General features: G+C 40.6%; 1 protein-coding gene across 3 annotated transcripts; it reads left to right on the top strand.

Annotated features, from left to right (window-relative positions):
- Window positions 1-32,035: 32,035 nt before the first annotated feature.
- On the top strand, window positions 32,036-226,600 carry KCNT1 (potassium sodium-activated channel subfamily T member 1). 3 transcript variants are annotated; one of them, XM_036750627.1, is made up of 30 exons: window positions 32,036-32,172; window positions 148,334-148,413; window positions 156,515-156,614; window positions 159,982-160,041; window positions 164,802-164,850; window positions 166,324-166,383; window positions 168,824-168,898; window positions 169,015-169,098; window positions 171,465-171,559; window positions 172,962-173,142; window positions 176,262-176,426; window positions 176,887-177,023; window positions 179,644-179,707; window positions 179,837-179,945; window positions 183,418-183,526; window positions 184,035-184,184; window positions 185,305-185,543; window positions 190,892-191,108; window positions 196,715-196,820; window positions 198,708-198,880; window positions 203,284-203,355; window positions 204,138-204,272; window positions 205,290-205,401; window positions 205,739-205,840; window positions 207,194-207,277; window positions 210,050-210,178; window positions 211,051-211,071; window positions 212,042-212,366; window positions 224,037-224,121; window positions 226,300-226,600. In XM_036750627.1, exons 1-30 carry the CDS (start codon window positions 32,078-32,080, stop codon window positions 226,418-226,420), a joined length of 3,534 nt encoding a protein of 1,177 aa, XP_036606522.1. In that variant the 5' UTR covers window positions 32,036-32,077; the 3' UTR covers window positions 226,421-226,600. The 3 variants fall into 3 exon arrangements, with proteins under 3 accessions (XP_036606522.1, XP_036606523.1, XP_036606524.1); XM_036750628.1 differs by lacking the exons at window positions 159,982-160,041; window positions 211,051-211,071; XM_036750629.1 differs by lacking the exons at window positions 159,982-160,041; window positions 203,284-203,355; window positions 211,051-211,071.
- The last annotated feature ends 37,165 nt before the right edge of the window (window positions 226,601-263,765 follow it).

The following is a 263,765-nucleotide window of genomic DNA, read 5'->3' as shown; positions in this document are numbered from 1 at the left end:
GGAACCATGGACCCAGAGAAGAAATTAATTTGGCCCACATTATACAGGGAGTTAAGGGCAGAGCCTGGACTGGAGCCCAGGTTTCTCTGATTCTTTCCAGTCTTTGCTGCCTCTTACCTATCTACACACACAAGGAGAAAACAACACCTCTCATTTTGGGGAATGGATTGGACCAGATAATGTCTGAAGAGAGAACTTGCCTTTAAGTGCCCATATCTGGGTAGTGGCAGAATTTAGGAGTCTAGGAAGTTGCTTTGGGTGGTTTATGAAGACTGTTATTCTATACTGTCCAGGGAATCTCCACAGGTTTATTTGCTTTAGAGAGCAAGGAAAAGTATATAAATGATCAAATTTGCAGGTGCAAGTGAACGATCATCTTCCTAGTCCTAAGCAGTGAGCCTAGCCTCTCGGTGCAGCCTGAGATGCACAATGAGTTGAGAATCTCCATGATAGGTATTAAATCATGTGAGTAGTTTCACCTTCCTTAGTTATCTCCCTACCAAGGAACCTCCAACTTGGGACTTAAAAGACTTTTAGACATGCTACTGGAGATTTTCTTGGACCTAGCTGGGAGACATGGATTCTAGCCCCAGCTGTTCCCAAAGTTTTCCATGTGTTAGTTGTTGTTGATGGTAGCAGCATAGCAGAGAGGGTAGAAGGCCAGTCCTAGAGTCAAGAAGACATAAATAGAGGTCTAGCCTCGGACACATTTTCTGTATCCGTAAGACACTTAAACTCTCATTGCCTCAGACAACTCAGAGACTGTCAACAGACAAATCACCGATCTTCCTACATTCATAAAGGATATGCCCCACACTGGTAAAATCACAATCCTGGCCAAAAAAAAATCTAATCAACTAGATTATCATCATCATCATCATCATCATTATCAGGTGAACAGTTATCATTTAGATAGTGTCTAAGGATTATAAGCTTTATAATCCTATGAGATATTATTTCAAATATTATTATTCCTATTTTACTTGTAAAGAAACTGAGGCCCAGAGAAGGAAATGACTTCCCTAAGACCACAAAACTAATAAATGTCAAAGCTGGGACTCAAACATGAAAGGGATGCAAGCGACCAGAAGAACCTACTCGGCTTTGCATGTCTGCTGTGAAGTCTCTTCTCTTTTATCTTTAAACTCTCCACCCTCACATATTCCCCAATACACATAAACTCCTACTGCCTCTCTTCAGCAAATGAGCCAACTGTAGCATCCCTCAGATTTATTGCCAGTTCTGTTCAACTACCTTTACCAATCTATTCAAATTTGCATAAAAGTGGTCATAAATATGATATATATATGTATATATATATATATATATACATATGTATATACACATATGGTTTGTTGCTGTCTTTATTGCTCCTCAGCTGATAACTCCTGTAATTCCTGGCACAGTAACCACCTCTGCCCCCATCCCTAATCATGATCCCAGAGACAGATACTCTTTGCTGGAAAGGTGAAAGATAAAGACATATGACGATTATATTCTTTACTTTCTCAAAATAACCTTAAGATATTCAGTCCAACCTCTCCATTTTACAGATGAAAAAATGGAAAGTGACTTGCTCAGGCTTATACAAGTAGTAAGTAGATGAACTGGGAATCAAACGCAGGTCTTCTGACTCCAATTCAACATTCTTTACACTTTACCATGTTGCCTCTTCAGATTTTTGAACCACAAAGGCTCCACTCAAGTGCAAAGTAGGAGTGGAGTTTATTCTTTGGATCTTATCTATTTCATTTTTGCATTCTACTTCTCCTCTTTTATCTCCTCTTACCTCAAAACTATGGGATTTTTTCCTCTGCATCCTGAACCCCGTGAGACTTCCTTGTCCAATATTTCCTTCCCATAGAGAGGGGAAGAAGTTTCCCAAGGTGAATACTTAAGAGATAATCATGTTTGCATAACCTTACTTTACAGAGTTGCTCTGAGACTCAAATGAGATAATATGTGGAAAGAACTTTATAATTATAAAGCACTCCAATGGATCTGTGATCTCATCAATGTAGGTACCCTTTGCATCAGTGCAAGTTATAGCCTATCCATGCTGGACCATTCTGCGCAATTTTTGTCCATTTCCTCCCATAAATCAACTAGAAGTTATACTCAATGTTTCAGGGGCCTTTTTTCACTTCCTTGACATGATAGAGATGTTGTGCCTCCTAAATGAACCTACTAAATAAGATCTATAAGCACTCAAAAGTATTCAGCTTAATTATCCACAGGGAAAAAACCAAAGGAGATGAAGAATGTTGTCCAGATTAAAATATTCAGTTAAATGGAAAACCCATAGAGCTCATCCATCAGTGCATATGCCTTGGATATATACTATAAATGGAAAGTACATAGAATTACCAGGAAGAAGAAGCCAGGCTAGGTTGCCTTTGATAAATCAGGGAATTTTTCTAATGGTCCCCAAGCTTCTCCCTGAAATGAAAGACGATCTTTCAAATTCTAATATTCCTCTGGTAATGTAATATGGCTAAGAACCAAAGAATTGAAGTTGGAGATCATGAAAAGGGCAATGGAAACATATTGAGTGGGCAAGAGCAGACATATTAGAAATGTAGCATAGGAATAGCCACCAACCCAATCACATAGGTAGTAGTCACTGGGTGTGGTTTCTAACATGGTGGCCAAGCCCCCATAGGTCTCCTTGGGCTAACTCATTCACCCCAACCTGCCCTCATACAGTCAGGTTTAGGGAAATTTTTCATGAGGGTTCCTGGCCACAGCTCAGGATTCTAGAAGTAAACTTGATGCAGGGGTATATGTATGTATACATATACATACATATATACACACACATATATATATATACATATATACACATACATATATATATACATATATGTGTGTGTGTATATATAGAGAGAGAGACATATGCTTGACTTTAGCTCCTGAGCCTGCACCTGTGTGCTTCCCATTTTAACAAATCAACCATTAATGACATTTCAATTGTTAAACATGAAACATTTTCTTTAAAAAGAAGGCAAAGATAAAAATAATCATAATTCAATAAAAATCAAAAGCAGGAATAATCAAAATATAATCATCTACCCATAATACTGGATTATACTTTCTCACCAACATGCACAGTATCCAATGAGGCCAATGGACAAACATAGAAATCTATCAGTGAAGAATATGAGTAGGGAATTCCATGAACCCATAGCAACTCATAACTCTGGACTACAGGCCTGGATGTTGGTAGTGTCTTTTAGAGAAAATAGGATGCACCAGGCATCACCTTCCTTCTGAGTTTCTCTAGTCTCCTACTAACAATGCCATTTCTCTCCCACTTTTAGCCTGTAACCATATTGTATTCTTTCAGTGAAGAAGTTGTCCTAAGCCCAGGGTCCGCAATATTTCAGGTCAGCTCCCTTTCCTAGATGCTGAAACAATGTTAAGCTATTTGGAGAACAAAGCAACTTTTTTTAAGCAAGGGACTGCAACATTCTTCAGCTCTATTTTCTAGAGCTCTAAGGAACTTCTTGATCCAGAGAGAGAAGGGCAGGGCAATATAGTAAAACCCATGAAAAGTTTTCTCTATCTCAATTTGTATGTAGATGCTGCTAAAAATTGATAATCCTAGACAGCTTTTTACACCAGAAGTATTGTATTTAACTTTCCTCCAATTGTCTCCAAAAGTATCTACAGAGCTTTTCAGTCCTATCTGCTTTCAAACTCTAGATGGTGCTAAAGAGAAACAGCCCATATAATTTTCACAGCAGGGGTGGTATTCTTCCTCCAATAAGCAGCCAGAAGTTTTAGGGTGGGCTGGGTTGTAATAGGTGCTCTCAGCCAACTCAACTGAAGAAGTCACTCTAATCATCTGATTCTTCTCTGCTATATTTCTTTCAAACAGCAGGGAGCAGTCTGCTATCAGCTTCTCTCTTTAGATAGCAGGCATGTCTTCTTGATCTCCTGATTTTACCTTCTCTCATCTCATCTTTTTACTTACGGCTTCTAATGTTTTAAATAAGGGTCTCTTCCTCAGTAGAGACCTCTCTAACTCAGGTCAAAAAACCCAAAGTCCATAATTCTAGCAAGGATAATGCAAAGAAATAATCTACAGTTTTTCCCTATCCCTAACAATGCTTTGATTGAGAGTTTCACAGCCATAGCCTCAAAATCCTGAAAACAATAATGCGTAATTAGATAATAGAGAACAATGCACTGGAGCTATCCCCACCTTCAGTCAATACATTTGCCTCACAGCTACTTTCAAACATGTCTTCCTAAACTACATTTACCTGACGAGTAGTTTTTTTTTTCCTCATGTTCTCAGAACTATCTCAGAACAGCTATTCTCACATTAATGTCCTTTTTTCCTCACCTTTCAGTAAAATATAAAAATCTAAAAATAGCAGTACCTTTCACAAACAAGGAATTATTCAGGAGTAGCAATGTAAATAAAGGATATTAATCAGAGAAATGGACATCCGGGATGGGGGGGTGGCAAGAGGGGACAGACCCCTTACATAGAGAGAGCAAAGGACAATCATGCTTTCTATCATTATCCATATAAAGTATCAACTATTGTAATAATTACAGTTGACATTATTAGTGGGTAAGAATTTACATTTATTAGCAATATATTTCATTGTATTATACTAAATTCAATATTCTAACCTATCAAGATCTTTTTTGGATTCTAACTGTGTCATCTTATATGTTAACTATCTCAGTTTTGTGTAATCTACAAATTTGATAAATATAACAACTATACCTTTGTCAAAATGATAAACAATGCAGGGGCAAGTGCAAATCCCTAGTGTGTTCCACTTAACACTTCTTTCTAAGATAGCTTCTAATATTGATGATTATCTTCAGATCCAACCATTCAACCAGTTCTAAGTCAACTTAACTTTGCTATATTATTGTCTAGGCCTATCACAATAATAGGATGAGAGGCTCTGTCAAATATTTTGCTGAAATCTAGGTAAATTCTTCCTACGGCATTTCCCTAACGTACCATCCGATCAAAAAAAGGGGAAATTGTTAGTCTAGAATAGTCAGTTCTTGATAAAGTCGTATTGGCTTTTTGTGATCACAGCTTTCTTTTCTAGATAGTCACCGAATTGAAGTCAAGCTCATTGGACTATAATTTGAAAATTCCATTCTCTTCTTTTTTAAAAAAAAAATCCAGTTAACATTTGCCTTTCTCCAACTTTATAGTACCTCTCCAAATCTCCCTTTTTTTCAGAAATCACGTAGCAGTCCCATCCACCAGTTCCTTCAGTACCCAAGTTCCTAGTTCATCTGGGCCTTTAAATCAAAAGGCTCAACAAGGTCAGCTCTGTATTTTCTTACGATAATTCTACTTATCATGAGTGCCAGCTCCCTATTAGCCATCATTTCTATATCCCTTCTAGTCATATCATTCCCTTTGGCATAGAAAACAGAAGTAAAATAAGGATCAAGCAATTCTGCTTCCTGTTGTCAATTACCGTTATCCCATTGACCCAGGGTAATGGTCTTCTCCCTATTTTGTTCTTTCTCTTTTTCTCCCGTTAACTTGAAAAAACCTCTTTTACTGTCCTTAGTCTTTTTTGCCACCCTCAATTCATTTTAAGCTTTTTAAGCAGTTCTAATACTCTTCTTACAGGGCTTCACACTTTTGAGAGAATATTCCATTATACATCTTTACTTCATTCTTTTTTATATCCTTTCAAAATCTAAATTAGTTGATAATTTCTTTTTTTAATTTTTTTTGCAGGGGGGAAGGCAGGGCAATTGGGTTTAAGTGACTTGCCCAAGGTCACACAGCTAGTAAGTGTGTCAAGTGTTTGAGACTGGATTTGAACTCAGGTTCTCCTGACCCAGAGCCGGTGCTCTACTCCCTGCGCCACCTAGCTGCCCCCAAGTTGATAATTTCCAAGTATATCCATATCATTAGAATTCATTTCCAAGAGCTTTCTATCCCTCCTAGACAAACTTCTCCTGAAAATTTTAGTTCATGGGATCCTACCTAACTTTTCAATGAACCCTTTGGAATTTGCTATCCAAAAATCAAAGATGCATATTTGTTCTCCATCGTCCCCTCTACCACAAATTTTAAGATTACATTGTTATCTCCCCACAAGGATCCCATAAATTCTACTCCAACCAACCTCCTCTCCACCTAAAACTGATCCATCTCCTGGCTTCACTATTTCTCTTTATAGTATCCCTGTTTACCTTGTCTCTTCTCTTCAAAATCTAAAGATTAGCTTTCACTTTTCTCTCTCCCTTACCTCTCATATCTATTCAATTACCAAGTCCTTCTGATTCACCTGCAAAATACTTCTCATGATCATCTCCTCCTCTCTATTCTTGTTTCCATCACCCTAATAAATACTATCTTCCAGGGCTATCAAAATAGCCTCTAAACCGGTCTCACTGCCTCCACTCACACAGCTTCCAGAGTAGTATGTCTTATGCATAAATATAACTGTCACTCTTCTGCTATAAAGTCTACATTGACTTCCTTAGTAAAAGACTAGACTCCTTTGTATGGAATTCAAGGCAATTCATAAGCCAGTGCCACCCTATATTTCTAGGCTTATCTCATATTACTCCCCTCCAGTTCAGCCAAACTGAATGGCTTCTATCCCCTAAACAGGCCCCTGTGCTTTCTCACTTCCTTGCTTTGGCTCACAATGCTACCTGTGTCTGGAATGGGGAAAGTACTGGATTTGGAGTCATGAAGACCTGAGTTCAAATCTCACCTCTGACCCTTAGTAGCTTTATGATAACAGACAAACCATTTAAACTTTTCTGAGACTCAGCTGCCTCATATGTAAAAATGAAGGGCTTAGCTAAATAGCTTCTAAAGTCACTTCACGTTCCAAATCTGTAATTCTATGGCCCTGTGAGTTTTATGAAGAAGGCTTCATCTGGCGAATTAGTAGCCATCCTCTAAAGCCCAACCAAAACGCCACTTTCTCCATAAGAGCTTCTTTAATCTCCCCATCAATGACAACTTTGCCCCTTGGACCTCACATGGCATTTTATTTGAGGCCTCTCAAATGCACACGTGATGTTAGATATTATAGACACCTCTGTTGGTATCTTCTTCCCCTACTATCCTGTAAACTCCATGAAGGGAGAGACTGTGCCTTAGCTTGGCCTGGTGTCTTTTACGGTATTTAGCCCATTACTTTACACATAGGAGGTGCTTGCTTAATATTTGTTGAATGAACCCACAAGTCTGAATCCCCAGGAAAGGAAGTGTATTACTTTCTTCTTCCTAGTCCTTGAATGTAAAACTTCTAAATCTTCCCTCTAACCCAGAAGCCCCCAGGGCCTCCTGCTGTGTTCCTCCCACACTTGCTTTGCCTTCTAAGCAGCTCCCCAAGACAGGGGCACCTTGTCTGGGGAAGCATTGAAACCACAGGTAGAAAGTTTGAATCCCCTAAAAGCTGTAAACAGTTTCATCTCCAACCCCAACAAACACTATTGCCGATATGAGGACTTGTCTCCTCTCCTCCCTCACTCCACCAGATCCTTGGTTCTAGAGTCAATCAACCATAATTTATGGATGTCTACTGTATGCCCGGCCAAGTGTGTCTTGACATGAGAGCAAGAGAAGGCTCAATCCTTGCCTTTGAGAGACTAAGTCTAGCCATGAGGTAGATTTATTCTACCATAACCCTTATTTAAGGAAGACTTTGGTGGGAGGAGCAGCTGGTGGACATAGTATCTATAAGTGGATGCCCACATAAAAATAAGGGCAACTAGGCAGCACAGTGGACAGAGTGCCAGACCTGGAGTCAGAAAGATTCATCTTTCTGAGTTCAAATTTGGCCTCAGACACTTATTACCCAAAGTGACCCTGAGCAAGTCACTTAACCCTGTTTGCCTGTTTTCCTATCTGTAAGATGAGCTGGAGAAGGAAATAGCAAATCACTCCAGTGTCTTTGCCAAGAAAATCCCAAATGGGGTCATGAAGAGCCAGACACGACTGAAACAACTGAACAACAAAAATACAAAGTAAATGTTACAACAGTGCTTTGTCCCAGTCAGTGGCTGAGACTAAAGCTTAGTCTGTGGTCAAAGTTTATGCCCCATCTATATGTGCATGAAGCTACATGTTCCTTTTTGATGGGTCAGATATACAATTTCATTGTTATAGGGAACTCCCAGTGAAGAAGCTCCATCTATTAATGTAGATGGGCATCAGCTTCACAAGTTACATTCTTCCAGATCTGCCTGGAGCACAGAAAAGTTAAGCAGCCTGACCAGTGTCACATGACTAGTGTGTGATAGAGGTAGGACAGGGGCTCAGATTTTCTAGGCATCTTGGTGGTGCAATGGAAAGAGTGTTAGACTTGGAGTCAGGAAGATCTGAGTTCCAGTTCTGCCTTAGACACTTACTAGCAGTGTGCCTCCATCTGTCTCAGTTGCCTCATCTGTAAAATGAAGATAATAATAGCACCTGCTTCACAGGGTTGTTGTGAGAATAAAAGGGGATCACACATGTAAAGTACTTTGCAAATTTTAAAGAGCCGTGTAAATTCTAGCTATTATTATTGTTATTATTCTGGAATCTGAGGCTAGCTTTCTTTTTTATTATTTATTTAGTCCCCAGTTACGTGCAAAAAAACAATTGTCAATAGTCATTTTTATAATTTTGAGGTCCAAATTCTCTCCCTCCTTCCTTACTCCCCTCATTGAGAAGGCAAGCAATCTGATTTAGGTTACACACATGTAGTCACACAAAACCTAGTTCCACATTAGTCATGTTGTAAAAGAAAACATAGACTAAAAAAAAAACCAAGAAAAATAAAGTTAAAAAATCTATGTATCGATCTGTATTCAGACTCCATCAGTTCTGTCTCTGGCGATGGATAGCATTTTTCATGACAAGTCCTTCAGAGTTGTCATGAATCATTGTATGGCTGAGAAGAGCTCAGTCATTCATAGTTGATCATCTTACAATATTGGTGTTACTGTGTACAGTGTTCTGGTTCTACTCAATTCACTTTGCATAAGTTCATGTAAATCTTTCCAGGTTTTTCTGTTCATCATTTCTTATAGCACAATGGTATTTCATCACAATTGTATATCACAACTTCTTCATCCATTCATCAATTGATGGCATCCCCTCAATTTCCAATTCTTTGTCATCAGAAAAGAACTACTATAAATGTTTTTGTACATATAGGTCCTTTTTCTTTTTGGGTGGGGGGGGTGGTTAAAGATATAGACCTAAGAGTGGTATTGCTACTCAAAGGGTATGCATGGTTTTTTAGGCCTTTGGTCATAGTTCCAAATTGCTCTACATAATGGTTGGGTCAGTTCACAACTCCACCAACAATGCATTAGCGTTTCAATTTTCCCACTTGCCCTCCAACATTTGTCATTTTCCCTTTCTGTCCTATTAGCCAAACTAATATGATGTGAAGTAGTGCCTCAGAATTGTTTTATTTGCATTTCCCTGTTCAACAGTGATTTCGAGCATTTTTTCATGTGGCTATAGATAGCTTTGATTACTTCATCTAAAAACTAACTGTTCATATCTTTTGATCATTTATAAATTGGGTAATGGCTCTCATTTTTATAAATTTGACTCATTTCTCTATATATTTGATAAATGAGGCCTTTATCAGAGAAATTTTCTTCAAAACTTTTTTCAGTTATGATTGCTAACTGTATTTCCCTCCATCTTATTTCCCACATTTATTCTATTCTCTCCCTCCTTTCCTGTCCCTCCTTAAGTGTTCTGCTTCTGAATACTACATCCCCCAGTCTGCCCTCCCTTCTTTCAGCACTCCCTTCTCTTATCTCCTTCCTCTTCTTTCCTGTAGGATAAAATAGATTTGTATACCCAGTTAAGTATGTGTGTTATTCCCTCTTTGAGCCAATTCAAGTGTTTCCTACCCCCTTCCCCAGCTTCCCTTTACCTGTAAAATCTCTTTCATACCTCTTTTATGTGAGATAATTTATCCCATTCTACCTCTCACTTTCCCTTTTTCCCAGTGCATTCCTATTTCTCATCCCTTAATTTTATTCATTTAGATATCATCCCATCATATTTAACTCACATCTGTGCCATACACACACATATATGTATATATATGTGTATATATATGTATATATACACATATATATGTGTATATATATATATGTATATATACACATACATACTCCTTCTTACTGCCCTAATGAGAAAGTTCTTATGAATTACACATATCATCTTCCTGTGTAGGAATGCAAACAGTTTAACCTTATTAAGTCCCTTATGATTTTCCTTTCCTGTTTCCCTTTTTATGCTTCTCTAGAGTCTTGTATCTGAAAGTCAAATTTTCTATTCAACTCTGGTCTTCTCATCAGGAATGCTTGAAAGTTGAGGCTAGCTTTCTAGAGGTAATCTATTCTGATCTATGTGGAACTGGATTCTCTAACTTTGATCTCATAAACCACCAAGCCTAATGTTTTGCAACCATGGTTCGTTCTTCCATATACTGAGGAGAGGCAGTGTAATATAACAGATAGAGGGCCATCCTTTGAGTCAGAAAGCTATGACTTCAAGTCCTACTTCTGAAACATACTATCTTATTGATGATAGGTGGACAAGTCACCTAACCTCTCAATAACTGTGGGAAACCCTTTCACACCATAAGCTGCAGATAAGTTGCTGATCTACATTAATAGAAGGAGCTTTTATACTAAGAGTTCACTACATTAATGAACTCCTGGGTCCAGCGCCTAAATACACCTAAAGCGTTTCCAAGGTACCTGGTGATACATCCATTCAGCTATCCAGAACCCCAACTGTATTATACACATGCTTTCACATAGCACTCTTCTTTCCCTGGTAGGGTCACCATGCCCTCCACCTCCAGGATAGAAGTTAGAGAATGAAGTCAGTCCTTGATCTGACACTCTGATTAATAGGCAGTATACTAACTACTATGCTAATATGCCTGGGCTTGTTCCCAGACAGTATTTTATCTACCCGTCTTGGCCTCTTTTCACCTCTTTATTGATCTAAATAATCTCATGTCTCCTGGAAATGGCCAGAGCCTCATATTGGCTCCACTATCTCTAGGGCTCTCTTACCCCTTCAGAGGAAGCCCAACATATAGGAGACTTAGAATCACTTTTACCATCTAGCTGAGCTTTCAGCAGCTCTCTAGTGAGATGTCCCTTGGTTCATATATGTAGGCTGCAAGAAAATATGTAGTATATACATTATATTTATACATATTATGTGACATATACATACACACATATGTGTGAGTATAATGCTAGGTGGTTTTTTAAAGTATGCTTGGCATTTTCTGCCTCCAGAGAATTCTAAAATAAGTCATACTTAGACTGAGGTTCTGAGGGAATTCAGTCTCAATGTTTACACAAAGGAGGGGCAAGGCAGCCAAGACCAGGCGGAAAGCTATGTTGCCCATGTTCACCATATAAGGGAGCCCTGACAACTGTGATGAACATGGAGATAGCTCTTTCCCAAGCAGACATGCTTCATCTGCACAAGCAGTATTTTGTCCCCCCCACTTCTGTGGTTCCTTGGAAGGGATTGTAAATGGGTCCCACCCTATCTACAAATCCCATAGTATGCCAGAAAGGACAGTGAAAAGGGCATCTGCTCAATCGGTCCTTGAATCAACATGCTCTCAGGTAATTAAATTTCAGAAGCTGGAAGATAGAGGTGAGAAAGATAAGAAACAGAAGATATGTATATATTTGCATGTCTGCCTGTGTTTTTATACATGTAGATTTACATAAGCTTGTGTGTCTATGTCTTTATGTGTCTGTACTTATGTGCCTTTATTCATGTATGTTTGATTAACCTACAAAAGTTGTTTTGGGACTATCCCAGCTAAGCAGAAATTGTATTAAAAACAAAGAAACTATTAATGTCCTAACAGGACCTTACAAATGAATCATAAAACCTCCCTTTAGAGTTTCCTGTTCAATCTCCTAAACACATATGTATGTCATAAATGTTACTGTTGACTTTCTTTTGTACTTTGGGACAGGAAGAATTTCTTGAGTTCATAGTGAAATCCTGGGCTTTATCTCTGAAACTGAGGAGTTGTATTCATTAGGACTCAGCCATATCTGCTGTGTGTGTGTGTGTGTGTGTGTGTGTGTGTGTATTCTCATATATTTATTTGTGTACTTGTCTCTGTGAATGCCTTTGGTTAACTGTATTTATATTTTCATTTGTCTGTTTGTCACTGCTACTATATGTGTCTGTAAGAGTCTCTGTGAGTGTCTGTGTCTCTGTGCATGTCAGTCTTTGCATAAATGTGCCTTCTGCACCTCTGTATGAATAGATGTGTCTGTGTGATTATTTTCTGTGTATGTACCTTTCTGTATGAATATCTGCATTAGTGTCTGCTTGTGGATCTTCTATCTGAATATGTCTGTGTGGTTAGCCTAAAATAGGAGAGGGCCATGAGAAAACCCAGAAGTTCCCCAGTGGACCAAGGAAAGATAGAATGCTAACCCACTTCAGTGTATGACTCAGGACTGGTTCCTGGGATTTTTAAAGTGAAGTGAATGCTGCTTAGTCAAGTAGCTTCTTAGTTAGAGCCTTGCGTTCGCAAGTAGGAGTGCAAAGAGGTGCCAGGTATATGTGTTTGGCAGATTGAAACAAGGCTCTTTAGTTAATTTACAAACTCTTTCAATGTAATCTAATGGGCCATTTTTCATATACTAAGATGAAATGTCTTCTCCTACTGTTAGAGCAAGATGTGGGATCTGAGCCATTTTTCCAACAGTACCAAGGAATTTACACTTTTCCACTCTGTCCCCTCATGACCAAAGGCAGTTTTGAGGTGGCTCACATAATTAAACTTTAGTCTAAGGACAAGATGAAAGTACTTAATCTGGTGGGGTAAGAAGAGGAGAATCAAGGCTGAGCTTTGTCTGTGGGCGGGGAGGCTCAATCTGTGGTGGGAGAAGGGGAGGAGTTCATTCCGTGGGGAGAAAGGGGAGAGGTCAAGATTCACTTTGTGGTAGGAGAGAAGTCTAGGCCCAGTCTGTGGCAAGGTTAGGGTTAAATAGAAGAAGAGGTCAGTGTCAGGCTGTGCTTGGGAATAAAAGCCTAGGCTGCTGCTGGGGTATTTAGGGAAAGCTTACATGAGTTAGAACATGAAGGATGAGGATTGAAGGATAATGATGATTTAACCAGAGAGAAAGTAAGGAGAATCACATTCTATACATATATATACATGACATATATATATATATATATACATATACACATACATATATACATGATTTATGATATATGCAGTCCATGTGCAGTATGTGTGTTCTGGAAACGATGAAGTAGCCACATCATCCAATTTATATTTCAGAGAACCATGGGTGATAAAGATGGAAAATTAGAGTTAGATGATATTTTAGAAGACCTTAAATTCTAGGTTAGTGGGGCAGCTAGGTGGCATCGTGGATAGAGCACTAGGCCTGGCCCCAGGAACCCTCAACTTCCTGAGTTCAAATCCAGCCTCACACACTTACTATCTGTGACCCTGGGCAAGTCACTTAACCTTGTTTGCCTCGGTTTCCTCATCTATAAAATGAGCTGGAAAAGGAAATGACAAACCACTCTGGTATCTTTGCCTTTGGAGTCCATGGGGTCCCAAAGAGTCAAATACAACCAAAAAAGCTGAGCAACAACAAATTCTAGGTGAAAGAGTAAAAATTCTAGGTGAAAGCCCTAATCTGGCTGTAATGAGACTAGTTTGAAGTGTTAAGCAGGGGACTTAAACAAGTCTGAGCTGAATTTTAAGAAGATTTTTTTCGTAGCAGTGTGTAGAATGGATGGTGGATAAGAAAGACACTGATGGTTGAAATGCTAGTATTAGGATGCTACTTCAATCATCGAAATAAAAGAGGATAATGCCTGAACTAATGTGGTGACAATGAGAATGGAAAAGAGGGAAAAAGCACAAAATAAGTTATAAGGAAAAACAATGAGACTAGCCATTAATTCTGTTAGCATTTATTAAGTGCCAGACACTAGAGTAAGTACTTGGGATACAAAGAAAAGCAAACAGCAGTTCTTGTTCTCAAGGAACTTAGAATCTAATGAGAAAGACAAAATTCAAACAACTGTGTACAAACAAAAGATATACAGGATAAATTGGAGGTAATCTCAGAAGAAAGGCACTAAGATTAAAGAGGACTGGGAAAGGCTTTTTGTGGAAGGTGGGAATTTAGCTGAGACTTAAAAGAAGTCAAGAAAGCCAGGAGGCAGAAATAAGGAATGAAAGTGTTCCCAGCCTGAGGGAGAGCCAGTGAAAATGATCAATCCGGCGATGGCGATGGAATGCCATTTGCCAGAAACAGCAAAAGAGCCCCTATTACTGGAGAGGAGGAAGGCACAAGAAGATCGGAGAGGCCTAGGTTAGGAAGGGCTTTGAAAGACTAACAGAGGATTTTACATTTGACCATGGAGGTGTTAGATCAATTTGACAGAGTGGAAGATGGATTGGAACGGGGAGATACATGAAGCACAGAGATAACCAGTAGAATATTACAGTAGTCTAAACTATTTGAATATGGGGCCAAAGGAGGGAAAATCAAAGATTAACAGCAATTGAGAAGTTAGAAAGATCAGTTGGGAGTGCAGGAAGGTGATCAATTCTGTTTTAAATGCTGAATTTGAAGTGACAGTGGGACCTCATCTAGGTAGACATTGACAGCAGGAAATTACTTAAGGACTTAAGCTCAGTAGAGAGGTCAGGAATGCAGACTTGGTTTGGGAGTCTACCAGACAATACTGATACTGCAAATAATGATGGATTATACAACAATAAATTATGCAAATTGTACTAACAGTAAAAATGAGAGCTGTCATTAATATAGTGCTTTAAAATTTGCAAAGAATTTTCCATATATTATCTTGTTAGAGCCTCATGACAACTTTGTGAGATAGGATTTTAATAATAATTTAATAATATATGTAATATTATTAATATTGTATTATTAATAATTTAATAATAGATATTATTATCCCCATTTTACTGATAAGGAAACATTCTGAGAGAGGTGGAGTAACTTGTCTATATCTAATTAACTGTCTGAGAAAGAATTTGAACTCAGGTGGTCCTGTCAGTCCATGCTTATTACGCCACACAGTGTCTCCATCATAAACTCCAAAGGACATGGGAATATACCATATCTAAATGTTGTGCCTCTTTCAGCACCTAGCATGGTGTTATGCAAACAAAAGGAACTCTGATGAATAAATGAGCGAATAAGCAAATGAATAAATGTACTCATCTTCATAGAGAGTAATAGTTGAAGCCATGAACTTGGATAACTTAACTGAAGGGAATATGGGGATAAAAAGGTGGCTAAGGACAAAGACTTTGGAAATATCCACATTTAGATTAAAAAAAATTGAAGGAAACAAGTAAATAATGGTCAGCAAAGCCAGGAGAGAGGGAGGAGTGTCATAGAAACTAAGAGGAAAGATAATATCAAGAAGGAAGGGGTAGTCAGTAATGTCAAAAGCTGCCAAGAAGCCAAAGATAAGGACTGAAGAAAGGCTATTTGGTTTGAAATTAAGAGATTATAAGTATAGGACCAAGATTCTATGCCTATTAAATTCTAGGCCTGCCACATTGCAGTTCTTCTAGAAGAACATTGGTTCAAAGGGCTATGAATACCTTAGCTTTTCTAACCCAAAGGGCTCTGGAGAGACATTGTCTCTAGGTAGAACAATGAACCGTGTTTGCCTAGCTATGTAACTTCAATTATCTGTTTTCTATTAATATCTTACTTTGTGGAGAGGTATGTTGCCATTGACCTTGTTAAGCCTCAGTGGTCTGCTCTGAATATCTATTAATTATGTGAATAGCTTTATAGATGTATTTATCTAATCAATTTTAATACTTCGTTTTTCCCTTTTTCTGCTTCCTATTCCCATCTTTGTGATCTTGCTTCCTTAAAGGAATAAGATGTCTTGTTTTGTTCAACCTATTGGAGAGATTCTTGCAATCTAAAACTAGTCTTTGGATTTTGGTGATTTTCTCCCATATAGTAATGTAATCAATAAAAGAAATATGCTTTGGCTATACTATAGACATTTCTTCAAAATTGTTGATTTTGAGGGACCACTTTCAGTTGAGTTGTAGATATCAGACTTAAGGGAATTGGAAAATGAGTAATTTTTAAATGGAGACAACGAAGAGTTTGACATATATAAGAGAGAGACAAAACTTCAACTGGAGGGAGTAGTAGAATCAAAAGGGAAGGATTATTTTTAGGACAGGAGGGACATAAGTATGTTTGTTGCAAGAAAGGAAGGAATTAGAGGAAACATTAAAAATGCATGAGAGAGAGATTGATGGATAGAATGAGGTCTTGGAGAAAGCAGAAGAGGATAGATAGGATCAAGGGCAAGATGAGAAACTAGCTTTGGAAAAGAAGATTACTTCCTCTAAAAACAGGAGGGAAGGAGGAGAGGGAGATATTTGAGGGTTTATATGAAGTGTGATACTGAAATATATCTGAGGACATGTATAAAGGGTAATATTGAAAAGGTAGACAGAGAAGTTAACCTAGGGGAGTCATCTTATCTTAGTAAAGTAGTAGGTGAAGTTGTCCACAGAGATTGAAGTGGATAGAGAGGTTTGTGTTTTGAGGAGAGTTTAAAAAAGGTTAGGAATAGCTGCTATGTGGAGTTTGCTGAAGAATCAAGAAATGAATTAAAGGATTTCTATGCAGCAGGGAGAGCTCATCTGAGGTTAGACATTATATATTTGTAATGGCTTAGACCCTTTACACTTCCCTCTATGATCTGTGGACTTGAAAGGAGTTAATGGGTCTCTACACTGTTGATATTCTGCCAAAGTCTCTTTGTTTATAAGTGATGGTCTTGAGGTTAAACTCCTTAGGAGGATGGTCATGAGACCTTTCCCCAACACTCTTCACTGTAGGAATCTGGCCCAATTTCAGAAACAACCCTTGAGTTCTGCATACTCAGAGACAAGTTCGAGATTTGTAGAAATAGGTCAGACAGAGGCTCCACTAAGGAAAGAAATGGATTTTGTGCTTGGCATAAGAACCCTCTCAGGACAGTTTCTTTGAACCAACTTGATCTTGTAGACTTTCTCTCACATTGAGTATACCTCCCTTCACCTCTTCCCCACCCCCACCTCCATCACAAACACACACTTCCTCCTGTTCAATTGACAAAGGAAAAAAAGGGAAATTTTAAGATAAGAATACCCTATGTAAGCCTAGAAACACTAAGGCAAATAAAACTGAAGAATGTTAGAGTAACTGTAGGACAGGGCTCTCTCATTCCCAGGGGGTCAGACAGGAGTTCTCTGAAGAGACTAGTTCACCATGAACAGAGAATTGTTGTGTGGAAAAGAGATTTAATTTTTTCTGCTCAGTCCCACATTAGAAGCAATGGGGGCAAGGGGTGGGGTGTGAAGGTCACATATTTCAACTCAATGGTACAAAAGGCTTTCTAACAACCATAGCAAACCAAAAATGAAATGGATGACTCTCTTTGGTGAGTTATTATACTTTAGGTCTCAAAGAACAAAAACACAGCCCCATATTCTTTAAATCTAACTATAGGGTATAATGACCTTCTGCAAACCAAAAAAACCAAAAAAAAAAAAACCAAAAAAGTATACAAGGATATGCTAGTACTAATCAATTCTGCCAACCATTCAATTTCTCTGCTATCTTTTCTAGTTCCTAAGAAACAAAGCTATGTTCATGGTAAGTTGGTAGTTTCAAGAAAACCAGTCCTATTCAGAACTAGAGGTGAGATTGAAGTGGGAATAAAGGCCAAGGCATTGCTATTTTATAGTAAGGAGGGAAAAAGCTACAGTAGGAGCCTTTTAACAATGCACTAATCTAAGGTAAGCAGATCCTAGGCACCTTTCAAAATATACCAATCATGAGTAAACTAGATGAAGATGAATACAAGAGTTAGAATTATTTTAGTTTCAGAGAGTTATTCTGACCATTTATGTCAACCTGTATCCTTTCCTTCTCCTGGGGAAAGTAGGGGGTTGCCTATTAATAGAAATCTTAAAGCAGAGTGTAGATGATCATTTATCAGGGGAGAGAAAGACAGAGAGACAGAGACAGAGTGATAGGAACAGAGACAGAGATAGAGAGACACAGGACAAAGAAATACATGCATACATATGTGTGCATACATACACACATAGATTGCGCATAAGTGCTTACAATGTTCCAGGCATTGTGCTAATTGTGTGGGAATACAAACACATGTGGGTAAGATACCCTTTGCCCTCAAGATTACATTCCAAGGCAACACATAAAGAAAAGCTAGAAAAGGGAAAGTAGCATGCTATGAAGCTGACTGGGATATTGTAAAGAAGAATTCTATTGGGGAAAAGGGAGTCTGTTAGAAGTATGAACACTTTTGTGTGGTTGAGGTCAATAGGAGTTGAGGAGGTTGAAGAACTGGGAGGTCAGGATGTTCAGGGGGAGCAAGGTTGGGATTGAGAAAATGATTGAGACACATACTAAATTTATTGGGGAAGTAGAGAGAATCATCCAGAGTCCCATAAATGACAGCAACAGGGACCTAGACAAAATGGATAGAACTTTTTTTGTTTGCTTTTTGGTTTTTTTTTTGTTTTTTTAAATTTTTTTTAATTTAATATATTTAGTTTTCAGCATTAATTTTCACAAGAGTTTGAATTACAAATTTTTTCCCCATTTCTACCCTCCCCCCACTCCAAGATGGCATATATTCTGGTTGCCCTGTTCCCCAGTCAGCCCTCCCTTCTGTCACCCCACTCCCCTCTCATCCCCTTTTTCCTTTCTTTCTTGTAGGGCAAGATAAATTTCTATGCCCCATTGCCTGTGTATCTTATTTTCTAGATGCATGAAAAACTTATTGTTTTGTTTTTGAACATCTGTTTTTAAAACTGTGAGTTCTAAATTCTCTCCCCTCTTCCCTTCCCACCCACCCTCCCTAAGAAGTCAAGCAATTCAACATAGGCCACATTGGTATCATTATGTATAACCCTTCCACAATACTCAGGTTGTGAAAGACTCACTATATTTTGCTCCTTCCTAACCTATCCCCCTTTATTGAATTTTCTCCCTTGACCCTGTCCCCTTTCGAAAGTGTTTGTTTTTGATTACCTTCATCCCCATCTGCCCTCCCTTCTATCATCCCCCTTTTTTATCTTCTTCTTCCTCCTTTATTCCTGTGGGGTAAGTTACCCAATTGAGTATGTATGGTATTCCCTCCTCAGGTCAAATCTGATGAGAGCAAGGTTCACTCATTCTCCCTCACCTGACTTTTCTTCCCTTCCTACAGAACTGCTTTTTCTTGCCACTTTTATGCAAGATAATTTACCCCATTCTCTCCCTCCCTATCTCCCTCTCTCAATATATTCTTCTCTCATCCCTTAATTTTATTTTATTTCTTTTAGATATCTTCCCTTCATCTTCAACTCACGCTGTGCCCGCTCTCTCTAGATATATACATATATATACATACACACTCACATATACATATATATACATAAACATATATATATACATATATATATGAATATTCCCTTAAGCTACCCTAATACTGAGGTCTCATGAATCTTACACATCATCTTTCCATGTAGGAATGTAAACAAAACAGTTCAACTTTAGTAAGTCCCTTGCAATTTCTTTTTCTTGATTACCTTTTCATGCTTCTCTTGATTCTTGTGTTTGAAAGTCAAATTTTCTATTCAGCTCTGGTCTTTTCACTGAGAAAGCTTAAAAGTCCTCTGTTTTATTGAAAGTCCATATTTTGCCTTGGAGCATGATACTCAGTTTTGCTGGGTAGGTGATTCTTGGTTTTAATCCTAGCTCCATTGACCTCCGGAATATCATATTCCAAGCCCTTCGATCTCTTAATGTAGAAGCTGCTACATCTTGGATTATTCTGTTTGGGTTTCCACAATACTCAAATTGTTTCTTTCTGGCTGCTTGCAGTATTTTCTCCTTGATCTGGGAGCTCTGAAATTTGGCGACAATATTCCTAGGAGATTTCTTTTGGGGATCTATTTGACGAGGTGATCAGTGGATTCTTTCAATTTCTATTTTGCCCTGTGGCTCTAGAATATCAGGGCAGTTCTCCTTGATAATTTCTTGAAAGATGATATCTAGGCTCTTTTTTTTTATCATGGCTTTCAGGTAGTCCAATAATTTTTAAATTATCTCTCCTAGATCTATTTTCCAGGTCAGTGGTTTTTCCAAGGAGATATTTTACATTGTCTTCCATTTTTTCATTCCTTTGGTTCTGTTTTATAATATCTTGATTTCTCATAAAGTCACTAGCTTCCACTTGCTCCAATCTAATTTTTTAAGGTAGTATTTTCTTCAGCGGTCTTTTGGACTTCCTTTTCCATTTGGCTAATTCTGCCTTTCAAGGCATTCTCCTCCTCATTGGCTTTTTGGAGCTCTTTTGCCATTTGAGTTAGTCTATTTTTTAAGGTGTTGTTTTCTTCAGTGTATTTTCCAGTATTTTTTTGGGTCTCCTTTAGCAAGTCATTGACTTGTATTTCATGGTTTTCTTGCATCCTTCTCATTTCTCTTCCCAATTTTTCCTCTACTTCTCTAACTTGCTTTTCCAAATCCTTTTTGAGCTCTTCCATGGCCTGAGACCAGTTCATGTTTTTCTTGGAGGCTTTTGTTGTAGGCTCTTTGACTTTGTTGACTTCTTCTGGCTGTATGTTTTGGTCTTCTTTGTCACCAAAGTAAGATTCCAAAGTCTGAGACTGAATCTGGGCACATTTTCGCTGCCTGGCCATATTCCCAACCAACTAACTTGACCCTTGAGTTTTTCAGCGGGGTATGACTGCTTATAGACTAAAGAGTTCTATGTTCCAAGCTTGGGGGGATGCGCCAGCTCTGCCCCACCAGCACTCCTCCTTCCCCAAGAACCCCCATCCCAGACTGGACTTAGATCTTCAGCAGGCTCTTCACTCCTGCTCTAATCCGCCGCCACTTAATTCCTCCCACCAGGTGGGCCTGGGGCTGGAAGCAACTGCAGCTGTAGCTGCCCCACCTCCACTGCCCCAGGGGCGGTAGCCAAACCGTGAACTCCTTCCACTCCCGCAGCTTTTCCCACTAACCTTCTCTGTTGTCTTTGGTGTTTGTGGGTTGAGAAGTCTGGTAACTGCCGCAGCTCACTGATTCAGGGCGCTAGGGCACGCTCTGCCCAGCTCCTGGTCTGGTTGGTCCGAGCCGCCCACGCTGGGCTCTGCTCCGCTCCACTCAGCTCCCAGCTCCATGAAGGGTAGACCTCACCCAGAGACCATCCAGGCTGTCCTGGGCTGGAGCCCTGCTTCCCTCTGCTGTTTTGTGGGTTCTGCAGTTATAGAATTGGTTCAGAGCCATTTTTATAGGTTTTTGGAGGGCCTCAGCAGGGAGCTCATGCTAGTCCCTGCTTTCCAGCCGCTATCTTCAAAATGGATAGAACTTTAAAAGTGGTTGCTAGGTCGTGGTGGCTGAGGAAGGGTCTAAAAAGTAGAATTAGAGAATAGAGTTTGCCAGCTCATTTTCCTAGCTCTATGTGTTACAAAGAGTAAAAGAAGGAACCACCAGTCTTGGATGGGATGTCAAGTGATGTCTTTACTTTAGGAGAAGGCTACCTTTCAACAAGCACCAGAAGATAGGAAGGAATGTTAGAGAAAGTGATCTAAAATCATAGAATTTAGAGCTGAAAGTGATGTTAAAGGATATCTAGGCTAACCTGTTAATTTTGTAAATAAGAAAATGGAGGAACAGAGAGGAAAAGTGACTCACCAAGGACCACACAGCTAGTAAATGGCAGAATCAGGATTTGAAACTCAATTCCTCTAACTCTAAATACAGCAATTTTTGCAATGCTGCTCAATAGAGGAGGAGTCCAGAGGGGCAGTGGAAATAGATGGCAGAGAAGGCTAGCGATTGAGGAGAGGTAGAGCTGAATTTATAATGTGGTTATGAGAAGAGAAGAAGTACATTTTGATCCAAGAAAACCTTTTAGCCATGGGTACCAAGGTCAAGTGACTTGCAGGTTGGGGAGACAGTGCCATCTACACTACTCTGGTAGGAAGATTGCCATGGAGGAAGTGGAGTTGGATAGCCATGAGACCCTAGAGGGTCTGGAGACTCAGGGAGGAATTGGGACAGTTGAATGGTTAGTCTGGAGCAGGAAGCACAACCCCCAGGATGTAAGCATATGTTGTTTGGTCATTAACGAATTACACTTTGCTGACACCCAGTAAAAGGTGTAATAAAGGGTAATAAAACCTAGTCATCTCCAAGCATGCTACAATATAATCATAAGTAGTTGTTGGGTTTGTTTGTCTTTTTCACTTAGACCACAGAGGTCTAGCCCCTCCACAGGCTGTAGAAGTATATACCTCAGTTTTCTTTTTAAAATGAGAATAATGTAACCATAACCTGTGATCTGTTATCCAGCATAGAATCCACATTTTTACTTTGGGGTCTTATATGTACAAATGGAATAAACCTAGGAAGGATCTCCAGGTTAGGCAGGATTTCATTTCCAAGAATCCTAGGGTGACCTATCTCTCCCCTCTCCTTACTTCCCAGCAGTAGTCCAATAGACTTCTGTTTCCAAAAGACCAATGCTGTATTCTTCCCTTGAGAAGCACAACATGCCCATGTTGTCCGTAAGTGTGTTGATGTGACACACCTTGCCTCTTTAGATATATTCTTTGAGCACCATTCCCAAATAGGCCTGACTCTGAAAAATGACACTGAATTATGGTCTTACAAATAGCAGGCCTAATTCAAACTTCTCCTGCGAGGTCTGTCAGTCCTAGTTCACTCCTCTCTTCATACATACCCTGACTACTTCCTTGATCAGCTAAATCTGAGTAGCTTGGCACAGCCACTGTTAAGAAGTTATAGCTACCACAGAACCCACAAAATAGCAGAGGGAAGCAGGGCTCTGGCCCAGGACAGCCTGGATGGTTGCTGGGTGAGGTCTATATGTCAGTCACTATTTTAAGCACTTTGTAATCATTATATTATTTTAATCCTCACAACAACCCTGTAAGGTGGGTATCATTATTATTTTTCTCTTTACAGATCAGGAAACTGGGACAGAGATAAGATAACTTGCCTAAGATTACACAGCTAATAAATTTTGGCAACCAAAACATAATTCAAGTTTCCCTGTATTTTTCCAGCATTTTTCCAACACCTTTATTTGGTAATCTAATCTGAGATGAGAAGTGTTAACAAAATAAGAAGGGTCTCTGACCTGGGGGAGTCACAAGAGATCTCTGGTTTAAACAATGGTTCAAGGAAGGGTTAAAAAGAGGTTACTGTAAAGTGCAAACTGTTTACCTATTTTTTTCTCTCTTCAACCTGAGATTACTTCCAAACTAGCTGCCTTCCTTCATTGACCTAGAACAATGTAGCTTTCAGTCTTCAAGGGAAAATTTCATCTACTTTTATAAAATTTAATTCTTATTTTTCCTTAAAACAAATTCTACAGAGTGGTACCACAAAACTAACTAAAATATTTCAGAAAGGAGTGAGTTTCTGAAATTACCCAAAATCCAGTTCTCTCCTGAGATCTTAAAATGATTAATCTCCAAACTCCTTAACCTACCAAGATGTTTCCAGCAATTCTACAGCTTTGATTATCTGACTTTATTTCTGTAATTCCAGTACAACCAAATCTGAAATGAAAATGAAAATGAAAAAGTGTCCTACAGGTTTTTTTTCTTATAACCTAATCTCCTGCAGAAAGTCTAAAGCGGAAGTTAGTCCTGCTTACTGGGACAATTGCTTCAAGTATCAAAGTTAATTAATCTTTTCCAGTGTTCTAAACTCTTTGGCTATAGCCTTTATAAGTTTTTCTGGCTTGCTGCATTTTAAATTTTTCAAGGTAACAGAATCCAGCACGCAACACAAACATGTCACAGACATTTTACAAAGACACAAACACAGGCAAAATGACAAGACAGATACAAACAGACACAGATAGTTTTAACAAAGCATGCAGTTACGATCCTAACTTTACCAGGTTCTAACAGAGGCACACGGTTACTAAAGTGTGCAGTTTCAACTTTATAGAGGTCTGCAGTTTAAAAAAACAACAGAGGTATGCAAAGGAACCAATTAACCAAGGTGTGCAGTTTAAGAAAGGATATTCTTGCCAGAGTGATCAGTGACCAGGTCACTGGAGGGGCCCTGGAGTTTTCCTCACAAAGAATAGTGAGCTCAACCAAGGTGAGAGCTCTAGCATTGGAGCAGAGAGAAGGGCATAGGACTCACCAGATGAGGGGGGTCGGACTCTGAAGAAATAACTCTCTGGGGTCACCTAGTCTGTTCCCACTGGTACCAGAGAGTTCAATGACCCAGTTATATGTCCAATACCACTTCTGACACCAATTAATGCCAATCAGACCAAACCAGCCTCTAACTTGTGGATCGCTGGAACTGAGCAGAGCAGGCCAGAGGCAGGAGAGTCAGGAATCAAATATAAGCTTACTTTCAAAGTGAATGAAACGACTTGCAAGCAAGGAGGGAGATTAATCATATGTGTCGCCCCCCCCCAACAATGAGGAGACCTGAGGCAATGTGGGGAGATCTCAATATTTATACCAATGGCTACACAATGACCTGTAGCTCTGACAATAAGGAGTAACAGCAACAATGAGACAAGTTTGATTCATAGCAGAGCTTCATGCCTGGAACATGGGTACTTGTCTGAGTGTTTGTCTGGTGTTTGTCCAAGCTCAAAGAACACCTGGTACTGGTCAAAGCAATACAATAATTATGCGTTTTTGCCAGAAGGCAAGATCATCCAGAGGGTGAGAGCAAAGGATTGTTGTTATGCCAAACTCAGGGCACAGCCTGCTTGCTGGGCCTTAGCTCTGGAAAATAGGGTGTCTCCTAATATCCCGATACTTCATTTTACAAATGGAAAAATAACTAAGGCCCAGAGAAGGGGAGTAAGTGATTTACCCACGATCACATACTGAGGGAACGAATGGCAGAGCCAGGAAGGATACCTAAGTGTCTTGTTTCATATTCAAGCATGTTGCCCAAAGTCCACTAGGCACAGGTGCATTACATTCACTTATGAGTCAGACAGTTACCTAGGCTGTTCAGTAAATAACTCACATGACTAAAACCTTGGCTCTGAACTGTGGGGTTTAGATCCAAGGACTGATTAGCTTTTGTTTCCTGACACTTGAGATCACAGTCAGCGAGGGACAGGGAGGTGGAGTCTTGGCATTTCTGCTCTGCAAGCTGCCTCAGGCCTGACATAAGGAGGCTATTTGCATATTTCTGGCCAAGGAGCCCAGCATGGACTGTCATTCTAATCCCCAGGTACAAATCAGTCATTTCTTCCCAGGCTTTGCAGCAGAGACGGGGGAGGCAAGAGAGCCCGGGGTCTGTCTGCCTATGTTTTTTTGTCCTTTGAGAATTGTGCTTAAAAGCAGGTCCTAGAACACAGTCACTAGGGGGTGTTTTTCAAGACTGGGGCCAATTTATTAACCCTGAAAAGACCAGTGGGATTCGGGAAATATAGAGAAAATTATTCACTGACATTCTCACATCGATATACATGCACCCATACAGGGAAAGGAGGAAGGGAAAAAATCATTTATTATATATTTGCTATGTGCCAGACACTGTACTAAGCATTTTCTTATCTTATTTGATTCTTCCAACAACCCTTTGAGTTAAGTGCTATATTATCCCCATCTTACAGTTAGAGAAACTGAGGCAAAAAGAAAAATTTTAAGTGATTTCCCCAAGATCCCAGAGCTAGTAAGCTTCAGCCTAATCATAACATCAACATTCATGATTGTACATGTGTGTTGACACATACAGAGGTTCGAGTCAAGACAGGTTCAGAAATATATTCTCACAGAAACATGGGTTTCTGTGAAATTCACCCACACATATCCTTGCACACAATCTCACATGACGTATTATAACTCACCTTCCTATATAACACTTCAAAGTTTGCAAAGTACTTTCCTTATAACAACTCTGTGAGGTGAGTAGGGCAAGTGTTATTATCACCATTTTATAGCTGTAGAAACTGGTGTTCCGTGAGGTTAACTATTTACCCAAGGTGACACAGCTGGGAAATGTCAGAACTTGGATTTAAATCTGGGTCTCCTGACACCAAGTCTGGCATTTCTGCCATCATACCAAGCTGTCCCCTTTTTAAGAGGCCACTTGATGCAGCAGTTTTTTTTTTTATTTGATCAAAGCACCTGGGCTCCACTGCCAAGGTTATCATTTATCTTTTAATTGTTGACTGTAAAGGCCTCTTCTGAGTTCTTCTTCCCCTTTCTGCAACATTGACACTGTTGACACAGTGTCTCCTCGTGGATTTTCATGACATTGCTTTCTCTTGGCTTTCCTCCTACCTGTCTGATCGTGCTTTCTTAATCTTCTTTGCTGGATCTCATCTATCCCTTGCCCTCATAACTTGGATATCCCCCAAAACTCTGTCCTGAATTTTCTCCTGTCTCTAAATCCTCTCTCGATGATCTAGTCCCAGGATTTCACATCCAACTTAGTTATTTTCACTAGGCAGATGACTCTCAGATCTATGTATCCCACCTTATTCCCTCTCCTGAGCTTAGGTCCCACATAACTCCTACTGGATAGCTCTACTGGACTGTCTCATAGACTTCTCAAATTCAACATGTCCAAAATAATAATAGCTGGTGTTTATACCTTCTGGATGTAAGAGGGAACATGGAGATCACAGAGGGAGGAAAGAGACCGGGCTGCAGAGTGATCTGAAGAGAGGCCTGGGCTGCCACACAATTTCTATAGGGATCCACTTATGTCAAGATGTTAACATCACAAAAAGAGGCAAGGGAGACAGAGCCTGGACAAGGGTGAGAGGTGCCTACAATTAGGAATTTTATGCACTAAGCTATGATGAGGGCAAAGAAACATGATGGGAATATGGAAACCCAAGGAACTTGCCAATGTTGGCAATAGAGAGTTTGATGGCATAGGCCAGGCCTAACTCGGGCTAAGCTTCTGTTTAAGGTTAGGGTTTGCAAAGCACTTTTATCCTCACAACAACACTGGGAGGTAGATGCTATTGGTATCCCCATTTTTCAGATGGGGTGACTGAGGCAAATAGAGATTGACTCACCCAGCAGAGGTAGGATTTGAACTCAGGTCTTCCTCACTTCAAGTCCGGTGCTCTATCCATTGTACCACCTACCTGCTTCATATTCATTCCCCACAAATTCACTCTTCTTCTTAACTTCTCTGTTTCCATCAAGGACTGTACCATCCCTCCAGTCACCCAGCTCACAATCTCAGAATAATTCTTCATTCTTTCTTGACTTTCCTCACTCCCCAAGAGTTGTCAGCTTATTGATTCTACCTTCCTATTTCTCACATTTATCTCCTTTTCTCCATGCATAGGATAGCCAGTCTAGTTTCAGCCCTCATCGTCTCTCCTCTGCACTATTGTAATAGCTTCCTCGTTGGTCTCCCTCACTTCCGGTCTCTCTCTTCTCCAGTCTGCCCCTCACACAGCTGCCAAATGGATATTCCTAAAGCACAGGTCTGATTCCATCACTCCCCTAATCAAGAAGCTTTAGTGGCTTTACGCTGCCTTTAGGATAAAGTACATATTACTCCTTCGGGTGTTTAAAGACATTCTTCTCCATCTGGCTCTAACCTATGTTTCTAAATCAGTTTAGAAACTGATTAGAACTGATCCCCTCTTTCCCCATTTGCGTCCTACATTCTGGCCAAACTGGCCCATTTGTTCTTCCCTATGCACAGAATTCTGTCTCCATTTCTTATCAGGAAAGGCCTGCCATTTAAGCTGAGAAGAAAGCATTTAAGATGAACCTTGGAAGGAGCTAGGGATTCCAAAAAGTGAGGAGGTGAGGAGGAAGAGAATTCTAGGCATAGGGCATAATAGCCTGTGAAAAAGTAGAGAGAGGGAGAAGGAAGGGTAATGGAATGTCTCATGAGGGGAATAGAAAATAGATCAGTTTAGCTACCAGGATGGGGAACTTTTGACTGAGCCCAAGTTTTACAGAACAAATCCTTTTCTTATGGGGATTTGTTCTGTGAAGTTTGGATTCAGTGAAAGGGCTGCACATGAGGACCTAGAGGGCCACATGTGGCCTCAAGGCCACAGGTTTCCCACCCGTGGGCTAGACTATATTGTGGCTGAAGGGGGCTAGTGAAATAAGCCCAAAAAGGTAAGTTGGATCCAGATTGTGAAGGATTATCAATGCCTCCCAAAATTTCATTTTACCCTAGGGAGTTTATTAAGCAGGAGTGACATAATCATATATAAGTATTTCTAGATTGTCAATTTGGCAATTGTACGAAATCTGGATTGGAAAGGTGAGAAACTAGAGGCCAGGAGACTAATTAAGTGGCTGTTACAATAAGACAAGGTAAGTGGTGATAAGAATTCAAAGCAGGGCAGTAAGTAGGTGAGTAGAGAGTAGCATGTAACTGAGATGTTGTAGAGCTCGGATACTAATTAAATATGAAGAATATTTACTTTCTGTCTATTTTGTATTTACTTATCTGCGTGCCCCATATTGTTTAATAAAAGCTTGTTGGATTCCATTGAATTGAACTTTGAACAAGTCAATCCCTCCTTTCTGGACCTTAGTTTCCCCATCTTAAGAATAAATGGGTTGGATGAGGTCATCTCTAAAACACTTTCTAGCTGTAAATCCTATGGTTCTACGCTCTTGACACATACTCACACATGAAATCTGAAGCACGCTTAACCCCAAACCACAGTCATTTCTTATATTCACACTCATATACACAGGTTAGGTAGCTTCTGCCTGGTTCTAGCATACTCACTTTCTTGCTAGAAAAGTAAAAACCCTGATAGCCTAGCTTTATACTTTTTTCTCGGCTTGTTTCTCAGGTATTCCTTCCCTATTCCAAAAGAGTCTGGGCCCCTATCCCTCTGGTCTTAGGAAGTGCTCACTGGCTACCCACATCAAAGTAGTCTAACCAAGAAGATCCTCCCTCCCCCTACTCCCACCATAAGGCCTTAGTGCCACATTCAACAAGCAAGCAAGCGCTGGGGATGCAAAAAATAAAACAACCTCCCTGCTCTTAAGAAATATACATTCTAGTACGTATTTATGTACAAATATATGTTTGTGTATACATATACAAATCAAGCAAAGTAATCTTGGGGGAAGGATACTAGTAGCTGAGGGTTCTAGGAAAGACCTCCTACAGAAGGTGATCCTTTGGTCTTGAGGGAAATCAAGGATTCCAGTAGGTGAAGATGAGAAGAAAGCATTCCAGGCATTCCCAAGGACAGTCAATGAAAAAGTACAGTTCATAGAATATTGTGTGTGATGTCATATGTCAAGTACCAGCATAGGCAAGGACCTATCTAGACATGTTAAAGCTGTAAAGGACCTTATAAACGATCTCATTTATATCACCACTTCCACAATTTTATTGAGACTTAGAGAAGGTATAGGTACTTGCCCCATCACACAGCTAGTTCATGGTAGAATCAGAATGTCTCCTTATCCACTATGGTGCTTTTTCAACTATAACACACTACTGTACCTGGCTGGGCCTCAGTTTCACCCTCTGCAAAATGAAGTGCATGCTTCTCTTCAGCAGATCATATTGGCAAAATTCTTACAGTTGACTCAAACATATAGCCTTATTTCTGTCAAGGACTAACCACACCTTACCAGGCATGGTGAATTAGGTAGTGTTTGATAAGCATGAAGTTTTTTATTCCCAGTCTAAAATGGAGCTGAACCAAAGCAGAGACCTTGAAGTCTGTCAGTCTGCTTTAAAATTATATGGTTAGTACTTTGAAGAGCAGGGAATCAAGAATCCCAGCTCTTTCAAAGGATAAAAAGTGTTAGAACCTTTAATTTCTTGATGGAAGAAACACACTCCACGGTATAAGCATTGCTGAATAGCATTTCTAGCTATAGATGAAGGTCACTTTCAAGCATTGAGCACAGGGTAGGTGTGAAATGAATATTTGTTAAATTGAAAATTGAATTCTGTGTTCATTTTGTCAATTGACCTAGGGATAATAATATTTGTTGGGTAGAAAATCAGAGAAGGAATCAAATGGAAAGTCCCAACTCCATGCTTCTCTTGCCCATTCCTTTTCCCTATCAAGCATAGTGCCCTGTGATGTATTTTATACATGTTCCCAGAGCTTTGTGGGACCTTAGGAAGTCCTGTGAGCATGGGAATAGTAGTGACAGAGAGGAACCTGCAGGGACAGAACCCTGAAACAGGGAGAGGAAGGTGTAAATTAGATAGAGGGATTGATGCCCAGGAAAGCAGTTGGATACAGGTTTTAACTGATGGCTTCAATGAAGAACCAACCCATCATCCCTAGCTAAGATTTACCAATCCTGCAATTATCTAAGATCAAACTTTTGGCATGATGGGGCATTCCTATTGCCTATTGCCCCTGTCACTAGACCAAAGTGGCCTCAGATGGAGCAGACAGTAAATGGAGCAGGTGAACAGTTAGTCTGGAAGAACTAGGGTATAGATTCATATTGGTTATTTTACAGATGAGGAAACTAAAGCATGGGTAAGTGAAGTGGTTTACCTAGGTTCACAAAGATAGAAGTGACAGAGTTGGGATTTACACCCATGTCCTGTGATTCCAAGTCCAGTCCTTTTTCTTCTAAATCAAAGGTCAGCAAACTGCAGCCCACTGTCTGTTCTTGTGCAACCCAAGAACTAAGAAAGGTTTTTATATTTTTATAATATCATATAAAAACCATCCTTAACTTGCCTCCTGACAGGCCTCGGGCCAGATTTCACCTTCAGGCTATATTTTGCTGACCCCTGTTCTAACACATGCTAAATGAACCTGACTAAAATGGCTTTGGAGATCAGAAAATCCTAGGAAAACTGAGACAGCCTGGGCACATGTAAAGGATCCAGTACTCAGAAGAGATCCAGGATAACCAGTTCAGACAGAAAGGAGGGCGAACCAGCTCTAGAGCTAAAGCTGTCTGTGAAATTGCATTCCTGTATCCCAGGGGACCTCTGCTGTGATTGTAAAACAGCTTAGACATGTCTGTCTCCCTGCCCCTAGAGCAGCAACCTCTAGAAGGATAGTTCCAATTCTCTCCCATGCCTAACATGGCTTACAGTAGATCATGCATCTCTCTCTCTCTCTCTCTCTCTCTCTCTCTCTCTCTCTCTCTCTCTCTCTCTCTCTCTCTCTCCCTCTCCCTCTCTATCTCTCTCTGTCTCTCTCTCTGTCTCTCTCTCTCTCTCCCTCTCTCTCCCCCCATCCCCCCCGTCTCTCTCCCTATCTCACTCTCTCCCTCTCTCTCTCCCCTCTCTCCTCTCAGTCTTCCCACTGTGACCGGCCAAGTAGCCGGAAGCAACCCAGCAGAGAACCAGGAGGGCTTCGCTCCCTCCCCGCCCGGTACCCGCCCCCGCCTCCCGCTCCCAGTTCCTCTCCCCACTCCTAGCTCTTTCGCTTCCCAAATTCGCTCCACGCTTCGGGAAGAAGGCGGCTGCGAGGGAGGGAAACACGTCTGTGTCCACTCCCCAGCTGAACCTAGGCGCTGCCAGGGAAAGGAAGGGAGGAGCAGCTCTATGAAGAAGATGCCCTCCAGGAGTTGAGTTCCCTATGATCTCCTTTAGGGATTGGGGTGGGGGTGGGAGGGGAGTGGTGTGTATATGACTGAAAAGGGCTGGTTCCTAGCCTTCTCTCAGCTTTCTTGGCTCCCCTGTTGGAGAAGGGGCGGGGAGTCCTGTGTTTTGGAGCGCTGCCGCGGAACTGGGGGCCAGAGCCCTGCTCGCTGCAATGCGCGGAGGGAGTGGGGGGGGGAGAAAGAGGGAGGGAAAATGAAAGAGGGGAAGGGGGAGGAGGGCAAACGGCTACCACCGCCTGAGCAGTACCCGGGGCCAGCCTCAAGAGACAGGAGGACAGCTGGGCTGGGCCGGGACTGGGAGCGCTGGTAATAAAGTCTCAGCCCGGCTGAGTGGAGTGTTCACTGTCTGTGCATGCAGGCTGCAGAGTGGTGGGGGCAGTGGTGGAGAAGGCAGCAGCAGCCGGAGCGGGGTCCTCCTGGACATCTCGTCGCTCAAAATGAATGACATGGACTCCGAGGTGCTCCCTTTGCCACCCCGATACCGTTTCCGAGACCTGCTACTGGGAGACCAGTCATTCCAGAACGACGACAGGTAATGGGGTCGGGCCAGGGAGAAGGACGCGCCAGGGTCAGGGAAGAGGAGGGAGAAAGATGAATTGCGCGATCCCTGTGCAATGCTGAGTCCTGGGGTGGACTGTCTTGGCCTGAACAGGCTGAGGGTTGTGTTCTGTCCGTGGTGCTGAAATCGGGTACCTTTCTTTCTATTGCTTTTCCCACCCTCTACTTCATGCTAAAGTTACCTGGCCTGCTCTTATAAAGGCCAGGTGGCAAAGCACTGCCTGGATATGCCTGTAAAGTTTTGGGGGCGTTTAAATTTTAGTGAAGACAGAAGAGAAGGAGGAGTGTCTGACAAAGACCTGAATGTAAGTAGAAAGGAGTCTTGCTTTTTGACTTGAGGAAGTGGTCTCCTATGTTACTGCCATTTTTAAATTGGCCCCCCATGTAATTAGTAGTTCCCAAGTATTGAGTACATGGAAATTTGGTCACATATTAATTGACCTGTATGACTGCTAGCTTCCTCACCTAGCCTGAGAAAGTTCATTCCTGACTCCACCCCCCACCCCCCCCCCCCACTCTCCAGCATGTGGGTTCACAAATGAAATTTGAGTCCTCCAGGAACTGAGTCAGAAGAGCTAGCTTAGAAAAATAATTTAATGCAAAGTGGATTGACAGAATGCCAGTTGACAAACTAGCAGAAGATTGGGGGGGCGGATTTTTAAGTGTTTGTTTCTGACAAAAAAAAAACTATAGCTGTCATTGATAAACATTTTAGCACTCTGGAACTCATTTTAAAAAGCTTTTTGCCTCCTTGTGTGAATATGAGTGATCTTTTAAGTCACACTGTCAGGGAACGAAAGCAAGTATGGTGTTTCTCTAGCCCAAAAATGCATTAGTTACATTGTGTTTTTAAAGTGGTAGGTACCTGTCAGGCATTTTCAGATCTGATTCACTCCCCTGAGCTGGAAATTAAATGAATGCGTATGAGAGAGGTGGTTTTTTCTCCCAACAGGGGCTATTCAATTTACCGTATTAAAGTATTTCAAGATTTACTTTTCTGAGGTTGAAAATTGATTTTCAAGGCCATAAATTGGCCTCTTAGAATATCCTACCCATCACTAAAACAAAATGTTGCTTTCAAAATAAGGTCAGTGTTTTGGAAAGAATTGAAGAAACCACAGGAAACTTGTTCACAACTAGGTTAAAAAACAACAACAACAGCATTGTAACTAGAGATGAAATGTTCAATCACATGTCACCAGTGAATGTTTACTTGTCTTTGGCAACTGTGATTGGACTGTAATACATTGAACAAAAATCATTTTAATGCAATTAGAATGAGGGAATTTAGAGCTGAAAGGCCCCTCAGAGATCATCTCATCTAAATGGCTCATTTCGATTGGATTAGAATGCTCTGGTAATAAAGAAAACTCCTTAAGAGCAAATGCCCAGTTTCTGACCTCTGTTTAAGTGGCCAGAGAAACAGTTTGCATTTCTGTGTAACTACCATTCAAACCAATCCAACAAATAGTATTAAGTGTTAGATTTATTTTGTTGCTGTCTTGGGTTTTCTTGATTATGTCCCTTCTTATATTGTTGTCAATTTAGTAGTCTTATATGTACACTGTGGGATTGTGCTTTTATCCTCCCCCCAAAAGACTTGGTGATTCATCTGTCTGGATAACTTATTAAACTGTCTCAAATGCATTGAGCTTTCTGTTTGGTTGTCATTTGGAGAATTCTGGAAAACAATGCCACCACCATAGGGGTTCTCCAGACATGTAGGAGGGAAGGGTAGCACCTATCTCTCCTGAGCAGTGCCTAGGACTTTGGCTGCTCAATAAATGTATATTGTAGCATTTTATATAATTGTATCTTTTACATTTTGGCTAGTGAAAGGAACATGCACATGGGCCATGGCTTCTGACTCAGAAACTGCTGAATTAAGTGAAATATCCTTCTTCCACTTTGTAGTGGGGGAGAGGAAAGAAAGGGATAGAAGAGTAGCAGTAGAAGGGGGGTGAGATTAAGTAGTGTCTTAGGATATAGCAGGAAAAGGCTGACCCCTGGTTTATAGGGTCTATGTGTCACATCTGTGTGTCACATCACCATTTACTGGATAGATCTGGAAAGTTTGGGCATGTTAAGTGATGTGTGATATATATGAAGGTATAATAAGGAATCATATAATACTAGAATATTTGGGAATGACTGTAGCCTATGAAGACACTCAGGTTGTGCCCATGGCTGTTCCAAATCTAGAACTTGCTGGCTAGATTATGTTTGAGATCCTTTTATGTGAATACACAAACTTCCTCTCTAAGCAATAAAATTAGTTAAGTAAGTTGTATATAATAGGAATGTATACTCTCATCAAATCTTTATTTTGAAAGGCCTGTTATTTGTTTTTTGCATTTATTGAAGGAATGGCAGTCAGATCCTTTGTTTTATCCTGATGAGAGGAAGTATAACTTGACAATTTTGTTGTTTCATTCTCCTTCCTCTCCTCCTTCACTTGGCTTTCTCCCTCCCCACCGTAGTGAGGAGTATGGACTGGAAACAATGGTCATTGAAAGCCTATGAGTTCTGTTAACTTTGGGGGCTTTCAAAGTCTTTCCTGGGGTTGTTACTGGCTTGTGGTTCTTTAGTGTCTTGCTTTCATCCTTTATAATTGACTAGCTACCTGCATGAAGACGTAATGACATTCAGAGTCCCTCAAACATAATAAGGCTTTGCAATAAATGTTTATTGGGTTCATATATATTATATCACTGAAGAAGTAATAAAGAGGACAGACAATTCCAGAGGGAACCAGTGGAAAACTGGAATCCTCTTCTGTGGTTAACTTAAGACTACTAAACTTTCTTAGTTGCACTGGACAGTGACTCATTCTCTAAATGTGAATTTCTGCTGGAATGATGATAACCCTGTACAGACTAGGGACTGTGACAGAATGAGGTGATAAATCAGGAAAGTGATTTCAGCTTCCAGGCCTACTCTTAGAAATGTTTGCTGGTAGGTGTAAGAGCCTTGTGCCAATTCACTAATTTTATAGCATGATTTTCCTATATCCCTTTGCATACAGCTCATGTAGTAGTATATTCAGCATGTGGGGGTGGCACCATGATTAAAGGAGGGGAGTGGTTCAGAAATCTTCCTGGGAAATTTAGTGGCTAAGTTTGGCTTAGATTTTGCTGAAACAAATTTGGAATATCTAAAGCCCAAGGCAAGAAAACAAAGGTCTTTCTACCTTCAGTTATAATTACTTTTATAAATTAAATCAGCATGCTGCATGCACAGAGTCCAAAAAAACATTGTTATATCTGAGGTCTTTTACTAGTTCACTCACTGCCAACAGCTTGTGTGTGAAGACAAGGAATTGGCAACACTAATTGGATAGCTTTCTCTCTCCCCAAACCTAATTACCCATAGAATAGGCAATCCACAGAGGCATTTAATAAGATTGGCCTCCACCTCGTTCAGGTTGAAATCCTCTCTGGAGATGTTTAATACTCATGTTTCTCCCCAGATGCTCTTCCTGCCCTTCCCAGGGAGGGAGGAAATAGGAAGGGTTTTAAGCCGGGGTAGAGAAAGAGACAAGCGATCTGGATGATTTGAACAAGAACTGCCCTCTACTTCTCATCCTGACCATACTCTGCACTAAATCCCACTGTGCCAGACACCAGACAGGAAAAGGAGAATGATGGGAGGTATAGCATTGAATTCAATTGAAACCAGGGCAGCTGGAATGGTAGCTTCATGTAGGCTTGTGCAGGATGAGTTTACCATACATTACTCCTTCTCCATGCTCTTCCTTTCCACTCACTCAATCCCAGGAGTATAAATGTCCTTGTTTTAGATCATTGATTCTAAATACTCCCTGCCATAGACATCTGACTCTAGATAATAACTCATATTTATGCAGAACTTTAAGATTTACAAAAAAAAACTTTCCTCAAAACAACTCTGTGAAATAGGTCATGTGAACATTACTATTATCATAGACAATAAGACTGAGGTTTAGATAGTTGAAATAATTTGCTGAGAGTCAACAGACACCAAACAAGATCAATGCTCTTCTTAGTACATCACACTGAGTCTTGTACCTATTGCTAAGTTCTAGATCCTCACCAGACACAACATGAGTCTCAGTTGGGAGAAAGAGGGTGTGCCTACTGAAGCAAACAATTGCCCAGATTATCCTTTGTCTCTCCTCCCCCAGAACATTATTTCAGGAAATAGCTTTTTAGGTCTATTCTTGGGTACTTCCCTGGTCATAATGCCCTCTCCCTACCATTTTTCATTCAGGTCTTTACTTTCCACCCACTTCTTGCTACATCTTTCTTCTCTTAGTCAATTCCTCTCTATACTTCCTCTTCTATCAACATCTCCAAGTTTATGTGACAGGTGGTGATAGTGCCACCATTAAGACTTCATGTCCAGTTATTAGCGTGTTTCCAGGGGGCCAAAGGCATATTATTTTCCAGGAGGAATAAAAACATATGCTACGGTGAGTCACTACAGATTTCACTCAGGGTACAGAATTAACAATTGTTGCTACAGCATAAGTGCTGGTAATGGTATGTGCTTTTTAATACACCCACATAGGTAAATGGTGATAAAATTGCCCAGTAAATGCCAGTGTTTCACTCAGAGAACTTGGATCAGTTTCGGATAGATTAATGAAAGAATAGGAAACAAATCCTCATAGATCATAGCTTTTGTTATTTTGTTATTCTTGTTTGGGAAAAAAAGAAAGGAAGAAGGAAGATTATTAATAACCTGCTCTTGAGTTGAAGAGATTAAATCCTGGAGAAATTGCTGGCCAGGTAGGTGTTCAGCAAAAGAGACCTTCAGAAATCTTAATCATCATGAATTTTACAAAGCAGGGAGTAGGCTCTGGAATGCTATTTATTCCATCAGAAATACTTCCTAAAGTCAGTCACATAGACTCTGCCACCAAGGATTCTACTTTTAACAGAGTCACTGAGGGATGATTTAGAGAGGTCACAATTACTTGCCCTACTGAAATACTCTCTTCAAAAGGGTTTTTGCCCAAACACTTCTTAAATTTCCCTTAGAATAAACTTTGAGTCTGTTATTTTTTTAAAACAATAATTTCAGTGAAATATCTAAAATTGTGGAAAGAAATGCTATTTAAGTATACTTTATTATTACTGTTATATTAATAATAAGCATCCTTTATGTTAAATTAATATTTTCCAAAGATTTTTCACATATGTTGAAGAATTATTGCTTATCTGAATTAGTAAAGAAGATTTTTTTTTTACCAGAAGTTTCTTCTACCAATGAAATTATTGGATTCTGATCTTCTCTCTTCCCCTTCTCAAAATATTAACAGCATTGTGTTACATAATGGTGATACAAAGGGAAAAAAGACTGAATCCTAACCCTAACCACAGAAGGATCCCTAATCATGGCTAGAAATTGAAACTGCCTCCAGGCACAGGATAATCTCCAACCTGACCAGCTATCTCACAAAAGTATGCTTTTTGTTCATAAGACTTAGGTGAGAGGGGCAGCTAGGTGGGGCAGTGAGTAGAGTACCTGCCCTGGAGTCAGGAGGACCTGAGTTCAAATCTGACCTCAGATACTTGACACACTTACTAACTGTGTGACCTTGGGCAAGTCACTTAACCCCAACTGCCCTACCTTCCCCTCCACAAAAATAAATAAATAAAGTTAGTGATGATTAAAAAAAAGAGACTTAGGTGAGGAAACTTAGATGACTTAGTGAAGCCCATCCCACTGCTAGCGGAATAGCTTAGAGCACACATTCTGCTTACGATGGATCAGAGACTTCTGAGTAATATGATAGATTATTCATTTTTCTGAATCTCCAAATCCCACCCCAAAAAAGGGGAGTTAGGGAATTATGCATCAGATGTAGATAGATTTCAGCCAAATCCACAAAAAAAAAGAAAAAAGAAAGAAAATAACACTCAGACTAACTGAAAGAATAAAATCCTTTTTATGATTTCTTATCAAAGAACTCTAATACTTAGAGCACTCATTCAGAACCCCTTCCTCATCAGCCGCTGTGGACCAGCAGCAAGAATATAAGCAAAACCAAAGGGTTGCTCAGGGATGACCGCAAGGCAAGGACCCTCTCAACACTGCAGTGACTCTGCAGAACACTCCCATATTCCAATAGCACAAAAATTGCAAATGCTAATTCTGCTACTCCACACAACAGAAAAGAGGAGAACAGAGAAAATCTGATCAAGATGCTAGCATTCATGGCCATGATAGGCCTAAAAGGAAACTAAAAAGCATCTGGGTCAGGCCTTTCACCCCAAAGGTTAGTCATGGCAGGGACAAGGCCAGAAAACCCTATATCACCCAACACAACAAAGCTGAGGAAGTTGTGCAGCCCAAGCTCTGGGGTCTACCTACTAGTAAAAAGAGAGAAGTCAGAATCCAGTCATAGTAGAATGAGAGAGAGGAGGAGGAGGAGGAGGGGCTGCAAAATCAAAGATATCAAGAGAAAAGGTCTCAATAAAAGACCAGTAGATAAAGGAGATAAATCAACCAAAAGAGTCTGAAAATCAAAAAGGAGAATGAATAAAACATCAAAGAGAATATAACTTTATTAACATACTATAATACAAAGGAAAGTGAAGTAATGCCTGATGGAAGACAGAATCTTGTGGACTCCCCAGAGAGCATAGATCAGCTACAAACTGCGTAATAGTTCCAAAAAGAAATAAGAAATTAGAAATTAAATACAAGTCAGAAATTAGAGCTCACAATTTAGAATTTAAAAATCACAATTAGCAGATTAGAAAAAAAATTAGTCCATGATGGAGAAGCTTCCTTTAAAAAAATCATAGGAATTGTGACCTGATCCAGCCATTCTGGAGAGCAGTTTGGAACTATGCCCAAAGGGCTATAAAAATGGTCATACCCTTTAACCCAGCAATACCACTTCTAGGGTTGTATCCCAAAGAGATCACACAAGTGGGAAAAGGACCCATATATACAAAAAATGTTTATAGTGGCTCTTTTTGTAGTAGCAAAGAATTGGAAATAAAAGGGATGCCCATCAATTGGGGAATGACTGAACAAGCTGTGGTATATGAAGGTAATGGAATACTATTGTGCGATAAGAAATGGGGAAGATACGGACTTCATAACACCCTGGAAAAACCTACATGACATAATGCTGAGTGAGCGGAGCAGAACTAGGAGAACATTGTACACAACCACAGATATATGGATTCTGTGATGACTAACCTTGGTGGACTTCACTCTTCTCAGCAACACAAGGTTCAAAGACAACTCCAAGGGACTCATGAGGTAGAGAGCTATCTACATCCAGGAAAAGAACTATGGAGTCTGAATGCAGATTGAGGCAAACTATTTGCTCTCCTTTTTTTTTCTTTTTTTTTTTTTTTTTTTGGTTTTGTTTCTTCTTTCTCATGATTCATTCCATTGGTAATAATTCTTCTTTACAAGTTAACAATTGTGTAAATAAGTTCAGTGCGAAGTTATATGTAGAAGATATATCAGATTCCATGCCATCTTGGGGAGGGAGGAAAGGGGGGGAAGAAAATCTGGAACTCAAAATCATGCAGAACTGAGTGTTGTAGACTAAAAATAAAAAATCTTAATTAAAAAAAATCACAGGAGATTAACATATTTGGAAATAAAAATACTGAACTCAAGACCGAGGGTCAAAAACATCCTCTTCAATAGGAAGAAATTTTTTCTGACATTTCCAACCTTTTTAAACTGTTGAAAATAGATAAAAGATTAGCTTACCAATACCAAGTACTTTTGCCCTCAAGAGTTGAAGTGAAGCAAAATATTTTTTCAAACAACTACTTGTGGAGAAGGGCTTAGTGGGGGGTCCCCCAGAGGCTGCCAGAAATATCAAAAAGAAAAGTAACAACCTAGAAACTTTGGGAATGGGGACCGCCTACCCAGATTGAGCAGATGGGTTGTTTACATCAAATGAATTGCCTTTTGGCCTATCCTTCACTTGTGCTCATGCTGTGTACCCTCTGTCATCTCCAAGAAAGAACTCACCCCAGGGTATCCTGGCAAAAGCATAACTGTTTTATTTATTATCAGGTGGGGGTGGGGGAAGGGGTGGCAGTAGATTGTCAAGAAGGGACAACTGACCATATCATGGCCCAGGGGTTACATATCTTAGCTGCTGTAAGGAGCCCTAGAGCAAGGCTTAGGAAGTCACTGCAAAATACCTAATATCAATTTGTTTGCAAATGGATATTCCTATCGTTGTGGTACAAGAGAAAGAGGACCAGCCTGGGAATTAGAAAACTTGCATTCTAATCCTAGCTCTGCCACCATCTTCCTGAGTGACCTTGGACCACTAATCTTTAATATCTGAGCCTCAGTTTCTCCATCTGTAAAATAAAGGTGCAACCTAGAAAGGTATCCCAACTTTCCAGGGACCTCAAGGTTTCTTTGCAATTCTTCCCCAACTCTTTCCTATTATGTATCTGTTGCTTTCTTTATATGAATGTGCAATCACATTGTAGCAGCATATATCAGTATTATAAACTTAGAACAAATATGCAAACATTGGACTAAATGAAACTATTTTCCAGTAGAATTTTTCTGCAAATTTGAATATACTCCTGGAAATTCAAACAGTACCATTCATTCATGAATGCTAATGACTTCAGTGGAGATAGAACTTCTCCCCAAAAACAAAGGATTAATCTTGTGAATAGAAATGCAAACATGATAATAACATGTGAATTTAGTAACTGTTCTGGGCACATTAACTGATGATAGGTCCACACCTATGATGCACACAATTCAGGGTTAGGCCACCAGTTTTTCTTAAGGAAAGAGAACAGGTGGATGACTGTGCTGAAATGAATATTCCCTAGTATCTTCCAGAAGATAAGTTCTTGAGCTTTATTTTTATTTTTTTTTGAGCACAATCAGAGACAGAACAAATTTCTGCACCAGGTATCAATATTAAAAAAACACCCGCAGGCCAAACTGAGCCAATAGAAAAGATTTATCATTTATAGTCAGAAAGGAAAATGGAAGAACAATGGAATCTCCTGGACCCACATTAGGAAAATTGTCTTTCCTATCTTGGATCCAGACAAGGTTATTGCCCTGCTGCCATTTATTAGTCATTCTGGATTCTCCTGACCCAGTATCAATAGGGTTTGAGCTTAAGCTGTATCTCCAGAAACTGAGGGATGGACTTCACTGAGCAATCAATACTCTTATTGGATACCTACCCCATCCCTCCTGTGAACAACAACATTTGTGAGATATCTAGATAAAGGGGGATCTGCATCCAGGGCCAGAGCCTTGGCTGTGTCCAGGGTTAGAGATCAATCAGTGACTAGGGTTAGTATGTGACTAGAAAACAATTACTGCTTTTTTCTCTATGTGCATCTTATTGTACAGATGAATAATTGTGACCTTATAAATGGTTCTATCTATATTCCCCTAGGACAAGCTTAGAATTCAATGCCATTCGATAAAAATTAATTATCTTCTATTTTCCAGATATCGGGGATAAAGAAAACAAAAAATCAAAACAGCTCTTCCCCCAAAGAGCTTACATTTTATTGAGGGAAATAAAAATATATGCAGATAAGTAAATACAATATATTAGGTATATGCAAAGTAGCAAACAGTAGGAATAGAGGGTAGGGATCGAGAAAGGCCTAGTTGTAGGAGGTGGCTTTTGAGCTAAGTCTGGAATGGAAGAGATGTCAAATGCTTTCAATGAAGATGAATGTGGCATCAAGGACAGCTGCCACACTGATGGTAAATTCTTCAACTTGAAAAGGCTACAAGTCAAGACCAAAGTGGAGGGAGTGTTGGTGCATGATTTTCTGTTTGCAGATGATTGTGCACTCAGTGCAGTCTCTGAAGCTGAGATGCAACAAAATATGGATCACTTCTCTGCTGCTTGTGCTCATTTTGACCTAATAATTAACACCAAGAAAACACATATGCTCCATCAGCCAGCACCACATCATCCATATGTGGAACCACTGGTTACAGCAAATGAAGAAGTTTTGAATGCTGTGGATAAGTTCACTTACCTTAGTAGTATACTTCCCAGGGATGTACACATTGATAATGAGGTTGACACATGCATTGCCAGAGCTAGCTCAGTGTTTGGGAGGCTCTGAAGGAAAATATGGGAGAGAAGAGGTGTTAGACTAACTACCAAACTGAAGGTCTATAGAGCCGTTGTGCTGACCTCATTGTTGTATGCTTTTGAAGGCTGGACGGTCTACCAGAGCCATGCCAGGAAACTGAATCGCTTCCATTTGAATTGTCTTAGGAAGATTCTGGCGATCACCTGGCAGGTCCTTACTCAAACTAAACTGCCAAGCATTCAAACTCTGCTTCAGAGACCTCAACTCCTATGGGCTGGCCACGTTGTTGGAATGCAAAACATACGCTTGCCAAAAAGACTATTTTACAGAGAACTCACACAGAGCAAGCATTCACATGGTGGTCAGAAGAAGCGATACAAGGATACTCTCAAGGTCTCTCTTAAGAACTTTGGAATTGTTTGTGTGTCATGGGAGACACTGACACAGGACCTATCAGCATGTTGTGCCCACATCAGAGAAGGTAGAGTGCTCTATGAGCAAAGCAGAATTGAAACAACTCAAAGGAAACACAGGATGAAAAAATTTAGAGTATCCACCCCAAATGTTCACACAGACCATTTGTGCTGGACCTGCAGTAGAGCATTCCATTCATATTGGTCTGATCAGCCACTGTCAGACACATGGAAACTTGACTCTAGCATAATGATGTCATCTTTGTCTTCTTTGAGAAGGAAGGACAACAACCAACCAACCAACCAACCAACCAACCAACTGAATGGAAGAGATAGGAATTCTAAGAGGCAGAGTTGAGGAGGGAGAGCATTTAAAGCATGAGCTTCAGACTGGGAGAAGGTACAAAGATAGAAGGCAGAATAGCCTGTACAGGAAACAGGAAGTGCAAGGTATTCCAAATATCTTTGGAACACCCTATAGATTAACTTGTTTGGAATATAGTGTGTTAAGGGGAGGGATGTGAAATAAGCCAATTATAAAAGGCTTGGATTGCTGAACAAGGAAGTTTGCAATTTATCCTAGAGGTAATAGGGATAAAAAACTGAAGCTTCTTGAACAGCAGAGGGAAATGGCCAGAACTGCACCTTAGGAATATCACTTTGGCATCTATGTGGCGGACTGGAGGTGAGAGAGATAGGAATGAGGGAAACCAATTAGGAGGCTATTTCACTAGTCAGACTAGATGAGAAGTGATGAGGGCCTGACATAGGATAGTGGCCATTGGATAGAAAGGGAGAAATGTTAGAAATATTGTACAAGAAGAATCAAAAAGAGTCAATACTTGTGGGGAGGGGGAGAAGGAAAAGAAGAATTGCAGGTAACTCCAAACTTGCAAACCCAAGTGGTCAGAAAGATAGTGTTGCCCTTGAAATAAATAGAAATTTAGCCCAGGATACAGTCTCAGCTTCTAATTTAACTTTAATTTATCTCAACTATTCAAATGGACTCATGAGTTCACTGATAATAGTTATTTCCTCCAGCATTGGTTATCGCAGTGCCTGACCATGCCATGTGATTCTTATCGATGTTCTCCCATAAAATTTCCATGAAGTATCTAACCAAAGTGCTGGAAGCCTTCCTTGTTTTCTCTTGACATCCTGAGGATAACAGTGGAGTACATGGGCTGGCTATCAGTCATCCCTCTCTTGATCATATGACAAGATCATTTCCTTTTACCATCTTACATTTATTTGATGGCATTCTTTATTTTGGTTCTTCTTTGTAGTTCCTTTTTGTGTTACAGTCTATTCACAGCTAACATGTGCCTCTCCAGTGCCCTATTATTTTTAATTCTTTAGAGGCTATAATTTTCCATATCTTATAACCATATTACAACACTGGTAGAATAGTAGTATTCTTAAAAAGAGTGGGAAAAGTTTGGGGTCACCAAAGGAGCTTCTTAATTTTACAAGAGCGATCCAGCCCACTTTCCTCCACTTATTCCTGGCCCAACTCATTGTCTTTTTTCAGTTTCCATCCAAGACCTATAAAAGGGATAAGCTCTATATATTGTCCATCTAGTTGTATGTCATAATCTTCACAGTAGTAATTTTTCATTCACTTGTTTTTCCTTTGTGGATGATTAGACCAAATTCTTCTGAGTGGTAATAGATCTCATTCAGGAAGCTCTGCAGCATTCTGGATCTTGATGAAACCAGTACAATGTCTCTGCAAAAAGAAGCATTTTTAGAACCTTTCCATCTATTGGAATCCTTCTTACCTTGGACCTTGCCCTGGAGCCTTTCTATGACAGTGGCAAACACCTTTGGAGACCATGTCTCTCCGCATTGTATTCTAAGCCTGTGATTAATGATCAGGGATTCATCAAGCAAGGCTGTCTCTATTGTTTTATCTTCCAAAGAATGTTGCGAAATTTAATGAACATGGAAACCTTAGTAGAAAAGAACCTTTAAGATGACATCTTGCGCTACCAAATCAGAAACTTTTTATAGTTAATAGTAAAAACTGTACAGTCTATATCTTTCCATAAATTTCTGATGATGTAATCTATTGTGAAATATCACTTGTGAAAGCCTAGCTTCTCCCTATTAATACTCTTATCAACGATATGCTTGATGCATGTGTATGTTATTATTTTTTTAATGTGTATAGTTGAAAAAGTTGAGAATTGTTGATTTTTTTTCTAAGTTGTTTTTTTTCTTTTTTAATATTGATAAGACCTGAGGTTTTTTCTTCCACACTTTTCTTTATATACCTTATGAATGTCTTCACAATTGTGTCACCTCCAAAATGGTTCTCCTCTATACACATTTGGTCCAAGCTGGTTGCTTTCCATCTTTTTTCTTCTCTTTAGTACCATGTCTTTCTCTTCTATAAGCAAATCCAGAGCTGTGAGGTGTAAATGTGGTGGCTCCCCCTTCCAAGAGTTTGTGATCAAAAGCTTTTCTTTGTTGTTGTTGCTTATTGTCCCCCCAGTTTCATTCTTAAATGCCCTCAGAAGAATTGCTTAGTTGGGTCTCTCATCAAGCTCTCTAAACTGATTTTACTCTCCCCTACTTTTCATTGTTTTATGAAACAATTTTATATTTTAAAGAAATGTAATCCCTGGCTGCCACCCATTGATTTGATAAGTAAGTCAAGTGTTTGCTAACTAAGTAAGATGCTTTTTAGGTTCTTTGATTACTTCAGAATGGCAATTTAATTATATCAATTAAACTTCTACAAGAAATTAACATCAGTTTCTATGTCCTTTTTTCTATCCATATCTCATTTTTTGTTATCAAGAGTCATTTAATTTGATTTTATTGGAGGTTTTTAAATGATATGCTCTCTTTTTCTCATTTTTATTCTTTTCTTTGAATATTTTTGATGTTTGTTCTAGTAATTCATGGTTGGACTGGACACAGGATTCAAGAATTAGAGTCTCTCCAGTAACATGTCCACTCACCGAATCACTGAACAAGGACTACACATTTAGAATTACAGTGCATAAAACTGTGTGATGCTTATCACCCTCTACCCCCTTCCCTTCTTTACCACACTTCCTCAATCACAGCAAAAATCAATAGGACTGAGAGTCATTTATCTTGTATCTTTTTTTTCATGGGTTGCCATAACCAAATAATTTAATACCAAGTGACCAGCCCACTGGTGGTAAGCCTCTTTTACTTGTTTAGGCTAGTCTTCATAAAACCAAGTTAGTCTATTTCCAGGATTATACTGAATGTCTTTCCAGTAAGGTAGAAACTGCCAGTGCTTGGTCTCTACTAATATAGGTGTGGAGAGCCTGGGAATACCTCCATGCCACAATGGGGCCCAGGAATAGGACTTTGTTTCACAAAAATACTACTAAATATTGAAGTGATAATTTCATACTTTGTTTCTGGGAGTAGTATTGACCTCCTCACTTAAACTGAACTGAAGTGTGTTGGTTGATGTAAACCCCTAGATAAATGAAAGCTGACTTCCATACCAAAGTTAAACATTTGAAATAATTTTATTTGAATGTTGCCGAATATTTATGCTACATTCATTTCAATGAAAAATTTTATTAAACATGTATTCTCTATGAAGGGGCAGCTAGTTGGTACAGTGGATAGAGCACCAGGCCTGGAGTCAGGAATACCTGAGTCTAGCCTCAGACACTTGCTAGCTGTTTGACCCTGGTCAAGTCACTTAACCCTATTTGCCTCAATTTCCCCCTCCATATAATAAGCTGGAGAAGGAAAATGTCAAACCACTCCATTATCTTTGCCAAGAAAACCCCAAATGGAGACACAAAGAGTTGGACTTGATGAAATGGCTGAATAACAATAATTCTCTACGAAAGATATTGTTCTAGTCAAGGAAGATATAGAGATGAAAAAGGACATAATGTGTATGTTTAAGGAGTTGTCACATTAGATCTTTCCTCCCCTTCAGTGCCAAATTCCTGGAAAAAGTAGTTTACATTCATTGCCTCTACTTCCTGACATCACCCATATGTTCCTCAATTAACCCCCTGCAATCTGTTCTCCACCCCAACAATTCAACTGAAACTGCTCTCTTAGAAATTACCAGGATTTACTGTTCAATTCCATGGCCTTTTCTCATTCTTCATCCATCTTACATCTCCTAAATACATGTCCCCCAAACCTCTGCCCTGAGCTCCTTTAGCTCTCTCTACATTTTCTTCCATGGCAATTTCATCTGCCCCCATGGGTTCAATTATTATCTCAATGCAGATAACATCCAAATCTCTGTATTCAGCTCTAGCATGTTTTCCGGTGTCCATCCCCATATCACCAACCATCTGCTTGATATCTTCACCAGGATCATAAGCTCATAAAATAATGGATTTAGAACTTGAAGCCAGAATGGAACAGTGAAAAAAGCCACAACTCTAAAGTCAAAGGCCCTGGCTTCTTATCCCTTCTAATACGTAGCACCTTTGTGCTATGACCTTTGATAAGCCATTTCTTACATTTTTCTCTTTCTCTCCACTCACACAGCCAATACCTTATTTCAGGCCCTTATCCCCTTTTTCCTGGACTATTCAATAGCCTCAAATTGGTTTTTCTGCTTCAAATCTCTTTCACTTCCTTTTGAATTTCCTCAAAATTGACAAAATGATCATCCTAAAACATGTTTGACCATTTACTCTGTTGCTTTCAGGATCATATATGCTTAGCATTTAAAAGGCCTTTACAGTCTGAATCCAGACTACCTTCCCCAAATTATTATACATTATTGCCCTTCCTATACCCTAGCCCATCTGGTCTACTTGTTCCTCACACATGACATTCCTCAAAGCCTTTGAATACACTGTCCCTCATAAGCAAAATCTGCTCCCTTTCCTGCTCCACTTCATAGAATCCCTAGCTTCCTTTCTTTTTTTATGGAGAAGAACTGTGATCAATGAAATGAAGAAACAGGACCAAAAAAAAACCAACCCAAAAACAAAAACAAAAGAGAGAAAAAGAGAAAAAAAAGGGGAAAAAAGGCAGGCATGAAGTGTGCCTCAATCTGCATTCATACTTCATAGTTCTTTCTCTGGATGTAGATAGCATTCTCCATTATGAGGCCTTTGGAGTTGTCTTTGTACATTGTGTTGCTGAGAAGAGTGAAGTCTGTCAGGGTTAGTCCTCACAGAATCCATATATCTGTGGTTGTGTATAATGTTCTCCTGGCTCTGCTCCGCTCACTCAGCATTATGTCGTGTAGGTTTTTCCAGGTTGTTATGAAGTCCGTATCATCTCCATTTCTTATACCACAATAGTATTCCATTACCTTCATATACCACAGCTTGTTCAGCCATTCCCCAATTGATGGGCATCCCTTTGATTTCCAATTCTTAGCTACCACAAAAAGAGCCACTATAAATATTTTTGTACATATGGGTCCTTTTCCCACTTGTGTGATTTCTTTGGGATACAACCCTAGAAGTGGTATTGCTGGGTTGAAAAGTATGAACATTTTTATAGCCCTTTGGGCATAGTTCCAAATTGCTCTCCAAAATGGCTGGATCAGCTCACAACTCCACCAGCAATGTAACAATGTTCCAATTTTCCCACATCCTCTCCAGCATTTATCATTTTCCTGTTTTGTTATTTTAGCCAATCTGACAGGAGAGATGTGGTATCTAAGAGTTGTTTTGATTTGCATTTCTCTAATCAGTAGTGATTTAGAGCACTTTTTCATATGCCTATAGATAGCTTTAATTTCTTCCTCTGAAAACTACCTGTTCATATCCTTTGACCATTTCTCAATTGGGGAATGACTTGTATTCCTATATATTTGGCTCAGTTCCCTGTATATTTTAGAAATGAGGCCTTTATCAGAGACACTAGTTGTAAAGACTAGTTGTAATTTTCTCTCAATTTTCTGCTTCCCTCCTAATTTTTGTCGCATTGGCTTTTTTTTGGACAAAAACATTTCAATTTAACATAATCAAAATTATCCATTTTGCATTTTGTAATGCTCTCTATCTCTTGTTGGGCCATGAATTCTTTTCTTTTCCATAAATCTGATAAGTAGACTATTCCTTGCTCTCCCAAATTACTTATAGTATCAGCCTTTACTCCTAAATCATGAACCCATTTTGACTTTATTTTGGTATATGGTGTAAGATATTGGTCTATGCCCAGTTTCTGCCCTATCATTTTCCAAATTTCCCAGCAGTTTTTGTGAAATAGTGAATTCTTAGCCCAGAAGCTGGCCTCTTTGGGTTTATCAAAGAGTAGATTGTTATAGCTGTTGACTTCTCCATCTTGTGTTCCTATCCTATTCCACTGATCCACAACTCTATTTCTTAGCCAGTACCAGGTAGTTTTGATGACTGCTGCTCTATAGTACAGTTTAATATCTGGTATGGCTAGACCACCTTCTCTAGCGTTTCTTTTCATCAATACCTTAGATATTCTAGACCTCTTGTTCTTCCAGATGAATTTTGTTATTATTTTGTCCAGCTCAGTAAAATAATTTTTTGGTACTTCAATTGCTGTGGCAATGAATAGATAGATTAATTTAGGTAAAATTGTCATTTTTATTATATTAGCTCAGCCTAACCATGAACAACTGATATTTTTCTATTTGTTTAGATCTGACTTTATTCACATGAAAAGTGTTTCATAATTATGTTCATATAGGCCCTGGGTTTGTCTTGGCAGATAGACTCCCAAATATTTTATAGTGTCTACAGTAACTTTGAATGGAATTTCTCTCTCTATCTCTTGCTGTTGGGCTTTGTTAATAATGTATAGAAATGCTGAGGATTTATGTGGGTTTATTTTATATCCTGCAACTTTGCTAAAGTTGTTTATTATTTCAAGTAGTTTTTTACTTGATTCTCTAGGATTCTCTAAGTAAATCATAATATCATCTGCAAAAAGTGATAATTTAGCTTCTTCTTTGACTATTCTAATTCCTTCAATTTCTTTTTCTTCTCTTATTGCTATAGCTAATGTTTCTATTACCAAATTGAATAGTAGGGGTGATAACGGACATCCTTGTTTCACCCCTGATCTTATTGGGAATGCATGTAGCTTATCCCCATTACAAATAATGCTTGTTGATGGTTTTAGGTAGATGCTATTTATAATTTTAAGGAAGGCTCCATTTATTCCTATGCTTTCTAATGTTTTTAATAGGAATGGGTGTTGTATTTTGTAAAAGGCTTTTTCTGCGTCTATTGAGATGATCATATGGTTTCTGCTAGTTTTGTTGTTGATATGGTCAATTATGCTAATAGTTTTCCTAATATTGAACCATCCTTGCATTCCTGGAATAAATCCTACCTGGTCATAGTGCATTATTCTGCTGATAAGTTGCTGCAATCTTTTTGCTAATATTTTATTTAAAAATTTTGCATCACTTCATTAGAGAAATTGGTCTATAATTTTCTTTCTCTGTTTTGGCTCTACCTGGTTTGAGTATTAGTACCACATTTGTGTCATAAAAAGAATTTGGTAGGACTCCTTCTTCACCTATTTTCCCAAATAGTCTACAAAGTATAGGAATTAGTTGTTCTTTAAATGTTTGATAGAATTCACATTTAAAACCATCTGGCCCTGGAGATTTTTTCCTAGGGAGTTCATTGATGGCTTGCTCAATTTCTTTTTCTGAGATGGGGTTATTTAGAAATTTTACTTCCTTTTCTGTTAACCTGGGCAACTTATGTTTTTGTAGATATTCATCCATATCTCTAAGGTTGTCAAATTTATGGGCATACAATTGGGCAAAATAATTCCTAATAATTGTTTTGATTTCCTCTTCATTAGAGGTGAACTCACCCTTTTCATTTTTGATACTGGTAATTTGATTTTCTTCTTTTTTTAAATCAAATTGATGAAAGGTTTATCAATTTTATTGGTTTTTCATAAAACCAGCTCTTTGTTTTATTTATTAATTCAATAGTTTTCTTGGTTTCAATTTTATTAATCTCTCCTTTGATTTTCAGTATTTCTAATTTAGTATTTAATTAGGTATTTTCAATTTGCTCTTTTTCTAGCTTTTTCACCTGTATGCCCAGATCATTGATCTCCTTTTTCCCTATTTTTTTCATGTAAGCATTTAGGGTTATAAAACTTTCCCTAAGAAGTGCTTTTGCTGCATCCCATAAGTTTTGGTATGTTGTTTCATTATTATCATTCTCTTGAATGAAGTTATTAATTGTTTCTCTGAATTGTTCTTTGGCCCACTCATTCTTTAAAATTAGATTAGTTTCCAATTAATTTTTAGCTTCTTTTTCCATGGTTCTTTGTTACAAATAATTCTTATTGCATCATGATCTGAAAAGTATGCTTTGACTACTTCTGTCATTCTGCACTGGATTGTGAGGTTTTTATGCTCTAGTACATGGTCAATTTTTGAGTATGTGCCATGTACCACTGAGAAGAAAGTATATTCCTTTTTATCCCCATTCAGTTTTCTCCAGACATCTATCATATCTACCTTTTCTAAAATTGTGTTTACCTCCTTAACTTCTTTCTTATTCATTTTGAGTTTAGATTTATCAAGTTCAGAAAGGGGGAGGTTGACGTCTCCCATTACTATAGTTTTGCTGTCTATTTCTTCCTGTAACTCCCTTAACCTCTCCTCTAAGAATTTGTATGCCATACCACTTGGTGCATAAATGTTAAACGATGATATTGCTTCATTGTTTATGGTGCCTTTTAGCAGGATGTAGTGTCCTTCCTTATCTCTTTTAATTAAATCTATCTTTACTTTTGCTTTGTCTGAGATTAGGATTGCTACACCTGCTTTTTTTACTTTAGCTGAGGTGCAATATATTTTACTCCAGCCTTTTACCTTTACCCTGTGTGTATCCCCCTGTTTCAAATGTGTTTCTTGTAAACAGCATATTGTAGGATTATGGTTTTTAATCCATCCTGCTATCTGCTTCCGTTTTATGGGAGAGTTCATCCCATTCACATTCACAGTTATAATTTCTATCTGTGTCTTTTTCTCCATCCTATGTCCCCCTGTTTATGCTTTTATTTCTCCCTTTCCCCTTCCCCTCCTCAACAAAGTTTTGCTTTTGACTGTCACCTTCCTCAGTTTACCCTCCCTCTTTATTCCCCTCCCTTATCTTACCGTTTCCCGCTTGTTGCTTCTCGCCTCCCTTCTGTCCACCCCCCTCCCTTTTTCCCCCCTTCCCCTCCTACTTCCTGTAGGACAAGTTATATTTCTATACTTATCAGGGTATGTTATTCCCTTCTTGAACCAGATCAGATGACAGTAAAGCTCAAATACTGCTCTTCTCCCTCCCTTCTTTCCCTCTACTATAATATGTTTTTGTGCCTCTTCATTTGGTATAATTTACCCTTTTCTACTACCTCTTCTCTCATGGCCCTCCCTTTACATCTCTTACTTATGTTTTTTATCCTTATATCAGTCATTTTATACAGGCATTCACAATCTATGTGTATCCCTTTCAGTTGTCATAATAGCTGCACTATTCTCAAGACTGACATATATACATACATATATATAAAATATACATAAGATAATATAATCCTATATAAAGATGCAAATAATTTGCCCTTATTGATTAAGAAGGTTTGTGGGGGTTTTTCCCCTGTTTACCTTTTTATATCTCTCTTGAGTTTTGTATTTGGAGATCAAATTTTCCATTGAGTTCTGGTCTTTTCATCAGGAAGGTCTGGAATTCCCTTATTTTGTTGAATGTCCATCTCCTTGCCTGAAAAATTATGCTTAGTTTTGCTGGGTAGTTGATCCTTGGTTGTAGTCCAAGCTCCTTTGCCCTTCAGAATATCATATTCCAATTTCTCCTGTCTTTTAATGTGGAAGCTGAGAGATCCTGTGTGATCCTGACTGTAGTTCCACGATATTTGAATTGTTTATTTTTAGCTGCTTGCAGTATTTTCTCCTTGACTTTGTAGTTCTGAAATTTGGCTATAATATTTCTTGGTGTTTTCAGTTTGGGATCTCTTTCAGGGGGTGATCAGTGAATTCTTTCAATGACTATTCTGCCCTCTGGTTCTAGGGCCTCTGGGCAGTTGTCTTTGATAATTTCTTCGAAGATACTGTCAAGGCTCTTTTTTCATCGTGGATTTCCGGTAGACCAATAACTCTTAAATTGTCTCTCCTGGATCTATTTTCCAGGTCAGTTGTTTTCCCAATCAGATATTTCACATTTTTTTCTATTTTTTCATTCTTTACATTTTGTTTTATTTCTTCTTGGTGCCTCCTAGATTCATTAGCTTCCACTTGCTCAACTCTAATTTTTAATGAGTTAGTGTTTTCATTTTGCTTTTGAGTCTCCTTTTCCTGTTGGTTGATTTTACCTCTCAGGGTGTCATTTTCTTTCTTTAGATTCTGAATCTCCGTAGCCATTTCACCAATCTTATTCTTTAGGAACTTGATTTCATCAGTGGATTTTTTTCCATATTTTCTTTTAGCTCCCTAATTTGGTTTTTAAAATCCTCCTTTAGCTCTTCCAGCAATGCTTTTTGGGCTGGAGACCAGTTCACATTACCTTTTGCAGTATCAGATGTATCTGTGGTGTCATTGCTGTCCTCTTCCAAATTAGTATTCTGATTCTGCCTGTCTCCATAAAAAGAATCAGTGGTCCTTTGTGTGTGTGTGTGTGTTCTTCTTCATGTTGGTTAGCCTTTTCCTGGCTTTACAGCAAATTTTTGCCTTTGGGGCTTAGGGCTCTCTGTCCCAGCTTTCCTTCAGTTTCCTGAGGTGTGGGGGAGGGGTCTGGCTCCCTGATGTCTCTTTCCCTAGGGGTGCTCTCCAGCACTGTTGCTCTTCAGCAATGGTCTCAGCTCTTTGTTGTTTGAGCTGGGTGTCTGGCACTTCCCCTGGGGGAGCCAGAGTACATCTGGGCTCCTGGTGTCGACCCCTGCTGGCTCTGCCCCTCTGGTACTCGGCCACTGAAGCCCCACTTCTATGTCCTCTGTTCCAGCATTCTTTTATTTTTTCTGAGGAATTCTCTGGGTGGGGGGGGGGGGAGGGATTAGAGCTGTCTACCTGGCCATTATGTCCCCCGGAAGTTCAAGAAGCGTTTCATACCTTCCAGCTGCAAGCCTCAGGAGTCGGCATCTCACGGTCGGTGGCATTGCACTGCCTCTCGTGGCCTCCACAGAGTGCTGTCCCATGTTGGGAGGCCTGGGTATCCCCACTGGTTTCGGGCACCCAGCTTTCTCCCAACCTGTTTGCCACATGGGCCTCCCAGTCAGCCGCTTCCACTTTGGTCTGGAGCAGCTCCAAACACCGAGTACTCTCCAAGCCTACAGATTCATGCCTTTGGCCTTTCAGACTCTCCCGGCTTGGAAATTTGCCCCACTCAGACTGCTCTTGGTTTCTAACTCTCTCAAATCTGCTCAAACTCGCTATTTTATAGGAATCTGACAGACCTTGTGAGAGAGCTCCGGTAAGACGCTGCTTTCATGCAGCCATCTTGGCTCTGCCCCCCCCCCCAAGCTTCCTTTCAAATTCACTGCTTTCTACATAGGACTTTTCCTGATCTAGCTACCAGTGCCTCTCCTGCCCTACCATGTTTATTTTGTACATATTTGGTGCTTCCTCGTACATTTACAAATTGTTTCCTTTGACAAAATGTAAGCTCTTTGAAGACTGATAACTATTTAATTCTTTATCTAGTATAGTTCCTAGTATACTGTAGACAGGTAATAAATGCTTATTACTTTATGACAAGTCTCAAACCTAGAATGTCCAAAATTAAACACATCATCTTCTCTCCCTAAATCCTTTCTCCCTCCAAACTTCTCTATTTCTGTTAAAAAATATCACCATCTACTTAATCACTCTGGTTTATATCTTTGGAATTATCCTGGTCTTCCTTCTACATCAACTTCTATGTTTAATAAATTATTGCCAAGGCCTGTTGAGTCTTTCTCTATAGCATCTCTTGCATCCATCCCCATATCTTGACTCATAAAGACACCACCCTAGTGTAGAACCTCATTACTTTTCGACTGGACTATTGTCCTAGCCTCTTAATTGTTCTGTCTGCTTTCCATCTCTTTCTCAGACTATTCTTCATACAGCTGCCAAAATCATCTTCCTAAGGCGCAACTTTAACCATGTCACTTCCCACTTCAAGGCTTCAATGATTTCCCTTTGCCTCTAAGTTGAGATATAAATTCCTTAACCTCCTAACTCCCTGAACACCACAGTCAAAGCATCATAAGATCACAGGATCATAGATTTAGACCTAGAAGGAACTTTAAATGCCAGCATCAGATTCAATTCTCTCATTTTACACATGAAGAAACTAAGGCTGAAAGAAGTTAAGTGATTTGCCCAAGGTCACATAGCTAGTAAATGTCTGTGGCAGGATTTGAATTTAGGTCTTCCTGACTCCAGAGGCCAGAGCTCTATCCACTGTGCCACCCAGCTGCCTCTTGTCATTCATCCCCTTTTTCCTTGAATTCTAAGCAGCCATTTCCACTCCTAGAATATTCTCCCTCCTCCACCTTTTAGAATCCATCTTCTTTTAAGTTTGAACTCTGTTGTCACCCCCTATATGAGACCTTTCCTGATATCTATGACTTTCAGTACTAATTTCCCACCTCAGAGCAGCTTGTCTGGTTATTCCCTTTTCCCCTTCACTCCATGCCTTCTATTATACTTGTCTTTATACACGTGTCCTCTAATAGATACAGGGCAGCTAGGTAGCACAGTGGTAGAGCACTGGGCTTGAAATTAGCAAGACTCATCTTCCTGAGTTCAAATCCAGATGAAGATACTTCCTAGCTGTGTGACCCTGGGTGAGTCACTTAATCCTGCTGGCCTCAATTTTCTCATCTGTCAAATTAGCTGGAGAAGGAAATGGCAAACCACTTCAGTGTCTCTTCCAAGAAAACCCCAAATGGGGTCATGAAGAGTCAGACACTACTGAAAATGACTGACCATCAAGCCCAGTAGAACGTAAGTTTTTTTGAAGGCAGAGGTGGTTTAATTGTTTTTCATTCCCAATACCTATCATGGGGAGATAATTTTTGTGTCATGGACTAATTTGTCAATCTGGTGAAGCTTAGGACCCCTTTTCAGATTAATACTGTTAAATTAATTAAATAAAATACATAGGATCACAAAGAGAACCAAAGGTTAATGAAAATAAGGATATAATTTTTTCCCATCCAAGGTCGTGGACTCCCTAAAATTTATCTATGGGTTCATGGTACAAATAGAGAATCCCTGACCTTGCTACTATACGTTGAATTGAAAGAAATTTAATCTAATGGTTCGTGGAGTAAGGATTATCACATGTTGACAAATAAGTATCGTGTAAGAGAGAACTGGCTTTGGAGTCTAAGGACCTGGGCTCAAATCCTGCCTCTGATGTTTACTACCTATATAACCTTGTACAAGTCACTTAAACTCCTTGGACCTCAGTTTCCTAATCTGTAAAATGAGGGCATTGGACTAGATGGCCTCTGAGCTCCCTTCTAGCTCTCGATCTATGGGCCTATGAATGAACAGTAATGTAGTGAACAGAAGACTGGCCTCGGGGTCAGGAAGACCTAGGTTTAAGGCCTATCTCTGACATGTACTGGCCAAGTCATTTAACCTCTTAGTGATCTAGGCAGCTTTCCTAGAGTGTAGGTTTACAGGGAAACTAATATGTGAAGGTTCCACACTGAGAATTTCACAACAGTAGTGAAATTACAGGTCTAAAATGTGTGGAGGGGGCGCAGCAAGGGATAATGGAGCAAAGGACAGATTCTTTGAAGTCTAGGAAAATTTGAAGAAGAGATCATTTTAGCTTGGTTTTCTACATTGTTGGAGAACTAAACAAAACATAGTTGGTATAAACTAAAGCAGGAAAAGCTACTGTCAGGCATGAAGGAGAATTTCTTAGCTGCCATTGAAATAAAATATAGGAATGAATGGGTAACTTCAGGAGCCTGTGGAATCTAACCTACTAAAAAGCATGTTTTTAAAGCACCAAATAGCTGTTGGTACTGATTGACTTAGAAGAGAACTGGACAGCACACAATTCTACTGAATGATGCCTGAAGTTTTGGGGTGGGGGGAGGGCAGGTCCTCACCACCATACGACATTTTTCTGTACCTCTTAAAATTTTTTTTACCAGACCTACAATTTCATTGGTATAGGAAATTCCCAATGAGGGAAGGACCCAGACATTTGCCACTTCAGACCTCTTTGTAGCCTGAGGCTGGAAGTCCATAAGCAGAAGTGATGGATAGGGAACTCAATCCTCACCTTCCTCAGGAATCGCTAGCATTTGAGAGTACTGTTAGCTTGGATCATCCTTGAGGCAGAATTCACTAAAATGGCAGGCAATATTAAGAGAATATTGTGTGGCTAGAATTGCTGATAACTTACCCTGAATATTTACAGAGCTAGGCTTGAAAATGTTGCTGAGCTATGTAAATATAATTGATTGTTGGTAGTAAGCATGATTAAAATAATTACAACTCGCGCAAACATCCTAACTTGGCTTCATTTTAAGAGCTGTCCTTTTTCCGTGATTTTCCCTCCTTATTTTTTCTTTCCTCCCATCAAAAAAAAGTTCTTCCAACCCTCTCATGATCTACTTTTCAGGACCATTTAGCCAAATCAAAGGATAATTGCTATAGACCCAAGAGAATGCTACAGTGTCATTGGTTGGTCTTGTGATGCGGCATCTTCATCACTATATAGAAGCACTGATTAACTTTTCTGAGCTTCATCTTTCTCATCTGTAAAATAATAAACTTGACGAAGAAGACAAAAGTAAAATACTCAAGATTGGGAGTGAGGGTAGGAAGTAGTGGGAAGATAGACATATTGATACATTGCAGTTGGAACTGGTCCAACCATTCTGGAAAACAATTTTGAATTAAGTGGGAAAAGTAAAGTAATCCTACAACTGGACCCCACAGATATCAAAGAGAGAAGGAAAGTTCCCATATATGCCAAAGTATTCAGAGCAGCACTTTTATGGCAACAAAAGTACTCAAGCAAAGTAAATGCCCAACATTAGGAAATGGCCAAGCAAATTTTGGAAATTGAATATAATGGGATATTATTGTGCCATAACAGTGAATGTGAAGAATTCAGAGAAACATGTGAAGATCCGAGTGAAATGATACAGAATGAACTGAGAACGGCTACAATGAGAATACAGAGTGAACTGAGAATGTACGAAATGTCTACAATATTGTAAAAGAAAATTACAACAAAAGAAAGCAGAATTCTGAGTAATTATCTTGGTGCCAGAGAATAGATAATGAAATGCACCTCAATCCTTTCAGTAAAGAATTGTGTGGTGGAGTGAGGTGAGCTATGGATGCTAAATGCTCCAAACACAGGCAGACATGGTTACTGTGTCTATACATTTTACTTAACTGTTTTGGTATTTGGTTTTCGGTTTGAAGAAACAAATAGTAACGTGGAGGGGGTGGGGAAGTAATGTAACTGAGAATGACTGTGATGTAAAAGTCAAAAGACATGTTGTTTGCTTTAAAAAAGTTTACTTTTCTGAATTTCTATTGGATAGCCTATTGACAATATTCTTGAGAAACTTAAATCAATAAGTACTGAGACTAGAGCTTGTCTATACTTGTGAGTGACAACCCACAGGGTTGATTCTCTACCCAGCCCAGAATTAATGTTGTGTACACTTTTTGTCCCTTGAGGGTGGTGAACTCCCTGTGGACTCTTAGATGGTATAAGGTACTAAGGCAGTGCCTTACAATAGGATGGATATTCCTTCAATTATCCCAGTAACATTGCCCTTCAAAAATGACCCTGAAGTGTGCCAGCGTGAGCAAGATCATTTATGTACATCCCCTAATGGAATGTTTATTCAATTTGCTGGAAGTATGTTTTGGAACAAATTCGTACTTTTTCAATCAAATTAGACAATTAAGGCATTAAGAAACCTAATTTTCAAAACTTACAATAATTTTACAAAGAATTACTGGATTAATCTTTGGGGATAATGATAAAGAACATAAGAATAATTATCCTAACTTGAGTGAAAGAGAAATTAGTTTTCACACTTAACTTCAGAGAACAGAATGAGTACCACTGGTGAAAACTTTAGTGAGGTGAGATTCAGCTCAATATAAAGAAAAATTCCCAGCAATTCAAGTTGTCCTATGAGCTGCCTCAGGAGATGATTAATTCCCTCATTATTGGATGTCTTCAACAAGAGAGTTATTGGGAAGATTGTAGGGGTATTCTTATTTAGCTACAGATTGAACTAGAAGCCTTCTTTCCAAGGCCCCTTCCACCTCAGAAAGTTTTTGAAATAGGGATAATAATATTTGTATGACTGATCTCATAGAGTTTCTGTCAGATAATGGATGTAAATGTGTTTTGTAAAGTACTGTATAAATGTGTTTGTCTCTCCAATGCTTAGGACAGTGCCTGGCTCATAATAAATGCTTTTTTCACAATCGATACCATTCATTCATTCATTAATATAAATTCATTATAGGTAATTATGAATTCATTATAGATAATTCATTATTTAGCCCCAACCCACCATTCTGCCGATGGGAAGAGCTAAGACCCAGAGAAGGGAAGAGACTTGCCCAAGATCACATGGCAGATCAGTAACTGAGACTTGAATTCAGGTCTTCTAATTCCCAGTCCAATTCACTTTCCACCAAACCATATTCTGTCTTACTATCAGCCATATGACTTTTCCCTGGCCACAGAGCAATTGTAAATTATACCACCCACCCCCATATGCTGCCTCAGACATGTTGTCTTATCTGCTATTTTGTGGGAAAAGTTCAGTAAGTTTTGAAAGTCTGTTTTGGAAGTTTTTATTCATTATCAAGTCTACAGATAATAGATTTGATACGAAATGGTCATGAAAGTAAGTGGTGAATAAGAGTTTTATGGTTTACCAAAGTTATAAGTCATGAAAACGGAAAGGGATCACAAAATTATCTAGTTCTACCCCCTTCCCACATTTTACATGTGAAAAAACTAAGGTCCAGATTGATGCATTGACTCACCAAAAGTGACACAGATTTTACATTGGCATCCTGTGAGATCATATAAAATGTTTGTCCACTTCCTAGGTCCAAGCTGCAAGCATTGCTTGTGTTTCTGGTCTTTTTTTTTTACATAATGTCAGTCTCCTCTAGGAGTGCTCTTTGTTTAGCATTAGGGAGGGAAGCTACTTTAGTTAATGGTCATCAATGATTAACATCAGGTGCAAGCCCACTTTGGAAGTAACTGGAATCAATTTCATTGAAATTTCATCATTCCAGGGTCTCTTAAATAATACAGAATTTTTAGAATTCCTCTCCCTGCATCCTTGCCCCAAATACCTTGGTGGAATATGGAATTCTCCATAAAACATCTCCAGAGCTTCCTTAATTATCCCATTTCTCTCCCAATATATAACCCACTCATAATTACTTTCAGCAGCATTCTGCTGGAGGAATATTAGACTTCCTTTGGCCTCAGAGGGCACAACTAAGAGATCATTACTCCATATAAGGAAAAATTTTTTAACAATTAGAGTAATTTAAAAGTTAAATAGACCAGGCACACCTGTAATCCCTGCTATTGGGGGAGGCTGAGCTAAGGGGCAATCAAACTAAGGAGGAGAGAACCAGCCCAGGGGGAAAAATAGGATAGGTTAAAGCTTCCAGGCTGGTCAGTATTGAGATCAGACTCATGAGTGACTGATGTACTTAGAGCCTGATCAAGATAGAGATACAGCCAAGAAAGGAAAAGGAGAAGAAGGAAGGAACTAATTCCCTTAGCAGGATTTCCACTGACTGGAGGTTGAAGCAGACTTGCTGGCTATGTTACAAAAGGAATTCCTGCTCATGGAGGCATTGGACTGGAATGCTTCTGTGATCCCTTCTATCTCTGAGAGTCTATTATTCTGTTTGTGTATCTCAGTTTTCTCATCTGAGAAACAGGGATAATGACAGTATATATCTCACAGAATTCTTATGAGGAAAGCACTTTATAAATCTTAAAGCATCAACTGTTCACATGTGGGATCTATTATTGTTAACAACTCATGGTCAATAGTGGTGTGTAGGGGAGCATTGCAGGACTAAGGGTGGTCCTGTAGTTGACCATTTCAACAAAAACAGCAAACATTTATTAAACACCTACTGGTTGTAAGGCACTGGGCTGGGCACTGGGAATACAAAGACCAAAAAGAAAAAAAAAGCTAGTCTCTACCCCCGAGAAGCTTATATCCTACCAGGCTGGGTTGTGTGAATTACATAACTCATTGACCATTACCCACCAAAAGTTATGAGGAATCTAAATAGCACAATGGGCCTCACCTCAATTTCTATTAGTCTCTGGAGCCAAATACAACCCTCTCTAATTTAAATCTGTCAAGTGCTTAAAACTGTGGATGGAAGTGTTTATGTACATATGTGGGTATGTGTGTGTTGCTGTTCATTGTGAAAATCCCTACAGGTGACTCACCAAAAAAATTATAATAACACCCTTGAAATGAGCAGCAATCACCAGGAAAGAAAGGAAACAGCCCAGGCATCAAGAAGTCTTTTGACTGGATTATAATAATAACACCTTATACTTTTATGGAGGTGGTGCAGTGGATAGAATGCTGGGCCTAGAGTCAGGAAGACCTGGGTTGAAATCCAGCCTCAGATACTTACTAGCTGTATGACCTTGGGCAAGTCACTTAACCCTGTTTGCCACAGTTCCTCATTTGTAAAATGAGCCAGCGAAGTACATGGCAAACTACTGCAGTATCTTTGCCAAGAAAACCCCCAAAAGGGGTCACAAAGAGTTGAACACAACTGAAAAAACAACCAACCGAAAACACTTTGGTGTTCAATTGTTTTGAAAAATCAAAGGACTTCCATGTATAGAACATAAAATGTTGGAGCTGGGTGGACCTCAGAGAATAATCAGTCCAACCCCCACTTTTTTTCCAGAAGAAGAAACTGAGACTTAGAAAGGTAAAGTGAATTTCCCAAGGTTACAAGGCTACATTAAATGACAGAGCCAGAATCAGAACCCAGGCCTTCTGACTCTCAGTCCAGGGAGTACTCTTTCAATTCCTTTGTATACCAATATGTCTTCCCTGATCTGAGTGGGAGAATTCCGTTGTACTACTCCTAGGGTCTACGTCTTCACTCCAGGCTCCTAAGCTCACATACAAAGCTAAATTTACATCTAGCTACCATCCCTGAAGCACTTTCATCCTATGTAACAGGGAGTCATCACTTCACTTTCCAGCAGCAATTTTACCATGTAGCCTGCTCTTTGGTTGTCATCCTCATGCCCTTTCCACCCAAAACTTGTGCTCTGTCCCTGAGTCCTGCATCTCTGATAGGTGCACTTTCTTTTCACCTTATCTTGCTGGAGACCAGGCCTCCATGCCACTTCCAGGCCATCTCTTCATCAAGATACCACACCTCTACTTTTCAGCACCCCCATTAGAATGTAAAAGCTCCTTGAGGACAAGGACTAACTTGCTTGCTTGTTTGCATTTATATCTCCAGTGCTTAGCAAAGTGTCTGGAACATATAAATACTTAATAAATGTTTTATCTCTCTATCTATAATTCATGCATCCCCAAGCCATCATGAATGGCTATCTTATGTATAGGTCAATGTGAAAGATGAGGTGAAGGGCACTAGACTGGTTACTTCCTGCCAGCTATCAAATATCTTCCCCATCCTGTTGTCACAGTGGCAAAACTCACCATGTAGAATTCATTAGATTTGCTCCATATGGTTCAATAGGGCAGAATCAGGACAAATAGGAGGAAATTATAAGGAGGTAGTTTCTGGTTCAGTTACAATAACTAACACTTAGCTCCCACTTTAGTATTTATAAACCTTTTCTCACAAAAGCTCTCCGAAGGCAATGGTTTTATCGTTTCCATATTTTACATATAAAGAAACCGAGGTGGACAGAGGTAGAGTAACTTAGCCAAGTATACACAGTCAATAGCCCAGCCAGAACTCAAACTCATCTTCTCACTCCAGGCCAGTCCAACCTCCATATTTCCTAGAGGAAAGTGAAGTTCATAAAGGGGAAGTGATTGCTCAAGTCTAGTGTCCCTTCTGCTGATTCTCCAACATAAGGAAGGGCTTCCTATTAATTAGAGTGCTTCAACAATCAAACTATCTCCCTGAGAAGGAATGAGCTCACTGTCAGTGGGCATGTGAAAGCAGAGTCTAGATGACCACTCTGGATATTATGGAGAAGATTCCTATTTAGAATGAGTGATAGGATTCCATAGTTTCTAACAACACTTGGATCAGAAATTCTCTGAGTCATGAATCCTGGGTTCAAATCTAATCTCTGCTATTTATGACCTCCATGATCTTAGGCCAACTCATAATCTTTACTCCTTTGTAAAATAAGGGGATTGGGCTACATAATCCCTAAGATCCCTTCTATCAAGAAATTCTATCATCCAAAAGTTGACTCTGTGCTACGTGAATAGAGCATAGTATGTGTTTGTTCAAAGACTATGCAGTTAGTAGAATATTCTCAAAATTTCCTTATGTTTGGCTTTCTGAGGTCCTGGCTGCAACATTATTGATCTACCAAGGCAGCTTGGAAACATGTATGCATGGCGAGAAAAGGGATGGAAGGGGGAGAAAAGGGGTGGGGCACGTTTCCTCTTTTTTTCTTGACCCCTTAAATTGTGAGATGGTATAGACACAGGTGGCATCTGCTGAGTATGAGAAAGTAGTTTTGTGTTATTTATTCCCAGGTGCCACACCTGGGTCACATCACACTTGCCTCAGCCTACCTGGCACTGTTTTCTGGCTTCATGCCATTCCCAACAGATGGCCAAGGTGAAGAGCTGAGTCTTTCTAGGGACAGGACAGTAACCTGAATCATCTTATGTAGAGCAGAGGCTTGGCATAGTATATTAAACACTGAACTGAGTCACAAAGAGCTGAGTTTTGGATTTCCTTTGATGCAAAGTGTGTGATCCTGGACTAAATCATTTCAATTTTTTGAGATTTCAGGTTCCTCATCTGTAAAATGGGGATAAACTCAGCACCTACTACACATGGCTATTATGAGAATCAGTTAAAATAACATATAGAAAGCATCTTGTCCACCTTAAAGAGCTAAATCATTGCAAGTTATTATTGTTAACTTGTTTGTTTTTTTCTCATAATGGTGTTAAATTAGAAACAACCTGAGGACAAGTCACTATTTGGCAATAATTCTTTTATATTTAATGTTCTGCAGGTGACTGCTCAAGTAACTAAAATGGCTGATGTTTCTAATTGACTCAGAGTATTGAGATGGAAACTCCTCCTTGGTAGGTGCCCTCAAAGCTACTTCAGGACAGCTCAGTATCAGACAGGACAACAGGGGTGACATAGACCTGATCATCTTAACACATGGTGCTAATTTCTTCTACCAGATTGCTGTATTTAAAAGCTTTTCATTCCCATGTAGTTAAAAGGTTATGAAGATTTCATATGTCGACATCTATTAAAAATCTTGTTCTTAAATACTATTGGTCAACGTTTTGTCCAAGTGGTTGTGGACAACTGTCCTGCTTATAATGATACGCCTGTTCCAGTAGGGTTTTTGTAGTGTTCTCAATCTTCCCATCCAATTGGATCTTCTAAATATCTAATCAATAATTAAATTTTTTGCAATCTATAGTGATATGCTTATGAAGGAAGGGAGGGGAAAAACAAGCATCTATGTCAATGCCTACTATGTGTCAGGTTCTATGCTAAGCACTTCACAAATATTATTTCATTTGATCCTCACAACCACCAGAGATAGGTGTTATAATCCCCACTTTGCAGTTGAAGAAACTGAGACAGAAAGAGGTTGTAACTTGGTCAGAGTCACACAGCTAGGAAGTGTCTGAAGTTGTATTTGAACTGAGGTCTTCCTAACTCCATGTTCGGTGCTCTAGACAGCTTATTGTGCCACCAAGACAGCTTATCCCCTTTAATTACATGAGCATTTCTATGGGGTTTTGACATATTTATTTATGCTCTAGGAATGTCTATCAACCCTCTTCCTCCATTTTATTTAGGAAATGCTCATTTTTCTGTGGCCTTAGAGTGATGGGCCAAGTGTTTCATTAAGGTTTTTGTTAGGATATTTTCCAGTACATTATGATCCATTTTATAGTTTCAAAGGTGTATATGAAAGCTGTTAAAGAATGGAAGGAAATAATCTACTTACAGTTATTATTCTTACATTATTAATATTATATGACTGATCTTTGAGAGTGAGGAGTTTGAGGTGAAGAGATAAGATCTTTACCTCATGGTCTTCCCATGCTCCTTCTGGGAGGGAGGAAGACGTGCCAGGACCTGGCCTAGAAAATTAGATTTTAGATGTCAATCATGCTATCAATACTTAAGAGACGATAAGTCCCTGCTTTCGGGGAACTCAAAGTCTAGCTGGGGAAGCAAGACACACAGAATCAATCAATCAATCAATAGACATTTATTAAACACCTACTATATGCCAGGCAGAGCATTTAGGAGGCACAGTGGATAGAGTGTCAAGCCTAGAGTCAGAAAGACTCATCTTTCTGAGTTCAAATCTGGCCTCAGACACTTACTACCTGGGTGACCCTGAGCAAGTCACTTAACCCTGTTTGCCTCAGCTTCCTCATCTATAAAGTGATCTAGAGAAGGAAATGGCAAACCATTCCAGCCTCTTTGCCAAGAAAACCCCAAATGGGGTCACAAAGAGTCAAATACAACTGAAACAAATGGACAACAACATATGCCACATACTGTGTTGATTAGAGATGGCAAGGACCTTGAGGCTCATCTAATTGGCCCCCCTAATTTTACAGAGAAGGAAATTGAGGCTCAGAAAAATGAAATGACTTGCCTGAAGTCACACAACTAACAAATTGCAGGAAAATAGCTCAGTGCCTTACTCCAGATCCAGTGCTTCAGACTTCAGTTAGTGGACTCTTTCCATTCATTACATGTCAAAAGATAACAAAAAATACTAGGAAGTATCTGAAACTCATAATAAAAATAAAATAGAACAGATACAAAGTGCCTATCTGGTGTCTACAGGTTGGAATGATCAGGAAAGTCTTCATGGAAAGGATGAAACATGCTTGCTCTAGTCTAGAGGAGAGGAGGGGAAGAAGAAAAGTGTGAAGAAGCTAAGGTAGAAATTAGCCTACAGTGTTATTCCAGGTTCAGTGAGGAGATTATAATTGGGCTGAAGCCTTTAATTCATATAGAAGAGCAGTGCAAACTAAACTGGAGCAATAGGTATGGCCAGAAAGTAGCTTTGTTATACATTGTTAGAATATTTTACATTATTAACATCATGAATCAGTGAGAGTTCCATTAGTAAAGGAAATTATTGGTATATCCTTTCTGTGATCAAGACATGAGGAAGAAAGATTTGTAACAAATGCCACAAAACTGTTGAATGTTTGATACTAGGTCTCCTTATATTACCCAATCTAGAAATACGTTGGCCATTCCCAGTCTTCCCAGTCCTGATTCCTCTGTTGATTGGCATAGGAGTTTTGGCCTGTTTCATTTTCAGCCTGGGCCATATCTCCCCTCCTTAGGGACCCTGGTAGCCCTCCTGTCCTGGAGGCTCACCATACTGGTGTTGGACTTAGTATGATCACCTGATCTTCTTTTGCTCAGTGCAGCTCAGAACTACAGAACTCGAATAACCCAAGAGCCTCAGCCTCTCCAATAGTACAGATATGTACCACCATGCTTTTATGTGTTGAGATAGATGCATTGCTGGGAATGCATTGCTGTTCATTGGATTTCTAGCTGGAAGATATCTCAGAAATTATCTAATCCAACAACTGTACTTCTTAGATGATGAAACTGAGGCGAGAGAAGGGAAGTGACTTACCACAGCCACAAAAGAAATAATAGAGCTAGAGGTGGAATTCAAGTTTCCTGACTCCTGCAACTTAACAGCTGTGTGACCTTGAGCAAGATATTTAACCTCTTTAGATATCAAGTTCCTGATATGTAGAATAAGGGAGTTGGACTAGATGACCTCTAAGATTCCTTCCAGCTACAAAATCTATTTTTTTAAAAATAGACAACCTGTACTTATCAAGGAGTGAGCTTCTGGATGTCCAGGATACAATAGCACCAGAATGCTTCCCTGGGAAATTGAGAACATAGAAGGAAACCTTGAGGACTACACTGAGATTTTGAACCTTCTCACCATCTACCTTTATCAACAGAATCCATCATATCCACTAATATTCTGTCCGGTCTCATTCTCTAATACTTAGCATGCTCCCACCTTTCTTTCCAGTCTTTCAAAACTGAGCCCTCAACCACAGAAGAATAAACCCTGCTTCCCCACTCCTGCTGGCTGCTTCCTCATGCCTATCCACCTCAACCCTATTCCGTCAATGTCTCACTCCAGACCTATTTTCCCTTTCTACTGTAACCTCTGGAATTCCCACTGTGTAGTTAGCAAACTTCCTTTCAATTCAGACCTCTTCCTTTCATGCTCTTTTCATTTACTGGCACTCAGGGATACCTGTCTCCTTCCTGATGACACTGTATCTCTGGCTTTCCTTTACAAAACTGGTTGTACTTTCTCTCATATCACCCCCCAACTCAATTGCCATAGTGGGGTGACTGAAATACTCCTTATTCTACATTTGCCCCTCACCCTCCACCACTGTTACTCAGAAACCTATCCTGCTATGAGGCTCTTATCCAAATTTATCCCCCAATCCAGATCTAAATAGCTACTATCCATCAGATAGCTAAATATCCATTCAGGATATTTTCCCTCCTCTCTCAATGAATTCAATGCCTGGATCAGTTTACCTCTCCACTCCAGTTCCTGACCTCAAACTAAGGGAGTTTGACATACCCTCAAATGCCTTAACTTTTCTATTCCTCAATCCATTCAAGTCACATGACCTACTCTTTGACTCCCCCTCATTTACATATAGGAATGGTCATACCCTTGATCTTGCCATCACCCAAAATTATTCCACTTTCAAGTTCAAGCACTAAAGTCTTCTTTTATTCATTTACTACTCCTAACCCCGTACTTCAAACGTACCATAAACTCCAATCCCTTAAGCTTCTGCACTCTCTTTCAGCCTATTCAGTCAATTAAAACTGCTCTCTCCAAAGTTGTCAATGATCCTTCAATTGCAAAATTAAATTCTTTCTCAATTCTCATCCTTCTTGACCTCTGTGATACATTTGACACTGTCGTATATGATCTCTTAGTTATCGTCTCTTCTCTGTGTTTTCATGGCACTTTCTTGGTTCTCCTCCTACTTCTCTGAGCATGCCTCAGTCTCCTTTATTGGATCTACATCAGTCCTATGCCCATTAACTATGGGTGTACCCCAAGGCTCTGTCTTAGACTCTTTTTTCTCTATATATGCTCTCATTTGCTAATTTTATCAACATCCATGGATTCACTTATCATCTCTAGGCATGTGACTTCCAGGACATCTCAAACTGGATCTCAAATTCAACAAGTCCAAATAGAATCTGATATCTTTCCCTCAAAACTTTCCTCTCTTTCAAACCTTTCTGTCACTGTCAATGGCACCATCATCCTCCAAGTCACCCAAGCTCATAACCCAGGTGTCATCCTCAACTCCTCACACCTGCTCATTCCACATATGTAACAATATTGTCAAATCTTATAGTTTCTACCCTCACAACATCTCTAATATACATCCCCTTCTTCCCACTCATGATCCATAACTTCAAAAGCCTTCTAACTAATCTTCCTGGCTCAGTCTCTCCCCATTCTAGTGCATCTTTCACTCAGCTGCCAAGGTGATTTTTCTAAAGGATAGGCCTTTGTTACACCCCATCCTTCAATCCCCCAACCCTACCCTCCTCTTCCTCAATGAATTCCAGGAGCTCCATATTATCTCCAGGATCAAGTATAAATTCCTTTATTTGGCTGTCTCCTACACCTGGAATGCTCAACTCTCTCACTTCCATTTCTTGGTTTCATTGGTTTCCTTCAAGACACAACTCAAGTTCCTCCTTCTATAAGAGGCCTTTCGTGATTCACCCAGCTGTTTGTGCCTTTCCCTTTCAGATGAACTTCAACCATCTCTATATATCTTGTATGTACCTAGGCATTTACATGTTGTTTCCCCTATTAGAATGTATGCTTCTGAAGGTCAGGGACGGACTTTTTCCTATCTATGTATCCTCAGTGCTTAGTAATGTGCCTGGTACATAGTAAGTGCTTAGTAAATCCTTGTTGAATGACTGACTAGTCTCCCAGCTCTTCTGAACTGTAATCCTACAATACCACCTGGATGTCCCAAAGGCACCCCCAACTCAACATATCCAAAATAGAAGTCATTATCTTGTTTGCTGAATTTGTCTCTATTACTGTTGAGGTCACCACTATCCTTCCAGTTACTCACTTTCACAATGTTGGTGCCATTCTTGACTCTTTATTCTCACTCACTCCACGTGTCCAATTACTTGCCAATTTTGCCATTTCCATCTCCACATCTCTATACTAATCCTGTTCTTTCCTCTGACATAGCCACAACTCTTCAGACCCTCATCACCTCTCACCTGGACCAGTAACCTCCTAATTGATTTCCCTCCTGCTTTACTCCAGCCCATCCTCCACATAGTGGCCAAAGTGATTTTTTAAAAGATTGGGCCTCCCTATCTTCCTAGGCTAGAAGTACAGAGGCTACCCACAAGCCAATCTTGCTTCTAATTGGCATGGAAACTTTGATCTACAGCATTTATGACTTGGTCTGGTTAGCCCCTCCTTGGGCAAGCTATTGGCCTCCCGGTCCTGGGAGCCCACTTTGTAGGTGCTGGGCCTATTGTGGACATCTAATCATTTTAGCCCACTGCAGCTTAGCATTCCTGAGCTCTAGAGATCTACAAGACTCAGCCTTCCTAGTAGCCCCATGGGATTACAGGCATGCATCACCATGCCTGGAAACCCATAATTATTTCCTTAAGCACAGCTGTGACCATAAAATTGAATTACTCAATAAACTCAGATGGACACCCTATTACCTCTTGGATCAAATGTAAGTCTCTTTAGCATTCAAAGCTCTTTTCAACCTGTCTCCTTCCCACCTTTCTAATTTTCTTACACATTACTCTCTCCCATACACATTGTGGTCCAATCATGCTAGACTACTTGCTGTTTCTCACACATGATTCTCCATCTCCCATCTTCTTGTCTTCACACAGAATCTCCCTCCCTCGCCCCTGTGCTGAATACTCCCCTTACTTAACCTTGTCTCTAAGAAATTCCTAGTTTCCTTCAAGACTCAGCTCAAGAGCCCCCTTCTGTTGGAGGCCTTTTCTGGTTCCCTGGACAATGAGAGCTTTCCCCTCTAAGGCTACTTTTTATCTACACAAGAGCAGCCAGGTGGCACAGTGGCTAGAACACAGAGCTGGAGTTAGGAAGAGCTGGGTTCAAAACCAGTCTCAGATGCCTTTTAGTTGTGTGACCCTGGGCAAGTTATTTAACCTCTCTCAGCCTTAGTTTCCTCAACTGTCAAAATGGGGTGAATAATAGCACCTACATCCCAGGGTTGCTGTGAAGATCAAATGAGTAAATATTCATAAAGTGCTTGGGACTACACCTGGCACATAGTAGGAGCTCACTAAATGTGTTTCTTCCTTTTTCCCCCATTAGAATGTAAGCTTCTTGTAAGCAGGGACTCGCACTTTTACCTTTGTTTCCCAAGTACCTAGAACAGTTCCTGAGACATATTAGGTACTTTAAAAATGATTATTGATGAGCTGATCCTATAAAGCTATTATTTCAAATTGAGCCTTTTTCCATTATACCACACATTATATTTCATTATATCCTGAGTCTTTAGGTGCTAGAGAGAGATCAGTGCCTGGATTGTTTGGAATGATTTAGCAAATGGAGTTCTGCTAATACAGATGCTCTGACTCTGGTAGGAGAAGGAAGCAAGCTTTACAGACACATAAGCCCATACCCATATAAATTTCTTTTATTCTCTGAGTTCTTGAAATATCTTCATGTTCTGTGGGTAGTTAGGGAGCTAAGACAAGTTTGAGGTAATTAGTCAATACATTTAAGGTCAGGGAAGAGTGAAAGAAATGGAAGAATATTTTATACCTGGTGGTATGGCATAGGCCTCCCTGTGAAAGCTACCTCCACATTCAAGGCATATTTGGAATGAGCATCTTCTCAAAGCTATAAGTCACAAACCCTAACCAAAGTTTTTATTTTTACCAGGACAGAGGACACAACAGTCCCAATACCATACCTAAATGGTATAGCAAAAGAAGTGACAAGGAAAGTCCACCCTGCACACACAGTGGTAAAATCTCCATACTATCACTAGGAGAAAGAACCCAGGGAGGGAAGGTGCATGGCTAGGGAACACATGTGGAAAGGACAGACATATGGCAAATACATGGAAAAGGTGTATATATACATAAATATGTACATATATGTACATATATATGTGTTTGTATATGTGTATACATATATTTATTTTTGTTTGTTGGGTTTTTAGTTGTATCCAATTCTTTGTGACCTCATTTTGGGAGTTTTCTTGGCAAAGACACTGGAATGATTTGCCATTTCTTTCTCCAGCTCATTTTACAGATGAAGAAATTGAGGCAAACAGGGTTAAATGGCTTGCCCAGGGTCACACAGCTAATAAGTGTCTAAGGCCAGATTTAAACTCAGGAAGGTGAGTCTTCCTGACTCCAGGCATGGAACAGTATCCACTGTACCACCTAGTAAATAGATAGATAGATAGATAGACAGATAGATACACACTTATATATGTATATGTATGTATATGCATGTATACACATATGTATATATCACATAAATATTTAAATATATACGTGTGTATGTGTGTGTGTTCTACATGTGACTAGAATGACCTATTAGGGAAGGCACATTCATAGTCAGAACAATATGGTAGATATTGCAGTGGCTTCCCTGCTGGAACACCTCCTAGCCTCCAGTTCTTCTCCTTACTTCCCTGAAGAGCTGTCCATATCATTTACTGGCCTAGTGATGTTACTAGGCTGTGAGCCGCTTTTTCCAATATTCAGTTGAATCTTTTACTTTTCTATTCTTTACACTAGGTAGCTATCTGCTGAATGACTTGCTCCTAGGTTTCCTTGTTTCTGTCTTCTGCATGTTCAATGAATTGAAGCTGTTGTTATAAGGCCCTTTCCCCATAGGCAGAGTTTATTTCATTTCTTTTAGATTCTATTCCCAGGTCCTATTTCAGTTCTTTTATTATTCAGACCCATGTAGCTGGGGACCCAACTAACCAAAAAGAGAATATCTTTGACATCAAATCTGTCATTTAAACTCCTTTTTTGGCTTAACGTGCCATCTTTGAATTCAGTTAATTCTTTGAGTTTTCAATCCCCTATCACTATGAGTGTCTCTGCAATTCCCCTCAAAAGTTTTGCTTAGTAAGAAAGTAGAGCAGAGTAGAGCTAGCAGCTTTTTGTTCTATATTCTTGCCAGCAACAAAAATCACTGCTCTTCCTAGCTAGCAGGGCGAAAGAATTATAAACAGATGACCTCTCCAGTCCTCACAAATGAAAACCATCCACAGTCACATATAAAGGGTTCCAGTTATAGGACACAGACCAGAGAAAGCACTTGTTATGAGGGATGTCCTCATGTAACCAGATCAACACAGTGCTTTTACAGAGATATAACTTTGTTATACAAAACTCTTCTTTGTAAGGTGTTCATTCTAATGGATGCACTAAAGTTCTGAGAATGGGGGGAGAGATAATAAGAGGTTAGAAAGGCTTGGAAGATGCAGAATTGATGTTTTGCTAAGAGCTGTCTCCATCCTTCACTTAGCCTGGACTTATAATTCCTAAGTGGTTTCCTTCCTTAAGTTTCCAGAGATGATGACAAAGGACCTAATTGACTCCTAATTGATTGGGAATCTAATCAGGCCCTAGGACTTCACAAACAGGAGCTTGGACTGTCTCCAACACTGGAAGTTCCCCTATATCTGCAGCCATGGGGAGAAAACTGCTGCTTAAGGCAACTAGCCATGCAGTGTCTTTGGGCTTAGTCACAGCAGAGGGGCAGGGTTGGTTGTGTGTAAAATGGTCAAGTCTGAACTTTGGATTTTATGGATTCTATATACAAAATTTATTTAAAACAAGGAGTACAACTGCATGAATGTGGACTATGAAAGTTTTATCCTTCTGTGTTTCTTTTTATTGTCCCTGTGGTAAATATACACATCCTCTGGGAAGTACAAATATCATAGCTTTCTCTGTATCCCCCACAGTAAGTAACACATACTAAGGTGCTAAATAAACACTTTATTGAAAAGTTCATTTCCGATGAAGCTAAGCCTAATGGGACAACTCTTTATTTTCTTTGTTTTCTTCAAACTTCTGCCCCAAAACACCCTTCTCCAAGAAATCAGTTCTGTATTAACACAAATTGACCCAAATCCTCCGCTCAGCATCTCCTCAGCTACCTGCCCCCACCAGACTCCTAGGGCCTCCTACCCTCACCTCACAGGGCACTGGAGAAGATGGAGGGGACAATATATCAAAGGGCCTGGACCCTGCATCAAAGAGCTTAAAGGCTAATGGGGAGAGATTGCACACATTAATGTGACAGACCACACAAACGTACAAGCAAATGCAAACTATAATGTAATTGTATAGGACTACACGAGAAGTCCTCAATTGTCTGCATCTGGTTGACCTATGGGATATTTTCATGATATGATGCAGGGAATGCCTGATGATAATAATAGCCAGCATTTATGTAGTGGTTTAAAGTTTGCAAAGCACTCTATGAATGTTGTTTGTTGTTGTTTTTCAGTTGTTCAGTAATGTCCAACTCCTCATGACCCCATGGACCGCGGGGCCAGGCCCTTCTATCCTCCACTATCACCCAAAATCTGTCCGACTGCATGTTGGTTGCTTCCATGACACTATCTACCCATATCATCCTCTGCTGTCCCTTTCTCCTTTTGCCTTCATTCTTCCCCAATATGAGGGTCTTTTCCAATGAGTCTTGTCTTCTCATTATGTGACCAAAGTATTTAAGCTTCAGCATCACTATTTGCCCTTCCAATAAATAGTCTGAATTAATTTCTCTAACTATTGAATGAGTTGATCCCCTTGCTGTCCAAGGGACCCTCAAGAGTCTTCTCCAGCAAAATTCAAGTGTTGATTCTGCAGCACTCAGCTTTACTTATAGTCCAATTCTCATAGCCATACATTACTATTAGAAAAACTATAGCCTTGACTATATAGATCTTTGTCAGCAAGGTGATGTCTCTGCTTTTTAGTCTGCTGTCCAGATTTGACATAGCCTTCCTTCCAAGGAGCAAGCATCTTTTAATTTCATGGCTGCAATTGCCATTTGCAGTGATCTTTGAGTTCAAGATTATAAAATCTGACACTGCTTCTATTTCTTCTCTCTCTCTTCATCAGGAAGTGATGGGACTAGTTGTCCTGATCTTAGTTTTTATGTTAAGCTTCAAGCCAGCTTTTACACTCTCCTCTTTTCCTCTCATCAAGAGGTTTCTTAATTCTTCACTTTCTGCCATCAGAGTGGTATCATCTGCATATCCGGGATTGTTGATATTTCTCCTAGCAACATTAATTCTGGCTTTTAATTCATCCAGCCTGGCATTAAACATGATGTACTCTGCATACAAGTTAAATAAATACGGTGACAACATACAACCTTGTTGTACTTCTTTCCTTATCTTAAATCAATCAATTGTTCCATTCAGTTTTAACTGTTGTTTCTTGACCCTCAGGAGACAAGTAAGATTATCTCATACTCCCATCTCTTTGAGGACTTAACACATTTTGTTGTGATTTACACAAAAGCAAAAGTAGATTGTTTTCTCCATAATCCAGCAAATATTGGCAATTTGGTCTCTAGTTCCTCTGCCTCTTCAAAAACCCACCTGCCCTTCTGGTAATTCTCATTTCACATATTGCTGAAGCCAAGCTTGCAGAATCTTTAGTATAACCTTGCTGGAGTGTGAAACGAGTGCAATTATTCGGTAATTTGACCATTCTTTGGCATTGCCTTTTTTAGGATTGGGACATAAACTGATACTTTCCAATCCATTTGCCACTGCTGAGTTTTCCGAATTTGCTGGCATATTAAACGTAGCTCTTTAAGAGCATTGTATTTTAGGATTTTAAATATCTCGGCTGGAATTCTGTAATCTCCACTAGTCTTATGGCTAGCAATTCTTCCGAAGGCCCCCTTGACTTCATCCTCCAGGATGTCTGGCTCTAGATCAGTAACCGCCCCCCATTGTCATTATTGGTTGTTTAGCTCTTTCTTATATACTTCTTCTGTATATTCTTGCTTCCTCTTCTTAATCTCTTCTACTTCTATTAAGTCTCTACCACTTTTGTCTTTTATCATGCCCATTTCTGCATGAAATTTTCCTTGATATCTCTAAATTTCTTGAAGAGATCTCTTGTCTTTCCCATTCTGTTGTTTTCTTCTATTTTTTTGCCTTGCTTATTTAAGAAAACCTTATCCATCCTTGAAATTCTGTGGAACTCTGCATTAGGTATATCTTTCCCTTTCTCCTTCCCTTTTACTTTTCTTCTTTCCTCAGGTATTTGTAAGGCCTCATCAGACAGCTATTTTGCCTTCTTGCTCTTGTTTCTCCTTTGAATGTTTTTTTGTTGCTGCCTCTTGTACAATATTGCAAACCTCTGTCCATAGTTCTTCAGGCACTCTACCAGACCTAATCACTTCCATTTCATATTCACGAGGAATAAAATGAGACTTCATGAATATTATCTCATTTTGTCCTTAAAACAATCCTGGCAGGTAGGTGCTATCATTGCCCCTGTTTTACAGATTACAAAACAAGGTACAGAGAAATAGGTTAAGTGACTTGCCCAGGTTCACACATCTCGTAAGTGAGGACATATTTGAACTCAGGTCTTCTTGATTCCAAGTCCAGTGGTCTACCCACTGAGCCACATGGTGACTCAGAAAAGAAGGTAGGAGGGTCACTTAGTGAAGTTAAGGATAACAAATGGATAGCTTAAGTGTGGCGTGAAATTTTCCGTAATGTTAAAAACACCCTAGAGAAGGAGGAGGAGAACCAGACCAGACATATCTTTATTCCCCTCCAGGCTACACTCCTGGCACTCCAGAACTTTCTCCACAATATCCCCTGATCCCATCCCTTCATCTCATCCCACCCTGACCTTTCAGCTTCCTTGTATACATTCTCTTCTTAAATTAAAATGTAAGCTCCTTGAGGTCAGGGATTGTCTTTCTTTCTACTTGTATTTGTAGTCCCAGAATTTAGCGCAGGTTCTAGCACATGGTAATCACTTAATAAATCGAATTGACTTGACTAGAGCAGGAGTTCCTGATTTTTGGAAGGCGCTGGACTCCTTTGGAAGTTTGGTAAAATCTGGGACCCTTCTCAGAGTAATGTTTTTAAATGCTTAAAATAAATATGGTTACAAAGGAAGACAATTATAATGTAATGTATTTATCAAAAAATTTTTAAGTTCACAGACCCCTGGGTTAAAAAGGCCTGTCAGAGGAAGGAAGGTAGATTCTCCAGGGAAAATTTGTGGAAGGATATGGATAAGAAAATTATAGGATGAGACAGCAGGGATATTTTACCTTTAGATGTAGTAACAAAATTAATGAGATGACAGATCCAGTGAAGTGATGAAATAGAATTGTTTGGCATTTAAGATACATTTTTCCCTGTGGGGTTGAAATCGTGCTAATGGTCTGATCTATGAGGAGGTAAGAGAGTGAAGTGAGAAATTGGTCCCTCTGCTCACAGGGCATTAGCAGAAGGCCCTAGTAGGAGCTGGCCAGGAGGGGGAACCATGGCAAATCTGAGCTCTGTAACACTAGAGATGGGGGTGGCTCTAATTGTCCCCACAACAAGTAGAGGGAGAAAGAGGAGGAGGACTCCTGCATTTCTATGACTGAATCTATTCAAAATTAAATGTTCATAAATGAAAGATTACCTGAATTGTTAACAAAGATTCAGGAAGCAAAAAAAGGACACTTTTTACATTCTTGCCAATTTGCCAGAAAAAAAAAATTGAATTGAGTCTTTGTGTTTCCTTTCAAAAATAAATACAAGAAAAAATCAGAACCAACTTCCTGTTTCTTAACATTAGGTCACTGGCCAATACCCTGCCCCTATCCTTCTCTTTCATCAGACCCCAGACTTTATTTTTGCAATCACTCTATCCAGATTCAGTTCCTACACAGACACAGAAGCTCAGAGTTGGAAAGGATTTTAGAGATCACCCAGTCCTACTGTACCTGATTGCCAAATGATTACCCAGCCTTAGTTTAAAGACTTCCAGGAATGAGGAAGCTGTTACCTCCTGAGGCCATCGGTTTTACCTTGGGACAGCTCTCTATAGTTATTAAGTTAGATTCAATTAAATTATAAAGTTTTCTCATACGTCGAGCCAAAGGTCTGCCTCTGCAATTTTCATCCATTGCTACTAGTTGTTTTCTGATGTCAAGCAAAATAAATAATAGCTAATATTTACATAGAGCTTTAAAGTTTGCAAAAGGCTTTACAAGTAATATCTCTTTTTATCCTCAGGACAACCCTGGGACAGGGGTGCTATTATTATACCTGTTTTATAGATGAGGGAATTAAGGCTGAAGGAGGTTAAAAGATCCCCCCTTTACTTGATAGTCCTTCAGATATTTGGAGAGAGATATCAAGCAACACCTAAATTTTCTTTTCTCCAGGCTAACCACCCCCAGTTCCTTCAACTGAGCCTTGCTGGGCATTGTCTCCAGTCCCCTAGCCTTTAACCTGCCAGATGTGCTACATTTTGTCGATGTCCTTCCTAAAATGTGACATCCATAACTAAACAAGATAGTCTAGATAATGGTCTGATCAGGTCAAAGGACAGGAAGACCGTTACCTACATTGTTAGGTTAGTCCAGTTCTTGATCTTTAGGAACAGGAACACTGCCCCACACTCCTAAAATCTAACCATAGGTAATATTAACAATATCGAAACCAACAATGCTGCAAACACACACACACACACACACACACACACACACACACACACACACACAAAAGATACAAGGATGTAGGTGCTAGTCAATTTCACTAACCCATTCCATTTCTCAACTATCTGTTTGGGTATCTGAAAGGCACCAAATACAAAGGATAGTGTCAAGAAAACCAGTCATGTCCAAAACTGCAGGTTAAGATAAAGTTAGCAGTTTTATAGTCAGAGGGCAAAAAGAACTGGGACCATTTGTTTCAAAAGAATTAATCTAGATTAAGCAACCTCTATGCCCCTTTAGACAACACCAATTGTTCTGCATCATCCCATTCCAGAGGATCCTTCCAAATACATTCTTTGGTTCTCTTAAAAGCTACCTACTCCCACAAACATAAAACCATGTTAACGTAGGAGTTACTGACACAATCCAAAACAAAGACATAAAAATATGCCTGTGACATTGGTAAAGTCATTATCTTTGACATCTCAGAAAGGTTTTATGAGGAAAGTGGCTCAAAGGTATTGTCCAGTCCAGTCATCACCATCTGTTCTCTGGTTTTTGTCACTGTTTGGAAGAAGTGTCCCACCATTGTCTCAAGGAAAATAGTAGTTCTGTTCAGGGATAAAGGACGCTTATGGTAGACCACATCATCAGAGAAGGGCCATCTAATACCCAATCATCCAGGGTATCTTCTGGGTTGACAGTACAAATGGGAATCCTGCCCAAAAACAGATGGGATGAGTGACAAATTATGTGGCTATCTATCTGATCAGGAGACTCCAGCAAATAGTATTGTTACTCAGGTATCCAACTCTCATCTGTATTAGGAGCTATTCTTCCTTTATATGGGTCCCTTGTGGAAGAACACCATTCCCAGGTACCATGGGGGTTGGCAGGGCAACCCATCAAGAATACTGGGACCCAGCTCCCACCATGCCAGTAGGCAGGGGTGCAAGTACTGGTCATCATCCCTGAACTCCAGCATAGGGATGACTGTAGTCTGGTCCACACTTTCAGGCAATCCAAATGAGGAGTCAGAATCCCTTTTTAACCCTCAGGGTAACCTGCAAGTGTGTTCAGAATTAGACTTCCTCCAGATCCTGGAAAATGGAGTTGAGAAAAGCCACATTGCATCAGGTCATTTTGCAGATTACAGAAGGTGGACATAGGTGATACATCATTGAGTCCCAGTCCTCTTGCGGAAGGTACTTCTGCCAAATTCCTGGCTCAATCTATTGAGGCCTGCCCATCATTACGGCTATCCATCCCTTTACTTCCTCCATCCATGGCTTAGATTTCTGCTGGCTTTTTGAGGTGGGTCTGATATTTCTGTACAAACAAGGCAGTCATAGTTTTGTCCCATGCCACTTAGAGAAATGTGGCCAAAGCAGATTTAATGTTCTCCCAACTGTATTCAGATTGTCTAGGAAATCCCTCTCTCTTCTTGCATGATTCATGATGTTGGCTAAGAATAGTTTGGTGAAATTGAGGTAGCCATGAAGGCATCAACTGGCTAAGCAGCTTGAATCTTCTGACACTTGGCAGTGTTTCACATTGTAGTCTGGGCTTCCCAATCAGCCTCCTACAAATTGGTTTTCTTAATGTGACCTTTCTCCAAGTCCTATATCAAATTAGGTGTCAACTGTCTCTGCTATGATAAAGTAGCTCAGATATATAACCGCAAATACAGGACCCTTGATGAATGATTTGGAAGGAGGGAGGTAGTAATAAAAGTAAAAAAAAAATCAGGACTGCTATCTAAATGTCTGATTAGTCATCTGTGATGATTTAAAACACACACACACACACACACACATACACACTAAAGTGGAAGCTCCCTCCTACAAAAAATTTCACATGGAAGGATTTCTCTCCTTCCTGCCACTGAAATGGAGTAACCCCTAGGTCTTCAAAAGTCACTCTGATCTCTCCATCATAGTTGGATTTGGTGACTTCTCCCTGACCTACTCACCTATACAAATGTATTCAAGGTCTGTGGGATATGCCCAACTAGGGCAGAGGCTCTCTATCTTGTGCCTTTTCAAGAGCATCCCCCTTGTCTTACAAGTATCCTTTATACTAATCAGGAGATATAGTCCTACTGTGTTATGACTTCCTGAAATGGGTGAGGACTTTGAAAGATGAGTTAACAGATTCTGATTCTCATTTTGGTATGAATGAATGAAAAAAGTATTAAGTATTTACTATGGGTTAGGTACTATGCTAAGCACTAGGGATATATATATATATATACAAAAAAATACAGTTCTTTCCCTCAGAGAGTTTATATTATAATAGAAGGATATACACACACATATATGTATATATGTACATATATACACAGATATATGTGTATACATATATATATATGAGTGGTAGTTGGAGAGAGGTGTTGTATGTATACAGGGATGGTACATAAAATCATAGAACAAAAGATTGATAGATCCTTTCCAAGAATGGAAGTGTTGATTTGACTATTGGAGATATATGTGGAAAAGGGCTGGGGAGGTATGCTTGCTATGGCATGGTGTAAAGATGGCCAGGAAACAGCAGTGTGGCAGGTCTGGTTCTCAGTGAGCTTTTTTAGGCCTCTGCATTCATTAACATCATTGACTCACATTGGGCTTGTGGTTCACCAAAAACATTAAAAAATAAAATTCACACAAACTGTTCTAGCCACACCTCCCCCATCCTATCCTTGTGCAATCAATTTTGGGAACTCAAGTGTAAGACATTACATTTGTCTCTAGTATATTTCATCTTATTAGACTGGCGACATCATTCCAGCCTCTTGAGTTTTCTGGACCCTCATTGTGTTGTCCCCTGTGTTGGCTGTCCTTCCTGGCTATTTGTAATTTGCTAATCTGCTTAGCTTTTTAGCCCCAGGGACATCTTCCTCAGTTGTCACAGGATTACTGGGGTAACATTGGGATCCAAAGCATCCTAAGCATGTACCACTGGGGTGTGTTTTGCCCCATCCCTCACATACCCTTTGCTCAGCAGAGCTGAGGGAAGTCATGCAGCACCTTCTATAACTGTTAAATCAGTCTCAACATAGCACAGTGCCTCCCCTGCTCCCTGCAGTCCTTCTAAGTTCTGGCCCCTATCCCATAATAGTTGTTTACAGCTTTGCCATTGCTCATGAGCTTTCATTTCAGTCCATAATAGTTAAGAAGCAGCTGTTGTTCGGGGAGATCTGAGAACTGAGTCTCTGCATTGTCTTCATCCATCATCCCTCCAAAAGTGTGCATATTTTGGCCTATATCAGACTTTGTGGTTGACTTTTTGCTCCTCTCGTCTTCTTTTTTTCTAATTTTTTTGGAGGGGAAGAAGGCAGGGCAATTGGGGTTAAGTGACTTGCCCAAGGTCACAAAGCTAGTAAGTGTGTCAAGTGTCTGAGGCCAGATTTGAACTCAGGTCCTCCTGACTCCAGGGCCAGTGCTCTACCCACTGCTCCACCTAGCTGCCCGCCTCTTTATCTTCTGAGAACCAATCCAGTGGCCCAGGAAGATCACATTTCCTATGTACAAACTACAAATGCCCCATTTCTGTTGGCCCCCTTTTCTTCAGGAGCAAAATGACCTTCTCCCCTGAGAGATAGAATCCCTGTACCTGTCATCCTTGTTAATGTCTTCATACTCCAATAGTTTGTGGCATCACTGAGCTCATTAAAGGTGATAGCTGCAGGTGACTTTCCAACTATTTACTATGAAAGTCCCTGGGATGCCCCAGCATAGGGGTCTAATGATTTCCCTTCTGGCTTGCAGCAAATCCAGGATTATAGTTATTCCTTCCATAGTGTAGACCAATCTCCCCAAAATGAAACAGTGACATCAGCATACAATCTCTAATCCAAATGTCTTCAGCCCAAGCCACAAAAGTCCCAATAGCCCAAGATTCCCTTATCTTAGCACTGAGTGTCTCATTCTTCATTTGTAGCCCCTGGTTTGTCATCCTGATACCTAAGCTAAAGTAGCTAAATTAGAAAAAGGACTCAATTATCTGACTTTTCCACAGATCTCCCCTTTCAATTGTGATACATGAGCAAACCAAGTTTTCTATCCCAGATCCTTAGCTGATAAGCCCCTATTCATAGTTGACATATGACCAGTATTATTGAATTTGATGAGACAGCTAGCTGTTATCATGAAAAGAATGAGACAACTTTACAAGATCCTGGAAAATGACCAACAGTTTCATGGGACCTGTAGTCGTTTAGGTAAGTTGCATTCATGACCCATACCACATTTGTGGGTCTTTCTTCTTCAACTTTAAAAAAGGAGACATGCCCACATAACAGCAGGATAATGTCATTTTCTTGGAGATATTTGTTTTTTCTTCAAATATGTATGTGGGATATCAACGGAATTCAATTTTCCCCACCCAAGTCTTCTTACCACTCAGTTATCTATGTATCAACTCTAAGATTTCAGATTATACTCTCCTAGTACGGAACCATCCATACCAGGTAGTAAAACTTGGTATAGAACCATCTTCTAAAAATGATCTTATCATTCCATTTCTTCAAGGCCTCACTGCAAGAATGCCTCCCACCCTGGAATCTTCTATGAATCTTCATTGGGAAAGAAACTGGTGGCCTCCAATCATTACCTGCAGATTTTTAGCAATGCAAGTGATAATGCTCTGGCCCAAGTACCCCATTAAGTCATGTTTGTTGTTGTTGAGTTGTTTTTCCATTGTATCTAACTCTTCATGACCCCATTTGGGGTTTTCTTGGCAAAGATATTGGAGTGGTTTGCCATTTCCTTCTCCAGCTCATCTTACAGATGAGGAAACTGAGGCAAACAGGGTTAAGTGACTTGCCCAGGGTCATACAGCTAGTAAGTATCTGAGGCCAGATTTGAACTCATGAAGATGAGTCTTCCTGATTCCAGGCCTGGTTCTCTATCCACTGCATTGTCTAGATGCCCCAAAACATGGTAACAATTATGAAATCACCCTTCCTTCTAGAAGCAGGGTTCAGATATCCCTGATCTCCTCAATAAAAAGAAATATTTCACAAATACTCACAACCTCATGCATGAATTTGTCAGATCCACAAAGCCCTATATGACAATTAATTTAAGACATAAAATATAGGCCTGTGCTGACCAAGTAGAATAAAGTAAATCAGGTGAAACTTAATGGTCCCCAGAGCAATTCCCAAATTATCAAATTGAAAAGATCAATGAATTCCTAATTCATATCCTTAGTCCTTTTTCCCCTCATTATTTTTTTTTGCTCTGCCAACTAGGATTTCTTGAGGTTTTTTTCACCTACTCACTAAAAGTATCAACATTACCTTTGCTTGCCTACAGAGAGAGAGGGAGAAGGGGGGGGAGTGGAGGAGAGGAAGACAGAGGTGGGGGGTATGGAGAGAGAAAGGGGGAGGGAGAGGGAGAGAGAGAGAGTCTGAACCTTAAGGTAATTTTTACCTCCTCAAGTTTGCTCCCACTTTTCCACTGCAAATGACAGGCATAATACTTCTCCCAAAGCAGAGGCACACAAACGCACAGGTGTGACTCCACCCCCTCCAAAGTGTGTAGTGTGAAGTCCTCCTTCAAAGCCTTATTGTAGTAGATCACTTTTCTGAATCCTCACCAGTGTCCCAAAACCTATGGTCCTTTAAATCCACAACTTACCTGTCATCAATTTTCCTGTGCATCCTAAGATCTCCATTATGACTAACCTCCTAAAGAACAGACAGCAGGTGTCCCAGATTTCTTTCACATCCTAGGAGCCTTTCTGCCCCCCTTAGGTTGCTGTTGGGGTGGAATAGCCCATTGTGTAAAGTAGTCTCAATCTCAGGCACTCCATCTACCTCAAGACACCCCTCCTCCCATTTCTAGCTCCTTTTTCCATTCCTCTGATCCTTCAGAGTATTGTTATCTCTTAATTTAGCTGTGTGAGCACATGCTGCTGCTCATTCATATCCTCTTGCATCAGCTTGTTCTCCCAGACATCCAAGATCACCACTCATAAAGCACTAATCCTTCTAATAGGATCAGGAAGAAGTTGCCTTCAGTCTTCCCTGTTGGATTCTCATAGAAATGCAGACTTCCACTGCCTGTTTCCTAAGATCTTTCCATCTAGACCCCAGAGCTTTATGGAATCCTCCCCTTCCTCCCTTTCCCTTAAACACTGGAAGACACTTTAAAATCTTATTTTAAATGTTCAATCCTGAGAAGGCAGCCTGGTAGGGTGGATTGAGCGCTGGACTTTGCATCAGGAAGACCTGTTTTCGAATCCTTAAATACTTACAAACCAGACGGCAACCCTAGGGGAAAAAATATTTCATTTCTCCTAAACCCAATTTCCTATAAAATGAAGATAATGGTAGCCCCGACAGAACCAGGTCTTTATGAGAATCAGTGAGATGACATATAGAAGCACTTTACAAACCCTCTAGTGCTATGGAAATGTTTCTCATCATCACCATCATGGTGCATGTATGCAGGAACATGAGTAGCTTGGTTTGGGGGTGTATAGCATATATGGAATAAAGCACAGACCTGGCACATAATAAATGCTTGGTGACTATGAGATAAAATTAAAAGGGTAAAATATCACCAAATGATGAATTCCAGGGAGAGGACTTTTAACTTTCCTTGATGGACCAAAAGGAACCACTGGAAGCTTATAGGCAGAATGACAGGATCAGATCTATGTAGAGATCTGCCATATGCCCAGGGAAAGCAGGGTCGTTGCACTCTGAGGGATGGATTGGTAAGGAGTGTGGAGGTGGAAAGGTCTGTTAGAATCATAGGATCATAGATTTTAATGCTACAATTTGGTTTGCCTCGTCCAACTCCGTAGGGGTTATAGGACTTTGACCTCGAAGGAACCTTAGGGCTCGTGGATTTAGAGCCGGAAGGAGCCTTAGAGGCCATCTCGTATAACCCATTCACTTGACAGATTAGGAAACTGAGGTCAGAGAAGCTTAAGTAACTTGTCTGAGGTCACCCAAACAGAATCAGAATTTAAATCCATGACCTCTAACCCCCAAATCCAATGCTCTTTCCACCGAATTCACTGCATGGTAAGAGACTGTACTCCTCCTGGGAGCTCAGTGCTACTGTTTGAAATATCAAATGCTTTCCCATTTTTCTCAGAGACAGCATTTTAGCATAGGGAAAGAGCTGTCACAATGCATACTGATCCCCTGGGATTGGGGGAGAAAAGGAAGGGAGAGAATTATATTTAAAATCCTAACCCAGGGCCCTGTATTTTCTGAAATTGCTGACAAGACACTGCCCGGCAGTAACTTTCTCCACTCAGATCACCTGACGTACCACCAGCCTGAGTGTATGGTGGGTGGGGAGAGGGTCAGTACAACAGCTGGGCATTATCCCTCCTTCACCCCTCCCCCCAATTCTTGTGTCTCACGATCATTCCTCCCACACAGTTTATCTTTAGGCCAAAATGCACCGTTTCTGAGCCAGCACAATTACTGTTTTGTAACCTAAGGAAATCACGGCTCCTGACCCAAAGAAAGTAGGCTAGGCCTAAGAGAAAGCAGATTCCAAGTCAGTAGAAATTTGAGAGTATCCAATGACGTTTTGGTTCTGAACTACTAATAAGAAGGCAGCTGATGACAGGGGAGAGATTGGGGGTTGGGTGGGAAGACTGGAACCTTAAATAAATGATTGAACTGTGAAAAAGCAATTACCCTCCTTTCTAAGTAAACTAGTTGTGTATGTAGATTTTCAAATTTTCCCAATTGCCAGAGAGGGAAACTGATTCATCTTACAAAGTATGTATGTCAAGAATCAGGATTTTAGAGTTGGAAGGAAAAAGAGAAAATCCATTCTTATTCCCTCATTTCACAGATGGGAAGACTGAGGCCTAGAGAGAAGTGTAGGACCAAACAGTATTCAGAGAATAAGTGACAGAAGTAAAATTTGAACCCGAATGTTCTGATTTCCCCAGCCCTGTTTTTGGACTCAATTTTAGTCTCCAATTGTCTCTAAAGAAATGCCCCAAAATTCTTGAAACAAGGTTAACTCTGGTTCACTCTAATTTTAACAGTTGAGATGCCAGTGGAAGCCAACCTGACTTGAGGAGAGTCGGAGCTAGAATTCACCAGTGCCCTTGACAAAGAGTGCCGACTTCACTCCTGCTCTAAATGGTGATTGTGAATCCATTTATTCTGCTGAGCAGAACTGACTCATGTTTACGTCACCCATCCATTTGTGAATTTGTATGTGAATCCTTCTTTGTCTTTAATCAATTCAATTAATATTTTTCAGTCACCTCCTGTGTGCAGATCCTGTGCTAAATGCCAGGCGGAGGCAAAGATTAGTAGGACCCTGTCACTGTTCTCAAGGAACACAGTCTATTGTAGTACAAATCCTCACTGTCGTTATCACCCATGTGACTCTGGGTAAGTCACTTCTCTGGACCTCAGTTTCCTCATCTGTAAAATACCTGATTCAGACTAGATGCCCTACAAGGGCCCTTCCAGCTCTAAATCTATGGTACTATGTATGTATATACACAGAGCTACAAGGCAAAGATTTTTATTTCTTGGTTATCATTTCATCCTGACCTGAGATTTCACTGGAGTCTGAACCTCCATCCAGGAATACAAATCAGCAACTCCTCTATTGATTTATAGTCTTAGAGGTGCCTTACATATTCAGAGGTTAAATGACTTATTCAGGGTCACACAATCTGCAAGGTCTAAAGATAGAACACCTATCCAGGTCTTCTTGTCTTCCAAAGACAATTCGCTAACCACTATCCCTCACTGCCTCTCATGACCCAAGGGAGAAGGTGGAAAACATGAAAGAGAAGCATACAAACAAAATACAATTGAAATTTAAAACAGATAGGGTTAATTTCTGACCAGGGGAGAGAGGAGGAGAGATTAGAAACAGCTACTTAGAGGAGGTAAGTGTTTTTTTTTTTATTTTACATGCACTGATCATAAAAATCCTCACATGACTTCCATCTGCCAGCAGGAGTGGGTGCTCACTTGACCAAATAAAATATTTCATTTCAGAGTCTGTATCTTCCTGCCTTATCAGATCCTCCTAAGTAGGAAGACCTACAAGATCTATCTTTAATAGACCAATGTATTCTAACCTTAACTCTGAGGCATTGAGGCACTGACTTATCCAGGGTCATACAACCGTCAGAGACAGAGCTTGAACCCAGGTTTTTCTGGCTTATCATGCTTCTTTTCCATTTTATAATCAGTGTAATTATTATATGTAATATTATTAAGAATAATGTTAATAATAATATTCATTTACCTAGCACATTAAGGTCTACAAAATACTATGTATAAATTAATCTTCCTATGATTCTTACGTAGGAGCAGTTAGGTGGCAAAGTGGACAGATTACCAGACTTGGAATCAGGAAGACTTGTTTTCATGAGTTCAAATTTGGCTCGTACACTCACTAGCTGTGTGACCCTGCTCAAATCACTTGACCCTGTTTGTCTCAGTTTCCTCATCTGTAAAATGAGCTGGAGAAGGAAATGGCAAACCACTCTAGTATATTTGCCAAGAAAACCCCAAATAGGGTCATGAAGAGTGAGACACGATTGAAATTACTCAACAACAACAACACATGATCCTCACAATAACTCTGTGAGGGAGGTACTGTTATCCCCATTCTAGAAAGGAGGAAACTGATACCCAGATTGAGTGACTTGACCTAATAAATGAGAGAGGCAGGATCCAAACCCAGCTCTCTCCTGACTCCGACTCCAAAACTCTTGTCACTCCAAGCCTGCTACTCTCTGAACTTGAAAAAAGTGCCTTCATCTATTTCATTTAATCCTTGTAACACCCCTAGGTAGGTTCAGTCAGGGATTTTTTATTCATATTTTCAATCAAATGAGCAAATGTCTATTAAGTGTCAACATGTCAGGGCCCTGTGTTAGATGCTCAATGAAAGTCAACTGGTGTGGCAATTGAAGCTCAGGAAATGGACATGACCTGCCTAAGCTACAGCTCGGAAGTGATAAAATCAAGATTTGAATCCAGGTCCAGTGCTCTTTCCAGGAAATCCTATCATTATTTTAGGAGAAGAGAGAAGTATCCACTTTTCCGTCTGGGAAAGATGAGTCATTAGCAATACTGACATCATGTGCATGTAGTAGTCCTAAGCAAAGCTCTATTTCAAAGGGCCAGTCCAGGAATTAAGTTCTCTTAGTGAGAGGCATTCTTCAGGGGGCAGTCTAATTCCCTCAATCACTGATTTTCCATTAATGTTCTGTTTGGCAACAGGAAACCTGCCCCTTTATTATGAACTGTGTCCAACACTTAATCACTTGGGACTTAGAAGGAGAAGCTTGGATTTCCTCCCTGATGAGCTCAAATTCCAATCAGTACTTATTGTATTCCTACCCTGTACCCAGTACTTGGGGGAGAATTGAAGGGAGGGAGGTAAAGGAAGACAAAAGAAGAAAACATAAGGTTCATCCTCCTGGAGTTCTCAGTCTGGTGAGATAGGACACGCACCCTTGATATAATCAGAGCACAATATAAGACAATAAAATCAAGTGTGAGATTGTATGGGGTAGACTTTAAGTGTTCTAGGAAAGCAGAGAAGAGAGATCAGTGTGGCCTGGACTGGTCAGAAAATGCTTCATGGAGGAGGTGGGTCTTGACCTAGTCCTTAAAGGAAAGAGTTGCACCTGGATAAGCAATTCCAGGTAGGGGTTCAGTGTGAGCTCAGAGATAGGAATATACTTTGTTATGTGTGGTGGTTGGGGGATGAAGGAAAACCATATGTACTTAGTATGGTAGGTCATAGATTTAGTCCTAAAAGGGACTCCCTCATATTACAGTTGAGGAATCTATGGCCCAGATAAGTAAGTGGTAAAGTTACCCAAATCCTCAGACTCTAAATCCAATGGTTTTCTTGCTCAGATTAATAGCAAAATTCTACTGGCTGAACATCCCGACATGATGACATGAATGTAACTACCCTGGACCCAAGCACTCAATCAGTAAGCATTTATTAAGCACCTGCTATGTGCTAGGTACTAACTATGCTAAGCTCTGGCAATACAAAGAAAGGCAAAAGACAGTCCCTGCCCTCAAGGAGCTTACAGTCTATTAGGGATAACAACATGAAAATAACTAAGTACAGACATCATATATAGAGGATAAATTAGAGATAATCAATAGAGGGAAGGCACTAGCATTTAAGGGAAATAAGAAAGACTTCTTGTGGAAGATGGATTTTAGCTGGGACGTGAAGGAAACTAAAGAAGCCAAGAGGGTAGCTAGGTGGCACTGTGGATAGAGCGCCAGGCCTGGAGTCGGGAAGACTCATCTTCCTGAGTTCAAATCTAGCCTCAGACACTTACTATTTTGTCAGACCCCCAAAGGCATAGAAGCAAATGGATGGGCAAGTCACTTAACCCAGTTTACCTCAGTTTCCTCATCAGCAAAAATGAGCTGGAGAAGGAAATGTCAAACCACTCCAGTATCTTTGCCAAGAAAACCCCAAATGGGGTCATGAAGAGTCAGACATGATTGAAACAACTCAACAACAACAAAAAGAAGCCAGGAGGGGAGGATGAGGAGGGAGAGTGTTCCAGGCACGTGAAACAGCCAGTGAAAAAGGCCAAAGTCTGTAGATGGAGTGCCTTGTGCATGGAACAGCAAGGAGGCAGGTGTCACTGATCACAGGGTGCATGCTGGGGAGGTAGGTGTAAGAAGACTGCAAAGGTAGGAGGAGGACAGATGGTCAAGGACTTTGATTGCCAAATTGAGGATTTTCTATGTGATCCAGGAGATGATAAGGAGCCACTGGAGTTAATTGAACGGAAGAGAGTGATGTGGTCAGAGCTACTCCTTAGGAAGATCAATCTGACAGCTGAATGGAGGCTGAACAGGAGTAGCGAGATACTTAAGGCAGAGAGACCAAACAGCAGGCTTAATTGTAATAGTCCAGGAGTGAAATAATAAAGGAGGAGAGAAGGGGGCATATACCCACAGAGTTACAGAGCTACGGATATTGCTGGGTGCAAATAGGGACGTCTCGGTTTCCAACAACAAAATTGAGGATAAAAGTATGTAAAAGTGTAAGCTGTATAAATCTCACACACAGCCTTTCACTATAAAGCAGTTAGAGGAAGAGCATGGGATTTGGAGTCAGAGACCATCGCTAAGGACAGTAACTGTGAAGTCTAATGGGCAAATGAGTAAAAAGGCATTAATTAGCTGCTGTGTGCCAAGCACTGTGCTATGACCCAGATCTTACAGGATCATAGATCTAGAGCTGGAAAGGGCATTCGATGTAATCAAGTCTGAGCCCTTCATTTTGCCGATGAGGAAACTGGAGCAAAGGGAGGTTAAATGACTTGTCCAGGGTGTCACAGATATTAAGTGTCTGAAGCAGGATTGAACCCAGGACCTCCTGACTCCATTCTACTATCTACTATCCTGAATCCATTTTTCTTTGTATTGTACCATACTTCCTCTTTAAAGGGTGCTGATCCTGTGGTGGATAGCTGTCCTCACTATTCCCCTAAACACACCACATACATTGCAGGACACCTGCCATCCTTTCTACACCTCGTTCTCTCTACTGTATCTCCTCTCCACTTATCTGAATCCTGACCTTTTTTCAATGGCCATGAAGCCTCTCCCTAAGCAGCCCAGCCCAAAATGATCTAGTTTTCCCCACTGGCTCCTCCAGCCCTTTCCATCTATACCTCTGATTTGGCACTAATCACACAACTGTTTCATGTGTTTCATCTTTTTCTGTCTCTTTCTGGTCTTCCCAACTATACTATGCTGCTATGGAGGGCAAGTTCTGTGTCTTACACCTGTGAGTCACCCTCAGCTCTAGGCAAGGGGCTAGGCTCACAGCAGACCCTCAAAAGCAGGTGGATTACTCAAGTCAAATCTACCTCCATTACTGCAAAAAAGAGAAACTGCAAGCCTTCCTTTGAAATGATCATTTTGGGGCCCTGCTCTTCATAGAAACTGAGACAGTATGGTGTAGCAGTTAGTGCAATGGGCATGGGGTCAGAGAGATCTGAGTACAAATACTTGCTTTTAACACTTGCTAGATATGTGACCCTGGGCAAGTCACGTCCTTTCTGAGCCTCAGTTTGTTCATCAATGAGGATACAATACCTGTAATGCTTACCCAGTAGAGTTGCAGTGAGGCCTCAACCAAAAAAAGATATGTAAAGCATTCTGCCTACCTTGAACTGCTGCACAGATGTGAGTTATTATTGGAGTAATAGTTGTTGTTATCATTATTATAAATGACCAATAGAGAGGATAGGGGAAGAATGAGGAAGTGGTGGTAGTGGCCACAGCTGAGAATTCACCAAGCAGTCATTGTGCCTTAATTGGGTTGGGGAGCTATTTGCTCCAGGAGAGTAGCAGAAGCAGCTGGCCAGCAAAGGGCTATGAAACACATCCCTCTCTCAGGACAGGAAGAACTGATTGGCACCGGTTCAGGTCCTACAGAGATGTAGCATAGCCCAGTCATATCCAATGCCCATCAAATTCAAGACTTTCATTCATGGTAGCCGGGAGTCAATTTTTTTGCCTGAAAATATTGGAGAAATACCTGGGAGCTAGTTAGTGCCTACCCTGGGACAAACCCACCCCTGGAGATCCCTAGATAGGTCTAACCATGATCATAAAGACCAGGGTCAGTCCAGAGGGGAAATAAGTATTTCTTGAGTGCCTACTATGTGCCAGGCATTCATTTGATTCTCAAAAAACTCTGGGAGGTAGATGCTACTATTATCCCTGTTTTTACAGTGAGGAAACTGAGAGAAGACAGAGGTTAAGTGATTTGCCCAGGGTCACACAAGTGGTAGGTGTCTAAGATAGAATCGGGACTCCTTATTCCAGGCCCACTATTTTATCCACTGACTCAAGGGGTATTGGGATTGGCAAAAGGGATTTTATTTTTTTCTGAGCTCTCCCTTTAGGAGAAAGAGTCAAAACACAAGGAAATTCGTTGATATCAGGGGTTTATCAAGCACATACACTATCATAGAATGTCATAAATGGAAGGAGCCCTAGTTCATTGAAACCAGGGGTTAACCTTTTTTGTGTTCTGGACCCCTCAAACAGTCTGGTGAAACCTATGGAGTCCTTTTAAGAATAATATTTTAAATGCATAAAATAAAATATAGACCAAGGAAACCAATTTTATTCAAATAATTATTAAAATGTATGTATACATATATACATACATATATCTATCTATATCTACATATCTATCTGTATATATATATATGTGTATGTGTGTATATGTATACATATACATATACACACACATACATATACACACACATACATATATGTTAAACAAGTACCAGGTAAAGAACCCCTAGTCTAGACCGGTGGCATCAAACTCAAATAGAAATGGGGCCATTAATCTATACATTAAGATCCCTGTGGGACCCATATTGACTTGGTTTTTAAATGTAATATTTTCTTTGTTTATTTGTGTTTTTAATTATTTTGTTAAATATTTCCCAATCATATTTTTATCTGGTTCATCTACATTCAGGAGCTTGGGCTGTCTATTTGATACCTCTGATTTAGACCAACCCCATCATTTTACAGGTGAGAAGACCAAAGCTAAGGGATGTTGAATGACTTTCCAACCTCACATCGCTGGAACTTGAACTCATTTCTCCTACTCCCATTGCAGTGGTCTTTCTACCACACCATGGGGAGTCTTAAGATCTGTGCCCAGTCATGCCTGTCTCCCACACATCCCTTCTCTTCCCTTCCATCTTTAGCCAGTGGTCACTTCCATTCAGAACCCTGATGCTTTGTGAGATCCTCATTTTACAGAGAACAATTTGAGCACAGTCACCTCTCCACTTAGGGAGGCAGGAGAAGGAATAGGATTATTCCAGAAGATTTCTAGCCATGAGAGTGAGAATGCAAAGGCTTTCCTGTATAATGCTGAGCTACTCCAAAAACTGCTTTACCTGAACAAGTCCTCAAACTCTCGGGTTTTCATAGCTTTGACAGTGCATTACATTAATACTGTTCTCTGTCAGGAACTGGAGAGGATGCTGTAAAAGCTTGTCTCCTTAAATCCTTGACCTGGCTTTTAGCCTAGCTCCTGCTTACCCCCCAGCCTTATACCCTACCTCACACTTACTGTATGCTGGAGTCAAGGGTAATTACTTCCCCAAACACACCCTCTTGCTTTTCTACTTCTGTGTCCAGAGTGCCTCTCCACCCATTCAGGTTCCACCTACACTTGAAAGCCTGAGTCTTCCCTGATCCTCCCGACCAGTACCAACTATTCTTGTACCTATACTCCTAATACCTTGTTGGTACTTCTCATGTACTTATCACCCTCTGCTTTGTACTACCATTTTCTATCTGTATGTTTTACACACTCTGTTAGACTGTTTTCTCCTCCATGTCTGATTCTTCTTTGTTTCTTTGCTTAATAAGTATTGAATAGATGGATGTGTGAATTTTAAAACCCAACTTAAATACCACCTGTCCCATGTACCTTGATGCTTCGTCCCTCATTGGTTATGAGCGTTATCATCATTATCATCATTGTCAATCAATCACGCATCATCAGCATTTATAAGCTCTAAAGTTTGCAAAGCTCCTTACAAATACTATCACGTTTTGTCCCTCACAACAGACCTTGGAGGGAAGTGTTACCATTGTCCCCATTTTATACATGAGGAAACTGAAGCAGACAGTGGTTAAGTGGTTTGTCCTGAGTCACACAGCCATTAAGTGTCTGAGGAAGGATTTGAACTTGTCTTTCTGCTTTCCCACCTGGTACTCTGTCCACGTCAGCACCTCGGTGCTGGCCTTGAATGCCACCTACTCCATCGATAGTCCCCAAATGCCCTCCTCCTTCTCCCTTGCACTGTTAGGCATCTACATCTCTGATGCATTTAGAATACAATTCGCTTGTCATACTGGGTATTAGAGTTATTTGTGTTTTTGTAGTATTCCCCCTACTGAACTATATGTATAAGCTCCATAAGGTCAGACACTATGTCATAAACTTTGAGGATCCTCAACATCTAGCATAGTGTTTAACACATATTTGTAAAATTAATCAGGTCAAACAACAAACCTTTATTAGGAACCACTTTATGCCAGCTACTGTGCTAAACACATTTTCTTTTTAATGAATGAATTACATAAATGAATTGATGTTGGCAGTGACTCTCTTTGACAAGAAAAGTGACTAGGAGAGAGGGCTATAGAAGATTCTGCTTTTAGTAGTTGCTAATATTTAAGAGTAGTGGTTTGATGGGCCATTTTCTGGGGAAATGTGAATAAATACTGTCTAATGGGTGGAGTAATTCCATCCCACTTCACAGACCCTGGGGTTGAGTCATACTGATAGTGCCCTAAACCTTTACGCAGCTGCGGTTCTGTCAACATTCACCATCACTGAAGGTGTGTCTGATGTTCTCAGAGATGTGGGGAAAAAAAGAACAGAGAAGCAGAACAAGAGGAGGAGGGGATGTGAAACTAAATCTCACTTGTAACAAAAGACATTGTCATTAATTTCTTTTTTTCTTAGAGTCCATTATTCATGAAAAATCAGTCATAGGATTTACTTTCACTTACCTTTGGCTTTCATCCCTGGTCCTAGACTGAATTCTGACCCAGGGCAAATGGGGTAGGAGAAAAAGTTTGGAGCCATACCAACTGAATCAGGATCACAACTGTACGAGGTGCCTTTCGTGACACTGAGCAACACACATCCTCTCTCTGGACCTCAGTTTCACCTCATTTGTTCCTCACAACAACCCTGCGAAATAGGTGCTGTTATTATCTTCATTTTATAGATGAGAAAACTGAGGCAAAAAGAGGCTAAGTGACTTGTCCAAGGTCACACACCTAGTAAGTGTCTGAGCCTGGATTTGAACTCAGATCTTCCTGTCTGTAAGCTCAGCACACTATCCACTGCACCACCTAGCAACCTCCTAAATGGTCTCTAATTCTGTTATTCTAATCGAACCACTAATCCTGGATGCAGTCTGAACTCTAATGAGAAAGCTGATATGTATATAGTATTTAAAAGTTTACCAAGCACTTGACAAACATTAACTCCTTTGGTCCTCATACCAGCCCTGTGAGGTAGGTACCACAAGGCATCATTATGTATCCATTTTATAGATGAGGAAAATGAGACTGACAGAAGTCAAATGACTTATTCCTGGACATATAACTAAGAAGCGTCAGAGGCAAGATTTGAATCCAGAGCTTTTTGACTGAAGGTCCAGTAAACTACCCACTATGCCATGCCTCTTCTCAGCCCTTGCCCACCCTATTTATTTCACAAATGATGTTCATGAAAAGGGGGTCTAGGCGAGAGAGTGTCAATGGTTCAGTGTAGCCCTTCCATGCTCTTGGAGACATAGCTTAGAGGTATCATGCAGTCTCAGATTCTTAACACAACTTGGTTTAAGGGAAAGAGCACTGACTTCTAATCTCAGAGATCTGAGTTCTTGTCTCAACTCCTTTGTTAACCAGCTATGTGATCTTGGGCATTGAACCTCAGCTCTCTAGGATTCAGTTTCCCTGTCTGTAAAATGAGGAGATTGGGGTACATGGTCGTTGGTATCCTAAGTCTGATAGTCTGTGACTTTGTGACTCAAATTCTGAATTTATCTTAATTTATCTTAATCTCAGGAGTCTTGTATTCTCACCATGAGCTAGACCTGGGGTGGGATCAGTCATCCAAGGGCTGGATTCTAAGACTGCATAATCACCAGCTCTCTCAGACTCCACTGTCTTTTTGACCTTGAACAAGGAAATCACTTTGCTGCTCTGGGCCTCAGCTTCCTTATCTGTAAAAGGAAGGCTGTGGACCAAATGATTTCCCAGGTACCTTCTAGGTCTAAAATCCTACGACACTGTGATCCTATCCTTAATTGTGCACTAGGGGAGAGAGTCATCTGAGGACAGCCCTGGAAAAAGCAGAGTCTCTGATTTCCATGAAAAAAGGGATGCTTCAGGGGAGGATGTTCTGCCGTTTCTTATTCATCATAGCACATCTTTGGATTTTCCCTCCATCCCTCCCTCCCTCCTGGAAGTACCCCCCCCCCCCAAGGATAGACAGGGCTGTTCCACTGCCTGGCAGAATGAAGGGAGGGGAGCCAGTTACAGGATGGTATGCACCAACAGCCCTGAGCTGCACGCAGCAGTGCCCCTCCCTCCGCAGGAGAGTTGGGGAGGGACGAAAGAGCCAGGCAGGATGGCGCGATCGAAGCTGAAGAATTCCCCATCAGAGAGCAAGGCTGGCCAGGCAACCACCCCGGGAGAGGAACCCTACGGGGTCAGCCCCCTGCTGCCGACCCACAGGATGGGCTCCCAGGGCAGTGACATCGGCCAGAGGTATTGCTGAGTGGGTAGTCGGGCTGGAGGGGGCAGAGGGAGGCCAGGAAGCCCAGCAGGTGGGAGGAAGAAAGGGGGTCCTCTCTGGTAGAAGCCCAGGGGGATGAAAATCCTACATGGTACAGCCTAAGAGCCAGGTGCTATAGAGACCGGTTTGTCAGGGGATGCTTTAAGATAGCGTTGGGGGAAGATGAGACAGAACCATCCCCTGAGGAGACCCACTAGAAGGGGCTATGCCATTTCATCATTGCCTTAGCACACAGATAAGCCCAGTGTCCCACCTGAAGGAAGCACCTAGGAGAGGGGAAAAGGAGATGCCATGGGCAGGTGCAGTGGGGGCTGCAGAGAATACACTTCCTATTGCCCTCCCCGGGCTTTTAGGGCCACCTTCCTCCCCACTTCTGGGGCTCTAGCTTCCCTCCCACCCACCTACCCATCTCCCAGTGCCAGAGGAGCATAGGGCTTTGGGGGCTGGTACTAGCCCATCCCATGCAAATTAGTCACCGTGGGAAGAAGCCTTTGCATGGAGGATGCCAGGCAATTACACTGGGGATGGGGGAAGGAAGTTAACTCTTCCTTGCCTTCCAGGAAGACTCAAAGGGGCTTGTGTGCAGGTGGGGAGGAGGGTAGACTAGCCTTTTCTCTATCCGCTTTAGGTCCCTTTTTACAGACTAGGTTGCTACCAAATCCCTTGGAGCACTACCTAGACACCTCTCATGATAATAACAATGGCTTATTTGAATGCTTCCACTCACATCCATTCTGTGACTTGATCCTGACCATGGCCCAGGGAGAAAAGCAGTGCAAGAACTGCGATGCTGATTTTACAGATGAAGGAACTGAGGTGGAGAGAGCGGAAGTGACTTTCACTGCATTGCATTGCTCAGGAGGCCAGTAGGTGCTTTACTCTAGAGGGAAATGGCTGAGGATGTGGTCCAGGGCAGGTTAGGAGTTGGCTCAAGGCTGAATTGGTGCCTCTAGCTAACACTGAGCACATGTGACAGATTGAGGATTTTAGGGAGAGGGGGGAAGTGGCTGCCAAGGGAGTCGACAGTAGCAAAACAATCTACATGAAAAGCCCAGCCTATCAGGCCAGCTTTGCAGGAGGATACTTTTTCCCTGGCAGGCAGTGACAGTCCCTTGCCTCTCTGGAATCCTTTTAGATTTCCTAAACTCTTTCATAGCCAGTATCTCACTAGAAGTCACAACTGCCTTGTGAGAGACATTTGCACAATTTTATAAACTATAAGATGTTTTGCAGTCTATGAAGCCCTTTAGAATCTGTTCTCACTGGGTGAGAATATATTATACCAGAATATTATACCAGCTCTTTGGGAGCGGTAAGCAAGTCAGGGACAGTTATTGCCATTTTACACATGAGGAAACTGAGGCCATGAAGCAAGATGAATTGCTCAAGATCATACAATAGATGGGTACTAGAACCCAGGCCTCCCGGTTCTCATCCCTGAGTGCTCTTCTGGGCATTTCACTGCCTCCCTTACGTAAACTGTGCAGTATCCCTGTTCTCTACCTCTCCTGCTGGGCCACCATGGCAGACACATTGAGAAGATGGCGTGGGCATCAGACCATCTCCGGATGCAAAGACTGATCCAAGCCCCACTCAGGAAGGAGGCCAATGACCTTTCACAGCTCTAGGGGTTGGAGAGAGGGATGGATATTCATTACTGCCTCTCCCACAGAGGCCAGGAAGCCAAAGTATGCCTCAAACAGATGGTATCACTGAGGGCAGTGTAGCAAACCAGAGCATCCTGCTGGCCTCCCTTTCCCAACCTATATGATCCTAATGTCCCTTTGTATTACAACATGGCTCTCTTCTCAAAGTGCTCTTTCATCCACTGTCTCATCTGATCCTCACAGCTGCCCAGAGAGGGAGGCCGCACAAGAAACTGTGTTCCTGTTGGGCAGATGAAGAGGCAAAGACTCAGAGAGGTTGAGTAATTGGCCCTGGGTCACACAGTAGATGGTCAGTAGTAAAGGCAGAATTTCTTTCTCAAACATTCTGCCCCTAGGCAGATTCTTAGATTTCATTCTTTGAACGGCCGCTTCATGGATAAAATGGGCTTCTCAGATTACCGTGCAGAAACTCAAAGACCTTCAGAAGAACAGGAATCAAATTGCCTGCAGCATGATAAGGTGGTACAGGCAGTGGCCTGTCAGGAGACTTGGGTTTGAATCCTGGTTCTGATATTTTTCTAGCAATATCATTTCTCTCATAGGGTTGTCGTGAAGAAATCACTTGTTAAACCTTAAAGTGCCATAGGAATGTGAGTAACTCCGTTCCTGCAGGTACACTTCTGCAGAGATGAGATAATGCTTGTAAAGTGCTTAGCACAGTGTTCAGCATATACTGAGCTCTATGTACATTCGTATTCCTTCTCCACTGCCACCACCACTGCCAGGGCCATTTCTGAAGATCCCAAGGACTTCCCCCTAGTGCAGGGAGAGAGAAAGCAGGCTGCAGAGCCAAAAGAGAACTTGCCATGTCGGTACCAGCCTCACCTCTCCAAGGAACTACTCTTCAGTCTGTTCCCTTGACTCCCATAGCTCACCATCCAGCCCTTGACTTGGATACTTAGTGGTGCTTTCTCATTCATTCCTGTGCATGGATCTTCTATTACAGGAGCCACGGGAATAGTTCTAGGGCATATAAAACTGGGGAAGAATATCCTTCAGCTAGATTCCCAGTATTTCCAGACACGACAGTGTCCCAATGTGATCATGAGTCTTATCTCCCTAAGAAGACTTTCAATTGTATGAGGGTGGAAGTTGTTTTCTCTTTTAATGGGTAATAATAATAATAATTACCATTTATATAGTGCTTTAAGGTTGCAAAGTGCTTTGTAATCACAAGAACCCTGGGCAGTTGGTGCTATTGTTATCCACAATGGACAGATGGGGAAACTGAGGCAGGCAGAGATTAACTGCCTAGGTTCTGTATCTGTGATTCCATAAATGTGGATACTCCCCCAACTGATGTAGATTCAGTAGAAGTTCAGTAAGTTGCTATAGTCAAAAAACACTGCCTGGTGACCATCCTTCTGGTGGTGAATGTCTCTGTACTTCTGTCTTATAAAAGTTCCTCAGATGATGGGCTCAGTCAGTGGCCACTCCTGTACTCAAACCTCTTCAGCTTGATAGGATCAGCTTGGGCTGCCACACAAATATAGCTATGGTGCACCCAGGATCACCTGCATGCCACAATGGAAGAAGAATGTTAATGTAGCTTTGAGAATATGCAACAGATGTCTCAATTAGTTCAGTATGTCAGCTCTTGGCGTGAAAAGTCTTCCCACCAACACTGATAACAGTAAGTCCATGATTGAGTCTGTGACTCAGTAGATAAATCCTAGAGGAAATGCTAAAGGCAAATAGGGGTTAAGTGACTTGCTCAAGGTCACCCAGTTAGTAAATGTCAGAGGTAGGATTTGACCCCAGGTCTTCCCAACTCCAAAATCTGCATTTTATCTCCTAGTCATGCTGCCTCTATAGATAGAGAGAACTGAAAAGGAAAAATAGCCCTGGCCCTAAAGAAGTTTCTGTTAAGTTGGAGAAGCAGGAATCTTTTGCATTTGAATGACATATTTAGAGAATACTAATAGATTATGAACCCCCAAGTGTAGGGAGGAAGTTGTTTTTCATATTTGCATCCCCAATGCTTAGTACACTGCCTTGCATATAGTAGTACTCGATAAATGTTTATTGAATGGAACTGAATTGAGACTGTATTGCCAGGGATTTGGTTGGTTCCAATTCCACATCACTTGGGATGGGTATCATTCAGGAGGGTTTTATTGAGGATGTGGAGTTTGAGCTGGGTCTTAATAGGTGGGTAGGATTTTATTATAATTTTTGAAAGAATTTAGAAATTAGAATTAGAAATTTATTAGAGAGGAAGAGGTTGTTCCATGCTGACAGAACAGATGAACAGCAAAGATGTGAAGGTAAGAATGAGCTTAGCATAGGGAGTGGGGAGAGAGCGGGGAAGGGGGAGACCAGCTTGTCTGAAATGTAGAGCATTTGTTAGAGGTAACAGGTGAATTGAGATTGGATATAAAGAGGGGTTGTGTGGGGGAGTGACAGTAATTAAGTGGCAGACTAAGTAATTTAAATGATGCAGTGGGCAAGTCATTGAAGGTTCTTGACCAAGGGAAGTGGTGTCATAAAGAAAATTTAAGAAGAGTTTGAAAGCATGTGGGGGGCAGGACTGAAGAATCAAGGCAGGGAGACCTGATCAGAAAGCAATCTAAGAATGACACAAAGATATGTTCCATCTGTCCTTAGAGAAAGGAGGCAGCCAGAGTGAAAACAGGGAGCCTGTGTCCCACTCACATGCCTCACCTGTATGTGAGGATAATTCCAGAAATGAAAGACTGGATTCCTGGCATTGTGTGTGCCTTCTATATAAGCAGCTGCTGCCTCAACCCTGCTCTCTAAGTTCCAAATGGCCTCTGCAGTCAGAGCAGACCTCGAGTTCAGCTTCATAGGTGACCCAAACTCAGCTGCTCCAATTAGAAGGTGAAACTTCTCATGGCTAGCTACTGCCTAATTCTGAGATGTTCTGGGGAAACCAGATAACCTGGGGTACTAGAGAATAACACACATTTCTCTTCCTGTAAACTGCTGCAAAACCCAAAATATCTGAATTCTGTGGAGTCTTCATTAGGATATCATGTATGACCCCCTCTAGAGTTTGGGCATTGAGTTCACAGAGACAGAGTGATGCGTGGTGAAAACATCAGTCTCATAGGTCAGTGATTCTAACAATAGCATTCAGATATATGTGCTGGTCCCCTAGATTCAAGTCTCATGAAGGCCTCCTTTACTATCCCAGAGCCCACAATGATCCTTTCCCTCTCCAAACTTATGCAGTTGAGGTTCACAGTATGTTAGCGCTAGAAGGAATTTTAGAGATTCTCTATTCTACTGCCTTCTTTTTATACATGGAGAAATCAAGGCCCGAAAAAGTATTTGCCCAAGGACATATAATCTGTCAGTGGCAGAGCCTAGACAAAAATTCAAACCTCCTTGGCTCTTTTCACTACATTTTACTATCTCACCAGACGCTCACTAACTCATAAATGACCACTGTTGTTTTCTACTTAATTTAATTCCAGCATTTATTAAACTCTAATGTGTAAATGGCACTTTTCTAGATTCTACAAATGAGACATTTGTGAACTATTTTGCAAGTGTTCAAGTACCATATAAAAATGAGTTGCTCTTGTTATTACAAAGCTTTGAAATAAGATAAGACATAGTCTCTGACTTCAAGGAACTTACAAGTGAGAAGGAAAGAGTCAGTCTTCTTATGTGAATCTTCTCTCCCTAATCAAACTGAGATCAAGAACTGTCTCTTGCTTTTGCTGCCTAACTTACAGTGAAACTTATTGTGGAAATTCCAAAAGGTCATGTATGAGAGAGAAAAAAAGTGATAGCACTTTGGGGGGCTTATGGAGGAAGATACTTGGGGCCACTAGTAGCTTTGGGACCCATTCGGTGATTACATGTAAACAGTTTCCTGTTCTGCACCCAATTGGTCTGGCCCTGGAAAAAATGAGCCACCAGTCATCTGTTGAGTGTCAAGTAAGAGGGCAGCTCTTCAATATCTGCTTCATGCACCATGGTTAATAATTCTTTCCTGAAAGAGAGAGGGCAGTTTTCTCAGGCAGTCTGGTTTAATGGAAAGAGCTATAGATGGGAAACTTGACATCTGAGTCTCTGCCACTAACTAACTATGTGATTCTGGGCAAATAACCTCTTGGAGACTCAGTTAGCTCCTCTGTCAAGTGGGAATAAGGATACCCTTCTTACCTCCATCTCAGGGCTATTGTGAAGAACAAGTGAAATAATATACATGAATGTGCTATGAAAGTTCTAACTCTCCATCAAAGTATGAAGGCTTTCTGGTGTTATTATTAAATCTGTCACTGACCAGCAGACTGAGCATGATGCCATGAGAAGAGCACCAAGTCCTTGGAGTCTAGTCCTGGCTTTGCCGCAGAATCACCTTGTGAACATGGGCAAATCACATGACTCATGGCTAGTTTCCATATCTATAAAATGGGGATATTAATACCTGCCCTACCACATCATACAGTTGTTCAGATTAAATTTATTCATGGATATCTGAGAATTACATAATGTTAGAGATAGAGGTGACCTCAGTATTCATCTATCTCACTTCAAAAAGTATATATCAGTGTATTGTGAGGGATTATTATCATACACCATATCTCCCCATTTTATTCTAGAGAAGTCATCCCTTGCTCATTCCCCTAAGACAAGTCACAATTTATGCTAGGAAAAGAACATTAATGTCATTCGTCTTATTGAATCACAGAATAAGGCAGAGCTAAAGGACCATAGAGTGCCAGATTGCGAGCAAGAGGATCTAGGTCATATCACATCTCTGGGTCTCAGTTTCCTCATATTTAAAGTCATGGGGATTAGATGAGATGATCTCTCAAGTCCTTTCCGACTCTAAATCTATGATCCTTTGAACTTAGTTCAATCATCTTACTTTATAGATGAGGAAACCGAGGCCCATGACTTTTCATAGCCCCACAGTAGGGATCGCAAATAATTTTGAGACCAGATACTTCACACTCTAACAAGAGAGACAAGTATAGGTGGTACTGTAGAGTTTGTAGAGGTAGAATCCAATTTGGAAGGATGAAGAGGACTAGGGGTCAGCAGAGTTCAAGACCTTCATTAAAAGTGGATTGCAGACAAGTCTTTCTTCTAAACAGTTGTTTTAATCTGGCCCAGAGGGGAGATAGGGTTTTCTTCTCATTCAGAAAGTATCCTTTCCATCCTATACTCCTGTGACTACAGCTCTGGCATTTGACCTATCAGTCCAGTGAAGAAAGGAAGAGCTGGGTGAGAGGAGAGCCAGGCAGTGTTTACAGAACCCCAAGCACTCTGTCTCGAGTTCATTCCCTGTGCTCTTTGAAAGTTGCCTTCTCAAAGTTGGATGTGGCAAGAGGTTAGTGTGGGCTGGAGGCTGATAGAAGCTATGAGCAGTTGGGCTGCAGGCTGGAGTCATTCACCCATAGCAGAGAGAGAAGTCACTTAACTCCTTGTTGCTCTCTCTTTCTCTAAAACTTGCTAAGCTATGTTCTCACTTGCCTTTATTCCCTGAGACACAGTTCTACATACCAGTCTATACATATTTCCTGAGACAGCCTGTATGCCAAAGTCTGTGTTTAGCACCTGAGATTATCTTGGGTTTACTTTCTTTTCCTTCCATCTCTGAGGATAAAAAGCAAGGCAATTTCTACATGAGATATGGCTTCCCTCGACTGCTGACCCTTCCCCCACTTGTCCCTATACCATCGATCCCCATTGCTATGAAATAAGGACAGCTTGACACAATGGGAAGAGCCCTGCACTAGGAACCCAGAATCCTGGGTTTTAGGTGCAGAGACAATGTGGTACAGTGGAAAGAACCCTAGATTTGGATTCTTTGAGTACATGGAGCACGTGGGTTCTAGTTCCCATACCTCAGTCAGACGCTTCCCACCTGTGTGACTTCAGGCAAATCGCTTAACATCTCTTGATGTCAATTACTTCATCTCAAAAAAGAGAGGGCTGGACAAGATAGCCACTAAGGACCTGTCCAGATGTCAACCTGTAATCTATGATCCTTGGCTTTGCCACTAACTGGCTGTGCCATCGGACACAAACCATTTCATTTCTCATTGGCAACTTGAAGGGATTAGGTACATTGATTCCAGCTTGGACATTGTAAGCTAAAGTTGCACCAAAAGTTGAGATGACTATAGATTTACCGTGTAGTAGTGATAGGACATGATTGTTACATTGAGTTTGTGTGTCATTCTGATTAGCTCAAAGAAACCTTCTGGAGGAAGGAGGCTTGAGCCAAGTATGCAAGCAAAGGAGGGAAATATTTATTGGACTTCAAAAAGTCTTTTTCTGAATTTGCACTTATCAGCAAACATAATAAAAATTCACATCTTTCTCTAACCATTTAGAGTTTTACAGGTTCCATCGTGCAACTCTGTTAGGTAAATTGTGCATATATTATCCCCTCTTTACAAATGAGGATATAAGACCCACAAGGGTTAATTTAAGGTTCTGCTGGAGCCAGTTCATCCAAGTACGAGAGAGACAGTTGTTAAGTTTTCAGCATGAGCATTGTTGTTTAGTCGTTTTCGTCATGTCTGACTCTCTGTGACCCCATTCGGAGTCTTTTTTGGGCAAAGATATGGGAGTGGTTTACCATTTCCTTCTCCAGCTCATTTTACAGATGAGGAAACTGAAGAAAACAAGAGTAAGTGATTTGCCCAGGGTCACGTAGCTAGTAAATTCTGAGGTTGGATTTGAACTCAGGTCTTCCTGATTCCAGGCCTGGAGCTCTATTCACTGTGCCCCCTAGCTTCCCCTCACTTGAACACTGTAAGTGGCAAATGCTACAAAGCAGGGCTTGATTTATTGTTTTGTTGATTGTCTAGACTTAAGAAAGTGATAAAGAAAATTTTAATATTGAAAATTAAACCTAAAAGTGTGCTATGTGTCCCCTCCCCACCCTCCAGCCGATGGTTAAATATTTACCAGCATGCCCTTGGGTTAAGTGATTCCCACATGATCCTAGGGGTAGGAAGGGTCACATTCAAATCCAAGTCTCCAGACTCCCAGGTCCCCCTCTCTTGCATCTTTTGTATTTGATGTTGCAAGTTTCTTATTCTCCTTTATTTCAAATCTTGATCAGAAATCATTTCCATCCATATTTGTTTATCGTTAACTATAAAGAGGGCACAATAAGTTAAGATATTGTGTGAGTTTGAAACCCTAACATTTATCTTCTGTTTGTGTGGTTTCAATTCTTGTGGTGCAAAGCCTCTTTTCCCAAGAGAAAACATTTCCTTTTGAGGTTAAATGAATTTCACATTTAATCAAATACATGTCAACAGCATATTCAAGCTGTTGGATGGAGAAGACCTCAAAAAAGGGAGAGATTTTCATCGCAGCCATCAGATATGTAAAGGGCTGTCATAGGGAAGAGGGAATAGAATTGTAAAGGAACAGAAGTCAGAGCTAAATAGCATTCAATAGTATCTTGGCCTCTATTTCCCAGACTACCTCCTAAATAAGCCTGGTGATGGGCCCAGTATCAGTATGGATTCTGTGACATATTATGATGCTCACAGCATTGTCCCCATAACTGATTTAAGTTTTACGGAGCTATTCTTTTTATAATACAAACACTCACAGATCACTCTGCTCCACAAAAGTTCTCTTATAACAAAGTAAAATAGCAAAGCAAAGCTAACAATTCAGATGAGTGACCTCACCTGAAAGTATATGCAACATTTCACCTTTGGAGCAGCCTCAGCCTCCCTATTTTTAATTGTTCTTTTTAATTAATAGAAATCTAATTTCTCACTCACCTACCCCTACCACTGGGGGGAAGAAAATTCCTTGTAATACATAGGCGCGGTCAAGCAAACCAACCCTCTAACTTATCAATATTTCAGTAATACTTATTATGTACAACAAACAGCCTTTCAGAATGAAAATAGCCTTGATTTCTTCTTTCCTAATCTAAAATTGAGCTGCCCTACCCTTATTCTGGAAGTTTTCCAGACCACCCACAGTGACTAGTATTTATGGGTTCCACCAATATATTTTACAAGGCAGTCAGGTGGTGCAGTGGATAGAGTACTGGCCTTGGTCTCAGGGAGACTTGCATTCAAATCCAAACTTAGACACCTTCTAGCTGTATGACCCTGGGCAAGTCACAACCCTGTTTGCCTCAGTTTCCTCATCTGTGCAATGAGAAGGAAATGACAAACCACTCCAGCATCTTCACCAAGAAAACCCCAAATAGGTTCATGAAGAGACAGAAACAACTGAACAAACAATGTATTTTCATCCCAAAAATGTTCTGTGGCTCAATTTGTTTTAGAAACACTGATCTAGTCCAACCTCCTCTTCCTTTTATGGATGAGGAAACAGACTCTAACCCCAGCTAGGACATTCAAAATTGTAGACAAGGAGTAACAACAAGGAGAGTTGGGATGACTCAATAGGCCATCCCAAATGAAGAAGACACAATTCAAACTACATTCTCTTCTGATGATTGATCAGAAAGAGAATCCTCTTTGGATATCCAGACCATAAATGGTTAAATCAGCTCCCTTAATCCTGACCTTTAATGATCTGTTTCCATATTTTATGTATGTAAGGGGAAGAGGAGAGATAAGTATAGCCATTTGGGTTACTGGAGGAATCAGGAAAAAAAGACACTATCAACCAAATCTTCACCGTGTAGAGGTGGTGACCTTTGTCCCTCTGCTTCTCTTCACTCCACACCAATGAAAATCAGTGTCTTACTTTGATCCCAGTAGTCTTGCAGGGAAGTCAGAAGGCAAAACCAGAGCAGTGACCAGCCCAAGGATCACAAAGCTGGGTTGGAAGGTCAGGGAGCAGATCTGGGGGAGAGACCAGGCATGGGGCAGAATCAGCTAGGCTGAGCTTGCAGTCCTCTCTGGCTCTCAGTCTCCCTATCATACCGTGGTCAATCTCAAGCTCAAGGCTGAGTTCCAGGCACAAGAACTCTGGGGCAGATATCTAAGTTCACAACTGGACCAGGAAACAGGTAGGAAGATATAGGGCAAGAATTCTGGACCATTGACGGGTTAAGACTGCATAGTATAGTGAAAAGAACACTGGATTTGGAGTTAGAAGACCTGGACTCATACCCTACATCTCTCCTTTAATGTCTGTATGACCTTGGCAAAGCCACTTACCTTCTGGCCTGCCTTGATGAAAAAGATTGGACTAGATGGCCTCTAAACTCCCTTCCAGCTCCAGATTGATGATCTTAGGGTCTTATGCTTTTATACTTGTGCAGAAAAGCCTCTGTTACTAAAGGGCAAGAGTGTCTCCTGTATAAGTTAACTTTGGATTTCCTAGTCTTTCCCTGTGCCACACTGACTAATGTCAGTGTCTGATGCTAAACTTCACCCACTCATATAGGCAGGAACCCAGGAAACACGACTGTGAAGTTGGAAACCCTGCTGGGTTTGGCAGAGGCAGGAGGGAAGCTGGGTAGTGACTAGTTACTACATACTGGTTACCTTCACGACTCAGAACATAGTGCCATGGGAAAGTTGCATTAGCTTCTGTAGAGACATATAATATTATCTCCAACTTGAGCGTAAATCACAGAAATAAGAGGACTCATTCCCTTCCATTCCAAGGGGAATGCAAACCCTCAAGGTAGAACTATCAGGCTGGAGGCCTGAGGGGGAAAGTGGAATTCACTAGAGAGAAGGAGAGTATCTTGATAATTACTGTTTCCTATATATTTTGTGTTTTTCTGCATTGTTTTATGGGCTGGGAGTCCTTAATAAGATCAAATGAAATAATATTTGTAAAAAGAGATTAGTACAGTTCCTGGCACATATTAGGCACTATAGAAATATTTATTCCCTTCCCTTCCCCTAATGCTTTTCCTGTAGAGTGAAATAGATTGTCCTATAGATTGTTGGCTTCAGGACATTCATGGGAGCTGAGGCCCTTTTACCCAAAACCTCAACATTATATTCTGAAATCCCCAGGGAAACTTAGGTGGGAGCAAAATAAGCAAAGAGAAACATTTTTGAGAAGCCCTCAAGATTGAACCCTCTTCATGGAAGCCCAGAACAACCTGTGAGAACAATGAAGTTGGCTTTTCCATCAGTCATTTAGCTTTCTGGGCAATACAGAGAGGGGCAAGGATAACTGCATTCAAAAATGGAAAAGTGGGGAAATGATAACCCAGGAGAAGTTCCTTTTCCCCTCTTGGGCATCATTTTCCCATCACGCAAGGATGCTGTGAGGAACCAGTGAATGTCTTGTCAAACATCTCACTCAGCCTCTGCTTTTTTCAGCTCCTCCTCACTTTTCCACACCTTGGGGCTTGTCTTCCAACCCTAATGCTGTTTGTTGCTCTCTCAAAAGCTACAAGGGTTCTCTTACCTGCTAAGTCCAGTGACCTTTTCTCAATTTCTGTTATTCCTGCTCTTTCTGCATCTTTCAGTGCTATCAACTCCCCCTCCTCCTGGATATTATCTCTAGAGGCTTTGGTGCCATAGCCCTGTGTAGCAACAATCCAGCTAGCAGCTGCTGTAGGGGTATAAGACCCAACAAAACTAACAAGAGCTGCCAGCACAGGTTCTTTTGATCTGCTTTACTAGGGAAAGTAATGTTAAGGGGTTAACAATCTTACTTTAATTCAACATACAAATATCATTCACTTAGTTCAGGAGGAAAAGCCAGCAACCTGAACTTCAGAGCAAATACAAACAAATTACAAACATACATTAGAAACAGATCAAATCACAATTCATAGTTACCAGGAAAGCATCAACATCTGGGTTCACAAGCCGGAAGGCTATTAGAGCAGCTCCCCAGAGTCCCACGCCAACCTCTGGGTTTATATAGTCATGTGACCAAAAAGAGTCACAAACCTGGGACTCAGACCCATGCAAACCAGGCTTTCCCTTGAGGCAAGGAAGTCATCAAAGACTCCTAATTTAATCAAAGAAAGGAAGGCCAAACTCTTCAAGGGCACTTGATTAAATAAGTGCTAAAAGCCCACCTTAATTACTGATACACCTTGTTGCTCTCAGTCCTGCCTCTCTACCTACCTGTGTGTTTCTTTTCATTCCCCTTTGCTGATTTCTCTGCCACCTCCTGAGAGCATACCCCCTAGGACTCTGTCTATGGGTCTCTCTTCTCTCTCTCCACAGTGTCCCTTGGAAATCTTACCAATTCCCATGGGTTCTACTAACACTTCTATGAAGATGACTCTCAAATCTATAGATCTGCACTAATCTCTTTCCTGAAGTTCAAATCTCCATTACAAAATACCTGCTGGACATTTTCACCTTGATGTCCCACTGACATTTCAAATGCCTTATGTCCAAAACAGAACTCATCATCTCCTCCTCTAAAACTACTTCTCTTTTCAATTTCCCTGTTTATTTCAGGACACTACAATGCTCCCTGTAGTTTGACATTCATCCTTAGCTCTTCCCTCTCCCACCCCATATCCAGTGAATTACTAAGTCTTGTTAGAGAGAGGCAGTGTGGATAATAGAAAGACCACTGGACCTGGAGTCAGGAGGCCAAGGTTACTGCTACAGCCTTTGGGACCTTGGGCAAATATTTGGGCCTTATTTCCTCATTTATAAAATAGAAAGGTCGAATTAGATGACTCCCAGGATCCCTTCCAGTTCCATATCTATGCCTTCAGAACCTATTTCCAAACATCTTTAGTGTCTCTTCTCCTCCAGCCCCCACCTGACTTCAGATCCTCATCCCCTCTCACTTGGCCTCTTGTCACACCCTCTTCATTAGTCTCCCTGCTCCTAGTCTCTTCCATCTCCAATCCATCCTTCACACTGCTATCAAAATTATCTTCTCAAGGCACACATCATTCTATAGCACTTCAGTGCTCAAACCTTCAGTGGCTCCCTATTGCCACTAGAATAAAATAGAAACTACGCAGTGTAGCCTTGAAGGCCTTCTAAAATGTAGCTCCAACCAACCTTGCTAGCTTTTTCTCTTATTACCCCCTTTCATGTACTATATGTCAGGAACACTGAACTGTTATCTATTTTCTGCACTCAGTACTCCATCTCCTTCCTCCAAGCTTGTGATATACGCCCTCCTTTCCTCTACCTCTCAGAATCCTTTTCTTCCTCCAAACACCAGCTAAGGTGCCACCTCCTCTTTCAAATTTTGCATGACTCCAGCCCTATTGATTAGTATTCCAATCCAGACTCAGACTCTTCTTGGGCTGTGGAACCCTGAGCAAGTCACTTAACTTCTGTCTCTCTCTTTCCTCATCTGTAAAACCAGGGCCACAATAGTTATCTACCTCCCACCTTTGTTGTGAGAATAAAATGAGATGATTATTTATAAAGTACTTTGCATACCTTAAAGCACTATATACATACATATATATATATACATATACATATATATATATATATGCTCCTTGTGGTTGTTATTATTACTAATAATTCTATCAGTAAAATACAAGTTCTTGGAAAGCAAGGAATGCTTCATTTTTTTGTCTTTGTAACCTAGCACCTAGAATGGTGTCTTCCACATATACTTAACAAATGTTTGTCGAAGTTGAAAGTGATTTTAACATACAAAAAAAAATGTTGTATACATAGGGCAATATTACTGACAGTAAAATTTGAATTAACCAAGACTCTGGAGGCATGGATTGTTCTGTTTATTATATAGTCTGAAAAAACGGAGAAGCACAACAAAAATCTTGTTTTGATCCTTGCCGATAAAGATCTTTCCACAATGCCTGAGGCCATTCTCCTGCCTTAGTTGAGACTGATGAAGATAATGGAGTGCTCTTTGCCATTGGAGGATGTCATGGGTTTTCAGTGATTGCTATCCCGGGTAAGAAGAAGAGAAAAGTATAAGAGGCTGGTCTGAATTTGTCCTAAACTCAGGAGGGTGAGATGTCCCTTTTTGCCTTTCTCTATCTGTTTACTTTGAAATAAATGATGGCAGAGCCTTAATCATAGGATCATAGGCAGAGAGGTGGAAAAGACTTCATGCTATATAGGCTAACCCCTTAATTTTGCAGATAGGAAAGAAAATGAGACCCTAGAAATGAAGCATAATGGAAAGGGCGCTGCATTTGATTTTCAAAGATCCAGGTTGAAGTCCTGGCTCCAGCATTTAAGTTGTTTCACTTCTATAAACCTCAGTTTCCTCCTTTATAAAACGAAGTTAGACTGGATCAGGGGTGGGGAACCTGGGACCTTGAGACCACATATGGCCCTCTAGGTCCTCAAGTGTGGCCCTTTGACTAAATTCAGACTTCATGGAACATTTGGATTCTGTCTGGATTCAGTCAAAGGGCCACACTTGAGGACCTAAAGGGCCACATATGGCCTCAAGGCCACAGATTCCCCACCCCTGGATTAAAGTACCTTCCAGCTCCAAAATTCTGTAATTCTCTGACTCTGATCATGTTGAAAGACTTGTTCAAGGTCACACAGACGTCTCAGGACTTGAACCTAGGTTTCTTGGCTCCCACCCAATCCAGTGGTCTATTGTACTCTACTCTTCCCAAAAAGGCTTCATTTATGATCCTGCATCTTCCACTGATTAATTATATGATGAAGGAAAAATGACTGCTCTGAATCTCATTGTCCTCTTTTGTAAAATGAGGGTGTTAAACTAGTGGTCTCTAAGGTATATTCTGTCATTCTGTGGTTCTGTGGTAATAATCCTGGAGGGCAAAATTTGGATGGGGAGTTATTCCCAAAGAGAATGAGACTGAGACTTCATGGAGTTTCTCCTCCATTTCATTCATTCAATAAACATTCATTAGGTTCCTATGTATAAACACTGTGCTAAGTGCTGGGGATACAAAAAGAGGCAAAAGATAGTCCCTTCCCTCATGGAAGTTACAATCATCCTCTTCCTTCTTTAGTCATACAGCTGGTATACATATAGGTAATTTCATAAGATCATAGGATTTAGAAATGGAAGTAATTTGAAAGATCATCTAATTCCACCATTTCATTTTACACTGAGACCCAAAATGGGGAAGTGACTTTTCTAAGTAGTATATATCAGGGCTGAGAGCCAGATCTAGGTGCTATGATTCAAAAATCCAGAACTCTTTTCACTTGTCATGGGTGATTGATGGTGCAAATGTTTCATATACATGATAACCAAGGCTAGCTTCTACTATATCTGCTCTCACCCTTTCAGCTTCTCTTCCCAACTTGAACTTACAAATTTTCTGTTTGGGTGTCCAGAGGAGTGCTTACAACAGGTTCTATGTGTACCTTTCAGTTACCTATCCCCACTAGAGTAGGGATACAATAGTTTGTGAGCCCCTACCCCTTCTTTAGTCATACAGCTGGTATACATATAGGTAATTTCATAGGATCATAGGATTTAGAAATGGAAGTGATTTGAAAGATCATCTAATTCCACCATTTCATTTTACACTGAGACCCAAAATGGGGAAGTGACTTATCTAAGTAGTATATATCAGGGCTGAGAGTCAGATCTAGGTCCTATGATTCAAAAATCCAGAACTCTTTTCACTTGTCATGGGTGATTGATGGTGCAAATGTTTCATATACATGATAATCAAGGCTGCTCTCACCCTTTCAGCTTCTCTTCCCAACTTGAACTTAAAAATTTTCTGTTTGGGTGTCCAGAGGAGTGCCTACAACAGGTTCTATGTGTACCTTTCAGTTACCTATCCCCACTAGGGTAGGGATACAATAGTTTGTGAGCCCCTACCAGCATGTTTCCCATTAGCAGTCAGGCAATAGATAGAATTAGCTCTCAGCAAAGGCATTTACTAAGAAGACATACTATATCTTAGATATATAGCCTCAAAATATGTCCCCTATAAATTCTCCCACTGATACACACAGAATCCCTAGACAGAGTGGACATATAGAGAGAGTACAATGATAGTGAGGGAGTACATATAGCCAAAGCTATTCATTACTCCTGCCATGTTAGAATTAGAAGTCCTTTCTTTTCTAGAATCTTCATAAAGATCCCCTAGGGATTAAAGATCAGTCTGCTGCAGGTTACTTAGTATGCCTCTGCTCCCTTAACTATCCCTTAAACTTTCTCAAACTGACTCTAGCTACTGTAGAGTGTTTCCTTCTAGCTTAGATGCCTCATGGCTAGATGTCATGGCTGATAGGATAAGAAGAGGAAAGAAAATAAGTATATACTCAATCTTGTAATATGTAAAGTAGGGTTGGGCTTTGTTTTTTCGTTGAGTTGCAAGACATATATCGGGAGGTCAGATTTATCCAATTTCAGCCAAAAATATGAACATCTCATCCCCATTTCTAAGACTTGCCCTAAAAGCTCCTACAAGGACAGATTTAGGACTGGGTTCAAGAGAGTGTCTATCTGGAAACTGGAGATGGCAGCAACTGGCTCTTTGGCACTAACCAAGGTAGGACTGTGGTTTTTATGAGTATGTGTTAGTTTCTCATTTCTGTAATCTCACATCTTTTTGTCTGACTTTCCCTGGCAGTCTCTCTCTTTCAGAGGAGGCTGGTAAGATGTGTCTATCTGTCTTCTGTTTGATGTGTTTACTCTGTCTTTAGGGTGCATGTGGAAGATTTCAGTCTGGATTCTTCTCTATCACAGTAAGTCCCCTCTCAAGTACCTCCCTTGAAAACATGTGAAAATTGAAAGAGAGCTGTTCTCTGACCACTGGAACCAGACCAACATGAGGACTACAGTGTGTATTTTATAGGATCCATGATCACCTTTAGAAGACTTTGCCATATTCCTCTGCCTCCCGGCCAGATGAAATAATTTAAAAATCTTACTCAAATAGCCCAATGTCTTCCACTCTCTGAAAAGAGGAAGAAGGAGGAAAACAGCCCACCCTGGGGAACTGAGGAGAAAGGACATGGTTAAGTAATGTTTACCAATCATATGATTACCTACATTATATGAAGCCATGGTAAAGTTTTTAACCTTTTTCCTTCTTTAATCATCTCCAAGGTCTTGTGCAAGATTGCATAAGCCTGATTCCATGGATCTGTGGCTGTGGATAGGCAGGAGGAAAGGCTTTAGGGATTATCAGCTGTATCATTCTGGACCTAGACTTGAGACTCTTATTTTGACTCAACCAAAGTCAAACCAGTGTGGACTTCCCATGTCCTTGTCTTACCCTCATGTTCTCCCTCACAATTAGGGCTATATATCCAACCAACACTTTTCTGACTAAGTGCTTCCAAAATGGTCACCCACAGGGCTTCTGTGGACTGTTCTCATGCTTTACCTCTATGGCCACAGTTCATTGTTGTACAAAGAAAACTGGCTTTGGAGCCAGAGGATATGAGTTAAAATCCTGCCTCTGGTGTTTATTACCTGAATGACCCTGGGTAAGTCATATGGCTCCCCTAGGCCTCAGTTTTCTTATCTGTATAATCAGAGGGTTAGAATAGATGGTCCCTGTGCTCCCTTCCAGCTATAAATCAATGATCCAATGAGCCTATCCTATGACCTTTCTGTAACAGCCCTAAGAGCCTCATATAAGAATCATCCACCAGTTTTCTGAATCTGAACAGTCATATAACCACTCATATGGGACCAACCTCACATATAGCCAATTAATTATACGGTTCAAATACTAAAGCACTAGTGATGTGATGACCAATATTATGATAGATACTGGCATAGCTGCCAAGTTTAGATGAGACTGCCCTCAAAGATCTTATAATCTAGTAGGAAGACAAGATGCCAACACAGCTATAAAATATAATGTGACTACTAAGTACACTAGAGGGTTAGAAAACAAACATTATGTGAAGCTAAAGGAGGCACAGTTGAGTGGAAGGGGAAAGGGAATGGTTTGGGGAAGGCATCCTCGAGGAAGGTGTGCTTCTAGTTCAGGTATGGATGGGTAGGAGTTCCCTCTTAATTCTAGTGTCTTCTCTCTATTGATTATTGCTCATTTGTCCTGAATTTATCTTGGTAGTACATTGTTGTTTGCATGTTGTCGCCATCCTTAGACTGTGAGCTCCTCAAGGGCAAGGACTATTTTTGCCTTTCTTTGTATCCACAATGCTTAGCATGGTGCCTGGCACACAGTAGATACTCAATAAATGCTTATTGACTAACTTACTGATGAAGGAGGGAGGAGGCATTCCAGGTAAAGGTAACAGGTGAACAGAAGTGTGGAAGCAAGACAGTGAAGTGAAAAGCTTTGCCCATTAAAGTTGTGGGAGGAAGGAAGAAAGAAAGAGGAGGAAGAGATGGAGGGGAAAAATATGATATAAATCTCTAAAAATTGGGTGATGTCTGGGTTGTGCCTTAAATGACAGGCAAAGGAATTTGAACTCTACTGGACATTAAAAGAGAGTCATGAAGATTTGTGAGCAGAGGAGTGACATAATTAGATTTGTGCATAAGAGAGTTTATTTTGGCTGCAGAATGAAAATTATTTTGGAGCAGGGAGAGAGTGGAGGTGGTTATAAGAAACCTATTGCAATAGCCCAGGTGCCAGCAATAAAAGCTTGATATAGAGTGATTGCAAAGGAATGAGGATAGAGCAAAGGATGTTCATGCAACAAGTGTTTTAAAGATAGAATAAATATGACCTGGCAAGTGATAGGATATGAGAAGTAAAGGAGAGGGACTAGTCAAAGCTGAGCCCAAAATGACAAGTATGGGGAACTTGAGAAATTGTGGTATCAGACATAGGAATAGTGAAAGAGAAGAAGAAGAAGAAGAAGAAGAAGAAGAAGAAGAAGAAGAAGAAGAAGAAGAAGAAGAAGAAGAAGAAGAAGAAGAAGAAGAAGAAGAAGAAGAAGAAGAAGAAGAAGAAGAAGAAGAAGAAGAAGAAGAAGAAGAAGAAGGAGAAGGAGAAGGAGAAGGAGAAGGAGAAGGAGAAGGAGAAGGAGAAGGAGAAGGAGAAGAAGGAGAAGAAGGAGAAGAAGGAGAAGGAGAAAAAGAAGGAGAAGAAGAAGGAGAAGAAGAAGGAGGAGGAGGGCACGGAGGAGGAGGAGAAACAGGAGAAACAGGAGGAGGAGCAAGAAGAACAGGAGCAGGAAGAACAAGAGGAGGAGGAGGAATAGGAGCAGGAGCAAAAGCAGGAGGAAGAGAATAAAAAGAAAGAGGAGGAGGAAGAGTACAGCAGCAGCAGCAGCTAACATTTCTGTAGCACCTACTATGTGCCAGGCATTGTGCTAAGCACTTTACAATTATTCTTTCATTTGATCCCCATAATAATAATATCTAACGTATATGGTCCTTACTACGTGCCAAAGCACTGTCCTAAGTGCTTTATAATTATGATTTCATTTGATCCTCACAACAAATCTGGGAGGTAGATGCTATTTTTATCCCCGTTTTACAGATGAGGAAACTGAGGTGAAGTTATTTGCCCAGGATTGTATAGTTAGGAAGTATCTGAGTCCAGATTTGAACTCTGGTTTTCCTGACTCCAAACCCAGTATTTGATCCATTGAGCCACCTAGCTAGAGAAACAGATTTAAGGTGAGAGATCATGAGCTCAGTTTGGGATGTGTTTGAGTTGAGTCACCAATGTTGAGCCCGTGGAAATTCCAGATGGAGGTGGTTCGGGAGGCATCTGACAGTGTGGGTCTGGAGTTCAGAAGAGGACTAGAAATATAAATTCTTGATTCATCTGAATAGAGGTGGTAGTTGAAAGTGTGGTAGTTAATGAGATCACAAAGGGATAAAGAACAGGCATAGAAGAGGGAAGAGGGCCCAAGACACAACCTTAAAGTGTGTGGAAAGAAGATGAGGAGCCAGTGGTGATAAAGAAGGAATGATCAAGAGGCTGGAAGAGAAGCAGCAGAGTGTTGTCTCTGAGGGTAAAAGAAGAGAGAGTATTCAAGAGGAGGGGGAGGGGCGGACAAGGATGATTAGGCCATTGCCTTTGTCAGTTAAGAGGTCTGTGCTCACACTAGCAACATCTGGCTCAGTAGAATGGTAGGGACAGACGCCTGATTAAAAAGATTCGGGTAGGGAGTGAGAACTAAGGAAATGATGGAATAAGAAGTTCTTAATGAGGGGGAGGAGAAAGCTAGAATAGTAACTGAGTATACTTGGAGGGTCAAGGGAAAACTTTTTCTTAATTACAGAAGCCTGAGCATTGTTTATTTGTTTTGTTTGGGGATTATCTTTCCTAACAAAGAGTAAAAAATCAGTCTCTAGGCTGATCCTGAAGATACATAAGAGACAGGATAGCTAGTAGAGTAAGATCTTAGAGGATGAGAGAGAATGAGATTAAAGACACAAGAAAGAAGAGAGAAATAGGAGGAAGGAGTGATAATGCTAAAAGGCTTGTAGAGGGAAGGAAAGAAGGAAGCTGAGAAAGCTCATGTTGCACAGCCTCAGACTTCTCACCAAAGTAAGAGCAAGTCTCTGGACTTCCTTGAGTCTCAGTTTTCCTGTCTATAAAATAGAGGGTAACAGTGAAGTTCCCCTCCAGCTCTTAGATTTAGGATTTAGCACTACCATCACCCCCAACTTCAGATTTTGGCTGACAGAACTAGACAGGACCTCAGAGGTCCTTTCTAGCCCAACCCCCTCATTTTATAAATTAGGAACTAAGTCCCAGGGAGATCCAGTGATTTGCCTAGAGTCACACATTTGTTAAACATAAGTGGAATTTAAACCCAGGTCCTCTGACTTCAAATCCATTACTCTGCCCACTGCCCCACACTGCTTCCCAAGGTTAAGCTCGCTTCCTGCTGGGCCTGGTTGAGGAAATATATGTGATTAGGAGGTGGGATGGGGAAGAAAGTAGCCCTCACGCTTCTGGGTTCTGCAGTTCCTCCCTCTGGGTGAAAGAAGGGCTGCTGAACAATAGCAGCTTCATACATTGATTTGAATGTAACCTGCATGGAGGCCTTTACTGTTATTCCAGTTGACCCTCAAGACCTCAGCTGCAAGTTGGGGCTTCCCCAAGTTAGTTTCTGGAAGGAGAAGAGCAGCCAAACTGGAGGCCCTGCCTCACAAGAGCTCTCCAACCTCTTGATATCACTGCCTTGGCTTCTGGGGGCAAAAAGCAGACAATTGCCGACCTACTTTCTTTATCACCACGGGGGTTCAAGGGCACGGCTTGTGGCTTCCTGTTAGGGGTCATCAGTTTCTGTCCAGAGGATTCTGTGATACAGAGATTGGCCCTGGAAACCTGGGCACTTGTTGTTGCAGTTGAAGGAAGGGGAGAACCTGTCAGCACAGTGCTGTGTGCCAGACTTCACTGGGTATATCTACACCTTAGTACAGGCAGCACCAGTCAGGGGGCTGGGCTTTAGCTCTGCAGGCTCAGAAACATGATCAGGCTGTAGGGAAGCAATTCACCATAATGAAACTCACAAGCAACTGATTTCTAAACCAGACGCCAACTTTATTAATTTACCAGGGGAGATGTATCTGGCAGAAAAACCAGAACTTATCCTCTGTGCAGGGCCCTCCCTCCTGGGAAGCAGGAGACCAAATTACAGATGAAAAACTTGCTTGGTAAGCACAGCAACAACAGAAGAGACAATTGATCTTCCATTAACCCTTAGTAGACTCCCTTTCTTACACTGGGATCATAGCTCTAAAGGGGATATTAGAGGCTCTCCATTCTAACCCCTCTCCATTTTACAAAGAGAGGAACTGAGATCCAAAGAAACGAAATGACTTGTCCAAGGTAAGTGACTTGGACAAATGACTTCCTACACTTTGGTTAACTAGATCAGAGTTCCCTTTGTATTAATTACATGAGTTTAGGGAGATGTCTGAATCCCCCAGAAATGCATTTAGGAACCATTTCAAGATGATTTTTTTAACCTGGTACCCAGGCACTGAACTAATATAATATTCAGAGGCCATTCGACCAGCTTAGGGCTTGCCTAGGTTTTGTTTCACAGTTCCAAAATTCAGAAAGCCCCTAGCAGCTCTTCACCAGCACAGAAACAACTGAGTTGAACACCTAATTAGCAAGAGTAATTAATCAAAATAGTAAACTACCAAATTGGGGTAGCTGCTTTCCCCTCATACTGCAACCTTGAAGTATCCCTGGATCTCATGAGGTGGTTACTTGAGGTCTCTTCCACCCCCACCCCCACTAAATTCGTTATGAGAAGTGGTTTTGTGTTCTGTGTACAAAACATGTTCTATAATCTCTCCCAGGATGTCCAAATGGCTGTTCTTCTGTCTCAGATCATTGAGAACAATCAGGATTTTCCAAGTGTGATTTTGTTTACAGAATTTCTACATTATCTCTTCCTCAGGATTAGTTCCTCATCCACTTTCTACACACCGCCCCCCCAAAAAGTCCTGTGCTTCATTTTAAAATTGTATGATAACAAATACACATTGAGATTTCAGGAGATAAGAAGGTGGATAGAAGCTACACAAAGTAAAACCTCAGGACTGGGAAACACTGGTTGATAATTGGAAGGTAAAGATTTTTCAGAATGTCAGTCAGACAAAATGTATTTATTAATCTCCTACTATGTACCAGGCATTGTGCTAAGCGCTAGAGATTTTTTTTAAGGGGGGGGCAGCAAAAACATTTCCTGACCTTAAGGAACTCACAGTCTAATGGGAGAGACCACAAGCAAAGTATGTACGAACAAAGCATATACAAGATAAATAGAATATAATTAAAAGAGGGAAAGCTTTAGAATGAAGAGGGATTGAGAAATGCTTCCTGTAGAAGATGAGATTTTAGTTGGGATTTGTCAGGAAACAGAGATGAAGAAAGTGAGAATTCCAGGCATGGGAGACAGCCAGAGAAAATGCCTGGCTCTGAGAGGGGGAGTGTCTTAGTCATGGGACACAGAGTCACTGAAGAGTATGTGGCACAGAGTAAAGTGTAAGAAGACCAGAAAGTTGGAGATGGCATATGGAAGTCTTTGAATGCCAAACAGAGGGTTTTATTTTCAATCCTGGAGATGATAGGAAATCACTAAAGTTTATTAAGTAAGGGGGTTGGATGAGGGTGATATGGCCAGACCTACACATCAGGAAAATCATTTTGGCAGCTGAATGGAGGATGGATTGGAGTGGAGAGACAATGCCTCCTTTCCCTATCCCCACTCAATCAACAACTTGAACATCCTGGCCTCTTCCTCAACATTTTGATTCAAATGAAGTATTTCATATTTACATTGCATATATTTTACATTTCTTTATCTTTGTACATATCATTTTCCCTCCAATAGAATATAAGCTCCTTGAGGGCAGGGGCAACTTCATTTCTGTCTTTGTATTTTCAGTGCCTTAAACACACTTGGCAGATAGGGGCAGTATGGAAACACCGCTGGATTTAGAATGGAAGGACCTGGGTTTTAAATGTTGCTGGTATTTATTGCCTGTATCACATTCGGCTAGTTATCTCACCTCCATGGACCTGTTTCCTCATCTGTTGAATGAGGAGATTGGATTAGATGACCTCTGAGTTCTAAATAGAATACTAATGAGTTAGAGAATCAATAGTGTAATTGATTAAAAGATTAGTACTTAATTGAGGTACAAATGGAAAATAAATGGGAGTGTAGAGAATGAGGTATTAATGAGAGAAGTGTTAAGTCAACTGAGTTTTCTTTCTGGAGGAATGTATAGGATTAACTCATCCCAGAAGTCCGAATGGAATACTGATGAGTTAGAGAATCAGTGCTGTATTGTGATTGTGGAGTTTGTCTGCAGGAGGGAGGAGGGGAAGAAATCACAGTTTCTAGTGATTCAGACTGGTCAGTGAAAATCGTCCCCCCAGATGGTTTGAGTTGCTAATAGCATCAGTAGCTTCTGGGAATAAGAGGTGTGCTGTCTAGTGCACAGAGCTATTGATGAGATAATGAATGAGAAGTTCCTTTTCAAAATGTAAAGTGGTTTTCTAGTATAAGGAGAGGACTGGGCCCTCATTGGCCAGTCCTACCCCCATTTCACTAATATATGGGAGTATAGTCATTAATACATCCTCCCCCTCAGGACGCCTGTGTCACACTCTTAGTAATGTCCTATCTAAATTCAAGGAAAAGACTAGGTCTCCAAATTCACCAAGAGGAAGAGGAAATAGATTTAAGTTAGAAAGAGAAATTCTGTTCTCAGAATCCTTTTGACATCCCAATTCATAGCCTTTGACAATGTGAATTTTGCTTAAAATAGATAACAGCTGTAATCCGATGCATTCAAGATCAAGAGTCAAGTAACTTAAGGACATGTACAATATCCCACTGGCCAGGCTCACATTCTTTGGGTCGCTGTCTCTATAGAGTGACCATAAGATCCAGTTTGGGAGAAGCCAAGACTGATGCTGACCATCAATCTCTCAATCATATTGGCAAATGACTAGAAATAAAGGAAGCATAGGACTGGACACACAGTAAGCCATCAGAATGTGCTTATGGGTTGAACTAACCAAGGACTGATGTTTAGGTTTAGGGGAATGCGTCCACTGTTCTTAAAATCCAAATGTCTAGTCTTGAGGGGAAGGAGGGAAGTAGTGATCAGAAGAACCATAAGAAGCCTGAGGTTCTGGTTTGTAAATTTGTTCTTCACAAGGCGATGACATTTGAATCTCTTTAGTCAAGAGTGACTATGATGAGAATATCAGACCAGATTAGAATAAAGAGCATCACTGCAGCTGCTCAGGGCAGGGCATATTTGGGAATAGGCAGGGCCCAGCTATAACCTCTCTTACCATCTCAGAATCTCCTGAGAAAAAGCCAAGTGAGGAAGCATCTCCTAGAACACAAGGTCCTGGGAACTTCCATAATTAAAACTGGTGACGTTGAGAGATATCGATTCTGCCTTCCCTTGAGTGGAAGGGCAAGAACCACAAAACTCAGAGCATAGTTATTTCCTTGAGTGGAGAAATTCTTTTTATGCAAAAAGGAAACATGAGCACACTCACAAACTTAAGAGCCACCAACACAAAGCTAAATTGTGCTTTCTTCTCCTGTCCTGATGACACTCAGACTATCAGGATGGGGTCAAGTATAGCATCAAGTCAAAGAAGTGAAGCAAAGCACATTTTCCCATTTGCAAAATGCTTAGCAACTCTGCAAATGAGCATGTGACTTTGGGCAATTCACTTCCCTTTCTTTCTGGCCATCTTCCTTCTCTTGTCCCCTAAATATAATATTTGTCGAGGCTTTTTCCTCTGCCTTCACCTCTTTTTTCTATTTCTTTTGGTGATCACCTCCGCTCCCAGTTTTAACTACTGCATCTACTATTCAGATAACTTCCAGATCTATATCACAAACACTGACCTCCAGATGTACAGCTTCAACGGTCTACAGGACATCTCAACCTCCATGTCTCACTAGATCTTTACATTCCTAGTGTGACCTCCAATCCCCAATAATCATTCCACACATCTTTATTAAGCACCTACTTTGTGCAATGGGTCAGTGCTAAGCTTTGAAGATACAACAGTAAATCAGAAACAGCCCCTCCCTCAAGGAGCTTATATTCTAACCTTTTCACAGTCTTCATCCCACCCAACCACTGCAAAGCATTTGGCATTTCTTAGTCATCTCTTCCTTGAAACTCTTCTCTCTTGGCTTCCAAGACACTGTACTCTCCCACTTCTACTACTACTTAGTTATTTCTACCTCTGCACCATTTTGTCTTCTTTTCCTTACCACTACAACATAAGCTGCTCTGGAGAATCTTCTTTTGATGCTTCCTACTTACATTCGTTTCCTTAGAAATGTCATGAGTTCCTATGACTGACTACCACAGAGGAAATTGAAACCCAGGTAAGGGTAAGTGAAATGACTTTCCTAAATTCATCCAGTTAGTGAGTGGTAGAGCTTGGACTAGGGCCCAGACCTCCTGTCTCCCAATCAAAATCTCTTTTTCCTACACTCTAATGCTTCTAATTGCTTTATCTTGTTTTCCAATATGTAACTGCCCCATGAAAGGCAGCTATCATAGAAAACTATTCCCAGTCACAGAGCTTCCTGAGTTCTTTCTCAAAATAGCCTGTCCCTGCCACCTGAGACCTCTCTCAACATCTGATTGGTGACTCAGATCTGGAGACCTTCTCAACTTTCCCTCTCCCTTTCCTCACACAGAATGGAAAAGGAAAGGAGTTTCTGAAGGGATCTGTTTCTCCTTTGGGATCTAAGACAAAGGCTCCGAAGCCTGCTGGAGAGAGGGGAGTTTGGATATTACATTTACCCATGTAAGTGTCATGATTGGTTGTTCTCTGAAATAAGGAATCCAGGATCTGATCAATGTGCTCCAAGACTGATTGCTGCTTGTGTCTGGCCAGGGCTGGGAAGTTTGTTTCTGGCTGGATGATGTGTGTTCAGTGCTTCCTATTACAGGCCATCTGCAGCTTCGAGGGGTGATGCCAGGAAAATCACTGGAAGCCATTTCCACTCCAGGCGTGCCAGTTGGCGCTTAGATTGATTGACATTCTTCAAGCCTCAATGTGTATGTTCAGTGAGTGGGCACAGTGATATTTCACAAACATGAGGTATCCCTGTCTCACCAAATCCTAGAGGCAATCAGCTACTGATTTTGTAGCTTGAGCTGAGGAGGGAGATGGGAGCCGGAGAGTGACCAAGGTGAGGAACCGTGAAAGCACTAAGTGTGGATAGGTAACAGTTTACATGAAAAATACCAGGGAGTTGTAGTGGGCTCCAAGCTCAACATGAGCAGCAGCATATGTTGGCAGCCTTAACCTGCATTCACCAAAACATGGAAAAGGTTACAGGCCCACTCTGTTCTTCCTTGGACAGACCACACCTGAGATATGCAGCTATGGACTCCATATTTTAGGAAGCCAGTGAGCAAGCTAGAGCTTATCTGGAGGTGGAGAAAAAGGGATATAGGATAGTGAATGGACTGGTGCTCTTTGAAAGCAGGGGTTATCTCATTTTTGTGTATTCTCAGTACCTTGCACAGTTTCTGACACATACTCTGTACTCTTAAAATGCTTGTTGGTTGTTGAATAATACATAACTTGATAATCAGTTGAAGCAGTTAGGGATGCTTAGCATGGAGGAGAGACTTACCGGGACATGATAGATGTCTTTAAGAACTTGAAGGACTGTTACATGGAAAAGGAATTAGAATATTAGAATTGTCTACTTAGCCCCAGAGGGCAGAACTAGTAGGAGCAAGGGAAAGTTACAGAAAGATAGATTTCAGCTCAATAAAAAGAAAATCTTCCTTACAATTAGAACTGTCTGAAAGTGTAATGGCTTGCCTCAGGAGGTAGTGAGTTCCCCATCACTAGATGTGATGTTTTAAAGGAGACATCCTTTCCAATTCTGAGAGGAACTGGAGGTATTTGTCTGCCACCACGTTGTGCGGTGAGTGGAGTCAGAAAGGAGTACAAAACCCAGACTAGATATGAACACGAACCTTAGCAACTCAGGCTATCTACCTGGTCTTGCCTCTTTTGAGAAAATTGACCCAAAAAGGCTGAGGTGTTACCAGCTATCAGGACCAGCCTTAAATAGAGGTAACATAGGGGACTACCCACCAATGTTTAAGATAAAAGGAAGGTCCTTTTCCTCCCAAAAAAATCTCTAAAGTCCTGCCACATGATCCTTCTTCCTATCTGACTCAAAGTTCCCACAGTGAATCTCTTCTTGGGGATAGACAAAAAAAAGATCCCTAGAGTTATTATCTTCAGGATTAAAATGCATAAGTGTTATCTGAGTCAGCCCCTTAGTCTTCTCCTTTGATTGATTGATTTATCTGTTTGTCATATTGATTTATCAGTTTGTCAATTGGACCCTGACAAAATAGAACATAGGATTAAGGAGGCACGTGGGAGGGAGGGATGGGGCAGAGAGCTAGACAGGAACAAGCTCTGGGTGGCCAGAAAGAAATTAAAGAGGCAGTTTACAGGCATCAGCCAGGGAGGATTAGAAGAGGGTGGGGGTGTCCTGTCGAAGAGAAGGTACTAGAAATAAACTGTTAAAATCCCTAACCCCCAACTTGCTGTCATGCTTAGAATCTGTCCCACATAATCTAACCTTTGAATATATGCTAGAACTATAGAATTCTAGAGCCAGAAGGGCCCACAGAAATCCCTTCATTTTACATAATGAAGAAAGTGAAGCCAGGAGAAATAAAACATACCCAATGTCACATAGCAAGTTAGCAGCAGAGTCAGGGTTCAACCCTAGCTCTCCTAATTCCCAGAGTGACCCTTTATCTCATGTTCCATGCCCGGTCACTTTTAATTCCCAATCCTATCAGCGTGTCCCAGGATAATTCCTGCAGATGTTTCCTCAAATTGGCCATAACTGGGTGGCAGCAGCCCAAAGTTTATGTTTTCTCACTGAAGTCTTTCTAGGAGACTGGGGCCAGTGCCATAGGGCATGAAAAAATTAGGCTAGAGGCTATGGGAAGCAAACCTCCTCCAGCATGATCTTTCCCAGGATTTGAACCCCTAACCTTGAAGTTCCCAAGGGAAACTTGAGAGATGAAAACTACTCGCCTGGAATAGATAGCCATTGCCTTGAGCTTGTTTCCTCTAAATCTCTTGCCCATCCTCAGTCTGTGCGGCTTCTTTACTCTTGATAACTATTTGCCTATTGCTGTGGGTTTCCTCCTGTGAAAGCAAGGTTCACAGGTATTAGATATGCCCTCATGTCCTGGTTTATTCATTCATTCAACAAACATTTATTAAACACCTACTATTGTAAGGCAGTAAGCTAACTTGTGAGCATACAAAGAGATAGGAAATAGGATCTGTTTTTAAGAAGCTTGTAGCCCAATGGAGAAGAAAGACAGGTACTCAACAACTACAGTATGAAGGAAAATATAAGTACATGAGGAAAGTTGAAAGAAAACATCCTGAATAATTTGAGAAAGGAGAAATCACTTTTATTTGAAATGGGGAGAAAGGATGGGAAGAAACAGAGAAGGCATCCTGGAGAGGGTGGCACCTGAGCTGAGCCTTGAAGGAAAGAAATGATTTCAACAGATGACCAAAGGAGTAACAAGATCACATTCTGGGCATGGAGGATGCAATGGGCAAGAGCATGGTGATGGGAAGGGGAAGGATCAGAACAAAGGAGAAGAATAAACTAATTTTTCTGGAAGGCAAAGTTCCTGAAGGGTAGTCACATCAAAGAAGTATCTGGATGAGTCATAGGGACCCAGATTGTGGAGGTTCTCGAATTCCAGGCTTAGGAGTTTCTACTTTATTCAGTAGACAATGGGGAGTCCATGAAAATTTTTGAAAAGAGAGCTAGAACTATTAGAAAAATTACTTGAAAGAGCAGCTAGGTGGTGCAGTGAGTAGAGCACCGGCCCTGAAGTCAGGAGGACCTGAGTTCAAATCCAGCCTCAGACACTTGACACACTTACTAGCTGTGTGACCTTGGGCAAGTCACTTAACCCCAATTGCCTGGCCTTCCCCCCTGCAAAAAAAAAAAATTACTCCAGTCGTGGTAGGGAAGAATTGGAGGAAAAAATCGACTAAAAACAGGAAGACGCAGGAGGCAGCTATTACAATAGTCTAGCAAGAAAAAAGCAGGCCTGAGCAAGGCTAGTGGAGGTGGGAGTTGAGAAGAGGGTGCTTCCTAACAATTAGAGGGACTTACTAGATGTATTGCTTCGGAAATTGTTTCATGGTCATTGAGATCCTTTCTAACTCTGAAATGCTGAGATGCTGTGATCTGGGAGATACTGAGGAAGTGGAATCAGCAGAATTCTGCCCAAAGCAAACTAAAAGCAAGTTGGTATCAGGAAACAGAAGGATCGTTATTAAATTAATCAAAATCTTGTTTATGGTTAGAATCTTCATGCTAGAAGGGACCCCAGAAATCATCCTGTGATGTCCAATTCTCGCCTTTTACAGAGAAACTGAGGCTCTGACAGGGAAGTGATTTACCCAAGGTTCTAAAAGACCTTAATAGCAGATGCAGGAACAGAACTCATCCCTCCTGACTTCCAATTCAGTACTTTCCTCCCATCCTGCCTCTCTGGGCTGAGAATCAGAAGGCTTGGGTTCTAGGCCTGACTTTGACATTAAATCCTTATGTGATATAGCAAAAACCCCTGACCTCTTAGCACTCCTTGATTGGAATCTGATCTTCCCGTGGGGTGTTTTATTTAAAGAAGTAGCTAATTAATCAAAATAAAGCCTTAATGACAAAGAAATAAAGGTTTGGGGAGGGGATGAGAGAACTGTTTATAGAATGTTGAATGTCAGAGCTAAAGACACTTAGAGATCATCTAGCCCACCCACTTAATTTCACATATGGAAAAACTGAGGCACAGGGGGAGGAAGTGATTTGCTTCATAAAGCAGTTTAATGGTGAAAGCAAAATTGGAAGCCCGATGTCATTACATCTGGCACATTAATTCTGTGCTCTCCACATAGTAGGCATTGGATAGTTTCAAGCTGCCTGAGAGAAAATCCCTCCCTCATTCACATCCCTTCTCTGTATGACCCTTTTGGCTGAATTATACTATTTCTGTTAAGCACACTTCAGGCAAAGCAGGTTTCAAAAAATCCATTTTTTCTGTGGTGGTGCTAGACCTAGTGGGCAGCCACAATTCATGAAACATTAAAAGCGAGTGAGGGAAGCATCATTAATTTCTCTGACATTGCAGGCTCTGGCTCCTACCTTTGGAGGAAGCAATGTTGGTCACACTTCACTAAATAGAATCCTTTCCTTTCACCAATCATTTGTCTCAAACTTCAGGACACAAGGGAGTTCTAAGTCCTTTGCCTATTGTTGTACCAGGAGAAGTCCCACAGGGTGGCCAGAGGAATGAGATGACACATGCATTCCTGGTCAAGAGTGGCATTGGGCTCACACAGTTTTGTGTCATAGATGATTGAGGAATTTGAATGTTCCTCCCTCTTGTTGGGGAAGAGCTCCTGAAAAGACGTTTCCCAAAAAATCATTTATTTAACTTGTGGGTGAGTCAGATAATAGACAGCAAGCCAAAATGGTCTTCTGACTGTTCCCTCCACATAAGATTCCATCTCTGTGCCTTCACCCAGACCATCCCCCATTCCTGTAATGCACTCCCACCTTACCTCTACTTCTTAGAAATCCCAGCTTCCTTCCAAGTGTGCTTCAAGTTCTACCTCCTACACAAGGACTTTCCTGATTCCCACCCCCACAGACACACACAAAGCTGATAGCACCTTCTCCTGAAATTACCTTTTGTTTTTACCTTGTATATATTCCATATGCTTATATGATATAAACACCTTGTCTCTCCCATAGAATGTAAGCTCTTAGAGGGTAAAGGATTTTTATTTTTTCTTTGTATCCCAGCGCCTGACAGTTCCTTGTATAGAGTGGGTCCTTAATAAATTTTTTTAAATTGATTGATTATGGAGCCCCCTCCTGTGCCAAATTTGTATCAAGTATTATGTGAGAGATAAGAGATAACAATTCAGTCTCTTATAAAGCTTAGTCTGGCTGGCAGGACTAGGTTGACACACATGAAGTGACCTTAACTGGAATGTCAGGTTTGAAAGGGACTCCCAAGACCAACTAGTCCAACCCATCTCTGAAGCACAACAGTATCTCTGACAAGTGGCTATCCAGGGTTTGCTCAAAGCTCTCCAGTGAGAGGGCACTCACTCTGAGGGGGCACATTCCACTTTTTTATTCCTATCGATCCTTTCTTTTTTAATAGTATTATTTGTTCCAATTACATGTAAAGACAATTTTCAACATTGATTATTCTGAAAGATTTTTCTCCCTCCTTTCTCTCCCTCCTCCCCAAGGCGGCAAGTAATCTGATATAGGTTATACATGTGCAGTAATGTAAAACACATTTCCACATTAGTCATATTGTGAAAGAAGAAACAGAACAAAAAAACGTGAAAAAAAAACAAAAAAAAGTGAAAATAGCACGCTTTGATCTGCTCAACTCCATCAGTTCTTTCTCTGGATGTGGATAGCATTTTCCATCATGAGTCTTTTGGAATTGTCTTGGATCATTGTATGACTGAGAAGATCTGAGTCAATCATAGTTGATCATCACATAGTGTTACTGTTACTGTGTACAATGGTCTCCTGGTTTGACTCACTTCACTCAGCATCAGTTCAGGTAAGTCTTTCCAGCTTTTTCTGAACTCCACCTGCTTATCATTTCCTATAACACAATAGTATTCCATTACGTTCATATACCACAACTTGTTCAGCCTTTCCCCAATTGATGGGCATCCTTCAATTTCTAATCCTTGGCCACTACAAAAAAAAAGCTGCTATAAATATTTTTGTATATGTGAATCCTTTTCCCTTTTAATGATCTCTTTGGGATACTGACCTGTAGTAGTATTGCTGGATCAAAGGGTCACAGTTTGTCACAGTTACATCACAGTTTGATTGTCCTTTGGGCATAGTTCCAAATTGCTTTCCAGAACAGTTGTATCACTTCACACTTCCACCAACAGTGCATTAAGATCCCAATTTTCCCATCTCTTCTCCAACATGTTTCATTTTCGTCTTCTGCCATATTAACTAATCTGCTAGATGTGAGGTGTGAGGGAAGACTACTACCTGTGATTTCTTCATCTGAAAACTGTCTGTTCATATCCTTTGACCATCAATTGGGGAATGACTTGTATTCTTATAAATTTGACTTAATTTTCTATGTATCTGAGAAACAAGGCCTTTATCAGAGACACTTGCTGTAAAAATTGTTTCCCAGCTTTCCGTTTTCCTTCTAATCTTGGCTGCATTGGTTTTGTTTGCACAAAAGCTTTTTAGCATAATATAATCAAAATTATCCATTTTGGATTTCATGATGCTCTCTATCTCTTGTTTGGTCATAAATTCTTCCCTTCTACATGACAGGTAAACTATTCCTTGCTGTCCTACTTTTGTTTATGGCATCACCCTTTATGTATAAGTCAGGCACATTCCACTTTGGGATAACTCTAATTATTATGTTTTTCCTGGCATCAAGTCTATATCTGTGTCTTCAAACCCCCACTTATTTACTCCAAGTTTTAGCCTTTGAGACCAAGTAGAACAAATCTAATCCTCTTTCCACATGACAGGTTTTCAAACACATAATGATAGTATTTTCCCACTGATCCTTAATTGCCCCAAGTCTTCTCTTCCCTAGAGGAACTCACCTAGTTCTTTCAACTCATTTTCACATGATATGAAATCAAGGTACTGCAGCGTCCTTGTCACTCTCCTCTGGGCACACTCTCTTTTTTCATGTAGCACCCTGATGCTACCCACAAGTACCAATGCAAGCTATGCCAGTGCCTGGAGGTGCTGCTATACTAAAATGTAGTACTCAGATTGTCCAGACCAACCCCTAATTTTACAGATGAAGAAACAGGGTCTCGGGAAGAAGAAATAATCATTAGCAAACAAAATAAAGACCATTAATATAAAGTCAAGTGTTAAACTGTAAGAAATTCATTTATGTACATGCCATGTCCAAACCCACTGCTTTCCCCAGTATACTCAGAATATTTTAAAATCCTTGAGGGGAAGGATTATGCTGCTTTTCAAATCTTTACATCCCTGGCGCAGAGTGCCTGACTTTTGGTCCAGAAAATCTGGCCTCAAATCCCCTTTCTGATTCTTTCTAGCTGTGTGATTATGGGCAAATCATTTAATATCTCTGAGCCTGAGAATCTTCATCTCCAAAATGGGAAGACTACTGCCTGTATAATGATTACTTTGCAAGGTCATCTTGGGCCTCAAACAAGATGATACAGGTTGTCCCAAAAGTCTTAGTGTCATGCTTAAGGTAAAGCTTAAACAAGCTTTAACCACCTAAAACTGCACTAACACTTTTGGGACACACTGTATATATCATTTTGCAAACTTTCAAGATTTCTAGAAATGTCTATTATTATTACTGTTATTATCACTGCATGTAGTAGATGCTTAGCAAATGCTTGTAAAATGAATAGCATTTTGTTTTAGAATCCTAACATGCTTGTCATATAATTTTTTATATTATAGTTATATTTTTGTGATGTTTTCCTATTAGGCTGTAAGCTTTTACCTGGATAGACACTTAACTAAATTTTACATTTCCTCCAGCCCATAGTATAGGTCTCTGCACATGGTAGGTGAAAGACTCATGGACTCTTGTGAACTTAAGTTAGGACAGTCAGGAGAGACTTGAGTTTGAATCCCTCCCCTGACACTTACTAACTATGTGACCTTGGACATATCCCTACTACTCTGAGTCTCATTTTCTTCAGCTATAAAATGAGAGGTTGGACTAGAAAGCCTTGAAGGTTCTTTTCAGCTCTGAATCTTTGATCCTGAATGAGATAACAGGAATAAGAACTGGACTTATGATTTCATTGACAGAGAATTCCCAGAGAAGGAAACTGCCTCCACCATTATAGGCTGGTATCTTCTCTGCAGTTTACAATCTCAAGAGAACTGAGAGGTTAAGAAATTTACCCAGGTTCACACAGCCCATATATGTCAGAGGTAGAAGCTGAACCCAGGGCTTTAGGTTCCTTGCGAGTCTTGTTCTCTATCCACTATACCAACCTGCCTCTCATAAATGAGACAATAATATATGCAAATTCCCTCACCTATCTTAAAATGCTATATAAATGGCAGGTGTAATAATTAATTGTGGCCACAGCTTGACCTTTCAACATGGCCACAGAATGAGCTTCCACATTAGCCTCAGACTAAACCTTAATTCTATTCACCATTCTAATAAATGCTGTTGGTCACAAGGGCCAGGAGTCTGGAGAATATGGATGTCTCCACAGAGCCTTTCCCCAAACACTGGAGACACAACCCAAGACATTCATCTTACAGAACACTTTAGCAGCTTTCCTGTCTTGTGAAAGCAAGATTGTTGTTCCCTAAACATTTCCTCTAGAAATCTGGCCACTATTGGCCAATTATTGGCTAATTAAGTCACTTCCTCATATTTTGATTAAAGGAGATTGTTTTCTCTGGAGGCCTTCTATCATGGAGGTGAAGAACAGATTTTGGAAAAACCTTGATTATAAGACCATGCCTGGCACTTTACTATCTCTGAGAGCATGGGGAAAAGGGGAGGAGGCACATAGTGAAGGAAGAATTTGACTTGATTGGTCAGAAAGTATCCTAGCAACAGAGGCATTGTTCTCACGCTCTCATCTTGCTCTCCACTATGTCATCTGTCTCCCTCTCTTGTTATCTTCCATTTCCTCTTCACTTTCTCCCCCTACCTTTTCAGATCTCCATATTGCCTCTTTCTTTCCCCCCTTACATCTCTCCCTTGTCTCTCCCCTCACTTTCCTCACTCTGTTTTTCTTTCCTTTCCTTTCCTTCTCTTTTTCCTTTCTTTTAAATTTTCTTCTCTCTTCGCCCTATTTTTCTTCCTTCCCTTGCCTTTGTCACGTAAGCTCACAATTTATTGCTTTTTTGGTTCTCATTTTTTCATATATTGCCTTTCTTCTTTCTAACTCTCTTTCTCTTGTTCTATTCAATTCAAAAAATGCTTATTAAGTGACTGCTATGTGCCGGATGCTGGAGATACAAGGATGAAAATGCAACAATCTCTGCTGTGTCAAGGGGTTTACATTCTATTAGGATGGTGGTTTCCAAACTTTTTTGATCGTCCACCCATGTAATCAATACCTTTTGTGCTACCCTATGTGCATATTAACTTATTTATAAATCACATGCATGTACCACAGTACTAGTAATTATATACATTGTAAAACTTGCATGAAAACATACATTTAAAATGGATGAGATAATGATGAAAAATATTTGGTCCCTGAGTCACTGGGGAACCACTGTAGTTATTGAGTAGTGAAATGACATTGTAAGGCTTCCCCTTTGGAAAATCACTTTGTCAGCTAGGTAGAAGATAGATTGGAAAGAAGAATGATCTGCATCAAGGAGACCAATTAGGAGACTATTGCCCTAGTCCAGGAGAGAGGTGATAAGGGCCTGAACTAGGATGTGGCTGTGTGAGTAAAGAAAAGAGAATAAAAACCAGATTGGAAGGACCATAAAAGTGTATGGAAAGTGACAAAATGGAGATATGAAGTACAGACAAGCTTTCTAGAAGTTTGATAGAGAAAGGAAGAAGAGATATAAGATGATAGCTTCAGGAGAGGTCAGGGTCATGTAAAATTGTATGGCTGTGGTTTTGGTTATTTTTAAATGATGGAGGGGGCTTCAGTATATTTGGAGAGGTAGGGGTGAGGAGGTCACAGACAAACTGATATTTAATGGGAGGAAAAGAGAAATGATCCAGGGGTCAAGCTCCTGAAGAAGAAGGTGAGGGATAAGATTGGCGGGGTAGCATTGGTGAAAAGAGTCTGTTCATCAGAAACTGGAAAATAAGAATGAGAGAATACAGGATGATAAAGCAGGGTTTTGAAGCATGGAATCGAGAGGATGGGGGAGCTTGAGACAGATGGCTTCTATTTTCTTAGTAAAATAGAAGGTGAGGTGCTCTACTGAGAAGGAGGGGGAAGGACATGGTGTAGGAGGTTTAAGAAAAGATGAGAAAGTTTGGAATAGCCACAGCAGAAAATGTGGCAGAGGGTCAATCAGGGAGGAATCAAAGCATTGCCAAGCAGCAGCAAAGGCCTAGTTTAGATTCAATAACAATTTTGTAGTTAACCCAGTGGGCACAGTTATGTGATTTCTTTCCAACAGCATTCAGCAGCATATATAAAGGAATGGAGACAGTAGATGGTGGGTATAATCCATAGCTGTTATGTGATAAGGTATGACTGACAATAGGAGGTAAGGGATTCAAGTGTAATTAATAGTGAATGGTTGAACTGGTCAACTATAAAGTCATACCTGGAAGAGAACCGAAGGGAGACCAAAGCATGAGTGATAAACTGAGTGAATAGGGATGGGTGGAGGGACAGGAGGCCACAGTGAGGACAATAGAGAAGTTGGGGAGGGAAGAAGAGAGACAGAGAGAGAGAGAGAAAGCGAGACAGAGAGAGGGGGGGGGATAGGAAGTTTCGATCATAGAGGAGGATTTCAGAGCATGAGATCACGAAGGCAGCACAACTATGGATGAAAATGAGATCTTGGTTATGTCCATATCTATAAATATTTGAAATACAGTGAAAGTGTCAAGTATGCAAGATGAGGATATTGGCAAACTGGCAGGCCAGAGTCTTTAATGCCTTATATTGAAGTCCCCAAATATGAGGTCAGGAGTGTGGATAGAGAAAAAAGCTGGAGCTATGTGTTTTTTGCTCTCCTTCAGGAAGAAGGAAATTGTCCCAGGGCTGGTAGATTAGAGCAACAAGTATATTTCACTCCCTGAAATTCTACCATCTCTTTTTGAGCAAATTTTGCCTTCTCCAAAGTGCTCTTTTAGAATGCAAATACTGCCAGTTATTTATTCAAGCATATTGGCTGCATTCTTTTAAGGCTTTGGATTCTCAGTTTTGCTAAAGGCTGGTGCTAGAAGTAAATAATCTCTGATTAAAGCTCTCTAATGAGAGAGCCATTATTTAAAAAATAAAAATAGAAGTCTCCTTCAAGTCCCAAACTGGGAATTAGATGAAAGGACAGATTTCCATATTTCACTTTGAGGCAGTAGCACAAGCAATAACAATAGACTGAATAGGACTGACTATTGCAAATATATCAGTGCCCAAGAGTGTGGGACAAACAAAGAAGTCATGTTCCCTTCCCTCAAGAAGCTTGAGGAAACAACTCAGCAATGAAGCAATTATGATAAATAATTAAATAATATAAAGTACTTTATGAATCTTTATGTGTTATAGAAATATTGTCTATTATGATGAATGAAATTAATCATAATAATGAATTAATTAAAATTAATCCAAAGTTCTTTGAAAGTCTTAAAGCAATATATTAATGTTAGCCCTCATTATTAATGAAAATTATTCAAGAATATTATAACATCTGGGCAAAATGGCACACACCTCTAATACCAGCTATCACATAAGCTAAGGCTGGAGAATCTCTTGAGCTCAGGAGTTCTGAGCTGCAGTGGGCCATTTTGAACTAAGTTAAGCATCATCATGGTGAGCTCCCAGGCTCAAGGGAGCCACCTAGTTGACAAAAGGAGTCAACTAATCCAGGTCTGTGCTGATCAGTAGTCAGATTGGAGGGTAACTAGCCCCTGAACTTCCAACCTAGCAAGATAGGGAGACCCAATCTTTAAATATATAGATGAATAAATAAGTGAATGAATGAGTGAATGAATGAATAAAAATATATAATAAGCTATTAAGTATGTGGCTCACATCAAGGGGCTCAGAAGGGATATAACCATTCAATAAATAGTCCCTGCAGGCAAATTCCTATGTGAGAGTCTGTGAGTGATAGGAAGAAGAAGAAATAGGCCCTTTCCTTGGGAAGGTTGAAGTTTATAGTAGGTGGTATGGGGGTGGTGAGATATGTCTACAAATACCTATAATACAAGGCAGAATATGATAAGCATTTACAAGAGACATGCAAGGTGCTATGGGAGCCTATAGAAGAGAGAGGTTGCATCCAGATGATGGGATTAGAAAAGTCTTCCTAGAGGAGGTGGCATTTAAATTGGGCTTTGAAGAATAAATAGAATTTCAACAAGAAGAGAACTGGGGGAGTGGAGTGATGGTAGTACATTTCAGGTCAAGGACTCATAGGAGCACAGATTTAAAGCTAGAAGGGATATTAAAGGCCATAGAATCTAATCTCTCATTTTATAATGAGGAAACAGGTCTGTATTCAGATATCATCATTTCTTTCTCTGGAGGTGGATAGCACTTTTCATCATGAGTCCTTTGGGATTGTCTCAGACCATTGTATTGCTTAAAGTAGCTGTCATTCACAGTGGATCATCATGCAATATTGCTTTTACTATGTTAAATGTTTTCCTGGTTCTCCTCACTTCACTCTGTATCAGTGCATGTAAGTCTTTCCAGGTTTTTCTGAAATCATCCTGCTTGTCATTTCTTATAGACTTAGTAGTGTTACTGCTGGGTCAAAGGGTATTCAGTTTTACACCCCTTTGAATATAGTTCCAAATTGTTCTCCAAAAAAGTTGGACCAGTTCACAACTCCACCAACAGTGCATTAGTGTACCTATTTTTCTACATCCCCTCTGGCATCATCTTTCTTGTGTCATGTTAGATAATCTGATGGGTATAAGGTGGTACCTCAGAGTTATTTTAATTTTCATTTCTCTAATCAATAGTGATTTAGAGCATTTTTCATACGACTGTAGATAGCTTTGATTTCTTCATCTGAAAATCACCTGTTCATATCTTTTGACCATTCATAAATTAGAGAATGACTCATATTCTTATAAATTCAACTCAGATCTCTGTATTTTTAAGAGATGAGGCCTTTATTAGGGAAACTTGCTGAAAAAAAATTTTCCAAGTTTCCCACTTTCCTTCTAATTTTGTCTGCATTAGTTTTGTTTGTTAAAAAAAAACTTTTTACTTTTGTGTAATCAAAATTACTTCCTATGATCCTCTCTATCTCTTGTTTGGTCATAACCTCTTCCCCTAACCTTAGGTGTGTCAGGAAAATTTTTCCAGGCTCCACTAATTTGTTTATGATATCACCCTTTATAGCTAAATCATTTCCCCATTTTGAATTTGCATTGGTATATGCTGTGAGATATTGGTCTATGCCTGGTTTCTGCCAAACCACTTTCCAGTTTTCCCAGCAGTTTTTGTCAAATGGTGAGTTCTTGCCCCAAAAGCTTGGGTCTTTGGGTTTATCAAACACTAGGTTGCTATGGTCATTTCCTACTGTGCATACACAAAGTTGCAGATCAGTGGAATAGATTAGATACACAATCTAATCTATTCCACTGATCTGCAACTTTATTCTTAGCCAGTACCAGATTGTTTTGATGACTGCTACTTTGTAATATAGTTTGAAATTTGGTACTGTTGGGCCACCTTCCTTAACATTTCTTTCATTAATTCCCTTGATATTCTTGACCTTTTGTTCTTCCAGATGAATTTTCTTGTTATTTTTTCTAGCTCTATAAAATAATTCTTTAGTAGATTAATTGGTATGGCACTAAACAAGTAAATTAATTTCAGTAGATTTGTCATTTTGATTATATTGGCTCAGCCTACCCATGAGCAATTAGTATTTCTCCAGTTATTAAAATCTGTCTTTATTCTTGTGAAAAGTGTTTTATAATTGTGTTCATATGGTCCCTGGGTTTGTCTTGGAAGGTAGACTCTCAAGTATTTCATATTGTCTGCAGTTATTTTAAATGGAATTTCTCTATCTTTTGCTGCTGGGTTTTGTTGGTAGGATTGTATACATCTACTGGAAGATGGGTGATAAGTCTAGAAAAATAAGCTGAACCTCAAGAATGGAGGAGCTTGAATGCCAGGCTAAAGAATTTAGACTTGATTCTTTAGATTCTAGAGAGTAGGGTTTGGGTGACACAATGAAAATGATGAATCTTTAAGAATATATCTTTGTTGGTTATATACCTCTACCAAAGTGGAATGGAAAGTGATGAATGCTGGTGATATTTCAAGGTAGGATCAACAAGTATCATGGATGACAACAATGGAACCAGCCTTTGGGGGAGAGGAGGTGCAGGAGGGAGAAGGCATTGACAGAAACAGGTAATTTAGTTGGATGAATAGGTCTAGGGAGACAAATGATGGCTTTGGCATTGGGCGTGTTGAGTTTAATTTAAGATGCCAGTTGCACCTACCCCGCAAAACTGAGTATTCAGGGAGGGAAATGGACATTCAATGAAATAAAAGACTTTCAAGCATTCTTGATGAAAAGACTACAGCTGAATAGAAAATTTGACTTTCAAATACAAGAATCAAGAGAAGCATGAAAAGGTAAACAGGAAAGAAATCACAAGAGACTTATTAAAGTTGAACTGTTTACATTCCTACATGGAAAGATGATATTTGTAACTCATGAGACCTTTCTCAGAATTAGGGTAGTTGGAGGTAATACACACACACACACACACACACACACACACACACACACACACACATATATATATATACACATATATAGACAGAGGGCACAGGGTGAGTTCAATATGAAGGGATTAGATCTAAAAAATAAAATTAAGGGGCGAGAAAGGAATGTACTGGGAGAAGGAGAAAGGGAGAGGAAGAATGGGGTAAATTATCTCACATAAGAGGCAAGAAAAAGCTTTTACAGTGGAGGGGAAGAGGGGAGAGGTGAGAGCAAACAAGTGAACCTTAATCTCATTGGATTTGGCTTAAGGAGGGAATAACATTTACACTCAATTGGGTATGTAAATCTATCTTCCCCTACCAGAAAGTAGAAGGAAGGGAATAAGAGAGGAGGGGATAATAGAAGGGAGGGCAGATTTGGGGAGGGGTAATCAGAAGCAAACACTTTTGAGGAGGGACAGGGTCAAAGGAGAGAATAGAATAAATGTGGGGGGAGCAGAATAGGATGGAGGGAAATATAGTTAGTCTGTCACAACATGACTATTACGGTAGTGTTTTGCATGACTACACATGTATAACCTATATCAAATTGCTCGCCTTCCCAATGAAGGTGGGTGGGGAGGGAGAAAGGGAAAGAATGTAGAACTCAGAGTTTTAAAAATGAGTGTTGGGGCAGCTAGGTGGCACACTGAGTAGAGCACCGGCCCTGAAATCAGGAGAACCTGAGTTCAAATGCAGCCTCAGACACTTGACACCCTTACTAGCTGTGTGACCTTGGCCTGCCTAAAAAAAAAAATGAGTGTTAAAAAATGTTTTTACATACAACTAGGATATAAGATATAAAGGCAATAGAGTATAGAAATCTATCTTGCCCTACAGGAAAATAGGAGGGGAAGGGGATAAGAGAAAGGGGGGTGATAGAAGAGAGGGAAGACTGGGGGAAAGTGTAATCAGAATGTAATCAGGAGGGCAGAGATGGGGAGAAAGTTTGGAACTCAAAATCTTGTAGAAATGAATGTTCAAAACTAAAAATTAATTAATTAAAAAAGATGCCAGTTGGGCATCCAGATGAAGACACCTATGGTATTTAGAAGTGAAAGTCTAGAGATTAGGGCTTAAGATATAGATCTAGGAGTCATCTAAATATAGTTGTGTAGAGATAAAATACAAATGGCCCTTATAAGGGAGAGGAGGAAGAAATGGAACTAGCAAAGGAGATAGAATGAATGGTTCAGGAAGTAGGAACCAATGTCACAAGAACCAAGAAGATGATGGTTAGTAGTCAAAGACTGCAAAACAATGGAGAAAAATGAATTAATATTCTTAATAGAAGAAACTGAATTTAGAGATGAGCAGATTATTAAGCACCTTTGAGACAGCAGTTCCATTGGTGTGGTAGGTTACAGTCTAAATCAAAAAGGGTTGAAAAGTGAGTGGGTGGTGAGGCAATGGAAGCATATAGTGTAGAGAGCTTTCTAGAAATTTGGTAGTAGAAGAGAGGAGACAGCGAGAAGAATTTAAAGGGGCAGAAGATTCCAAGGAACTTTGGAGGGGTTTTGGATAAGGGAGACCTGAGAATGTCTGTGGGATGAGAGGAAGGGAACAAGGAAGAAGAATAAATTAAAAATTCAGGAGATGGAAGATTAACAGAGTAAGATCCTGGAAGAGACAAGAGAATGTATGATTGAGGTCAAAGTTAGAAAGCTAAGCTCTGGAATAGAGAATCTGAATTCAGAAAACTTGGGTTTGAATCCCATCTCTGCCAAATTGTCCCTTGGGTGACCTTGGGCAAATAACATCCCCTCTCTGGTCCTCTGGTTCTAATCTATCAAATGAGGTTGGACCTAAATGGACTAAGGCCCTTACATCACTAAATGTTTCCATCCTTTGAGCACTGTTTTATTTTCCCTTTCGGTGGATGGATGAAGATATAGAAGGGTTTGAAGGAGGGAAGAAGAAGCTCAACTTTCTTGGTGAAGTAGAAGATGAGATTATCTCCCAAAGTAAGGAGGCCAGGGATGGGGTTGGGTTCTTAAGCAGAGTGGAAAGGGTTTGAACAGCTGCTTAGAGAAATCTAATAGGGAAGATAAGAGAGGGACTGGGGTGCCTGAGGGAAGTCACAGATAAGGCTTTCCTAACTTTGTTCTTCCTGGGAGCAGGGACTAAGTGATTGGGTGGGATTTTGGCAGAGCATTAGAACTGATTTCTATTCTGCATTGTCTTCTAATTGCTTCATAATTAGGAACTCTGTCTCCCAATGGAGACAGTGAATTCCCTCAGGAAAGGGACTGTATTTTCTGCTTCATTTGCTTTCCTCACAGTATCATGGGTGTAGATATAGACACACACCAGGCACTCAATAAGTACTCATTAAATTGAATTTTGGACTGACAGATTTCATCACCCTTTAACCCCTGATTTCTCCTTGCTGATTCAAAAGACCCAGCTACTGTGGAAGCCACATCTAAATTGTTGGATAATAAATTCCTGTCTCTATGACTTACTTTACATTAAATGTGCTTTGGGGATTAATTAATTTTTCAAACACTCTTTAAAAATTAAGTTGAGGAAATTCTAGGAGCCAAGGTGGTGGAATAAGCAGTAAATCACCATAACTCTCTCATGTTCAACTCCAAAAAACCATAAAAAAGCACCCCAAATCAAATCCTGGAATAACAGAACCATTTGAGCCCATGAAACTTGTAAGATCAACAAGAAAGGTCAGTCTCACTTGGGCAAAAGGGGGAATAGAGTCCAGAACAGAAAGTGTCCCAGCAAGCCAGTAGCAAGCCCCATCTTAGCAAACCAGTTGTTGAATCTAATCCCCAGTGCAGTGGAGCAGGCAAATGCCAACACCAGGATCCCCCATGTAACTCAGCATAGCCTGGGGACCAGGCAGATTCCCCTCTGAGAACTGCCAAATGCTTAAACCTAGCCCTGGGTAAACAGGCAACCTTTAGCACCAGACCACCACATGCTTCAGTGTATCCCCAAGGAAACACAGAAACACCCTACCAGCCTCAGCACATCCCAGATGACAGCACTAGGACCATGGCTCAGCACCAGATAAGCTCACACACCCCATAGCCTCCAGCAACACCATCTACCCCCACTCCAACTCCTCAGCACAACACCAGACATGAAGGTCCCCATGGCTCTCAGGGCAACATTAGTGTAGCACCAGGTAAATAGTCAGGGCCTAGAGCCCCTGGCACAAGAAGCCTGAGACAGAGCCCCTTCCTCCCTAGGAGCAGAGCTCAAATTTAAAAGAAAGAAAAAGGGCCAAAAAATGAGCAAAAAACAACAACAAAAAAAGAATCTGACCGTAGAAAGTTATTATGGTGTAATGGCGGGTATTAAGGCGGGACTTGTTTTTTACTGTTTTCTCTTTTAGAATTCTAAAGTAATCAAGTGCCTTTGATTAAGTCTTACTAGGTGCAAAGCCCCAGACCCACACCCTTTTGCTGATTAGGTATGGAGTCTTGAGGGGGGGGCCCTAAGAAGGGTATATAAACTCAGAGGTTAGCACTTTCTTTGGGACTCTGACTCACTGAAAGAGTGTTGTGTGATTTGACCAGCCGAGACTCTGAGTAGCCATTGTTAAGGAGCCACCCAACTTGAAAACCCAGAAGTTGGTGCTTCCCTGGTAACTATGTACTGAGATGTTGGACAGAAAGCTAGAGTACTGTCTACTGGTTTGTGTTATTTGATCTGTTGATATTTTCTGTTTGTAATTTCTGTTTGCATTTGTTCTGAAGTTCAGGGTGCTGGCTTTTCCCCCTGAACTAAGTGAATGATATATGTATGTTTGATTAAAATGAGATTTTAAACCCCTTAAATTTGCTTTCCTTAGAAAAGCAGATCAAAGAACCTGTTATGGCAGCCTTCTGTGTGCTGGTGTTATTGGCCTTACACCCCCACAGCAGCTGCTGGCAATATTGTTGTTACATATGGTGACAGAGAAGATCAAGACACAAAGTCAGAAGAGGACAACAACGTCAACACCTATGGGCAAAACCCCAAAGAAAAGAGGAAGTGGTCTCGAGCCCAGAAAGAACTCATGGAAGAGCTCAAAAAGGAGCTTAAAAATCATATAAGAGACGTAGAAGAAAAGCTGGGAAAAGAAATGAGAGTGATGCAAGAGAATTGTGAAAAAAGAGTCAACAGCTTGGAAAAAGAAAACAACTGCTTAAAAAATAGAATTGTCCAAATTGAAAAGGAAATACAAAAACCCCTTAAACAAACAACTCCTTAAAAAGTATAATTGGCCAAATAGAAAAATAGTACAAAAGCTAATTGAGGAAAACAACTCCTTAAAAGTTAGAACTGGGCAAGTGGAAGCTAACGACTCTATGAAACATCAAGAATCAATCAAATGGATTCAAAAGAATGAAAAAATAGAAGAAAATGTAAAATACTTCATGGGAAAAACAGCTGACCTGGAATATAGATCTAGGAGAGACAATATCAAAATCATTGGATTACCTGAAAGTCATAATCAAAAAAGGACCTGGACAGCATCTTTTAGGAAATTATCAAAGAAAACTGTCCTGAGGAGCCGGAGGGCAAAATAGGCATTGAAAGAATCCACTGATCATCTCAGGAAAGAGATTCCAAAATAAAAACTCCAAGGAACATTATAGCCAAGTTTCAGAACTATCAGGTCAAGGAGAAAATATTGCAAGTGGTCAGAAAGAAAAGATTTGTATATCAGGAGCCACAATCAGAATTACAGAGGACTTAGCAACTGCAACAGTAAATGATCAGAGGTCATGGAACATGATATTCTGGAAAGCAAAAGAGCGAGGACTACAGCCAAGAATCACTTACCTGGTGAAATTAAGCATAATACATCAAGGGGAACAAATAGTCATTAAATGAAATAGAAGAATTTCAAGCTTTCATAAGGAGACGATCAAAATTAAACCAAAAATTTTATCTCCAGTATCAAGACCCAAGAGAAGTGTAAACAGATAAAAGTGGGGAAAATCATAAGGGATTCAACAGAGCTAAACTGTTTACATCTCTGCATGGGAAGATACTAGTTATTCTTTAAAAAAATTGTATCCCAATAGTACAGCTAGAAGGAATAGTACAGCTAGACAGAGGGTACAGGTATGAGGTGAATTTGAAGGAATGACATAAAAAAATGATTAAGGGGTGAGAAAGAGGAGTACACTGGATACAGAAAGGAAGGGAAAGGTATATTGGGAGAAATTATTTCACATGAAGAGGCGTGGAGGGGAAGATGGGAGGGTGGTTGATTGGCATTGCTTGAATCTTCCTCTCATTAGTATTGGCTCAAAGAGGGAATAATATACACAATCATTTGAATATAGAAATCTATCTTACCTGACAAGGAAGTCAGGTAAGATAATCAGGAGGGGAAGAGATTAAGTAAAGGGGGAAGGGGTGACTGACAGAAGGGAGGGCAGATTGGGGGAGGTGGTAGATAGAAGCAAAATATTGGCAAGGAGGGAAAAGGTGAAAGGAGACAGAGGGCAAACAAGAGAAAAATAGGATTGAGGGAAATACATAGTTAGTAATCATAACTGTGAATGTGAATGGGATGAACTTTCCCATAAAACTGAAGCAGACAGTAGAGTGGATCAAAACCAGAATCTAGCAATATGTTGTTTACAAGAAACACACTTGAAGCAGAGACACATGCACAGCGTAAAGGTAAGGGGCTGGAGCAGAATCTATTATGCTTCAGCTGAAGTTAAAAAAAAGCAGGGTACCAATCTTGATCTCAGACAAAGTAAAAGCAGAAATAAACTTAATTAAAAGATATAAGGAAGGAAACTCCATCTTGCTAAAAGATACCATACATAATAAAGCATTATCAATACTAAACATATATGCACCAAATTCCTTTTTTAATTTTTTAATTTATTTTTCGTTTTCAACATTCATTTGTACAAGATTTTGAGCTACAAATTTTCTCCAAATCTCTACCCTCCCCCTCACCCCAAGATGGCATGTATTCTGATAGCCCCTTTCTCCAGTCTGGTCTCCTTTCTATCACCCCACTCCCCAACCCTTATCCCTTTTCCCCTTACTTTCTTGTAGGGCAAGATAGATTTCTATACCCCATTACCTGTATATCTTATTTCCCAGTTGCATGTAAAAACAATTTTTTAACATTTGTTTTTAGAACTTTGAGTTCCAAATTCTCTCCCTTCTTCCCTCCCCACACACCCTCCTTGAGAAGGCAAGCAATTCAATATAGGTTATACATGTGTCATTATGCAAAACACTTCCATAATAGTCATGTTGTGAAAGACTAATTATATTTCCCTCTATCCTATCCTGTTCCCCTTTATTCGGCTTTCTCTTTTGACCCTGTCCCTTTTCTAAAGTGCTTGCTTTTGACTACCTCCTCCCCCAAATTGCCCTCCCTTCTATCATCCCCCCCTTATCTTTTTCCCCCCTACTTTCCTGTAGGGTACTGAATGTGTATGTTATTCCCTCCTTAAGCCAAATCTGATGAGAGCAAGGTTCACTCATTCCCTTTCACCTACCCCCTCTTCCCTTCCATTATAACAGCTTTTTCTTGTCACTTTTATGTGAGATAATTTACTCCATTCTATCTCTCCCTTTCTCCTTCTCCCAGTCTATTCCTCTCTCACCCGTTAATTTTATTAGATATCATCCCTTCATATTCAGATCACCCCATGCCCTCTGTGTGTGTGTGTGTGTGTGTGTGTGTGTATTCCCTTCAACTACCCTAAAACTGAGAAAGATCGCATGAATTACACACATCATCTTTCCATGTAGGAATATAAACAAAACAGTTCAACTTTGGTAAGTCCCATATGATTTATCTGTCCTGTTTACCTTTTCACGCTTCTCTTGATTCTTGTATTTGAAAGCAAAATTTTCTATTCAGCTCTGGTCTTTTCATCAAGAATGCTTGAAAGTCCTCTATTTCATTGAAAATCCATATTTTGCCCTGAAGTATTAGACTCAGTTTTGCTGGGTAGGTGATTTTTGGTTTTAATCCTAGCTCCTTTGACCTCCAGAATATCCTATTCCAAGCCCTTCCATCCCTTAATGTAGAAGCTGCTAGATCTTGTATTATCCTGATTGTGTTTCTACAATACTCTAATTGTTTCTTTCTGGCTGCTTGCAATATTTTCTCCTTGACCTGGGAACTCTGGAATTTGGTGACAATATTCCTAGGAGTTTTCTTTGTGGGATCTTTTTCAAGAGGTGATGGGTGGATTCTTTCAATTTCTATCTTACCCTCTGGTTCTAGAATATCAGGGAAGTTTTCCTTGATGATTTCTTGAAAGATGATATCTAGGCTCTTTTTTGATCATGACTTTCAGGTAGTCCAATAATTTTTAAATTATCTCCCCTTGATCTATTCTCTAGGTCAGTGGTTTTTCCAATGAGATATTTCACATTGTCTTCCATTTTTTCATTCTTTTGGTTCTTTTTATAATTTCTTGACTTCTCATAAAGTCACTAGTTTCCTCTTGCTCTATTCTAATTTTTAAGGCATTATTTTCTTCAGTGATCTTTTGGACCTCCTTTTCCATTTGGCTAATTCTGTTTTTTAATGCATTCTTCTCCTCATTGGTTTTTTGGAGCTCTTTTGCCATTTGGGTTAGTCTTTTTTAAGGTGTAATTTTCTTTAGTATTTTTGGGTCTCCTTTAGCAAGCTGTTGACTCTATTTTGTGATTTTTTTTTGCATCGCTCTCATTTCTCTTCCTGATTTTTCCTTTACTTCTCTTACTTGATTTTCCAAATTCTTTTTGAGCTCTTCCATGACCTGAGACCAATTCTTATTTTTCTTGGAGGCCTTTGATGTAGCATCTTTGACTTTGTTGACTTCTTCTGGCTGTATGTTTTGATCTTCTTTGTCACCAAAGTAATATTCTATAGTCTGAGTCCTTATACACTGCCTGCTCATTTTTCCATCCAATTACTTGACTTTTGAGGTCCTTGTCAGGGTATGACTGCTTTTAGAGTAGAGAGCACTCTGTCCCAAGCTTCAGGGGTTTTGCACTGCTGTTTTCAGAGCCACTTCTATTCTGAGGTGATATGATACTCCTCTCCTGGCCTGTGCTCTGGTCTGTGAGGGCAAGCACTCCTTTCTGCCATGTAACTATCAGGAGGACTCTCTCCCTCCACAGCCACCACAAGCTCTGCCATACCAGCACTCCTCCTCCCCCAAGGACCACCAACCAGGACTATGACTCAGATGCAAGCAGGGCAAAGCAAGAGAACCCTGCCTAAGTGCCAGCAAAGAGATCTCTGCACTCCCACACTGATCAGCCACTTGATTCCCCCCACCATCAGTGGGCCTGGAGCTCTGGAAGTAGCTGCTGCTGCTGCTGCTGCTGCTGCTGCTGCTGCTGCCACCAGAGCTGCAGCCACCTCCTCTGCCCTGGTGCTGGGACCAGACTATGCCCTTCTCTCACACAGGTCCAACAGTTTTCCCACTGATCTGCTATGTTGTCTTTGGCATTTGTGGGTTGAGAAGTCTGGAAACCATTACAACTGCCAGTGATTCAGTGCCCTGTGGCCTGCTGCACCTGGTCTGCTCCAGCCTGGTCTGTCCTGGCAAAACCCATGCTGGGCTATGCTCCATTCCCATCACAGTGCTACAGACTCTTCCCAGAGACCATCTAGGCTATCTTGAGCTGGACACTTGTTTCACTCTGTCATTTTATGGGTTCTGTAGCTCTAGGATTTGTTTAGAGTCATTTTACAGGTGTTTGGAGGGATTTGGGGGAGAGCTCAAGCGAGTCCCTGTTGTCACACCACCATCTTGGCTCCACCCCCATGCACCAAATTCTTAAAGGAGAAGTTAAGTGAGTTATAAGCATTGTGAAATGTAAAATAGTTAATTTTTATTATATTTAAATAAAAAGCTTTTGTACAAATAAAACCAATACAACCAAGATTAGAAGGAAAGCAGAGAGCTGGGAAACAATCTTTGCAGCAAATATCTCTGATAAAGGTCTCATTTCTCAAATATATAGAGAACTGAGTCAATTTTATGAGAATACAAGTCATTCCCTAAATGATAAGTGGCCAAAGTGGTCAACAGGCTGTTTTCAGATGAAGAAATCAAGGCTATCTATAGGCATATGAATAAATGCTCCAAATCACTTTTGATTAGAGAAATGCAAATTAAAACAAATCTGAGGCACTGTCTCACACCTATTAGTTTGGCTAATATGACAAAAATAAAAGGGAAATGATAAACATTGGACAGGATGTGGGGAAATTGGGACACTAATGCACTGTTGGTGGAGTTGTAAACTGGTCTAACCATTCTGGAGAAAAATTTGGAACTATGCCCAAAGGGCAACCAAAATGTACATATCCTTTGATCCAGCAATACCACTACTAGGCCTATATCCAAAAGAGATCATAGAAAAGGGGAAAGAGCCTACATGTGCAAAAATATTTATAGCAGCCCTTTTCATAGTTACAAAATATTGGAAATAGAGGGGATGCCCATCAATTGGCAAATAGGTAAATAAGCTGTGGTATATGAATATAATGGAATACTATTATGCAATAAGAAATGATGAACAGGCAGAGTTCAGAAAAAACTGGAAACACTTGTATAAACTGATGCCAAGTGAAATGAGCAGAACCAGGAAAACATTGTACACAGTAACAGCAACATTGTATGATGATCAACTATGAATGACTCAGCTCTTCTCAGCAACAAAATGATCTAAGACAAGGACAAATGACTCAGGATGGAAAATGCTATCCACATCCAGATAAAGAACTGATGGCCTCTGAATGTCAATCAAAGCATTTTTTTCACTTACTTTATTCTTTTTCATGGTTTTTTTTTCCTTTTTGATCTGTTTCTTCTTTCATACCTGCGACTAACACAGAAATATGTTTTACATAATAACACATGTATAACCTATATCAAATTGCCTACCATTTTCAGAAAAGGGAAGGGGAAGGAGGGAGAACAATTTGGAACTCAAAATCTTGTAAAAATGAATGCTAAAAATTGACTTGACATGTAATTGGGAAAATAATAAAATATTATTTTTTTAAAAATTAAGTTAAGGCAGAGAGTGAGCTACCAGGGTTTGTCATTATTGAGAGTGAGTGAGATGGCATTCACCTCTGTATCAATTAGTGGCTCCCAATTATAGTTGGAGGGTAAGGAAGAGACCATGAGGATTTTATTTTTTGGTCACTGGTCCTTCAAAGTTAGGCACAACTGGGGGGCTAGGAACAGTTGATATGGAGGGTGCCAGTCCTGTATTGACAGTAACTTCCCTAAGGCATTTCTCAATCTTTTTTTCACAAGGTTGAATGCCTTTTTCCACCGACTTCTTATATCTGCTTACAAGATTAAGTGCAAAATGGCAGGCAGATAGTCCAAGTTCAAGAAGTTTTGGATGAATGTCTCCTGCAAGGACAGGACAGTCACCCTCTTATTTTTCCCTCCAAAGCAGGCTGAGACTTTTCCAGGCAAAAATATCTCCCCTTCTCCACACTCATTCATGCATCCTTCTACTCCCACCTTCAATCTCACCCCCACCCTAAATAATAGCCAGTGCAGTAGTTAATATTCTCCCCTTAGAGAGAAGTTGGCATTTAGTGTGACCCTAGAGTGGCATCTTAATGGATGCTCCTGTTTCAAACATCTGGTGGTAGGGAAGGGGTTGTGGAGTTAAATTAATCTGGTATGTTTTTGTTGGTTTCCTCCAAGGTTCATTTATCCCTGGAAAAATGGGACCAGGTTTGGCAATAAACTGGCTTTAGCTGAGCTATTACTATTTTTCCTATGAGGCGGTCTACTAAATTTGTAGGACATAAAGCGATGGAATCAGAAGGGACCATAAGAGATCATAGAGTCCAACTATTCCTCCTCATTTTATGAGGACAGGGAGACCCCAACATACAAGCCCTGCCCTAAAGCCTCTTTTCCTCTTGTTTTTTTCTTTTTCCTGCAGGGTACAAGTAGAGTTCTATGTCAATGAGAACACCTTCAAAGAGAGACTCAAGCTGTTCTTCATAAAAAACCAAAGATCCAGTAAGTGCCGGGCATGGATGGATAAGGATTGTGGGGGCCAGAGTATCTGGAAATACAAACTCTGAATGAGGAAAAAGGAATGGACAAAGGAGTGAGAATGGTGACTCCACCATTAAGCACACACATGCACACACCACACACCTACCTTTACCCACTGAAAAATATTAACACATATTTGCATTCATCTAATTCTCTAGGTAAGAAAGACACAGAAAAGGGGAAGGTGAGAGGAGAATGAGAGGAGATGAAAAGGTCAGTGGGGGAAAAAAGGAGAAGATGAAAAAGAAATAGATCTAAACTCAGTTCCACAAACATGAATTGTCTACTATGTGTAGATGCTGTACTAAGTGATAAGTACCCAAAAACAAAAATGAAAAATAGACCCTGCTCTCAGTTTCACTGGGCAGGGGGATATAATATGCAAACAGGTAAGTAAGTGAATTTTAGGTAATTTGAGGAGGAAGAGAGAGTTAACAAATAGGAATATCAGGAAAGAGTTCCTGAAGGAGGTGGAACCAATGAGTTAAGCCTTAAAGGAAGGTAATGATTCTAAGTGGAGATGAGGAATACGTTCCAAACACAGGTGTCAAAACACAGAAGTGAGGGATAGAATGCTATGTTTTAGAAACAATTAAATCACCTTGGCTGGAATGTAGAGTATATGAAAGGGAATAATGGGAAATACATCTAGAAAGGAGGACTGGAACCAGATTTTAGAAGATTTTAAACATCTAGCTGAATTTATGTTTTATTCTAGAGACAATAAGGAGCTAATAGAGATTGTTGAGTAGGGTAGTGATATGAATATAATGTTGACAGCTGTATAGGGCATGAGTTTAAGAAGTGAAAGACCAGAAGCAAAGAAACCAAATCATAGACTATTACAATAATCTAGACTGGAGATGCTGAAAGCCTGAACAAGGATGATGGGTATGTGAATGGAGAGAAAGGCATAGATGTAAGATATGTGGGAAGGTTGACTTGACGAGCCGTGGCAACTGATTGAAAACGGAAAACTCCAAGGTTTTAAAGGTAGGTAGCTAGAAGAATGGTGGTACCTCAGACAGAAAAAGAACAATGAGATGATGAAAGAACTAGAAAATATGGAATATGAATACCAGCTTGTAGTTGAAAAAGCACTGTTTCTGGAGCGAGAGGAGCTGGGCTCAGAATCCCAAGTCTACTGGGGATTCCAAACTGACTCCAAAGAGGATGTCAGTTTTCTCATCTGTAAAGCAAGATGGTTGGACTAGATGAACTCTAATGTCCCTTCCAGTTCTAAATCTATATGAAATCTGTGAGGCGGAGAGGGACATAAGATTGACAGTCTTCAAAACCAATACCCCGCTCTAATTAATAGGTGAAGAAACTGAAGCCAAGAAAGCCAAAGTGATTCAAATTCTGGCTCCAAATCCATTGCTGTTTCTATTAAATTACGTGTTCTAGGCCTTTTCTTTTCTTTTTTTTTTCTTAAAGCCCAGCTCAGACTTGAAAGACCAGAGTTTCTAATTACTTGATTCTTAAAACCAATGACACTGCCATTCCCTCAAGCTAGATGGGAGCAGTTAGGTAGATTAGTGGATTTGGAGTCAGGAAGAGATAAGTTGAAATCCTGCGTCAGACACCTACTAGTTGTGTAACTCTGTGTAGATCACTTAACTTCTCTGTGCCTAAATTTCCCCATTTGTAAAATGGGAATCATAGCACTTATTCACAGCATTGTTGTGAGGATCAAATAAGTTAACGTATATAAAGTGTTTTGCAAAATTTAAAGTACTATATAAATACTAGCTATTATTATGAGTTACCATACTATATTTCTTCTCCCAGACTTAACTTTTGGAAAAAGTTGTCTAAACTCAGGTGCCTCCATTTCCTGGTCTCCCACTCATTTCCTAATCCCTTGCAATCTGGCTTCTGACCCTCATAATTTGACTGAAACTTTTGTCTGTAAGTGGTAAAGTCAATGCAATGGTCTTTTCTTAGTCGTATCCTCCTTGACCTCTCTGCAGGTTTTGATACTGTTAATCATCCCTCCTTCTGGATACTTTATCCTTCCTTATCTTTCCAGCTGACCTTTCCTTTTCAGTCTTTTTTTTAACTAGATCATTATAACCCTCTTGCCTGCTAAATGAGAGCATCCTCCTTTGGTGATATCAACTCCTATGCATTCAGTTATCACCTCTATATAAACTATACAGACTCCCAAATCTATATATCTAGAGCCTTAATTTTTCTTCTGAATTCCAGCCCCACATTACCACATTACTGTCTTCTGGGTGTATCCACTTGGTTGTCCCTGAATAGGCATCTCAAATGCATTCTATTCTCCAAAAAAACTCATACCTCTAATTAACTTCCATATTTCAGCTGACAGCATCATCATCCTTCCAGAAACCCAGGTTCTCAATCTTGAATTTGTCCTTGACCTTTCTGTATCCGCTATAGCCACCCGGGGTTTCAAGTCTTGTTAATTCTACCTCCACAACATTTCTCACAGATATCCTTTCCTTCCAAATACATGCCTCAACTATTCTAATACCTTCATAATTGGTCTTCCTGCCTGTGTCTCTTCCTTCTCCAATCAGTCTTCCATGTGACTGCCAAATTGATATTCCTAAAATATAAAGCTGACTCTCTGTCTTTCTGTCTCTGTCTTTTTCACACACACACACACACACACACACACACGTGCACAACGTGGCTATCTATTGTCCGTCTAGGAGATAAAATGCAAAATCACCAGCCTTAAAACCCTCTACAAGTCAACTCCCAGCTATCTTTCCAGTCTTGTTTCATACTAATCCTTCTATGTACTCTCCATTACAGTTAGCTGGGCCTCGCAGCTGTCTCCCACCACCTCTCACCTTTGTACCCCTGCGCAAGTGGTTGCCTATGTCTGGAATGTATTCGCTCCTTCACTTCCACCTCAGAGAATCCCTAGCTTCCCATAAAGCACAGCTCAGGTGTTTCCTCCTATGTAAGGCTTTTCCTGATCCTCCTTAGTTATTAGCCTTCTCTCCTCGAAGTTACTTGATCTTACTTTGTAATTTCCTTGTGTACATGTTGTATCCCCTCCCTGCCAAGAGTTTGTAGCTCCTCGAAGGATTGTTTCATTTTTTTCTTTGTAACCTCAGCAACTCCCAGAGTGTTTAACTTGTAGGAGGAACTTGATAAATACTTGTTGAATTGAATTGAGTTACAGTGCCTTTGAATTTGAAGGCAACAGCTCCTTAAACTGGGCTGACCACAGCCTGAAACCTAATGCCCAGCCACCAATTGTGCTGTAACCTTCACACATGCACTAAGCCCTGACTCCATCCATCTGTCTCACAAATACTGTTGGTCACAGGAAATATGAATTGATTTAATGTGAATAGCTATGTGTAGCCATGGGACATAGCTCTAAGCCCCCATCTTGGCAGTGCTGGGCAGGAGCCACTATGGTTGAAAACTGTTTGCACTGGCTTTCTTCTATCATTCCACTCCAGGACTTTTCAAATGGTTGTTCCCCTTAAAGTACAAGCAAGAACGCTGTCAAATTAGGTAGACTTTCCTAAATGAATGAGGTTTTTAATGTGGTAAGGAAAATCAAAATCAGCAGTGCAAGGAGGCATCCAACTACATATGCTTTTAATGGATAAATATCTGAATGCCCAAGCAATGAAATATCACATATGGAAGAAATGGAGCTTAGAACGTATCTAGTTCATTCCCATCATTTTACATGTAACAAAAGTAAAGCCCAGAGAGAGTAAGTGACTTGCCTAAGGTCATACAGCAAAGCAGTGGAAAAAACCAGAACTACAACCCAGCTATTTGCAGAATGACAATGACTTAGACAAAAGTTCATTAAGCGAAAGTTTTCCAAAGTTTTATTGAAGGATTTATTCTATGCCTTACAGTGAACAAAGGATCCCACAGAAAGGCATCCCCTGTCTTAGCTCCTATCCCTGCCATAGCACACAGCATTCCTGGAAACCAGGATGATGTTGTGAACATGATTGATCAACAAACAATGTTTGTTCCAACTCTAAAGAGCCTCAGTACTGTATGATCCACAGAACTAATTGATAGCACATTGTTGTAATTAAGATGCACGAGCTATGTCTTTTAATGAGTGTTCCGTAGCCTTAATTAACCATTACATCAATAATCTCGGCCTCTTAGTAAGGGTTATGGAATATTTACAAAGCACAATGTAGACACTTTGTAAATATGTCTTGTCTTTGTTGTTAGTAATGAGGTCTCTCAATAGCCAAACAACCAATTCAGAAGTCCTTTTATAAACAATAAACGAAACAGCCCCGCCCTCTGCTGGTTACTGTTGGCCAGGCCAAAATACTTATGTAGTTAGAAATCTATTTTCGGGAAGGAAGGAAGGAAGGGAGGGAGGGAGGGAGGGATCCTTGTAAGAAATATGGATAGTCAAGCAAAACAAATTCACTTATTGGCCGTGTCCAAAAAAGATGTGTCTTATATATCCTGAATCCATCAGCTCTGCACCTCTGGATTCATGGATGTTCACTGAAGTCCTAATACCTGCTTTTTAAGCATTTAAGGGTAGGATCATAGACATTTTAGCAAACGATTGTAACATTTAGAGCCTAAAGAGACTGTGGAGATCCTGTCATATAATACTTTCATTTTACAGATTAGGAAATAAGAGGCATAGTGTCTCAGGACTAGAACAGTGATAGTCTTGTACTTTCTCCTCTGGTGGACCACCTCTTGAGGGCTGTGTTAAGCTCCGGGTCCCACATTTTAAGGAAGAAGACTGATAAACTGAACAGCACACAGAGAAGGACAGTGAAGGTAGTGAAGGACCTTCTGCTCATACCACATAAGAACTGATAGAAGTTGTGATATTTTGCCTGAAAGAAAACACTTCATAGAGACATGGTATTCATGTCTTCAAATATTCTAAGGGTTCCTATTCTAATGGGGAAGGAGGATCAGGCCTGTTTAAATTGGCCTCAGAGGAAAAACTAGGAGCAATGCATGGAAGTTGCTGTGCAGCAACTTTGGATTTGGCATAATGAAAAGCTTCCTAGCAATTAGAGCTATCAAAAAGTGGAAGACACTGCCTGGGGATGTATCAGATCCCCCTTAGTGGATGTTTGTAAGCAAAAGTTCAATGACCACTAAGCAACTATGTTATAAAGGGATCAAGCAAGATGGCTTAATGGGTAGTGTTGACCCGGAGTCTGGAAAATCTAGCCTTGGACATTTACTAGCTGTGTGACTCTGAGTAAGTCACTTAACCACTGTTTGCCTCAGTTTTCTTATCTATAATGTGGAAGTCCTTGCTCCCAGAGTGAGGCAATATTTTTGGAGCACTGTGCGCATCTTAACACGCTATATAGATGCTAACTATTGGAGGGAATCGTTGCTCAAGTAGGAGTTGGATTGAATGATTTCTGAGGTCCCTTCCAACTCTGAGATCACATAATCATAGATTTAGAATTGGAAGGGACCTTATAGAGGTCATCTAATCCAACACCTTTATTTTATAGATGAGGAAATGGAGGCCCACAGAAATGAATTATCTAGTCCAAGATCACACAGGTACTATCTGTGATTTTGCAGGTTGAAGTATAGAGAGGGTAAGTGCCCTGCCCACCAATCAATCAACAAGCATTTATTAAATGTCTATTATGTGCTCAGCACTGTCCTAGGCACTGGTCTTTTCTACTCTAGAGACATCTGTCGCTGCCTCCGATGAATGACACATAATGCCTGAGTAGAATGAGACCTAATACCTGAAATTATCTGACAGAGGCCCCACCACTATTAGTGGTTTCTTTTCTGAGTCAAAAAATAAGAGGAATGTTGTGGAAATCGGATCTGGCTCCAGCTTTTGTTCTGAAAGGTTCGTATGGAAGAACTTCCTAATTGACCTTTACAAAATGAACTGAGCTTTGTCCTGAGGGAATGAGCACCCCGTCCCTTAAAGTGCTCAAGCAGAAGATTGACAACTCTTTCAGAGATGCTGCAGATACAACCTCTGCATAGAGTGACAGATACAAGTAGTAAGTTAGTGGTGGAACTAGGACTTGAATCCAGGACACCAAACTCCAAATCCAGTGATCTTTCCACTGAACCAGATTGCCTTGATTCTTAGGAGAAAGGGGATATGAGTTTGTGTCCTGGCTTTGTGCCTGACTTGGTCACCTTGATCAAGTTTCTAAAATATCTTCCAATACTGACATTCTAAGAGTCACCAGTACCCCTCTCTGAAAAAACGAAGGGATGAATCTGAACGAACTTTTATCTCTGACATCTTATATGCTACGTTCTAAGATCCCTTTCAGCTCTGTGATTCTATAATCCTGTTGCTGTATTTTTTAAATAGACTGATCCTTAAACTCATCAGAAGTGCCCATATGGGGTCAAGATCATACACAGCCCCTGCTGCTATCCCCTGAGTAAGATGCCAAAGGTCATTTTGGGATAGACCAGAGATGTACTCTGGTTGCCAAAAAGTGCCTCTCTCTGTTCATAGCCTGGCTATGCTGCCCTGATCCCCAGGATGCATCAGGCCAATCTACACCAACTTAAAGCCAGGGATATGGGCAAACACTCCCAGCTGCCTCCCAGGACTTACCATGATGGGGGATCGGTCTGTCGGGCTGAGATTCATAGGACCATAGATTTAGAACGGGAAGGGACCTCAGAGGACATCAAGTCCAATCCCTGAATTTTACAGGTGAGGGTACCCAAGCCCAGAGAGGCTGTGTGACTTGTCCAGGGCCACACAACTAGTAAGTGTCTGTGGAGGGCTTCAAACCCCAGGCTTCCTGACTCCAAATGCAGCCCACTATGTACTATATCCTTTTGTAATTCACTAAAGCTTAGCATCTAAGTCCCCACTGTCACCCCTACCTCCTACTGCAGCTGTTGGAGAAGGAAGCTGTTTCTAGTAGCCCTTCTGCGCTTCTAAGGGGGAGGAAGGAAAAATTCACGTCCAGTATGTGTGTGTTGAGGGGTAATAGAGAGGGGAGGTATAGGAATTGGGAAGAAGGCACTCTTCTAGTTCTCAATAAGGGTAGAACTGGTGGCTTTCCCAGTGAACAGATTGAATCTTAGAGTTTGTATGGAAATGTTTGTTCTAAGTCAGAAGCCAAGGCTGCTCTCTAGAGCCTTCAGGGACACTGGTGAAAGGCTGCACTAAAAAACCTGGAAGCCTGACATAAAATCTCCAAAACTTCCCAGCCTTTCTTTAATTAATCATTGAATTCTAGAACCAGGCCAGACCACAAAGGCCATTCACCAAACCTCCCATCAATTCTGTGGCATCCCTCACAGGATCACCCAGCCTCTACTTGAATCCTCCTAGTGAGGGGGAGCTTGCTCCCTTAGGATGCAGCCCAAATCATTTTGTAGCAGCTTTATTTGTTAGAATGTTCTTCCTTACATCAGCATTTCTTGAAAGCTCCTCTTTGAGCAAAAGGATGTTCAGGGTAGAATAGGGTGGGGGAGCCCTCAGGTTACAAGGCTAAATTTTATATACACTTTAAAGAAAACAAACTGTATGTAATAGGAGATCACAGTTTCACATACAATTCACTTTTATTTGTATGTTGTCTCTTTAACAACCCTAGAAGTCAAGTGCTGTCATTATCCTCATTGTACAGAGGAGAAACTGAAGCTGAGAGAGAGTAACCTGGGGACATGGCAAGACCCCCCCAGCTCCCTCCAAGCATACACACATCTCTGTCTGCCTGAGATTCGTAAGATTTGGAGCTGGAAGGGACCTCAGAAGTCATCAGGGCCAATCCCTTCACTTCATAAATGAGGGTACTACATCACCCAGCTAGGAAGGGGCTGAAGAAGAATTTAACTCGGCTCTTCCTGACTCTGCATCCAGAACTGTACCCATTTATTTAGTTCCCCTAAAGGGAAGGAAAGGACCAATAGAGATGCCTCACACTGCTCTGATCTTTAAAGCGTAGAAAGTGAATTTGTTCCCACCGAAGTCATTGTCAGCCCTGGAGAATTAGAGCTGGTGCTGGAAGCTGGAGCCTGGGGCTGAGCACATACATGTATGTCTACTGATACCTCTTCCTTTCCTCCCTAATATGCTTCTTTCCTCTTGCAGGCCTGAGAATCAGGTTGTTCAACTTTTCTCTAAAGCTGCTCACCTGTCTCCTGTACATTGTCCGAGTCCTTCTCGATGACCCAGTCCAGGGGATTGGATGGTGAGTTGTCAAGGCAACCATCTTGGTCTGCAATAGATCCCTGTTTTCATAATGAGGATCCGTTCTAGAAACTCCCTGGTTTGCAGTGGGGATCTATTCCTTTGTTACAAGGATCTATTATGGATCCCCTCAGGGGATCTGCTAGTTTGTGATCATAGATTTAGAGATAGAAGGGACCTTAGAAGTCATGAGGTCAAACTCCCTCATTTCACAGATGAGGAAATAGAGGTCCAAAGAAATTAAATGAAGTGCCTAGGGTCACACAGATAACTGTATGTGAGGGAGGATTCAAACCCAGCTATTCCTCACTCCAGGCCCAGCACTCTCTGCATGACACCATAACTATCTCTCTAATAGTACTTTGCTATGGAGATACACTAGGTTATATAAGAGATAGATAGGTAGATGGATAGACAGATGTATATGTATATAGAAATATAATTTATGAATTGGGATAGGAACGGATATATATACACATGTATATGTGTATATACACATATCTATGTTGATAGGCACATAGATATACATATATGTAATTGATGAATTGGGATTGAAACTGATATACATATGTATATGTGTGTATCTACATATAGGCATGTGTATATACCTACATATATGTATATATGTAAATAGATAAGCAGATAGAGACATGTATAATTTTATAAAAACAGTTGAAAACAAATACATATATACATATTTATATATACCTATGTGTATATGTATATATATATATATATATCAGTTCCAATCCCAACTCATCAAATATATTTATATATATATATATATATATTACATATATATATATATATTACATATATATATATATACACACGTATACGTATTTATGGGTGTACATATGTATGCATATATGCATATGATCAGAGTATCTGGTGGGTCTGAGTGGTTTGTGGTTGGGCTGGTGACTTTCTAGGACCCTACAACTTTACTAGTTGGTTCTTTCCTCCCATTCTTTCCCTCACCTCTGATCTTGAAGTCCAAAGTCTCAGCCCTTCTTCCAACAGCCAGACTTCAGACTCTGACATCTCAGGTGCTATACCTCAGAGTGACACTTATCCCCTTCCTGCAGATGCTCTCAGACACTGTATTTTTGCAGCTACAGCTGCTGACAGTGATTCCCCAAGGATTAGATTTGGGGATGGGAGTGGGAGAAACATTGTGTCATCTCCCAAAGCTGCATAGAAGTGCACATTCTAGTTCCAATTCATCAGTTTGACCTTGGGCAAGTCACTTGACCTTTTTGGATGCAGCGTCCTCACCAGTAAAAATGGGCATAATAAAATCTACTTATACCTACCCTCAAAGAATTTTGCAAAGACAAAATATTGTGGGCTGCCAGAGCTTTGAAAAGTTCAAACCGCTCTAGAATTTGGTTTTTATTGCTGTTTCCTTAAAGGAGAGATAAGATGATATAACAGGGATGGGGAACCCCCGTGCAGTAGATAGAAAGTTGGTCTGGGAGCCAGGAAGGCCTGGGTTTGAGGCCCACCTCTCACACATATTGCCCATGTGACCCTGTGTAAACCACTCTCTACAACTGTAAGTTGTAGTACCTGCACTGGTAGCAACTTCCTCACCAGAGAGTTAACTATACTAGTTAAATCGCACGTCCAATCCCTTACCCTACATTTGTAGAACGGCACTTTGATTGAGTTGCCTGTGTCCAAATATTTGTTGGGGGAAGGAAGGGGAAAGATTGCTTCTAGTGAGGGTCTGCTCTCAGCCTGCCCCAGAAGGGCTATATATCACAGCCACAAAAAGTGATAATGGCACCCCCATTGCCTGCGATACCCTCCCTCCTCACCTCTCAGCTTGCTACCTTCTGCGCTCTCAAGTGAGCCCTCTCCTGAGCCTCTCCCCAACCCCAGCTGCCTGATGTTGAAAATTACCTTGTATTCACTTTGTTTCTATTTTGTATCTAATTTTGTTGTATTTAACTATGTTGTATCTAATCAATTATTTTGTTTCCTTGGATAAAACGTAAGCTGCTTGAGGCTGGGTATTGTTTTGATTTTTGTGTGTCTCCTCACAGCACATTGTGCAAAGCCTGGTGGCCTGGTAGGTGCTTAATAAATATGGCTTGACAGATCCCCCTCTAGGTCAAGGGCGCATGGTTTTTATCTGGCTGGAAGCCCGTGGGTCTTTGGGCCAGAAATGTTGGAGGGGAAGGTAGAAGGAAGAGGCTGGAGAAAAGAGGGGAGCAGAAGTAACAACCTAGAAAAAAAAAAGATGGGTGATGGGATCTATTATCATAGCTCTAGGAATCTCAGAGGCCATATAGTCAAACCCCTTCATCTTACAAATGAGGAAACTGAGGCTCAAAGAAACTAAGTGACTTGTCCAAGGTCACAAAGGTAGTAAGCAAAAGAGGGGGGATTTGGACCCAGATCCTCTGACTCCTGAGCAAGTATCTATGACAACTTTTCATGTTTTCCAAGGGTCGTACTGATTTGATGGAATAGGAGTTAGGATGACTGAATTTGAATCCATCTCAGCTATTGACCCACTGTGTGACCTTAGGCCAACCTCTTCCTTTCTCTAAGCCTCAGTTTCCTTATCAATCAAATATTGATCTCTGAGTTCCCTTCCAGATTTTTAAAAATATTTTTAATCTAATTCTACTAATGTATGATCATGAAAGATTTAGTAATAATGGGATTCCATAAGATTTTCAGTGAAGAAAGGTTATACTTAAATGCAAACATTTTGTGTTTAAATAATTTTATTATAAATTTAATTACTGTCAACAAAATATTAATAAAAATGAAAATTAAACCACATGTGAAACCATAAACTCTATATAATTTAATTTGTCACAAATATGTTGTAAACTTTAACAAAATCATCTTTTTTGCATCTCTTTATGAGTTTGTATATTTTGCCAGGGCTTTCTTATTTTTGTGAAATAATTATAATATAATCAGCATTTATATAAAGCTTTGTCATTTGCAAAGCACTTTACATATATTATCTGCTTTGATACCCAAAACAACCCTGTGAGACTGGTGCTATTATTATCCTCATTTTACAGATAAGAAAACTGAGGGTAGGAGAGGTTAAGTGCCTCACTCAGGGTCACACAGCTAGTAAGTGTCTGAGACAAGCTTTGAATTCAAGCTTTCCTGCCTCCAAGTCCAGCATTCTACCCACCATGACTCCTGTGTCACCTTCTTGAATGTTTTGGACTCTGCCTAAGTTTCTTCATTTCATCTAAGCTTTTTTCCATATTTCTTTGTATTCTTTAGCACAGAATTTTTTTACCTCCTAAATACTCTTAATAAATGATTTGGATCTTGTCTCTTCGATTGTAATGGTCTGTCTGTCTCTTGTCTTCCATGGCTTCCCACAGCTGGGGCTGCCCCAAGCAGAACTATACAGTATTTAACCAGTCATCACCGGAGATTGATTGGTAAGTGGACGATTAGGCTTGAAAGAACAACCCCACCCCCACCCCACCCCACTCCTGAAGAAAAGGGTGGGGGATGTCAAACAATGAGCTTGTGTGGTAGAGGTTGCCCGAATTTCAACCTAAGATTCCCTAATTATCACCGGTTCTCTTGATAGGGAACGTGAAATTCTTCTAAATAAATGAATAAATGAAGGTGACAATTTACTTTGATTGATTATGCATATTTGTTACAAAGGATTGGTTTTGTTTTGTTTTTCTAATGGGGAGAGATGAGAGAGAGAAATAATAAGTGCTTGTTAACCCAAAGAATGCAAAATAAAATTTGAAACATTCACAATAAATGAATAAATTGATCTAGAAGCCATTAACTCATATCCAAGGATCTGTGATTGTTTTCAGCGTGCGTGCGTTCTCTCCCTTATGCAGATCATATCTCTCTGTGCCTTAGCTGGTGTTCTTCCAGTATGGCTGTGGCAAAACAGTGATAAATGGAAGCTCTTGCATATCAAGGACTAGCTCCCCTTTTGTTTTAATATCCACCAGGGCCTGGTGTTCAATAAATGTTTGTTGACTGATTGGTTGATGAGCCTCTCCCAACCTTAATTAGGCTGACCTTTAGACAACTGCTGTACAACCTGTTGGCAGCCCCATACTCAAATCCTTCCAGCTTGGTAGGAGACACAAGCTCATTGCTTGACATCCCCCACCTTTCTGTAATAGCTTTTGGGAATGCAATGTCACCTCTGGCACACAACAATATATCAAAGCCAAACTTTGGTAAAATAATTAATTTAACTTGTGCTGCCTTATTATTAATGTTTTTCTCCTTTTTTCCATCAAGATCTTTTACCACCAAAACATAGGAATGAAAATTAATGCAGGGATTTTATTCCTTGGGCCCTTGGAAACATCGTAATCCAGAGAGTGATTTCCTCTCTGGAAGAGCACATAGCTGAACCAACAGCCCCTTCTTACATCAGACCCTCTGAAGGCTTCGTGAGATTAGATGAAGTGTAAATTCCATGGTTAATTTCCAGTTTTAAAAATAATATGGCTTCACTTGGAAAGAGTTCCCATTCCCATGGTTATTCTTACCGAAACTTCAGAAACTCAGGAATGCTACTAATTAGATCACTGTAGTCAGGATGAGTTTCATGAGAAGAAAATTTTATCTCAGAAACAAGTGGGCAGAATATGTGAGTAAGTTATTATATATATAAGGGGGTATGTCTGTGGAGGTATCCTTGGAATTTCTAGGTGATTATTCTGCCAGGACTGCTATTTCTGGGATGCTGATGCTTTGGCTTCATTGCTTTCAGGGCCCAAATTTGTTAGCTAAGCAGTACTTAGAGAAGAGCTAGGTGCACACTGATCGATGAGATGACCAATCACAGCTCTGGAGGATAAAGCATGCCTCCCACCTTTTAGCAGAGTAACAATGAATTAGAAGTAAACATCGGACATACATTTTTAGACTGGATCAATAAAACACAAATGTGTTCTACTTGATTATATTTATTTGTTACAAAGGAAGACTTTGGTGCCATTGGTTGGGGGAAGTGAACTGGAGGCAAACTAGAAGGGAAAGATAAGGGGAAAAAAGAAAAGGAAGAAAAGAGCATCATCAAAACATTTCTTAAAATTCACAGAAGAGATTAGAAGAAAGTTTAGGAGGAAATACAGAGAAGCAAGGGCATGCTGGTACTACCATGTTAAATTTAATATATAAAACCATGTGTACTTAGTTCATGAAATAAGTTGTATTAATTGATTCAAGGTTTCATATAAAGTCCTCTTTTCTAAACTTATTTACAAATGGAAATGTTCATGTTTTCTAATCTGTGATTTTTAGATGCTGGTTTTTTTTTTTAATTTGACCTATTGTCATGGTTAGTTGCAAAGCTGAGGAGAGAGAGAGAAAGAGAGAGAGAGAGAGAGAGAGAGAGAGAGAGAGAGAGAGAGAGAGGGTGAGTAGATAGGTGGGGAGAAGAGGGCAGAGACGAGAGCAAAACAGTTCAGCAAAACAAGTTCACTCATTGATCAAGCCTGATAACGCGCCATCTTTCACATCTGGGTGATATTTCGCCCAGTAACAGTGTGTTAAGTGGCAAGAGCTTTAGAGTCAGAGTATATAGGTTCAAACCCCACCTTTATCACTTACTTTCAGTGTGATCTTAAACAGATTTCTTAAACGCTATGGATTTCCATTGCTTCATTTATAAAATGAGGGGGTAGTCATCCAAGGTCCTTTCAGCTCTAAATCCATTATCCAATGGCCATGGTTATGGGGACATTTCTCTTATGACTTCAAAGACAGCATGGCCCAGATAAGTTGGTTGGGCAGAAATGACATAAGAGACAGATGTGTGCTACCAAGGGTAAACTGAGGAATGGACAAGACTGAGGGAGAGAGAGAAGTAATGTGGGTGTGGAGGTATAAAGTTCCTGTTGGCCCTGCCTCTGCTTGTGAACTTGGAGGGCTTGGCTCTCTGATTCTCAGCCTTGATGTTGGAAGGCTCCAGCTTGTAATGCTTTGTTTTAGCTAGTAGAACACACTTTTCTTTTTTAGTCTTTGTTGCAAGAGAAGATTTACTGGGGAGGGATATATTCAGAAATGGGCAGCTTGGTGGTTCAGTGTATAGAGTACTGGGGCTAGAGTCAGGTAGACCTGAGTTCAAATACGGTCTTAAAAATTTACTAGCTGTTAATAACTACTACTACTACATGTAAAATGAGAGGGTTGCACTAGACAGACTTTGGGGTCCTTCTCAGCTTTTATAACCATAATACTAGGATCCTATCTAGGGCCATATTTCTTTTATTTTTAGATGAGAAGTTTGGTTTATTTTCTTATAATTCCAGTAGTTATTAGCAAAAACCAAACAAATTACACATGAACTTTACAATAGGACAAAATGCCTTTAGCAAAGTAACTATAAAGAGAAAAGCTGAATTGATCAAGTAGTAACAGTTCACATAGTGGTGTTCTGACTTCCTAGATGGCAAATTTATATTCAAAGCATTGAAAATTTTGAAAAAGGCAGAATGTTATGCTATTCAAGGGTCATATTTCAACCAACATGCCCCCTACATATGTATGTTAAATTCTCTAACATAGTACCAATAGAAGGAGAAGAGGTGCCCAAAAATTTTAAAAAAAGGTGTCACAACTTCCATAAGACCAGGATGTGATGGTCTTGGAGACTGCAATTTAGTGACTCAGCTTTTCCATTTCCTCTCGAGAAACTCCTTGTTCTCTGGCATAATGCAGCCTTTCAGTCCTTGAACTGAGTATTCCTGATAGCCAGCTCTGTCTGACAGCCTACTTCATTGGATAAATGAGGGAGGCAATTATCTGCCAAGAGGTTAGAGATTTTAAAATGTTCAAGGCTACCCTACCAGATCTAAACATTTGCTCTATTCCACTGGCTGCAGGCCTTATGAGGAGTTTGTTTTGTTTTGTTTTTAAATTGGGCTCACTTTAGTTTCTATTCTGCCATTCACGCCTCTGCTGTCAAACCTATCAGACCCTTCCCAGTTCAGTCCTCATAGACGTTGGTCATTAGACCTTCCTTCCTTGTCAGCCCTCCCTCCAGGAAACACCAAATTGCCCTTCACTGTTATTTGCCTGTCTTCCTGGGGTTATGCAAGGCTTCCAACACAGAAAAGCTTCTGACCACACTGCTCTTTAAGGTTGGAGAGTCCTGAGGCTCAGAGATGATCTGATCCAACCCACCATACCTGAGCAGAAACTGGAATCAATCTAACAAACATTTATTAAGCGCCTACTATGTGCAAATTTCTGAGAATGCAGAGACAATAAATGAAACCATCCCTGACTGAAAGAAGCTTACCTTCTACCGGAATTCCCTCAACATGAGCAAAGAACTCAATACAACCTGAGAGAACTCATCCCAATTTTTGGTCAGTTGGGAAATTTTGGATTGTTAGGAAGTTTTCCAATGTATTGAGCAAAATCTTCCTCTATAAAGATTGACCCAATGTCTTCAATACTGATCTTCCTGGGAAACTCTTGCTCCCTGGATAGTGCAAAGGTACTTTGCCATAAGGAGGGAAAATCTACTCTGAAGCTATGAAATCTTAATTGATGATGCTTGATACTGTGTGGCAGACCACAGAGATAATGATTCTGAAAGCTTGCATGTAATAGGTGCCTAATAAATGTTTGTTGAATTGAATACAAATGGATGAATGAAAAAGCATTTCTTGTAGTGCTTACCATGTGTAAAGCACTGAGGATACAAATAAAAACGTAACACAGTCCCTGTTCTCATGGAGCTCTCATGGGGGAGACAATACACATAGGTTTCAGCCGCTAGTCAGATGGAAAGGTCTTATAGTCCTTGGTGCAGTGACAAAGTGACGGTAGTGAATTATCGTTAATGTCATTTTTCAAAAATGATCTCAGTTTCTGATGTTGAACCATTTGACAATGCTACAGACTTTGCTGACAAGAACTGTCTTCTCTGAGTCTTCAGGAACTGGGGCTCTAGTACATGTAGAAGCAGGTGCCAGGCCATATCTCCATGAGGGTTGCTCCCCAGGAGGGTGGCTGCCAGGGCTGGGCTGAAAACAGAGTCAGAGGTCCTGGGGTACCAATACTCCCAAGGTTCTTGGACTTAACTGCCTATCTATGGCTGATGATTAGCAATTGGTGTTGGTGGTTGCAAGAAAGGTGGGATAAAAAGAATACAATAATATCTGAGTTTTTGTTGTTTTTGAATTCTCTGTCTCTCCAGGGCCCCAATCTTGTGGGTAGAGAGAAAAATTACTCTCTGGGCACTTCAGGTGAGTGACTACAGTTTGAGAGGTAATTTAGAAATCATCTGCAAAAGGTTCTTTGCTTAAGATTTCAGAAAGCTCCTCTAGATAATTTGTCTGAACTTGCCAAGTTGAAGTACACCCATGGAAACTAGAGTTGCTTTCGATGGCACCCTATTTCAGTACAGACACTGAAAAAGTGTTTTCTATTATAGAAATGATTAATTTAGGAGGTAGCAGGAAAGCCCACTCCCAAACTCCAAATATCTCCTGATGATATGTCATGGTGCCTAAAATTCTACCATTACGGTTTTATTTTTTTGGGCTTATGAAGGCCTTTCAATCTCGTGGTGTCTCCTATTAAACTTTCGATAACTAGCCTGGCCCTAGGACTCCAGCAATGCCTACCTTTTCTATTAGGAAGGACAGGGCACTGAGCATCTGCTCTTCTATATCTCTTCCCTCCACCTTCCATTTCTTTCCCAGGAGCTGGTAATCAAACCAACATTTCCTTTGCTACTACAAAGAGCATGGCACTCAAATTTTCTATGGATCTTAGTTGTAGGATGCCTAGGCAGAAGCTCTTTTCCCTTCTCATTACTCCTTGGGGCACCCTCATAACTTTCTCATCAGCCCCATCCCTCTGATATTCCTATTCCACTTTCTCAGTTTTCCATTGTATCCTCTGGAACTCCTGCTTAATTATTAACAATTTGACTTTCATATTAAACCCATATGCTTTCCTTCCTTCCCTCATACTTTGAATATATTTTATATTTATGGTTATATATGTACTTGTTGTTTTCCACCAATAGATTTTAAGCTTCCAGAGGGCAGGGATTGTTCTGTTTTTTCTTTGTGAATATCCACCATCTACAGAGAGAGAGAAAGAGAGGGAGAGGGAGAGGGAGAGGGAGGGGGGGAGAGAGGGAGAAAGAGAGAGAGAGAGAGAGAGAGAGAGAGAGAGAGAGAGAGAGAGAGAGAGAGAGAGAGAGAGAGAGAGAGAGAGAAAGTTCCTAGCACACTGCCCAGTGATTAATAAATGCTTATGGAATGGAATAGAATGGAATGGGATTAAAGCACAAATATCCCAGAACAGGATGCCACCTTAAGCCCTTACTGGGTAATAGCCTGGGTTTAGTTAGTGCTGGGTGAAAGACCCTGAGGATAAGACAGAAACCAGTCCTAGATGCAAAGTCATCCAAGAGCCTCAGGAAGGACTTCAAAGAGTAAAAGGCAGAGCAACGAAGAGAAACTTCCCTGACTTTAGAACTCAGCCTGGGATCATTCCTATTGTCTCAGTGCCTCCTTTTTTGAATATTTCTGAGTCAAGAGCTACCCCCTAGATATTCTGACCTATGTTCTTTTCCCTCCCTGAGCCCTGTCCCTCTTCTCCCAAGTTTTGGCTAGTGTAGTGACCCTGGAAAAATCCGTTGGTTCCCAACAGTTTTTCTTCATGTTATCTAAGATGTTCAATGCCTACCCTTTGTTCTTTTCTAGGTCATTATAGCATTAATAGGTTTTCTTGAGACAATGCTCCTCATCTATCTCAGCTACAAGGTAAGCTCTCTCCTGATCTCCTTGGAAGTCTAGAAGAGGGAGGAGTAGTCTAATACTACTTGTTTATGTCCTTCCTTCTCTCCCTGGATTGTATTTCTATTTTTCCTTTCCTAGAAGGGAAGTAGGAATGTAGTCCAGCAATTGGAAAAGAAATGTCCTTTGACAAAGAACATAGAACTTGTTGATCACATAGGAACAACTGAAAGGAACTCTGTACTTCACAGTAATAGCTAATGCTTATACAGCATATTATAGTACCTAACTCTTAGAGCTGGAAGGTCCTTAGAGGTCATCAAATGTAACTCCCTCATTTTACAGATGAGAAAACTGAGGTTGAAATAGTTAAAGTGACTTGTCCATGGTCACACCTCTACACAGAGGAAGAATTTGAACTCAGTTTTCACTGACTGAAAGTGTTGTCAGTGCACTGTCCATTTCGCTGCCTCACCCTTATTTTTGTTTTTACTTTTTAATATTTTGTGTTCTTAGAGTTCCAATTTTTTTGCATTCCATGTTATTGTCTTGATTCTTTCTGTCTCTTTGGGAGGGAAGATGGCATTCACACTGAGGATGATTTGTTGATTTCCAGTGTCCCAATTCCCCAGGCTGCACCCAGCCAAACATCATCTTCCCAAGTCAGATTTCTAAAAACTGAGCCTTCATAAGGCAGCTCCTCTTGTTTATACCTGCTGGGAGGAGATGTACATAGAGGTTCATTTCCCGACACTTCCAACAGATGTTCTGAAGTAACATAAACTAGACTCCCTTTACTTCTCTGAAAGGCTTTTTTCCTCTGTGTTTATTTAAAACCAAAATTCTCTACCTAAGAACAGCCCTATAGGATGCTTTAGGATAAATAGTATTTCTTACTGTTAGCTTTTTTCCCTTCCCCCATTTCTCTTTCCTTCCCTCCCTCTTCTTTCTTTTTGCCTTCCCTTCTTTTCTCCCTCTCTTTGCTTCTTTTTTCTCCCTTTCCTCTCTATTCTCTTTTCCTTATTCTCTTCCTTTCCACTCCTTTTTCTCTTCCTTCCTTTTTAGAGAAGACTTGAACCAAGGTCCAGGGATGGGGAACCTGCAGCGTCCAGGCCACAGATCTTCTAGGTCCTTGGGTGCAGCCTTTTAAATGAGTTCAAGTTTTACAGAACAAATCCTTTTATTATGAGGATTTGTTCGTGAAGTTTAGATTCAGTCAAAGGGCCACACTTGAGGACCTAGAGGGCCACACGGGGCCTCGAGGCTGCAGGTTCCCCACCCCTAGACTGTGAACAGGAATGTCTGAGTGACTGTTTCCCAAACAGATGCCCCGTGCTCCTGCTCTTTGGGGAGATCCTGTGATCTTTGTTCTGTCATTCCAGACTCCTGGCACTGAACCAGGAGAAGCTGGCCTTCCTCCTTGTCATTAAGCCATCCCTGAGGTGAGCTTGGGGATTCAGGCCAATCCCCATGCTGGTTCCTGGCTCTGCACAAATGCCCTTTCTCTCACATAGAAGTGGGAGCCAGGGAGCCTCAGGAAAGGCTGAAGACAATCTACTTATTGAGAAAGGGAATCAACTCCAGGGTTGCCAGTTGCCAGTTAAGAGAGCCAACTCAAAACAAAAGATGTAGTGGGGAGGAGAATGCAGTTAGGTGTATGCCTCTTCGTCTTTTGCCCCTCCCAAGATGGTCACTAATGACAAGACTGGACCTGAGAGAAGACTGTAGAAACCTACTCCACTCTTTCCTTTGGGGTTAATAATCTATTGGGTATCAAGCAAAGGGAATAGGTAAGAAATGGAATTTGTTTTGGTTTAACTATTTCTACCATCTCTATAATGACTATGTCAATACAATTATATATGTTAAATAGTAATTTCTCCAAGGATTTGAAAATTCTTTTACAAGAGGAACTTGTAGTGTCTACTGTTCCTCCCTTTTCCTTCTATTCTCCCTGTTTCTCTCACCCCTTATTTCTCCCCTTCAATGTCTCTCTTCCCTTTCTTCCTCCCCCTAACTTCCTTTCCCTCACTGTATGTCTCTTTCTCTCTTTTACCCCTTCCTCAGCTCTTTTATCATCTTTTCCCCACCATTTCTGCCTCTCTCTCTCCCCCCCTTATCTTCCCTCTTCCTTTCTCCCCACCCATCCTCATGTCTTTCTCCTTTCATCCCCTTCCGTTGTCTCTCTCTTGCCTTTCTCTATATGTCTTCATTTTTTTTCTCCATCTATGTCTTCTCACATCTCTCTACCTTCTTTCCTTCTTTTATTCCCATCTTCCTTTCTCTCCTCCTCCTCTTATGTCACCCTCTTGGCTCCAGATTGCTCCATCTTCTCTTTTTTCACCCTCCCTCTCAATGCCCACCCTTTTCCTTCTCCATGCTTCACTCTCTACTTTTTCTTTCTTCATCTTTCCCTCACTCCCTCTCTGGAATTTTCTCTAAGCTATTTTACTGTTTGGATCCACAGGGAAACATTTGGGAACAGATCTTCCGAGTTTCTTTCATCTTGGAAATGATCAACACAGTGCCATTTATCATCACGGTAAATAAGCATTGGATCACCCATTTAGAGGAGGGATTACTGATCTGGGTATCCATCTTCTGGGGAATTATCCCCAGAGAGCTTCATCCCAAATGCTGCTGTCTACTGTTTCTTAGATTTTCTGGCCTCCCCTACGGAATTTGTTCATCCCAGTTTTTCTGAACTGCTGGCTGGCCAAGTACGCCTTGGAGAACATGATTGTAAGTAACCAGAAAATGAATGGAATATGGGTTTGAGTTATAGCAAACCTGGTGGCCCATCTGTCTCCCTTCTACTGTGAGCATGGATTGGAGAGTGTGTGTGTGTGTGTGTGTGTGTGTGTGTGTGTGTGATTTTTTTCTCTTCCAAAGATATCTTTGAGCAGAGCTGAGCATACGCCATGAAATTTCAGCTATCCACACAGTAGCTTATTTGCTTCAGATCTTACTTTGACTAATACTGCTATCTATTCAACATATAATCAAGCCCTTTGTCAAGTCTAACTTTACTTCAGCCTAATAAGAGCTGGCAGGGAAGGCCTTTAAGCTGAAACAATTAATTGCCTCTTAGGGGAACTGTAAAAGCCAATAGGTTTAGAGAGGCCCACACTGCAATATGTTGCTGTTTTGCAGTCAACAAAGCAATGCTAGCCACCCCTGACAGGGAGTTCAGAATCCACAGAAGCTTCTCAATTGGATGGGGGTGGCAGGACAGGAACAAAAATGATAAATCTCCTCAGTGCCTCCTAAGTTGGGTTCTCACAAATCCAGAACATGCTTCTCCTAACCTCTACCTGTTAGAATTTCTGTTTCCTTCAAAACTATGTTCAGGCACCACTTTGTGCAGGAAGTCTTTCGATTCCCTCATTGCTAGTACCTTTTCCACAAAATAAATTCATATCGTATTTTGCATATACTTATTTATGTATATATTGTCTCCGCCAATATACTGAAAATTGTCTAAAAATGGGGGCTGTTTGATTTCTGCCTTTGTGTCTAGCTTTTTGCCTGACACATTGTAAGCACTTACTAAATGCTTACTAGTTGATTGATAAATGAAAGTCCGAAATCCAGAAAAAAAGGAAATCACAGTACTGCTGTCCTCTGCCTGAGTCATATCATATCTAAAATATTATATTCAGTTCTGGGCACATTTTATGAAGAAAACTGAGTCCACAAAGGGATAACCAAGATGGGGCAGGGGCAGGTGGGGGGGAAGAGGGAGAATACTCAAAACTTTACCAAAGGAGAATCAATGCTTGAAGCTGTGTACACTTAAACCAGTGATGAGAAGAATTTGGGGGAGTATAACTGCCTTCTAGTCTTTGAAAGGCTATCATAGGCTTAGGACCAGTCAGTAAGAATTACAGGGAGGCAGAAATCTGCTTTCTATAAGGAAGAACTTTCTAATTAATTGAGTTAACCTAGAAATGAGACGTGCTACCTCATTACATAGTGATGATCTCGCTGTCGCTGGAGGTGTTCAAGAAGGCTACAGGGAAGATCCTTACACTGTGTTGGTAGTTACACTAAATGAACTCTGAGCTTCCTTTCAACACTGACATGATACAACTCTAAGTTAAATAATTAAACAATCCCCAGTACGTGTTTACAGTTTATAAAGCATTTTACATCATTGAGCAAGCTAACTGATTAGTTTGAGGCCTCATTTCAAATCACAGGCATAATTAAACAATGAAGCCCCCATGGATGGATTCCCAGTCGACAAAACTGATTCTGCTGCTACTTCCTTCTCCTTCCTCCAGAGGCCATGGGAAAGATGTGGAGTGTAATGGCTGTTTTAAACCATAGAAACAGAGGCTATGTCTGCCCTCCCTGACTGGTTTGTGGGTGAGGAAAGTGAATTCCATCAAACAGACAATTGTTTCATAAACAACAGATGATTCCTAAGGTCCCTTCCAGCTCGAGCAGTCTGGGAATCTGAATTCAGCAGAGCAACTGGGTATTTTAAAATGACTAATTGAACCCATCCAAATAACTAGTTATTTTTAAAACAGAAAGTTGAATGCAGCCAGTCAATTTGCTAATAATTGGTTCGTAACCCTAGCCAGTTATTATTAATCATTTGTTTTCAAAATAGCTAGTTGTTGTATTCCAACTTTGTATGTCTGAATGTGATTCTTCCTCTGAGAGCCTGTTTGTGGCTCTGTGTAGCTTTTTGTGTGGGCGCAGCCATGGGGACCTTAAAGAATTGTGGGTATGCCGATACCTGTAGCTGTATTACTCTCTGCACATGTATGTGTCTGAGGGTATGAGTACCATCCTATCTGGACTACCCTTTCCTTGTCATAGATCCAAATCCTCCCCATTTTAGGGTCCAGTTCAAGGATATCCTCTTACATGAAGTCATCCTAGAGTACTCAAGCCTTTAACAATCCCTGTGGTCCTGTAGCATTTGCTGCCTGTCCTGTGCTTTGGGGGTACCCAATTAGGTTAGCTCAGTCCAGTACTTAATTCCATTCTGCTTTATTTATATCGTTCTCTAAGTGGCTTGTCTCTAAGTCTCATCCGTAGAAGCCATGTTCCTTTTTTCTGCTCATTCTCATGGCAGCAATGTCTCTCTACAGAACGACTTCCACAGGGCCATCCTAAGGACTCAGTCCGCCATGTTTAACCAAGTTCTGATCCTCTTCTGTACACTCTTGTGCCTCCTTTTTACTGGGTAAGTGTCTTCTGAGATTTGACTCCTGGTTGAATCCTGTGCAGCTCTGAGGCATCATATTACTCACCTGTGGGTTCGAGAATTGTTCTAGACCTGGAGTGGGGAACCTGTAGCCTCGAGGCCTTCCAGGTCCTCAAGTATGGCCCTCAAGGGTCTTACGTGGTCTCGAGGCCACAGGTTCCCCACCCCTGTACCTTCTATCTATATTAAAACCTCTTCTGTTGATCAGGTACAAAGTATTAAATTGGAGTAGGGTAAGGCAGGTAGAGAGGGAGAAAGAAGAAAATTCCCAAGCTGTTGACCTTAGAGTCTGATACATAAAGGATCACTTTTAGGTATCTGGACTAAGATAGCATAATATATTAGAATTCTGCTACTTGCTAGTTGTATGACCTTAAGCAAATCATTTAGCCTCTCTGGGTTCAGTTTCCTCATCTGTAAAATTAAGGGGGGAGGCAGAAAAGGCTAATGGCAAAGAGTATAGGGCATGCATCCAGCCATTTGCAGTACCCTTGGTTTCTTTTTTCACAGACCATGAATCTTTCTTACTGTGTCTGACATAAATAAGAAGATCACAGCAATCACAGGATATAGAGGTGGACTTGACCTTAGACATCATTTAGTCCACCCCATTCTTATTTTCTAGGTGAAAAAACTGAGGCCCAGTTTGGGGCATATAACTGAGGGAAAGTCACATGCCCAAGACTCCTGAGATAATAAGAGTCAGAGACATGATTCAAACTCATGCTCTCCGACTGCCAATCCATGTCCTTTACCTTTAACCACTTTCTTCAAGCCCATTTTCAAACCCAGCTCAATTACCAGGCTTAATTCTTATTGCACCTTTTCATTGGAAAGAGATAGACACACAACTCTCCTAAACAGATCTGGGTTTATTTAAGATTAATAGCCAAGAAATTCTTTTCAGGCACCTGGAAAAACACTTTAGTTGTAGCAGTGTATACAAACTATATATGTGCTAATTATAAAAGACTCTGGTCTTTTCCTTAGAGTGCTTAAAATTTTCTGAAAAGCACCAAGCTCTGTTCTTCCTGACCTTTATTAGCAATGTAACTCCAAAATTAGCATAAACTGATGCATTTTTCCAGTAGTTTCCTTTGCTTAGACTATGCTTCTCACTACTTGTGTAGTGAGTCATTTGGGCAAGTCATTTAACACCTCAGGTGTTTAGTTTCCACATCTGTAAAAACAGGTAGCTGGACAACATGACTTCCAGACATCACTCCAGCTGTAGGTGGATCTCTTTAAGTATTCCCTGGAACCCAGAGGGCGGGCAGGGACTTGTTCAGGGTGATTCCTATTGGTGGTCACATGCAAGAATTCATCCCTTGGTTCTACTATCTTCCCAAGTCTATTTTTATCCTCTACTTAATCTTTACAGGACCTGTGGTATTCAGCACCTGGAAAGAGCAGGAGACAACCTTTCTCTTCTCAAGTCTTTTTATTTCTGCATTGTCACCTTCTCCACTGTGGGCTATGGAGATGTTACCCCCAAAATCTGGCCATCTCAGCTCCTGGTGGTCATCATGATCTGTGTGGCCCTAGTTGTCCTCCCACTCCAGGTAAGTTCGCCACCTAAAGGGGATGTATACTTACTAATCAAGTCAACAAGCATTTTTTAAGCACCTGCTATGGTGCTGTGGCTAGAATGCCAAACCCAAGTCAGGAAGACTCATCTTCCCAAGTTCAAATCTGGCCTCAGACACTTACTAGCTGTGTGACCCTGGGCAAGTCACTTAACACTGTTTGCGTCAGTTTCCTCATCTGTAAAATGAGCTGAAGAAGGAAATGGTAAACTATTCCAACATCTTTGCCAAGAAAATCCCAAATGAGGTCATGAAGAGTGGGAAACAACTGGAAAATGACTGAACAACCAGCACAAAAAATATGCCAGACACCGTAATAAGTTTTGGGGACATAAAGACAAAAAATAGTCCCTTCTCTCAAGGATTTCACAGTCTAATGGGGAAGCATTAATAGGGGAAGAACTAGGTACAAACATCTATATACAGGATAAATTGGAGATAATAAGTAAAGGAAAAACAATAGTATTAAGGGGGATCAGGATAGATTTATTTTGGAAAGTGGGATCTTTGCTGTAATGTGAAGGAAGCCAGTAAAACTAGGAGACAGAAATGAAAAGGAAGAGAATTCCAGGTGTGAGGAACAGCCCATGAAAATGCTTGGATCTGAGAGATGAAGTGTCTTGAACAAGGAACAACAAGGAGGCCAGTGTCACTGGATTGCTGAGTACATGAAGAAGAGCAAAGTGTAAGAAGACTGGAAAGGTAAGAGGCGGGGCAGGTTATGAAGGGCTTTAAAAGTCAAACAGATGGTTATATATTTGATCCTGGAGGTAGTAAGGAGCCATTAGAGTTTATTCAGTGGGAGGGGGAATTTGGGAGGGGCAACGTATTCATAACTATGCTTTTAGAGAGATCAGTTTGACAACTGAGTTGATAGGTTGGAGTCGGGAGAGACTTGAAGCAGGGAGAACAGCCATCAGGATATTGCAAATGTCCAAGAATGAGATGAGGAGGACCTATAGCAGGCTGGTGGCAGTATCAGGCTGGCCTCAATGTCATAGAGAAGGGCATGTATATAAAAGAGGTTGTAAAGGTAGAACAGACTGGACTTGGCAACAGACTGAATTTTGGGGTGGGGTGAGGCATCAAAGATGTAACCAGCCTGGGTGACTGGGAGGATGGCGGTGCCCTCAACAGAATAGGAAAGTTAGGAAGAGAGGAGGGCTTGGAAAAGAAAGACAAGTTCAGTTTTGAATGTGATGAGTTTAAGATGTCTACTAAACACACTTTGTTTATCAGGAGATTAGCTAGCATGAAAGAGCCCTAGACTGGGAGTCAGACTCCATCAGTCAATGAACAAGGATTTAAGTTCCTAGTTTGTGCCGGGCATCACAAGAAGCTGTAGGACTGGAAAGACAAAACTAGGTTGAGTCCCAGCTCTGTCACTCACTAGTTACGTGACCTTAGGCAATCCACTTCAAGTCTCTGTGCCTCAGTTTTTTCTTCTGCAGAATGAGGAGTTTGGACTAGATAGTCTCTAAGGTCTCTCCCAATTCTAACATTCTGTGATTCTGTGATCAGGTCAATCAGGAGACTTGGTTTTTCATCCTGGCTGTGCCATTTACTCCTTGTACAAGCTTGGAGCCTTTACCTCTCTCAACCTTGCTTTCCTTATCTTTAAAATGGGGATAGTAATACCTGGCCTGCCCTTCTCCTGACTCTCCTGGCTTTCTCCAATTTCTAGCTAAAATCCCAACTTTTGCAGGAAGCCTTTCTCAATCTCTCTTAATTCTAGTGTCTTTCATCTCTTGATTATCTCCAATATAGCCTACATCTAGACTGTACATAATCATTTTCATGTTGTTTCCTCCATTAGACTGTGAGCTCCTTGAGAGCAGGGACTGTCTTTTGCTTTTCTTTGTATCCTAGCATTCAGCACAATGCCTGGCACATAGTAGGTGCTTAATAAATGTTTACTGACTGACTGCCCTCACACTGTTTTAAGATGATGAATTGAAACTATGAAATGCTACATAAATATGATGCTTATAACACCCCTCCTTTGAGCTTAAACTTCATATAAGGCTGTCCCCAAACAAAACTGTTATCTCAATATATTATATTCACAGAATAGCAGAATCCCAGAGTTGGAAGGGAACTCACAGTCACCTAGTCCAACTAATAATTGGCCCAAAGTCCTTTCTACAATTTCTCCAACAAGTGGTCATCCATTTGAATTCTTATTCCTTCTCCCTTTTTAGTACACTGTATGTTTTATGTATGTATTACACTGTATGTAAATGAAAATTAAAGGCCCCATTGGTCTTCTTACTGTCTTTTATATGTGCCCTCTTCATTCTTCCCCCAACCCTTGTCCTCAAACTATTCTTCGCTTGATTCAATTCAGTTCAATAAACATTGAATAAGTACCTACCTATGTGCAAAGGACTAGGTTAGAGAATGGGTTTACAGAAAAAACAAAAGTGAAATGCCCCAGCTGTATGTCTGCTCCTTGAGGGCAGGGGACAACCTGGGCACAAGCATGAAGATGGAACGTGTAGTGTCAGATCTGAGGAAGATAGAATCTATGAAAATGTGTAACAAGGTTGATGGGAGCCAAATAGAAGAGGCCTTAACAGCTTGAATGAGTTTATATTTTATCCCAGAAGCAATAGGAAACCAATGAAGGTTTTTAAGCAGACTAGTGACCTGTATCTTAAACATATTGATTTGGCTGCTGTGTGGAAGATGGATTAGAGAGGGAGAACCTGGAAGCAAAAAGATCAATTAGGAGATTATCACAATCATACAGTTATGAAAAACAAGGGCCTCAACTAGGGCAGTGGCTGTGTAAGTGAAAAAAAGAGGATAGATATGAGAGTTGTAGAGGTAAGGATATGACCAAATTCAGTTCAACAAGCAATTATTTAGTATCTACTGTATACCACATACTGCACTAGGCAATGAGGATACAAAGACCAAAAAAAATCATAATCCCTTCCCACAAAAACTTATATTCTCCTGAAATTTCCTCCTTGTTCTCTATTAAATCCTATCAACCTCCAAGGCCCAATCCAAGCACCAACCTCCCCATTAAGCCTTGTGCATAAAGCGTTAGCTCTTTCTGGCATTCAGACTACTTCATTTCCTCGTAGTTTGAGGAGCTTGTCTACCTCTGGATGGAGCGACAAAAATCTGGGGGCAATTACAGCCGCCACCGAGCCCAGACAGAGAAACATGTCGTCCTTTGTGTCAGCTCTCTCAAGATTGACCTCCTCATGGACTTCCTGAATGAGTTCTATGCTCACCCTCGGCTCCAGGTAATGGCTGGCCTTGTGTAGGGCCTTTGTCTGTGTCCTGGGCAGGACTAGAGACAGGGTTCATGTAGCTCTTGGGAATGTGGAGAAGACCGTCACAAGGGTCCTACAGGCCCAGGATGAGAACATGGCTGCTATCTATTCTGCCTCTCTCCAGTTCTAATATTGTGAGACTCTATGACTTCTGTTAGGGCCTCAGTTTCTGTATCCACCCAATGAATATAATGCCATAATTCTCCCACTTACTTCACCTAAGGCAGAGAGATGTCATGAGAATCAAGTACCTATGTGACCTTGGGCAAGTCACCTAACTTCTGTGGGCTCTAGGTTCTGATCCAGCTTTCCGTCTATGATCCTACAATCATGCATTTTCCAAAGCTCTCTAAGAATAGGAAGAAGTGCCCTTATTTACATACTGCTCCTTCTGCATGAATAAGGGACCCAGATGGATTTCCTGTTGCAGGACTATTATGTGGTGATCCTCTGCCCAACGGAGATGGACATTCAGGTGCGTCGGGTTCTACAGATCCCTCTCTGGTCTCAGAGGGTGATCTATCTGCAGGGCTCAGCTCTAAAGGATCAAGACCTCATGAGAGCCAAGTGAGTACAGAATCAGATCTGTGGGAAGACGGGGAGTCTCTTGGAGGGGGGGCAAGTAGATATTTGCCAATTGCTGCCTTCCAACACCATAATTACTGCCAGAAGAAAGAGATGACATCTATACTTAAACTGGGTTAGTTTAGGGCTTTTTAACCATTGAAGACCTGGGCATATACATTTAACCCTTGATGATCTGTCCTGGCTAAAGGGAATATAACACCTAATCCCAAATGTGTCATTTTTTGGCTTGACAAATGTTCTGTTGTGTTTTGGCAGCACTTTTTTTCTTTGTAATGATCAGAATATATGAAAGTAACAAGAAGGTCAAGGCACATGGCCTGCTGTGGGGCTAGAGGGAAGCCAAAAGAAATCCCCAAATTCCCCGCGGGTAGTCTATACTTAGGTAACCTAAAATTGGCTTTATCTTGTAGTCCTTGACATTTCCTGGACACACACAAAGGTCTTAATTTACCATACATAAGCATTCCCTTCCACACAGGCTCTATAGGACACGAAAAATGCACTGTTAGTCATGACCATGAGAGCTCTCATTGTTATCCCGGTTTCTGCAAGGAACACTTGTCATGGGAGAACTCTTCTTTAGGAGAAGTGAATGATTCATAAATAAAATCTGCTGTGGCCTGCTGAATGAGATACATAAAGTAGGCTGAGGAAAATTAAACAATAAACAGACCATATTTCTGGCTTCTGTTGAGAATTTAATGAGTGGATCAATCAGCGAGAGCTACAGCAGTGTGTTTTCTTTTTAGGGGTCAGCCTGAGCCATAGTGACCTCCTAATTATAACCAGACACCAGCCCCCAACCCTAGTGACAGATTAATCTTTAACTCTGGTCACAGACTAAGCCAGACCCCATTCAACTATCTTACAAATGTTTTAATCAGCAGGTTGAACTAGATGAGAGTGCAAATAATTCAATGTACCTACTTGCCCGCACAAAAGCAGCTAGGTTGCACAGTGGTTAGAGTACCAGGACTATAATCCAAAAGACCCATCTTCATGAGTTTAAATTTGGCCTCAGACACTTACTAGCTGTGTGATCCTGGGCAAATCACTTAACCCTATTTGCCTCAGTTTTCTCATCTGTAAAATGAGTTGGAGAAGGAAATGGCAAACCACTCCAGTATCTTTACCAAGAAAACCCCAAAAAGGGGCCACACAAAGACTTGGAAATGGCTAAAAACAATGGCTTCCCCTCACAGAAATAGAACTTAGCAGTGTGGGTTACTTTCAATGATTCAATCTCAACCCTAGATTACTAGGATAAGTCTTAGTAAGGCAAAGACCACTGAAGAGGGAAACTGGGTTGTTTTGACTATTTGTGGACTTGACTCAGATGTTAGCTAGTTCTTTGAATTTTAAGTTTTCTGTCATGTAAAATAAAGCTTGTCTATATTTTATGTGTTGTTAACCAGGTACTTGCATGAGGGCTAAGGGACTCTTTCTGTCTTTCATCTCTACAAAAACCAAAACATGAGCTAAATATTTTCAAGGGAAACCCCGGATAGGGGCAAAATCAGCCAAACTGGGCTTGTTGGATTGCTATAAGATTGTTGGAAATTGTTGGAATGTAGGATTATTGGAAATGCCCCCAATATTGTACCAGGTCCATGGAAACCCAGAGATTTCACTCTGGGCCACAAGTTACATGTGTTGACTGGAATTAAGGCAGTAAAAACATGGGGAAGTGGAAAAAGGATGCTCTGTCTTTGTAAGATACTTGAGTGATTACCCTGAAACGAAATGGAGGCTTAGAGAAGGGTCTCCCATGCTTCTGAATAGTGAAGTGACGTTGTTCTTAAAGGAGAGAAAGTCAATATGCTATGAATTTATGCTCTTTGTTAACATAGCCAACAGATATGTAGCTGGCAATTAGCAGTTCTAAAAATTAATTATTTTAGTTGAGATTTTCGTATCTCACCTCCTCTGAGAAGTCTTCCCTTCCTATTCTTCTCTTAGATAAGGTCACTTGGTCTACCCATTATTTCATTTCTCCTACACCACAGCACTCTTGACATATCTCTAATTCAGGCATGTAGGTCCTGAAGGCAGGGCAGCAAAATGGAAAGAGAGCCATGGTTTTTGGAATCATGGGCTTTAAAATGGATGATGACTCATTGGGAATATAAAGTATGACTTGTACTAGATGAGGTCCCTCCCATCAAACTCTGAGATTCTGTGATTCTGTAGACCCACTTCTAGTGTATGACTTCAGGCAAATTACCTACCCTTTCTAGGCCTCAGTTTCCCACCACAAAATGTGGGAGTTGGACTAGATGATATCTAAGGGCTTTTGTAGCCGGCTATGCTATATTCTGTGAGTCTGTTATAGCCCACAGGGAAGCTTTCTTCTGTCTGTGAGGTTGTGATATGCTTACAATCTATACTACATGTTATATTCTGCATTTTATCATTGTTCCACATGTGTGAACTCTATTTCCCCAACCAGTCTGTCAGCTCCTTCAAGGCAGGGACTATGTCTTCTCCTTGTTCTCCCACCGGCTAATTACAGGGCTAGACACAAGGTAGTTACTCAGGGAATGCCTGCTGACTTGAGGTCCCATGGATTGAAAACTAACAGATCACTCATTTTTTCCAGGATGGACAATGGTGAGGCCTGCTTCATCCTTAGCAGTAGGAATGAGGTGGACCGAACAGCAGCGGTAAGCACCCCACTTCTGTGATGACTGGCATCAACAAAGCCTCCTGGAAATAGGGCTGGGTGAGGCTGGGTGTGCTCTCTAGGAGAGGACACAGGTGGTTGGGAAGCTAAACAGCATTCTCTCCCTTAGGACCACCAGACCATCCTGAGAGCCTGGGCAGTCAAGGATTTTGCTCCCAATTGTCCCCTCTATGTTCAGATTTTGAAACCAGAAAATAAGTTTCATGTCAAATTTGCTGGTAAGTTTTGGTTTCTAGTTGAAAGGTTGAATGTGTCAGTCAGTTAATAAATATTCATTAAGCACTTGCACTGGGCACTATGCTGAACAGTGGGGAACAGATAATCTCAGCCCTCAAGAAGTTCACGGTCTAATGGGAGAGACAATATGCAAACAGGATAAATTGTGGGTGTCACCACAAATGTCCTGGAGCATTTGTGTTAAGAAAGAAGTGTCATCAGTCACATGGCAGTCTAGTGCCATGGCAACGGAGCAAATGTGAGTTGGGACTCAGAAGACCAGAGCTTTAGGCCTAGTTTCTCCACTAACTTGCTGTGTGACTTTGGTTGAGTCACTTCTCCTCTCTGGACCTTACCTTCCTACTCTGCAAAGCTAGGACTACAGTACCTTGGCTCATCTTACCTGACACGGTTGTTATGAGGTTCACAAAAGAAAAATGGATGAAAGTGTCTTTGAAAAGCAAAATTCACAGTGCAAATTCCTTAAATTGTGGGTTTAAACAATCACTTGTGTAAATACAGATTGGGAAAGGCTCATGTGAGGGAAAAAAAATTCCCAGGTAGTTCAGTGGATTACACCATGAGTAAGAATCAATAGTCTGACTTACTGGTCAAGAGAACCAATGGGATTCTCAATATCTCAGCCCAGATAGATTCTGTAGCCCCGCCATCTATTATCACAGATTGCTCTTTCTTTACAATTTAAGTAGAAAGTTTTAGGGGAAAATCCATCATTCTTCAGTCAACCTAGAGATGATCCCCTTTGCACACAGCCCAAGCTGATCAATATGTAAACATGTATTAAGTGCTTGCTATGTGCCAGGCACCATGCTAAGTGCTGGGGATACAAAGGAAGGCAAAAACGTGGACCCTGCCCTGAAGGAGCTTATACCCTAATGGAGCCAACATAAGCACAGATAGGTACATACAAAATACATACAGAGTAGATATAAGATAATCTTACAGGAGAAGTTACTACTAGCTAGGGGGACAGCTGGGAAAGGACTTCTGCAGAAGGAGACATCTGAGCCACAATAGAAAATCATATAGTCTCTCACTGGGCCTGTACATAAAGTCTTTCCAGCTTGGAACTTATTCTTTGCTGACATATCCTTCAAGAACCCAGGTCACCTCCATGCCATGATGGTGATGATGAAGAAGATGATAGCGATGATGATAGAATTTAGGTGCCTCATCAGTAAAATGGGGTTAGTCACTTGCACTACCTCTCTCCTGGGGTTGCTGTGAGTAAAGTACTTTGTACACCTGAAAGTACTCTAGAAATGATAGATTTGATTGTGTTCAGGCCTCTCTATAGTGCTGGACTTGAGGCCTCATGCCCTGCAATTGCCAGTTACAAGACAGCATTTTTTGTAGGTATTTTGGTCCTTTGGTGACTAGCATTTTGGAGAAAGGACAAAGATCGTCTTTAGGCAGCCAGGTGGCATAGTGGATAGAGCACCAGGCCTGGGATTAGGAAGACTCATCTTCCCGAGTTCATATCTGGCCTCAGACATTTACTAGCTGTGTGACCCGGGGTAGGTCACTTAACTTTTGCCTCAGTTTGCCTCAGTTCCTCATCTGTAAAATGAGCTGGAGAAGAAAATGGCAAACTACTCCATTATCTTTGCCAAAACTCAAATGGGGTCATGAAGAGTCAGACATGACTGAAAAAACTGAACAGTGAGGTCCTGGTTGGAGAAAGGAGAAAAGTAGGAGTCTTGTTTGGTTTTTGAAAAGATATCAGTTCCATCAACTGTAGGATGCCTAAGGATGCCTAAACAAATAGTGCTACATGAATGTGATGGAATATCACTGTGCTGTGAGAAATGAGGAATATGAAGAGTTTAGAGAAGAAGACTTCTATGGATTGATGCAAATTAAAGCAGACACAGGGAAACAGTAAACACAGCGACCACTATGATGTATACACGTACAACAACAGCTGAACACTGTGTAACGATTATGATCAGTCCTTGGTCCCAAAGAAAAAAGGAGAAAATACTCCTTCATTTCTTTGCAGATATAAGAAGCTATGGATGTAGAACATTGCATATACTGTCCAACTCGACTGATGTATTGGTTAGTTTTGTGGAACTGCTTTTTGTTCCTTTCTTTTTCTATGCTTTGCTACAGGGGATAACTCTCTGAGCATGGGAATGAGGGACATATTTAGGAGTGAAAGTGATCTAAAAACAAGACATCAATAAAAATTAAAAACAAAAGCAAGAGACATCATGGGATTCAGATGAATGTTTCTTCTCTTAAAAACACCTATTGATGTATTTTGTTTTTATATTACTTCCAGTTCTGAATATATACCTCCCCTCTCCCTACCCAGCAAGTCATCTCTTTCAACAAAAAAAAATAGAAAAAAGCAATCCATAAAAACAAACCAGCAAGTGGTTTTGCCCACTATCACATCCTTCCAACCGAGAATGCTTTGTTGAGGAAGCATTCAAACTGCTTGTCTTCCCCATGGTACAGGTAGTTCACGAAGGTCTGTCTCTACCTTCCTCTCCCCTCCTACACCCACTATATACTAATCTGTCTAATAGATCATTGAATTTCATAGAATGTTAAAAGACCATTGAGATTATATAGTCCAACCCCCTCATTTTGCAGATGAGAAAAATGAGGCACAAAGCTTAAGTGACTTGTCCATGATCACATGTCTCACTAATGGACTTAAAATCATATTAAGGTGACTAGACACATTACCACAAGTCTTCTGAGGGCACTTTAGAGCTGCTGAAAGCCTTGGCCCTGAAAATAAAAAGCCAAAAGCTGTTCCACCATTGATCTCAAACACGCCCTGGACTCTCATGAGAAAAAGCAACTTAGTGGATAGGGTAGACGACTTGGAGTGAGGGGGACCTAGATTCAAATCTCACCTAAGACAATTAATAGTTGCGTGACTCTTTGCAAGTCATTTAAATCTCAGTTCCTTGTCTGCAAAATCAGAGTTTGACCCAATGGTCTCTGTTTATTTCTAGCTACAAGCCATTTCAAGAGAGTTCCTCAGTAGGAAAATAGCTAATTCAAAAATGGCTCCATCCAGTCAGCACTGCTCCAGGGGAAGGTGTTGGCCCACTCAATATTTGGTCCTCCTTATGAGAGGAAAGAAATCAGAGTCCTGGGGTGTGGAGGGCACAGTGGGGAAAGCAAAAGGCAATAAAAAGGAAGGTATAATAGAAGAATAATATGGGTTGCCTCCTGGAATATGGGTGTCTCCCTATCCTTGGAGGTGTATAAGTATCCGTTAGATAGCCATCTGTCCAAGATACTATGAATATCTGTAAGCGCTGTCTGTCCAAGAAGGGTTTGTTACAGTGGGTGGGACAGTGGACAAGATGACCTATAAGGACTCCCCTTGCCCTGAGAGTCTGAAATTCAATATCCGGATGAGATGTCTGTCACTTCTAGCAGTGGGACAAGGCCTTTTCTGCTGACCATTTCCCCTCTCTGACACAGACCATGTGGTGTGTGAAGAAGAGTGTAAATATGCCATGCTGGCCTTAAATTGCATCTGCCCAGCCACCTCCACACTCATCACCTTGCTGGTCCACACGTCCCGGGGACAGTGAGTATCCAGGTTTGCCTCCAGCTCAACCTTTATCAAGGAGTTTTCTTCAAGGAGGGTGTTTATAAGACTATTCCCAAAGAGTATAACCTTCCTCAAAAGAACCAGAGCCAATACCAAGAGCAGCATGTGTGTCTCTGGTTAAAATGACCTGGGATTTGGGGGTGGGGGTGGGGGCTGGTAGAGCAGCATATGAGGACTGATGAGATGAGACCTCTTCAGCCTGGTTTGACAAACAGAATGATCCTCCAATGGTGGAAATGAGGCAATGAGACTGAAGAGATATTTGGGAGTGGCCTTTACCATTGCCTCTCAAATCATGCTGTTCATAGAGCAAGATCAGTCCTAGAGGTGTGGGTTTCTGCTCAGGTGGAATGTGCCTCCATTCTTAACTCCCATCTAGTGTGGGCCTTGTCTGTGTGTCCCTTCCCCATGCACCTGTCTCTCCTGTCCCAAGCATCTTGGGGCAGCTTTAATGGGCAGGCCTGGTCTCTGGCTTTGTCCCTAGGGAAGGTCAGGATTCACCGGAGCAATGGCAGCGGATGTACGGCCGATGCTCAGGGAATGAAGTTTATCATATCCGAATGGGAGACAGCAAGTTCTTCATGGAGTATGAAGGCAAGAGCTTCACCTATGCAGCCTTCCACGCCCACAAAAAGTGAGAGGAGAGGCAGGGTCCCCCGGGGGTTGGGGGGCAAGTAACGGAATAATTGGAAGTAGCCACCAGCTCCATGGGGTTGAGGCCAGGGACAGTGCTTGAAAGGAGTTTCATGGGTGTGTGTGTGTGTGTGTGTGTGTGTGTGTTAGGAATAGGAAGGGTATCTACCCTTCTTCTTAGGCTAAATACCCTCTCTCCTCCCTCATTCTTGCTTTTTTTCTTACTCATCACCTCCATTTTCCCTGCTCTGAAAAAGCTGAGAAGTGAGGAAGGTGAAGGAGAGAAAAGTCCATCCCATGGAATCATAGGATCATAGGTGAAAAAAAATTTTAGAGGTCATCTAGTCCAACCACTTTGCTTTATAGGTGAGGAAACTGAGGCCCAGAAGGTTAAGTGACTTGTCCAAGGTCATACAGGGAGTGAGCAGCAGAGCCAGGAATGGAACCCAGGTCCCCTGACACCAAATATAATGTATTTTTTCCAAGATTACATCTTGGATCCTGGAAACTTAGAATATCAGAGATGGAAGGCACTGTAGAGGTCATCTTGTCCAACCTGATCTTCATAGGAGGAAACTGAAGGCCAGAGAAAAGAAATAGCTTTGCCCGAGTCATATGGGAATTTAGCGGCAGAGCCAAGACCAGAAATTTGATCTCCTGACCTCTGTCCCATGTTTGCTCTGCTCTATGTGACATTTTCCCATCCACTTCAAGCCCCAGGGCCCTTCTGCCATCAGAAGAAGTGCCCTCGATTTTGAATCCCAGCATTGACATTTACAAACCCTAAATCACTATATGGATACTCCACTGCTCCTGTCATTATCATTGCTTCGCTATTATTTCTATTATCTGGAAAATCCAGTCCTTCAGCTTTGACTAGAAAAAGCATAAGTGACTCACAGGCATGCAGCATAAAGAAAAGAACTGTTTTCCATATCTCAGAAAGAAAGAAAAGCTCCCTAGGGTTCTTTTGTCTGTCCCTCAACTGGGACAATGAGTGCCAGAGATAAAGTTTTCAAGTCGCATTCTGAGCCCTGCGGTAGAGAGGGGAGTGGGAATGGTAAAGCAAGTGCCCTCTTTATGAGGTTGGCCTTGAGTGCCTACTATTGTGTCTGCCCTAGATATGGTGTGTGCCTGATCGGGCTGAAGCGGGAGGAGAATAAAAGCATCTTGCTGAACCCAGGCCCACGGCACATCATGGCTGCTTCTGACACCTGCTTCTATATCAACATCACCAAGGAGGAGAACTCAGCCTTCATCTTCAAACAGGAAGAAAAGCAGAAGAGGCAGGGCTTCTCAGGGCGAGGCCTCTATGACGGACCCTCCCGGCTGCCAGTCCATAGCATCATTGCTTCCATGGGTGAGGGGACCCCCCACTCCCAGAAGGAATTCCCTGAAGTCAGGAGGAGAAAGGGGCAGAACCAATCCTAAACTGGGCAAAACAGGCAGTCACATGCATGATATGAGGCACAGAGCATTGACAAGGCCCCAGGTTCCCATTTTGCTCTCCCACACTGTCTAAAACTTCACCATTGAGGATTTATTCCTTTGGGTTGAGGCATAGCCAGTGTCGTTAAAATGCAAAGACCTCTGGGAAATCTCACAAATCGACTTTGTGTGACTAAGGAGGGCAATTCCTACAGCTTAGTGCAATGGAAAAAAAATTCTATACTTGGAGTCAGAGATCTTGGCTCTACTACCTACTAGCTAGGTGACCCTGGACAAGTTCCTTCACCTCCACACCTCTTGACCCTCAGTTTTGTCAGCTATAAAAGTGACCAATAATGACTGTACTACTTAACGTCACGAGGTGACTATGAGGAAAACACTATTTAGATGTGAGCTATTATCATCATTAATGAGCTGTTAACAACCATGGGCATGAATGAGGAGAAAGATTATTTCTACCTAAGTGCAGCTTTATACAAGAGGAAACCCACAATAGGTAAGTTCTAATGGGAGAATAAGGGGCAGGAGGGAGGCGTCCAGAGTAGATCTTGCTGGAGAGAAGAGACAGTAGTTGGGAGCCCCGAGCAGGCAGAGTAAGTGTTCTTGGAGAGAAAGGAGAGAGATAAAGTAAAGTCAGAGGGCATGGAAGACAATCAGTTTTACACTTTTCCTGAGAGTTGAACAAGCTGAATTCAATTTCAATTTCTGCTCACCTCTTTATCTCCATGGGTCCCCATGTCTCATCCAGTCCCCCAAAGGCCTTCATGATGCCAACCACCATCCAGAAAACAATTTCCTTTCCTTCCACTAAACCACAAGCCTCCACCCCCACAGAGCTACTGGCACATCTGACTGCCATGATCAAGGCAGACAAACACAGCAGGGGAATGTCCAGAGAAGGGCAACTAATGCGATCTCAAGATCCAGGAAAGACCATACAAGGACAGGGGACTAGATAAAGTTTGCAGAGATGAAGGTTGGGAGAGGGCAAAATGAACATCTATGGACAACAAAGGGCACTGACGTGATTGGAAGGGGGCAGAACTGGGCTCCAGGACTGGCTTGACCAGTTACACTGTGTGACTTTGGGCAAATCACTTCCCCTCCATTTTCTCCTCTTAAGAGAAGGTAACATACTTGTCTCTGAGGTCTTCTCTAAGGACCGCTAAAGTTTCTCTGAGCTTAGTGTTTCTGAGAGTCTCTGATAATACAGGGAACAGAGAAGAAAGTTTGTTTCATTCTCCAAATGCTAACCTCCAGAACTGGAGCAAGGGGGAAGCCTTGAACGTTGGAACTGGATGTTGAAGACCACATTCTGTTCTACTTCCGTCTATAAGGAGTAAACTTGGAGGGACTTTCTCAGGCCATGAGTATTAAGAGGCTCCAAATGAGTTTAGTTCAATCCTAGAATTGGCAGCAGGTTTAGGGCAGGATTGAGAATGTCCCAGATCATCCTTTGGAGGTCTCTCTCCTGACCAGCAGAGTTCCAGTGCAGTCCATTGTAGGCTCATTCTCCATCGGATTTTGTTCACTGTTGATTTTGACTTGTGGAAAGAACACAGGACTTGGAGTAGGAAATCTTCAAGTCTGGCCCTGACACTTCATAGCTGTGTAACCACAGGCAAGCCACTTCCCCTTCCTCTGAGCCTCAGTATTCTTATCTATAAAATGGGGCTATTAATAACACCGACTCTAGTTGTTTTACAGAGTTATGAATCAAGTACCTTGGTGACTTTAAATTACTATGAATGTTCACCATTGCTGTCATTTTGTTCTAGGATCTCCACTAACTCTACTCTACTCTACTCCACTACTCTGATGTTACATCATAGCATGGAAGTGACCCTCTATTCTATGGGAATTCATTATGAGAGGCTATACCAACCTGGACAGGCTCCACACAAGGGTCTAATGATAAACCCTAAGTTTAGACCAGATTGGCCACATAGTGATACAACTTTTTTGGCTGAGGCAGCTAGGTGGCCCAGTGAGTAGAGCACCAGCCCCAGATTCAGGAGGACCTGAGTTCAAATGTGGCCTTTGACACTTGACATATTTACTAGCTGTGTGACCTTGGGCAAGTCGCTTAACCCCAATTGCCTTGCCTTCCCCCCCTCCAAAAAAAAAGAAAAAGAAAGGTTTCTGGTCATAGCAACTCCTGAAATCCTACTAAGCAAGAGAGAGGTCACAATCTGATGTTCATCACTGGAGGGAATATTACTACTAATAATGATGATAATTACAGCTAACATTTGTATAGTCCTTTAGGATTTGCAAAGAGCTTTCCACATCTCCTTGGATTCTTCCAATGTGAGAGAGGCCCCATTTAACAGATGAGCTTTATGGGGCTGACAGAGGTTGACTGACTTATTCAGAGCCTTAGTAAGTGTCTGGGGGGCAGGATTCAAACTCCAGTCTTCCTGACTCCAAGATCACAAGTGATCGTAGTATGGAAAGAAAAAAAAAGTATTACGGGGCAGAAGGAGGCTGAGTTCAACCCAGGTAGACTGCATCGACCCTTCCTGCAAGCAGCTAGCCATCCTTTGAAAATTGTTGTGGCCCATCATGTGTGCACAGTGAAGAGCAGAGAGAATCTTTCTAATGCCATCAAGTTGCATCCTTAGGGAAAAAAGAATGGAGTAGAGAAGAAGAGCACCCATGCTTCAGAGAGCAGTTGCTATGAGGAATTACTCTTACTTTTTAGTGCCAGGATTTTGGAGTGGCTTGTGCATCAATGTTTAAATCTTCACAGTTCTCCACATGTACCCATAGCAATCATTTCATGCATAGCAAAAACAATGTTGCAGCTGCCTGTGGAGTTTGGTTTTGACAGTAAGTAAACATGGGCCCAATCTGCAAAGTGGAGTCTGTTCCAAACAGTAAAAAAAAAAACATCAGTAATTTTTTAATGAGAAAAAAAAAGGACATAGATTTAGTTTGTTTTGTTTATTTTCAGCTTCAAACCAAATGGTTCTTCACAGCCATCAGAACAGAATCATAAATGTTAGAACTTAAAGGACCCTAGAGATCTCATGTTTACACATGCGCACACGCACACACATGCACACATGCAAGCACGCACACGCACACCATTGTAAAGGAAACTTGCTTAGAGGAAAAATGACTTCCCTTGGTCACACAGTTCTTATGTGGTAGAACAGGAACTTCTAACCCTAAGTCTAGGGTTCTTCCCCCTGCACCCTATCAACACCAATGAGGAGAATACCAGCCACTTCTTGCCCTTCCATGACAGCAGAGAAGGGCTAAAGATTATTGAATGCTATAGATCATACGAAAATATCATCTTTACCATTAGCTTCTTTGCCTTCTCCTTTACAAACCAAACTATTTCTAAGCAGATTATAATATCATAGAAAGTCAGAGCTGAAAGGGCCAAAAGAAACCATGTAATCCAACCCTCCCATTTTACTACAGCCCAGAAATGGGAAGTGACTTGCTCAAAGTCACACAGCAAGTGGGTGCCAAAACTAATAGAAGAAAGCAAGGGTCCCTCTATTCCCAGTCCAATGTTCTTCCTACTACCCCACCCTGGTTCTTCTGTAAACAATGAAAAGTCCATGAAAACCTTTGAGTAGTGGAGTAACCAGGTGAAACCTTGTGGGCCAAAGATTAGTCTGGTGGTAGACGGTGTTCAGGAACGATTGAAGTTGAGAGGGTAGAGCCTAGATGCCACCAAGAAGGGTTTCACCTCCTTCTCCTTTTTTAGTACCTGAAAGATCCTTGAGGGATAGAATGTCTTGCTATTAGATGGGCTCTGTGTGCCTCCTGGTCCAAGCCTGGATCCATGCTTGTTATCTCACCACCCTCCTCCCCTCTTTATGTGCTTGTCAATATGGCCTGGAGCCATCAGCCGATGGAACATAGGCAGGAGGGAAGCAGCTGCCCATGTTCTGCCCAAATTAGGTGCACATTATACACAATTATGCCTCCCATCAGGGAGCTTCCCAAATTGGCTTCCAAGAAACAGAAGTGTGTCAGGAAGAGAGGGACAGACTCTTCCATGGCAACACTGGCCAGCAGCGCCAGACCAGCTGCTTTCTGGGCTGAATGGACACAGCCTTGGGACTGACCACTGAGAAGCTGGCTCTCTGACTAGTTGAGTAGAATACAAGGCATTCTTTGGATAGATTGGATTGGAACAGTCCCCCCAGGCCCTGTGCTATCTCCCCTCCCTCTCATGCTATGTGGGCTAGGCCAGGATTTATAGAGGCAGCAGATGATGTTTCCACCAGCAGACTAAAGACTGAAGCTCCTAGGCAGTTCACAATGATTTCTTCCCTGCCATCAGCAAGGCAGTGGCATGTGACTTGTGGTTCTTCCCTTCTATGCCCATCTCTTCTGCCCTAGGATGCCAATTCTAGAACTACAAGACTTAGAGCTAGAATGGCAAATGATTAGTTTAGGGCCATTAGACACTGAGGCTCACCCAGAGAGTTTAAGCTTGCCTTCATAAACATATTGGTGAGGGACGAATAGCCAGAGTATAACTCTGGACTCTGGATCTGTAACCCCCAAGGGAGAGTCATGGCTGGAAAATTAGATAAATCCATTGTGGCCTAGGAACTAATGAGGAAAGGCCAAGGAGCCTGCTTATCTGACCAAGGCGGACTTATCCCAACCCCAGGCTGCCACCTACAGGTTGAAGGAAAGAAAAGGCAATAATTTTGGATTTAAGGAATTTAAAGGAATCATAGAACAAACCCTCACAGAATCCATGGTAGCACATAATCCTGACTCTGGTTGTGGATATCCCATTCTTTCTTCCCACTCCGCCTTTTATGGTTACTTCACCACAATGTTAAATGACAAAAGATTTTGTAATGAGATCCTTTGAGTATTTCAGTAGTTCAATCCCCTTGGCTGGGGTCTAAGACAGATCCAACTCTCACTAAATTTTGCACCAGCAGAGAATGTTATAGTGATGATCCAGGAAATTTGCAGTAAAAAGGAAAAAACTCTTCTTTCTGGGAAATTCCCAGATCCTCATTAGGAGCCAATCTGTAGCCAGAGATAGAGACCAGTGTGTGGCCAGGAAATGGATGTTTTATTCGGGTAAATGAAGTCTGAAAAGAGTGAAGTAGGTTGGGATCCCTGGAATAGCTGTGTCCCCCAGGGACCAGGATCTGTATAAATTAATCTGAGAGTGTTGATATACAGAACAAGGGGTGGGGGTGAACGAGGAAACCCCTATTGAGGCACACAGTGGCCAATGGGTTAGTTTTTTGTCCGTCTTTCCAGGTACAGTGGCCATGGACTTGCAGAGCACTGATTGCCGGCCCCCAAATAGCAGCAAACTCACCCTGCCCACAGAGAATGGCTCTAGCAGTCGCAGACCCAGCATCGCCCCAGTCCTGGAGCTGGCAGACAGCTCTTCCCTCCTCCCCTGTGACCTCCTCAGTGACCAGTCAGAGGATGAGATGACGCCATCTGACGATGAGGGGCTCACTGTGGTAGAGTAAGTACGGCATTTACCTCAGAGGCACCCACTGAAGTTCAGTCTATAGCTGCAGACCTCCCTGTAATTAACTCGACTCTCCATTAAGCTCGGTGTCATGTCATTAATTGAGCTGCCTCTGGTATTGCTTCTGTAAACACACAGCCATTGATGATGAAAGTCCCACTCATTCCCCAGCAGGGAATAAAGAAGAAAAATGGGTTAATTGTTAATTATGGATTTTTTTTCTTCCAAATTAATCTTGAACTTATTTAAGAGACACTAAGTATCTTTTTAAAAGTGACTTTGAGCCAGAGAAACTGTAGGCGAAGAGGAAAGGCAATCGTGAGCAATGTAAGTTTAAAATTGGGGAAGGTGGGTAAGAATTGAGATGAAGAGTCGGGAAAAACATAAAATGCCTGAGCCATGGAAGAGGCATTTAAGATTTTATGAGGCTGACTCCAAGTCAGGTTTCAGTTGTGCTGCAGTTGATCGTGCAGAAAATAAAAAAAGTTCTTCATTCCAAAGGTAGTAAGGGAGAGTGAGTGATCAAATGGTTGTAACAAACACTGAGTAAAAACAGTATATTGAATTTAAAGCTGAAAGAGACTTTGTTGTTGTTGTTATTCAGTCATGTCCAACTCTGTGACCCCATTTGGGGTTTTCTTAAAGATACTGGAATAGTTTGCCATTGCCTTCTCCAGCTCATTTTACAGATGAGGAAACTGAGGCAAACGGGTTTGAGTGACTTGCCCAGGGTCACACAGCTAGTAAGTGTCTGAAACCAGATTTGAATTCAGGAAGAGGAATCTTCTTGACTGCAGGCCCAGCACTCTATCTGAGAGTCTGGAGAACCACCAGCGGTGCCCCTAGCTGCCCTGGAAGAGACTTTGGGGATCATCTATTCCAACTCCCTCATTTTACAGAGGATGAAACTGAGGCCCAGAGAGGAGACAAGACTTTCCTAAAGACAGTGAGTAAGCAGGTCAGGACTTGAACCCTAGGTCCTCTGATTCAAAATTCAGTGCTTTTTTCATGCACTAAGGGACACCAGAATGAATGAATCAACGAATGAATGATTACTGATTTAGATAAGTTCATCTTGTTCTAAGCAGGGAGTTAGTGCTCTAGATAGGTACTTATTATCTAATAAAAGTGGCTATTCTAGATAACCTATCATTCTAGAGAACAATATTAATCTTGGCTTTTACTCTAAGAAGATTGCAAATGATTTAGGTAAATGGTTATATAGGGATAGGGACTGGGCCCGTGATTTCATTGGTCTAGGGAGTTCCTGGGTGAAGAAATCCCTTCTACCACTGCAGAGTGGCACTTTCCCTGCAGCTCATAATCTTAGAGAGTTGCCTAGAGTGCTGGGAGGTTAGGCCAATGACTGTCAAGGATTCCTCAGCCAGTCTATGTCAGAGGTGGGATCACTCAGATCTTCCTGGCTTCAAGGCTGGCCCTCTATCTGCTACACCCGTGATATTAAACTCAAATAGAGACAGGGCCACTAAACCATACAGAAGGATCCCTGTGGGCCACATACTGATTTGGAAAACCACATATAAATGTCATCCATGTTCTATTATCTTTTTATTTTGTCAAATATTTCCCAATTGCATTTTAATCTGGTTCTGATGCACTAGGGGGTATTGTAGTCCACAGATGTGTCTCATGTGTCTGTTCTACACCTTGGCTACACGGTCCTTGCTCTAGATTAATTCGTTTTCTAGGTAACTGGTTACCATCTTTTCTTCAGTTGTCCAAACAGGAATATTTTATATCTGTTATGCTATCCTCCCTACCTTTAAGATGAATAATAATCATAATCTCTTAAATATGTATAGGGTTTTCTATTTCTGATGAACTCATTTGACTCAGAGTCCAATGGTAATCTTACAGAAATATAAAAATGGGAACTGAAAGAACCAAATGACTCGCCAAATCCACGGGCAAACAGCAGAGCCAAGACTCAAATTCAGATCCATCGATTCCAAGTCTAGCACCCTTGCCCAGTGCTGCAGAAGAAATGACTCACTATTTAGGACCACCAGATTTTAGGACTGGAAGGGACCTCAGGGACCAGCTAATCCATCCCTCTTGTTTTACAGATAGGGAAACTGAGGCATAAGATGGCAATTGCTTTTCTCAAGGTCACACAAGCAGAAATATCATACCCATGATTTGATCCCAATTTTTCTGACTCTAGGATCCATTGCTAGAGCACTGAGCTCAGAGTCAGTGAGACCTGAGTTCAAATCCAGCCTCAGACACTTACTAGCTGTATGACCCTGGGCAAGTCACTTAACCCTGTTTGCCTCAGTTTCCTCATATGTAAAAAATAAGCTGGAGAAGGAAATGGCGAACCACTCCTGTATCTTTGTCAAGAAAACCCCAAATGGAGTCAAAAAGAGTCTAAGATGACTGAAACAACTGAACAACAACAAGGATCTACTACTTCCTCACTCTCTCTTAAAGTTGTATCCCTGCTGGAAAGTAAAATAAATTGGAGAGTTCCCCAAACATGTGTCCATTTTGCTAATAACAGAGCACTAGCTAATGTTCACAGGAGGGAGAAGAGTTAGCAGATTCATGGGCGGGGGGCGGGGGGGAGGAGAGAGGAGAAGGCCATGTTTACACTTCTCTTTATGATGAAGAATTATCATTTGTTAGTGTAAGTAATACTCTGTGTTTTGATTACAAGAGTCAGCAAAGGAAAGTGTTGGCTGAGTCAGGATTCCTGCTGGAAAATGCAAGATGTAAGAAATTCAAACACATTTTCGGTCACACCATAGGTGTTCCTGCTTAAAACAAACAAATGATTAGCCTCGACCGCAGAACTGTATTTGTGACCTTTATTCATGAATATGTTCTTATTTTCTCTGCTGGTGAAATAACTGTCACTAGTTGAAGAATATTTGTGACTTATATTTGTGAAAAATATTTGTGAGCCTTAAAGCAAACTAAGCTTTCTAAAAGATAGAAGGGAGGAGGAAGTATTTCCAGGCATGAGGTGGCCTGTGCAAAGAAACAGAAATAAGATATGGAAAGTCAGGTTTGGGGGATCAGCAAATGCTGTGTTTGTTTGGAACAGAGTGTGGGAAGGACTGTAACATAAAATGAGTCTGAAGAGGTAGGCTGAAGCTAGACAGTGAAGAGCTTTCGAAACCAAAATGAAGAGTTTATATTTTATCCTACAGCCAACGGGGAGCCACTGAAGATTCTCCTGTAGGAAAGTGACATGGCCAGATCTATCCTTAAGAAAGATTATTTTGGCAGCTATTTATAAGGACTATAAACTCTCCCTTTTGAAATATTTATTCTAATTTAATTAACAAGCATTTATGGAGTATCTGATATGTGCCCAGCCTTATGCCATTACTAAAGAAGACAAAAGAGAAGCTGTCATTCCTGCCCACAAAGAATTCCTTGTCTAATGGAAATTTGGCATGGTAGAAGGAGTTCTCAATTTGGAGTCAGAAAATCTCATAAGGATACCTCAGAGCCATTTCATCACCCCCCATCTTTAAAATGGGGATAATATTGTTTGTGATGCTGACTTTGCAAGATTTCTGGGAGGAAAGCGTGTTATAAACCTTAAAGTACAATGAAGATGTGAGGCATTGCTATTGCTATGGATACAAAGATAAGAAGACCATCTAGTTTGATCCCCTCGCTTGACAGAAAAGTAAACTGAGGCCCAAGGAGAGGCAGTAATTTGAGCAAGACCTCCCAGCTGGGTAGCCACAGAGCCATGAAGTAATAAAGGCAAGAGTAAGTGGGACGGACAGGTAGAGTTAAATGTATTTGTCGACTATAGGATTTCGAAAATTGAGAGAACAGTGTGGGCTTGAGGAGCTAAGGCCAATTTCATGAAAAGTGCGGAATGGGAGCCTAAAGGAAGGGAGAGTTTAACTAGATGGATACACAAGAATCCATTTTCCTTTGTCTTCCACTCAAATCCATCAGTCTTCACTGAGCCTCAGGTGCACCCCACTGGTGCTGTAGGAGAGATAAGCCCTGCCTTCAAGGGCTTTTCTTGAGTTTACTCAAATCTGTGCCCCTCCCTGCTCTGGACTACTGAATTTCCAAAGGTTAAAAAGGGGTTGCCAGCTCTCCATCCCTTTTCCAATTCCCTTCAGTCTCCCAGCCAACTCCCAACCCAAGAAAGAATAGGAAAGAGAGTTCCCCTGTTCCCACCAGATTAAGTCAGATGCCAGGAAGGTGGGGGATTCTGCCTCCTTCCTCCCCCTCCTCTTTGCATCATAATGTAGCATCCAAAAAACAAAAGACAAAAACAAAAAACACCTTTGATTTTACCAGCAGTCTCTTATCAGGGACCAAAGCTGTTCTATGATGTTAGGATGCCCTCTTGTGGTTACTTGGGCCCACAGTTTTGTTTTAGATGGCAAGGTGAGTCAAGTCCTTTTCAATTCTTGCCCGCCTTCCAGCTCCTGGGCATGGGTTCCTGGAAGCCTTATTTTCTGCCATTCTCCAGCATAAACCCTCCAGTACAGCCAGGTCTGCTTGTCCCTGTTCCACCAAACAAAGGCCGCATGAGATCCCATCTTCCTTCTTAGAATGCCTTGTCTTCTCCACTTCCCTTTTTTAAATTTGCCCCTCTTTCAAGGCCTACCTCAATTCCTTGAGAGGGAATTAAGCCTTCCTTGCCTACTCCATAATCATGTCTAACCTCAGAATTTCTATAGTACTTGTAGAATAAGAGTCTTAGGGCTGGAAAGAATCATAGAGCCCATTGTCTCTAACCCCCTAATTTTATAGATGAGGGGGTTGTATAACTCATTGTCTGAAATACATAGCCTTACACTGGATTTGCTGCTTTGTAATATTCTTTCATTGTTTTACAGATCATGGTCTTCTAAACTACATTAAATGACCTCTGAGATCTCTTCTGACTCTCAAATTCTAATTATCTCTAAATCTATGAGAACCAATTTTCCTTGAGAGCAGGGATGATGTCATATTAATGGGCCAATCAATAGGCATTTAGTAAATGCCTGTTATGTGACAGATACCATGCTGGGCCCTGGGGATGTAATACAAAAATGAAATAGGCATATTTCTTGGGTTAAATATGCCCAGGCCCTGGCCTCAAGCAGCTTACAGTCTAATGGGAGAAATAACATGTACACATGTAAATATATAAAATAATTTTGAGAGGACATGCCCTAACAGTTGGGAGGAATCAGGAAAGATTTACTGCAGAATATGATGCTTGAACTAAGTCTTGAGGGACACCAGAAATTCCAAGAGGTAGAGATGACAGGACAATGCATGGCAGCCGTGTAGCATACAACTGGTCAAGGCAACAGAATGGAAATGGAGTATAATATGGGCAGAACCGTATGGCTGAACTGAAGAGTTCATGGATGGGAATAGTGTGTCATTGTTGTGTTTGTCCTTCATTTTCGAAGAGGACCATGACATCAGGGAAATGATGGTATGTATGTAAGAGGATTGGAAAGGTAGGAAGGAATCAACCAGTATGGGGCTGGCTAGGCACATAGTTGTTCAATACACTATTGTTACCCAACTTCTGAGTAATGTACTACAGCAAGAAGTTCATATATTTGATACCTGAAACTGGACTTCCTCTGTTCTAGGTATGTGAAAGGTTACCCTCCCAACTCTCCATATATTGGAAGCTCTCCTACTCTGTGCCATCTGCTCCCTGTGAAAGCCCCTTTCTGCTGCCTAAGATTAGATAAGGTAAGAGGGCATCAGGTAAGACTTCTTCAGTCCAAGGCTCAAGAGGACCTAATAATATCACCTGTTGACACTATTTGATGTCTCTAACACTCTCCGTGGCCAGCCACTCAGCAGGAGATAATTAAACCAAACTACCTCCCTAAGCCCACGAAAGGATGGATTACAAGTAAGTACACCCCCGATCTGTTGCCTTCATATAAGAAGCTAAAAGATGTGACCCACTAATATTGGCTAGAGCCTTATGGCTTTGACAAAGGCAGCATTAAGCTGGTTAGTCTTCATTTTATATTATTTAAGATCGCTTTCTGCCCCAGGGTCATGCATTCAGTTAGTTACCCAACCCTATGGAGTCAGCAACCACTGTGTTTCTATTCTCTGTTCTGGTAGGTGATACTCTCTGTCCTCGTTATAAAAGCAATAGCCAGGGAGAATTCTGAACATAATTCTATGATAGGTCTTCAGAATGGGACTCTATTAGTTTGCCTTAAGCGTTGTGAATTCCCAGGATGTCATTTATGTACATCATTTGGGTACATAGTCCAAAGCCAAGTACACATGTACATGTGCATGTGATAATGTATGCAGCCTCCCATACCAGTCCTAGTCCAGTGCCTCATCATGGCATGGAAGGGACTCCTCAAAGGCCATGACAGTGCAGCACAGAGTTTGGCAGATGCAACTAAACTTGTAAGATTTTGAGCATGAGCCCAATGACAGATATCTGTCATCCAAGGACCAATCTTGCTAAGCTCAGAGAGGGTCATACACAGGTTGGCCACAGAATGTTAAATGTTAGCTGTCACCTCTACTAAGTTGTAGAGAGTTTGTGATTTGTGTCAACGGAGAAATGTCCACATGGACAAAACCAGAGATCCTGAAGTACTCAAGTAATGTATGTAAGGAGCTCTGTGAACCTCCGGGTGCTAAAGAACATGTGTGAGTTAATATTGTTGTTCTTATTTTATAGAATTACAGAATTCAAAAATGGGAAAGGACCTCAGAGGTCATACAGTCAGTCAATAGACATTCATTAAGTTCAGGCACTGTGCTAAGCTCTGGAGATACAAAATGAGGCAAAAGAGTCCCTCCCCTCAAGGAGCTAATGAAGGGGCTCACCAGCCAACGAAAGAATCTACATGAAAGGAATTCCCCACTATAACATACCTGACACATATTCAACCTTGCTGGAAGACTTCCAAGCAAGTTCCCCCAAGGAGGGGGAACCCACCACCTCTCAAGGCAACCCATTGGTGGAAAGTTTCTTCCTGACTTCAACCTTCAATTTGCCACTTTAAAGTTTCCGCCCACTGCTCCTGTTTCTGCCCACTGGAGTCAAAAAGAACAAAGCTAATCCCTCTTCCACTTGACAGTTTTTCAACTATTTGATGACAGCTGTCATCACCTCTGAGTCTTCTCCAGACTAACTCATTCTCATATCCCATGGACTGAAGGCCCTTTGCCAGTCCGTATATTTTGTTTCCTCCAATAGAATGGTCTCTACTCCACAGTAACATACTAACATACACACACACATTCTTCTACCCTTTTAGAAAGCCAATACTAGCCCAAAGGTTGACATTTTTCCCAAAATGGCCAATGATCTAGACAAAGATCTAGCTCTGTTTCATTTCTAGAATATAATATGGCATCCCAAAATAGAAAAGTGAATGAAACTTTGAGCCACTCTGTTCTCCAGATGCTGTCACCACATAAGTTACAAATAGAACATTATCTGTCTACACATTAGTTCTCAGGGTGCTATTTTTGTTCACGATAATAGCCAACACATTGACTGACTCTATCTGTCCTCTGGGTGTTTCTTCCCTATGGAGCCTAACAGAAACACCGACTGACAGGGTCTGTTCTCTGGATCTTATCTCCATCCAGGGCTGCAAGCACAACAGTTATGAAGATGCTAAGGCCTATGGCTTTAAGAACAAATTGATCATAGTTTCTGCAGAGACGGCTGGGAATGGGTTATATAACTTCATTGTTCCACTCCGGGCATATTATAGATCTAGGAAGGAGCTAAATCCAATAGTTTTGCTTTTGGACAACAAGTAAGTACACTGACAAGCTGTTCTTTTTGTGTAACAAGCCGAAAAAAGAAGGCCCCACTAATATTGGCTGGGCTCTTCTGGCTTTGACTAAAACAGGATTGAGTTGGGTTAATCTATTCAAGATTATTTTCTACCCCAGGTAGAGTAGAGTGGTCCAGCATTATGAATTCAGCCCCCACCCACGTCGGCGGAGCTAATACATTTTGTCATTGAGGATAATCTGCTACTGCCTAGACATGTCCTATGTGCTCATCCCCTCAATACAACTTAAATTCAACTCCTCTCCCTTTTTCTGACTTTTGAAATCCTAATCATTCTTGAGCAATCCTAGAAAAAAACTTCTGGCAATGTTATAATGGGATCACATATGACTACAGTATTCTTGACTCTCCCTATCAACCCTTTCATCAATTTGGCATAGGTTCTGGATTGGGTTTCCAGAGGTGGAACGGGGATGGATCGGGCCGTTCCAGGCCTTCCTAAACCTAAGGAATAGATTTGTTCTAGCTGGATAGGCTAGTTAGGGAGTCAGTTCTATGGCCAGGGAATGGAGAAAAGATAATAAGCCTAAAAATGGTTCATTTGGGGATGGAAAAGCATCTAGTCCAGGAGACAGTGAGCTCCCTGTCACTGCAAATGGTGAAGTGAAGCCTAGATATTCAACAAGGATATTGTAGAAGATGAATATAAAACATTGGGAAGGTACTAAGAAAGGTACTAAGAGTGTCAGGGGTGCTAGAGCTCAGGATGAGCTGGAGCAGTTGTGAAGCACAGGGATCCAGATTAGAGCTAAGATCTCATTGATAGAACTCTCAGCTAAGGTAACTCCTGCCAACACAGGTCAGTCCTTTCTCTGCAACTTTTGGACTTAGAGAATCTGCCTAGAGCTTTAAGAGGTTAAGTGACTTGCCTGGGGTCACCCATGTGACCAGAAGGAAGACCTGAACCCAGCTCCTCCTTTCTTTGAGGCCAGCTCTCTATCTGCTATACCACACTGCCTCTCAGTGAATGCTAACGACCACAAAAGGGGCTTTTCAAGAACACTACATTGTCGGGGAGAAGGAGGGAGGCTCCAAAAGGGAATCTCCTCAGAGTATGTGGGAAAATGATAGTCAACATCGGAGAGAAAGCAAAACTACTCGACCTTTGTATTTTGTTTCTGTTTTCCCTGCCAAAGAGAATGATCTTGGCCTTAGGAAGGATAGAACAAAAACAGCTGATGGGGACCTGAAACCCATGGTAAGTAAAGAGATAGTAAGAGAACAGATATAGGCCCTCTACCAGAGGCCTCCCTTGTGGCTGACACTGAGACATTCAAGGTTCCTCTGGGGGCCAGTCATTCACCCAAGTGAGAATCCATTCTACTGTACACTGTCTTCTAGCTCTCACCTTTCCATTTTGTCCACATAGACTACTGAGAGTAGCTTTGGTGAGGTCAACTCCCCAGGCTTGGATGAGCCAAGGCACTGAAAGAAATAGTGGATGTGATGGCCACACAACTGTCAGTGATGATAATGACAAAATAGCTGACATTAATACCATGCTTGAAGGGTTACTAAATTCTTTATATACAAATAGATGACACAGTGGATGGAGCTCTGGGCCTGGAGTCAGGAAGACCTGAGTTCAAATCTGCTTCAAACACTTACTAGCTGTGTGACCATGGGCAAGTCATGGAACCTGTCTGCCCCAGTTTCTTCAACTCTAAAATTGGGGATAATAATGAAATGTAGATAATAATAGCACCTAGGGTTGTTGTGAAGATCAAATAAAGTAATATTTACAAATGAGATGATATTCATAAAGTATCTGGCACATGCTAGTTAATATTATACAGTGGCGGGCACGTACTAGGTGCTTAATAAATGCTTATTTCCTTCCTTCTTTATCTTATTTGATCCTCATAACAATCACATGACGTAAGTGTTCTAGATATTTTTACCCACATTTTACAGACGAAAAAACTGAAAACCAGACAGTTAAAGTGACTTGCTCATGGCTACACAGCTAGCAAATTTTAGAAACAAAATTTAAACCCAGGTCTTCCCTAATTCTGAGTCTAGCACTTTTTCACTTTACTGTGACATCCTCCAAGCTTTGAAAGGCTGCGGATGAAAGGAGAGGGATTCAGAAAGGCAAATATTATCCCAATTTTTTTTAAACAAGGAAGAAGACAGAGTCCACAAACTATAAGCAGGTAACTTTGACTTTGATTTTTAGTCAGATTTTATTATTAAAGTAGAGTTTATGAGCATTTGGTAGGAGAGGAAGTTAATTGCTAGGAACTAGTAAGACTTCATCAAGCAAATGCTGTCCAGTGCAGTTGTTGCTTGTCATTTGGTTTTGCTGTTTGTCCTCGTTACAATGGAACGCTCACAGAGAAGGGGAGGGGGATCCTGATCAAGGAGGGTATGTACAGAAATTACTGTGATGTCAAAGCAAAAGGTACCAAGAAATTTATTTTAAAGTAAGCTAAACTAATTTCCTTTGTCATCAGAGTTATTACACTGGTAGATCTGGAGAAAATGTGAAAGTCACTTAATATTCAGCAAAGTCTCTCTCCTGTTATTATCTTATGTACAACAGAGAAATGAAGGCAAGATGAGTCCAGTTAGGTAGATTCTCAATGGGATGAATGATCAGACCTGAGAAAAGCCTGTAATGGCTCAGTGTCAACTAGAAAGGAGACTTCTAGAGTCATGCCTCAGGGATCTGTCCTTAGTGCTTTACTGCTTAACATTTTTATCAGTAGCATAGGTGAAGGCATCAGTGTCAGGTTTGTCAAATTTGCAGATGGCACAAAGCTGAGAGAAATGGCTACTGTATGGAATGACAAAATCAAGATCCAAAAAGATCTCAATAGGCAAAAAATAAGGCAAATCTAATTAGGTAGGATTCCATGAAGACAAATGCAAAATCCTACACTCAGGTTCAAAAAATCAACATATAAGTACAAGACCAGGGAGGTATAGCTAGAAAGCCACTCCTGTAAAAAAAGAATATATATATATATTTTATAGGACTACAAACTCATTATCAGTCAACAGTATGATATGGGAACAAAAAACAAAAACACATAACAACCCTGATATGGATGAGGTTTGGTATCTAGAACAAGGGCAGTGTTCTGCTATCTTCTATCCTATTCTAACCACATACTGAGTGTTGTTTTCAGTTCTGGGTGGCACATTTTAGAAAGCTGGAGGAATGTAACCAGCATAGTGAGGAGCCTAAAGACTGTGCCATACAAGGATCAGCTGAAGAAATTAAAATGCTTTGCTTGGAGAAGAGAGGTCTTGAGACAGGACTCAACACTGGTCTTTGAAGGACTGTTATGTGGAAGAAGAATTCAACTCATTCTACATGATCCTAGAAGGCAAAACTAGAAACTGGCTAGACCAGGGGTGGGGAACCTGCAGCCTTGAGGCCATATGTGGCCTTCTAAGTCCTCGGGTGCAGCCTTTTGATTGGGTCCAAGTTTTACAGAACAAATCCCTTTATTATGGGGATTTGTTCTGTAAAGTTTGGATTCAGTCAAAGGGCCTCGAGGCCTTAGGTTCCCCATCCTTGAGCTAGACATTGCCAAGATGCAGATTTAGTCTTTGTATAAAGGACAGCATCCTAATATTAGAACTGTCCAAAAGTGGAATGGACTGCTTTAGACAGCAGTGGTCCCTTCACCCCATCTCTACCCTTTGAGCCAAGAGGAGTCTTTTTTTTCTTTTCTTTGAGGGGGGAAGGCAGGGCAATTGGGGTTAAGTGGCTTACCCAAGGTCACACAACTAGTAAGTGTGTCAAGTGTATGAGGCCGGACTTGAACTCAGGTCCTCCTGACTCCAGGGCTGGTGCTCTACTCACTGTGCCACCTAGCTGCCCCAAGAGGAATCTTTAAACAAAGGCTACTTGAAAACTTGTCTGAGACTTGGCTCAGGAATGAGCTATATGACCTCTTTTAACTCGGAAATCCTACAATACTGTGGTTGAAAGCCAGTACTCTCGCCACAGCTGTACATTGCCTTTATTCTTTCCTTCTGAAACAGAATAGCTACCCACTCCACCTGGGGATCCTGGCCAGTCTTCAAAGGTGAATTTACATGTCCCTAGAGTGATCCAATGGGATAATGGGTAGATTATGCCTAATTATGGCAGCTCATGCCTAAGCTAGGCATATCTGGGGATAAGACAGAAGAGAAAGTCCAAGGAATAGCCTGGTTCCCTTTAGATCTTGGCTACCATAGCTTCCTTCTTTCCTTGGTTCCACTTAAGCCTAGATCAACCAAAGTTGCACATTGGATAAAGCTGCCCAGAGCCAGAGGAGCCTGGGGGCCAATGACTGTACCAGGCTTAGCTTTAGGACTTTGAGCTTATCTCTTCCCTGACCTTTGGTGTGTGTGTCCCCACAGGCCAGATCACCACTTCCTTGAAGCCATCTGCTGTTTCCCTATGGTCTACTATATGGAAGGATCAGTTGACAAGTAAGAGTCAGTTCAAGGGTCAAACTGTATTGTGTAAAGGTAGAGAAAAGGCCTCATAATGGGGAGTGGGAGTGAGCCACAATGCCCTCTATAGCCCATTTCAGAATATCTTAGAAATAAGCAAGAATTCCAGGATTGAACTCCTCCCCAGTCACCTTCCTTTTCTTCCCTCGCCTCTCTTTCCTCTTTTCTTCCTCATGTCCCTTCCTCTTTGCTCCTTCTGTTTCCTATTATCCACTTTTTTATTCCCTTGGCTTTTCTCCTATATATAGTGAAGTCAATCAGATGCTAATTAAGGCTAATGTTGAGAGTTGGGGTAGATTGAAAGAAAGAGAAGCAATTCCAATCCAAACTTTCCCTCCTCCTTACTTGCCCCTAGAAGCCATGGGAGGAAATGTGGATCAGATCCAAACTTCCCATAGCCACATGGGAAGATCTCCCATGCATAGGAAAGGAAATGGGATGATGGCTGAATTCCCAGGCTCCAAAATTTTCTAAGAAAGAGGTCTGAAAGGTGCATTCTCTCAAGTTTTGCGGCATGATATCTTAGTGTGTGGTAGACCCCTCTCCTGAACTCTCCTATCAGCCCCTGTCAAGCCCATATCATTTCAAGCTTTCTTCACAACTCCCGTCCCCCTCAAGCCTCTCAGCCTCCATCCAGCCCAGTTCCTTCAGTATCTCTCCTCAGCATATATTCCAGCCTAGTTCCCACCAGGGTCTCTGTCCTTTCTGGCCTCATTTCTGCAACACTCTCTCTATGTGATATGTCTGGCCTCTCCTAGCCTAGATAGCCTACTACAGTGTGGTATCATATACGCTGATAACCTGGTGGTCGTGGACAAGGAGAGCACCATGAGTGCCGAGGAGGATTACATGGCAGATGCCAAGACCATCGTAAATGTGCAGACCATGTTCCGGTGAGTATGGGGAGAAGATGGGACACTATTCACTGTCCAGAGTGAACACATTGTGGTCCCAGCACTGCCCTCTCTGGTCCAGCGTCATCATGTCTTGCTGTCCTCCACTGAAACTTGCCAGGATTTGTCTTGTGGTGCTCTCTTCCCTCTAAAGCAACAAGTGGCTAATCTGACAAATCCATCTGTGTTCATGGGATTTGGTAGAAGACTACAATGTCCAAGACTACAATGACAAATGGATGGACAACTAGAGGGAACCTCAGAGATCACCTAGTATAGTAGTATCAAACTCAAGGAGAGAAAATGGGAGCGACAAAACCATACAAAAGGCTCCTTGCAGACCACATGTTGACTTAGAAAACCACATATTAAGATTATCTATGTGTTACTATATTTTTGTTTATTTATGTTACATATTTATTAATTATATTTTAATTTGGTTTGTGCCATACTCAAGAGTCTTGTGGGACATATCTGGCTTGTGGACCATGTGTTTTACCCCTCTGATCGAGTTTCAACACCTTTATTTACAAATAGGAAAAACTGACTTTCCTAAGGTCATGCAGGTAGTACCCTAACAAAGCCAGGATTTATACCAAGATCCTATGACTCTGAATCTAATGTTCTTTCTGTTGTCCTCTGCCCTGATTGGATCATGTCAAGATTTTATAGAATGTTCACTTGGAAGTACTTTAGAGACCATCTTGTCCAGCCTGGAGTCTTACGTTCATTTTCACATGCCACATTTTAAAGGGGACACAAAACATGAGACAAGTTAATTTCCCTTTATGGGTCTCTTTTAGTTTGAAAACGTGAAAAATGAGAATATGGTACTAAATGATCTCCAGTCCCTTCCGATTCTAAGAGTCTATAAGCCTAAGTTTCTACTCCTGCCTACAGGTTGAGCCTCCCTTTCTAAGACACCTATATATTGGGGAAACCTTCCCCTTATCCCCAGATCTTGACAATTCTCCTTCCTAACAGTTATCCTCTCTTCTTGTCTCTCTTTTTCCCTAGGTTATTCCCAAGTCTCAGCATCATAACTGAGTTGACCCACCCATCAAACATGCGGTTCATGCAGTTCCGGGCCAAAGACAGCTATTCATTGGCTCTTTCCAAACTGGAAAAGGTAGGGTTTGTGCTGGCCAGGCCCCTGGGTTTTAACTTCAAGATTTTGTGAAGAATCCAATCTGTTCTATACCCTGCTGCTGTTAGCTCCATCTTGAAAGCTAGGGAGAAATTTAAAGAAAGACAAGATTTCAGGAGACAGAAATTAGGTCTTTCAGAGGATACTTGAAGTAGTCCAGGAAAAGCTTAAGAAACAGTTTAATTATTGCCCTCAAATGTGTGGGCCTTCTGCTGGAAGATTTCCAACTTTGGTGTTTCATGGGAACCCTGCCCCTATGATTTTCCGGTGCTTTCCCTCTCAATGATGTCTAAGCTTTATTTTCTGTTCTTTCCTACAGAGGGAGAGAGAGAATGGCTCCAATCTGGCATTCATGTTCCGCCTTCCATTTGCAGCAGGCAGAGTTTTCAGCATTAGCATGCTGGATACTTTGCTCTATCAGGTAGGCTGTGAGGCACTGGAAAGATCTGCACTCAGAGAAAGTGAATGATTCAAAGTGCTTCCCCTGGGTGATAGAGGCATTCTGTATGTTTGTGCATTCTGTGTATTGTGTATGATCTGGGGGGAGGTACAGTGCAGAAGGTCTATGTATGTCTGTCCATGCATAAAACAGTCTGTGAGTATGTGTGTTCAGTGGGGGCTAAGAGTATATGTGTCCAAATGTGACACTCTTGGTGTATGTTTTGGGGATGGAGTAGGCTCTGTACACAGAGTCCTACATGCCTTAATGTGGGAATGAATGAAATGAAGTGAAATGAAATGAATGAAAAAGCATTTATTAAGTGCTTATGATGTGCCAAGCACTGTAGTTAGCACTGAGGACACAAATGCACAAAACTAGATGATCCCTACTCTAATTGGGAAAGATAATCCATATAAAAGAATTCAGGGATAGGTCAGATAGAAAGACCCCAAAGTCCTAAGGGCAGTATTCCTTACAGCAGGTCAGTTAGAGGTCTGGAACTCATATCAACAGGGCTAATGGTATGTCTTTGAAGACTTTAGGATGTAGAGGTAGGGCAGGTGGTGAAGCTGGTATTCTCTATCTCTCTGAAAGGCTAGTAGTTGGTAATTTTCAGATCATCCAAGTGGTATGAACAGCCATATTGTTCTTCCCAACTGGCCACGCTGTGGGATCTGGTCCCAGGTCAAGGAAGGACTAAAGGAAAGGCAAAAGAGGACTCCCCTTGCTGCCAGTTCTTCATGACTCTGCTGCCCCATGAGGTCTTGGCAGCCATGGGTAGTCAGTAGAGGAACAAAGAGAAAGCAAGGGTAAAGGGTATACATAATGCCTTGTGAGATTTGTCTGGGTGGGGGGAAATTCTCTGTGTGTGCTGTGTATGTCCTTTTAAAAAAAGTTATTGATACTTTCTGTCTTTATATCACATTCATTTTCAAATATATCCTTCCCCACCCCATCCCATAAGCCATTTATTGGGACCAAAAAAAAAGGTTAAAAGGAAGGGGAGGAGGACTCAGTATAAAAAACCAACCAACATATCAACTGCATCTTACAGTATATCCAGTATTTCACCTGCAAAGGTTCCCACTTCTGTAGAAAAGGGAGAAGCACATTTTCTCACCTCTTCTCTGGGGCCAAGCTCAGATCATTATCATTCCTATGGATGTTCATGTGCGTGTATGTTCATGTATGCAACAGTCTGTTGGATGACAGGCCCTATGGATGATGATCTAGATACATGTGTTTAATGGGAAGGGTAGCCATATGTATAGCTATCTGTGCCAATTTACTTCATTCTTCCTTTCTATCTATCCTTTACTCATCTCCTCCCAGTCATTTGTGAAGGACTACATGATCTCAATTACAAGATTATTGCTGGGTCTTGACACAACCCCAGGATCAGGATACCTCTGTGCCGTAAGTGATGGCTTCTTCCATATTTCCAGTAACTTCCTGAATATACTACTGAGAGATCCTAGACCAATACTTCAAATTCAAGAGGTCCAAAACCAACTTCATTGTCTCCTGTCCTACAAAAATCTGCCCATCTCCCAACCTCTAACCTCTATATCTGGTAATGGCATTACCATCCGCCCATTCACTCTTGACATTGGTATCATCTTTGATTCTCAGAGAGGCAGCATGATAGTTCAATGGAAAGAGCATTCATTGGATTTGAAGTCAGAGAACCTGGGTTCAGATCCCATCTGTTTCACTTACCACCTGTATGACCATGTGTGAATCACCTGGACTTCAGTTTCATCTGTAAAATGAAGCTGTTGGGCTATGGGACAACATAGCTTCTGAGGTCCCTGCAGCTGTAGATCATGGGTTCTTGACCCTTTTATGACTTGGACCCTTTTGGGAGTCTGATGAAGCTTATAAATCCCATCTCAGAATAATATTTTAAATGTATAAAATAAAATACATAGAATTACAAAGGAAAACAATTATATTGAAACATAGTTATAAAATTAGTTCAAAACAAATTCATAAACCCCCATTCTAAATCTATGATCCTATGATCTCTCCCCTCTTCTTTTGTCCATTTCACTGCATTGTCGTACTTTAATTAAGCACTGCTATTTGAAACCATTGATACAAAGGTTTTTTTTTTTTTTAAATATCACAGTTTTTTTCCTCAAGGAACTTATAATCTGCTATGGTTAGAGGTAGGGGAAGAAGACTTGAATCCAAATAAGTATAATGCAAGGTGGGTCAAAGAAGATGTCATACAGAGTTCTATAGGAAAAATTGAGGAAGGAGAGAATGTTTTTCATTGTTGGGGGAAAAGTGTCAGATATCATGGAGAGAGATGATACCTGACCTAAGTTTTGAAGGAAGAGAAAAGCTCTGAAAGACAAAGAAGAGGAGGGCACAAATTCTAGGCATAGAGGATTATCTTCACGAATACACAGAGGTAGGAAAGCCCAGAACAATAATAGTGAAGAATGTTAAATGAGACCAGAAAGGTAAGCTGGAGCCAGATTATGGAGGGTCTTCAATGTCAAGCTAAGTAGCTGTCTCTTATCCTAGACACATTAAGGAATTGCTGAAAGTTCTTTAATTAATCAGGAAAGAGATAGCAGCTGTGTATAGGATGGATTGTAGAGAGGAAAGCTTTAAGGCAGGAAGACCAATCAGGAAGCTATTGCCACAGTCTAAATTAGAGGTGATGAGAACCTGAACTAGAGTAGTGTCAGAAGATGTGGAGAGGAAGAGGTAAATGTGAGAGACATGAAAGGAGAATGAACAGGATTCAGGCACTAATTAGGTGTAGGAGGTGGGGGTAAAGGAGGACTCCAAGATATCAAACCAGAGTGACTAAGAGGTTGGCTGTGTCATCAACAGAAATAAGCAAGTTGGGAAAAGAAGCCAGATTGGGAGGGAGGGGTGCAGATGATAAATTGGGGTTTAGGTTTTGTTAAGTTTGAGGTACAAAATAGTTGTTAAGGCAATTCTACTTTAGAAATATCTCCCTCATCTGGTCCCCTTCCATTCCTACAGTAGGCACCCTAGTTCAAGCCCCCATCTACAGGCTATTGTGATAGCAGAATTATAGAATCACAGAGTATGAGAGTTGACAGAGACCTCAGCAGGCACCTGGTCTAACCTAGACCCAAAACCTAGACCAAAACCTAGAACCCACATTAACCTACCCAACAAGTAATCATCCAACCACTGCTTGAAGGTCTTCAATGAAGGGTCACCTGCCTGGAATGGTCTTCTGGTCTCCAGTTTATCCCTTCTCCAGTGTCTTCATGCTGCTGGCCAAGTAATCTTCCTATAATCCTAGCACTGCTTTACTCAAAATCTTCACTGGCTTCCCCCTGCCAATGGAATAACACACAAATACTAAGTTTAGCTTATTTCAGACTACTCTCCTTCCAGCCACTCTACATTTGTAGCCAAACTAGATTATACTGTATCCCCCTCCTCTAGTGTGCCATTCCCATGCCATTTTTATATGATCCTACACACCTGGAATGATTACCTTTCCCAATTTACCACTGCCACCACAACATACCTCTCAAATCTCCATTTATTCAAATCCTTCCCCTTCTTCATGATCTAATTCATGCCACCACCCTGTCTTTACTAACAAACATTGGTCCAAATTAAAGTGATCTCTCCCCATCCCTCAAATTTCATAGCACTTCGCCTAGACCTCTCCCTTGTACTTCAATCATTTGTGTATATGTCTTTTGCTCCTAGTTTTTTTTAAATTTAATAAAATAAATTAATTAATTAAAAGAATTTTTAAAAGAATGTAAACTCCTTAGGAGTAAGGTCTAGATTGTATCTATAACCCCTCGTACCCAGCATAGAACCTTGCACGTCCAAGGTAGTTAACCAGTGTTTGGATTGGAAAGGAGTTTGGCCTGAGCCTTGAATGAGATTGGATTTGAAGGTGGTGGCAATCTAGGCATAGGGAATAATGTAAGCAAAGGTGTATAGGTAGAAAAGCACAGGATATGTTTGGGGAATACCAAATAATCTAGGTTAGGCTCCATAAAGAGAGCCCTTAGTGTTCGCTAAGACGAGAAAAGTAGATTACATCTAAATTGTGAATAAGGACTTTGAGGATCAGACTAAGTGTGCATGTTATTCAATTTTTTTGAAGAGCTCCTTAAATGCTTCTCAGTCTTAGTGCCTAGTGCCTTCATAAAAGACTTTTTCTTGCCCCAGATGAAGATCACAGATGATGACCTGTGGATACGGACTTATGGGCGCCTCTTTCAGAAGCTCTGCTCATCCAGTGCTGAGATCCCCATTGGCATCTATAGGACAGAGTCTCACATGTTTTCCACATCAGAGGTAGGGAATTGAACCAAGCCCTGGAGTTTACTAAGCGGCTACCACCAGAGTTTGCCAACTCAGATGACTCACTCTCATGATATCCTGGGGGAGGAGCCTTCCCATCAGTACTGCTGGGAATATCACCGCTGAGAAATTCAGTTTAGTTCTTATGGGTACATACTATATCAGAGCTGGAAATAACCTCAGAGATCATCTAATCCAACTCATTTATTTAACAGATGACTGAGCTGAGGCTTAGGCTGTAGAAGGAACTTGCCCAGGGTAACCCAGAAAGTTAGTGGCAAATCTAAGGATCTAATTCAAGTCCCTTGCTTCCTGGTTCGTAACTCTTTCTATGACCCTTGGGAACTACAAAGCCGCAGCATCTCTGCATTTGCCAGCTCTACTCTTTTGCTCTTTGGCTTTTTTTCTTTTAATTTACCTGTGGTTTTTTTTTTTTAAATCCCTGGTGTGCTATCCTGCTATAGATGCAGTATTTAGATGCTAATTTGCTACAGCATCAGGAGCCAGTGTCCCCCTGGTGATACACAGTGGAACAGCTGAGAAATGTTGCTTAACACAGCAGGTGAAAGAGGCATTCCTTTTAGAGGATGCTAAGTTGATCCCCTGCGACCTTGGATCAACTTCAGCGTGCAATGGATTTGCACCGAGAGTCTGGTTTTAAGTCCTTGTGTTACCAGCTGGTGTAATCATCAGAGAAATCAGATTATCTGATTCTAAGGATTTTCTATAGTGTTCAGTTCAGAGGGTGTGAGCCCCTGCTCTCTTGTGGACCTTGGCCTAAGACTCAGGGCCTAGGCGGGGGGCAAGCAGAGTCTGGTGATACATTCTGAATTAACCCAAACTGCATGTAATTTTCTTTTGTACAGCCTCATGACCTCAGAGCCCAGGTGAGTAATATTTGCCCTTAAAATGTTAACTGAATTTTTTAAAAAGCCAATTTGGTGCCTCACAATCATTATAGAAAATCCTGCCTGAAGCATAAAGTCCCAGGTTGCATGAACTGATACAGATAAAGATGCTATGCTTTGGCACAGATCCTTTGGGCTCCAACTCAGGCTGGGGGAGCAGGGAAGAGAAAGGATGTTCTTAGAGATTTGCTACATGAAGTAGTGTGGCCAAAAAATGGAGTGTTTTGCTTCTTTTTAACTCTATTCTGCTCTCTTACTGCAATTACTGACTGCAATGAAAGAACAAAATTCCTGTCATTCTAAGTCCACTCCAGTACTTACTGAGCTCTCCCCAGCCCCATCCCTGGGTTATAGGCACTGTGGGGACAGTAAGAGAAGGATCATGTTCTCTGCCCAAGGTGAAGAAAATAGAGAGCAAATGAAAACAATTTCTTAGAGGACAGTTTACAATAATGTGCTGAATTGAATATATTTTCCGTTATGTAGCACAAATACTAAGTGTTCTGTATAGGTGTTTCTCTGGCTAGCCAACATCTGCCTTCACCCATAATTCAAACATCTGTGATTTCATTGGTGTGGATAGCCCCTCCAACCTCCCTATATTAGCACAGAACATCAACCTTTTGGGACAGTTACTATTGTCAAAAATATTCAATATCCTACCTCCAACCTGATGATAATTTAGCTCAGCTAGTCCTCCATCATCAGGCATAGACTGGAAGTAGACCATACTCAAAAAAGTAGGCTATTAGAGGTGCAGAAGATGTTAAAAACCATGTCCCCTTGTTCTGGGAATAGCGCCACTAAGAAGAGTAGAAGAAATGACTCAGAGCTTAGTGCCAGAGCTGAAATGAGAACTCAGGTCTTCAAGCTCCTAGCTCCTTGCTTTTTCTCACTTTGTCCTGCTGCCTCCCCTCCTTACCTTGCCAATTTTCGTTGGTTTCTCCAGTCCCAAATCTCCGTTAATGTGGAGGACTGTGAGGACACCAGGGATGTAAAGGAGCCCTGGGGTAGTAGGTCCGGGAGTGGAACCAGCCACCACCGCCCTCACCGCAACTCCTGCGCCAGCGACCAGTCCGATCATCCCCTCCTCCGGCGCAAGAGCATGCAGTGGGCCCGCCGTCTCAGTCGCAAAGGTCACAAGAACACGAGCAAGACAGCTGAGTGGATCAACCAGCAACGCCTCAGCCTCTATCGGCGATCAGAGCGGCAGGAGCTGTCCGAGCTTGTCAAAAACCGAATGAAACATCTCGGGCTCCCCACCACAGGCTACGGTAAGTGGAAGGCGGGAAAGGAGACTTCTGAACACATTCCAATAAGCACCCTGGGCCTTGAGGAGTTAACACATCTCCAGGATCTGGGGAGACCCTGGGACAGCCTTGTCCTGACTCTCCTTCTAATTTTATAGCAGTTGGGGAGGAGGAGAGTATCTGTGACTTAGCACACCTGTGGTCTTAATCAAGGAACATTTTTCCACAGCTGTGCTAGAGATGCGACACCCCCCCCCCCATGTGCCTCCTTCCCCTCCCCTCCCATATGATGAGGGTATGTCTCTGGGCAGGGTGGGGAGGTCTCTGTTTTGGAGTTTAACCTTGGTTCAGACTACAAGTATAAGTCCCAGGGTGCACGGTGTCAGGCCAGGAATCCATCCTGAGTTTGACCTGAAGTTCACCTCTAAGTTGTGCTGAAGCCCTTATTCCTTGATTTTCTTGCATTTTTCTTTTTAAAGACACACATCCTGCTATTTATGTGTTTCCACAGCTGCTCACCTTAGAGATCATCTAACCTGCCCTCCTCATTTAACAGAGGATGAAACTGAGGTCAAGAGAAGGTCAAAGAGTAAGTTAGTGGCAGATCCAGGAGAAGGAAACAGATCTCCTGGTTCCCAATCTGGTCCTCCATCACCCTTATGCTGTCTCCCAGAGAGCAGTGAACTGTGATGTGGAGGCAAAGTTGAGTGGGGTGTCTAGGGGGAAGTACAGGAGACCAAAGTGAAGGGTGTGAGTTGGGGAGAAGGGGGAGATAAGTTCAAATAGGTTGGGTGGGATCAAGTTACATCGATCTGAGGGGCCTGCATGGGCCACGTGGGAGCTCGAGTTTTTAATTTCAAATGTGTGTGTGCCTGCCATGAAGCTGATCTTCAGAGTAGGAAACCACAAGGTCACATCTCTGCAGCCTTTAAAAACCAAAATTATCAGGAGGAGGAGACCTTCTCTCGGAAGTTAGAAAGGGGCAGCAGAAGCATATACTCATCCTCCCAGCCTCTCTCTCTCTCTCTCTCTCTCTCTCTCTCTCTCTCTCTCTCTCTCTCTCTTTCTCTCTCCCGCCTCTCTTCTTCTGTTGTTGGTTTTTGGTTGGGTTTTTTTTAACATAAATGCCTCTGCATTATCCTCAGAAAATCTCATGGTCAAGTTCTTAATGGTGAGCATAATTCTATGTGCAAGTACGTGAGGATGGCACCACTCCCTGTCTAACCCATGTAGACATGAGGCCCAACAGAACACTTTAAAAACCAAAACATTTACTAGCCCCAAACTCAAGGACCACACTGCAGCAAGTGTAGAAGGAGAAAGGCCAGAACTGGCATTGCTGACAATCATTTAATAATAGCTAGCATTTATATAGCACCTACTATGTGGCAGGTACTGAGCTAAGCACTTTACAAATATTATCTCATTTGATCCTCAAAACAACCCTGAGAGATAGATGTTTTTATTATCCCCATTTTACTGATGGGGAAACTGAGGCAAACAGAGGTTATGTCACTTGCCCCAGCATCATACAACTGGTATCTGAGGTCATATTTGAACTCAGGTCTTCCTGACTGCAAGCCTGGCACTCTATCCACTGTGCCACCTAGCTGCTCTAGATGGTGATGTCTGCCTCTCATATGGAATAAGAAGAAAAAATGAGTGAGGAGCAGGTGGATAGAATGAGGAAAGCAGACAGCTTTCCAGCTTTTCTCAAGGCTGGCTTTCACAGCATAACTTCAACCTTTACTTTAAACGGTCTCATATAGCCAGATCATACATGCACATATTAAAATACAAAGACCCATTCATGAGATCATAAGATCATAGGATGTAGAAATGGAAGAGATTATGTAGACCACAGATTTCAAGACCCTGGTTTTACAGACGAGGAATCTGGGAACAGGAGAAGTGATGTGATTTACCACAGGTCACGCAGGTATCATGAGGGCTAAGGGAAGAGGAAGGGAGGGAAAGGGAATAAGCATTTATTAAACCCCTACTATGTACCAGGTACTCTGCTAAGCACTCTACAAATATTATCCCATTTGATCCTGACAACAACCCTGAGAGGTAGGTGCTATTAACACATTTTACACTTAAGGAAACAGAGGCAAGCAGAGGTTAAGTGACTTGCCCAGGGTCACACAGCTAATAAGTTTCTGAGGCTGGATTTGAACTCAGGTCTTCCTGACTCTAGGCCCAATGTTCTAGCCACTGTAACATTAGCTGCTTCTGTAGTAGCCAACATAGACAGAATCTGAATACAAATCCTCTGATTCCCATTCCAGTCTTCTTTCCTCTGCACTATGCTGCCTTTCAAAGGTAACTGGAAATGAATTCTTGATCCAGTATTATGGTTTAACTGTTCTCTATTCCCTTTTCCACCAGTGGCAAATAATTGAAAATTGTTGCTTTGTAATTGTGTGTATATGCATGTATCTCTTGGCTTGTTAAATATGAGCCCCCATACTTTGGTATTATATTACAGGACATGCTATAAATCTTGAATCCTGGAATCCTTGCTACTTCTGAAGCCAATTCAGAATAAGAATGTTTAGAAACAAATCACAGTCATATTTAAGTAAGCAGTTGTAGGGAAGAAGAGAGGAACCCCACTCACAAAGCCAGAACCTCACCCCACTCCTAAACAATACTCTATCACACACACACACACACACACACACACACACACACACACACACCACACACACACACACACACACACTTACACGTTTCATGGAAAATAAAGACTTGAATCCAGCTTTGTGCATGTTCATGGAACTCAAACTTTCAGAGACGACACAAGGTCCTTGATTGCAGTCCTCAGCTACTCCTCTCCAAAAAAAAAAAAATACCTCAAAGACCATCTCGTTCAACCCATTTTACAGATTAGGAAACTGAGTCTTAGAAAGGTTGAGTTAAGTCCATGGTCACACAGCTAGTTAAGTGTCAGAATCTTTGAATCCAGGTCATACTGACTCCAACTCCAGCCCTTCAACCATTGTTCAACAGTGCTCCCAGTATTTAAGGTACTTTCTGCTGTTAAATGCTACCTCGGGTAAAGGTAATAAGATTGAGCTATTATCAATCATTCACATATTAGTGTGAATTAGTTCACTAGATCTTTTCCAAGAGACCTGACTGTGGAATTTAATGAGGGACAAGGGAAGGAGGCCATGAGAGCACTGAATGGGAAGTGGGAGTTTCAAAGGTAACCTTGGCCAATGGCCCGGTTCAGCCACAGGCCAACTCTGTAGTATGGGAACCTGCTTGAGAGATCCAGTTTGGGTCCCTTCACAGTGAAAGCAGCCCCAAACCTGGAGGTCTTAAATGAGAGTAGGAACTTAGGAACATCAAGAAGTACTTGGACGTCATCCTTGAAATCCAGCGTGTTAGCACTCCGAATCTTTTGTTTCTGGCTGCGTTCTCATTCTCAGGCTGCTGGGGCATCTGATACACCCCCGGCATCCTGGGCGCGCGCATTGGTCCGCCTTCTTTCTTTTTTACTTTTTTTTCTCTATTTTCTTTCGCCCTCCATCCTCTGGTCCAAGCTGCGGAGCCTTCTTCAGTCTCTGATACTTGCCCAATCGCCGCTTGCTGATCTTTCTCTTTCTCTCTCTGTTTATGTCTGTACCTCTTTCTGTGTGTTCTGTAGAGGATGTAGCAAATTTAACAGCCAGTGATGTGATGAATCGTGTAAATCTTGGATATTTGCAAGGTAATTCTGCTCCCCACCAGAGAGTCGAGCCTGACTCAGAGCGCACAAGCACGATAGGAACATGCCAGCTCCCTCCACTGACTGACGCCTCCCCAGCCAGTCCCTCCCTTTCTGGTTGGGTTGGGCTACAGCAGAAGAGGATAGAGGTACTTGGGACCCTGAGCTAAAGGGTCCCCGAGCTACAGGGTCCCCCTGAAAAGAAAATAATATTCAAATAAAGATCAGGGACTGAGCTTGATACTCACATCAGTGCTCTGAAAGGCAGTTTTGTAGTAAGGAAATTGAGGTACATAGAAGAGCCACTTGCCCAGTGTCTCAGTTAGTTCAAAGGGATAGGGCAAAGTCAGAACTGAAACCCAGATCTTCTGACTCTCATTCCAGAGTTGTTTATTTTTTCCCCTAACACAAACTGTCTTAAATGGGTCCCTTTCCAAAGATGACTCTAAAAATAACATAAAATGAAAATACCAGACGTTGGCACTGTGGTCCTTGGGTGGTAATAATAGTGACCTTCTAGCCCTGCTTAATACTTCTGATACAGCAGTGAGGGGCATTCCATTATGCCAGATTTAAACCAGACACTTTACACTAAGACCAACTCAGGGAAAGAATACACAATGAAAATTCTCTTCGAAGAATATTGGTCAATAGAGGCCCATACTGGACCTCTTAGCAACTGGACCAATTAGCAATTTATATATCAATTTTTGCTTTGGAAATGGGAGCTTCTGGTAGAAAATAGAACACTGGACATCGAGTTAAGAACCTGGTTCCAATCCCAGCCCTGACATTTAATAGCTAAGAGAACAAGGACCAGTCTACACCTCTCTGGGCCTCAGTTTCCTCTATAAAATGATAATCTCCATCTATATGATAATTTCCATGTATAAAATGATAAGAATACTTATGCTACCGGCATCACAGGGTTGTTAGGAGAAAAGCACTGTAGAAATCTCAAAGTGCCATAGCAACGTGAACTATTATTTTCATTACCTGAAATCAACTTTTGCATCCTGTATCATTCTTGCTATTCATTTATTTGAACAAATTTGCCATAATTAGCAGCAGGGAAATTTAAGCCCACCTCTTCCAAAATTGTGCTATGTTCCAAATTCATATCTGAGTTGGGCTTTCTATTCTAGATTGAGGCCCTTTTCCTTTTTTATGTGTCCTGGACCCCTCTGACAGTCTGGTGAAGCCTATGGACCCCTTCACAGAATAATGTCTTTAAAGAGATAAAATACATAGGATTACAAAGGAGACCAAATGTAATTAAGTACAACTACCAAGAAAATGTTTTTTAAAAAGTTCATGTATTCCAAATTAAGAATCCCTGTTAGATGCAATTCATTAATGTTGAACTTGGAATTCTAATCAAAAGCCTCCATCAATTCCAGCATCCCTTTTAACAAAAGTAACAGACTTAGAAGGAGCTGAGAGCTGAAAACCTTCTACTAATTTTCAGCTACCAGTCCTTCTATTTGAGGTAACTCAAGGGGGAGAGGCTGCTCAGTAGGGTCCTTCCCCCCAGCAGTCACTACTTTCCTTTGTCACTAAAACAAAGGCCCCCTGAAACTACCACACTCCTGACACAACCCTCACCATCTCCAGAGGAGAGGGGTTGAACTTCAGACTTGTCCAGAGCCAGAGGTATCTGGCTGGGTTTAAGCATTTCTCATAGAACTGGAGGGAAATCCACTGCCCAGTCATGGTTATAAATACCCCAACCAGAGGTGCTAAACCTTTTTTATGTCCTGGACCCTTCTGGCAATCTAGTAAAACCTATAGACACATTCTCAGAATAGTGTTTTTAATGCATAAAGTGAAATACATAGGATTGCAAATGAAACTGGTTATATTGAAATAAAGTTACTGAGATATTTTTAAAATAAATTCATGGGCTCCAGATTAAGAATTGCTGTCCTAGGTTGAAAGGCAGCAAAGTTATGGGGACATATCTATCAGGCCTCCAGAGCTGGGGAGATCAGGATGGCCACTCTAAGCTCTTACAGTTTAAGAGAATTGAACGTGCTCGGGTTTATGGCCCTGGCTAGAATGCAGTGGATGGGAAAAGTTGGCATTTTCTTACGATCGTGTGCTTTTTCTTTTGTGCCCCCCCACCTCCCTACAAAGACCTGGTTCCAGGAATGATTTTCATGGAAGGCCCATGCCTTTATAGTATACTGCTACTTCTTGGATGGTGCTGGCCACAGCTGAGATTCACTGTTTATCCATTTCCCCCTCGAGCCAACTTCTAAAAGCCTTTGGCTTGGGGACACCAATTCCTAAGGCTCAGGAGTCTCTCCTTTTGTGGGTTGGCTTCTCCATAGCCATTGGTGAAGTCTTCCCTGGAAATGGTATCATTGGTACCCTACACTGATCTGCTCTCAGGCCAAGCAGACCCAGGACAGTGGCAGTATAGTGCATGGGTGAACGCTTGTATGTAGTGCATGGTATCATTTGACAAAGTGTCTTCTCTGTGAAATGGGGAGGCTTGCCCTCAGTGCCCCGTACACCCCCCTTCCCTGTCATGCCACTGGCTGCGCCCTGAGGATGACTGAGACTGAGCAGGTCCTATTTGTCCTTTATCCCACCCTCCTGATTCTCTGCTCCTCTTTCCCCATCTTCCTTCCTTACTGTAAGGCTCCTGGGCAGCAAAACTAGCAGTGCTAATGGGCAAGCACATCTCCAGCCCCATGATATTCTTATGGACAGGACAGGAAAGTATGGTCACACCGTGAGCCGGGAAACTTGATTTTGTACCCAAAGTGCACTTATCATCATTCCCCAGAGGATTCACGGGAGATATCCTAGAGATTGTTAATACCAGTAACAAAGTCAGTTAAATATTTCAATCTAATAAATCTTGGTGAAGCGCTCATTGTGGACAAGGCCTTGGGTCTAACACTCGGCATAAAAAGATAGGTAAAATGAAGATCCTGTTTTCAACAATCTTATAATCTAATTGCAGGAAAGACATTCACAGATCAATATGAAAGGAGAGTGAGACACTTACACCATAAAATGATTATAGCGAATATTCATTATGCACCCACTCTGCATTTGACCTTTTGGGGAAGATAAAAATGAATAAAATATTATCCCTGCCTTCAGAGCTCAAAGTTCAGAGAAACAAGGCATATGTACATAAAAAAGAGAAATCAGTGTAATCTATACCCAAAGAGTACAACAAACATAGTGTTTTAGGAGTTCAAGAAGAGAAGAGTCACTGGACTGAAAAGTTTAGGACAGATTGCACAAAAGGGTGAAATTTGAGGGGGACTTCAATGGATAGGCTAGATTTAGACAGGAAAGAGGAAAAGGAAAATTACTCCATAAGCCAATGGTTCTCAAAGTTTTTGGTCTTGGGACTCCTTTACACTCTTAAAAATTATTGAGGACCCCAAAGAGCTTTTGTTTACGTGGAAGAAGTTTAAAATGACAAATCATTAAATAGTTATTAAATCATTTAAAATAATAAACCTATTATATGCTAATATAATAACATATTACTGTGAAAAATAACTATTTTCCAAAACAAAAAATGGCAAGAAGAATGGCATTATTTTCATATTTTTGCAAATCTGTCTAATGTCTGGCTTAATAGAAGACAGACTCTCATACCTGCTTCTGCCTTCAATCCATTATGTTATATTGTTTTGATTGAAGTAAATGAAGAAAATCTGGTTTCACACAGATATATAGTTGGGAAAGAGAGGAATATTTAATAGGCAAATAACATCTTAATGGCATTATGGAAATAGTTTCAACTTTGAAGAACCCCTGAAATAGTCTTAGGAACCCCCAAAGGTCCTTGAACTACTGCTTCCATAAACAAAGGCATTTCAGATGAGAATATACATGGTATATTCAGGGAGAAGTGAATTTAGTACCATAGTTCTATGAATGAGATCATCCTTAGTCAGTGGAGAGATAATTAAACCAAGGAACTGAGCTCTGATCCTTCCCCGGCCATTTCCACCCCATCACCCAACACACCAAAAACCCACGCTTTATGTAATCACGTGTCAGAAATTGGGGCTGATTTTAGTTTGCCTGCTGGAAAGATGCCTTCCTTTGCACAGGGAGATATGCTTACATAGGTCTGTGTCATTCTTTTATGCTATGTCTTTAAATGGATCATGTGTCTGAATAGGGCAATAGAAACATTTAGAAAGGTGGACCTGAACAAAGAGAATTTAAAAAGACAAAAGGAAAAAGTATCGGAGGGGAAGAAGTTGATAAGTAAGACCACCTTCACAAAATGGCCTTGCCAGATCTCATTTACAAGTTGCTAGGCACACTGGAGGTATTTAGCAAAGATTTGCTAAATTTAATTACACTTTTTTCTTTTATTTAAAAGAACCTAATCTAAATGCTGATTGCCAATTTTTCAATTTCCAAGTTTAAAAGCAAATGCAAGTTAGGTAGAGGAAAGCAGTTTGTAGTCTGATGCCATTCCTTCCTGCCCCCCCCCCCATGCTGGGTACTAGAGTTCCTGCTAAGAAGCCTTGCAGCAAGTAAGGATTCCTTGTCCTTCCCCACTCCTACCTGGCCTCACCTCTCCATCCATCCCTCCGTCCGGTCCCTGATGCACCTTGCCCAGAACTGTCTCAAGCATTTGGAAAGCCATCTTGATGCGTTTCTCCATGTGGTGTGAGTTTTCCAACTCCATGACCTGCTGACATATATACCCCTGCTGTCTGCTCTGCCACTCAAGCTGAACGATGGCACAAGCCACCCCCAACATCCACATTTTTCTCCCCCACAGTTCAGGCGTTCTGCTATTGAGGTTAATTGCATCCACATTGGCGGTTGTATTGGTGGCTTGAAATAAGGTTACCCAATGGAGAAAGTAAATTTTCTCCAATGGGTTATTAAGAAATAGGGGGAAAATATAAGCATGGTTTTAATAATATCAACTTAGATTTGTTTTACAGTTTATAAAGCTTTATGAGTTATATATTTTACATTTTTAAAAGCCCTTTCACATTCACCCCTTACAATAGCCATCTGAGGTAGACATGTCAGGGATTGTTATCCCTGCTTTGAAGAGGAGGAAAATGAGAATGCAGAGAGATGAGGAAACATGCTTCAAGTCACATGGTTAGTTAGGAGTAGAATCTGGGTCTTTTTGCTCTTCCATATGGCCTGGAAGAAACTTGTTCATTCACTAAGTGAACACTCTGACTAGATTCCTTACTTTTTAGCTAGCTGCTGCCTTATGAGAATCCTAAGCCTTATTCAGCCTCTGGATTTACCATTTTGAAGAAATACAGCCATTGTTAAAATTAGAGAATCTGAGGTTTGGCTCTTTCATTTGACTTGGCCAGGTTTGTTTTTTTGTTTGTTTGTTTTTTGTTTTCTCTCTTTTATTGGATATAGCTTTTTTACCACTGAAGTAAATGCTGATGTGATTGTTTTCTCAAGGGCAAGGTAAGACTCTGGCTATAGATATGAAGAAGAAATGATCTTTGAGTGAAAGAATAAGGTTGGTCATAGCTGCTAAGTTACTGAGTGCCTCCTAGGGCAAGGGGTTGTCTTACACTTTGTGCCTACGTTGTTACGAAGTTTTGCTGGGGGATGTTTTCTGTCAAAAATCAGCAATATCCAGTAGGAAAAAGTTCATGACCAATTTCATTTTCAGATAGTTCTGATTGTTGGAAAGCTTTCCTTTATTTGGAGCATATATTTGACAGCACAAGGACATCTACAATGAGAACAAGAGGTGAACTAGCCATGTAGTGAGAACAAGGGATAACAGTAATCCATATTGTGCCAACATCCCTGAAGACCTAGGGCAGGCCTGCACAACCTATGGCCTGGGGGCTACTTACAGTCCTCGGGCTGCTTGTGGCACACCAAAGGATTTTGGGCAGCCTCAAAAAATGTAGAGGAAAACATCCTTTGTATGTAGAGAAAATCCTTTGGCACACCACAAGCAGCCTGAGGACTATAAGCAGCGCTTGGGCCACAGGTTGTGCAGGCCTGATCTAGGGAAAGATTTCCAGAGCATTGAGTAAATCCTCCTTGGAGGATTTATGGGAAAACATGGACAGAATTTGAAGATGTAGATGGGCTGTGACTCCACGCTGAGGAGAAAGTATCGACACAAATGAGATCACATTTAACATGTGCTACTGCCACTTTCTTACAAGCATATTGAATAACAGAACTTTGAGGAGTTGAGGATGCTACAAATGTTTATACTGGAAAAAAAACTTCAGACACATATAAGCACCATCTTTATACATCTGTCACACAGAAAAAGGAAGAAACTTAGCCCTCTGGGGTATTGACTAAATGTGTCCATGCCTGGGAGAAGTAACTGGGTCTTCTTTTCTCTGTAACCAGCAAGGGATTCCTGGGTTCCAGTGAGGTGGGATGAGGGGGCAAGAGAGTGGGTGGAGAGGAGAGGGGAATAGAAACTAACTGTGCCTTTCAAAATTTTTTCTCCATCCACCCATAACAAATCGACTCCCTGCCCTCTCCACCTTCCAGATAAGAGTGACTTTACAAACCCTTCCTGAGCTCAACCCTGAGCTAGGTGATGTGATAGATGGAAAGGAGGTAATATCCCCTTGCCCTTTGAAGAGCATACTTCTGGTTGCTGAAAACAAGACTTGTACATATGGAAAGCTAAACAATATAAGAACTAGCACTATGCTGCCTATGCCAAGGTGGGAAGGGAGGAAAAGAATGATCATTTATTAAGCAGCTACTATGTGTCAAGCATTGCACTAAGCATTTTACAAGCATCCTATTTGCTAAGGTACCCAAGGAGTTGTACAGATAGTAAGTATTCCAGGAGCCCAAAGGAAAGAACAACGATGTTGGTCTGGGGTAGTCAAAGAAAGCTCCAGGAAGGAGGACAGACTCCGGCTTGAAAGCTTGGAAGACTGATAGAAGAGGATATAGACCCAGAAAGAGGATAGCAGACCCCGAAAACAAATATAGAACTCTATCATCCTAGAAGTCTTCATGGTCCTTCGAAAGATTCCCTCTGCCATCTATGCTTCAATACTTTAATGGAGCCAATATAAATATTCCATCACTATACCTCTATATCTACTCATCCTGTGCAATTCTTGTCCATGCCTTTCTATAAATCCTCAGAGAAGATCCATCCAATGTATTGGAAGCCTCCCTCCATGACCTTTCAAATTTCCTAGATGTCAGAGCACCACTCAAATTGTCTATGGAATTCCCTCCCTCTTACTGTATGACTAATCCATCTTGTTTTCCAGTCATGCATATCCTCGATGCATTTTACAGTCATCACAGATAATGAGCAACATCCAACTCACACTCAACCATGGATCTTTCCACTGCTTTTTGGGTCACCTAAGATTTTGATTCTTCTGAGATCATGGTGTCCTATGATTTCAGCAATAGAACATCACCAAGAGAATTTTGGTATTAGAAGTCTGGACTTCTATGGCAAGGTACAACCTATGATCATTGAAAATGCTGCATATTTTTCCCATGGTGATCCAGCCTCATTTACCCTTATTTAACTTTATCTAGCTCATTACCCATGGATAACACAAAGGGCTGCTCATACATCTCCATGTTATAATCTGACAATATGCATTCTTTTTCAAACTTGAGCCATTTTGTATTTTTATCATGGATCACCATGGCCAAGATAAAAAAAAACCATTCCCTTGCGGTCAACCTACTGGTGATGAGTTCTTCCATACATAATGAGGCTGGTCCTTAAACAGCAGGCATAGGCCTGTACCTGAAGCCTTTTCAACTTTGTAGAAACAGCCAGAACTTGGGCTCCACTGGCATAATTTTCAAGGACACTGGGCCACCTTTGCACTAGGATGAGACCTCAGAGGATTTTTGTGTAAGTCCTCTGTGATTACGTTTGTAAAAATAAAGGAATAAGTGCCTTCTTCTAACCTAGCAAATCAGCAGCCCCTGGGTTGGAAAAGTGACATTGTTTGGTTCTGTTCCCTTTTCAGATGAGATGAATGACCACCAGAACACACTGTCCTATGTCCTCATCAACCCTCCACCAGACACAAGGCTGGAACTGAATGACATTGTGTAAGTGAAACAGACTCTTGCTCATGAGAGTAGGGATTGCCTGGGGCGAGGGCGGGGAGGCTGTAGTTGCCTATTGACTTATCAGTGTAACCCATTCTCCCAAATCAGAATGATGAATTTGTGTTCTCAGATTAAGTTCCTAAAGTGACATTATAGCAGGCAGAGCACCTAACAGATGCAAGGGCCCTTGTTTGGCACTGTTGGAAATACAGAGATGAAGACATAGTCTCTGCCCTTTGAGGGACTTAGAGACAAGGAAGGATGCAATCTTCATTCCTGAAAGGCTATATATGATATCAGTGTGAGTACTCACTCCACCAGGGCAGGCTGCATATCCTTCCCTCTATGCCTTCATCATTTAACGAATTGATATAGTGCCGAAAAATCACTCAGTTGGTGACCAGCCTTCCAATGACGAACTTCTCCAGACTTTTGTTGTTGTTGCTGCCATTCAGTCATTTTCAGTCGTGTCTGGCTCTTTGTGACCCCATTTGGGGTTTTCTTGGCAAAGATGTTAGAGTGGTTTGCCATTTCCTTCTCCAGCTCATTTTACAAATGAGGAACTGAGGGAGACACAGCTAATAAGTGTCTGAGGTCACATTTGAACTCAGGTTTTTCTGACTCCAGGCCCAGAGCTCTTTCTACCACGCCACCTAACTGACCCTCTCCAAACTTAGCTAAGCTGATTGCTGGACAATATACAGTCTATAGCTGGGCCCATTCTCAAAAACTCTCCATTTGATAGGACCTGACAAGATTTTTTTCTTTCACTTGGCCTTCAAAAATCCAGGGTCAAGAGAGGTGGGGGAATCACATGAGTAAAATGTTACAAAGGCTGTTAGATGAGGCTATTTTGGGTATCAGTTTTGCTTAAAAGTTTTTCTTTATTACAGGGGAGTGTTCAATTGGGAGAGGGGAAATACCAGAAAATGGCTGTGATGTAAAAAACACAAGGCATTGATAAAGCTTCAAAATTTTGTTTTGAGAACTCCAGGTCATTTTAATATCATATTACATTGTCAGAGAAAGAACACATAAAGCACAAGTCAGTATGGTGTCATGAATGATGGGTAGATTAAGACTTTGGAGAGGAATCAATTGTTAATAGTGCAAAAGTGTGAGATATGGTCATGTCAGGGAGTGGCTGAAGTAAAACAAAAAATAAAAGTCATTGAATGTGAGGTCAAAGGGAAGGGATTTGAAACTTTAAATTATTAAAGATTGTGATAGCAGACAGCAAATCCAGGATCCAGGTACCAAAATCAATAAGAAAAGTATGAGAGTGTCCTAAAGGTTGGTAGGCAACATCAACAAGGATGGGAGAAAGTGATAGTCACAAGCAGCATAAACTGAAAAGAAAGGTTAGTTCCAGAAGAAGCCATGGAAGGTAAGAGTAGGGTAACCCCTTCTGGCCAGCAGAAACCAGGGAAGTGGGAGAAGAAACAACTTTGCAAAGGATTACAAGAATGTGGTGATGTCGGGGAAAACAAGGTTTGCATTCAGATAAGAGAGTAGAAGAAGTGGTTGGTTCTATTCATTTTAATTCACTGGACATTTAAGAGCCCTCTATATACAAGGCACTGTGCTCAATACCAGAAATACAAAAATAAAAATGACACAAAACCAGCCCTTAGGAATCTCCCAGTTCAGTATCTGTATGGCACCCACACAAATAGACATAATACAAAGGAATGTGGCAAGGGCAAAGGCCATATCTGGACAAGTACTCTGGGAAAATTTGAGGGAGAGATCAAAGGTGTGTTGAGCACCTACTGTGGGTGCATCATTGTGGTAGGCACTATGAGGGAGAAACAAAGGAGTAAAAGATACCCTGGCCTCAAGGAACTTCCTTTCTAGTTTGGGAAACAGGGCATGAGAAACAATTAGGAACAGCACAAAAAGGCAGTGCATATGACATTGATTCTGAATACTGCAGAAGTTCAGAGAAGTTGGAGATCAATGTTGAGTTGGAATGGTTGGGGAAAATTACTTAAGATCGGCCCAGAAGAATCAGTTAGACTTGGCTAGAAGGAAAGGGGAAGGAAATAGCATGAACTAGGCCCACCATAGGCACTTAAATGCTTGCAAGCTTGAATGAAAAGTGAGAGGAGAGAATATTATTATCACCCTAAGGTTGCAAGTGGACAATTGTTCTTTCTCTGCCTCTTTCCTCTCTAGGTATTTAATCAGATCAGACCCCTTAGCCCACGTAACCAATGACACACACAGTCGGAAAAGCAGTTGCAGTAATAAGTTGGAGCCATGCCACCCTGAGACACGAGATGAGACACAGCTCTGAGGTCTACACGGGCTGCCTCCGCCACCACTAATGCATGGAACTTCCCATCATCCGGGTTTGCCTTTGGTTTGACTTTCTGGAGGCAGAAGAAACAGGCAAGGGATGGAATTTCCAATGGTGACCCATGGAACTTATGGAGTGCTAAGCTGCTCGCGTGACTGAGGACTCCGGAGCTAACCTCCATGGAGAAAAAAAACATACTGCAGCCATCATGGGGGAACCCCTCAGAAAGGAAATTCCTTCACCTTCAGAACTACAGGGTGAGACCTCGCCTGCCTGGAACAGCCAGGAGCTGTTGAAGTTATTGTTTTTAACCTTTTTTAATTTTTAAACATATAATATATATATATATCTATACATGTGTACCGCAACTAGTGAAACTATCCTTGCTGGGACAGAAGGGAGTACCTCAGAATGATAGCCTGGAGACAGCAAAATGCACAAAGCACAGTTTGTTCAAAGAATCAACTAAAGAACTATGCATAGGGTGAAACTCAGGGAGAGAGAAAGGGTGGTTATATCAGGTGAGAAGAAATTAGCATTGTGGTCTTGGAACCATTCGCATTGTCCTGATATGTGGCCTGTCTCTGGCACAAGAAAATGAGAGTTGAGGGGCTGGGGGGAGGGGGAGAGGAGAAAGAGTCAGATATTAAGAGAACAAGCACTTTGGAGTATAGTTCTAATTGACATTGGCCAGGGAAAATGCTAGGTCTCTCCTAAAAGCACGGGAAAGGAAAGCCTCAAGATGCGGTCACAACAGACTAAAAGATACAACACAACCCAAGTGGGTGCAAGAGGTCAGGTGAGCTGCCCAGTTCAGAAAGCTCAACACTGCAGTATATGAAAGCTCTATGAATTACTCGGGAAGGAGGGTGGGGGGCCCAGTGGTTAAGGTACAAGACTTTTAAGCCCTAAGGGAAACTGGGTTGGATTCTATCATTCTGTCCTGTCCCTATCCTCTAAACTTACAAATGATATCCCAGCTATGACTCTTCAACCCTAAGGAAGTGATTCTCTCTTCCTACCGTATATGGGACTGACTTGTAAGAGATGGAGTAGTGATCATAATAAGGAGAACAGGAACTGGCCATCTAACCGTGGGGTAATGTTACTAAAATCTTAGAAGGCCTCATCTCTTCTCTCTCCTCTTTCTAGCTAATTCAGTCAGTCAGTACTCAATGAGCACTTACCGGGTACAAAGTCCTATGCTAGATGTAGAGATGAGTAAGACATGTTCCCTGCCCTCAGGAAGTACACAGTCTAATTAGGGAATCATGTCAAAATCCTCTTCTCCTAACCTCACAGAATATCAGAGTAGGCAAGGACTTGACAGACCAGTTAGCCCTATCCAAACCTTGTCAAGAATCCCTTCTACCACATTCCCAGCCAACCATCATCCAGCCATCACTTGAAGACTTCTCATGAGGTCCTCCTAAAGCATCTCATTCCTCTTTTATATGTCCCTATGTTCCTTTCTTTTTTTCTCCCCATCCTCTGCTTCCCTAGTCCTATCAGTGGCCTTCTCCCAAACCTACCTCCACTCTACTTCAAACTAACAAAGTTAGTGCCCCCTGGCATACATATTTATGGAGGATGTGCAAAATCTTTTGGATTTGGATTAAGACAGAAAGGATGTAGGCCCCTATGGAAGGCATTATATTCTGATGGCACTGGGGAGATGCCCCCAGTATATCAAGATAGAGAACAAAACTCTCCCCTTCTTTGGCAGGTATTTGATTCACCAGATGCAGGAATTTATCTTACTTTTGACCTCTCTGTTGTAAGAGCTGGCAAGTTGTAGCCAGTTGTATATATTTTCAATATGGAAAACAGGGTAAAATGCGGAGTATTGGCCTTCTAGAGAGATGAGGCAAATAGGAAGGAGGAACTAGCCTCTAAAGGGCCTTCTAGTTCTCAGATTCTGGAAGGACACATGACTGACACTTTGGTTTGACTTTCTGGAGGCAGAAGAAACAGGCAAGGGGTAGAATTTCCAATGGCAACCCATGGAACTTATGGAGTACTAAACTGCTGACCTGACTGAGGACTCCAGAGCTTACCTCCATGGAGAAAAAGACCATACTGCAGCCATTATGGGGGAATCCTACTTTAGGGTGGCGGCATCCAGCTTACTTCCCTCCCTCCAAAAGTGACTGACACTTAGAGTTAGCTGGGAAAAGAAACCAAAATTACACATTTTGTGTGACTGTTAAACACACTGAATTTTTAAGGTCTTGAGTGTTTCTTGGGATGCCAGAAGGCAGATGGATGGGGGACATGACTTTAAACCCTATACTAAAACAAAGAAAAAGAGGGGAAAATAATATAAAGCACAATTTTCACCCCAGAGTTGCTTGATGATTTCAAACTGGTGAGAAAACTTTCCATTTAAACATTAGAGGACTGGGATGCTGACTGACTGTTCATTTTCAGGAATTCCTGAGAGCCATACAGGGAATAAATGTTTTATCAGATATGTTGCTGGTTTTGAGGTCAGTGTTGGATCCCTTCCATTGCATTGATATGTACTATTAACCTACTCACGTTAAGCTACATTCTGGTTCTTCAAAGTAAAATTTTAGTCCTGGAACAAGGCGATTCTTAGAGAGCTGGTCACAAGCATTCTTGGAGAGACTCGCATTCCTAGACTCCTGTGACCCCAGTCCTCATCGTACCTCAACCCCAATCCCAAAGATAGGGCTGCTTGTTCTTTTCAGTGAGAGGGATTGTACTGGTGCTGCTGTTTGCCTTAGGCTGGGTCAGGGTCATTTCCCTGGGTCATGTTTCAGGATGTAATCTTTTGAGTCCGAGGTGGTAGCTGGAGGAGCAGGCTCATGACAACATTTAAAAACAGTACTCATATACTGACCGGGCCAATGGGAAGCATAGGAATTTGGGTCAGGTCACGATGAAGTAAAATTCCGTGTCCTGCCAGCTTATTCAGAGTGGGTATGGCTATCTCTTGTGAATTTCCTCTCCCCCAGTTCCCCACTGCTGCCTAGTTCTGACTCTGATCCTGTGGATTTTTAAAAATAAAAAGTATATATTTTATACTTATTGATGTATATATCAGACATGGATAAGCTTTACTGGTAAGTGGACCTCCTGTATCAGGAGTCCTCAGGAAGAGAGCCTTGAGGCAGAAATTAAGACTCAGATTTGTTTTGTTTTGTTTTTTTAAAAAAGGTCATATCTTCAAGTAGCTGTCCTTCTGGAGTATAGATGTCTCTAGATACTTACCAAAAACCCTAAAGTGAAGACTGGCTCCTCTTTATTATCATCGCCAATTTCCCATGTTCTTAGTCAAAATTAGGGATCACTCACCCCTCATTTCCATTATCACCTGTGTGGGCCAGTTAATCTCTCATATACTCTGAAGGGTGGGTCAGCATAATCCTGGGTAGTAGTAAGTTAGCAAGCTGGAGAAAAGTAGATTCAGTTGAATTTGACTGGGTTCCTATGGAACTTATTGGGAGGGTACAGAAGTGACTTCATCACTGGGAGACTCCCCCAAAGTCTTTACTAGTGGTCCTTTCTTCTAGCATTCTTTATTCCCTTATATACTTTCATTGATTCAATTGACAATCTCTTTAACACCTAAGAACCATGGGGTTCCAAGCACCATGAGGAAGCGCAAGCATAAATCACAGGGCCTATTTAGGGTCTGGACCTGTGGTTTCAGTGATATAAGGAACTCCCAGATGAGGATAGTCCTTCTACCAATATAAGTTACCACCTTTCTTGAAACTGAAAAATCTTAAAGAGCTGTCTAGAGCACTGAGAAGTTGTAATTTGCCAGGGTCTCACAGCCAACGTGTGCCAGAGTAATGACTTGAATCAGGGAAACGCATAAGCAGAGAACAAGAAATGTGTTCATAGTAAAGAAAAGCCAAGAAGGATAGAACTGGTCACAAAGGAATAGTTCAAAGAGTGAGTACCCAGGAGTTCAGAAAGGACAGGGAGGCTGAAGCCATGGAAGAAAGTCTTCACAAAAATGAGACTTGACCTGGATCTTTGAAAAACACATAAGATTTGATGGGTGGAAAGAAGGAGGAAGAGCTTCTTCAGCTGGGCTTTAGAAAGATGTGTGTGATTCAGACTATTGGTGAGAACAGAGAAAGATCTGACCAAAGGCCTAGAGGCAGAGATGAGCGTGGATGAACTAGAGTATTCCTGTTGGAATAGTAATGTGTCTGAAATTCTGGAGACCTTTAAGATGATGGTTACGCAGCCTTTCTTTTTTTAAGTAGTTTGTTGGAAGGCCTGCTCTTTGGGCTACTGGAATAAGCCACAGGTTGTAAATCTCCCTTTTTCTCATACTATCACACTTCTATATTATTTCCCTTGGGCATTTCCAGATCTTCCCCATGCCAAATCATACACCTGTATGCAGAACCCAGGGAGTAAAATATCCTTGCCCCTTACTCTCACCAATATATGTTAAGTTCCCTACTTCTCATTGCCTCCCCTTCTGTCTTTCCTTCTTCAGAGAGGGGGTGATGGTGGTTAGTTTTTCCCCAATAAGTAGGAAGATTAATTCTACTCTCCCAGTCCCCTTGGCACTTGAACAAACATTTGAAAATAGACCCTTTGATTATCTGAAATAGAGAGATTAGGCAGAGGCATCCAGCTTACTTCCCTCCCTCCAAATGTGGGAACCAAGCCATTCCCACCTTAAAGCCAATATGGTGTGTTGTGGTGGAGCCACTGGTCACTCTGCACAAAGACTAAACTGGAATTCTTTTCAAAGGCATGTTCATACCTCAAAACATTTCAGAGCAGGTATAACGCTATGGCAAAGCCACTTCCTGACAGCCCAGCCACAGGGGTTTCTCAAGGGCACCTGGATTTCACCAGGGTGCATCCCAAATGAAAGGTAAATGGATGGATTAGTTCCTGGGCAATGCTTCTCCCATGAGTGAGGAGATCTCTAAGTGCCACTCAGTGTCACCCCATCTGCCCCTTGGGAAACTATTCTTACAAAGAGCATCTTACATTTTCCGATCACTGGAGAGGTGCCATTATTAAGTTCCCAAAATTACTGCCAGGGTTAAATTTGTGAGTTTATTTTCAGGACCCATTGTTCTCCACACTCAGAATCATAATTCCTCTGGGCCTTAGTTTCCCCATCAGTAAAATAATAAGTGTCCAGCTTGATGATCCCTGAGATATATTAGATCTAAATCTTATGGATGAGATGACCCACACACTTCCTTGCTCACATGAAGAAGGAAACAAAAACCCTTTCCCCATTCCCTATGTTTCCAGGGAAGTGGTGTCTGGTCAAGAAACTGATTTCATTAAGTATTTTTGTTAGGTTTGTTCATTTTAAAAAGCTGAATTCATTCTGCCAGTCCAAGAGGAAGGGATACCAGGGGAGGAGGACTATGTAAAATGATGTCCAGACATTCAGATTGTTGGCTGTCTTCCTGCAGATGTGGGGCGTGTTGTAGGGTACGGCTGGGGGGATTGGAACCAGGTCAAATATAATTTCACTTCAAAAATACAAAGGGAGGGAAGTTGGAGCAGGCAAGGAGAGGCTGGAGTGGCTCAAGACAGCAAACTCATTTCATTCTCCTGCGATCATGACCATGACTGGAGCAGCACCCCCACGATGCATCCTGAGTTATCATCCAGACAAACTCTGCCACAGTGAGAGGAATCTCAAAAAAAAAAGTTCAGCTGAAAGATGCTGTAGGAAAAGCCAATGAAATTTTTGCACACTGGAATGGAAAAAGCCGACAAGGCCAATAAAGCTGCATGCAGCACAATCTGATAAGACAGTCTTCTGTGCCTCCTTTCACCATTGCTGCCTTGTGAGAATGCTGTATGTGTATATGTTTATTATGTGTATGTATGTATATATGTGTACATGTGTGTCTATATGTGTATGTGTATTGTGTATGTGTATATGTATATATCCGTATATGTATATACGTGTAGTGTGGATGTGTGTGGATATATGCATGTGTATATGTGTATGTGTGTATCTCTGCATCTATGTGTATATATGCGTAGGGGGTAGAGTGGGGAGGCAAGGACCATGTACCAGACATGGAACATAAGCCTTTGTGGGGAGCAAGTCAGGGTTTAAAGTGTGGCCTGAGTACTAATGCATCCGTTTTCTCTAAAAAAAAAAAAATCTCAGAATTTTAGAGTGGCTGGGGAAATATGAATCAGGATATCTTTAAGAAAATTTTAGTCCTTTAAAACAAAAACTGCAAATTGAGCCAATGTTTAACATAGTTCATTGATTTAGAGCTGAAAGGGACCTTCCTTGGTGATTGTCTAATTCAGCTCCCTTTTTACATATGAGGAAACTGAGACCTTTATCAGAGACATTTCCTATAAAAATTGTTTCCAGCTTTCCACTTTCCTTCCAATCTTGGCTGTATTGGTTTTGTTTATGCAAAAAATGTTTCAATTTAATCTAGTCAAAATTATCTATTTTATATCTCATAATGTCTTCTATCTCTTGCTTGGTCATAAATTCTTCCCTTCTCCATAGATCTGACAGGTAAACTACTCCTTGCTCTCCTAATTTGCTTATGGCATCACCCTTCGTGTTTAAATCATGTACCCAACTTTGACCTTATCTTGGTATATGGTATAAGGTCTTGGTCTATACCATTCTGCCATACTGTTTTCCAGTTTTCCCAGCAGTTTTTGCCAAATAGTGAGCTCCTGCCCCAGAAGCTGGGGCCTTTGGGTTTATCAAACACTATAATACTATGGTCATTTAGTACTGTGTCTTGGGCACTTAATCTGTTTCACTGACCCACCACTATTTCTGAGACAGTACCAGATAGTTTTGATGATTACTGCTTTATAATATAGTTTGAGATCTAGTATGGCTAAGCCACCTTCCTTCACATTTTTTCATTAATTCCCTTTATATTCTTGATCTTTTGTTCTTCCAGATGAATTTTATTATTTTGTTCTAGTTCTATAAAATAATTTTTAGTAGTTTGATTGAAATGGCACTGAATAAGTAAATTAATTTAGTTAGAATTGTCATTTTATTATATTGGCTTGACCTACCCATGAGCAATTTATATTTTCCAATTGTTTAGATCTGACTTTATTTGTGTGCAAAGTGTTTTGTAATTGTGTTCATATAGTTCCTGGGTTTGTCTTGGCAGGTAGACTTCCAAGTATTATATTGTCTACAATTACTTTAAATGGAATTTCTCTATCTCTTGCTGGTGAGCTTTGTTGTATGTAGAAATACTGATGATTTGTGTGGATTTATTTTGTATGCAACTTTACTGAAGTTGTTAATTATAATTGATTCTCTAGGATTCATCTGTAAAGAGTGATAATTTTGTTTCCTCATTACCGTGTTGGCAATCCAAATGGGCTCTTAGCACTTAGTTCAACCAAGTGCCCTTGAAGAGTTTGGCCTTTATTTCCTTGATTAAATTAGGAGCCCTTGACAGCCTCCTTGCCTCAAGGGAAAGCCTAGTTTACATGGGTTTGAGTGACATGTTTGTGACATCAGAGGCTTTTAGACCATGTGGGTTTAAGTCACATCTTTGTGATGATTTTAGGTCACATGGGCAAGTCGCATGTGTGACTCACCCTTGACCCTGAAAAAGATATAAAACCAGGGGTTGGCTTCCTCTTTTTCAGAGCTCTGACCCACAGCGGTGGTCTGGGCTAGCCCTTGTTATGAACTCCCGGGCTGAACTTAGATGTTGGTAACTATGAATTGTATTTGGTCTGTTGATGTTTGTAATTTGTTTGTATTTGCTCTGAAGTTCAGGGTACTGGCTTTTTCCCCTGAACTAAACGAATGGTGTTTGTATGCTGAATTAAAGTAAGCTTGCTAATCCCTTAATGTTGCTTTCCTTAGTAAAGCAGATCAAAAGAACCTGGGCTTTTGCAGCATTCTGTGAGCTGGTTGTTGTTGATTTTACACCCCCCACAGCAGCTGCTAGCCAGATTGTTGCAACAATTACCTATTCTAATTCCTTCCATTTCTTTTTCTTACTGCTATAGCTAGCTAATATTTCTAGCACAATATTGAATAATAGTAGTGATAATGAGCATTCTTGTTTCACTCCTGATCTTATTGGGAAGACTTCTAGCTTATTCTCACTACAGATAATGTTTGCTGATGTTTTTAGATAGATAATACTTATTATTTAGTGTTATTTAATAGGAACGAGTGTTATATTTTATCAAAAGCTTTTTCTGCATCTATTAAGATAATGATTTCTGTTAGTTTTATTAATGGTATGGTCAATTATGCTGATGCTTTTCCTAATATTGAACCAGCCCTGAATGTCTGGTATAAACCCCACCTGGTCACAGTGTATGATTCTTGTGATATCTGTAATCTCCTTGCTAGTATTTTATTTTAAATTTTTGCATCAATACTCATTAGAGAAATTGGTCTATAGTTTTCTTTCTCTGTTTTAGCTCTTCCTGGTTTAGGTATCTGCACCATATTTATCTTCTAAAAAGGAATTTGGTAGGACTCCACCTATTTTTCCAAATAGTTCATATAGTATTGGAATTAATTGTTCTTTAAATGTTTGGTAGAATTCACTTGTGAATTCATCCAGCCCTAGGGATTTTTTCTTAGGGAGTTCATTCATGGCTTCTTCAATTTCTTTTTCTAAGATGGGGTTAAGTATTCTATTTCCTCTTCTGTTAAGCTTGGCAATTTATATTTTTCTAAGTATTCATCAATTTCACTTAGATTGTCAGATTTATTGGCAATTGGGCAAAATAGTTCCTAATAATTGCTTTAATTTCCTCTTCATCGATGGTGAATTTTCCTTTTTCATTTTTGATACTGGTAATTTAGTTTTCTTCTTTTTTAAATCAAATTAACCAATGGTTTGTCTATTTTATTGGATTTTTTTTCATAAAACCAGCTCCTAGTTTTAATTATTAATTCAATAGTTTTCTTTCAATTTTATTAATCTCTCCTTTGGTTTTTCAGGATTTCCAATCTGGTTTTTAATTGGAGATTTTCAATTTGTTCTTTTTCTAGTTTTTGTTTTCAGTTGCATGCCCCATTCATTGATCTGCTCTTCCTCTATTTTATTGATGTAATAGTTTAGAGATATAAATTTTCCCCTAAGTATTGTTTTGGCTGCATCCCATAAATTTTGGCATGTTGACTCATTGTTGTCATTCTCTTTAATGAAATCATTTTTTCTATGATTTGTCCTTTTAGGATTACTTAGTTTCAAATTAATTTTTAGTCTATCTTTCCACTGTCCTTTATTGAATGTAATTTTATTGCTTTATGATCTGAAAAGGATGCATTTAACATGTCTGCCTTTCTATGTGAGGTTTTTATGCCCTAAATACATGGTCACTTTTTATGTGCCATGTGCTGCTGAGAAAAAGGAATATTCTTTTCTATCCCTATTGAATTTCTCCAGGACTCTATCATATCTAACTTTTCTAAAATTCTATTCAACTCCTTAGCCTCTTGTTTATGTTGTGATTAGCTTTATCTAGTTCTGAGAGGAGAAAGTTTAGGTCCCCCTCTAGCATAGTTTTACTGTCTCTTTCCTTCTGTAACTCATTTAACTTCTCCTTTAGGAATTTAGACACTATACCATTTGGTGCATTTTGGTCTATAGTTTTCTTTCTCTGTTTACTTTTTCTTTACTTAGGTATCCATACCATATTTCTGCTGTAAAAATAATTTGGTAGGACTCCTCTGCCTATTTTTCCAAAGAGTTTATTGGAATTAGTTGTTCTTTAAGTATTTGTTAGAACTCACTGGTGAACTCATATGTTTAATACTGATATTACATCATTGTCCATGATGCCTTTTAGCAAGATATAGTTTCCTTCCTTATCTCTTTTAATTAGATGTATTTTTGCTTTTTCTTTCTCTGAGATCATGGTTGATACTCCTACTTTTTTTACTTCAGTTGAAGCATAAGAGATTCTGCTCCATCTCCTTACCTTTATTTTTTGTGTCTCTTTGCTTCAAGCATGTGTCTTGTAAACAACTTATGGTAGAATTCTGGCTTTTAATCCACTCTGTTATCCACTTCCATTTTATGAGTGAGTTTATCTCATTCACATTCACAGTTATGGTTACTATGAATTTCCCTCCATCCTATTTTTCCTCCTGTTTAACTTTCTCTTTCTTTGTCCTTTCACTCTGTGCCTCGTCACTAGTGTTTTGCTTCTGACCACCACCTCCCGCAATCTGCCCTCCCTTCTTCTCCCCTTTTTTAACCCTTTCCCTTCTACTTCCCTAAAGTGTAAGGCAGATTTCTATACCCTGTTTTTGTATGGTATTCCCTCTTTGAGCCAATTCAAATGAGAGAAGGTTCAAGCAATGTCCATTGCCCCCCTACCCATCTTTCCCTCTAATGTAATCAGTCTTTTGTGCCTCTTTATGTGAGATAATTTACTCCATTCAACCTCTCCCTTCCCTCTGCTCCCAGTATAATCCAATTCCTCACTCCTTTTTTTTATATTATCCCACCAAAGTCACCTTAAACCCACACCCTCTATGTATACTCCTTCTAACTGCCCTAATAGTGATGCAGTTCTCACGACTTACAAGTATCCTCTTCCCAAGTAGGAATGTAAACAGTTTAACCTTATTGAATCTCTTGTTTTTTCTCTTTCCTGTTTGCTTTTTTATGCTTCTCTTGAGTCTTGTATTTGAAAATCAAATTTTTTGTTCAGCTCTGGTCTTTTCATCAGGAATGTTTGAAAGTCCTCTATTTCACTGAATGACCATTTTCCCCCTGAGGGATATATTCAGTTTTTCTGGACAGGTAATTCTTGGTTGTAATTCTAGCTCCTTTGCCTTCCAGAATATCATATTCCAAGCCCTCTAATCCTTTAATGTAAAAGCTGCTAAATCCCATGTAATCCTGGCTATGACTCCATGATATTTGAATTGTTTCTTTCTGGCTGCTTGCAGTATTTTCTCCTTGACATGAGAGTTCTGGAATTTGACTATAATGTTCCTGAGAATTTTTGTTTTCAGATCTCCATCAGGAGGTGATCAGTGGATTCTTTCAATATCTATTTTACCCTCTGTTTCTAGGATATCAGAGTAGTTTTCCTTAATAATTTTTTGAAGTATGATGTCCAGGTTCTTTTTTTGATCTTGGCTTTCAGGCAGTCCAATAATTCTTAAATTATCTCTGCTATATCTATTTTGCATTTCAGTTGTTTTTCTAATTAGATGTTACTCATTTTTCTTTTTTTTCATTCGTTTAATTTTGTTTGATTCTTGATGTCTCATGGAGTCATTAGCTTCCACTTGTCCAATTCTAATTTTTAAGGAGGTATTTTCTTCAGTTAGCTTTTTTACCTCCTTTTCCGTTTGGCCAATTCTACTTTTTAAAGAGTTATTTTCTTCAATGAATTTTTGTTATCTTTTTCCATTTTTTGTGTGATGGGAGAAGAGACCAAGTCTCGTTTCTGCCCCAGTCTGAGCCACAGGGATGGAGATAGGGATAGGACGTTAGGGGAGGTTGTAAAAAAAATGCTCAGATCTATGACTACAGAAATGGGTTGCTCCAAATCCAGAAACATATCAGACATTTCCTTTCTTAGAGGTTGTTTATTGTAGAGGGCCTGCAAACAGCCCACTTTTCCCTGATATAGGTGAGTTGAAGCCTGTGAGTCAGAATCCTTCTCTCTGGAATGGGGAAAGAAAGCCTGGTTTGCGGGGGGCAGGGAGCAAGGAGGTCAGACAACCCCTCTGTGGGGAGTTTGAAGACAAGAGTGGTGGGTTCTTTTCCAGGGTTTGCCTGTTGAGGATCATTGTGGATTGAGCATGCAGATTCTTGGAATACTTGCTCACTGGGATGGCTGCTTGCCTTGTCCAGTCTTTGAGCTCCTAAGAGCAGGTCTGAGCCAAGCTCAGGTCCCTGTGTGCAGAGAGGACTAGGGTAGCCTGGAGCACAGCCTTCAGAGCCAGACACTCATCTTGCAGACCACACAGCAAACACTCTTAATCCTTTGGTTCTGTTATCCCCCATTGTTCCCAGGACACCTCACTAAAATAGACCCAATTTCCACCATGACCAGCGTTATTCATCAAGTTAACAGCAGTCCTTTGAATCTGTGCATTTTTAAAGCCCTTTCACAGGTGTTATTAGCTCATTATCCAAAAACAAACATGTGAAATGGGTGGAGTTAAAATTATTATCCCCATTTAACAAATGAGGAAATTGGGGCCCCAAGAGACTAAATGACTTTCCTAAAGTCATAAGGAGATTTTGTGGCAAAATCACAGTCTTTGGATTCATTTAAAGAGATCTTTTCAGTTGATTCTATTTAAACTAGAAATATTTAAACTGGTTTGCAAGAAAATCTTTTCGAAGGATATCTTTAGAACTGAGAGGCACTTCACAGGCCACACCCCCTCAATTTTTCAGATCATCAAACTGAGGTTCAGAGAGTTTATAGAACTTATCCTAGGTCACACAGGTCGTAAGATTCAAAGGAGGAATTTGAACCCAGATCCTTTGACTCTACATTTAGCACCCTTTCTACTGACTATATACCATGGTTCCTCTATAAGGTTTATTATTGGGTTAAAGTCCAGACCCCATATTTACAGAAGAGGCATAGAAAAACTTGTAGTAAAGATTTTGCTGTGTTCTTATAAGGGTGTTTAGGAGGCTCTGGGTTGTTATTGTTTTTTTTCTCTGTGAAATAGGCCAAGTTTGTTCCTTTTTCCCCTCCCAGGTATCTAGCACCCAGGCTAAGTTGCTCCCAAATATATGGAATCTTCACCTTGTTTGCAACCACCTTCCCATTCCTTCTTGGCTGCTCCATTTCTCCTCATGCCCTCCTGAGTGTTGGGTAGCCCAGGGTGGAGATAGATATTAAAGTGAAAGTCGCTCCATGTGTTTTTTCTCCAGTGAGTGTCAAAACTGATTTTGCCTCCAGTATTCTTAAAGGGGTAGTTTGCATGTGCCAAAAGAATTGAAGTGTTAGTCCAGGATTCTTATGAAGTAAAAGGGGCTTTCTCTTTCCACTGGGTCTCAAAGTAGTGACTGACCGTTGAACACAGGGATACAGAAAGGGTTATTTGTGCCCATTTTACAGATAGGGAACACTTTCGATGTAGCCGCATATACTACATGCTTAAATCTCTGAGCCCAGAGATGGTAAAAGTTTATTAGGAAGAATCCGAGACAAGGGATGGAAAAAACTGAGTTAGAGTCCCAATTATACCGCTTATTTGCTGTATGTCCTTCAGAAACCGAATATTGGAGTTTGGAAGGAACCTCCATAGAGAATCAGCAGTGGTATAGTAAAAGGAGCATTGGATTTAAACTATAAGACCAGGTTTCAAATCACAGTCATTTACTGATTTGTGTGACCCAAAACAAGTCATATTTGTTTGTGTCCAAGTTTCCTTGGACCTCTAAGGGAGTGGACCTCTAAGGTTCCTTTCAACTCTAAACTTGATAAACAAGAATAATCTCTCTAACATCCCCCTCAAGGGGTCATTCAGCCTCTGCTTCACTTGGAGATTTATGAGGAACTTACCACTTTCCAAAAGCAAACCATTTTACTTTTTGGCAGGTCTAATTGTTAAGTTTTTTCCTTACATCCAGCCCAATTCTCTCTTTGCTTCTCCTCATTGCTCATCAGGCTGCCTTCTGGGACCAAACAGAACAAATCTAATCATACAACAGCTCTTCATCTATTTGGATATGGTGATAATGCCCCCCCCCCCCCGCAACTCTATTCTTTTCCAGGCTAAATAACCCTAGATCTTCCAACAAATCCTGGTACAATGTGGTCTCTAGCCCCCTTCCCATCCTGATCACCCTCCTCTGGATACATTAAAACTTTTCAATTTCTTCCCTCAAAAGCAGTGCCCGTAAATGGACACAATACTCCAAACTCCAAAGAAAACTCCAGGGCGAAGGACAGCAAGATTTGAGTAGGTCACTGCTTCTTCATAAGTAAAAAAGAAAAAATTTTGTTTCAGAGGATTGTTGAGTCAAATGAAACAGTGTGACAAAGTGCTTTGTTGACATTGTTTTAACTTGTTAAATCCCAGCCTGGAGTCTAGGGTGCTTTAACTAGACCCCAGCACCTAAGGCCCAAAGGAAATTAGGAAAGGCCTAAAACCAATGAGACAGCAGATATGTACTATTTTGGGCCTCTTCTCACAACCTTTTTCTTTGGTTTCCATGGGAGATCCAGTCATAGTATATGCTGTATTTTAGCAGAGGTTTGATTGAATTCATAGGATCACAAGATTTGCAGTTGGAAGGGGCCTTAGAGATGATCTTCTGCAGCACCTTTCATTTTATTTATCAGGAATCTGAGGCCCAAAGACAGTAAACAAATTGCCCAATATCACACAGCAAGTAATGACAGAATTGGAACTTACACCAGATCTGCTAACAGTCCAGCGCTCCTCTCCCTCTCTCACTTTCAAAGGCTTTATTTTATTTGATGATGTTTTAAATTCAAAGAACATGTCTTCTTCCTTTTACATGTTCAAAAGACTAAATGGGTTTTCATGGGATAGCCTAGGGACGTAGCAACCATCTAGGTCATCTATTACATTTTTTTCCCATGGGAAAATGTACATGTTCTGAGTACCCTCTCTAAGCCCTACTTGTACCTAAGTATAAGCTGTTTATTTTTTCCTAGAAAGCTTCTAGGGACAGAGGACAGAGGAAAGTAAAATATTTAAGAAACCACCTTTTGGGTTGGGCAACACAGTGTGTGTATACATACATATATACATATACATACACACACACACATATATATACACACATATATGCACCTATACACATACATATATAATCTCTGCTGCTGGAGAGGTTAAGGCTGAGGTTAGTGAATTACTTGAGTTCTAGGAGTGTTAAGCTACAGTAGGGTATTGCTGATCGGGAGTCCACACTAAGTCTATCACCAATATGGTGACCCCCAGCCGAAGTATAGAGACCCTAGGCTGCCTAACAAGGAACAAATCAGCCCACCATGCCCCCCCCCATGCTGTGCTAAGCACTGACTATACAAAGATTGAATGGAAAGTGTTCCTGCCCTTAAGGAGCTTATATTCTAATGAGGCAGATAATTTGTGTACATATAAGTGTGTATGTGTATAAATATATATATATATATATATAAGCATACACATACACACAATCAACAAAACAGTAAAATCCCAACTTACAGCATTTATTAATTTCTGAGGTATAAATGTTCACACTGAAATCTAATAATTGGCTCTTAAGGACCAGTTCAAGGTGACTTAAGACTAAACTCTGTATGTGTGTATGTATACAGACAACATACATACATGTGTGTTGTATATATATTTAAAAGTTTTGTGTACATGTGCCTATGCGCATACAATGTACATATGCGTACTTTGTGTATACGCATATGTATGTATACATACATATAATATATACATGCATATAGTGTGCGTATGCATGCAATAGATACAAAACCTATGTAAAGTAGATACAAGGTAACCATGACAGGGGAAAGCACTAGCAGCCAAGAAAGGCTTCCTGCAGAATGAGGTCCTTGAGCTGTCTTGAAAACAAAAACAAAAAACCAAGGAGTCCAGGAGGTAGAAATGTGGAAGGAGAACATTCCAGGCGTGGGGAACAGCCAGTGCAAAGGCAAAGCCTTGAGGGGATCAAATAAATATAATGGATGTGAAAGCACTTTGGGAGAACTCACCACCATCTTAGATTTGTAATTTTAACTTTTGAAATGTGCATCCAATGATGTTCAGTCCATTCTCTCCCACTAGAAGCTGTGAGTACTAATAGGTATTGTGCATTCTACATTTCAAAGGTCTCTCCTATCTGTTATCCTGATCCTAATAAAGACCCTGTGAAGGTCCATAAAAGGAAAGGATAGTTCCAGGAAAAAAAGATCTCTCAATCTTCATCAACCTATGGGGTCCACAGAATTACAAAATTTAAAGCTAGATGGGACCATAGAGATCATCTAGTCCATGGGGCTTTTAAACTTTTTTTAAAAAGTCATGGACCTCTGTCATGGATCCCTTTGACAAGCTGGTGAAATTTAAGGACCCCTTTTCACAATCATTTTTTCAAGTAACTGAGAGAAATGCTAGATTTCTGTTATAGGTGAGCAAAGATAAAGATGTATTCTTTTTTTTTCCTTTCAAAGTTTAGACATTTTTGTCTACGGACCCCAAGTTAAGAACTTCTGATTTAGTCCAAAAAGCTTTTTTTCCATAACAGAGGAAACTGAGGCTAACAAAAGAAAAATGACTTGCCCAAGAATACCCAGCTAACAAAGCCAGAAATAAAACCCAGCTCCTCTGACTCCTCAAGATCTTCTCTGTGGCAAAGGGCAGGTTGGGTAAGACTGAGGAAAAAAGTTATCTGGATCAATCTGTCAGTTTAGTCCCCAGAGCTGGGCCTGTGCCTTGCTTCTGGTCTCTTTAATGAAGGGAAAGATTGGGATTCTATGAGAATTATATTCTGGGAACCAGCTCATTTCCCAGGGACAAGACAAAGTCTTATAGATAAGGTCTATGATGGGTCTTAAAATTCTACTGCTTACTACATTAAAAAAGATATAGCCCTTGTACCAAAGCAATAGACTTGAATGCTGGGTTTCAAATCCTGCCTGTATCTTTACCACTATTCTCACCACCCTATTCCAAAAGAAGCCCTGTCTCATGATAAGCATAGCCAAGCAAAACAAATCAACACACTGACCACGTCAGAAAATGTGTCTTCAATACCTCACTTCTCTGACAAGGTGATCCATCATCAGTCTTCTGAAGTCATGACTGGCTACTGTATCAATCTGAGTTTGGCAGTCTTTCTAGTTGTCCTTTGCATCATGTAGTCATATTGCAAGTTACTCTGTTAGTTCTGCTCATTTCACTTTGCATTAATTCACACATGTCTTTAGGTCTCTCCAAATCCATCATATCACTTGCAGCAGAATATTCCATTACGTTCATATACCACAATTCATTTGGCTCTTCTCTACTTTGTTTTCAATTAGTTGCTACAACAGGAGAACTATAGTATTTGTCCTTTACATGAGGGCCATCAGTTTAGAGCTGGAAAGGACCTTACAGATCATGAAGTGTAACCCTCTCGTTTAACTGAGGCTTAGAAAAGCTACTTGACTTGCCCAAATTTACAGCTGGAAGGAATCTTACAGGAATTAGTGTCAGGGGTGAATTTGAATCCAGGTCAAGTACACTATTCATTATATATGCCACCTTTCCCTGTGTATTTGACCTCTTTGGAAAGCCTGTGCAGTGGCATTATTGGGTCAAAGCTTGGTGACTTAGCAGGTATAGTTCCAAATTGCTCTCCAGAATGGTTGCATACAAAAGTACATAAGTGTGCCTGTGCTCCCCTGGTTTTTCAAACAATTGCCATTTTTGTTTTGTCAATCTTTGTCAATCTCATTTGTTTCAATCAGAATTTCTATTATTAGTAATTTGGAGCATTTTCCACCTGGATAGCTTGCATTTTTTATGTGAAAACTGATTATTCATATCCGTCGTCCGCTTATCTACAAGGTGTTCCTAAAATCTGGACACATAGGCAAAAATGCTTATTTTCAAGAAATGAAATGAACATTTTGTTGAATTGGAATATTAACAAATAAAACCTTTAATATGATTTCCATCATTTGTGATGCAAAGGTGCTTTGAGAGATTCACATGAACTCGATGCAAAAACTCCACATTGCCATCAATTTTAGCACATTCACTCTTTATGCGTTCAATCAAGTGTGTCGCATCTGTGATTTTCATTGAGTATACCTTCTCCTTTAGCAAATCCCAGAAAAAAAGTCAAGGGGGCGTAAGGTCTGTTCATATTCCAAATATTTCAAAATATTTCAAAATTTGCATTTTGCCTATGTGTTCAGACTTTATGAACACCCTGTATAAAGGTATGGCTCTTATTCTTATATTTTTGTAACAATTCCTTATATTTCTTAGCTACTGGATGGACCTTTGACTAGTTAACTGTTTCTCATCGAATTCTGCCTTGCTTTTTGCCCACAAAAAACCTTTTCAATTGTAAGTTGTCCATTTTATCTAGTATGACTACCTCTAAACCTTGTGAAAAATTCTCTTCCTCACCATAGTTACAAAAGATATCTCCTTCCCTTCTACTTTATTTATGGTTATGACCTTTTATATTTAGGCCTTGAATCTAATTGGAAGATATTGCTATGTTGTGGTATATGTTGTAAGATGTTAGTCTAAACCTAATTTGGCAGAATATTTTCCAGTTTTCCTAAGAGTGTTGAATAGAAAGTCCTTAGTATAATAGTGTCTTTGGTTTTATAAAATACTCTGGATTTTGTATATCTAATCTGTTCCACTGATCGTCTTTTCTATTTTTAACCAGTATCAAATAGTTTTAAAGATTACTTTTTTTAGGGTATAGTTTCAGGACTAGTTAGTGCTAGACTCCACTCAGTCCTATTTGTTAGACCTCTGTCACCTTTGGCAAATCACTTAATCTCGCTGGGCTTCATTTTCCTCATCTGTAAAAAAATGATTAAGTTATACTAGATCTCTTAAGGTCCCTTCTGACCTTTAAATTCTATTATCCTATGAGATAGACAGAAATGACACACTTGAAACATTATCATTCATGATCATTATCAAACATCATTCAGTCAACATTTGCTTAAGCCCCTTCATTATGTCCCAAAGCATATTCTTAAGCCTAGTAATAGAGCCCAGTACTGTATGGTGACCTGAAAAGTTGACCATGAGGTATTGGAAGTTGGGGGAAGAGGGAGGGGAAAGAGATGCAAACAAGACCCAAGCAGGTGGCTGGCCTTTGAGAGAGGAATATTTGAGTTTGAACCTTGCCTGAGGCAATTATAACCCAGGGAAAGTAACTTGATTTCTCTCAGCTTCAGTTGCCTCATTTGTAAAGTGGGGATAATAATTACATATCAATCTCACAGGGTTGTGAGGATTTCAAATGAGATAACAAAGTACCTTACAAACTTTAAAGGGCTTAATTATTACTATAACCACGTGGAGTAGAGAAAGGTGGATATCAATGACCTATGTGAGGAGGGTTGGAGAAGGGGGTGGATCCCTCAACACAGAGGAAATTCCTTTTATATGTGACACTCCCATCTTATGGCCCAGCAGCCTACAGTTTCCAGCGTAAGGGGAAGTTTCTGGACTGGTCAGGGCTACTATTAAATGGGTTTGAAGTACAGCTACTTCTGGGGCCAGCTCCAGCTCAGAACACTTCTACTACCCCTGCTGCCTCATCTCTCTTCTTTTCCAGTTTCCTGCCAGAGGGATCTTTTCCCCAAGAATTTCTCCTTTCTTCTCTTTATAGCTATATATCCCCAACTCCTTCCCCTTTTGTAACCTTCCTTAGGCCCCCTACATCATATTCATTTTCTAAGAGCATTGCTTTTCCCAACTCCCTTCTCTCTGGTACCATTCACTCAGTCTAGATACCCTGGACTATCCTGACTTCCCAGGGGTAGTTCCCTTTCCTTACTTACTTCCCCTTTTGTACTGTTCCTTAGACTCCCTGTATTATCCTCACTCCCCATTTGTTTCCCCTTCTCTTTTGGAAAATTTTCCTTGCCCATTTCTGTTGGAAACTTCACTTCCCACTTTCCCTCCTGCATTTTTCCTAGGATCAGGAATGACATTTTCAACACCTTGACAGCTTTATGTGCCCCTAGACTTCCTGTACAAAAAAAGTTATCATACTTATAGCAGCGATCTGGGCCAAAGAGGGCCCTTAGCTCCGGGATGTGAAGTTGAAGGTCTCAAAGGCCCTAGCTTAATTAAGGCTGTGAGTAAAGATAAAGATCAAATATGCTAACTCTATTTCTAGCCACTCTTCTCTTAGATAACATTGTGCCAAGACTCCTGAGAAGCAGGGAAACTGCTGGGGCATTAATGCGCTGGGGCGTTAATGTCCTTCAACATGGCTCTTTTTTTAGGCCAGAATAAATGCTCATTGCCTTTCAGTTCCCCAGACAGTTCTGTTTACCTATGGCCACCTCACATGCCAACAGCCCCTGCTGAGACCTCCTATTACTTTCAAAGGCTCCAATACTCCTTTTGCCTCCACTTGGGACTTCCAGAGACCCGAAACCAAAGTTATTTCCAGGGTTCTCTCTCAGTAGGAGTAAGAGAACATGACCATTTCAGCTGTGCCTTGTCATCCAAAAGAGTCTTCTCCCTGCAAGGTGGGCATAGTTTCCTTCATCTAACTGAGAAAGACAGAAAATTCTTCCTGGACCGGATAAACCCTCCAGCTTTCAGGTCCTAAGTATAAGCTTAGTGACAATAAAAGATATCTTTGTAGTATCAAACCTTTTTTTTTTCCTTTTCCCTTTGGTAAGTAGATGTAAATATTAAAGTAAACCTCAGTATGAGGTAGTCATCCATAAAAGTACTTTGTATTGTTAGTGCTTGATAATTTCCAAAGCAATGCTTAAAATCCTCATTTTTGTCTATTTTCTTTATAAATTTAAAAGTTTGACTCTGTGTATCAGTCACCTTACTGCAATTATTATCTCTTATAAGAATAAGATGCAGGTCCCTTTTTGAATGCATTTCATATAAAAATAGAAATATTTATATTACATAGACCATCCCTATATAGATGGCTTTTGCTTGCTCGCAAAAAGTATAACAATTTCCCTTTGTTTTTGCACTGCTATCTAAGACATTTCTATATTATTCTAAGAGATTCCCAGTACAAAAAAAAAGATTTATCATACTGTAGCATCAATCTGGGCTGAAGAGGGCCCTTAGCTCCGGGATGTAAAGTTGAAGGTCTCAAAGGCCCTAGCTTAATTAAGGCTGTGAGTAAAGATAAAGATCAAACATACTAACTCTATTTCCGGCCACACTTCTCTTAAGATAATCACTGTGCAAGGACTCCTGAGAAGCAGGGCAACTGCTGGGGCATTAACATCTGTCAAATAATAGGAGAGTAGAATATCCTTCTCATTATCCTGCCATTTTGTGAGCTACAGTTGTGGGTACTGGCATTACTATTGCTACTTATACAGATAAGAACACCTCTCTCATCTAGGAAATAGCTAAGAAAACAAAGAAGCTGAGTTCTAATTTCTCACATTTGATTGGGTCCCTATATCTTTCAATAAATTTTGCTGATATGTAAACTTTATGTAGTTGCCTTTTCATTTCTCTGCCTTTGTCTGGCCTCTGAAAATTAGATCCCTGAATTCAGAATCACTGCAAAGGACAGAATAAATATGCCTAAAATGGAGTGGATACACAAGATTAGTAAGTCAATAGTAAAAGAACATTTAGAGATCTTTGATAAGTACAGGTCTCCTTCTCAGTCTCCTTTCTTAGATCCTCATCCAGGTCACACCCTTTAATCATAGGTGTGCTAGATAAGATATTGAAGTAACTGTGAGAACTAGGAAATAATCAGTATGCTTCTTTAAAAATATTCTGAAAGGCCAAATTTGTTTATGCTGGCAAGGTTTTAATGTGTAGACAAAAAGCATAGTGTATTTACCGACATTTAAGTATGTGTGCACACGTGTATACGTTACACACATATATATATATATGTGCGTGTATATATGCATATATATATATATATATGCTGTAACTACATTTTTAACTTTAGCATTGTTTCCAGTAACAAATACTGTTATATCTCTGATATAAAATCCATGTTAGATCAGAAGAGAACTTTCAAAATAGGGCTCTGGCATCTGCCAATGTTACTAATTAACTGTCATGTTACTAATTAAATGGGTTTCTCAAGGTAAAGAGTAAGAATGAAGAATTCACTTATAAAGATAACTCACTACTGTATCATAGCACTGGTACAAAGGTAACCTTCAATTTCCATTCCTGAGAACCTGTAAGAACTGACATTCCTAATAAGTTTGAATCAATGAATAAACACTATGGAACCCATTAATAGTTGCTCTGAAATCAAATTCTTCTCTTTAGATCCCACTAAGAAAAGTAATATTTAGGGAGAAGAAAAGATTCTGGTACTTTAGTAATGGTAAATAATAATAAAGCCAAAAGAAGCTGGAGGAAAGATACTCTTCCTAAGTATGCTTAGGATATACTGCAAATTATTATTTACCCGGCATTGTTATCTTAAACCTCTAAAGATGACATACCAGTTAATAAAACAAAGATAGTAAATATAAGTGAATGCTTGGATATGGTAAAATTCTAAGTCTAAGATTAAAAATTCATCCTGGACAATCCATATATAAAAAACAGAATTGACCGCATGTGTAACATACCAGTATTAATACAGTAACTTACTGTTCATCCTCAGATGTGAAGTGGTTTTTGCTGTGTTTTAACAGCGGCGTTTCTTGACTGAAGTCCTTGAGTGTGCCCCAGAGTATTTATGCTTTGACCACGAGATGTGGTCTCTGATTCAATCATCCATGTTGAAGGTAGCATTACTGATTAACAAGGTGAAAAGCAGGTCTAAACAAAAAATCTACCAACCCAGAAAACAAGCAAACAAAAAACCCACTGAAGCTGGACAGTGACCTCCAGGAAACCTAAGACATGCAGACTCTGTAGTACTTGAGTTCAGAACAAGTGATTACCCTTTCCTAGGCACATGCCAGTTTCTTCTGCCTTACAAAGAGATATCATGAGATCCTGGCAAGAATTTCACCAAATCAGAAGAAAAAAAAATTAGTCTGATACTTACAGACTCAGAGATTCCTTAGTACTAGAAGGGACCTGAGAAGTCACCTAATGCAATCTCCAAAATCAATGCAAAAATCCCTCCTATAAGGTTCACTAGCCTCTACACTTTACAGAGGAAGCTCACACACTTACTTGAAACAGCTATTGCTAACAGGAATATCTTTAAATTGAATACATAAACAGTACTTTAAGCCTCAAGTTGTCTTTATTTAAATATTCTTTGAGAAAATTAATTTCTTAATATATTACAACAAATTTTTAAAAGACTTTATACACTGAATATATATTTTCACATCAAAATCCAGTTATGTGAACCTGCTGCTTACTGCCTAGACCTCTGTAGTAGTACAATGCTTTTAAAAATGCATTTGAATACACCTTGAACATCCATATGCTCTATCCCACTTCCACACTTTAAAATTACTACTAGTAATAGTATTTATTAATAGTAATAATTAATAGTAATAAAATAGTATTTGTTAAGTTCAGTGTAAATGGGTTTAAATTCAGAGAAAATAACCCAGGCAAAGCGCATAGGTGTGTATGCTGGGGCATTTGGGCCAAGATTTAAGTCAAAAATGAGGAAAAGGAGAGAAAAGAATCAGTGTATAGCAGAGTTCGACTTCTACATCAAAGAGACTTGAAAAAAACCACAATGCTCTATATTAACTTAAGTTGTTGAGATCTCTACTTCTCTAACTTGCTTTTCCAAATCCTTTTTGAGCTCTTCCATGGCCTGAGACCAGTTCATGTTTTTCTTGGAGGCTTTGATTGTAGGCTCTTTGACTTTGTTGACTTCTTCCGGCTGTATGTTTTGGTCTTCTTTGTTACCAAAGAAAGATTCCAAAGTCTGAGACTGAATCTGGGTGCGTTTTCGCTGCCTGGCCATGTTCCCAGCCAACTTACTTGACCCTTGAGTTTTTCAGCGGTGTATGACTGCTTGTAGAATGAAGAGTACTATGTTCCAAGCTTGGGGGGATGTGCTGTTGATTTCAGAGCTATTACAGCCAGCTCTGCCACATCAGCACTCCTCCTTCCCCAAGAACCCCCAGCCTGGACTGGACTTAGATCTTCAGCAGGCTCTTCCCTCCTGCTCTGATCCGCAGCCACTTAATTCCTCCCACCAGGTAGGCCTGGAGCCAGAAGCAACTGCAGCTGTTGTTCTGTAGCTGCCCCACCTCTGCTGCCCCAGGGGCAGTGGCTGAACCGCGAACTCCCTGTCCCCAGCAGCTTTTCCCACTAACCTTCTCTGTTGTCTTTGGTGTTTGTGGGTTGAGAAGTCTGGTAACTGCTGCAGCTCACTGATTCAGGGTGCTAGGGCCTGCTCCGCCCACGCTGGGCTCTGCTCTGCTCCCAGCTCTGTGTGCGAAAGACCTCACCCAGCAACCATCCAAGCTGTCCTGGGCTGGAGCCCTGCTTCCCTCTGCTATTTTGTGGGTTCTGCCGTTCTAGAATTGGTTCAGAGCCATTTTTTATAGGTTTTCGGAGGGACTTGGCAGGGAGCTCATGCTAGTCCCTGCTTTCCAGCCACCATCTTCAGTTGTTGAGATCTTGAAGGAGATGGAGTAAGGTGTTGACTCTTCAGTCTTCCATCTACTCTTCTTGGTTGGTGAGTTTGCTTCCAGTGCTTCCGAGTCCATCTGCCATGGTTCTCCACCACCTCATGCAGTAGGTCACAGTCAAGGGCTTGGCTCTTATCAAAAGATTGAGTATTCTCCAGTGAGGATGCAGGGGAGACTTCTAGTCTTAGAGACAAAAGGGCTGAGGCTCCATCCTGCCCCACCTTCCCCTGCCTGTGGGTAAGCTCCCTTGTTCTCTGGTATCCACCCACTTGGGCCAACTTCTGAGTGAGTCTTGGTTTGGAAGTTCTCTTAGACAGATGCTTGGGATTCTCTTGCATGTGCAGACCACCTCGTAGGTCCTCATGTATTTCAGCATTCTTGACTTCATGCTGAGAGTGCTTAGCAGGGATTGAGGGGATGTCTGTTCTGGTGCTTTGTTCCTTGATCCATATACCACCTTCCTGTGGCCACGTCTGGCTCCTCTTCAAAGGGGGAGGTTTGGGAGTTCTACTTTGCACACCATGGGGCTTGGTACTGGGGCAACTTGACTTCTTTACAGACACAGTGAAATATTCCAGGGCCCCAGTGTTCTCAACCCAAGTACCACCTCCTTCTCTGCCACTCATTTCTAATGTACTCAGATCCTGCTTTATGGGTTCAGACATACAAAATGTGCTTTTACGTGAAAATTCCATGCTGGCCCAAGGGACTGGGGCACTGAGCTTCTTGTGGTGGTGGTGAAAGCTATTAAGAGAACCTGAATCCACACCAGGAAGCTCTAATTGGGAGGTTTGCCCAGTCTGTTCAGAGAGCCCCACGTTCCTTCCTGAGCTTTCTGAGCTTGACAAACTTGCCAAGGCCGATCTTGAAGGTCATTGAACTGTTGTAACCTGTGAAGTCACTTCCTCGATGGTGACTTGTCTCTTCTTATTAGGATTCCCTCTGCTCTTCCAGGATCTTATGCACTCTTTTCTACAGGTGCCGACAGCTATTCCTTTACCTGGCTGCCTGCGTACTCTGTTGTGTTTCACTTTCCAAAGCACCAGAAGCAGCCAAAGGAGCACAAGTAACACTGTAAAGACATTAACCAGAAACGGTTCTGAAGTATTTAAGGCTAACCATTTTTAGAAGTCATAATTAACATGCTGGACAGCCAGGTGGCACAGTGGAGACAGCATTGAGCCTAGAGTAGGAAGACCTGAGTTCAAATCTAGTTTCAGACATTCACTAGCTATGTGATCCTGAGCAAGTTGCTTAATCCTGTTTGCCTCAATTTCCTCATCTGTAAAAATGAGCTGGAGAAGGAAATGGTGAACCGCTCCAGGACCCTTGCCAAGAAAACCCCAAATGGAGTCACAAAGAGAAAGACATGATTGAAATGACTGAACAAATTAGTAATGTTGATATTGATATCTTACACTGACAATGTTTTTGAACTGCAAAATGTTTTTTTACATCCTGTTTTGTTCTAATAACTCTAGAAGATAGGACAGGGTATGTATTAACACCTCTTTACAGATGAAGAAACTCAGACCCATTAAGATTAAGCCGTTTGCCCATAGTCACAAAGCTAATAAATACCAGAGAAAGTGGTGAATCTATGTGTCCTACCTCTAAGTCCAATGGGGATCACTAAACCATAGAGAAGAATCCCTATAGGAGTGTACTGACTTAGAAAACCACATAGCAACATTATCTACATTCTATTGTACTTTCATTTATTTCATTAAACATTTCTCAATTACATTTTAATCTAGTTCCAGCTGTCCTGGGACTCTTTGGAACCCATGTAGTATGCTTTGACACTTCTGCTTTCAATCATGCTTTGTCTGATGTCTTTAGAAGCAGTGTTAGGCATAAAACCAAGGCCTTCTAACCTCTCAGCACAGTACTATTTCAGCTAGAGCACACTGCCAAATATTACAAGATTAAAAGAACTGGGAAACTTTTAGCCCAGACAAATAGAATACCAAGTTATAAAGCATACTGTCTTCTGTATAAACAAATACCTTATGTCCCCTCAATCTTCCACAACCTGTTCATTCACATCCTTACAAAAGCAAATTTGTGTATTTCTGTAGCTAATATATATCATATAAATATGAATACATACAAATCTAGATAGGTGTGTGCATATTATATGTGTACAAGTATGTGTACAGATAGACTGATATGTGTGCATATTATAATATATACATATATGTGTATGTTTCTACATATAGGAAAGTAGGTTGCACAGTGTGTACAGCACCAGCCTTGGAGTCAGGAAGACCTGGATTCAAATCTGGCCTTAGATACTTATAGTCACTATGTGACTCTGGCCAAGTCACTTACCCTCAGTTTGTCTCAGTTTCCTCATCTGTAAAACCCCAAATGGGTTCATAAAGAGTCAGGCACAACTTAAATAACTGAATTTGTATTTACATATGTGTGTACAGATAGTGTGTATATTACAATATATACACATGTATGAATGTGTGTGTATGTGTGTGTGCAGACACATTAGAGAGATATCTCTCAAAACCTCCAGTAAATTCTGATGGGGAGTAAAGTGTGAGGGCTAAGGGAATCATTCAAATCAGTTGTTTTACTTCAGGTAGACAAAAAAAATTAGCTAGACAAATAGTTAAGTTCAAGTAGCAACGTTGGCTGGCATCATTTGACCCAGATTATATCTGATAGTGTACACTGGGGATAATTTATGGGTGTCATGGGACGGTTGCATTCAACTAGTATTTATTAAATGCTTACTATGTGCCAAACATTGTGCTGAGTAATTAAAATTTAAAGAAAAAGCAAAAATAAAGAGTTCCTGACTTCAAATAGTTTACATTCTAATGGAAGTATCCATTATTTTGCATACATAAAATATTGCTATATAAACGTGTGTGTGTGAGATTGCTAGTGTTATTAGCATGTGGGTCTTTTTCTTCCTTGAATAAAAAGAGATTATGATTACTCATGCAAGGAGAACTCAGAGACCTGGTTCTAGCTGATTAGTATTTACAAGCTTGTTCAAGTTACACCATGCCCCTGGAATTCAGCTTCCCAATCTGGAAAATGAAGGTATTGGCCTCAGTCAGGAGTTCTTGACCTTTTTTAATGTCACAGACTTCTCTGGCAATCTGGTGAAGCCTATGGATCCCTTTTCAGAAGAATGTTTTTAAATGCATAAAATAAAATACATAGTGACTTCCCAGGAAATCAATTTATATTGAAATACAGTTATCAATTTTTTTTTTAAAGTTCATGGTCCCCAGGTTAAGAAACCCCAGGTAAGATGATCTCTCTAGCACCAAAACTTTTATGTTTACAATAAGAAATGCCAAGTTGGATTGTTCTCAGAGCAGCAACAAATCCTGAGATGCCGATAAATAAATAGCACATTAGAAAAATGTATTATAGATATAAATCAGGAAGTTTTTTGCTGATCTCTATGGGAAATCTTAGCATCCTCCAATCTCTTTCTTTGGTGACGCTGATATTGAGAGTCAGCATCTGGCAATTGTGTTTGGGAAAATATATTCTGAGTTTTATGAAATGTAATACAGTAATTCATAAAAGATGCATAAGAAGATAGATATATGGATACGTAAAGATATATAGCTCATGGCTTTAGACACATACAAATGTGAAAAGCATAGATAATAAAGTTATTTTATTAGACATTTTAGAAATTAGATTTTTATTTTGAAATTAGATATTTTAAACACAAAAAAGAAAGCTGGGTTTCTAGGATTCAATAAGAATGGGATATAGTTAATGACTGGAATATGTCAATACTTTATTCAAAAGGAACAAATTATGTAATCCAGAAAAAATGCATAAGCAAGGGATAAAAACCATAGTGGAGAGCATTTGGATGAGGATCAATGGTGAGGAAATCAATATTGTGGGTAAATATAGACTGAAGACTATCCTTAAGGAAGAAAAGAAGTCTTTAAGTGGAAGCTGGATTGACTACTTCTCATAGATTTGTAGAGATTTCTGAACAGATAAAAAATTAAATTAGATGATCTCAAGTCCTTTCTAACTCTGACATTCTATGATTCTACATCAAGTAGTAATGTTATCATTCTACATGAAGTGGTAATATTTTTAGATAAAGCTCATTTCTAAAAGGTCTTGCTGATCTATATTAGAACTTTGTTTAATACTTTAGAGCAGAGGTTTCCAAAACTTATTTGGCCAACCGCCCCCTTATCAAAAAAAAAAAATTACTGAGCAGCCACCTGGAAATCTTTAACCCTTTAACATCTTTTTTTTTTTTGGAAATTTGCAACATTTAGAAAAAATATTATTTGCATCTTAAATTTAATAATCTATTGTAAATTTGTGGGGTTTTTCTTACACTGAAAATTTGGTGACACAATATTGCATCATATAACCATATAGTATCATATTGTAAACAAGTCATTACATCTACATATTCCTGCCAATGCATGCTGGACTCCCCAACAATGCATGACATACTTGCCTGCCAACACCTGCCTGTTAAGACCTTTTGGCTTATTTGACCACTGCTTGGTTATAATTTGCATTTTGTGTGTTTATTTGGAAAATAATGTAAGCACAACAACTTAAAACATGTAGTTTTTCAAAATTTTCTTCTTTCTTTATGGTCCCTTATTTTTATTCAACACCCCCCAATTGTACCCAAAGCTACTCCTGCCCCCCTGGATCATTCTAGCACCCCTAGGGGGTGGTATCACCCACTTTGGGAACCTCTGCACGTTTAGATCCAAATTCAATTGCAGCAGACTAAGCCAGTCCCTACCTCTGGAGCAAGTCTAAGAAGGATGCAGTTTAGTGTAACTATAACTTACCTACACAGACTAAAGTTACTGGAACTGTTGTTTTATCCAGTACATTACTCAGAGATGTCGGCAAGAAGGTAGGCTGACAGCCAAAGTCCGAGATGTTCCACACAAGAAATCCCTTTAGGGTTATTGGACTGTGGCGAGTGACAGATGAAGCAATCTTCTGACGGGCAAGTATTGAGAAGCTCTGGAAAAAAAAATAGCAAGTTTACCATAATCATACAAGGGCAAATTTATACCATAATCACACAAATCAAAATTAGAATATATATGTAGCCTGCTGCTAGTTAAACTTTCACCCAATGACCTCAGTGACCAAAAGGAAAACTAGAGCTTACATGTTCATTTATGAAATACATATATTCAAGGACATGCAAATAAAATAGTCTAAATGTCACTCAGTTCTTTTCCAAAGCCTAATAACTAGAAATATAATAATATATCAAGAGGAGGAGGGAGACATGCCCTTGGTATAAGAAGAGACTCTTTTCAAACTTTAATTACTGAAGCACCAATTTATACACAGTGAAATATGGATGAAACTCCGATTTGTTCATAAAAGCAGGCCCCCCTTTTCTGCGTTCTTTCAACTTATATACAAGAACATTTTTTAATGATCTTTACTGGTTTTTGTTCCAAAGACTCTTTACCACCATAATTCCAAATCATTAAATATCCAATGAGTTTATGAAATTTCCAAGTTAAAAATAATTTGTTTCATTGTACTATATGAAGCTATAACATAATTATACCCTTTAACACAATAATCTCTCTCCTTGGGAATGGGTACTAAGAATATTATCAAACACTTAATTACTTGAAAGATTCATGAGTTTGTCACTGGGCACTCTCTCTACTAACCAAGATTACAATCCTTCTACAATGTAGTAGACAATTTTTTAATTAAAATAAAATTTTATTGATATATTTTGTTCCTATATCACTTATCTTTACCAATGTATCCCTCCCCTCTTCCCTTCCCAGGGAGCCATCCTCCTTATCAAAGAACAGAAAAGAGAGGGGGAAAAGTTCAACAAAACTTAACAATGAAAAAATCTAATATGATATTCAGTGTTCCCCCAGTGAGTCCCTGACCTTGGAAAAGAAGGGGAAGTACCTTCTTCTATCTCATTTGGGCCAAGCCTGAACATTATAATTTCAAAGCATTCAATTTCAGTTTTTTATTATTGTTCTTTCATTTACATTGCTAGAGTCATTGCATATCCTATTTTCCTGGTTCTACTTACTGCATTCTGTATGAGTTCAATTGTCTTCCCATGCTTCTCTGCATTAATGATATACATCATTTCTAACAGCACAATAATATTTCATTACATTAATGTTTAGCCATTTCCCAATGGATGAACATCGTTTCTAGTTCTTTACTACTACTACAAAAAAAGTGCCACTATTAATGTTTCTGCATAAATGCATTGAATTTTGCTATCTGTGCCAATTTGTTGCATGTGAGGTGAAATCTCAGAACTATTTTGATTTATATTTCTTTTATTAGTAATAATTTGGAGTATTCTTACATGTAATTGTCATTTGTCTGCAATATTTTGTGAAATGTATTCGTATTTGACCATTTATGCTTTAGAGAATGCCTTTTGGTTTTAACTATTTCTGTTGTCTATGCGTCTTGGAGAAATTGCCTATTTTATCTTTTGTAGTTACCTCTATTCCTCGTTTGGTTAAAAACAACACCCTCTTATCATTGCTATAAAAGATACCAGATCTAACTCTCCTCTAATTAGTTTTTGGTTTTTGATCTTTAATATGCAGGTTCATTTTTAGTTTACTGTGATACATTTTGAAAGGTGCTTATCTAAATCTAATTCCTACCAGACCACTTTCCAGTTTTCCCAGTTCTTGTCAAATAAAGGCTTTCCAGTTTTCCCCAAGACTTGTCAAATAAAGAATTCTTTCATAGGTAGTTTATATTTTGGGTTTTATAGAACACTGGGTTAATAAGCTCAACATTCTTCCTTGTCTAGTTTGTTACATTGATCTATTTGTCTATTTTTTTTAACTAGTACCAACTAACTACATTTTTTTGAGGTCTAGAAGTACTACATCTCCTTCAAATACTACCTCTTTTAACTATTCCCCTCAATGTTCAATATCTTTTGTTACATCAAATTGTTATTTTATCTAGCTCTATAAAGTATCCTCTTGATAGTTTGATTTCAATAGCATTAAATTTGTAAAATGATTTGAGAAGTATTACCACTTTCATTATATCAACATAGTCAGCCATAAGCAATGAACTATTTTTTTTATTTCTTTAAGGAGCGTTTTGTGATTGTACCTATAAAGTATTCAACATGCTTCAGTAGGTTGATTTCTAAGTATTTTATGCATTTTGTAGTTATCTAGAATGGGACCTGCCTTTTTATTACGCACTCCTGGATTTTGTTATGGCTAAATAGAAATGCTGTTGATTTTTGTGGGTTCATTTTGTACATGGTACCTTGCTGAGGCGCTTAATTTTCTCAATTAGTTTCTAAACTGATTCTTTAAGATTTTCTAAGCACATTATCATAACATCAGCAAATAGGGATAGTTTTGTTTCCTCTTTGCATATGCCTATGTAACTTTAATTTCTTTCTCTTATTGCTATTGCTACCATTTCTAGAATTATATCAAATAACATGGAACTATGTGGAATCTTTGCTTTACTACTATATTTAGTGGAAAGGATCTTTTAAATTTGCTAGTAACCAAAAGTGTATTTACTTACGGGCCAACCCGGTAAAGAGGCTCTCCAAACTTAGTCACAGTGGTTCTCCAATAACAAATAATATCTGTCCTGGCCCAAACTAGACATCTCTCTAGCTTGATAGGACCTACTAGACCTTGTGTTCCATCAGCATGGTTTTCAAGAACCCAAGCATCACCTATGCACTACAATGGACACTGAAATAAGACTTTATTTAATGTAACATATTATTAAGGAAATGGTTAGTGAACATCTAGAAAAGAAGTGGTGATCACGAGGATCTAACATGGCTTCAACAATAAGAGGTCATGCAAACCTTGATCCCAAAGAAGAGATGTCAACAATTAAATTCCTTCTCTTCTTTGCAGATCGAGGGGAACGGGGGAAGAGGGGAGGTGTAAAGAAGGATGTGTAACATATATATAATGTCATATTCAATCAATATTTTGGTTAGTTTTTACTGAGCTCTTTTTTTTTCTTAAAAAGATGGTTTGTAAGGTAGCAGAAAGGTACAGGATATGATGTGATATAATACATAATTATATAATAATATAATTTCACAAATGAAATTGATATAAAAGTTATCAGAAAAAAACCTTAAAAAACAAGAGATAACCTTGTACAGAGAATATTTATAAATAAAGCATCTTTAATCAAATGATTAGGTTTTTTTTAAAAAACTGGAGAGTGGCTACAGAAATATATACACATAAACACTTCTTTGGTGGTAAAACTGAAAATGGATGGTGTTAAAAAAAAGGTATAAAGTTTTATTTACAAAAAAAAAGTCTTGCTAGACTAATCTTTTTAACAAGGCTAATAAATTGTTGGATCAGGAACATATAGTTACCAAGATTTTAATCAACTGTTTGATAAAGATTTTTATCAAGTGTTTGATAAAGTATCTGATATTATTCTTATGGAAAAGCTGGAAAGAGAAGAGCAAAATGGCAGTACAATTAGATGGATTTACAACTGATTGAATGGCCAGACTCAAAGAGTCACCCTATGAATGGTTCCATGTCACCTGTCTCCACTGCAGTCCACTGAAGTGCTCCAGGAATCTATAGCCTTTGCCACACTTTTTTTGTGAATGACTTAAAGGTATAGGTGCTCATAAAATCTGTAGAAAACACAAAGCTGGGTCAGTTAACACACTGGATGACAGGCAGGATCTAAAAAGACCTCAAGAAGCTAGAATATTATGCTGAAATTTGTCAAGATGAAATGTAATTAGGAAAGTTGCGAAGTCTTATATATGAGTTCAAAAAATTACCTTCATTAAGTACAAGATGGGGAGACATAATTAGGCAGCAACTTGTCTGAAAGATCTGAGAGTTTTGGTGGAAAACAATGTGCTTCGGTAGTATAAAATAGTAGGCAAAAAAAAAAAGGTGATGTGATCTTGGACTGCATTATGCCAAGCATATCTTCTAGCAAAAAGGGAGTGATAGACCCACTGGACTCTACCTTGGTGAGATCACAACTGGAATGTTGTGCTCAATTCTGGGCCTCACATTTTAGAAAGGACATTAATAAGCTGAATAATATCTGGAAGAGAGAAACCAGAATATTAAGGGCTCTCAAGATCCTGTCAAAGAAAGATTTGTTCAAAGAATAGGAGATTTTTATCTTGGAGAAGACTTAGGTGGGAAAGGCATAAATTTGAGTATTTAAAGGATTGTCATGCAAGACCGGACTTGTTTTGCTTGGCCTCAGAGGATGGAAATTGCAAAGAAGCAAATCTAGATTTCCTATCAGGAAAACTTTCCTGAATTAGAACTATCCAAAAGTAAAGTGGACTGCCTTGAGAAAGCATCTCTCAATGGAGTTCTTCAAGCAGAGTCTAGATTGACCTTTTGTTGAGCTTGTTATGGTAATAGATTCTTTTTCAAAACTGAAATTCGTGATTTTGAAATTTAAAATAAGCTACCCTTTTGATTTAAAAATACAAATCTCAAAGCCAAAAGTGACATTAGAAATCATTTAAATTCTTTTAGAGATGAAGAAATTGAGGCCCAGAAATGTTAAGATATATGCAAAATGTTTTAGAGTTGGTCAATGCAAAAATACTTGCAAAAAGCTTGGAATTTTTCCTCCCAGCTAATTCATTTTACTTGACAGAAGATACATTTTAACTGACATCTCTAATTTTTCAACTCTCAATCTGAATGTAAATGGTACTTGAATGGACAAAAAAATGAGCTGAAATGTATTAAATACAAGGGACAATTTCTCTAGGCCCAGGCCTCCCCATTAATTCACCTTGGTGATTTGTATTTTCCTATCCAAGCGACATTTAATGGACTACCTAGTTTTCCTGGTCAGGACTAGAATTCTATTCTTTTAAGAACCTATAACGTTGAGTCAAGTAATATACTCAGCTATCAGTTGAGTGAAATATTTACTTTTTACAAGTCAGATATTTTTGCCTTCATCAAAACATGGTAAAAAGGTAGCAATGCTAATAACATTTTGCATACCAAGAGATCACTGAAAAGAACAGACTTTCTCTCCCCCATCACAAAATAAAGTGACACTTACATATGACTGATTTAAAGCATGGTTTCAAATTATACGTAACAACACATTGAAACTTTTTCCATATCAATATTTTATGATTTCAATACTAAATTTAAACCAACATTCAAGCATCTATTATAGGGAAGGTATACTGGAGTCCCATATTAAGGTTTAGGTAATTCATATCCTAGGAAGTATATAAAATAATGCAAATACGTGTATAAAATTTTTTAAAGCAAAGCCAGTAGGAAAATTTAGTTTCGTATGAAGAAACTAAGGGATGTTTCACTCTCAGGTGTATTTTAAATGATTAATACACATCAATTCAGGAACACTTTTATTGTTTAAAGGCAAGTCTACCTTAAATGGAATCGTCGATATTCACTATTTTTTTTTAAATTTTTCTTGTTTTTTTGTTTTTTTTTGAGGCGGGAAGGCACGGCAATTGGGGTTAAGTGACTTGCCCAAGGTCACACAGCTAGTAAGTGTGTCAAGTGTCTGAGGTTGGATTGGAACTCAGGTCCTCCTGACTCCAGGGCCAGTGCTCTACTCACCGTGCCACCTAGCTGCCCCCAATATTCACTATTAATAGTATAGATCCCTCCGAAAGTTACCTTGCAGAAAGGCTCCAAAATCTTGAAGTTCACATGAACAATCCCATGGGTTATGACCCAGTTTCACAGATGGGGACCTGAGGCCGCTGAAGATATCTCTTTCAAGACAGAAAGATTGTTCCCAGATAGGTCTAAAATCTTTAACTTTGATAATTCCTTAGACTTTCCACTGCAATCATGTGGCTTCTGTTGTTTGCCAAATTAAGAGTGGTTAAGTTGGAGAAACTGGACAACATATATGGTCCTACCTCCTTGATGCTGTTCAATGATACCGTTAAATTTTCTAAGTGCCTTGGATAAGAAAACCAGGAAGCCAATACAGTTGTCAGATTATTGTGATACAAACTGAGTTTTCTGAGATTTTGAAAAGCAGAAAAGGCTCCAGGCTCAATTCTCATAATCCCAGGGTTGGCTATGGCTAAACTAGTGACAGAATTTAAATTGGGACTTTTGAAAACAGTTGGATGATCACTGTGAGTTTCGTTATAACAAAAAGAATAGAAGTCAGACTTTCTGGAAAATCTGTAAAGCAAAAACAAAGTAACAATACTTAAGAACAGTAAAGTATTAATATGGATTTTTCAGGGTCTAAACTGGGGCAAATGGGGGTTCAAGACAACCATTCAAACCTCAGTGAAAATTTTCATAAACTGTTATTCTACTTCTCTGGTGAAGTAAGCAAAATATAAAAAAACAAATATTTCTGTGAAGGTTCTATAGTGCCTCAGGAACATTGTGAATTACAATGAATATTCTCTGAAATATTGGGCTGAGTGTGTGCCCCACAACATCAACAAGAGTTTTTTTGTAGTTGTTTCTGTTGGGTGTGGGTTTTAATTCCTGATGGCTTGCAGACTTTGTCTCGGACTTGAAAGGCAAATGGAGGAGGAAAAAAACCACAGAAACAATGTTTCTAATTACTCTGCTTCTGAGTGACCTAGGCTTTACTGTGCTTCACTTAAAATCAAACCATGAAGAGGGAAAATAGGTTGAATAAACTTCTTCCTTAAAATGTAAACATTAACACTAGAAAAACATGTCTAGAGACAAGTGAGAGGAAAAATTCTAGACAATCGGGGTACCTGGCTTCTCGTTTTGGCTGTCACTAATTGTAGCTCTGTGATTACTGACAAATCATTTCACCACTTGGGAGGCGTTTTCTCCTTTCTAAAATGAGATTGGACTAGACGACCTCTAAGATCCCTTCCAGATCCAACAATGTGTGATTCTATAGTTGCAGTCTTTTAAAGTGTTTTCTCCCCAAGGATAAGCCCGTTAACACTCTACTGTCCTCTATTTCCCAAGGAGAGAATCACAGAATACAAAGAATTTGAGGGACCTCAGTAGCCCCCTTAGCCCAACTCATAATGTATTCCTGACAATAACATACCTGACAAGCAGCCATTCAGCCTTTACCCAAAAGGCCTCCAATGAGGTTGAACCCATCACCTCAAGAGGTAGCTTATTCCAATTCTGGACAGCTTTAAGTGTTAAGAGGTTTCTTCCTGACACCAACACTAAATGTGCCTCTTTTGCAACTTCTATCACTATTGGTTTTATCTTTTGGGATCAAACAAAATAAACCTAATCCCTCAGAATCACGCATAAGCAATTACTGGTATCATATAATGCTATTTAAGTATTTTTATATGCTAGGCAGTTGAGGGGTAACATTTGGAAAACTTAATAAAGACTAAAAGCGTTTTTATAAAAAATGTTGGACCAATTAAATTAAATTGGGGGAGGGGGTGAAGGCATTCAAGCTTATCACTATGAACTGAAGAACAAAAAAACTCTGTTTCTTGCACACATTGGAACCAAGCAAGCTTCATTAGTCCACTGAGAAGTTCATATATTACTAGCAAAATAAAAACACCCCCCCAAACAAATACTATCAAATCAAATGACAAATTAATAGTTTGATGACACATTGTTCTCATAAAAAGTCCTTCCAAGATCAATGCCCATGCTCAATTAGAAAATAGCTATTCTAACATGACACATGCTGCTATTTGTAAACATTTGTGAACAAAACATCCACTGAATCAGTTTGGAAGATCATGGGTTGATAGTCTAATTAAAGTTTATTCTGTGGTCATCTGGGCAGCATAACTTTGTCACTGATGTTTTTCACCTCTCAAAAGCTCTTTCTAACAAAATTCAACAATCAGAATGTTACTCACCCTTCCAGACAGTGTGAATTTGTTTTCCCATTTTTAAAAAGGAAGCAGAGCTTTGGCAATGCCGGAAAAATGAAATTTTGTATGAAAATGTTGCCTATGATGAGAGATGACAACACAAGGGATCATTTCTAGCCAAAGAACAAGTCAGAACCTGTTAAATGGGCTTTTCTCAACCTGGATGCCCTTGTTGTAGTAACAGTGAAGTGGCCTAAAAATGCAGTCAACTGTGTGATAGCGTATCAT

This window comes from Trichosurus vulpecula, chromosome 3 (assembly GCF_011100635.1).
Source record: "Trichosurus vulpecula isolate mTriVul1 chromosome 3, mTriVul1.pri, whole genome shotgun sequence".
Taxonomy (NCBI): domain Eukaryota; kingdom Metazoa; phylum Chordata; class Mammalia; order Diprotodontia; family Phalangeridae; genus Trichosurus; species Trichosurus vulpecula.
This window is presented reverse-complemented; position numbering and strand designations above follow the sequence as displayed.

Excerpts from the sequence above, each read along its gene's own strand:
- KCNT1 (XM_036750627.1), top strand. The coding sequence starts at position 32,078 with ATGAATGACATGGACTCCGAGGTGCTCCCTTTGCCACCCCGATACCGT. Across the intron at positions 176,427-176,886 it reads ATGCTCACCCTCGGCTCCAG|GACTATTATGTGGTGATCCT; the intron begins GTAATGGCTGGC and ends TTCCTGTTGCAG. Across the intron at positions 203,356-204,137 it reads ATGGAAGGATCAGTTGACAA|CCTAGATAGCCTACTACAGT; the intron begins GTAAGAGTCAGT and ends GGCCTCTCCTAG.